Source organism: Hemiscyllium ocellatum, chromosome 14 (genome assembly GCF_020745735.1).
Source record: "Hemiscyllium ocellatum isolate sHemOce1 chromosome 14, sHemOce1.pat.X.cur, whole genome shotgun sequence".
NCBI lineage: Eukaryota > Metazoa > Chordata > Chondrichthyes > Orectolobiformes > Hemiscylliidae > Hemiscyllium > Hemiscyllium ocellatum.
Genome location: NC_083414.1, coordinates 74523796 through 74767588, shown reverse-complemented (window position 1 = coordinate 74767588; position 243793 = coordinate 74523796). Strand labels below are relative to the sequence as shown.

General features: G+C 44.3%; 1 protein-coding gene across 1 annotated transcript; it reads right to left on the bottom strand.

Annotated features, from left to right (window-relative positions):
* Positions 1-486: 486 nt before the first annotated feature.
* Positions 487-156096, bottom strand: fgd5a (FYVE, RhoGEF and PH domain containing 5a). The gene is made up of 20 exons (XM_060835264.1): positions 154607-156096; positions 113765-113879; positions 112157-112215; positions 112017-112047; positions 104586-104737; positions 91627-91786; positions 81046-81133; positions 73508-73558; positions 64264-64322; positions 61734-61805; positions 52161-52229; positions 46264-46347; positions 31492-31571; positions 25935-26034; positions 21702-21842; positions 18746-18848; positions 15698-15831; positions 15365-15493; positions 5522-5676; positions 487-1609 (listed from the first exon to the last, which is right to left on the bottom strand). Exons 1-20 carry the CDS (start codon positions 155989-155991, stop codon positions 1573-1575), a joined length of 3204 nt encoding a protein of 1067 aa, XP_060691247.1. The 5' UTR covers positions 155992-156096; the 3' UTR covers positions 487-1572.
* Between the last annotated feature and the right edge of the window lie 87697 nt (positions 156097-243793).

Here is a 243793-nt window from a genome sequence, read left to right as displayed (position 1 = left end):
ATCTTTAAAATTGAGATGACATGCCTAGGTCTAGGAAACGCAATGATGCTGGAGATCACAGTCGAGAGTGTGGTGCTGGAAAAGTACAGCAGATTAGGAAGCATCCGAGGAGCAGGGGAATCAACGTTTCAGGCAAAAGCCTTTCATCAGAAATAATGAAGGGCTTTTGCCCGAAAAGTCAATTCTTCTGCTCCTCGGATGCTTCCTGACCTGCTGTGCTTTTCTAGCACCACATGCTCAAGTAAGAAATCTGAGTCTGCAGTATACTTGAATTTTACAACAGTGGAATACCAAATCTGAAATAAGCAATGAAAAACAACATGATTTAAAAATGTTTATTGATTCTAAATATTTTCCTTTCAGACTTTCTCACTTTTCCGATTAGTCATCATCAGGTGTTGGCATAGCCTACATTAGCCTGTGATCACCATTATTTATAATATATTATACTTATACAATTCCTGCTCAGCCATTGTCAGGACATCATTTTGATTTCCACTTTTCTTTAGTGCACTTTATTCAGTTTCTGCTGTCTTACAATCACTTCTGTATTAAGGAATGCTTTACAAGTTCACCAATACAATTCCAATCCAGAGGGCTCAGCTTATCTCCAACACGCATTAAGACACTCACCTCCCAAGACCAGACCCATCCATTCAGCAATTAGTCTGATGGGCTTGAAAGGGCTTTGCTGTAGTGCCAATATGCAATAGTGGGATGAGAACCTTTATCCAGTTTGTACACACAAATCCTATTTATCTCAATCATTTGTCCTGTCCATCCAGCGAGCAAAAAATACTAAAGTTTTGTCATGATATCAATGCAACTCAATAAACCCACTGCAAAAATCAAACTACAGAGGAACCTCGATTATCAGAAGGATACGGGTGAGGAGTATTTCATTCGGTTAATCGAATGCCAGATAACATAGTTAGCCAAGCATCGGGACCTTGCGATCTTGATGGAATAATCCAAAATTTGAATAATCGAATGCTGGATAATTGAGGTTCCCTGTATACCAGCTAGGTTCTGTACAGTGGGCATTGCTAAACTTGAATCACTTAACAGAATCCATGCTGTCTCAAGAGGAATCGCACTTGAAAGTGACTGATCCCTGTCATTCAAGCCCTATTTTGACAACTGCTCACTGTGCCAACTACATCTCGTCCCTCCTTCACCATATATCCGGGGTGTTGGGGGAATTTATTTGCTCATCGAGATCTCTGACTAGGCCTCGACGACTCAGGGAGAACATTATAAATCAGGTATCCAGTCCTTTAATTTTTCAGCTGCTCCAGCAGTAGTAATGCGAGAGTCAGTTGCTCCTTCCAGAGTGAGACAACTTCTTGTTGGAAGAGTAGTAACTTGCTTAATAATGAAGTCAGAAGAAAAATTGGCAATTGGTGTGGAATGAACAATTGAGATCACATGCTGAATACAGTCAGAAACCTTCCTTTAATTGTCCTGTGTTACAAGGAATATTTTATGGTGGTGAGTCACAATTATTTCCTCACATACCCACTGGAGGCCAGAGCAGAAAGGAATATCTCACATTGGTAAGATCCACAAATGCTATAATACAGTGGCTTCAAACATGGCTTCAATCCATCTGAAACACAAAGTATGACCACAATTCAACAGACAGACTGAGCACTTCATGAAGTGAGAATAGATATTAGCAATACAGTAACAGTCCATTGAGCCTGTTCCATCATTCAATAAGACCATGGTTGATTTGTATCCTGACTCCATATGCCTGCCTTGGGCCCAAATCCCTTGTTGCCCTTGCTTAATGAAAATTAGTCTCAGATTTAAATTTAACAATTGCATTAGCATGCTGTTTCTTGGAATGAGTTTCAAATCTCCACTAGTCTGTTGAAATGTCAAAATGCTGACTAACATATCTTCTGAATGGCCTGGCTCTAATTCTTAGACTATGTCCCTGGTTCTAGAATCTTCAATCAGTGGATATCGTTTATATTTATCTATTCTGTCTTTCTATGTTAATATCCTGAAGACTTTGATTAGACCACCCTTCTAACTTCTACAGAATAGAGGCCTACTTTAACCCCTGAATTCCAGGTATCCTGTAAATCTGCATTGAACTCCCTCCAGGGCCAAAACACCCTTCCCTAAGGTGCTGTGCTGAGAACTTCTCATATTACTCTAAGTGTAACCAACAAGCATTTTGTATAACTGCAGCATAGCGTCTGTATTCCTGGACTCCATCCCTTTAGATATGAAGGCCAGAATTCCATTAGCCTTCTTGACTATTTTCTATACCTGTTCATGGTATTTGGTGGGCGGCACGGTGGCACAGTGGTTAGCATTGCTGCCTCACAGCGCCTGAGACCTGGGTTCAATTCCTGACTCAGGCAACTGACTGTGTGGAGTTTGCACGTTCTCCCCGTGTCTGTGTGGGTTTCCTCCGGGTGCTCCGGTTTCCTCCCACAGTCCAAAGATGTGTGGGTTAGGTGAATTGGCCATGCTAAATTGTCCGTAGTGTTAGGTAAGGGGCAAATATAGGGGTATGGGTGGGTTGCGCTTCGGCGGGTCGGTGTGGACTTGTTGGGCCGAAGGGCCTGTTTCCACACTGTAAGTAATCTAATCTAATCTATTTTAAAGAGCTATGCACCCATTGGACATCCACTATATTTAATTTTGTGCCTTCTTAAAAAAAAATCCCAGTTATCTTTATTTGGGCCTGAAATGGATAACCCCGCACTTATGTTAAAATCCATCTGCCATAGCTTTACCCGATCATCTAATCTATAAATATCCGATTGTAATTTTATGCCCAATTTTGTGTCACCCACAAATTTGGATATTTGATTTTTCATGCCATTATCCAAATTGTTAATAAATTTTGTGAAATATTGAAGCCCCAACAAAGATCCCCACAGAACACCAGTCACCTCTTTCCAATTTGAATACCCATTATTCTAATTATGTTTCCTGCAACTCAACCAATTTCCTATTCCAAGTCAGTAATTTATCCTCAATTCCATGGGTTTCCACCTTAGCTAACAGTCTCTTTTGTGGGACATTTTCAAAGACTTCTGAAGTCTATATTACCAACATCCATCAACTTAGCTCTGTCCATCACCTTTGTCACCTCCACAAACAACTGAGTTTTGTCAGGGATATTAAGCCAACAACACAGATACTAGCACTGAATGCACCTTGGTTAGCATGGTGGCTCAGTGGTTAGCACTGCTGCCTCACAACTCCAGGGACCCAGGTTTGATTCCAGCCTTAGGTGACTGTGTGGCGTTTGCACATTCTACTTGTGTCTGCAGTCCAAAGCTGTGCAAGTAGGTAGATTGGCCATGTGACACTCCCATAGTGTATAGGGTAAGTGGGTGAGCTGTGGTAAATGCAGGGTTACAGGAATAGGGTGGATGGGTGAATCTGAGAGGGCTGCTTTTTAGAGGATCAGTGTTGGCTTGATGGACTGAATAGCCTGCTTTTACACTGTAGGAATTCATGAGTATAAAGTTGGGAACAGGTTGTGGGGAATCATCTGGGTACCAGTGGGCTGCAGCCAAGCCGAAAGAAAGAGTTGCCCATTTAACACCTCCTCTGACGTAGGGCAAGCAGAATTTTGCAGAAATTTCAAACAAAGACCTCAGTTTGGCAGGAGGTGTGATACTGAATGGGCCCATCTGATCAAGATCCTGATCAGAGAGAAATGCTGCATCTCTGGACTGGGTGGTCAGCCACTCCCTTTCACTGTCAAGGAACATGGTGAGTCTGGCTTCAACTTGGCACTGGGAATGGTAAGACTCTGCCCACTCGACATCCTCCTTTCACTGTCAAGGAACATGGTGAGTCTGGCTTCAACTTGGCACTGGGAATGGTAAGACTGTGCCCATTCGACATCCTCCTTTCACTGTCAAGGAACATGGTGAGTCTGGCTTCAACTTGGCACTGGGAATGGTAAGACTCTGCCCATTCGACAGCCTCTTTTCCAGCTCTATGTTTTGCAGCAAACCCAGAAGTAATACCACTGTTGTCCTCCTTATTTGCTGTAGCATGTGTGTGGACTCCTCAGGTTTGACAATGTATTTTTCAGATTCTGTATCTTTCTGTATAACTGTGGCCATGACAGCACCAGTAAAACTCAGCTGAACATCCATACATAAAATCAAACTATGGTACATTCTGTTCAGTTTTGCACTGCGTTTCTCTCTGATCAGGATCTTGATCGGATGGGCCATTGGGCTGAGGAGTGGCAGATGGAGTTTAATTTAGATAAATGCCAGGTGCTGCATTTTGGAAAGGCAAATCAGAGTAGGACCAATACACTTAATGGTAAGGTCCTGGGGAGTGTTGCTGAACAAAAAGATCTTGGAATGCAAGTTTATAGTTCCTTAAAAACAGAGTCACAGGTAGATAGGCATTTGGTATGCTTTCCTTTATCGGTCAGAGTATTGCGTGGAGGAGCTGGAGGTTACGTTGTGGCTGTACAGGACATTGGTTAGGCCAATTTTGGTATATTGTGTGCAATTCTGGCCTCCTTCCTATCAGAAGGATGTTGTGAAGTTTGTAAGGGTTCAGAAAAGATTTATAAGGATGTTGCCAGGGTTGGAGGGTTTGAGCTATATCGAGAGGTTGAATAGGTTGGGGCTGTTTTCGCTGGAGTGTCAGAGGCTGAGGGGTGACCTTAAAGAGGTTTACAAAATTATGAGGGGCATGGATAGGATAGGATAAATAGATAATGTCTTTTCTCTGGGGCATAGGTTCAGGGTGAGTGGGGATAGATATAAAAGGGACCTAAGGGGCAGCTTTTTCACGCAGAGGGTGGTGTGTGTATTAAATGAGTTGCCAGAGGAAGTAGTGGAGGCTGGTACAATTACAGCTTTTTAAAAAAAGGCATCTGGATGGGTATATGAACAGGAAGAGTTTAGAGGGATATGGGCCAAGAGCTGGCAAATGGGACTAGATTAGGTCCAATATCTAGTTGGCATGGATGAATTGGACGGATGGGTCTGCTTCCATGCTGTACATCTCTATGATTCGAGCACATGGGTCTAAGTTCATTCACAGCTGGAAAGACTAACCATCTGGCAGCACATCCCAGCCCATCTTAATCTCAAAGCTAAATGTGAAGACACATCAGAGGATGTCAAACTGAATGAAGCTAGATGTCAATTTTTTTTAGCATCTAGATTAGATTACTTACAGTGTGGAAACAGGCCCTTCAGCCCAACAAGTCCACACCGACCCGCCGAAGCGCAACCCACCCATACCCCTATATTTGCCCCTTACCTAACACTACGGACAATTTAGCATGGCCAATTCACCTAACCCACACATCTTTGGACTGTGGGAGGAAACCGGAGCACCCGGAGGAAACCCACGCAGACACGGGGAGAACGTGCAAACTCCACACAGTCAGTTGCCTGAGTCAGGAATTGAACCCAGGTCTCAGGCGCTGTGAGGCAGCAGTGCTAACCACTGTGCCACCGTGCCGCCCGGTCTAGACTGAATAACCTTGCTGGGTGAGAGCAGGACTTACCTCTGTGCTGTGTGTGTGTCCTCAGCTTTGAATGTGTAGTAAAGGACATTTTTGTGGTAAAGCTGAAACAGTACACTGGGTCCAGAGTGGTCATCATCCTTTGATCCCTTGATAGTAAAGCCCAATAAAGGCAAGCTCTCTGCGGCGACCTTGTTCTGTCACAAAACAATGAGCATCCAAATGTTAAACCTTTAATGAAGCTTTTCAACCAGGTTGAAAATATGTCAACATTGTCCCAATTATACAATTCACATTCTTATTTTCCAATTGTGCTCTGGTCTTGCACTTCCCTGTCCTTTTGCAGCTCTCAGATCTCTGCACTCTAACACTTCTTGGTCTTTGGGCACCACCCTACCTTTGGCTACCTGGGCACTGAGCTCTGAAATTCCTCTACCTATTCTCCTGGATTTCAATTCCTCCTCCACTAAAAGTCTTAACATTTTTTAAAAACAATTTTGATCAAGCATTTAACCACTCTTTCTGATAGCCCTTTCTTTCTGTCAGTGCTCATTTATGTCCTCTTACATTTCTTTGAAGTGCTTTGTCTCAGTTTGCTACTGTGTAGATGCTTTATAAATGCAATTGTTTTTGTTGGCTTGTGACTGCTCACACATAAAAACAGCAGTGTGTGAACCCAAGAAGCCTGAGCCCCAGCCACTGGCTCGTGCTGGCTGGAATCAGCTTGATCTAGCTTAGCTCTGAGGAAGCGTATCAATCCTTATTTAGTGGAAGAGTAAATGAAGGAATGCAACACCTTGGCTGGAGCCTATAACAAAAGGACACAGGTTTGACAGATTAGCATGAACCAATGAAACCAAGACACCAACGTTCAGGGAGATAAGGAAAAAGCATAACAATGAAGGATTTCAGGCATGCAGTGAAAACCCTAGATGCGGAAGACTACACTGCACAACCAAGCAATCACTTGGCCAGTGTGAACTCCTATTCTCAGCCTTTATATTCTGTGACTGTTCAGGGAATATCAGAGAAACCTAGTAAGTGTGGGCATAGATTTTAATCCCTGCTCACACCTGTAGTGCTTATCAGACGCTCGGGGTAAAGATACAATTTCTGATGTGTTGGCCAATGTTCAGTGAAGAATAAAGGAATACCTTTCTTATACTCCTCTGTGCATGTGTTCCAAACCAATTACCATCAGGGAGTGATTACTCCATGCATGGTAAACTGTGTGTTTGTCAAAGACAATGTCATCCCTCTGGTACAGAGTCCTTATTCATTGCTTCAAAATGGCCTTCCTGGCTTTTCCAAGACCTCAAACATTCCACATGCTTGATAACATCACACAAACGGATCCTTCCCACTGTTTCAAGGTCCCCATGTCCAGGTTGAAATCAGAAGTCATTGCATGGTGTCTTGAGAGTGAGATTCTTCCTGTAAGTGTCCTGAATTTTAGATATTAATTGAAATACTTACAATAAAAACCCAGCTCATACCAGATCTTATTACAGCTTCTCGGTCATTTTATTGTGCATAGGATGCATCTCTGTTGAGGAGTTTGCTTGCTTGCACAGTATATTGACCAAGTTTTCCTTATGCTGTTTATATTCATTTGATCCTTGTAGTCCTACAAAGATCAAATTAACAAATTGGACAATATGACTTAATTACATTACATCTTTTGATCATTCCGGCAGCATAACCGGCATAATTCTCACCATTATATGCTGCCATAAATTAATCAGGTACATCATCAATTCAGGCTTTTTAGTGCAAATTGCAGTAACTAGTATTCAGTACCATTCCCAACTTATGGCTCAATTGACATCTGATCGACCTCATTAAACACCCACTCCTGCCACCACTTCTGCAGTGGCAGTAGTGCATCTACAAGATGCAATCCAGCTATTCACTGTGTCTCCTTTGACAGCATCTTCTCACACCTCAGAGGACAAGGCCAGCAGATACATGGGAATACCATCACCAGCAAGTTCCCTTTCAAATCACATATAATGCTGACTTGGAACTATTTCACCACTATTGCTGTGTCAAAATCCTGGAACATTCTTCCTAACTGAAGTTTGGGAGTACCTACACCAGATGATCAGCAGCAGTTCAAGACAACAGTTCACCATCATTTTCTCAAGGGCAATTAGGGATAAACAAAACAAAACTCCAAAGTCTCTGAAGCATCAATTGCTGGCAAAAGGAGAATTGTATTGAATATCAAAAAGACATTTATGTTTGGTAAATGCTAGACTGATTTCAATGTGAAGTCTGAAGTAATGTACTTTGCTACAAAGAACAGGAAGTGGCTGTATAAAATAAATCAAACTAATTTTAAAGGATGTGCAAAGCAGACCTGGGTTGATATGTACATAAGTCATTAAAGATGGCAGGACAGTTGAAGAGACCTGTTAATAAGGCATACTAAAATATCTTAATAGGGCCACAAAATACAAGAGCAGGCAGGTTATGATATAGAAGATGCTGGCTGGACCTCAGCTGGAGTATTGTATACAGTTCTAGGCCCATCACTGTAAGAATGATTAGAGAGAGAGAGGTTTACAGCAGTGTTTCCAGGAATGCAACATTTCAGTTGAGAAAAGATTAAAGAACTGTGTTTTCCTTGGAGGCTAACAGGAGATCTGATAGAATTTTCTAAATTATGAGGGGTCTAGATTACAATAGAGAATTACAGGGGGAAACTATTATATTCTAAATTATAGGGAGAAACTATTCCTATTCACAAGATCAAGAGCCTGAAGGCACAGTTTTAAAATGTTTTGCAAAACAGGCAAACACGAGAACAGACTTTTAAACTGAGTGAGTAGTTAGTGTAAGAAATGTACTGAATATTAATAATGTAGATTTCCTACATTGCTGAAAGAGGCCTTTTGGCCATCGAGTATGCACCGACCATCTGAAGAGTATCACACCCAAACACAGTCTCCTACCCAAACCCTGTAAACCCGGATTTATCATGGCTAACTCACCTAGTCTCACCTAGATACTATGGATAACTTAGCATGGTAAACCTGCCTGGAAGTGTGGTGGAGACATTCAATTAAGGCATTGAAAGATTATTTAAACAGAATCAATGATCTGGGTTACAGGGAAAAGAGAAGAAATTGGCACCAGTTTAAAATGCGAAAGAGTCCATGCAAACACTGTAGGCTGAATGTCCTCCTTATGCACTGTAAAACATTTGTAATATAGTTCCTTACGTAAGGAAAACTGTATACATAGTACTCCAGGTGTGGCCTCACGGTTGCCCTGTGTAATAATGGAACGTGTCCTATTTTTTATACTCCCCCTTTCCAATAAGGGAAACATTCCATTTGCCTTCCTAATCATGCACTGTATCTGCATACCAATGTTTTGTGATTTGTACAAGGAAACCCAAATCTCCCTGTACTACAGCATTCTGCAGTGTCTCTCTAACAAAACATCATTCTGTTCTTCTCTTCTCCAAAATGGACCAGTTCACAATTTCTCACATGAGACACCATCTGACAAATGTTTGGTCATTCATTTATCCTATCTATATCCCACCACAGACTCTGTCTTCCTCACAGCTTGCTTTCCTTTCTGCATTTGTGGGCAAATTTGGCTACAATACAGCTATATCTGTTCAAGGGCAATGGGATAGTGTGCTGAAAATCAAGATTGCTATTCCCAGAGTCATCACAAAAGTTAAGGACTTTAAAGATCTTTCAGAATTGTCCAGTTTATCTTACTCTCAGAACTAAGTTGATAGAACACGAATCAGGTTTCTATGCTTAGTATGAGAAACCTTTTTTTAACAATAAATAGATTCTAGCTACAGGTATACAGTTAGAGATGGTTAAAATTCTAACTCTCCAATAAAAGGCCCCTCTGCACTCATACAAGCAGACATAAACAAACTGAAGAAAAACCTAGGTATTTATTGTGGAGGGAAAAGCTGGGAAGGCAGTTCCTTGGTCCCTGTTGATAAGATTTGCTGAGGTGATTTTTGTGCTGATCAGAAATCGACTTCTCAAAGTCCCTTCTCCAGATGGTTTCATTTATTTCTGGGAGGAATAAGTTCACAGTGTGTTTTGAATAGTTAAATGTTTTTGACAGGTACATATGCCAAAGCGCTTTTTTCTAAGTTGTAAACCTCTATGACTTTTTAAAGGGAATCTGATTTATTAAAGCCATATCTTACAGTAACTGAAGGAAGAATGAACTGGTTTCCTTCAGATATAATGTGTTTTTATACTGCAGAGATTAGAGACAACCCTTGAGACTGCTAATATTTAATGTCTTCTTACTTTCTTGTTCAGAGTCCCAATCCCTTAGAGCCAGTTCACAGAGTCGACCTTTGTGATCATTAATTGTCTTTATTCCACACACCAATCACCTACATATTGCTGCCTGAATTGCTATTCGTACACAATGCCAACCTATCTATAACCTTCCCATAGTACTGTTCAAAGCAACAGCTATCAAAGCAGCCCTTACAGTTGGTGTCATGTGGCTTGCTTTCTGAAATACAATAATACCTCAACAATCAAATGTTAAGGAAAAGTATACAGTTAATGGCAGGATCCTGAACGGCATTGATGGACAGAAGGATCTTGGAGTTCAAGTCCATTGCTCCCTGAAAGTGGCCATGCAAGGAGATATGAGAAAGTGATGCTGGAGATCAAAGTCAACAAGTGTGGCGCTGGAAAAGCACAGCAGGTCAGGCACCATCCGAGGAACAGGAGAATTGATGTTTTAGGCATAGCAAAGATTCCTGATGAAGGGCTAATGCCCAAAACATTGATTCTCATGCTCCTCAGATGCTGCCTGACCTGCTGTGCTTTTCCAGCATCACACTCCCACCTTTGATCTCCAGCATCTAACGACCTCATTTTCTCCTGGCAGGTCAGGCAGCATCTAAGGAGCAGAAAAGTCAACATCTTGGGCATTAGCCTTTAATCAGGAATGATGAAGGGCTTATGCCCGAAACATTGGCTCTCCTGCTCCTCGAATGCTGTTTGACCTGCTGTGTTTTTCCAACACCACACTTTTCAAACATGCAAGTAGATAGGGTGGTAAAGGAAGTGTATGGCATGCTTGCCTTTATTGGTCGGGGAACTGAGTATAAGAGTCAGGATGTCATTTTGCAGCTTTATAATTATTTGGTTAGGCCATAGGTGTTGCATTCAATTCTGATTGCCACGTTACAGGAAGGATGTGGGGGCTTTGGAGAGGGTGCAGAAGTAAGTTACCAGGATGCTGTCTAAAATAGAGGGCATTGGCAAAAAGGAGAGGCTCAGGCAGCATAGTGGCACAGTGGTTAGCACTGCTGCCTCACAGCGCCAGGGTCCCAGGTTCGATTCCAGCCTTGAGCAATTATCTGTGTGGAGTTTGCATATTCTCCTTGTGTCTGCATGGGTTTCCTTAGGGTGCTCCAGTTTCCTCCCACAGTCCAAAGATGTGCAGGTCAGCTGAATTGGTCATGCTAAATTGCCCATAATATTAGGTGCATTAGTCAGAGGGGGGTGGATCTGGGTGAGTTACTCTTTGAAGGGTCTGTGTAGACTAGTTGGGCCAAAGGGCCTGTTTCCACACTGTGGGAAATCTAATCTAAAAAACAACTTGGGTGTTTGCTCTGGACTGGCAGAGGCTGAGAGGAGACTTGATAGAAGTCTATAAAATTATGAGGTGCATAGATAGGGTTGATGGTCATAATTTTTTCTCCAGAGTTGAAATGTCCAATAATAGGGGGCATGCATTTAAGGTTCAAAGGGGATGTGAGAGGCAGATCTTTTACACAAAGAGTCTGGAATGCACTATGTGGTGGAAGTAGATATGATAAGCAGGTAAGCAGTTAAGCAGATGGATATGCATGGAATGGAGGGATACGGACCAAGAGCAGGCAGAAGGGACTAGTTTAATTTGGGGTCATGTTTAGCACATTGTGGACTGAAGGGCCTGTTCCTGTGCTGGACTGCTCTATGGTCCAGCTTTTTCCCATTTCAGTCCTCAAAAGTAAAGAAAAATAAGAAGACATGTACTTATCAGCTTTTAGTTTCATTAATTTAGTCTTTACAGGCCTTTTATTAAAGTCATTAACGTAGAATGTAAACAGTTGAAGCCAAGCACTAATCACTGTGATGCTCCAATAGACTGAAAATGGCACATTTATTTCAATTCTGTTTCCTGTCACCCTAAAAACTTTTACATGGCCTCTTATCCAATGCCTTTTGGAGATCCAAATCACAGCACCTTTGGTTCCCCTTTCCAACTCTACTTGTAACATTCTGAAAGTGTGGCCAGATAGATCAAGGCCTGAACAGCTAGGTCTGTAACCAGAATAGGCAACCTTTGAGCAGCCAAGCCTGATGGGACTTTCAGGACAGGTCAAGACAAGACAAAGGCAGACAAGGGCAAACCAGGAAAATAAGAGTGGTTTGTGTTTTGGAGTATGGCAAACAGACTAGTAGGATGTCCTGGGTTCCCACCATGATAATGTATGGAGAAACGGATATACACTGATGCATTGGAGGATGGACAGCGAAGGTAGCCCCAGCACCTTTTGTACATGACACTGGGGATCCCATTGGATGCAATGACCTAAACCTGGAAGATCAATTAGCTGGGGGCCCAGATGTAACTGGGAAGGATTAGAAGGGATACCCAGTGGCCAGTCCCATAGTGAAGACTGGATCTGGCCCAGGAGCAGAGGTCCAACCACCTGGAGAGAGAGAGAGAGAGAGTGAGAAGACAACCAAGTGCGAGACCAACTTCATCAAGTACATCAGAGCCAATGGCACAGCCCGCCAAGTTTAGATGCATGGTTAGTATGTTATTCTAGTCTAGTAGCCAGTACTAATTTAGATAAGGATTGCAACAAAGGCTTAATGTAGAAAATGATATAGCAATTAATGTAAGATTCAGGAGTTTTATCACAGAGGACCAGAGTTTTGGATATTATTCAGTCTTTTGTATCTTCAGTATGTTTCATGAATAAAATGGTATCAAATTGCAAATGGAATTCTGACCATTTTATTTGTCTCAAAACACGGACAACGAAGGAATTCCAATAAATTGTCAAACGTAGTCTACATTGACTGTCCTTGATTATACAGTGATCTTCTACTTTTACTCCCTTTATAATGGATTCCAGCATTTTCCCTATGATGGGCATCACCACTCTGTAGATTCCTGGTTTCTACCTTTCTGTTGCCTTGAATATTTTACCTTTGTGATTTGCTTTTCTGCTGGGACCTTTCCAGGACAGAGGGAACTTTGAACGACTGCAAACAATACATCCAACATCTCTTCAGCCACAATTTTCAAGATCACAGAATGTAGGTCTTTAGTTCCAAGGGATTTGTCAACCTTTAGAGATTAACTTTTCTGTAGTGATTGTGTGTATGCTTATTTTAAGCACCTCTCCTTTCTGGCCCCTGTTTCTCTACTATTTTTTGATTTTTAATGTGTCTTCCACCACGATGATAGATGCAAAATACTTGTTCAAACCCTTTGTCATTTCTTTGTTTTCCATTATTAGTTCCCCAGTCCCACCCCTGGAAAGGAAATTGCTCAATCCAGAGATACTTTTCCTTTCTATTTACTTGTAGAAGATCGTATTATCTGTTTTCACGTCTCTTGCGAGTTTACTCCTGCTTTCTAATGCTTCTCTTTTTTGTTTAATTTTTAATTACTGTTTGCTGATTTAAAAAATTTTTCCAGTCCACTAACCACTTCAGTACTGAAAATCTATTTTCTCAATTTGATACCATTCTTAACTTCCTCAGGTGGCACATCTTTCTCACGTAGTTTCTCCTGTTGGATGGAATCTGTTTTTATTAAGAGGTTTGGACTTCTTTGCTTTGTTATTGCTTATTACTGCCCAATCTAATCCTACATCTATCACAAAGGGGCATCATTTTAAGGTAATTGGTGGAAGGTTTAGGGGAGATGTCAGAGGTAGGTTCTTTACACAGACAATAGCAGGCAATGCTAGCAGTTCTATCAGTTGTAATAGAGTCAGATACATTATGGACATTTAAGCAAATCTTGAATAGGCACATGGAAGATAGTACAATAAAGGGTATGTTGGTTAGTCTAATGTTAGAGTAGGATAAAAGGCCAGCACAACATCTAGGGCCTGTACTGTGCTGTACTGTTCTATTTTTTATGTACATCTTGATTTTCCGAATATTTCTGTTCTGTACTGAATTCAATCTTTGTTAACAGAGAAACCTGGCATCTCTTACTTTGTTTCTGTCTTTTGGAATGTCAAATACCCTGAAATAATCAGTTCCCAACTCGAGGTCCCCATACCTCTGTAAGAGCCACTACTGTAACATTCATTTATTTCAGTTTGGAGAAAGTGAGGACCGCAGATGCTGGAGATCAGAGCTGAAAATGTGTTGCTGGAAAAGCACAGCAGGTCAGGCAGCATCCAAGGAGGAGAATCGACGTTTCGGGCATAAGCCCTTCTTGAACAGGCCCTCGATGTTGTCTGGCCTTTTATCCTACTCTAACATCAGACTAACCAACATACCCTTTTTTGTACTATCTTCAAGAAGGGCTTATGCCCGAAACGTCGAATCTCCTGCTCCTTGGATGCTGCCTGACCTGCTGCGCTTTTCCAGCAATTTATTTCAGTTTGTTTGATCAATCTTGCTACAAATGCTGGCCAATTTGGGAATGAGAATAACAGTTTGCTCTCGACACTCATTTCCCATGAAACAATGTTTAAAAGTCAACTATGATTAATTCAAAGCCTTCAGTCAAATATGAAAGATTTAATAGCAGGGCATTTAGTAAACAGTGACAGGACTGGACAGATTAGTTTGGATTTACATAACAGAGATCATGCTTGACAAAATGAGTGGAATTTTTTGAGGATGTAGCGAGTACAGTTGATTAGGGGGAGCTAGTGGATGTGATTAACTTGGACTTTCAGAAAGCAATTCATAAGAAATTAGCATGTAAAATCAAAGCAGCATAGGGCAGCATTTGGGGCAGTGTAGATTCAGTTTTTAGGGCTAAAGAGATCAAAACATATGGGGAGAAAGTGGGAACAAAGTACTGAACAGGATGATCAGCCATGATAGTACCTTATGGCAGAGCCGGCTCACAGGGCTGAAGGCCTGATCTTGCACAAATGTAGCTGGAGTTGGTGAAACAGGGAGTTAGACCAAAGAGGCAGGAGGTGATCAGTCACTTTTCTCTCACGGCTGAGTACTTCTGTTCTTTATTATAAAAGTGAGGCAGTTTTTTGACACAGATATATGGCATGCAAAGAGTTCTGTTTTCACCCACTGACTTCAATTCATTGTTAAGCACATTATATTCCCTTTGTAAAATCTCTGCTCACTTATTTATCTATATTCCTTTGTACTCTCCTCTTATGTCCTCTTCTGAATTTTTATTAGATTCCCTACAGTGTAGAAACAGACCCTTCGGCCCAACAAGTCCACACTGACTCATTTCCCTACATTAACCCCTGACTAATGCACCTAATACTACAGGCCATTTAGCATGACCAATTCACCTGACCTGCACATCTTTTGGATTGTGGGAGGAAACCAGAGCACCTGGAGTAAACCCACGCAGACACAGGGAGAATGTGCAAACTCCACACAGACAGTTGCTTGAGGCCAGAACTGAACCCAGGTCCCTGGCGCTGTGAGGCAGAAGTGCTAACCACTGAGCCACCCGATAGAAATTGTCATCAGCAAACATAGCTGCTGTACCTTCAGTCCCTTCAAATAGATCACTTATATGAATTGGAAATGGTTGAGGCCACAGCACCGATCCCTATGGGAAGGTTGAGGGGTAAAGGGAGAGATGAGAGAGATGAAAGGAGGATGTAGAGGAATAAAGGAAGGGAATTGTGCTGACAATACTTACTCCACTTGCTCTGTAGGTGTACAGCACTTTTTCATGAATGACAAACCAGAGTTTCTTCCAATGTCTCTTGTTCCTCTTACACCTCTGGAGATATCCACTCATTGACACTCCCTCCGCTGAAGCTTCAACCTGACAACCACCAAATATCTCATTAGAAAAAGAAAGGCCAAGGATGGGGGATGAGTCAGTCTCACTCGCAGGGGAGAGGCCTCCCTTGGGGTCAACCTCATTCGCAGAAAGAGGTCTCCCTTGGGGTCAGTCTGACTAGAAAGGAGACGTCTCCCTCTGCGTCAGCCTCACCTGGGAGATAGGTGTACTGTATGACTGGCCTACCTCCTTCAGAGCCGTTGGAATCCTCTTCTGTTTGCGGAGGGAGGTTGTGTGGAAACTGTGAAACACTGACGAGAATGTAGTGCTTGGTGACTGAGCCAGTAATGATGGAGCCTTTTCACTCTCTGTTATTAATTCTGCAAAGATTCAAAAAGAATGTTCAAGTGAGGATTACATACAGGATGGTGAAGAAGGCGCTTGGCAGCTTGCCTTCATTGGACAGAGCACTCTGAGTTGGAACAATATATTATGGCTATCCACAAGGCCACATTTAGAGTACAGTCAGTTCTACTATAACACACGTTTCTTCAATGGGAATTGGCTGTAACACAATTGATGAATGTAAATCAATTTATTTGTAGAATGCAAACTTTCCTGTCTGGTATTGTTATTATGTGATTCCGGCCCGATTAGTTTAAATGTTGCTATTATGCGATTTTCTTCTAACGTGGAGTCACATGGGATAAGGTCTCCTTGCTAAATTCAACGTTTCGGGCATAAGCCCTTCTTCAGGCTGCCTGACCTGTTGCGCTTTTCCAGTAACACATTTTCAGCTCACATGATAAAAACTATCGTGTTACATCAGAACTGACTGAACTGTGTACAATTCTAGTTGCCCTGCTATAGAAAGAATGTTATTAAATGGGAAAGAGTGCAGAAAAGATTTACAAGGCTGTTATCAGAACTGGAGGGCTTATGTTAATAAGAAGAGGAGAGGCTGGGTCTTTTTTCCCTGGAGCATTGAGGCTGAGGAGTGACCTTATAGAGATTTAAAAAATCATGAAGGGGATGGATAAGGTAAATAGCAAAGGTCTTTTCCCCAGGTAGCAGAGTTCAAAACTAGAAAGTATCATTTTAAGGTGTGAGGAGAAAGTGTTAAAAGGGGCCAAGAGGGATCTTTTTCCATACAGGACGTTTTGCATTTCAAATGAACTGCCAGAGAAGTGGTAGATGCAGGCACAGGTCGATCTGCTATAATGCATGCTATGTTAATGCAAATTCACTATAATACAAGTGATAAACTGAGGGCACTGTTACTAAAATGTAAAGTTTTAAACGTGTATTGATTATCACGCAATTCCAACCCCATTACTTTAAATGGTGCTGTTATTACCCAATTTCCTTTAACCCATGAGAACTGAACTACCACATTATAGCAGAACTGACTGTTTAGTTACAACACTTAAAAGACATTTGCACAGGTACATGAATAAGAAAGGTTTAAGAGGGATATTGGCCAAACACAGCAAATGGGACTAGTTTAATTTGGGAAACCTGAGGCGACTGTCTGTGTAAAGTTTGTACATTCTCCCCATGTCTACATGTGTTTCCCCTGGCTGCTCTAGTTTGCTCCCACAGTCCAAAGATGTGCAGGCTAGCTGGATTAGCCATGCTAAATTGCCCATATTGTCCAGGGATGTGCAGGCAAGATGGATTAGCTATGGGAAATACAGGGCTACAGGGTAGGGAAGTGGGTCTGGGTGGGATGCTCTTTAGAGGGTCATTGTGGACCTGATGGGACAAATGGCCTGCTTCCACACTGTAGGGATTCTATGATTCCATGATTCTATCAGACCTTAAGATGTCAGGACACCTGGATAAATTGTTAAGGTGTCATATGGTATGTTATTAGTTGAAGAACAGAGTTAAAGAACAGGGAGGTTCTGCTGAAACTGTAAAAACAATGTTGCTTCTAGAATCCACCATTTTGTTATGATAGCATTGGAGGGCTGCTGAGGAGATTTACCAGGATGTTGCTTGGGCTGGAGAGTTTTGGTTATGAAGAGAGATTGGACAGACTGGGGTTGTTTTTCTTAGAGCAGAGGAGACCGAGAGCTGTTTGACATGTTTGAGCTGTTAAAAATTCTGAGAGACATAGATAGGGTTGACATGAAGAAACCTTTCCTTTTTTGGAGGATGAATGACCTAGGGAAATAGATTTAAGGTAAGGGACAGAAGGTTTTGAGATTTGAGGAAAAGCTTTCTCACCCAGAGGATGATTGGAATCTGGAACTCACTGCCTGTAAGGAAGGTGACACTCATAACATTGAAAACATATTCAGATATGACTTGCGATGCCCAGACATACAAGACTATGGGCCAAGTGCTGCAAAATTGGATCAGAATAGTTAGGTGATTATTTTTGTCTGGTGCAGTCCGAAGGGCGCTAATATGTGATATAGATCACTATCACTTTACGATACATTACTGACTGTATGTTCCTCAATTTAAGCATTTGCTGCAGTAAAATATGTTTACTCATACAATATTTAGTTCTATTGTTATTCACCTTAAATCAACATCATGTATTCTTTCTCTTTCTTTCCATAAACTCCAGCCAGACCCATTTCTGATTTTGAATACCTGTATCAAATCTCCCCTCAGCTCTTTCTTCTCACTTGAGAGAGGAGTTCAGAAGAATGAGGAGAGATCTCTTAGAAATACATGTTCTAATTTATAAATTCTAACAGGATTTGACAGAATAAACATTGGAAGGATGTTTCCATCAGCTGGGGAGTACACGCTAAGGATATATTTAGGACTGAGCTGAGGAGAAATGTCCTAACCCAGAGAGTGGGGAGCCTGTGGAATTCTCTGCTGCAGAAAACAATTGAGGCCAAAATATTGAATGTTTTCAAGAAGGATTTAGGGCTAACAGGATAAAGCGGTTTGGGGAGTAAGCAGGATGAGGGAACTGAGTTGGATGATTAATCATGATAATTTTGAATGGTTCAATGGGCTGAATGGCCTAATCCTCCATGTTTTTATGTTGAGAGAAAAGTTAGTTTGTCCAATCAGATGACATAACAGAAGTTCCTCATTGCTGGGAATGTTCTCATGAATCTCCTGTAATGTGTTACTATCCTTCTTGAAGTATGGCACCCAGAACTGGACAGAATGAAGAGCATTGAGCATATATTACACAATGTGTTAAACAGGCCTTGCATAATGTTGCATCCTCCCAGCTTCTGTTGCAGGACACCCTCACCCCTCCCACTTCTCAAGTAATTGGTCCTTCCCTCGATCCCATGTTATAGATACCGGTATTACCTTTCCTTTTCAGCTCCTTGTGGCACTGGTCACACACTCTGGCCATTCTTCCTTTCAGATACTTGAGTGGATACTTGTTTCTGGAACATGTTCGACATATAACCTGCAACAGGGCGGACCAGAGAGACAGTGAGTGCAATCAGACCTGCCTGTTATCTACAGTCCCACCTCCAGTCTTTCTGCTCCTCGGAATGTGTCATATCTCCCACTGCCACCTTCGCCCAAACTCCATGCTTAATTTCCTCCAATCTGGTGTCTGCCCCCACCACAATACAGAAATTATTCTTGTCAGTGTCACAAATTACATCCTGTGTAACTGACAAGGATAAACTTTCCCACTTTATCATTCTCAACCTATCTACAGCCTTTGATACAGTGAGCACACCAATTTGCTCAGCTCCTCTCTCCTGTTGTCCATCTAGGTGGGGCTGCTGCCATCCGGCTCCATATTTAAACATCTCATTGTAGCCAGAGAATCACCTAAAATGGCCCGACTTGCTGCTTCTGCATGTTTCTTATGCTCCCCCACGAAACCAGACTTGAACCCTAGCCGAACCTCAATGGCACATCTTTCAAAGGCAGAGTGTTCATGTCCACACATATGTTACTGACATCCAGTTCTACCTCCACCAACACCTCCATCAATCCTCATGTATCTGAATTGTTACCTACCTTGTCTGACATTCAATACCAGACAACTAAACTTTGCTAATCAAAACCACTGTCTTTGCTTTCTGCCACCAGCTTTGAACCTCTCCCTGAGAATGTGGGCGGCACGGTGGCACAGTGGTTAGCACTGCTGCCTCACAGCGCCTGAGACCCGGGTTCAATTCCCGACTCAGGCGACTGACTGTGTGGAGTTTGCACGTTCTCCCCGTGTCTGCGTGGGTTTCCTCCGGGTGCTCCGGTTTCCTCCCACAGTCCAAAGATGTGCGGGTCAGGTGAATTGGCCATGCTAAATTGCCCGTAGTGTTCGGTAAGGGGTAAATGTAGGGGTATGGGTGGGTTTCGCTTCGGCGGGTCGGTGTGGACTTGTTGGGCCGAAGGGCCTGTTTCCACACTGTAAGTCTAATCTAAGTCTAATCTAAAAAAAAACTGATCCAATGTGTCAAACAACTTAGAGTCAGAGAGACTTACAGCTGGCCTTCAGCCCATATTGTGTGCACCAGTCAAAACAGCCACCTAACTAATCTAATTCCATTCTCCATCACTTGACCCACAGTCCTGTATGCTTTGGATTCAAAAAAGTACATCTAAATACTTTTTCAATGTTATGAGAGTTTTTGCCTCTACCACTATTAAAGGCAACGAGTTCCAGGTTCTCACCACCCACTGGATGAAAATTTTGTTCCTCATAACTCCTTTTAAATCTTCTGCCCCTTATGTGGAATCGATGCACCATATTAATTGATCCCCCCCATCAAGGGGAAAAATTTCTTCCTGTCTACCCTGTGTCCCTCATATTTTATACATCTCAATCTCCTCTGCTCTGAGAAAAACAATCTCAGTTTGTCCATTCTCTCTTCATAACTGGAACTCTGCAGCCCAGGAAACGTCCTGGTATCATAGTGGGATCCCAAGCCGATTTCCAATCACATATTCACTCCATCACTCAGGCCACCTATTTCCAGTTGCACAACATTGCTCGACTTCATCCCATCTCAGCACATCGCCTGCTGAAAACTGCAATCCTGTTTTCATTACCTTCGGACTCAACTATACCAATGCATTTCTGGCTGGCCTCCCATATTTCGCTGTCTATAAACCTGAAGTCACCCGAAGTCTACAATGTGGGTCCTGACCCCTGCCAAATCGTGTTTCATAGAAATAGAGAAGATAAGAGCAGGAGAAGCCTGCTGTGCTATTCATCACAATCACGGCTGATCATCCAACTCAACAGCCTAACCCTGCTTTTCCCCATAACCTTTGAACACGTTCACTCCTAGTGCTATATCTAGCTGCCTCTTGAACACACTCAATGTTTTGGCATGAACTGCTTTGTGTGGTTTCCGCAGGATTTCCACAGGCTTACCACTCTTTGGGTGAAGAAATGCTTCCTCATTTCCATCCGAAATGCTCCACCACAAATTCTCACCTCTGCTTCTGGATGCATCCACTATCAGGAACATCCTCCCTGCATCTACCTGTCTAGTCCTATTAGAGTTTTATAAGTTTCAATAAGATCTCCCTCTTACTCATCTGAACTCCAACAAAAACAATTCTAACCTAGTCAATCTCTCCTCATGTGTCAGTCCCGCCATCTCTGCAATCAGCCTGGGAAACCTTCACTGCACTCCCTTGAGATCCTGATCACCCCTGTGTTACTGACCTACACTGACAATTTGTCAAGCAACACTCCTTCATGTTTCCAAATTTCTTCAAGATCTTGCCCTCTGTATTTCTGCAACTTCCTCCAGCTCCACTTTCTCTGATATATTTGTGCTGCTCTAGATAAGGCCTCGTGTGCACCCCTGAATTTAATCACTTCCACTCTGATCACTACAAATCTTTATGACATTGTCTAGGTCCCGAGTTTCCTCTTTAGCCAACTTGTGGTTGCCTGACCAAACATTGCCTTTCAAAGAAAAGTGCTGCAGATGCTGATGATTGGAAATAAAAGCAGAATGACTGGAGCAACTCAGCAGGTCTGGCAGTATCTGGGAGAGAGAAAAACAAAGTTTGTGTTTGAAGAACATGCCATTTGAAGAAGAGTCATAATGGAATTGATGTGCCAATTTTAGTTCTCTCTCCGCAGATGCTGCCAGACCTGCTGAGTTTCTTCAGCACTTTGTTTTCATTTCCAACATCCCCTTCGATGGTTTCCATGTCAGATTCCACTTGATTATTCCAATGAATCATCTTGCTTTATTTCACTACGTTAAAGTCACTATATAAATGCATTCAGTCGCTGTGAGTGGGTTCTGATAGGACAATGTCAATGAAAGGGTAGATTCACCTTTCCACATGCATGGCAGTGTTGACGTCTCCATGTCAGCGAGAAGTCACTTGAGCAGATCATACACATCCCCACTCGGGAGTCAGGAATCAGCATTGGTGGCTTGGCACCTAGACCACTGTCTGTCTTCTCCGAGGATAGCTGGACAGAGGACAGCGAGAGAGAGCCATTAAATTCATAAAGATCCTGTTAGATTAAAGTGTACAGTGAGCACAGAGGCTGTAACTTTAAACTAGCTCAGAGTCCAGGCCGCAGTCCTATCCCATCATCAAGAATGTGTATATCTGTTTCTTCTAGAGGTGTGAGTGATTTTTCACTTCAGTAGAAAAATTGGTCCCATATTTTAACCATGTTGTCTTTGCCTTGGCTCATTTCTTCTAATTTGCAATTTAGGACAGGATCTATGGGATTTGATGGTCCAATCTGGAGGAGTTGAATCTCAGAGATGTGACAGGACATCTACTAAGGATACACAAGTCAGGTCTTGTCTTTTGCCATCGGTTCTCTGCTTCTGCATTATTTTCTGTCATTCCTGGTTCCCTTGGAGAAAAGGTCAGGACTATCAATCCTCCATCAAATAGGAACTATGCAGCAATCACTCACCAACTGTGTCAGCACACTGTCATACTTCTGCACATCTCTTATAAGAGCTGCTACATTACCAGATCTTACTGTGTGAGAGTCAACTGTTTACCAGCAAATGCTTAGCATACCTGGAGGTTTCTTGTACAGCACTGAAGGACTACCAGAGGATCCTTCTTCCTAGAGGTTATTTCCACACCACACACACAAAAAATAGGAACATAGGAGACAGAATAGGCCATTCTACCCATCAGTCAATGAGATCATGCCTGATCTTGGGTTACAACTCCACTTTCCTGCCCACTCTCTATATCCATTGAGTTCCTGAGAGACCAAACATCTTCTCATACCAGCTTTAAATATGGAGACTCCACAACGGTCCAGGGTACAGAATTACTCTGAACTCTTTGAACTTATTTTAGCTCCTAAATGATCAGTCCCTAATCCCTGTGTGGAAGATAATATCATCAGATGGTTGAGATGGAGACTGAGAAACTGGAAGAATGGAATGGAGTCCTTGCAGGAAGCAGTGTGTGAGGAAATGTTCTGGTGAAGAGTCACAGGACTTGAAATACTCACTTGGCATTCTTCCCGAGATGCTGCCAAATTCACCCACAGTTCTCCTTGAACGGAAATAAAACAATGAAGTTGTGCAAAGTGACACCAAACTCAGCCAGGTGAAGGAGAGTCGTATTGGCCTGTGCAGGCCTCTTTTTCCAGGAAGTAAGGAAGAATATCCAGAATGTCGTTATGGGGAGTGGACTTGTGGAGGAATTGCATGCTGAAGAGGAGGGCACTAGGATTAGGAAACCTGTGGTTTGAGAGAAGCTGGATAAGCTCGGTGTGATTTCTTGGAGCAGAGAAAGTTGAGAGAGGTGACTGATGGAGGTGTATAGATCATAACGGGCATGGACAACAGCTGTTCCCCTAGTTAAAGCGCTAATGTTTAGGAGGCATAATTTTTATAGCGAAAGGCAGGAGATTTAGAGGGGATTTAAAGAAGAAGATTTTCAGCCAAAGAATGTTCTGAGATACACTGCCTGGGAGGCTAACTGAGGCGAGAAACCTCACAACTTTTAAAAGGTACTTGGATGAGTATGTGAAGTGTCATAATATTCAAGGTGAAGGCAAGGGGCTAGTGCAGGAAAGTGGGACGAGTCAGGTAGTAGTATATTTTTGGCAATAAAGACTTGATGGGTCAAAGGATTTCGTCTGTACTCCTTCACCTTACCTATGTTCCTCATGACTTTAGAAAGCTCTATAGGGTCAGCCTCCAATATTCATGGAAAAAAGCCCCAGACTATCCAGCATCTCTTTATAACTCAAACCTTACAGTCCCAGTAACATCCTTGTAAATTTTCTCTGCACCCTTTCCAGTTTAATAACATATTTCCTATAACAGGGTGACCAGATTTGTACACAGTACTCTAAATGCGGCCTCATCAATGTCTTGTACAGCAGATCCTTTGGCCTAACCCGTCCATGCTGACCAAGTTACTCAAACTGAACTAGTCCCATTTGCCTGCTTTTGGCCCATATCCCTTTAAACCTTTCTCATCCATGTCTGTTTTTGGATTCTTCATTGTCATGGAACTTTCGAAATATCTCATAAATGTTGTCATTGTACCTGCCCCTACCATGTCCTCCAGCAGGTTGTTTCATACACCCCTCTGCACCATCCTCAGTGTGAAAGAGTTGCCTCTCAGGTCCACTTATATGACTCTGCAAGTGCAGGCATAGGTGAGATGGAGGGGTCCAAGTGAGAGAGTAGCTTTGGATATGGTTGAAATGGTCTACAGAACATAGAAGATTACCGCGTAGTGCAGGCCCTTCGGCCCTCGATGTTATGTCGACCTGTGGAACCAATCTGAGGCCCATCTAACCTACACAATTCGATTCTCATCCATATGTTTATCCAATGACCATTTAAATGCCCTTAAAGTTGGCAAGTCTAATACTGTTGCAGGCAGTGCGTTCCACGCCCCTACTATTCTCTGAGTAAGGATACTACCTCTGACATCTGTCCTATATCTATCAGTCCTCAACTTAAAGCTATGTCCCCTTGCGCTAGCCATCATCAGCTAAGGAAAAAGGGTCTCACTGTCCACACCATCTAACCCTCTGATTATTTTATCTGTCTCCTTAAGTCACCTCTCAAACTTCTCTCTAATGAAGACAACTTCAATTCCCTCAGCCTTTCCTCCATACCAGGAAACATCCAAGTAAATCACCTCTGAACCCTTTCCAAACCTTCCACATCTTCACACAATGCGGTGACTAGAACTGTACACAATACTCCAAGTGCGGCTACACCAGAGTTTTGTACAGCTGCAACAGGAACGCAGACTACTGGGCTAATGGTAAGATTCTTGGCAACGTTGGTGAGCAGAGAGATCTCACTGTCCATGTACATAGATCCCTGAAAGTTGCCACCTAGGTTGATAGGGTTGTTAAGAAGGCATACAGTGTGTTGGCTTTAACTGGTAGAGGGATTGAGTTTCAGAATTGTGAGGTTACGCAGATCTCTCTGCTCATCTACATTGCCAAGAATCGTACCATTAGCCTAGTAGTCTGCATTCCTGTTTATCCTTTCAAAGGAGGTAGTTTCTTTACTCAGACAATAGTAAGGGCATGGAATGCATTGGGCATTGAAATGATCATTGGATAGACATATGGAAGAAAATGGAATAGTGTAGGTTAGATGGGTTTCAGATTGGTTTCACAGGTGGGTGCAACATCAAGGGCCAAAGGACCTGTACTGCACTGTAATGTTCTATGTTCTAATACAGAATATAGTGTTACAGCTGCAGAGAAAGTTCATATTCTGTGTGTTTTTGAACAACCTAATTTTTGCCCACATTATAACACATTTGGCATCTTGTCGCTCTGCTGTATCTCTTGGAAGCCTCTCTGTGACCTACTCTCAAGTTATTTTCCACCAAGCTTAAAATTCTCAGCAAATACATCTAGGGGAGGTGGTGGCAGTGTTATAAAGTCTTTGGATAAATTCAGAAGTCCTGGCTAACACTCAAAGTTCAAATCCTGCCATGGCTGCAAGTAGAAGTTAGTTTATAAAGCTCAATATGAAACTAATCTCTGTGATGGAAAAGCACAGCAGATCAGACAGCATCTGAGGAACAGGAGGATTGACATTTCAGGCACAATGATGTCCGAAACATTGATTCTCCTGCTCCTCGGAAGCTGCCTGACCTGCTGCGCTTTTCCAGCACCACACTCTCGACTCTGATCTCCAGCATCTGCAGTCCTCACTTTCTCCTAATCTCTGGAATGGTTAACATAACAGCTATAATTAATTGTTCATAAAAACCCATCTCAAATTATGAATTTCTTTGAGGAGAGAAATCTTCCATCCCTACTTTGTTGGCCTATGTGTGACTCCAGCCCTACAGCAACATGGATGACTCTTACCTGTGCTCTGAAATCACAAAAGATGCCACTCAGTTTGAGGGCCATTTGAGATGGACAATGTTCTATGACCCATTGGTCTTGCCAGGAATGGCAATTTTAGATTGAGGAATAAATAAAAATCATTCTGTTTCTTTGCCTCAGACAATGAGATGTTTGCTAGAACTACAATCTGTATTAACACTGGGATGCATTGATGAGAGAGCTCTCTATTGTAACACTGACCTCAGCATTCCCTCTCAGGCTCAAGAATGTCTGTGACCTCTGATAATCATCCACTGCTCTGCTGATATCAGCCAGCCATTCATCACGCTCTGTTGAGGAGCTGACAAAAAAAAGTTAGATTAGTCATGATTGACTAAATAAAAAGAATTACTGACATCAAATTGGATACACACCGCAATTGTTTCAACTAAACACAGCCATTCATTTCTTAGAACAGATTAAACTTGCCTGGTTTAAGCAAAACCTGGCAGTGAATTGTCAATCATTATCAACCATTGGATTTTGTTTGGCAAAATCTCTATCAATCAACTTCCATTTTCTAATCAATCAGCATTCTCTCGGCTTATAGTGTAAATATTGGATTTTCTCTTTATTGGCAATTTTCTTGATGTGTGCAAGACAAAATGTTTTCGAAAAATATGTCTTTTTCAATAATACCAAAGTACTATACTACCAAACATCTAGTTGAGACTAATTTATGGTAATCTACATACCAATTACTTTAAAAGTGTAAAAACCAACAGGGATAAACTGAAAGAAAAAGCAACAGTCAGAATAAAAGACGACTAAAGATGAAAGATAAGTGGAGTATCATTTAGGTGAAATAATTAGAAATGTTAGTAGGTCCCTACTGGTGCCCAGCATGACCATCTGCACAGGAAGAGTTCCAAGCTGCAGAAACCTGAGCTCTGGGCTTTAGAGCTGCAGTGGAGGCTGGAGATTCTGTGGCACATCCACAAGGCTGAGAGGCATATGGGCAGCATGTTTAGAGAGGTGAAGGAACAGGAGGGTAAAAAGGAATGGGTGACCACCAGGCAATCACAGAAAAATAGGCAACTAGTGCAGGCATCCCCTTGGTCCCCTTATAAAATCAGTTTTCCAATTTGGAAGCTGAGGAACTTTCTGGTTCCTCAAGGGAGTGCAGATAGAGCTGGGCCTCTGGCATCATGAGTGGTAAGACCATAAGACATAGGAGGGGAAGTAAGGCCATTCGGTCCATCGAGTCTACTCCACCATTCAATCATGGCTGATAGGCATTTCAACTCCACTTACCCGCATTCTCCCCATGGCCCTTAATTCCTTGTGACATCAAGAATTTATCAATCTCTGCCTTGAAGACATTTAGCGTCCCGGCCTCCACTGCACTCTGTGGCAATGAATTCCACAGGCCCACCACTCTCTGGCTGAAGAAATGTCTCCGCATTTCTGTTCTGAATTGACCCCCTCTAATTCTCAGGCTGTGTCCACGGGTCCTAGTCTCCTCGCCTAATGGAAACAATTTCCTAGCGTCCACCCTTTCCAAGCCATGTGTTATCTTGTAAGTTTCTATTAGATCTCCCCTTAATCTTCTAAACTCCAATGAATACAATCCCAGGATCCTCAGCCGTTCCTCATATATTAGACCTACCATTCCAGGGATCATGTGAATCTCCGCTGGACATGCTCCAGTGTCAGTATGTCCTTCCTGAGGTGTGGGAACCAAAACTGGACACAGTACTCCAAATGGGGCCTAACCAGAGCTTTATAAAGTCTCAGTAGCACAACAGTGCTTTTATGTTCCAACCCTCTTGAAATAAATGACAACATTGCATTCGCTTTCTTGTCTGACTGCACAGGAGAAAGAATAAACCAGGAGTGATAGTGATAGGTGATCCATTAGTTGGGGGAACAAACAGGCATTTCTGCAGCCACACATGAGACTCCAGGATGGTGTGTTCCTCCCTGGTGCCAGTATCAATGCATTCACTAAGCAGCTGCAGGGCATCCTGAAGCAGGAGGAGAGGATGATCAGGCAGAGGGTGTGGTGCACATTGGTATTAAAAATACAGGTAGACCAAGGGATGAGATCTCGCATCAAGACTTCAGGGTGCTAGGCAGTAGATTAAAAAAACAGGACCTCCTAGTGCCATTTGCCAACAAGTACAGAAATAGAAGAGGGAAGATAAATGCGTGGCAAAAGAGTTGATGCAGGAGGCAGGGTTTTAGATTTCTGGGCCCTTGGGATTGTTTCTGAGGAAGGTGGCACCTCCACAAGTAGGTCAGTCTGCTCTAAACCAGAATGGGACCATATATCTTTGTGGGAGGGTTTGCTAGTGCTGTTGGCAGGAGTTTAAACTAGTTCAGTAGATACAAAGAACACAGTGCCATTAGTTCAATAGTAAAATCATATAACATTTTGATGGAACTGAGCCAAAAGTAGTAGGCCATGTGGTATCTCAAAGGAGTAAGGCGAGGCTGGATGGGCTCTACTTGAAAACACATCTGCCTTACCTCTAATACACAGTTAAGGGTGTGGATCGCCATCACAGAGACTTGGTTGAGGGAGAGTTAGAGTCAAAAAGTGTGGTGCTGATAAAGCACAGCCAATCAGACAGCATCTAAGGAGCAGGAGAGTCAATGTTTCAAGCATAAGCTCTTTATCAGGATGATGATCACATTCCTGATGTAGACCTAATGCTCGAAATTTCAACACTCCTGATCCTCGGATGCTGCCTGACTCTGTGCTTTTCCAGCACCACACTTTTTGATTCTAATCTCCAGCATCTGCAGTCCTCAATTTCTCCTGAGGGAAGAATAGGACTGGCAACTCAATATTCCAGATATAGGATCTTCAGGCAGGATGTGGAAAGGAGAGATGGTATCAGATGATTAATTAAGGAGTCAATTACTTCAGTAAAGAGCGATGATATCTTGGAAGGGTCTTCAAATGAGGCTTTGTGGATACAGTTTCAGAATTAAAATGGAGGTAGTCACACCGTGTATCATAACAATACAATTGAGGAACAGATATGTAATATAGTCTGTTGACTGAGGTGTCCAAAAATAACAATAAGATAAATATATTACATTTACAGACTCAGAGTGCCATACAGCATGGAAACAGATCCTTCAATACAACTAGTCCATGCTAACCATAATCCTAAACTAAATAGTCCCACCTGCCTGTTCCTGGCCCACATCCCTTTAAACCTTTCATGCATTTATCCAAATCCACTACTTCATCAGGAAGTTCATTCCAAATGAGAAACCACTCACTCTGTGAAAAAGATTGCCCCTCATGTCTTTTGTAAATCTCTCTCCTCTCAACTTAAAAATGTGCCCTCTCGTCTTGAAATTAGGAGAAAGACAACTATCATTAACTCTATTTATAGCACTCATTATTTTATATATTTTAAAAGCTCGCCTCTCAACTTCCTATCCAGCCATTTTGTTATAAGTCAAACCTTACATACCAAGCAACACCCTAGAATGATGTCATGACTGAGGGAACTTAGATACAAGCAAAGAGTAGAGAGATTGGGCTTACTCTTCTTGGAACAGTGAAGATTAACCTTATCAGAGCATTCAAAATTATGAACAATTATGACAGGATAAAGGATATTCTATTTCCACTAGTTGGTATATCAGTAACTAGGGGATCCCAACTTCAGGACTGTCAGCAAGGGAGCTAGGATTGAGATGAGGAGAAACTTATTTCCTCAGAGTTGCTAGGATTTGGAATGCACAGCCTGGGAGAGTGGTGAAGGTAAGTTCCACACTTGGTTTCAAAAGCGAGCTGGATACATATTCGAAAGGGATTAAGTTAGACAGCTACGAAGGTAGGGCTGGAGAGTGGGACTGGACGAGTAGCTCTTCTGGGAGTCAGTACAGACATGATGGGTTGATAAGCCTCCTTCTTCCCATAAAATTCTATGATTCGAGGATTTCTACTACCCCAATATTAATTGGGAGAATCATGGTTTAAAGGAATGAGAGGGGGCGGATTTCTTGACATGTGTACATGAGAGCTTTTTAGATCAACATGTAGAGGGTTATACAAGGGCAGTGCAATGCTGGACCGAATTCTGGTGTACAAAGCCAGACAGGTGTTTGAGGTAGCAATGGAACAGTATTTTTGTGATAGTGATCACAACACCATACATTTGAAGTTTGATATGGATAAGGAAGAAGATGGTCTGTAAAAGGCTTTTAGATTGAGGTAAGGCAACTTTTATTAAAATAAGGCAGGATCTGGCCAAAGTAGACTGAAAACAATGACTTGAGGGTAAATGTACAGAACAGTGGGAGGTATTCAAAAATGGGACTGGGAGAATACAGACCCAACATGTTCCCTTAGAGTGAAATGTAGGAGCAATAGAGAACAGTGCACGGCACGGTGGCACAGTGGTTAGCACTGCTTCCTCACAGCGCCAGAGACCCGGGTTCAATTCCCGCCTCAGGCGACTGTCTGTGTGGAGTTTGCACATTCTCCCCGTGTCTGTGTGGGCTTCCTCCAGGTGCTCCGGTTTCCTCCCACAGTCCAAAAATGTGCAGGTTAGATGAATTTGCCATGCTAAACTGTTAGGTGAAGGGGTAAATGTAGGGGAATGGGTTTGGTGGGTTGCACTTCAGAGGGTCAGTGTGGACTTGTTGGGTCTTGGGCCTGTTTCCACACTGCAAGTAGTCTAATCTAACTCTGGATGTTTAGTAATATTTAGAACTGGATAAAATGGAAAAGAAATGTATAACAGGAACAAAGAGAGCAATTTAAAAAAAAACAAGTGGAATATAAAAAGTGTAGGGGGAAGCATTAAAAAAACAATTAAGAGAGCGAAGAGTGGACATGAAAAGTCAGAGAGAATCCCAAGATACTCTACATGTATATCAAAGGGAAGAGAATAACCAGGGAAAGAGTAAGATCCATCAGGGACCAAGGGGGAGATCTGTGCTTGGAGTCAGATGACATTGATTGTGTGTTAAATGAATACTTCACGATGGTTGTATGTTAAATGAATTCTTCCAAATCCTACACATCTTCATGCACAAGAAGGATGTTGCAAGTACAGAATTCAGGAAAATGGACTGTGTGGTCCTTGAGTATTTTGATACGAGTCAGGATGTATTAGAGATTTAGGCGGGTTCTAAAGTGGACAAACCCCAGGTTAGGATGTGTAGTTTCCCAGGTTGCTCTGGGAGATGAGGGAAGAAATCACATGGGCCCTGATCCAAATCTTCAAATTGTTTCCAGCCAAAGGAGAGCTGCCAGGTGACTGAAAGCCAGCTCACGTGGTTCTACTTTTAAAACAAATGTGGCAGAGATAGATCAGCAAATGATATACCACTGAGTCTGACAACAGTGGTAGGGAAACTACTGGAGAAAATTCTGAAGGGGAAAATTTAGAGAGGCAAGGTTTGATCAAGAGTAGTCAGGATGGCATTATCAGAGGAAGATCATGCCTAACAAATCTGGTGGAATGTTTCAAAGAGGTGACTCAATGTTTAAATGAGGACAGTGCAGCTGACATAGTTCATATGGATTTCAGCAAGGCCTTTGACAAGATCCCATATGGGAAACTGATTTAAAAAAAAGGTGATCCAGAGTAACTTGGCAATTCAGATTCAAAATTGGCTCCATGCCAGGAGGTGAATGCTGGAATAATTCTCAATTGGAATACCCTTGCTTCATGTTTAACATTACATTTTAATGACAGTGACCGGGTTAGCATGTAAATCCAGTTTGATTACTCTGTCATGATGCTGCAAGTACCTTGCCCTGTACAACTTAGTTACATAATACCTGGCACAGAGTGTGATGGAGCCTCGCACACTCTGGATCCTCAGCAACAGCTCAGAGTCTTCGACAGACAATCTGCTCACCTGCCAATATAACAAACAAGGGAATCAGAGCTTTACAGCATACATTTTGAACAATCTTCCAGTGACATCACCCACCCAAAGCACTCTTCAGAGGGAAATATCAGGGAAAACCTGTGACTGACACACATTGGTCTCACTCATCTTATCCCCTTCAGAGTGAATAAGAATGTTCATTCCACGTATTACTGATTTTTTTCCCCCCAATTTCTCTAGTCAGATTCCAAACTAGCTTCCCTTTCCCAATAAAATCCAACCCATCTCTCCCCAACTTGTCATCCAAATCCCAACATCACCACATCCTTCCAGCTATCACCATACTCCATACTGTCTTTATATACAGCCCACTTCCTCAACTTCAGTGTACATCTTGTTTACCAAGGGTTCATACCATCTCATTTGCAAACTTGATTTAATATTCCAATGAAGCATGAAGACGTTTGAGAGATTTAGCATTATTTTCAGCACCAAATGCGGAAATTCAGATCATCAAATTCCTGTCAGCAGCCCGCTGAACATTTCGGTCAGTTTGACTGCTCTCTGCTCAGTCTCCCAACTTTCAGTTTAAAACATTGATCATTTACTATTCCACTACCACAATAATACAATTTGCAAAAAAAACCCAATCATAACAATTTGAGTTCACAATATTCACTGGTATTCTGGGAACAAATCTGAAAGGGATGTCTAGTTTGGTTATCCTCTGTGAGACCAAAAAAGCAAGGTGATGCATGTGGTATCAGATCTAAGTGGAAAAGCTGATGTAATATACAGTAGCGCCTCGACATACGAACGACCCCGTTCACGGACAGGATTGTGCATAAAATTTTGTTTCAACATACGTATAAAATTCAAGGTACGAACAAAGATACAAGCGCAAAAAGCCTGTGTTGGACGATGTGGTTTCATTGTTCTGCTTTTCTATGCGCTTGTTGAACGCAACAGCTCTCGGACCCCGCGTGATCTAATTCAGTTCGTCTTTGGCGCGTGCGCTGTGAACGCTATCCGAACAATGGGAAAAATGGATTCCGTTCACGAACTTCAGTTTCGTGAACCATGTCCCGGAACAGATTAAGTTTGTAAGTTGAGGCGCTACTGTATTTCCCAGTCTGGAGCTCTGGGTCAGCTTTCAGCTCCAACTTTTGGAGCTTTGCCTAGGCTGCAGTTAGATTTAGTTGAATTGCTGTTCATGCTCTCAGGGATGCTGCAAGTCAGGGATTTCTGCTACGAGAAACATAAATTGTTGGAGAAATTCAGCAGGTCTGGCAGTATCTCTGGAGAGAAAGCAGAGTTCATGATTTGAGTCTAATGACCCTTCTTCAGAACAGGGATCACTGCTGTTAGACCATAAGAAATAGGAAAAGGAGAAGGCCATTCGGCCCCTTGGGCCTGATCTGCCATTCAAGAGAATCATGACTGATTTGACATTCCTCACATCCACTTTCCTGCCCTTTCACTCAAAACCCTGGATTTCCTTACTAATCAATAGTCTATCTCAGCCTTAAATACACACACAAAACTCTGTGTTCTGAAGTCCCAAAGACTCACAACCCTCTGACAGAAGAAATTACTCCTAATTTCAGTCTTAAATTGGTGCCCTTTTATTCTCAGACTCTGCCCTCTGGTGATAGACTCTCCCATGAATCCTCTCATGGTAAATCCTCTCAGCATTTACACTGCCGCGTCCCTTAAGAATCCTATCTGTTTCAATGAGATCATCTCTCATTCTTCTATACTCCAATGAGTAGAGTCCAAACCTGTTTATTCCTTGTTCATAAGACACACTAGTTTTAGCTCACTGATTATAGTATAAAAAGTTAAGTCCGATTGTTTAATATATTAATGAGACAAAGTATCATGATGTCATGCAATATCACATAAATGTGATCTCTTTTCACAAGGGTGAAGCCACTGTAAAATGTTCCTTCAGAAAGTTAATGTTTCTCTTACCATTATGCTCTCTAAATATTCTGTACCAGATCAAGAATATTAAACGGTGGCAGCAAGTGGGATAACAACATGGAAAGTCTTTGGTATCACTGGAACACTTCGAGGTGGTCACAAATTCTGAGTAGCCAAATTGTGCAACAAAGGTTGGCCAGATATTACATCAATGGCAGACAAACTAAGGCTAGGAACCAAGATTGATAAGTGCTTCAGGATGACAGGGCGAAGAACCACATTCCAAAATGACAGACGGTGCAGTTTGTTAATTTTAGGGTGGCCATAAAAGAGTGTACATCAACTGCCCTAGCTGATACCAGGTGCAAAAACTGTTTTGCCAAACACCATTTTTGCAAGAAGTATCACTTCCAAGTTATGTGTTGCTAAAAGAGGCATAATCCAGGTACCAAAAAGTGTGGTGCTGGAAAAACACAGCCAGGCAGGCAGCATCCGAGGAGCAGGAGAGTTGACATTGCGAGCATACGCCCTTCATCAGGAACGAGGGGGTGGCCCAAGAGGGCTGAGAAATAAATAGGAGGGAATGGGGCTGGGGGAAAGGTGGCTGGGAATATGAAAGATGGGACGGTATTGGTGACTGGTCAGAATGGTTCTGTTTAAGTTAGTAGCAGGTGAAGCTGTTCTGGTTCTGAACCATGGTAGGAAATAGTTTGTTTCAGTCATCATGCAAAATATAACATTGACTGGGAGGTGTAGAACTCATGGTCACAAGACAACTGAATGCATCTCTTCAATATTAGAGAGAGAGAGAGAGAGAGAGAGAGAGAGAAATCAGTGAAACCTTATAAGCAACTCTAAACCAGAGTTGTTCAGTTTAAAGCTGGGACTTTGGTACTAATTTACATCTGCTTTACAAAGAGAACCAACTCTCAGAGCTGAATTTTCGTAGCCATCAATGGGACTAGGAAAGCTGATAAGAGCATACCACAACACTCCTGAATGAAGCCAGTCAGTTTGTTTCACACACAGAGAAGTTTCTCATTCAAAAGGAAGGTGACTGAAACAAAAAGCTGGTGTTTGGAGTTGTTCTCAAAACCAAAACTCAATGGATCTGTCAGAATCCGGGTGTGGGCCTTACACTTTTGAAAAAAACAATTGTTTGTGAAGTTCACCTGATTTGTCTGTGGATGAGAGATTCTTTGCAATTCAATCTTCACAAAGTGAGTTGCAATTTGTAATTTCTAGAAACTTAATCTCTTTATTAAGTTGTTCAAAGTTTTCATTACACCATTTGGGCAGTTTAGATTGAATAAATTCCTTTTCAGCATCGCATCTGACCAGAAAGAGAGTGGACAATGTCAAGTATTTTGGAAAACTTCATTGAAGTTTTGTGACACATGGATAATTTCCTGATCTATGGAATCACTCAAACAGAGCATGACACCAGAATGTAAGCCCTGTGATTTTACAACAATAACAACAAGCAGGACTTACACATCAACAAATATGATGTATCACAAGTATCACAGCTCACGGTCAAGTCCTTTGGGCATATGGTAAGTACATATTATGTCAGAGGTGATACACAAAACAGAAAGCAATCAAGGGGTTTTCAGCATCTCAGAACATGACTGAGCTCCAAGGTACATGAGAGCAGTAAACCAAATCAGAAAGCGCTTGCTCAAACTGTTCCCAATCGTAAAAAAGAACAAGATCACAAGGTTTAAAGTGATAGGCAAAAGAAGTAAAGATCAAGTTTAAAAAAAAAGTATCGTGAAGCAATTAGTTAGTGTATGGAATGCACTGCCTGGAACAGTGTTGGAAGTAAGTTCAATTCAAGACAGCATTGATTGATTGTATGGATAAAAATATGCTGCAAGGGGTGTGTGGTAAAGGAGAAAGTGAGGACTGCAGATGCTGGAGATCAGAGCTGAAAGTGTGTTACTGGAAAAGCGCAGCAGGTCAGGCAGCATCCAAGGAGCAGGAGAGTCGACGTTTCGGGCATAAGCCCTTCTTCAGAAAGTGTGTCGTAAAGGTCAAGATTATATGATGGTATTCATTTAATGAGCCTGTACAGGCACGATGGGCCAAATTGGTTCCTCGTGTGATTCTGCAAATCTAGCTGTCACCAATGGGCCATTACATATCAGATACTATATAGTACTGGGATGAAGATTAAATCAAAGAAATGGTGCTATCATAGACATTTGAGCCAGAGTTACCTAGGATCACTCTCTCGGCGGACCAAGTAACGGCTGTCTGGTGGTGTTTTTTAAGTCGCGGGGTAAGTCCAGTTCGTGTTTTTTTTCAAACAGCTAAAAGTTTTAAAGTGTTTTTTTTAAGCGCCTAGCGGACCCGGAAGCTGGTGCCGCGCTAGGTTACCTGGGTAGGGTTTTTTTCTTATAAGCGCGCAGGCGAGGAACCCGAGGCACTACAGGGGTAGAGCCTCCCACCCGCCCTCGTCCTCTAACCTAATAAGACCCGTTGTGGCAAGCAGGTAAGTGCTGCATTTTGCTTGTTTGTTTCTTTAGATTTAGTTTTAAAGCTTACTTTTTAGAGGGATGGCAGTGCAGGCAGTGCAATGTTCCTCTTGCAACATGTATGAGGTGAGGGAAGCCATTAGCATCCCTGCTGATTACACTTGCAAGAAGTGCATCCATCTCCAGCTCCTCCAAGACCGTGTTAGGGAACTGGAGCTGGAGTTGGATGAACTGCGGATCATTCGGGAGGCAGAGGTGGTCATAGATCAGAGCTTTAGGGAAGTAGTTACACCGAAAGTTATAGACAGATGGGTGACAGTGAGGGGGAGTGGAAGGAACCAGCCAGTGCAGGGTCCCCCTGCGGTCATTCCCCTCAAGAACAAGTATACCGTTTTGGATACTTGTGGGGGGGATGGCTTATCAGGGGTAAGCAACGAGGTTCAGGCCTCTGGCACGGAGCCTGGCCCCGTTGCTCAGAAGGGAAGGGTGGAGAAAGTTAGAGCGATAGTTGTTGGGGACTCAATAGTGAGGGGTACAGATAGGTGGTTTTGTGGGGGCGACAGAGACTCACGATTGGTATGTTGCCTCCCAGGTGCAAGGGTACGTGATGTCTCTGATCGTGTTTTCCGGGTCCTTAAGGGGGAGGGGGAGCAGCCCCAGATTGTGGTCCACGTTGGCACCAATGACATAGGTAGGAAGAGGGGTGAGGATGTCAGGCAGGCTTTCAGGGAGCTAGGTTGGAAGCTCAGAGCTAGAACAAACAGAGTTGTTGTCTCTGGTTTGTTACCCGTGCCACGTGATAGAGAGTCGAGGAATAGGGAGAGACAGCAGTTAAACGCGTGGCTACAGGCATGGTGCAGGAGGGAGGGATTCCGGTTTCTGGACAACTGGGGTTCTTTCTGGGGAAGGTGGGACCTCTATAAACAGGATGGTCTACACCTGAACCAGAGGGGCACCAGTATCCTTGGGGGGAGGTTTGCTAGTGCTCTTTGGGAGGGTTTAAACTAACTCTGCAGGGGCATGGGAACCTGGACTGTAGCTTCAGGGTACAGGACCTTGAGTGTAGGGAGGTTAGGAACAAGGCATTGATTTCGAAGGAGGGTGCCTGTAAACAGAAAGATGGCTTGAAGTGTGTATACTTCAATGCCAGAAGTATAAGAAATAAGGTAGGTGAACTTGCAGCGTGGGTTTGTACCTGGGACTTCGATGTTGTGGCCATTACAGAGACGTGGGTAGAACAGGAGCAGGAATGGCTGTTGCAGGTTGCAGGGTTTAAAATGTTTTAGTAGGGTCAGACATGGGGGTAAAAGAGGGGAAGGTGTGGCATTGCTTGTCACCTTGGATAGCATTACAGCGGTGGAAAGGACGATGGAGGAAGATTTGCCATATGAGGTAGCTTGAGCTGAGGTTAGAAATAGGAAAGGTGAGGTCACCCTGTTAGGAGTTTTCTACAGGCCTCCCAATAGTCCGAGAGAAGTAGAGGATAGTATTGCAAGGATGATTCAGGAGAAGAGTGAAAGTAGCAGGGTGGTTGTTATGGGGGACTTTAACTTCCCAGATATTGACTGGGAAAGCTATAGCTCGAGTTCGTTAGATGGGTTGGTGTTTGTCCAATGTGTGCAGGAGGGTTTCCTGACACAATATGTAGACAGGCCAACAAGAGGTGAGGCTATACTGGATTTGGTTCTAGGTAATGAACCAGGCCAGGTGTTAGACTTGGAGGTAGGTGAGCACTTCGGGGACAGTGACCACAACTCGGTGACTTTTACTTTAGTGATGGAGAGGGATAAGTGTGCACTGCAGGGCAAGAGCTATAGCTGGGGGCAGGGAAATTATGACGTGGTGAGGCATGACTTAGGATGCGTGGATTGGAAAAACAGGCTTCAGGAGAAGAACACTAATGATATGTGGAGATTGTTCAAGGAACACCTATTGAGTGTCCTTGATAAGTATGTACCAGTCAGGCAGGGAGTAAAGGGTCTTGTGAGGGAGCCGTGGTTTAATAGGGAATTGGAATCCCTTGTGAAAGGGAAGAGGGCGGCCTATGTAAGGATGAGGTGTGAAGGTTCAGTTGGGGCGATTGAGAGTTATAAGGTAGCCAGGAAGGATCTGAAGAGAGAGCTAAGAGCAGCGAGAAGGGGACATGAAAAGTCCTTAGTTGGTAGGATTAGGGAAAACCCAGAGGCTTTCTATAGGTATGTCAGGAATAAAAGGATGACTAGGGTAGGTATCGGTCCAGTCAAGGATAGTAGTGGGAAGTTGTGCGTGGAGGCGGAGGAGATTGGTGAGACACTAAATCAATACTTTTCGTCAGTATTCATTCAGGAACAGGACTCTGTTGCTGGTGTGAATATTGAGTCACAAGTGATTAGAATGGATGGCCTTGAAGTATGTAGGGAGGAGGTTTTGGGAATACTGGAAAGGATGAAAATAGATAAGTCTCCTGGGCCTGATGGCATTTGTCCTAGGATCCTCTGGGAAGCTAGGGAGGAGATAGCAGAGCCATTGGCCTTGATTTTTATGTCGTCATTGTCAACGGGAATAGTACCAGAAGACTGGAGGATAGCGAATGTGGTCCCCTTGTTCAAGAAGGGGAGTAGGGACAGCCCGAGTAACTATAGGCCAGTGAGTCTCACTTCTGTTGTGGGTAAAGTCTTAGAGAGAGTTGTAAGGGATAAGATTTATGAACATCTGGATAGGAATAATGTGATCAAGGATAGTCAGCATGGTTTTGTGAAGGGCAGGTCGTGCCTCACAAACCTTATTGAGTTCTTTGAGAAGGTGACTAAGGAGGTGGATGAGGGTAAAGCAGTAGATGTGGTGTATATGGATTTTAGCAAGGCGTTCGATAAGGTACCCCATGGTAGGCTAATGCAAAAACTACGGAGGTATGGCATTGAGGGTGCATTAGAGGTTTGGATTAGGAATTGGCTGGCTGGAAGGAGACAGAGGGTAGTAGTTGATGGACTAGGTTCATCTTGGAGTGCAGTTACTAGCGGTGTACCACAGGGATCTGTTTTGGGACCGTTGCTGTTTGTCATCTTTATAAATGATCTAGAGGAGGGGCTTGAAAGCTGGGTGAGCAAGTTTGCGGATGACACAAAGGTCGGTGGAGTTGTGGACAGTGAAGAAGGATGTGGCAGGTTACAGCGGGATATAGATAGGTTGCAGAGCAGGGCAGAAAGGTGGCAGATGGAATTTAATGTAGCTAAGTGTGAAGTCATTCACTTTGGTAGGAGTAACAAGAAGATGGATTACTGGGCTAATGGTAGGCTACTTGGTAGTGTGGATGAGCAGAGGGATCTTGGTGTCCATGTACACAGATCTCTGAACGTTGCCACCCAGGTAAATAGTGCTGTGAGGAAGGCATATGGTGTACTGGGCTTTATTGGTAGAGGAATTGAGTTCCGGAGTCCTGAGGTCATGTTGCAGTTGTATAAGACTCTGGTGCGGCCTCATCTGGAGTATTGTGTGCAGTTTTGGTCGCCATACTATAGGAAGGATGTGGAGGCATTGGAACGAGTGCAGAGGAGGTTTACCAGGATGTTGCCTGGCATGGTAGGAAGATCGTATGAGGAAAGGCTGAGGCACTTGGGCCTGTTCTCATTGGAGAAAAGAAGGTTTAGGGGAGATTTGATAGAGGTGTATAAGATGATTAGGGGTTTAGATAGGGTAGACACTGAGAACCTTTTACCGCTAATGGAGTCAGCTGTTACTAGGGGACACAGCTTTAAATTAAGGGGTGGTAGGTATAGGACAGATGTTAGGGGTAGATTCTTTACGCAGCGGATTGTGAGTTCATGGAATGCCCTGCCAGTAGCAGTGGTGAACTCTCCCTCTTTATGGTCATTTAAGCAGGCATTGGATAGGCATATGGAAGTTATTGGGCTAGTGTAGGTTAGGTAGGATTTGGTCGGCGCAACATCGAGGGCCGAAGGGCCTGTACTGCGCTGTATTTTTCTATGTTCTATGTTCTATCATTTATGCTGAGGCAATTGTGTAGCAGGAGTGGGAACTATACTCTTTCAGATACAGACTGATCAAAAGTGCAGACCTATCACTGACAGAAAGTGTAATGATACAGAAAGAAGATTTGCTGTTATGTGGGCTAGTGAAAAGTTTGCAAATTATGTCTTCACTTCAAGAGATAGTCCTTAGTGAGCCCCTTAAAGTCTACGGTGTTAGCAAACATATTTCCACATGTGCAACATTTTAGACTGAAGATGATGAGGGTTATTCTAAAGACAGACCATGTTCTGGATAAATAGCAGATGTGTTGAATTCTACTCTTTGCTGAAAAGCTAGAAACCTTTACATCGACAATAACTGTAACTCAACCAATAAAGTTAGAAATAGTCCAACAGGGGTATTTGGAAGCACTAGTTTTCGGAGTGCCGTTCCTTCATCTGTGTAGCTGTGAAGAACGACCAGAAGACATAGAATTTATTGCAAGAGATTATAGCATGCAACTGAAATGGTATATTGAACAAACCTAGATTGCTGTTATGTCTTTCATCTTTTAGAATGGGTTGCAGGTTTCAGTTCATTAATATGTCAATCTCAGAACTTCTTTTAAGTCACATTCTTGAGATAACTTAAGGTTTCATAAAATAAAAGGTGGCATCTCAGCTCAGTGTGAGGTTACAGCCTGTTTGTATCCCAATCTTGAGTCAGACTGGTTCTACTTCTAAAGTGGAATTTATAAAACATTACATGGATTGACTGCCTGCATTGATTACCTGCAGATTGTGCATTTTTGAAACAAAATAGAATGTATCTGCAAATACAAATTCACCCTATAGACCTATATGTGTGTGTGTGCGTGCGTGTGTGAGAGAGAGAGGAGAGAGTGTGTGCATATGCGTGTGAGTGCACATGAGTGTGTGTGTGTGTGTGTGTGTTTGTGCGTGTGCATGTTTGATAAAATGTGTGAGTGTGATGAAGTATAAACCTGTGAGAGGGTGTGGGGGATGCTGCTTGGACTGGAGGGAGCTCGGGTTTTGCACATCGGAGTGAAGAAGGATTAGAGGCGACTTGATGGAGGTGGACAAGATGATGAGAGACATAGGTAGAGTGAAAGTCAGAGACATTTTCTCAGGGCAGAAATAGCTATCACAAGGAGGCAGGTTTCGGGGAAGATGTCACAGGTCAGTATATTAGTCCCCTTCCAATTTAGGTACAGGTCACTTCTACCCCAGAAGAGATTCCAATGATTCTTCTCCCGTACACCAGCTCCTCAGCGACACATTCATCTACTCTATCCTTCTATTCCTACCCTTACTCGCTCAAAGCTCCAGGAATAATCCAGATATTACTACTCTCAAGGACCTCCTTTTTAAATTCCTGCTTAACTTTCTATATTCTACTTTCAGAATATCATCCTTTTCCATCCCTATATTGTTGGTTCCAGTGTGTACAATGACTGCCTGCTGGTCCCTCTCCCCCTTTGACCACATTTTGCACTCTCTCTGAGACATGCTTGACCCTGACACCAGGGAGGCAACACATCATTCTGATTTTCCGCTGCTGGTCACAGAAATGTCTGTCTGTGCCTCTGACTAGAGAGTCACCTAATACAATTGATCACTTGCAACCCGATGTACCCTCAATATATTAGAGCCTATCTTGATACCAGAAACTTGGCTGTTCGTGCTACATTTCCCTGAGAATCCATCACCCTTTACATTTTCCCAAACAGCATACCTGTTTGAAATGGGGATAGCCACAGAAAACTCCTGCACTACCTGCCTACCTCTCTTATCTTTTTTGGAGTTAACCCATCTATGTAACTGCATCTGTGGCTTTTCTCCCTTCTATAACTGCCATCCATCACACCCTCTTGCTCTTGTAAATTCCCCATTGCCTCTAAATGTCACTCCAATCGATCCATTTGATTTGATAGGATTCGCAACCAACAACATTTATTGCAGATATAATTCTCAGTACGTAAACTCTCCCTAAACTCTCACATTCGACAAGAAACAAGAAGAACATATCATTTTACTGAAGTCCATTTCTGCTTCTTCCAAATTACAGACCCAGAAAATAATGCTGTCTTATTCCTCTACAAAACACTGCTCCAGGCTAACTTATGGTTTAAGAGACATATCTCAATAAAACTTATAATCAAGAAAGAACCCACTCTACTCAGTAATGCAGACTTCCAGCAAGTCCACACTTAAAAACTATTCCCTTATCTGTTTCTATGCTGTGACCTCTCCCAAACAGGTTCCTCCAAGATCAGTTGTGAATTGCACTGATTGTTAATTTTGCTAGACGCACTACGATGTTCAGCAATACATAAATTCAACAGCAAAGGTGGAGTTTCACTGCTGTGTCAGTTAGTAGAGTACATTTCTTTCTTTTTCTCTCTCTCTCTCTCCTGCACTGATCATGTGCTGCCTATTGTCTGTCCTTCTCCCTTTTAAAAGTGCTGTTGTTTTGACTTTTTTCCTCTAAAGTTCCTAAACAATGCAACAGCATACAAAACAGTAATTGCTGCTCCTGGAATTTGAGGAAATCACATCCCACACCTAAAATACCTCAAAAAAAAAGAGCAGCCTGTTACAGCCAGAATTTTTTCTCACCCTCCATCTTGGTTACCCAGAATCCTTCCTTTGAATTACTAATACAAAATTCTAAGAACAGCTTCCAGCGCAAATTATCAATTCAAGCTGTATTCAAACAACTGCTTGTTGTGGAATAACGTTGAATCCTGGAACAATTTGCCAGCTAATCAGAAAGTATTGTGGAATACTTCAGAGACTAAATGAAATTCTCACAAATGTATCCAGGCTGATCTCCAGATGCAGCACAGCAACAAGTCAAAGTTATTGTTTCTATTGTGTGGGATGCACAAAATTAATCATCTCCAATGTGCCACTGAGGATCAAAGACCTGAACAACAGTGACCTCAAAGCCAACACTGAGTTTGTGGTGTGCACGATAACAGTGATGGAGACTTGGACAATGTTCAGCAGACACCTCAAATTCTCCGGGACGTATCATCAGTGATGTCTCTGCAAAATCCTGCAAATCACATGTCAAGATAGCACTTCAATAACAGACCCCTGTCTCATTCCTAATCAGCTGCATTGGCCAGATCACATCATCTGCATGCCTGCCACAAGATTTCCAGAAAATCTCTCTCTCTCTCTCTCTGGAGCTCTATCACAGCAAACATGTCCACAAAACCTCCCTGAATAAATGCAATACTCTCAATGATTCGTCTGCATGTCTAGCCCAAGACTATCCAGATTGGAGATAAAAGGAGGACTTCACAGAATATGAGTTCCCTACTTGGGGCTGTTAATCTGGTCCAATCAGGGAGCCCTGGCTGACAGATACAAACAAGAAGGGCCCAACTGCTTGTTCTGTGGTGCTGTGGAGTCCGTGGACCGTGTGTATATTGGATGTGGGCATTTGCACTCCAATTTTGATTTTCTTAAAAACCTCCTCCTCTGCTTTTGGTTGCACTTCAGTCCCACCCTCCTGATCTTCGGGCACCCGGTATGGAGGAGGGAGGGCAGGTCTGAAGACCTCCTCGTGGGTCTGCTCCTGGGCCTGGCCAAACTGGCCATAAACAGGTCCAGGCAGCGGGCATCGGAGGGGGCCGTTAGGGCCGACTGCCTGCCCCTCTTCCGCGGTTACGTGGTAGTGTAGGGGTAATAAAAAAAGGAACAAATATATAAACAGAAAAAAAATAAACAGGAGGGGGACTGAAAAACTATAAACAGGAGGGTCACTCTGGCTTGCTCTGAGGGAGTTGGATCAGTGTGAAGGACTCTCCATTTGTATCGGGGGGCTAACTGAGCTGGCTGCCCACATCCAGTATGTACCGCTGTTGTTGGTTTCTGGTTTTTTTGGACGAACCTGATTCCTGAACTGGCTGAACTTTATAGCCAGTTTGTTAACTGGTATTCCTTTTCATTGAGGGCTGATTTCTAAACTGCCTGATCTCCACAGTCAATGTGTTACAAGTGTGCTTCAATTCTCATTAGGGAACTGTTGTTTCAATGGCTTGTTATAGCCTGCGTGTTACTCTTATCTTTTACATTGAAAAAGGACAATGATGATTTTGTGGCAGGGCTTAGCCCTTGCAGTCAGGTTTTCTTTTTTTTTGCATGTGTTTTCACTTTTTTGATGTTTGAATTGAGCCCTTGTGTGATGCTGCACCTTTCTAGATGAACTGTTGCTGTGGGTAGGCCTGCCCCTCTGTGAATGGACTAGGCCTCTGTAAAGACTGAACACCTGTGTATGGTGGGAGGTGAACATCTGCTGCATCCAGGAATGGACCAAACCCCTGTGAGTTAACTGGCCTCTGTGGAGTTATTTCAGTCTCTAAGGGACTCGCGGATACACAAGCGGGCTCTCGGGAATGGGGAGGGAGTGACTTTTAAGGTCAGTGTGCAGGGATTAAACTTTTCATTTGAAATGTTTTAAGTTTTGTTTGCGGTATTAACTTTAAATGCATGATTGCAATGTAGTTTTGAAATTTTCTCTGAAAGTTGTCTCTGAATTGCTTAAAAAACGTCAATAAATGATAGCAACAGACTGAAGCAATATTCTTGAACAGTATATTTATTTAGCCAGCTAGTTAAAATTCATGGATTTATAAAAGTTATGTTGATGTTTAAATTGCCATATCAATCTCTTTCTTCTCTCAGACTGGGGTGGGGAAGGGCAGTGACATGTGGCTGATTGGGGTGGGGTGAAGGGGAATATTCTCCATGATCAGTATGGTGTTCCAGAGAAATGATACCTCTAGTGCATGCTTAGCAGCTCCAGGGTCTGAAATACAATGTTGAGAGTGTGTTACTGGAAAAGCACAACAGGTCAGACAGCATCCGAGGAGCAAGAAAATTGACGTATTGGGCCGGAGCCCTTCATCAGGAATGAGGCTGGGAGCCTAGCGGGTGGAGAGATAGATGGGAGGGGGTCTGAAGGGAAGGTAGCTGAGAGTACAATAGGTGGATGGAGGTGGGGGTAAAGGTGATAGGTCAGAGGGGAAGGTGGAGTGGATAGGTGGGAAGGAAGATTGACAGATGGAACAGGTCATGAGGACGGTGCTGAGGTCGAAGGTTGGAACTGGGGTGGGGGACGGAATGAGGAAACTAGTGAAGTTTGATTGATGCCCTGGGGTTGAAAGGTCCTGAGGCAGAAGATAAGGCATTCTTCCTCCAGGTATTGGGTGGTGAGGGAGTGGTGATGTCCTTGGCAGAGTGGGAGAGGGAGTTGACGTGTTCGGCCATGGGGCGGTTGGGGTTGATTGGTGCGGGTGATCCGGAGATGTTCTCTGAAGTGCTCTGCGAGAACGTGTCCAGTCTCCCCAATGTAGAGGAGACCGCATTGGGAGCAACAGATACAATAAATGACATGTGTGGAAGTGCAGGTTAAACTGTGATTGATGTGGAAGACTCCTTTAGGGCCTTGGACGGAGGTGAAGGTGGAGGTGTGGGCACAGGTTTTGCAATTCCTGTGGTGGTAGGGGAAGGTGCCAGGAGGGAAGGGTGGGCTGTTGGAGGGGTGTGGACCTGACCAGGTAGTCACGGAAGGATTGGTCTTTGTGAAGAGTGGAAAGGGGTGGGGAGGGAAATATATTTCTGGTGATGGGGTCCGTTTGTAGGTGGCGGAAATGTCGGAAGATAATGCGATTTATGTGGAGGTTGGTGCGGTGGAACGTGAGGATGGGGTGGGGGTGGGGGAGTTCTGTCCTTGTTGCAGTTGGAAGGGTGGGGTTTGAGGGTGGAGGTGCGGGACGTGGATGAGATGTGTTGGAGGGCATCTTTAACCGCGTGGGAGGGTAAATTTTAGTCTTTAAAGAAGGAGACTATCTGAGGTGTTCTGTGGTGGAACCTGTCCTCCAGGGAGCAGATGCAGCAGAGGCATAGGGAGTATGGCATAGTATGTTTTTAGGAGGTAGGGTGGGAGGAGGTGTAAGTCAGGCAGCTGTGGGAGTGGGTGCGTTTGTAACAACACACTCTCAACTCTGATCTCCAGCATCACTGTTTCCTAGTTGATTTCAACCTTACTCTGAAATACAATGACTAACTCAACCAGCACTTCAGGGCTATCCAAGTCAGACCTTCCTTCGAGTGTTGTTAGGGCTCCACCCATCTCAGGCAAGTTATTTCCTGCAGGAGTCCCAGCTTCTGTCCTGTTCTCATAGACATAGACACAGTATTTTATGATGGGTTTGTACTCCCACGTACTATTCTAATATCTCCTGTTTCCTCCCACTTCCCTTGTACAAATAGGGATTCTATTTGATATGATTCTACAACCTGTTTCTCCAGGGGTAATCTGTCTCTTACCTTCATCCCATGCAGTGGCAGTGTCTTGTTGAGTTGGTATTTCCCACTATGCTGGGGCGCAGTGTATAGGAACATGTCGCTGAGCTGTGGAGGAGAATCCGACATTACTGCTGCTTCATGAGACACGTCAAATCCAGTCACAGGAACAACACCCAAACTCCAAGGAGGGAGTCCCAGTCACTGAACAATTCAGGGGTTTCAAACACAACAAGGACCAACACACAATTATGGGAAGGTTAGAGGGTAGCTCTTAGGGCAGGAGGAGGGGGTAAGGCATTAATTAGGGAGTGAGGAGTGGGACATCTGGGGGTTTTGGTCTTTACTGTGGTACTTCATCCATTGTGTGCTTTAAAGTGCCTATATAGTGATCTTTCTCAAAATTCCTCTCAATGATATTTGGAGCAATACCAGATAAAATAACAGGACATGCCTCAACATGGATTGATCTACCTATCGGGAGTATACAGGGAGAAAGACAGAGGCAAGGGGGTAGCACAGAGTCCAAGGAGAGAAAAGGGCAAGATAAAGACCCTGTGACAAGCAGTCAGCGTCACTGAGGAGTAGGCATAGTGAAGACCCTGTGACAGGCAATCAGTATCACAGAGAGGAGCAGATGAGGTTAGAACTCTAACAGGCAGTGATCTGGAGGGGCCTCACATCCAGATTCCTTACATGATGTCTTCAGCACCTCTGCAGACGGACTGCAATGTTGAAATACTTAGTTGTGCCCAGATGGGTCTATCCGCCGAAGGGTAGATTTCCTATTTGTGTCCCATGTATTTTGTCAGACCCACCGTCTTCTCTGACCACTGCCTCCTGCTGGCCAACTATCACCTCCAGGACAACCAGTGAGCCATCAAGGGTATGTAGAAGCTGGGCATGAAAACACTGAAGTGCTCAAAAGGGATTTCACAGGTTGGAGAACCAGGAAGCCCCTATTTGAGTCTCCAGAGAATCAAAGGGAACATCAAGAGGCTCTTTGTCCTCGAAAAGTGCTCCAAAGGTGACAGAGAGGTGGAGAAAACTGTCCAGACTCCAGAAAACCATGCAGAATATATGCCTTACACAGATATTGGGGGGGGGGGGTCAATGTCTCAGAGGATCGCCAGAAGGTGAAGAACCAACAAGTCTCGCTCCTTGCTTCAGAGGCCTCCAAGATATTCTTCTGGTTCAGGATCCACATCATTGAGCAGGCTGAAGGATGAGATGCGCTTGTATTCTTCTGGAAGGTGCAGAAGGTGATGGCTCGGTAACATTATCTGATTCTGACATCCTGAGGACCAGCAAATCCTTTTATGCCAGTCTGTAGGAAACCAAGTCCACAAACAGCGCTGCCTCCCAGTTGGCCATCTAATACTGAGGTATTAGATGACAGGATACAGGAGTCAACTCTGGATGACCTGACCATGGCCCTCAAATCCTAAGGCAAGAATAAAACTACTGGAAATGACAACTTGCCAGTCAAGTTATATTTGGCTCAGTGGGACTTGATTCGCCCGGACCTGCTAGGGATGTACAACAGTATGCATCTGTGCATACCATGTGCAAATCCAGAGGAAGGTTATCATATCCTTGTCCACAAGCGGAAGGGAGAGGGGGCTGAAAATAGAAATTGGTGACCAATTTCATTGCTAATTCAGACTGTAGAATCCTGTCCAAGGTCATCAGCAACCGGATCAGGTCAGCTCTGGGATAGATTATCCACCCCGACCAAACCTGTGCTGAGTAGGCAGGACGATCTGAGATCCTTGCACTCCTCAGAGATACAATCACCTACATGCAGGACAGTGGGATAGATACCTGCTTCATCAATGTGGACCAGGAGAAGGCCTTTGACAGGATATCGCATATGTACATGTGGGATGTGCTCTCTAAAATGTGGGAAATTCACAACTGGATCGGATAGTTCTATAGCTGCATCTTTACTGCAAACTCAATCAATTGGTGGAAATCAGACAGCTTCCCAATTAGATCTAGAGTCAGGCAGGGCTGTCCATTCTCTCTTGTCTTGATTGTGTATTGTATAAAGACTTTTGCTGAGGCAATCAGGAAGAATGCAAGCCTGAGAGGGGTAATTGTTCCAGTCAGCGAAGGTCTGCAGGACAAATGCTCCCTATACATGGATGACACCACTGTTTTCTGTTTGGACCCTCTGTCAGTGAGCAACCTCATGACCATCTGCAACCAGTTCAAACGCACCTTGGGTTCTCAGGTAAATCTGGGCAGCATGGTGGCACAGTGGTTAGCACTACTGCCTCACAGCGCCAGAGACCCAGGTTCAATTCCCACCTCAGGCAACTCTCTGTGTGGAGTTTGCACGTTCTCCCAGTGTCTGCGTGGGTTTCCTCCGGGTGCTCCGGTTTCCTCCCACTGTCCAAAGATGTGCAGGTCAGGTGAATTGGCCATGCTAAATTGCCTGTAGTGTTAGGTAAGGGGTAAATGTAGGGGTATGGGTGGGTGGCGCTTTGGTGGGTGGGTGTGGACTTGTTGGGCCGAAGGGCCTGTTTCCACACTGTAAGTAATCTAATCTAAGTAAAAAAAGGCAAGCTCTTTGGGAACTGGGCTGACTGATCCATTATCCGCTTCACCATCAAGAATATGGTTTGGAGGGGATGAGATGCTTGCGAAATTTGGAGGAGCACGTCACCAAGGTGAGACAGAAACTGGTCTTCTGGGAACACTGCTCCCTCTACAATGTGAGAATTAGGCTAGTTATCAGGTATGAGTTACTTTCTCAGATGTTATATGTGGTGCAGGTCTGGCCCATTCCTTCAAACTGGGCCATTGTAGTCACCTGAGCCATCTTCCACTTCACCTTAAGATGGACCATGTCCGCAGGAACACCATATACAAAGCTCTGCATAAGGTGGGGGAAGATTACACCTTTGTGTGGGGCTGCATCAAGCGGTGCAAAGACCTTCAGTACACAAACACCAAGTGTCACTATGTACTGAGGTTCTACCTGTCCCTGGTGTTCCAAGGATGAGAATGGCCTCCACGCTGCAGAATACTCCAAGTCGTTGGACCGTTCTTCATGGAGAAGTTTGAGAAGCAAAACACCTTTGACCTCAGGAAGTGGTCAGCACATAGTGTCCTTGAGACTTCACAGGAAAGGGAGAAGATGGATCCTGTCACACTGTTCCTGAGCAAATTATCAAAGCTATTTGGCAGAATGCATCTTCACCAGAAGTTTTCAACAAGCACCAAGACATTGCTTGGCTGGTGGTGAGAAGGGCACTTCCTCTGAGATCCTTCTTGTACTCCTGGTTGGTCTGCACCACTGTATGCTGCCCTTGAAATGGCTGTGTTGGTGGTGGTTTTGAGACTGTCATCCATCTGCTGGAATGTGCCTTTGTGAATGAAGGCTGGAAAAAGGCACAGTTGTTTTCATTCACCCTCAGCAACTCCGTGATGCAGGACACTATGCTTTACAGTATCATCCCCAGGACACACACCAAAACAAACATCAACCATGCCTGTAGGACCATAATCTTGGTGAAAGACACTCTTTGGTCTGCCAAAACAAGAAGTCATCCTCAAACAAGTGTAAAGCTTGGAGCAGCTGTCACCAAGTCACAGAGGGGAAAGACCACTGTCAGGTCTTCCTGCCAAAGATAACTGGGGATTTGTTCAGTTTTAATCCCTCTTATTGTCTCACATGCATGTAAAGTTAGTTTTGGGTGTGTAAGAGATAGACTCAACTTCCAATGTTTGTTTCTTTCCTTGAGAAGCTGTTCAGAACCAAACTGCATTTGTGACTACATGTGTATACAAATTTCATACATAAATGATGTTTTTTATGTATAATATATACTTTTGAAATGAAAAAAAAGTCAGCATCACTTCTCGGGATGAACCTCAACAATCGCCACTGTGTCTTTCTCCAGACTTCATTTGCAAAGGTACATTCTAGCAAATGTGTGACAGTCTCAATCCCTGACAGACAGAGAATCACTGCAAAGTCATAGAGTCTTAAAGAGGAAATGGAGGATGTTAGGGATGTGGATACCAGTAAGAAACAACTCGAAGACGAAAACATGTCAGACCTCCAAAGCTGCACAGCAACATGGAAAAAGGCAGCTGTGTGATGGTTACAGCAGTGGCTCCTCTGCCAATGAAAACATCCAGAGGAATAGCCATCAACAAAAATAAAAGGCAGAGCACCATGGGGGAGATAAAGATGAGCACCCCCTCCACCACCCCAACAAAAATGGAAAGGCTGAATGTCCTGGAAGTCCCACCTCCAGCCATCAGCAACCCAGTGCACCACAGCCAAGAACAGCGGCTACTCCAAATCAGGAGCTGATCTGTCAGACTCAGAAATGTATCTCCCTGACTTTGTTCTTGCACTGACGACTGTATCAGGGCACCCCTAGCAGGGAGGGGCTGGACAGCTACTTCAGTGCAGAAGGTTCAATAGTTCACCGACAGCACAGGAATGCAGAGAGTCCCCCAGTGACGAGACCATGGATGAATGGATATTGAGTAATTCTATGAAGTTTTAAAATTGCCAGTATTAACATTTGTAGCATTAAATTTACTATGCGATGTGTCTCCACATTACCTTATCTAACCAACGTCAAAACCAACCTGTTTCCACAGGAGTGTAGGACACTACACTTCAGCAGCTACAGGAAATGGTTGTGTTTATGGACCAAAAGAGCTTTTGATTTAGCTGGGGAAACACTAGCCAATCCTCTGGCCAGGGTATTCTGCTGCAAGGAGGCAACTTCAGTATCTCTCAAGTTGAGGAGGAGGTTGGTAGCCGTCTCCTCGGACAAATGTTGCATACAGAAGTGCTCACCTGAGACTCACTAACATGAACACCTGGGGGGGGGGAAGAGTGAGCAGCTGGCATCTTGCAATCTTGCAGCAGCTCCCACTGCCTTTGGTCACATCCAGGCCAATCAATCTGGCCAGAGACCTCAACTGCATCACTGATGCAGATGGACAATTCAGAGGGACTGAGAGGAAACTGGACTCCACAGTAGTCAGCTTCATTGAGATGAGTGAATAAGGACTCTGGGACAGGCAGTCAGTATCACTGAGAGAAGTGGGCAAGGTGACAGGTCACTGAAGTATCTAAAAGGGACTTTGGATATAATTTGCACTACGTTTTTTGAGCCAATACTTAAGATGCAGCAAGAGCAAAGGGTCCATACTGTATTTAGTTCATGACTAGAGAGCTCCTGCACAATGTGGGAACTCCTACACACTTCTTGCGATCTGGAAAGCTTATGTGTCCAGGAGGTACCTTCTGCTGGAGCAACTTGAGCTCCAAATTTTGTTATTAGCTTAGTCAGATTTCTGTGGATTAAAGCAAATATGATGAGTTGAATTGTGAGTTGTAAATGTGTCTTGGGGGGGATGAGGACATCCTGAAAAACACCACTCTATAAACAGCAGTGTCAACATTACCCTCAGAATTAGATATCAGCTCCGAGAGGCATAGTGGCTCAATGGTTAGCACAACTGCCTCACAGCACCAGTGACCCAGATTCGATTCCACCCTCTGGAGACTTTCTGTGTGGAGTTTGCACATTCTCCCTGTGTCTGCGTGGGTTTCCTCTGAGTGCTCTGGTTTCCTCCCACAGTCCAAAGATGTGTAGCTTAGGTGGATTGGCCAAGCTAAATTGCCTCGGATTGTGCAGGCTAGGTTTATTAGCCATGGGATGTGTAGGGTTACAGGAATAGGGTAAGGGGGTGGGTTTGAGTGAGACGCTCTCCAGAGGGTCAGTGGAAACTTGATGGGCTGAATGGTTTGCTTTCACATTTTAAGGATTCTAGGATTTTATGACTGTATGATATTACTTGCAAACACTTCCACAACATAGTACATGTTCATATCATTTAATACAGGTGTCAAGAAAAACCAAATTAAGCCAAATCTATATTACCAGGAAGCAGTATCGAGGCCTTCGTGTTCCTTCCGTCACTCTCAGCAATCCTCCTTCCTTGATAAGCACCTAATGGAGTAAAGGGATTGGTCATATTGATCTACAGCACAGAAAAAGGCCCATCATATCCACGTGGGTCAAAAACAATCATCTAACTATTCTAATCTTATTCTCCAGCACTTGGCCCATAGCCTAGTATGTCCTGGCATCGCATGTGCACATCTAAATACATCTTCAATGTTAGGAGGGGTTTTCCTCTAGCACTCTTACAGACAGTAAGTTCCACATTTCCACCACCCACTGGGTAGAAATGTTTTTCTTCACATTTCCTCTGAACCTTTTGTCCCCTCCCTTAAGTCTGTTCCTCCTGATCACTGACCCCTCCATTAAGGGGAAAGGTCTCCTCCTGTCTACACTATTCCATGTTCCTCGGAATTTTACTCATCACAATCATGTCCCCACTCAATCTCCTGTGCTCTATGGTAAACAACTCCAGTCTGTCCAATCTCTCCTTGTAACTGAAAGTCTCCAGCCCAGGCAACATCTGGATAAATACTCTCTGCATCCTGTCCAGTGCTATCACAGCCCTCCTGTAATGTGAATTCCAGAACTGCAGCCGAACTAACATGTTATACAGTTCCAACATAATCTCCCTGTTCTTAAATTCTACGCCTTAACTAATAAGAGAAAATATCCCACTTAACCACTTCATCTATCAGTATAGACACCTTTAGGGATTGGTTTATTGTATACCAAGGTCTCTCTGATTGATTGTCAGTGCTTCCCAAAGTTCTCCCACTCAATCCCTGCCTTGTTTGTCCAACCTCATATTGATCATATTGAATTCCATGTGGTGTCATTTGTCAGTGCATCTGACCAGCCTGTCTTTATCGTGAAAGGCTATCTTCCTTACTATTTCCACCCGCTCATTTTTTGAAAGTAGAACTGCATAGCACATGAACGGGCCCTCCGGCTGACAACGTTGTGCCAAACGTGACATTGAATTAACTAAGGCGAGAGTGTGGTGCTGGAAAACCCAGCACAACCAGTCAGGCTGCATCTGAGGAGCAGGAGAATTGATGTTTCGGGCATGAGCTCTTCATCAGGAATCGATGAAGAGCCTGAATGTGCTCAAAATGTTGATTCTCCTGCTCCTCGGATGCTGCCTGACCTGCTGTGCTGGGTTTTCCAGCACCACACTCTCAACTCTGATCTCCTGCACCTGCAGTCCTCATTTTCAATGGATATGGATCCATTAACGAATCCATTCTGCCTGACCTTAGCCCATATCCCTCCATTCCTTGCACGTTCATGTGCTTATCTAATGGTGTCTGAAGATCCCTGTTGTATCTTCCTCCACCCCCACCCCTGGCAGCACATTCCAGACTCTTACCAATTATCTCTGTGTAAAAAAACTTAAACCTCAATCTCCTTTAAACTTACTCCTTCTCACATTAAATGCACGTGTCCTAGTATTAAACATTTCAAACTCGGGAAAAGGATTCTGACCGTCAACTTTATCTATGCATCTCATTATTTTATAGATTTCTATCAAGTCTCCCCTCCGCCTCTGCTGCTCCAGAGAAAACAATCTGCCTTCTAGCCTCTCTTTATAGCTCATTCCTGGTAAACTTCTGCTCTGCACCCTCTCAAGCCTCCACCACCCTCCTTTAATGTGGCAACCAAAAGTGAATGCAATATTTTAAGTATTGTCTTGTGAAGTTACAACATGATATCCTGACTCTTGTACTCAGTTCCCTGATCAATAAAAGCAAGCATACCATACACCTTCTTTACCACCCTATGGACTTCAGTGGCCATTTTCAGGGAGCTATGGACTTCAACCCCAAGATCCCTGTGTACATCAACGATGTTCAGGGTCCTGCCATTAACTGTATAATTTTTCTTAACATTTGGCCTCTCCAAGCACAGCATCTCACAATTATCTGGAGTGAACTCCACCTGCTAGTTCTCTGTCCATGTCTACAACTGATCCCACTGTATCCTTTGACAACTTTCTACGCTATCCACAACTCTTTGTATTATCTGCAAACTTACTTTGCCCCCATCTACATTTTCATCCAAGTCATTTATAATATAATATAATAACTAACAGCAGAGATCCCTACAGAACACCACTAGTCATTGAACTCCAGCAAGAAAAACACCCTTCCACCACTACCCTATGCCTTCTACGAGCAAGCCAATTCAGGATCCCCACAGCCAAGTTACCATGGATTCCATGCATCTTATTTGTCTGGATGAGAGTACATGGGACCTTGTCAAAAGCCTTACTAAAATCCATGGAGTCAACATCACTGCTCTACCCTCATCCATCACCTTTGTCACTTTCTCGAAAAATTCCATCAAGTTAGTAATACATGACCCACACTGCATAAAGCCAGACTGACTGTACCTAATGCGGCCATGCTTTTCCAAATGCAAGTAAATCCTATACCTAAGAATTCTCTCCAATAGCTTCCCAACCACTCCTGTGAGACTCGCTAGTCTATGGTTTCCTGGTTTATCCCTATTTTCTTTCTTGAACAGAAGAACATTAGCTACTTATCAATCCTCTAGGACCCTTTTCAGTGGCTGGTGAAGATACAAACATCTTGGTTAAGGTCATGGCAATCTCCTCTCTTGATTCGCTCAATAACCTGGGGTAGATCACATTGGGCCACGGGGACTTGTCTACGTTAATGCTCTTCAAGAGGCCAAACACCACTTCTTTCTGATCTCAAATGCACGAATACATTACCCATGCTCCACACAATCCTCACTGCCCTCCATATCCTTCTCCTGGGTGAATACCAAAGCACTCATTTAGGACCTTGCTCACATCCTCTGCCTCCAAGCACACGCTCCCTTTATCCTTAAGTGGTCCTACCTTCTCCCTAGTTATCCTTTTTTTGATAAATGTATAGAATGCCATAAGATTCTCTTTCACCCTACTTGCCAAGGCCATCTCATGGCCCCTACTTTGTCTCCTAATTCCCTGCTTGATTTCTTTCCTGCTTTCTTTATATTCTTCACTGAGCTATGTGATTATAGAGTCATAAAGATGTACAGCACGGAAACAGACCCTTCGGTCCAATCCATCCATACCGACCAGATATCCCAACCCAATTTAGTCCCGCCTTCCAGCACCCGGCCCATATCCCTCCAAACCCTTCCTGTTCATATAACCATCCAAATGCCTCTTAGATGTTGCAACTGTACCAGCCTCCACCACTTCCTCTGGCAGCTCATTCCATACATGTACCACTCTCTGTGTGAAAACGTTGCCCCATAGGTCTCTTTTATATCTTTCCCCTCTCACCCTAAACCTCTGCTCTCTAGTTCTGGACTCCCTATCCGCAGGGAAAAGACTTTGCCTATTGACCCTATCCATACCCCTCTTAATTTTGCAAACCTCTATAAGGTCACCCCTCAGCTTCTGACACTCCAGGGAAAACAGCCCCAGCCTGTTCAGCCTCTTCCGATAGCTCAAATACTCCAATCCTGGCAACATCCTTGTAGATCTTTTCTGAGCCCTTTCAAGTTTCACAACATCTTTCCGATATGAAGGAGGCCAGAATTGCACGCAATATTCCAACAGTGGCCTAACCAATATCCTGTACAGCCGCAACATGACCTCCCAACTCCTGTATTCAATACTCTGACCAATAAAGGAAAGCATAACAAACGCCTTCTTCATTATCCTAACTCCACTTTCAAGGAGCTACAAACCTGCACTCCAAGATCTCTTTGTTCAGCAACACTCCCTAGGACCTTACCATTAAGTGTATAAGTCCTGCTAAGATTTGCTTTCCCAAAATGCAGCACCTCGCATTTATCTGAATTAAACTCCATCTGCCACTTCCCAGCCCATCGGCCCATCTGGTCGAGATCCTGTTGTAATCTGAGGTAACCGTCTTCGCTGTCCACTACACCTCCAATTTTAGTGTCACCTGCAAACTTACTAGCTGTACCTCTTATGCTCGCATTCAAATCATTTATGTAAATGACAAAAATAGAGGACCCAGCACTCCACTGGTCACAGGCCTCCAGTCTGAAAAACAACCTTCCACCACCACCCTCTGTCTTCTACCTTTGAGCCAGTTCTGTATCTAAATGGCTAGTGTGTTCCATGAGATCTAACCTTGCTAATCAGTCTCCCATGGGGAACCTTGTCAAATGCCTTACTGAAGTCCATATAGATCACGTCTTCCGCTCTGCCCTCATCAAGCCTCTTTGTTACTTCCTCAAAAAACTCAATCAAGTTTCTGAGACATGATTTCCCACGCAGAAAACCATGTTGACTATCCCAAATCAGTCCTTGCCTTTCCAAATACATTGACATCCTGTCCCTCAGGATTCCCTCCAACGTCAGGCTCACTGGTCTATAGTTCCCTGGCTTGTCCTTACCACCCTTCTTAAACAGTGACACCACATTATCCAACCTCCAGTCTCTGGCACCTCACCTGTGACTATCGATGATACAAATATCTCAGCAAGAGGCCCAGCAATCACTTCTCTCGCCTCTCAGAGAGTTCTTGGGTACACCTGATCAGGTCCATTTTAGCTTCCTAAACCTTACATATGCTTTGTGGAAGCCATTTTCTGGGCTATGGCTTCCCTCCTGGTTAAGGAACCATCTTGCTGGAGGGAATCTTACCCAGCAGAAGAATAGTACTTGGCATGTAGCTGTGGGAGGTTGTCTCGCATATAGCTCAGATTCTCTCTCACTGTGATGTATTGCTGGTGTGTGTAGCTTAATTGCTCAAAAGTACCGCCTCCTGTCAATTAGCTTCTTTCTCTCTTTGATATATTGCCAATTTGTGGTGTTCCTCTAATTAAAGACATCCGTCCTGTATTTGTCACAGATCTCTGTAAACAGCATGTTAGGTGATAACTTTCAATCCTATTTACTTGGAGAAAGTGTAGCATCTTTTAGGGCTGACCCTGACGGCTGACCCTGACAGCTGACCCCTGATTCAATACCTCCTTGGGCCATCCTGACACTTGGTAGCTAATGGTCAACCTGTGTTGCATCTCTGTCCTGATTTCTACATGATCTTGTAACTTTCTGCTGTACTTCAGAATCCTACCGAGCCACTGTTAGGAAGTAGGATATTCCCATGATGCATCTTGTAATAAACTGGTGAATGCTCAAGACCTGCCTCTTGAGGTTTTCTACAACATGCTTTCTTTGCTTTTGGCTAAACTCCTAACCTCCCTCAGTATCCAAGGGTCCAAATGTAATGTACAAAATCCCATGCAAGGACTGCACAAAACACTACATAGGACAAACAGGAAGACAGCTAACAACCTGCATCCATGAACACCAACCAGCCACCAAACAACACGACCAGCTATCCTTAGTAGCCACACACGCAGATGACAAGCAACATGAATTCGACTGGGACAACACTACTATTGTAGGACAAGCCCCAAACAGACAACAGCCAGGGAATTCCTAGAGGCATGGCATTCATCCACAGATTCAATCAATAAGCACATCGACCTGGACCCAATATACCGGCCACCGCAGGGGACAGCTGGAAGTGACAACCGGAAGTGGTAGATACAAATCACTATAAATGCAGGAGGAAACATCACAGAAGCGCTTCACAGGAGGCTCCCAAGCACTGAGGATGTCACCTAGACAGGGGACAAAACGTCTGCAACATAAGTTCCCAGCTCGGCGAACAGAACCACAACAACGAGCACCCGAGCTACAAATCTTCTCACAAACCTTGAATCCAAGGGTCCCTTAATTTGTCATTCTCGTACTCCTTACTGGAACATGCCAGTCCTGAATTCTCATCAGCAGGTCTTTAAACAATTCCCACATAGCAAATGTGGATAACAGCTCCTCCCAATTAACACTCCTTCGCTCCTGCCTATTACTGGTGTAATTTGCCTTCCCCCAACTTAGTACCTTCCAGCAAGGTCCTGACTTATTCTTATTCATAGCTATCTTAAAACTTAAGCAGTTGTGATCACTGATTCCAAAACACCCTCCCACTGAAAGGTCAGTCATCTGGTCAGGCTCATTCACCAAAACAAGGTCCAGTATGTCTCCTCCACTCGATGGACTATCCACATACTATTTCTAGAAACCCTCTTGGATTCACTTAACAAATTCTGCCCGTCTATGTCTCTTGGTCTTAAAGGGGTTCCAATAAATATTGAGGAAGTTAAAGTCACCCATTTTGACAACTCTGTTTTATTGCATCTTTCCATAATCTGTCCAAATATTTGTTCCTCAATGTCTCGGTGACTGTTTGGGGGGATGTAGTATAATCCAATCAGAGCGACTGCACTCATCTTATTTTTGAGCTCTATCCATGTTGCCTCAGTGAATGAGCCCTCCAGCATATCCCCTCTCAGTGCAGATGTGGCATTCTCCCTGATTAGTAATGGAACTCCTCCACCTCTTTTACCTTCCTCTCTATCTCATCTAAAACAACAAAACGCTGGAACGTTGAGCAGCCAGTCCTGTTGCTCTCTCAACCAAGTCCCTGTAATGGCCACAACATCGTAATCCCATGTAATGATCGCGGCTCTAAGCTCATCTGCCTTACCTGTAATACTCCTTCCATTGAAATAAACAAACCAGCCCATTGGTTCCCTCGTGTTCATTTACCTGTCTCTGGTAAGTTCACAATCAACCTTCTACATTCAAAACTAAATCATCAATATGAACTACAAACAGCAAGGGCCTAAACACTCATCCCCGTAGGACATTGCTAGACACAAATATCCACTTGGAATAAACACCTCTCAACCATCACCCTCTGCTTCCTGCACACAGCTAATTGTGGATCCAATTTACTACATTTCCTTGAATCTCATTGACTCTTCTCTTTGCTGTCGATCTCCCATGCTGGACCTTACCAAAGTGGTTGAGTTCAGGTTTAACCATCTCGATACAAAGAGTGTCACTCCCTCTCTGTTTACTGGGGATTCTCACATTTGACCTTTGACTTGACTTGAACCTTTACTCGGTCCATTGCTTTTCAGAGGGCAAAAGTGAGGACTACAGATGCTGGAAATCAGAGTTTAGATCAGAGTGGTGCTGGGAAAGCACAGCAGGTCAGGCAGCATCCGAGCAGCAGGATTAGACGATGGTTAGATTCCCTAAATGTGGAAACAGGCCCTTTGGCCCAACAAGTCACACCAAGGAGTAACCCACCAAGGCCCACACTATGGGCAATTTAGCATAGCCAATTCACCTAACCTGCACATCTTTGGACTGTGGGAGGAAACCAGAGCACTCGGAGGAAACCCACGCAGACACGGAGAGAATGTGCAAACTCCACACAGACAGTCACCCGAGGCTGGAATTGAACTTGGGACCCTGGCGCTGTGAGGCAGCAGTGCTAACCACAGTGCTTACAGCCCCAAATAAAGCAGTTGCAGTGAGAAGAACAAGCAGGAGAATCAACGTTTCAGACAAAACCCTTCATCAGAAATCATGCCATTCCTGATGAAGGGCTTTTGCCTGAAAAATCGATTTTCCTGCTTCTCGGATGCTGCCTGACCTGTTGTGCATTTCCAACACCACTCTAATCTTGACCTAATCTCCAGCATCTGCAGTCCTCACTTCCACTTTGAGATTCTTGAAATTGAGTGTGTGGAATAATACACTGCTTTAATCATTCGATGGTTCAATCAGCAGGCTGTAAAGACCCCTATTTGCTAAAGAGATTAGTATTACATTCTGAAGAAGGGTCTGTGAATCTGAAACTCTGCTTTCTCTCCACCTTCTGGATTAGTGGTGCTGGAAGAGCACAGCAGTTCGGGCAGCATCTAAAGTGCAGTGAAATTGATGTTTTGGGCAAAAGCCCTTCATGTATTCCTGATGAAGGGCTTTTGCCCGAAATGTCAATTTCGTAGCACTTTGAATGCTGCCTGAACTGCTGTGCTCTTCCAGCAACGCTAATCCAGAGTGTGGTTTCCAGCATTTGCAGTCATTGTTTTTACCTTTCTCTCCACCTGTTGAGTTTTCCCAGCAATTTCCTTTTTCCAGCATCTTTGTTTTCTTTTCAATACTGCTTGTCTGCTGTCTTATACCCGGTTGGACTTTCACCTCTGGTCCACATGATCAGACTTCAACACTCACAGCATCCCAATGCAGCACCAAGGGCATCATGGTGGTGCAGGCCAATGGAGAGCGACACTGTCCAAGGCACTGACAAGTGCCAAGCAGTCTGAGCTTAGTATTGATGGAACACTGCACTGCAGAAGGATACATCAGAAGGATGGGTACCCCAGTCTGAGAGGGGAGCACTGAGGGATGGCCAAACTGGTAGAGGCAGTCAGAACAGAGGGAGTGCTGCAAGGGGGCTTGATTACTCAGATCTTTCCATTGCGAACCGTCTACAGGAGCAACCTTCCCAAATCTTCAGATCACCAATGCTTGCAACCTAGTTACAAGATGAAGTAATGCCCACACTAGCAGCATGTAGTATGATGATCCTCACCGCAGCACATTACAATGAAAGCTACATTCAGCAGATTTGCTGCCACCAGGGATGTACAGAACTTGGTCTAGAGTGGTGAGGGAAACAAGAAGCAGCTCTTGTGTTCACTACAATGTAGTTCATTGCACTATAGTCACTAGCCCTAACTTATGTCAATATAATACACACCCACACAGATGATGAGGGAGACTTGAATATGTAATCTTGTTCCTTCAGATTCTAAGTTGTTCATTCTAGAGTTTGTATGACATCATCATACTGGTGAGCGTTTAATGCAGTCCTTAGCTGTTTTAGGCCTTTGTACATTTATCTGACACTCTCCACCCTTCTCCCTCCACTCTTCCCCTTCCAGGATCCAGATACTCAAGGTCAGCTTTTGCTGCTGTGACCAGCACCAGGGAGAAAACAACTGAGCTTCTTGTTCATCAGTCTCTCACTGGGGAGGCCTCCTCTGGTCCATCCATCTCTGGTGAGGCCTCTTTCGATCCCTCCCTTACTGGGGAAGCCTTCTCTGATTCATCTCTCATTGCAAAGGCCTCCTCCGATCCATCTCTCAATGGAGAGGCCTCTTTCAGTCCCTCCCTCACTGGGGAAGTCTTTTCTGATCCTCCCTTACTGGGCATCCTGGCTGTTCCTTACTGAGTAGGATGTTAAAACACTGAGCTTTTACATTTATAAACTTATGTCTGTAAATTCTGTTGAAGGGTTACCTCTCCACTTCCCGCCTCAGGCGACTGACTGTGTGGAGTTTGCACGTTCTCCCCGTGGGTCTGCGTGGGTTTCCTCCGGGTGCTCCGGTTTCCTCCCACATTCCAAAGATGTGCGGGTCAGGTGAATTGGCCAAGCTAAATTGCCCGTAGTGTTAGGTAAGGGGTAAATGCAGGGGTATGGGTGAGTGCGGACTTGTTGGGCTGAAGGGCCTGTTTCCACACTGTAAGTAATCTAATCTAATCTAATCTAAATGTTGACAGTTGCTCTTGTACTGTTTAAACTTTCTGTCTCAGACTGATCTTGAGCTTCAACTGATCTCTAAGCAGCTAAGCAAGACGAAAGTGTGGAAGACTCACATAAGCACCATTGACTCATGCGCAATACTCACCCTCCCAGGCTGTGAGAGCTGGTGCACTCCTTTCACTTGGTGCTCAACTTCCAACAGCTTCTGTAGATTCTCCTAAGTACAAATTAAACATAACAGAGACATGGCAGGTTGCTCTGAGGGACAGCATAGTCAATTAATAATAAGAGCCTAGAGACTAATGAAGCGAAGAGTGCCTAATGGCCTCATTATCATTGGGATTGGTGGAAGTGATGAGCTGGACCTGACCCTTAACACAAGAGCTCTCTTGGCAAGGGTTTGTGTCTCTGTGTGTGCACCCATGTATCTGTGTGCACCCATCCGTCTGTCTGTGTCTGTCCGCGTGTCCATGTGTCTGTCCCCTTGTTTGCATGCAAATCCATATTTGAGAGACAGTACATTGTTTGGCCCTTTTACCATCACTGGTCAGTGGATTGAGTACAGAAGTTGAAATGTCATGTTGCAATTGTATAAGACATTGGTGAGGCCAATTTTAGAATGCTGTTCATCCTGCTATAGGAAGGATGTTATCAAATTTGAGAGTGTGCAGAGGGTTTGAGCAATAGGAGAGGCTGGATAGGCGAGGGCCTTTTCCCTAGAGCGAATGAGATTGAGATGTGACCTTATAGAGGTTTATAAAATCAACAGGGGCACAGAGAAGTTGAACAGTCAGGGTTCTTTTCCCGTGAGGGTTGGGAAGTCCAAACCTAGAGGGCATAGGTTTAAGGTGAGTGGGGAAATATTTGGAAGGGACCTGAGAGCCAATGTTTTCACAAAGAGGGTGGTACGGTATAGAAGTGGTAGGGGTGGGTGCAATTATGGGCGGCACGGTGGCTTAGTGGTTAGTATTGCTGCCTCACAGCAACCAGGGACCTGAGACTCGGGTTCAATTTCAGCCTCGGGTGACTCACTGTGGAGTTTGCACATTCTCTCTCTGTCTGTGTGTGTTTCCTCTGGGTGTTCCAGTTTCCTCCCACAGTCCAAAGATGTGCAGGTTTGGTGAATTGGCCGTGCCAAACTGCCCATAGTGTTCAGGGATCTGTAGGTTAGGTGCATTAGTCAGGGGTAAATGTAGAATCATAGGAAATGTGTGGGGGTGGGTTACTCCTTGGAAGGTCAGTGTGGACTTAGATTAGATTAGATTAGACTTACAGTGTGGAAACAGGCCCTTCGGCCCAACAAGTCCACACCGACCCGCCGAAGCGAAACCCACCCATACCCCTACATTACCCCTTACCTAACACTACGGGCAATTTAGCATGGCCAATTCACCTGACTCGCACATCTTTGGACTGTGGGAGGAAACCGGAGCACCCGGAGGAAACCCACGCAGACACGGGGAGAACGTGCAAACTCCACACAGTCAGTCGCCTGAGTCGGGAATTGAACCCGGGTCTTCAGGCGCTGTGAGGCAGCAGTGCTAACCACTGTGCCACCGTGCCGCCCACTTGTTGGGCTGAAGGGCCTGTTATACATTGCAAGGACTCAATGATAGAATCCATAGAATCAATAAATGATGACATTGAAAAGAAATTTGAATGAGTATGTGGATAGGAAAGGTTGAAAGGGATATGGGCAAAACACAGGCAAATGGGACTAGTTTCGTTTGGGAGACTTGGTCAACGTGGATAAGTTGAATCCAACATTCTGTTTCCATGCTGTGTAACTCTGGCTGCATACTCATGCAGAGTTACATAAGCACAGGTGCATGTCTATGTGTCTGTATATGTGCACATCTGCAGGCTTTTGTAATGGAATATGTGTGGCCTCTGAAAACACCTGAGAAGCAGCTCTGGGAACTGCTCAATGAAAAAGGCTCAGTGTTCTGGGAAGTGGCTGTCGGACGAAGTACTTCGAAAATAGAGGCAACAGACTGAGGAGTATCAGAAACCAACTTTGCAGCTCTGGTTACCCAATTACCACTTGTTTGCCCCAGTTGGTTCCATGCTGACATAATAACAGGAACTAGTTCCCACTCTGCAGGTAGTCATCAACCTGAGCAACAGCAGCCATGCACAGGAAGAGCACAGCATTCCCACTGACCCTGAAACTGAACAAAGAGGACTCTGACATTGATCTGAGCAATCATGGCCCCAACACTGATTCCAATTATCCCAGCACTGGGATGACTGTGGCATAAGCCAGCACTGATGACAACACCTTTCCCCAGTAACACTGACAATAACCCCTGGTGAATCCAACACAAACCCTCAGATCAGATGTAGTTCGTAGGACTAAAGATCTCAAAGGTTATGGGGAGAAAGAGGAAAGAGGGGACTGAGGTGCAGGAACAATTGGGACATGTTAAAGGGTGAGTGAGTCTTCAAGGGTTGAATAGCCTTGTCAGTCATCCTCCTGTGACTAACAATGTTATTTCCCAATCAGCCTGACCCCTTTGACCCAATGAAAAATCCCAAGGAAGCAGTGATCCAAATCACAGCCCCAGTGATGGCAGCAACCCTGGTGGCATTGACCCAGAGGCAAGACCTAACATTTAGAAGTGGGCTTTTCATATTCAAGCAAAGGCAGATGGAAGAAGGCCAGATTGACTTACCGCTTGGGCAACACATGTTCTCAGCTGCTCACACACTGTCCTCACGACACATAGAGCAGCTGCAGAGGAAGAAAGCAGCTTTTAATAACGAATCACAGACAGGCTGCACACCATACCAAGACAGCACCAAAGACAGACAAGAGTCCCCATCCAACACTACACCAAAAGGCAAGCTCCACTCCCAAATCCAACACGAACCAGAGACAAGCTCCCCTCCCAAATCCAAAACACCACCAGAGACAACTTCACTCTCAAATCCAATGCTACACCACCGCAGGCTCCCCTCCCAAATCCAACACTACACCAGAGACAACTTCACTCTCAAATCCAATGCTACACTAAAGGCAAGTTCCACTCCCAAATCACACAAGATAACAGAGGCAAGCTCCCCTCAAAAATCCAACATTACACCAGAGGCAACCAACACTCCCAATCCAACACTACACCAAAGGCAAGCTCCCTTCCCTAATACAACACTACACCAGAGGCAAGGTCCAATATCAAATCAAATACTACACCAAAGGCAAGTTCCACTCCCAAATCCAACACTACACCAGAGGCAGGCTCCCCTCCCACATCCATTCTACACCAGAGGCAAGCTCCAGTCCCAAATCCACCACTACACCAGAAGCAAGCTCCACTCCGAAATCAAACACTACACCAGAGGCAAGCTCCATTCCCAAATCCAACACAACACCACCGCACGTTCCCTCCCAAATCCAATACTATACCAGTGGCAAGCTCCACTCCCAAGTCCAACAAAATATCAGAGGCAAGCTCCCCTCAAAAATACAACATTACACCAGAAGCAACATACACTGCCAATCCAACACTACATCAACGGCAACCTCCCCTCTCTAATTCAACACTACACCAGAGGCAAGCTCCCCTCAAAGATCCAACATTACACCAGAAGCAACCTACACTCCCAATCCAACACTTCACCAAAGGCAAGCTCCTCTCCCTAATACAACACTACAGCAGAGGCAAACCCAACTCCCAAATCAAACACTACACCAGAGTCAAACTCCCCTCCCAAATCCAACACAACACTACCGCAGGCTGCCCTCCCAAATCCAATACTACACCAGAGACAACTCCACTCCCATATCAACATGACAGCAGAGGCAAGGTCCACTCCCAAATCCAACACTACACCAGAGGCAGGCTCCCCTCCCACATCCACTCTACACCAGAAGCAAGCTCCAGTCCCAAATCTAACACGACACCAGAGACAAGCTCCCCTCCCAATTCCAACACAATAACAGAGGCAAGCTCCCATCAAAAATCCAACATTACACCAGAGGCAAGTTCCACTCCCAAATCCAACACGACACCAGAGACAAGCTCCACTCCCAATTCCAACACGATAACAGAGGCAAGCTCCCATCAAAAATCCAACATTACACCAGAGACAACTCCACACCCAAATCCAACACTACACCCGAGGCAAACCCCACTCCCCATTCGACATTACACCAGAGGCAAGCTCCCCTCAAAAATCCAACACTTCACCAAAGGCAAGCTCCCCTCCCTAATACAACACTTCACCAGAGGCAAACCCCACTCCCAAATCAAACACTACACCAGAGGCAAACTCCCCTCCCAAATCCAACACAACACTACCGCAGGCTCCCCTCCCAAATCCAATACTACACGCAGACACAACTCCACTCCCATATCCAACACGACACCAGAGGCAAGCTCCACTCCCAAATCACACAAGATAACAGAGGCAAGCTCCCCTCAAAAATCCAACATTACACCAGAGGCAACCAACACTCCCAATCCAACACTTCACCAAAGGCAAGCTCCCCTCCCTAATACAACACTACATCAGAGGCAAGGTCCAATATCAAATCAAATACTACACCAGTGGCAAACTCCCCTCCCAAATCCAACACCACACAGGAGACAACTCCACTCCCAAATACAACACTACACCAGAGGCAAGCTCCCCTCAAAAATCCAACATTACACCAGAGGCAATCTACACTCCCAATCCAACACTACACCAAAGGCAAGCTCCACTCCCTAATCGAACACGACACCAGAGGAAAGGCCCACTCCCCATCCAACACTCCACCAGAGACAGGCTCCTCTCCCACATCGATCCTACACCAGAGGCAAGCTCCACTCCCAAATCAAACACTACACCAGAGGCAAACCCCACTCCCCATCCAACGCTACACCAGAGGCAGTCTCCCCTCCCACATCCATTCTACACCAGAGGCAAGCTCCACTCCCAAATCCAACACGGCACCAGAGACAAACTCCCCTCCTAAATCCAACACAACACTACCGCAGGCTCCCCTCCCAAATCCAATACTACACCAGGCACAACTCCACTCCCATATCCAACACGACACTAAAGGCAAGCTCCACTCCCAAGTCCAACAAGATAACAGAGGCAAGCTCCCCTCAAAAATCCAACATTACACCAGAGGCAACCAACACTCCCAATCCAACACTTCACCAAAGGCAAGCTCCCCTCCCTAATACAACACTACACCAGAGGCAAGGTCCAATATCAAATCAAATACTACACCAAAGGCAAGTTCCACTCCCAAATCCAACACTACACCAGAGGCAGGCTCCCCTCCCACATCCATTCTACACCAGAGGCAAGCTCCAGTCCCAAATCCACCACTACACCAGAAGCAAGCTCCACTCCGAAATCAAACACTACACCAGAGGCAAGCTCCATTCCCAAATCCAACACAACACCACCGCACGTTCCCTCCCAAATCCAATACTATACCAGTGGCAAGCTCCACTCCCAAGTCCAACAAAATATCAGAGGCAAGCTCCCCTCAAAAATACAACATTACACCAGAAGCAACATACACTGCCAATCCAACACTACATCAACGGCAACCTCCCCTCTCTAATTCAACACTACACCAGAGGCAAGCTCCCCTCAAAAATCCAACACTACATTAAAGGCAAACCCCACTCCCAAATCCAACACTACACCAAAGGCAAGCACCCCTCCCTAATCCAACACTACACCAGAGGCAAACTCCACTCCCAAATCCAATACTACACCAGAGATAACTCCACTCCCATATCCAACATGACACCAGAGGCAAGGTCCATTCCCAAATCTCACACTACACCAGAGGCAAGGTCCATTCCCAAATCCAACAAGATAACAGAGGCAAGCTCCTCTCAAACATCCAACATTACACCAGAAGCAACCTACACTCCCAATCCAACACTTCACCAAAGGCAAGCTCCACTCCCTAATCGAACACGACGCCAGAGGAAAGGCCCACTCCCCATCCAACACTCCACCAGAGACAGGCTCCTCTCCCACATCGATCCTACACCAGAGGCAAGCTCCACTCCCAAATCAAACACTACACCAGAGGCAAACCCCACTCCCCATCCAACGCTACACCAGAGGCAGTCTCCCCTCCCACATCCATTCTACACCAGAGGCAAGCACCACTCCCAAGTCCAACAAGATAACAGAGGCAAGGTCCACTCCCAAATCCAACACAGCACCAGAGACAAACTCCCCTCCTAAATCCAACACAACACTACCGCAGGCTCCCCTCCCAAATCCAATACTACACCAGGCACAACTCCACTCCCATATCCAACACGACACTAAAGGCAAGCTCCACTCCCAAAGTCCAACAAGATAACAGAGGCAAGCTCCCCTCAAAAATCCAACATTACACCAGAGGCAACCAACACTCCCAATCCAACACTTCACCAAAGGCAAGCTCCCCTCCCTAATACAACACTACACCAGAGGCAAGGTCCAATATCAAATCAAATACTACACCAAAGGCAAGTTCCACTCCCAAATCCAACACTACACCAGAGGCAGGCTCCCCTCCCACATCCATTCTACACCAGAGGCAAGCTCCAGTCCCAAATCCACCACTACACCAGAAGCAAGCTCCACTCCGAAATCAAACACTACACTAGAGGCAAGCTCCATTCCCAAATCCAACACAACACCACCGCACGTTCCCTCCCAAATCCAATACTATACCAGTGGCAAGCTCCACTCCCAAGTCCAACAAAATATCAGAGGCAAGCTCCCCTCAAAAATACAACATTACACCAGAAGCAACATACACTGCCAATCCAACACTACATCAACGGCAACCTCCCCTCTCTAATTCAACACTACACCAGAGGCAAGCTCCCCTCAAAAATCCAACACTACATTAAAGGCAAACTCCACTCCCAAATCCAACACTACACCAAAGGCAAGCACCCCTCCCTAATCCAACACTACACCAGAGGCAAACTCCACTCCCAAATCCAATACTACACCAGAGATAACTCCACTCCCATATCCAACATGACACCAGAGGCAAGCTCCACTCCCAAATCTCACACTACACCAAAGGCAAGCTCCCTTCCCTAATACAACACTACACCAGAGGCAAGGTCCAATATCAAATCAAATACTACACCAAAGGCAAGTTCCACTCCCAAATCCAACACTACACCAGAGGCAGGCTCCCCTCCCACATCCATTCTACACCAGAGGCAAGCTCCAGTCCCAAATCCACCACTACACCAGAAGCAAGCTCCACTCCGAAATCAAACACTACACCAGAGGCAAGCTCCATTCCCAAATCCAACACAACACCACCGCACGTTCCCTCCCAAATCCAATACTATACCAGTGGCAAGCTCCACTCCCAAGTCCAACAAAATATCAGAGGCAAGCTCCCCTCAAAAATACAACATTACACCAGAAGCAACATACACTGCCAATCCAACACTACATCAACGGCAACCTCCCCTCTCTAATTCAACACTACACCAGAGGCAAGCTCCCCTCAAAAATCCAACACTACATTAAAGGCAAACTCCACTCCCAAATCCAACACTACACCAAAGGCAAGCACCCCTCCCTAATCCAACACTACACCAGAGGCAAACTCCACTCCCAAATCCAATACTACACCAGAGATAACTCCACTCCCATATCCAACATGACACCAGAGGCAAGCTCCACTCCCAAATCTCACACTACACCAGAGGCAAGGTCCATTCCCAAATCCAACAAGATAACAGAGGCAAGCTCCTCTCAAACATCCAACATTACACCAGAAGCAACCTACACTCCCAATCCAACACTTCACCAAAGGCAAGCTCCTCTCCCTAATACAACACTACAGCAGAGGCAAACCCAACTCCCAAATCAAACACTACACCAGAAGCAAACTCCCCTCCCAAATCCAACACAACACTACCGCAGGCTCCCCTCCCAAATCCAATACTACACGCAGACACAACTCCCCTCCCATATCCAACACGACACCAGAGGCAAGCTCCACTCCCAAATCACACAAGATAACAGAGGCAAGCTCTCCTCAAAAATCCAACATTACACCAGAGGCAACCAACACTCCCAATCCAACACTTCACCAAAGGCAACCTCCCTTCCCTAATACTACACTACATCAGAGGCAAGGTCCAATATCAAATCAAATACTACACCAGTGGCAAACTCCCCTCCCAAATCCAACACTACACAGGAGACAACTCCACTCCCAAATACAACACTACACCAGAGGCAAGCTCCCCTCAAAAATCCAACATTACACCAGAGGCAATCTACACTCCCAATCCAACACTTCACCAAAGGCAAGCTCCACTCCCTAATCGAACACGACACCAGAGGAAAGGCCCACTCCCCATCCAACACTCCACCAGAGACAGGCTCCTCTCCCACATCGATCCTACACCAGAGGCAAGCTCCACTCCCAAATCAAACACTACACCAGAGGCAAACCCCACTCCCCATCCAACGCTACACCAGAGGCAGTCTCCCCTCCCACATCCATTCTACACCAGAGGCAAGCACCACTCCCAAGTCCAACAAGATAACAGAGGCAAGGTCCACTCCCAAATCCAACACGGCACCAGAGACAAACTCCCCTCCTAAATCCAACACAACACTACCGCAGGCTCCCCTCCCAAATCCAATACTACACGCAGACACAACTCCACTCCCATATCCAACACGACACTAAAGGCAAGCTCCACTCCCAAATCACACAAGATAACAGAGGCAAGCTCCCCTCAAAAATCCAACATTACACCAGAGGCAACCAACACTCCCAACCCAACACTTCACCAAAGGCAAGCTCCCCTCCCTAATACAACACTACACCAGAGGCAAGGTCCAATATCAAATCAAACACGACACCAGAGACAAGCTCCACTTCCAAATCAAACACTACATCAGAAGGAAACCCCACTCCACATCCAACACTACACCACAGGCAGGCTCCACTCCCACATCCATTCTACACCAGAGCCAAGCACCACTCCCAAATCAAACACTACACCAGAGACAAGCTCCCCTCCCAAATCCAACACACCACCACCGCAGGCTCCCCTCCCAAATCCAACACACCACCACCGCAGGCTCCCCTCCCAAATCCAACACACCACCACCGCAGGCTCCCCTCCCAAATCCAACACACCACCACCGCAGGCTCCCCTCCCAAATCCAACACTTCATCAGAGGCAAACCCCACTCCCCATCCAATGCTACACCAGAGTCAGGCTCCCCTCCAACATCCATTCTACACCAGAGACATGCTCCACTCCCAAATCGAACACTACACCAGAGGCAAGGTCCACTCCCCATCCAACACGACACCAGAGGCAAACTCCACTCCCAAATCCAACACGACACCAGAGACAACTCCACTCCCATATCCAACACTACACCAGAGGCAAGCTCCCCACCCAAATCCAACACCAAACCAGTGGCAAGTTCCACTCCCAAGTCCAACAAGATAACAGAGGCAAGCTCCCCTCAAAAATCCAACATTACACCAGAGGCAACCAACACTCCCAATCCAACATTACACCAAAGGCAAGCTCCCCTCCCTAATTCAACACAACACCAGAGGCAATATCCACTCCCAAATCAAACACTACACCAGAGGTAAGCTCCATTCCCAAATCCAACACTACACCAGAGGCAAACTCCATTTGATAAGGTTCCCCATGGTAGGCTTATGCGGTAAGTCAGGAGGCATGGGATAGTGGGAAATTTGGCCAGTTGGATAGAGAACTGGCTAACCGGTCGAAGTCAGAGAGTGGTGATAGATGGTAAATATTCAGTCTGGAGGCCAGTTACAAGTGGAGGTACGCAGGGATCAGTTCTGGGTCCTCTGCTGTTTGTTATTTTTATTAATTGACTTGGAAGAGGGAGACGAAGGGTGGGTCAGTAAATTTGCAGACGATACGAAGATTGGTGGAGTTGTGGATAGTGAGGAGGGCTGTTGTCAGCTGCAAAGGGACTTAGATATGATGCAGAGCTGGGCTGAGGAGTGGCAGATGGAGTTCAACCCTGTCAAGTGTGAGGTTATCCATTTTGGAAGAACAAATAAGAATGTGGAATACAGGGTTAACGGTAGGGTTCTTAGTCAGGTGGAGGAGCAGAGGGATCTTGGGGTCTATGTACATAGATCTTTGAAAGTTGCCACTCAGGTGGATAGAGCTTGTAAGAAGGCCTATGGTGTATTAGCGTTCATGAGCAGAGGGATTGAATTCAAGAGTCGTGACGAGATGTTGCAGCTGTACAGGACCTTGGTAAGGCCATATTTGGAGTACTGTGTGCAGTTCTGGTCGCCTCACTTTAGGAAAGATGTGGAAGCTTTGGAGAGGGTGCAGAGGAGATTTACCAGGATGTTGCCTGGAATGGAGAATAGGTCGTACGAGGAAAGGTTGAGAGTGCTAGGACTTTTCTCATTGGAACGGCGAAGGATGAAGTTGATAGAGGTTAATAACACGATAAGGGGAATAGATAGAGTAGACAGTCACAGACTTTTTCCCTGGGTACAACAGAGTGTTACAAGGGGACATAAATTTAAGGTGAAGGGTGGAAGGTATAGGGGGGATGTCAGGGGTAGGTTCTTTACCTGGAGAGTGGTGGGGGAATGGAATGCGCTGCCTGTGGGAGTGGCAGAGTCAGAATCATTGGTGACCTTTAAGCGGCAATTGGATAAATACATGGATAGGTGCTTAAGCTAGGACAAATGTTCGGCACAACATCGTGGGCCAGAGGGCCTGTTCTGTGCTGTATTGTTCTATCTTCCATGTTCCACTCACTAATCCAACACTACACCAGATGGAAACTCCAATCCCCATCAAACACTACAACAGAGGCAAGCTCCACTCACAAATCCAAAACTACACCAGAGGCAAGCTCACCTCCCCATCCAATACAACACCAGAGGCAAGCTCACCTCCCCATCCAATACAACACCAGAGGAAAGCTCCACTCCCAGTTTCAACACTACACCAGAGGCAAACTCAACTCGCAAATCCAACACTACACCAGAGGCAAGCTCCACTCCCCATCCAACACACCAGAGACAAGCTCAACTCCACATCCAAGACGACACCAGAGACAAGCTCCCCTCCCAAACCCAACACACCACTGCTCACTCCCTTCCCAAATCCAACACTACACCAGAGGCAACTCCACTCCCAAATCCAACACTACACCAGAGGGAAGCTCAACTCCACATCCAACATGACACCAGAGACAAGCTCCCCTCCCAAATCCAATACTACACCAGAGACAACTCCCCTCCCCATCCAACACTACATCAGAGGCAAGCTCCACTCCCAAATCTTCTAGGAGAAAGTGAGGACTGCAGATGCTGGAGTAGCAGGAGAATTGACATTTCGGGAATGAACCCTTCTTCAGGAATGAGGAGAGACTCATTCCTGAACTCTCCTCATGCCCAAAACGTCAATTCTCCTGCTCCTTGGATGCTGCCTGACTTGCTGAGCTTTTCCAGCAACACATTTTCAGCTCCACTCCCAAATCCAACACTACACCAGAGGCAAGCTCCAATCTCATCGTCACTGCTCTAATCCAAGACATGTATGAATACAAAACTATATCTGCAGAGTCCAAATGAAAGCAGAATGTCAGAAATCGATGCCCTGCTTCTCTTGTAGATCCCCTTGATGACTCTGTAAGTTATTATTGGAATCTACTGCCATTGAGCTTTCAGGAACAATCAGAATCCACACCTCTCTAGTAAACCATTCCTCTCAGCACCGGCATCACTTTAATCAATCACCTTGGGGTTTGCACAATATAAACTTCTAACTAGCAGGCCCTTTGGCCCATCATGTCTGTGTCATCTAAACTAATCCCTTTTTGCCTGCATATGATCTCTATTCCCTTCTTGTTCATGTGTCTGTAGATTGTATTTTGTAGTTCTGTAGTTACCTTGAGTATCTTCATATTCAGAATTGTCGGGATGTAAATTATTCAAGTAATCTGTAAAGAGAAACAACTGATTGCTGATACATTCAAAGATCATTGTGTTCCATCATGAAGCAGCGCGGAAAGAGATCATTCTGTACTTCTCCATCTGAAAGCTTACACACTCTCTGAGGAACATCAGTGCAATGACAAACCTTAATCACAATCAGCAAGTCAGCCAATCTCCCTCTGAAACACCAAATCAAACTTCTAGCACATCGAGAAGATGGAGATAATTACAGAATAAAGTTCCTTCACACTGTCCTCATCAAACAATACCAGAACAGGGTACAGCACCACTTTAGTTACATAGTAAAACTTCTGCTCTCTCACAAAATATTACTGTGCAGTAAGATGTCCTTCAGTGTATCATGCTTGCATCATCTCTTAACAAAATGACCATTTTACTCACCTTGTTTTTCCCCGATACCTGTGCTTATTCTGTTAATGCGAATATTCATTCAATGCCTCAACTAAACCTGCGTCCACATTTGCAGGCAGTGCATTCCATACTCTATTTACTTTGTAATAAAGTTCCGCCTGACTTTATTTGCTTCATTTTGTAAATCATTTTAAGTCTATGCTCTCTCATTCTTGTTCCTTTTATAATCGGCAATGGTTACTCCACGTGCCTGCTCATAAATTTGAAAGTCTCTATCAGAACTCGTACCCTCCTCCCCAAGGAGATTTCTCCCAGCTTTCATTCTTACTCACTCATGGTCACTGGCTGGGTCAGTATTGATTGTCGATCCCTAGTTTCCCTTGAGAAGATAGTGGTGAGCTGCCCTCTTGAATCGTTGCAGTCCACATGCTCCATGTACACCCACAATGCCCTGAGGGAGGGAATTTCCAGATTTTGACCCAGTGACAGGATGGTGACTGACTTGGAGGGGAACTTGCTGATGGTAGGATTCCCTTACCCTTGTCCTGGATGGAAGTGATCCAGGAAAGTGCAGTCTAAGGACCTTTGGCGAATTTCTGCAGTCCATTTTACAAATGGTACACACTGCTGCTCCTGAATGTCGATGGTGAACGGTGTGTTTACTTCTGGATGTGATGCCAGTGAAATGGGGTGCTTTGTCCTGGATGATATTAAGCTTCTAGAGTGTTGTTGGAGCTGCACTCATCCAGGCAACTAGGGAGTATTCCATCATACCGCTGACTTCTGCTTTATAGATGGTGGATAGACTTTGGGGAATCAGGATGAGTTACCCGCCGCAAGCCTCCTAGCCTCACCTTGACTGATCCTCATAACTGAAGTCTCTCATCTCTGGAACCATTTTTATACATCACTCCTGCACTCAGGAATCTGGAACCCATTGCCTGTGAGGGTGATACAGGCAGAAACCATCATGAAACCTTCATCTAAGTAGTATTTAGATGCACACTCACGATGTCAAGGCACACAAGGTGATGAGCGACAGAAGGTGGATTCTGGGAGAGTTTTACATTCCTACCAGCTTATAAAAACCCGTAAAAGGGAGACAAGATTGAGTGGGAGCAGCCATTTTATAGAGGGGTTGTGAGGTCCAAGTGCAGGCTTTAGTAAGTCTCTGGCTTTGCTGTGGAGGGCAAGCTGCGTTAAGATCAGGTCTTCCTGTTTCTTTTGATCTCATATGTATTCAAGAGTTTGTAATGGCAGTTAGTTGAGTGCTCCCCCTGTGATGTGGGAGATCAAAAAGACAACAAATGACTCTGACAACTATGTGTATCCACTTGCAGCTCTTCTCAGACCACATGGAACAGCAGTTGGAGCAGCAGTCTGGTGAGCATAGAGGAGGCAGAATGTTTTATCAGGGATGTGGAAATACCAAAGGTTCAGCCAGATAGACAGGTGACTGCCAGGAGGGGCAGGCAGGAAGGAAGTGCAGGAGTTCCCTGCAGTCATTCTCCTCTCAAATAAGTATAACACTTTGGAAGTTGCTGGGGCAAGGGTTGAAGGAATGGCCCCTCAGGGGATACAACAGCAGCAACAACATCACTGGCACCATGACTGGCTCAGGAGGGGTCAAAGTGTAGGTAAGCAATAGTGATAGGGGGGTTATATAATCAGGGGTACAGACAGACATTTCTATGGCTGCGAGCGAGAATCCAGGAGTTGCCTCCCTGGTGCCAGGGTCCATAAGACCTTAAGACTTAGGAGAAGAAATTAGGCAAATCAGTCTAATTCAAACTTATGAATGCTCCGCTACTCAATCATGGCTGATAAGTTTTTCAACCCCATTTTCCTGCTTTCTCCCTGTAACCTTTGATCCATCTGTTTTAAATATACTCAATGGCAGATGTCAAAGATGCCTCCGAGAAGGCACAGGAAACTCTGAAATGAGAGGGTTAGCAGCCAGAGGTCATGGTCCATGTTGGTATCAATGACATAGGCAGGAGTAGAGGTGAGGTCCTGCTAAGGAAATTTAGGAAGTTAGGTAACAAGTTGAAAAGTAGGGCCTCTAGGGAAGGGATAGCACCAATCCTATTTCTCCACTTCCTGCCTAATACTGTTGTTATTAACTTTCTCCCAATTTAGCATTTTCACCAAAGAACAAGTGTTATCCTTATCCACAACCATCTTAAAACTTATGAAATAATGATCATTGTTCCCAAAATGCTCCCTCACTGAAACATCGATCACCTAGCCAGGCTCTTTTCAATTGCAAGGCCCATTCCCCAGGTGGACGATCTACATATTGATTCAAGCAACCTTCACAGATGTACCAAACAAATTCTGCCCCATTTAAGTCCCTGGCACTCAGGAGCCCCATTCCATATTAGGGAAGTTAAAATCATCCACTAAAACAATCCTGTGTTTTTTGCATCTTTCCATGATCTGTTTAAATATCTGTTCCACTTTCTCCCTTGGGCAAATGGGAGGCCGACAGAATAACTCCATCATAGTGAGTGCATCCTTCTTATTCCTGCATTACATCCATAATACATGGGGAAGTCAAAATCACCCAGTATTCACTTATCACTTTTACACTTTTCCTGAAGTGTGCCCACATATCTGTTCTATTTCTCTTGGACTGTTAAGAGGCCAAGAGTACACCACTGCAAAGTGATTGCTCCTTTTTGCTTTTTAGTATCTGCCCATATAGCTTCACTTGAGGTGCCTTCTAAGCTATCATCCTTTCTTAATCTGCTGTTATAGATTCCCTGATCAAAATTGCAACACCGCTTCCTTTTTTTTTTGTCCTTCCCTGAAGACCCTGTATCCTGGAATATTGAGGTGCCAACCCTGCTTCTTCCTGAACCATGTCTCAATAACATAATTCCCCCATGCTTTTATTTATGCCCTCAACCCATCTGTCCCTCATTTGTCCGACTCCTAGCATTAAAATTGATAAACTCCCTTGTGCCATCTTGACTTACTTGCTGTGTCTCCGAATGTTGACCATTCATCTTCTCCTGCTGAACACTCTTTCTAGCCCTCTGCCAAGTTAGTGTAAATCCTCCCCAACAGCTCTAGCAAACCTGCCCACAAGGATGCTGGTCCCTTCTAATTCTGGTAGGACCTTTTCACTTTGTACAGCCTTCAAATATGGTCCCAATGTTCCAGAAATCTAAAGCTCTCCCTCCTGTACCATTTCTTGGGCCATACATTCATCCCAAGTAACTTCCTTTACCAATACGCACTCGCATCTGATCTCGGGCATAATCCAAAGATTACTACTTTTTGTTGTGGTTCTGTTCACCAAGCTGGGAGTTTTTGTTGCAAACGTTTCGTCGCCTTTCTAGGTGACATCCTCAGTGCTTGGGAGCCTCCTGTGAAGCGCTTCTGTGCTGATTCCTCCAGCATTTATACTGGTTTGAATCTGCCGCTTCCAGTTGTCAGTTGCTGTCCGCTGCAGTGGTTGGTATATAGGGCCTAGTTAAATGTGTCTGTTGATAGAATTTGTGGATGAGTGCCATGCCTCTAGGAATTCCCTGGCTGTTCTCCGTTTGGCCTGCCCTATAATGGTGGTGTTGTCCCAATCGAATTTGTGTTGTTTGTCATCTGAGTGTATGGCTACTAGGGATAGCTGGTCGTGTTGTTTCGTGGCTAGTTGGTGTTCATGGATGCGGGTTGTTAGCTGTCTTCCTGTTTGTCCTATGTAGTGTTTTGTGCAGTCCTTGCATGGGATTTTGTACACCACGTTGGTTTTGCTCCTGCTGGGTATCGGGTCCTTTGTCCTGGTGAGTTGTTGTCTGAGAGTGGCTGTTGGTTTGTGTGCTGTTATGAACTAGACCCTATATACCGACCACTGCAGCGGACAGCAACTGACAACCGGAAGTGGCAGATTCAAACCACTATAAATGCCGGAGGAATCAGCACAGAAGCGCTTCACAGGAGGCTCCCAAGCACTGAGGATGTCACCTAGAAAGAGGATGAAACGTTTGCAACAAAAACTCCCAGCTCGGCGAACAGAACCACAACAACAAGCACCCGAGCTACAAATCTTCTCACAAACTTTGAATTACTACTTTTTGGATCCTCTTCTTTAATCTACTTCTGAGTTCCCTAAATTCTGCTTTCAGGACCTCATTCCTTTGTCAATATGACATAAATATGATCATGGCTGATTGAGCGCTATTACCTAAACCAACTCTTTTAACGTCACTGGCACTTAGCAATGTATCAATCTCTTCTTTAAATAAACTCAAACGCTGACCTTCCTTAGCCGTCTTAGGGAGAGAATTCCATGGATTCGCCAACCTGAGAGTCTTAAGGATGTTTCTCATTTCAATGCTAAATGACATTTCCCTTATTTCAAATTGTGTCTCCTCAAACAAATCTGACCTGCATCTACCCTGCCCAAGTAATTGCTACAGTTTCAGTGAGATCATCTCTCATTCTTCAAAACTGTATCAATTCTAGGCCCTGTTTGACCAATATCCCTTCATCCAGACTTTACTACTCTTGTACTCAAATCTTCTTTCGATAAAAACCAACATTCTATAAGCTTCCTAATAGCTTGCTGAAAGTGCATGTTCGCCTTCATTGACATATCTATAGGGACACCTTGCACATTACTTACCTCACTTTTGCACACTTATATTTCCCAACATCTCACGACTTAAGAAATATTCCACGCATCTGTTTCTCCTCCCAAAGTGGATAACCAGATTATATTCCATCTGCCACATCCTTGTCCATTCATAAAGCTTGTCCAAACACTCTCAAAGCTGCTTAACAATTTCCTCACAATACACACTCTTGCTTAGCTTTATCACCTGCAAGTTTGTAAATATTACATTTGGTCCCCACATTCAAATCAATGATATATATTGTGTACAGAGTGAGTCATAGAGCCTAAGAGGTCTACAGCAAACAAAATGGACATTTGACCCATCACGTCCACGTTGGTCAAAAATAACCACCTATTCTGAACGTTCTAACCCCATTTTCCAGCACATGACCTATGACTTGGTATACCTTGGCATCATAAGTGAACATCTAAATATCTCTTCAATCTTACGAGGACTTCTACCTCTAACACCCTTATAGGCTCCCCCTCCAAATTTCCTGAATCTTTCATTCAATATGTGCCCCTGATCACTGATTCCACCTTCAAAGGGAAAAGTTTCTTTTTATCTACCCTGTCTGTGCCCCTCATAATTTTATACTTCTCAATCATGTCCCTCCCAATCTCCTCTGTTCAAAGGAAAACAACCTCAAACTGTCCAAACCCTCATTATAATTGAAACTGTCCAGCCCAGGCAACATCCTGGTAAATCTCTCTGCATCCTCCAGGGCTATCACATGCCTCCTGTAATGTGAATTCCAGAACTGCACACAATACTCTAGCCTGACTACCATTTTATACAGCTCCAGCATAACTCGTCAATGCTTCGACTAGTAAAGGCAAGTATTTCTCTGCCTTCTTAATCACTTTATCCACTGTTACCTTCAAGGACCGGTGTCCATGCACACCTAGATCTCTCTGATCCTCAGTGTTTCCCAGAATCCTACTGTTAATCATGCATTCCCTCAAGCTCACTCTACACTGTCCACATCAAACACTCTCAGGGTAGAGGAGAAATTGAGGACTGTAGATGCTGGAGATCAGAGTTGAGAGTGTGGTGCTGGAAAAGCACAGCATGCCAGGCAGCATCCGAGGAGCAGGAGAATCGACATTTCGGGCATAAGCCTTTCATCAGGAATGATTCCTGATAAAGGGCTTATGTCCGAAATGTTGATTGTCGTGCCTCCTCAGATGCTGCCTAACCTGCTGTGCTTTTTCAGCACCACACTCTCAACTCCCAGGATATATACAATGCCGGCTGCACGAAGTAAAAGACAGTCTACATTTTCCACTTTCAAACATTCCCAGGACAGAAATAACATGGAGGTTAGATACAGAACAGGGAGAACATTGAGCTGGATACAGAGTAAACTTATCATTTAAGTACAATGCAGACATGGGAGCAAATATCACAAAAAGCCACAGAGGCAAAGCTAGTGAAGCAACATATTAGCAGCATAGTGGGTGCAACTCAAGGTATTACCTAAAAGGAATTCAGACAAGTACTTAGGTATTAGTGCTCAGTTATCTTTAATATTTTATTTATAGTTGTTTGCCGTTAGGCATTTTTTGGAGTGTTTGATTGTTGATAGAACCAAAGATTAATAAGCATTGTTAAATAAAGCAGCTAACACTCCAAACAATTGACAGTCTCAGTTCCATATTTTACACTTTTAACTTCAGGTGTTTCCTGGAAGACCACACCCCGAGTGAGGTACCAATTGTAGATTTGTTCCAGCATTCCAAAACTTGAGGAATATCCATTGTTGCTACTGGAAGTAGTCACCTTGCAGCATGAGAGAGGTGGGAGTTGGGGCGGGATTGGAGGTAGACGGGTGGTGGTCTCTGAGCAGGCAGTGCAGCAATTCTGGGACTCATATCAGGTTCCAGTGTTGAAGGGTAGAAAGAGTAACGGAGATGTGTCAACAACACTGCAGGGGACTGGGCTGCACAGGAAGGCAGAGGGAAGTGTGGACATGAGTACAAGAGATTCGATAATCAGTGACAGAGAGAGCCATTCCTGCAAGCGTAATACCAGTCCGGAATTGCTGAGCAGTTGACTGGATTGCTCCGGGTAGAGCTCAGGGACTCAATAGTGCTGTAAATCACTAGGATTTGAAAATAATTTTAAAAATTGGACCGAGAGAATGTTAGTCCCTTCATAATCTATAGAGATTTCATGCAACACTATTGGAAAATGACATTCAGGACAATTATTTTTGCAGTGAATTTGCCTGAGATCAAAATAATTTACGAAGTTGCGGATCACTTACTCATGGATGGCATTTGTAAGAGTCACATGAGCGAGAACAGAAGTCAACAGTCAAACGTCACCTGTAACAGTTGCCTTGACATGACTGAATTCTGCTCAGCCACACGATGATTTTGTGGTTTTCAGCTCCCTTCATTGCGTGGTTCAGAACAGGATGTTCCAGTCCCATTGCAAAATGAAAGAGAATGGCACATGCAGAAAGGAGACACGATTCTGTTCAACAGTGTACTCACCTGTCAGATAAAGGTGATACTGAGGGACTCGCAGTAGCAGCATGACAAGACATTGCTTTACAGTCAGACTGTTAGAATCAGGATGGATCTAGAAACCGTGACACACGGGAAGAGAGACCAATTAAAATCACTCAAAAGTAAATCCAATAACTCATTTCATAGGATTGACACAGATGACAAAAATAATCAACATGGGATTCCAAACAGTCACTCTCAGAAGAAAAAGGTACACAAATACAGATACACATTAAAAAAGTCCAGACCCACAGAAACATTGCAGGCTGTGAGTAGTACAAACAACATCTCAGGAGTTGCACATAGAGTGGGCATGTGTCAAGAGAAACCAGATATCTCTCGGAAAAGAAGGAAAGCAGCAGCCACATTTAAATACGGCAATGCTGAAAATGGGTTAGTTGAAGGAAGAGGAATCCAGGTGACCTGAAACAAATCCCAACTGAGGGAGACTAACTGGAGTCAGATCGTGAGGCCCGACAAGGGCAGTTGACTAGCAATAACTCTGTTCCATTGTTTATCTACAGAAAGTGACACAAAGCTAGACCAGAATGCAGATCACTCATTTTTCCATTTGTGAATCAGCCAAATAAACACAGACTGACAGAAACGGCAACACGAACACAGACCCACAGAAACCGCAACATGAAAACAGACCCACAGAAACTGCAACATGAACACAGACACAGACCCACAGAAACTGCAATATGAACACAGACTTACAGAAACAGGAACACGAACACAGACGCGTAGAAACTGCAACAAGAGCACAGACCCACATAAACTGCAAAAAGAACACAGACCCACAGAAACTGCAACACGAACACATACCCACAGAAACTGCAACATGAACACAGAGTCCCTCAGAAACTGCAGCATGAACACAGACCCACAGAAACTGCAAGATGAACATAGACTCACAAAAAGTGCAAAATGAACACAGACCCACAGAAACTGCAACACGAACACAGACCTACAGAAACTGCAAGATGAACACAGTCCCTCAGAAACTGCAGCATGAACACAGACCCACAGAAACTGCAACACGAACACATACCCACAGAAACTGCAACATGAACACAGAGTCCCTCAGAAACTGCAGCATGAACACAGACCCACAGAAACTGCAAGATGAACACAGTCCCTCAGAAACTGCAAGATGAACACAGTCCCTCAGAAACTGCAGCATGAACACAGACCCACAGAAACTGCAACACGAACACATACCCACAGAAACTGCAACACGAACACATACCCACAGAAACTGCAACATGAACACAGAGTCCCTCAGAAACTGCAGCATGAACACAGACCCACAGAAACTGCAAGATGAACACAGACCCACAGAAACTGCAACATGAACACAGACCCAGAGAAACTGCAACACGAGCACAGACCCACAGAACTTGCAACACGAACACAGACCAACAGAAACAGCAACACGAACACAGACCCACAAAAACTGCAACACGAACACAGACCTACAGAAACTGCAACATGAACACATACGTACACAAACTGCAACACTAACACTGACCCACAGAAACTGTAACATGAACACAGACCCACAGAAACTGCAACACTAACTCAAATGGAGCTGAGGTTGAACAGATTAAGAGCATCAAGTTCTAAGGAGGGACAAAAACCAGAAACCTGGACTTCTCATCATGTAGCTGCTGTGGTCAGGAAGGCACAACACCTCTTCTTCCTCAGGTGGCTGAAGAAATTTGGCATGTCCCAATGGACTGTCATCAACTTTTACAGGTAAACCATAGAATGCATACTGAGTGCATAATGGCCTGGTACAGTGAATGCTTTGTCCAGGACCACATAAAACTTCAGAAGGTTGTGACAACAGCACATACTATCACGGAAGCCAATCTTCCATCCATCGACTCCACTTACATTTCTTATGCCACGGAAAGGCTGCCAAAATCATCAAAGACCCCTCTCATGCTGGTAATACTCTTTTAGAACTTCTTCCATCGGGCAGAATATACAGAGGCTTGGACACACACACCATCAGGCTCAAGAGCAGCTTCTTTCCTGCTGTTATTAGACTGATGAATGGACTCTAACTTCAAATAGTGTTGACCTTGTTCATGTACTCCTTTGTACACCTTCTGAGCAGTGTAATTTATATGCTTCATTCTGGCTAAAAATCTTAACCAGTCTCAAATTCAGCTAATCGAACTAATTTGTCCATGAATTTGAAATCCCACAGGAGTCCCCAAATTATGTTAATATCCTAGATGAAGTCCCAAATTATGTCATGATCGCAAACCAAACCACCAGGACAGTGTGAGTGTTGTAGTTTTTTTGGGTCTGTGTTCGTGTTGCAGTTTCTGCTTGGTATGTTCTTGCTTACTATGATCTGTCTGTACTGCTCACAAACAGAGCTTTTCACTGTATTGGAGTACACATGACCACAACAAATCAAGACAAAAAGCAGAGGCAGAAAACATAAAAGCAGATACACAGAAACAGTAATACCAAAACAGACCAATAGAAATACTGAAGCACAACACTGGTCCATTCCAGTAACTCCATCACTAACCCACAAAAACAGAAATGCAAATTCAAATACGGATCCACAGAAATGCTAACTTAAATATAGATGCACAGAGACAGCAATACAAACACAGACACACGGAAACACAAATACAATTCCACACACAAACTGAAATATAATGCAAACCCTCAGCAAAACTGCGTTACTAAACATACGCACAGAAACAGCAACACTACCATTAAGACAAAGAATACTGACTCAAATACAGACTCAGAATCAGCAACACAGTGACCCAGAAATACTGAAACACAACAAACCCACAAAAAACACTAATTAAAATATTGACCAACTGAAACATCAGCTCAAACAAAGATCCACAGAAGCAGTAACTCAAATGCTGACCCACAGAAACACCAACACAATGCTTACACACAGGAACACAAACACAAAAACTGACCCATAGAAACAGTAATACAAACGCAGGTCTATATAAACACTCACTAACACAAACCCAGAGTAACACAAAAGCCTCACAGCACCAGGGACCTGGATTCGATTCCACCCTGAAGCAACTGTCTGTGTAGAGGTTGCACATTCTCCCCCTGTTTGTACAGGTTTCAACTGGGTGTTCTGGTTTCTTCCCACATTGTGCAAGTTAGGTGGTTTGCCCATTGTATCCAGCGATATGTAAATTAAGTGCATTAACCATGGAAATGTAGGGTTACAGGGACAGAGTAGGGGAATAGATCTGGTTGGGATGCTGTTCAGAGGGTCGGTGTCGACTTGTTGGGCGAAATGGCCTGTTTCCACACTGTAGGAAATCTAAAGTTTCAGTCTCACAGAAACAGCAAAACAAACAACACCAACATAGACTCCTGGAACACCTAATACAAACACAGATGTGCAGAAACACTAACACAGATACAGACTCTAACACAGACCCACTGAAACAATAACACACAGAAATTCTAATACCAATACAGACAAAAGAAAAACTGACACAAAAACCGACACACAGAAACACAAAGACAAACACACAGAAAGAGCAATACAAATAACATAACACAGGAGCATATTGTAGCATAATCATAATATGACTCAAGCAGTAATTAGAGCTCCATGTTACTGCCTGGCGATAGAGGTTCAAGTCCCACCCTAGCATCTGGTGGAATTCAAATTCACTGAATAAATCTGGAATTGAAAACAGCCTATGTAATAGCCCCATGAAATATTCATCAATTGTTGTAAAAAGAACCCCTCTGGTTCACTAATGACAGCAGACTTCCTTCCTCAAAGGACATCTGTTGTCCTTACCTGGTCTGGCCTACACATGACTCCAGACTCACTGCAATGTGACTGAATCTTAATTTTCCTCTAAAATGGATAAGCATGTCATTCAGTTCTGGGCTGAGTGTCCAGATTGGGTACAAAGTGTTGGCCTTGCCCACATCCCATAATAGAAGAAGGGAAAATGAAACTCGCTAGTAGCTCTCAAACACAAATACAGACCAACTAAAAGACAAACCCAGAGAAACAATACAAACATAAAAAAACACAATTAACACAGACCCCACTGATCTGGAGAAACATCATGACCATCCTTTCTTTTCTCTCAGACCCAGAATAGAATTTCCTTTGTGTTCACTTTCTACCTGACCAACTTCCACCAGCAAATTCAGCATGGTGCCACATCAAACACATCTTCCGCTCCCCATTTTCATTCCCTCCACCACACCTTGGTCAAAATCTCTATCACCTCACAGGACCTCAACTACCCTTCAATGTCATCTTTTCATAAAGAATGAGTAATGTTTGTCCTTATTCCCTCTCTCCTCAACCCAAAACCCAGGTGGATCAATGATTTACGTTGCTCCGTTCAATCTAGTTTACTATATTCACACCTCATAATGTGATTTCTTCCACATTTGAGAAATCAAACAGAGACAGAGTGACCCCTCATTAAATATCTGAATCTCTGCCCTTGGTCTGCTGCATTGCTCCAGTGCAAACTTAAGGACCAGCATCTCAACTTTCAATTAAACACGCTATAATCTCTGGACTTTATGTTTATTATGCAGATAACTGAATCTGGAAGGAACTTAATCCCGAATATGCTGAGAGCCAGAAAGTTGCAGAATGCAAAGAAAACTTGAGATAATTAACATTGACAACTTGACTCATCTAATGTAGTCAAATGCACAAGGTGCTGAAGTTAGTTAAACTGAAAGGAAAGCAAAGGATCACAGCATGAGAAGAACTATCCAGAGTGACATGATGGACAGACTGAGAAGCAGAAAACTCCCCTAGTTAATGATTAGCTTCAATCCCACTCTCAAATCTTGGTCCCTGACCATTGACTCCATCCCTCTCCCCTGCCAGGATTTCAGCCTTGAGCTGCTTAAGAGCAAGGTTATCGAGATGAACTTCCAGTATTCTGGGGTCTGAGCTCAATATGATTATGGCTGATTCACAGCAACCAAACTTTGGTCCCTTCATCTGAGTCACTGATATGGATTATAAATAGTTCAGGTCCCAGTACCAAGCTATCAAATTTGGTGGAACTTTTCAGGGAGATGACGAAGTGCTTGGATGAGGGTAAGGCAGCTGATGTAGTCTACATGGATTCCAGTAAGGCTTTTGACAAGGCCCCACATGGAAACTGATAAAGAAAGTAAAAGCTCATGGGGGTAAATTAGCAAAAATTGGCCTAGTAACAGGAGATGGAGAAGCGTGTTTGTGTGGCTGGAGTCCTGTATACCATTGCATACCACAGGGATCAGTGCTGGTCCCTTACTTTTCAGAAAAGCTGCAGATGAGAACGTGGGAGGGATGATTAGTGTGAGGATGGCACAATTATTGACTGGTGACTGACAGTGAAGAGATGTTTGAGGTTACAGGAGGATATAAACAGATTGGTCAGCTGAGAGGTGACACACTTTCCAAAAATGAACAAGACAAGGGACTACTTAATGAATAGCAGGACACTAGGTGGGTCAGAGTAACAGAGGGATCTTGGGGTGCCAATCCACAAATCACTGATGGTGTCTGGAGTGATTAGTAGGATAATTAAGAAAGATACAGGACACTTCACTTTTTCAGCTGCAGTATAGATTATAAGAGCAGGGAGATCGTGTTGGAGCTGAAGTACTATGTGCAATTCAGGTCACCAAACTATAGAAAGGATGTGATTGCAATGTATGGAGTGCAGAGGAGATTCACCAGGATATTGCCTTAGATGTAAAATTTCAGCTACGAAGACAGATTGGATGAGCTCAGGTTATTTTCTTTGGAGCAGGTTGGGGGGACCTGATAGAGGTGTATAAGATTGGGAGGGACTTGGACAAGGTGAATAGAAAGCAATTGTTTCCCTTAGCCAATTGGTCAGATGTACGGTTGCATGAAATTTAATATAGGATGAAGTAATACATAATTTGACACGACTTTGTTCGGTTCGTCTGCAGCAAGGAAATAAATCTCGGCCAATCCAATTTTTCCTCATGGCAGCGATTCTCTATTCTTGGCTACATCTTTGAAAATTTACCCTGCAGCCTCCCTTAGTGCGATTTCATACTTCTTGTAATGTCGTGCCCAGAACTATTCATATAATAGTTCCAGCAAAACCTCCGTGCTCTTATCTCTAAGGATGAGATTCCACATGCCTTCTCAAACAAATTTTCTACCTGCCCTGCGACTGTCAGAGATTCAATGTCCCTCTACAGTTCTTAGTATTGATTGTGGATTCTCTCATTTGATTTCCTGCAAATGCATCACCCCACACTTCTTCACATTGAATTACGATTGACAGTTTTCTGCCCAGCTGATCAGTCTATTGATAACTTTCTGCACTTCCTGGTTACTGTTAATTACCTTACTAATTTTTGTACAAGCTGCAATTTTTTAAGTAGAGAGATCTTGATGAAGAATTATGATAGGCTTTGAGTGAATGAATAAGTACGTGTTTCCACTGGCAAGTGGGTTAGTGAACTGTGCTGATCTCAAATGTGCTGTCAGAAAGATAGAAATGTTCACAACAGAATGGATAAATACTCAAAAAGGAAATATTTTGCAAGCTTTTCTGAAGAAGTGGTACAAACATGATGCTCACAAACTGCTCCTCTGTTTTATATTGCTTTGACATTTTGTGGACTGAGTTAATCCCAACATGATCAGACCAATAACTTCACGTCTGCGAGAGGCATAACTTTCAAGTCTTTGATTAAGGGTTAGATGACAATGCATTATGAGAAAGAGAAGGGAATTAGAAACTGCCAAAGGAGATTTTAAAACAAGAAATCTGGCAAACACGATGGAATTCTTGAAGGAAGTAACAACATTGTAGACGGGAAATGGAGTGGATGTGGTGTACATGTACACTAGGAAAGTCTTGGACAAAGTGACACATTGGAATTTGCTCCAGGAGATAAAGAGGGTGAAAAGGGAGGAGGGTGAGTAACCTGCATTAATGCATCAGACAGGAGAACAAATTTCAGAGCAATATTTCAGAAGTAGACGGAAGTGGGTACAGAGTCCCACAGGGTTCAGTTCTGAATCATCCCTGTTCGATGCCTGTGACAATAACTTGCTCAAGGTTTAAACATTACTGACATAGAATTACATCAGACATACAGTACTGAGAAAGACCATGTATGCTCCTTTTGAGCCTGTTCCCATCCTCCCAACCGTGACTCGGTCAGTGCAATCCTCAATTCTGTTGTCCCTCATATTCCTGTCTAGCTACACCTTAAATGTGATAATAAGATCCACTTTAACCACTGCCTGTAGCAGCAAACTGCACATTCTCATTAAACCCTCCACACAAATGGACTCATTCTCCCCCCAGCCAACACTCCTCATTTACTGCCTATCCCCACCCAGCCAACACTGATTTACCCCATTCCGCATTACGCCCATAAACATTTATCCCAGTTCCTACCCAGCAAATATACCTCACTGACTCCAACAACCAACCCAGCCAACACTCTTAATATACCTCCATCCAGCCAATACTCCTGTAACACCCTCTTTCCTGATGCATCTTATTTGGCACCATTCCCCCTCCGGCTAACACTCTTATCCTTATTGCCGATCCAGCCAACACACCACATTTACCTCTCATTCCCAACAGCCTCAGATACCCCCTTTCATAACCAGCCAATACTCATTCACTCTCTTTCCCTCAGTACCAACAGTCCACATTTACTCCCTCTCCTGACCAGCCAACGTGTTTTATTTATCTACATTCCCCATCCTACCGACACTCCTCAATCACTCCTTAATCCCAATCCAGCAATGCTCTTCATTTACCCCCAGTTCCGCATGCCACTCATTTACCCCAATTCCATATCCAGCCAACATTCCTCTTCCACCCACATTCCCCATCCAACCAACAATTCTCTTTACCAGCAATTTAGCCCATTCACCTACACAGCCAATTCTCATTTATCCTCTTTTTACACCCAGTCAATAGCAATTTACCACCACCCAACACACAATGAACACTACCAGTTTAACCCCATTCTCTATCCAGTTAACACTCCTCATTTTTCCCTAATCCCCTTCAAAACAATACTCAATTACCACCATTCCCCAATCAAAACCTCCTTTCTTACCCCATTCCCTGTCTAGCCAACTCTCCTCATTTACCCTCATCTCCATCCAGCCAACACTCCTTTCCCCTCATTCCCTATCCAACCATTCATTCTCCTTCCAGCCAATACTCCCTTTTTACCCCCATTTTCCATCCAGCCAATGCTCATTTACCCATATATACTCCATCCTGCCAATAATTATTTAACCCCATTCTGATCCAGCCAGCGCTCCTAAATTAGCCAATTTCCTTTCCAACAAACATCCATGCCTTACTGTGTTCCACCAGCCAACGCTCATTTATTCATTTTCCTCACGCAGCCAACATTCATTTACCCATAGCCCACTGGCCAATGATACACATCTATCCCAATTGCCATCCAGTCAACATCCTCATTTACTTTATTTCACCATCCAGCAAACACTCCATTTTAAGATCATTCTCCACCTAGCCAATACTCCTCATTTACCTTAATTCCTATCCAAACAATGTCCCCATTCCCCATTCAGCCAAAACCTATCATTTATTCTCATTGCAATCCAGCTGGCATTTTGTTTTTCCCCTATTCTTCACCAGCCTGGACTCATAATTTACCCCTATTCCCCATCCTGTCTGCACTTCCCTTTTACCCCCATTTCCCACCAACTAACACTCTTCATTTATCTACATTATTCACTCAGCCAACATCAATTTCCTCCATAACCCACTGGCCAAAGCTCCTTTATCTATCACAACTGCCACCCTACAAAGATCCTCATTTACCCTCAGTCACCATCCAGCCAACACTCCATTTTTAATACCATTCTCTGTCCAGCTATCACTCCCCATTTACCCGTATTCTGCATCCAAACCGTATTCCTCATTTATCACCATTACCCAACCAGCTAACTATAGTGAACAATTGTGAACAAAGAAAATTATAGCACAGGAACAGGCCCTTCGGCCCTCCAAGCCTGCGTCGGTCCTCTATCTAAACCTGCTGCCTATTTTCTCAGGATCTGTGTCCCTCTGCTCCCTGCCCATTCATGTATCTGTCTAGACACATCTTATATGACAAGGTAAAAACAATGACTATAGATTCTGGAGTAGTGGTGCTGGAAGAGCACAGCAGTTCAGGCAGCATCTGAGGAGCAGTTTGTGCCCACCTCTGCCGGCAATGTGTTCTAGGCACCACCACCCTCTACGTAAAGAACTTTCCACACATATCTCCACTAAACTTTTCCCCTCAAACCTTGAACTCATAACCCCTGGTAACCAAGTCCCCCACTCTGGGAAACAAATTTCTTGCTATCCACTCTGCATATACCTCTCATGATTTTGTCAACCTCAATCGGGTCCTCAACCTCCGTCTTTGTAATGAAAATAATCCTAATCTACTCAACCTCTCTTCATAACTACACCCTCCATGTCATTCAGCTGATTGGACCTGAAATGATAACTCCACTTTCGCTCCACAGATTCTGCAAGACCTGTTGAGTTTTTCCAGCAATTTCTGCCTTTTGTTTCTGATTTCCAGCATCCGCAGTTTTAAAAATGTATTCATTAGGTACCTCGTTCATAACCAGCCAACACTCCTTCTTCCCTTCCATGCTAACACTCCTCATTCACCCCCATTCTCACTCCAGCCAACACTCCTCATCTACCCCCATTCTCCATCCAGCCAACACTCCTCATTCACTCCCATTCCCCATCCAGCCAATACACCTCATTCACCCCCCATTCTCCATCCAGCGAACACTCCTCAGTCACTCCCATTCTCCACTCCTCACTCACCCCAATGAACCATCCAGCCAACATTCCTTACTCATCCTGAAACTCATACAAGATTAGAGTGGTGCTAGGAAAGCACAGTAGGTCAGGCAGCATCCAAGGAGCAGGGAAAAAAAATCAATGTTTCAGGCAAAAGCCCAGATCAGGAATCAGGTTCCTGATGAAGAGCTTTTGCCCAAAACGTCAATTTTCCTGCTCCTCAGATGCTGCCTGACCTGCTGTGCTTCTCCAGCACAACTCTAATCTTGACTCTGATCTCCAGCATCTGCAGTACCCACTTCCATCCCATTTTCATACAGCCAACACTTCTCGTTTACCCCAATGCTCATCCAAACAACCTTCCTTATTTATCCCCACTCTCCATCATGACATCACCACCATTTCTCTCCTTTTTCCATCCACCAACAACTCAGTCACATCAGGAGAAATATTTCATGCTGTAAAATGGTAACATAGTAACAAAGAGATGATGAAAAGGGCTAAAACATGACAGCTGGAATTCTCGCTTTGGGAATGTGAAGTGATTTATCGCAGTAGAACTGATAGTGACAATGACAGTGTTAATGGGAGCTAGTTCAGATCTCGGGAAGAGCAGGAGGATGGGAAGCAGACACGTCATATGTCTGTAAAGGTTAATAAAGGTGTTAAAAGGTTTTGAGGATTTGAGTGAATTGCTGGGAGACAATTCTCAGAATGTTACCTCAAACTCCAGCAGTCTTGTGGAAAGCCCTCGTGAGTTGCTACAGGATTGTTCCAGGATTGCGAGGTTATGTTCAAATTGCTCAATATACCTGGTGTACACACTCAGTCTGGGCTCTCGGGCTAAGATCACATGCGCCAAACATGGAGCCGCCTGCTCCCTGATGATAAAAAGGTATGGACTCAGTCAGATAATACAGCACTCACTCTTGGTTCACCATCACCACCACCGCACACCAAACTCCATCTTCCCCACCAAATACCGCCCCCCCCCAGTTTAACCCCCGCCATTCTCCAGATTCCCCACTCAATCCAACATGTTATGATCCTGTTTAAAGTGCTTTGTTCACAGGATGTCAGTGCCACTGGCTACTGGGAGCTGCAAAACTTGCCCATCACTAATAGGCTTTAGATTTTTGTTGGTGAGTCTCTTGATCTGTGCTATTGATTTGTGTAGTAACTCCCTTGGAAGGGATTTTCGGGTTTTGATCCAACGACAGGTCAGGAACAGTAATAATGTTCCATGTCAGGATGATGTATAGCCTGGGGAGCACTTACAGCAGTAGTGCCCCCATGTGTCTGCTGCCCTTGTCCTTCTGGGTGGAAGTAGCTGTGGATTTGGAAACTGCCACTGGAGTAACCTTTACTGAATTTGTGCAGTGCATTTTATAGATCATACAGATGGCATACACTGACATACCAAGCATCAGTGGTAAAGGGAGTGGGTGTGGTGCCAATCAAGTGGGCTGTTTTGGTCTGGACGGTGTCAAGCTTCTTGAGTGTTGTTTTAGCTGCATCTTATCCTGGCAAGTGAGGAGTATTAAATCACACTCCTGATTTGTTCCCTTGTACCAAGAACTGAGAAGGAAGTGAATCATTGCTGCCGAATTCCCAGTCTTTGACCTGCTCTTGGAGTGACTGTATTTATATGACCAGTCCAGTTCAATCTCTGGTCAATGGTAACCCCCAGGATATTGATAGTGGGGCAACACTATTCAACATCAATGGGGAGATGATTGGACTCTGTTTTGTTGCTGATGGTCATTACCTGGCACTTGTGTGGCACAAATGTAAGTTGCCATTTATCAACCTAAGCCTGCATGCTGTTCAGGACTTGCTGCATTCAAACATGGACTGCTTCAGTTGCAAATGGCGGCAATCATCAGTAAACATTCCCACTTCTAACCTTCTGATGGAGCAGCTGAAGGCGGTTGGGCCTAGGACACTACCCTGAGGAACTCCTGCAGAGATGTCCTGGAGCTGACATGACTAACCTCTAACAGCAACAATCATTTTCCTTTGCACTACGTATGCTTCCAAACAACAAAGAGTTTCTCCTAATATGCATTTACTCCCATTTTCAAAGGACTGCATGATGCCATATTCAGTCAAATGCTGCCCTGGATTATCATAAGGAATGACTATAAGTCCTGGAGTTTGTCTCTTTAATCCAAGTTTGGACCAAAGCTGTAATGAGATTTAGAATCCAAACACATCATTAATAATCAAGGTATTCATTTCCAAATGATGCTTGATACCACCGTGAACAACACCTTCCATCACTTTACTGATGATTGAGAGTAGACTAATGGAGCAGTAAGTGGTCTGATTGGATTGTTTTTGGGTACAGTATATTCCTGGGCAAGTTTCCACATTCTTGGGTAAATGCCAGTGTTGTGACTGTACTGGAACAGTTTGGCTCAGGATGCAGTGAGTTCTGGAGCACAGAAATGCAGTGCTATTCCTGGAATGATTTCAGAGTCCATATGCTGCACAGTATCCAGTATCTCCAATTGTTTCTTGACATCACGTGGAACGAATCAAATTGGATAAACATTGGTATCTGTGATGCTGGGGACCACTGGAGAAAGCGGAGATGGATAATCCACCCAACATTTTTGGCTGAATATTACTATAAATTCTTGCATCCTCATCTTTTGCACCCCAACAATAAGGGTGGAAATACTTACGGAGCCGACTTTAACAGTAAGTTTTTAATTTTTCCATGACAATGTAGAGTTTAGGTCTGATCTCTGCATTGTTGGATCCTTTAGCTCCATCTACCACTTTACGTTTCTTCTTGTATTTAACACGTTATAAGTGCTTGGAGCTTCACCTCACTTTTAAGATCCCTACATAGAAGCCCTACAGAGTTCGAAAAGGCCATTCGGCCCAATAAGTCCACACTGACCCTCTGAAGAGTATCCCACCCACTTTACATTTCCCCTGAACACTGTGGCGCAATTTAGCATGGCCAATTCACCTGCACATCTTTGGACTGTGGGAGGAAACCGGAGCACCCAGAGGAAACCCTCGCAGACACGGGGAGAATGTGCAAACTCTATGCACAGTCACCCGAGGCTGGAATTGAACCCAGGGCCCTAGAGCTGTGAGGCAGCAGTGCTAACCACTGAGCCACTGTGCCGCCTTGGTATGCACCGCCCGACTCTGCACTCTTCTTTGTATCAGGGTTGATCTGTACATCTCTTTGATGTCGTGGCTGAGTGGAGAATATGCTGGGCCATGAGATTATATATTCTGCTGCTGTGGATGACCTATAGCACCTGATGGATGTCCAGCTTTGAACTGCTAGATCTGCTCAAAGTCTGTCCTATTCTGTGCCACACAACGCAATGGAGGGTATCCTTAATGTGAGGGTGGAAATTTATCTCCACAGAACTGTGTGGTTTCATCCCTATTGATACTGCCATGTGTGGATGGATTGTAGAGGATGGGGGGAGTAACATATCTAGCCATACCCCACCCAAATTTTTCACCACAACCTGGAAAACCTATGCATCCTGAAGACCATTAGAGCATGAAGGATGGGAGCTGGAAAAGGTTACACAGCACTTAGAATGTGTTCTGCCATTCAACACATTTATGGCCAATCTGGTCTTGACCATAACTCCACCTCAAGCCCATTCCCCATAAACATTTGGCGATCAAAAATCTGTGTAACTCAGTCTTGAAAATATGCTGCAAGTCAGTCTCTGCTGAGGTACAGAATTTCAAAGATTGATGGCTTTCGAAGAGGATTAAATCCTCCTTTTCTGTGGGACGCCGTACATTTAAACTGTGCCCCCTAGTTCTAGATTCCCTGAGGAGAAACACATTCGCAGTATTTATCCTATCATGCTCCACAAAAGCCTACAAAATTGGCCTCCAAAGAATCCAGCTTACTAAACCTTTCCCCGTAAGACCATCTCTTTAAAATAGGAGTGAATCATCCCTGAACTGCATCCAATGCAATTATATCCCTTGTTAAATAAAACTGTACACGGTCCTCTTTAGACTTTTCACACCAGTCTTTGCTGTTGTCAATCTATATTCTTCTCTCGTGTCCAGTTCTCTTCAAGGGAATCCAATATGGTGTTGATGAGCATTTTGCCACAGGATCCTCTAGTCACATATCAAAGCAGTAACAATGCTCTTTTGGAAATGGTTTTCAGTAAGCTTGGCCTTTCTTTCATCTGATGCAAAACTTCCATTTGGCTTATGCTGTTTTGCCTCCTTGTAACACTGCTCTGTCGCATCACATTTCAAATACATTGATTTTGTTTTCAGTTTCTTGTTTGCTTTCCTGCTCAAAATATCCGTGTCATATCCCATAATCAACATTGTGTTGCACACAGTGTATCATACGTGGATAACTTATACCTGGATGTCCACCATAACATGGATTGCATCATTCACTGCAACGTACAATGCATTTTACACATATATCCCAAATGGCAGCACAATAATTTCAGCCGGTTGAGTTAGGACCTGTCAAAAACAAATGTTTGACTACTCTAATCCCATTTTCCATCACATGCCTATCAGCCTTGTGTGCCTTGGCATTGCAAGTACACATCTAAGTGCTTCTTCAATGAGAATTCTACTTTACCACCCTCACAGGCAGTGAGTTCCAGACTCCCACCACACTCTGGGTGAAAACATTTTTCCTCACATTCCCTCACTGCCTTAAATTTATGACTCCTTGTCATTGATCTCTCCATCAAGGGGAAATGTTTCTTGCTGTCTAGCCTATCTGTGCCCGTCATAATTTTATATACTTCAATCATGATGAAGGGCTTATGGCCGGAACGTTGACTCTCCTGCTCCTCGGATGTTGCCTGACCTGCTGTGTACTTCCAGCACCACACTTTTCAACTCTATGACTCTCCAGCATCTGCAGTCCTCACTTTCTCCTACATCTCAAACATGTGCCTTCTCAATTTCCTCTGCTCTAAGGGAAACAACCCCGATCTGTTCAAACTCTTTTCATAACTGAAATGTTCCAGCCTAGGGAACACCCTGCTCTCACTGTGGCCTAACATTTTATGCAGTTCCATCTTCACCATCCTGCCTACAGCCACCCCACTCCTGAAGAAGGGTTTTACCCAAAACATCAACTTCTCCACCTCCTGATGCTGCCTGGCTTTCTGTTCTTCCAGCCTCCAGCTTGTCTACTTTGGATGTAAAGGCAAATATATCATACACCTTTGTAACCATTTATCCATCTGCCCTGATACCTTAACAGATGGTGTGCACACACACCAAGGTCCCTCTGATCCTTGGTCCTTCCTGGATCATTGCCTTGTTTGTCCTGCCCATGTGCATCACCTCACATTTATTCAGATTGACTTCCATATGAAAAGCCTTGTTGAAGTCTATGTAGACTCAAAGTCCATGATTTTTAATTATTTTGTTTCTTTAGCAATCAAGAAAAACCAATGCAAGTTTTTGTTTCAAAACAGACTTTAACAGGTTTTTTTCAGAGGCCTACAGTAAATGGTTAAATTTTTTTTCTCTAATTTAGAAGCTTAAAAAAAAGGGTTTTGAGGAGAGTTGATTTTACAGTGCAAGAGTTTTTTTTTGACTGGCTGAGGAGTGTTTTTTTTAAAAAGGTAGAGTCGTGTCTTCATTTTGGTGGCTTATACACGTGATCAGCTCTGGAAACAATTTTTTCTATTTGTGGAATTTATCGAACAGTAATTATTTTAATTCAGTGAATCAGCGAAGTTATTCATTACATTTAAAATTTATATGTTTGATTTTTTAAAAAATATTTTGCATTTTTATCATTACTTTCTGTTGGTAATGAAAGGTAGTTTATTTAATATGTAAGATGTTATTGAAAGTGATTTTTTTTTAGATTAGATTAGATTACTTACAGTGTGGAAACAGGCCCTTCGGCCCAACCAGTCCACACCGACCCGCCGAAGCGCAACCCACCCATACCCCTACCTAACACTATGGGCAATTTAGCACGGCCAATTCACCTGACCCGCACATCTTTGGACTGTGGGTGGAAACCGGAGCACCCGTAGGAAACCCACGCAGACACGGGGAGAACGTGCAAACTCCACACAGTCAGTCGCCTGAGGCGGGTATTGAACCCAGGTCCCTGGCGCTATGAGGCAGCAGTGCTAACCACTGTGCCACCGTGCCGCCCCGACTTAATGTTATTGAGGGCATGTAAAAGGCATAGACTTAGATGGCTAGTTAATTTAGAAAAGTGATTACAAATCAAGGTCAGTCAGATAGATGGGTGACTGTCAGGATACATAAGACGATAGTAAGGAAGTCTCTGATGGCATTCAGTTTTGGGGACTGTTGAAAGGAATTGTCTCTCAGAGGAAAGTAGAAGGAGCAGTCAGTAGGAATGATTCTTATGTTAGGCAGTGTTTAACAAAATTTAAAAGAATAATTGTTATTGGCACTCTCCTGTCAGGGGCACAGACTGGAGATTCTGTGGTAGTGAGCGTAAATGTAGGATGGTATGTCACTTCCCTGGTGCTCAGATTAAGGACATCTCTAAACATTTCAAACATATTGTTAAAGGGCAGAAGCCAGTAATTATTGTACATATTGGTAGAAATGACATTTTTATGGAAAGGTTAAAGCTTTATAGACTGAATATAAGAGGTTAGGTAAAAGATTAAAAAATAACAACTTAAAAGTAGTTTACTCCTGATGCCAAACTCGAAAGAGGGAAGGAACAAAAGGAGAAAGGAGATAAATCAATGCTGAAGAGGCAGTGTATTGTTCAGGGACTCAAATTTTTGGACAACAGGAATCTCTTCTGGGACATAAAAAACCTGGAATGGTACCAATATCTTAGCATGGAGATTTAGTACTTCCATTAAGGGAGACTTCATACTGTTAGAGGGTTTGAGGGGGTCAGGTTTGGAGGAATTCTAAGTAGTAGTATAAATAGAAAGATTGATGAGGAAGGTTCTGAATGTGAAAAGAGCAAGTCAATTAGAAAAAGAAAGACAAAATAAAATCAGGGAACATAGTAACTCTGAAGAATCATGTTGAATTTATTTCAATGCAAGGGGTCTTACAGCTAAGGCTGATGAACTCAGGGCATGTTTAGGAACATGGGATTGGGACACCATAACTATTACAGAAACCTGGCTGAGGGATAGACAGGACTGGCAGCTCAATATTCTGGATTTTAGATACTGTAGGAAGGATAGAAAAGGAGGCAAGAAAGGAGGGAGAATTGTGTTTTTGATTAAAGACAGTATAACTGCTATAACTGGAGAAGTTATTTCTGAAAAATCACCCAGTGAAAATATATGGATAATAATTAGAAATAAGAAAGATTACCCTTGATCAGATTGTACTATATGCCCCCTCAATAGACAGAGAAATTGAGAAACAAACAGTACACAGATCTCAGATATATTTAAGGATAAGAAGTTTGTAATAATGGGGGATTTTAATTTTCCAAACATTGACTGGGGCTACAATATTGTTAAAGGTTTGGATGGTGAGGAAGTTGTCAAATGTGTTCAAGAAAATGCTTTAGCAATATAGAACATAGAACAGTACAGGCCCTTTGGCCCATGATGTTGTGCGGAGCATTTACCTTAATTTAAGATCAACCTAACCTACCCCTAACCTACATCAGTGAGCAAACCTACACCCTAAACCTCAACCTGAGCTACAAACCTTCAAAAACCTTGCAAAAACACCCCTCACTTTACATGTGCTCACCCAGCAGTCACTTCAATGTTCCTAATGTCTCTGACTCTATTACCACCACTGGCAGTGCATTCCAAACACCCACCACTCTCTACATAAAGAACCTACCTCTCACATCTTCCCTATAACGTTCCTCCAATCACCTCAAAATTATGACCCCTCATGACAGCCATTTCTGCCTTGGGGAAAAGTCTCTGGCCATCTACTCTATCTATGCCTCTCATTAACTTGTATATATCTATCAAGTCACCTCTCTTCCTTCCACCCTTCCACTTCTTCATTCAAGTAACTTATAATACTTACAAAGAGCAGAGACCCAAAAACAGATCCCTGCGGGACACCACTGGTCACCGTTTCCATGTGGAATACTTTCCATCCACTACCACTCATTGTCTTCTATCGGCCAGCCAATTCTGTATCCAGAATTTCCCCGTATCCCATACCTCCTAACTTTCTGAAAAAGACTACCATGGGGAACCTTATCAAATGCCTTACTGAAATCCATATACACCATATCCACTGCTCAACCTTCGTCAACTTGTCACATCCTCAAAGAACTCAATAAGGCTTGTGAGACATGACCTGCTCCTCGTGCTGACTACCTTTAATCAAACTTAGGATTGATGACTATTTGGAAAAACAATGTCTCAGATTCCTTTCCAGTGGCTTGCTTACCACAGACATAAGACTGACTGGTCTGTAATTCTCAGGGATTTCCCTATTACCTTTCTTGAACAAAGGGACAATATTCACCACCCTCCAATCACCCAGTGCTACTGCCCGTAAAGAGGGAGGAATCAAAGATCATCACCAGAGGCACAGAAATCTCATTCCTCGCTTCATAGAACATAGAATATAGAAAAATACAGCGCAGTACAGGCCCTTTGGCCCTCGATGTTGCGCCGATCCAAGCCCACCTAATCTACACTAGCCCACTATCCTCCATATGTCTATCCAATGCCCATAAAGAGGGAGAGTCCACCACTGTTACTGGCAGGGCATTCCATGAACTCATGACTCGCTGAGTAAAGAATCTACCCCTAACATCAGTCCTATACCTACCATCCCTTAATTTAAAGCTATGCCCCCTCGTAATATCTGACTCCATATGTGGAAAAAGGTTCTCATGGTCAACCCTATTCATGTAGTACCCTTGGATTTATCTGGCCCAGCCCTGGGGACTTATCTATCTTGATGCTTCCCAGAATTTCCAGCACACCCACTTTCTTAATATCGATCTGTTCAAGCCTATCAACCTGGTTCACGGTGTCCTCACTATCAGCAAGGCCCCTCTCTTTAGTGAATGCTGAATCAAAAAAACTAAATTTAGGGCCTCCCCTCCCTCTTCAGACTCCAGGCACAAGTTCCCACCACTATCCTTGATCCATCTTACCCATTCCCAATCATTCTCTTACTCCTCATGTAAGTGTAGAATACCTTTGGGTTTTCCCTAATCCTTCCTGCCAAGGCTTTTTTGCATCCCCTTCTAGATTCTTCAGTCCATTTTTGAGATCTTTCTAAGCTACCCTGTAATCCTCTAAAGCTGTGCCAGATCTTTGCTTCCTCAACCTTCAGTAAGTTTCCTTCTCCCTTTTGTTGAGAAGCTCCTTTTCTATTGTCATCCAAGGCTCCTTCACCTTACTAGTCCTTGCTGTCTCAGTGGGACAAAGTTATCCAACACTTGCAAGCTCCTTAAACAGCTTCCACATCTCTGTTTTGCATTTCCCATTGAACAACTGTTCCCAATTTATACATCACAGCTCCAGTTTAATAGCAGGATAATTGCCCCTCCCTTAATTAAAAACCTTCCCATACTGAGTGTTCCTATCCCTCTCCATGGTTATGGTAAAAGTGAGGCGATTGTGGTAACTGTCTCCGAAATGCTCTCCCTCTCTCACTGAGAGATCTGACACCTGGCCTGGCTCGTTGCCTGGTATCAAATCCAATATGGCCTCTCCCCTAGTCGGCCTATTTTCAGATTGAGTCAGGAATCCTTACTGTACACACCTGACAAAATCAGCTCTATCCAGACCATCTGCACTAAGGAGGTTCCAATCAATACTGGGGAAGTTGAAGTTACCCATAACAACAACTCTCTTACATCTGCTCCTTTCCAAGATCTGCTGTCGAATCTGTTCTTCCATCTCTCTGCTGCTTTTAGAGAGTATATAGAAAATACCTAATAAAGTGACTGCTCATTTCCTGTTAGTGACTTCCACCCATACTGACTCAGTAGACAAACCCTCCTCAACAACCTCCTGTTCTGCAGCTGTGATGAATTCCCTAATTAACAATGCTACACCTCCTCCCCTGCCCCCCGTTCTCTTTCAAAAATCTAAAGACTGAAACGTGTGGCAACCATTCCTGCCCCTGTGAAATCCATATCTCTGTAGGGCCACAACATCACAGTCCCAAGTACTGATCCATGCTGGAAGTTCATCAGTCTTATTTCTGTCTGGATGTTCCAAGAGATTGAGCAAAATTTGACCTTCTTTTGTTGAGAAGATCCTCTTCTCTTGTCATCCAAGGCCCCTTCACCTTACCAGTCCTTGCCTGTCTCAGTGGGACAAAGTTATCCAACACTTGCAACAGTTGCTCCTTAAACAGCTTCCACATCTCTGTTCTGCATTTCCCGAGAGGAGAGAGATTTAATAAGGCAGGGCAGGTGACTGAAGTGGAAGTCAGGGAACACTATGAATCACAATTCTATTCATTTTAAAATGGTTTATGGAAAAGGATAAGCCTTCCATAAAAGTTAAAGATTTTAATTGGAGTAAGGTAAATTTTAATGATGCAAGACAAGAACTTTCAAAAGTTAATGACAGTAAACTGTTCGCAGGTAAAGGACATCTGACAAGTGAGAGGTTTTCAAGATTGCAATAATGAGAGTTCAGAGGCATTATGTTTCTCCTAGAGTGAAGGATAAGGCTGGTAAGAATAAGGAACAATGGATGGATGAAGACATTGAGATTCTAGTCAAGAATAAAATATCTTATATTAGACATAGACAGCAGGGTTTAAATGAAGCTGTAAATCAATATATGGCGTGTCGGGGGCATTCTTAATAAAGAAATCAGGAAAGCAAAGAGGGGATTTGCATTAGCAAATGAGTTAGCATTGGCAGATAAAGTAATCCAAAGAGATTCTACAAGTACATTAAGAGTAAAAGGGTAACCACAGATGGCCATTTAAAGATCAAAGAGGTTATTTTTGCGTTGAACCCCAGGTGATCAGAGAGATATTAAATGAATATTTTGCATCAATCTTTAGTGTGGAGAAAGAAACGGAGGCTAGAAATTTAGGGAAATAAATATTGATATTTTAAAATCAGTTCACATTGCAGAAGAGGAAGTTCTGGAGATCTTATAAAATATAAAGGTGGATAAATCATTGGAATCTGATCAAATGCAAGTCAGAACATAGTGGTAAGTAAGGGAAGAAACTGGGGGCCCCTTCCAGAAATATTTACATCATCTATAACTACAAAGGAGGTGTCCGATAACTGGAGAGTGGCTAATATTTTGTCTTTGTTTAAGAAGGGTTGTAAGGAGAAACTGGGCAATGACAGATCTGTAGGTCTGACTTTGGTCGTGGGTACGTTGTTGGAGGTGATTATAAAAGATAGGATTTGTAAACATTTAGAGGGACAAAATTGATTGAGAATAGTAAATATGGTTTTGCGCAAGGGAACTCATCTCCCACAAACTTGGTTGAGTTTTTTGAGGAAGTTCCAAAAACAGTGATGAGGACAGAATAGTAGGCGTTGTTTACTTGGATTTTAGTAAAGCCTTTGAGAGGTTCCGCATGGTAGACCAGTTTGTAAAGTTTGCTTACATGCGATTCACGGTGAGCTTGCCAATTGGCTTAATGGCAGGAGACAGAGTGGTGGTAGAAAGTTGCTTTTCAGACTGGACACCAGCAGTGTTCCACAGGGATTGGTTCTGGGTTTTGTTTGTCACTTACATAAATGATTTGAATGCGAAATTGGAAGGCATCGTTAGTACGTTTGCGGACGTCACCAAAACTGGTGACATATTAGAGAGTGAAAACGTTTTTTCAAAATTACAAAGGGATCTTGATCAAATGGGTCAATGGGCTGAAAATCTGGTAGACAGAGGTCAATTAATTAATTAGTGGTAGGCTGTGGGCGTTGTTGTAGAACAGAGAGACCTAGAGGTTCAGATACATAATTCTTTGAAGTTTGCATCACATATAGATAGAGTGGTTTAAAAAGGCATTTAGCACATTTGCCTTCATTGCTCAGTCTTTTGAATATTTGAGTTGGGAAGTCATGTTGAGGACATTGGTGAGGCCTCTTCAGGAGTACTGCGTCCAGTTCTGGTCATCCTGTTTAGGAAGGGTATTATTATTAAGTTTGAAAGGGATCAACGGGAATTTACTGGGATTTTGCTGGGAATGGAAAATTTGTGTTATAACGAAAGGCTGGAGAGGCTGGGATATTTTTCACTGGAGGGTACAGCATTGAGGGGTGACCTTAGAAGGTTTCTAAAATCATGAGGTTTATAGATAGGGTTAATGGTAGGTATCTTTTTCCCATAGGGTGGGGGATTTCAAGACCACGGGAGATATTTTTAAGTTGACAGGAGAGAGATTTAAAAAAGACATGGGGGGCAATTGTTTTACACAGAAGGGTGTGGAATGAAGTTCCTGAAAATGCAGGCACAGTTACAATGTTGAAAAGACACTTAGATAAGTAGATGAATAGGGAATGTTTTGAGGCGTATGGGCCAGGAGCAGGCAGGGGGAACTTGTTTAGTTTGGGATTATGTTAGATCAAAGAGTCTGTCTCCATGCTGTGATTCTTTAAATTGGTCAGATATGACCTCACCTTCACAAACTCATACTGACTGTTCTTGATTGATCTTTTCTGCTCCACATGCAGATTAATTCTGTCCCTCAGAATTGCCTACCTCAGTTATAGTTGATATCTTGGAATCTGAATAGGTTTAGGTGCGGCTTCCTTTTGCTCCCTTCTTGAATACCAATATCCCAGTTGCTGTCTTCGAAGTCTCTGGCATTTCTCAATGCCCAGAGAGGAATGCTCAGTGACCCAGTAGTGAGCACTGCTGCCTCACAGCACGAGGAACCTGAGTTCAATTCCATCCTCGGGCCAATGTCTGTGTGGGTTTCCCCTAGGTGCTCTGGTTTCCTCCCACAGTCCAAAATTGTGCAGGATGGGTGAATTGACCATGCTAAATTGCTCATAGTATCCAGGGATATACAGGCTAGGCGGATTAGCCATGGGATATGCAGGGTTACAGGGATAGGTTGGTAGGAGGGGTCTGATGGGATGCTGTTTAGAAGGTCAGCGTGGACTCAATGGGCTGAATGGCCTGCTCCCACACTGTCGGGATCCTATGAAATGGACATTTTTTGCAAATACCCGGTTTGCTTTAGTCAACAAACTGAGATACATTTCATCCAGCATGGGAGATTAATTTACTCTTAAACCCTCCAGAACCTCCTCCCCTGTCCATGCACCAAACTTTTACCATCAGCAAAGTTCATCATAAAAAACGAAGACACCCCATTCCTTCCAACGCCCCTTGCTCTGACACCCTGTTGTGCCAACACTCCCTTGCACAAACTGCCTATTGAAGGGGCGAGGGCCTATGACACTAAATACTGTGCTGAGGCCAGGGTGTGGTATCTGGAACTCTGGCGGTAGGTGATGACAACGTACCTACCCGTTCCCTGATGCACCTTCATTCTGCAAATTAACATCTTTGTGTTTCTTATCTCTTTCCATCATTTCCTACAGACCTGAAAGCCAGCCAATTATTTTTAACTTAGCTTCCTGAACAAGCGGGGTGACCTCCGAACTCCTTGGGAAAGTGGTATTAAACAGTAAGCCATGTGACAACATGCAAGAACCTCATTTCTGGTCGACCCAAGAGTTAGTTTCCCACCATCCCCCACAGTAAGGCTTCCGATAGGGATGGGGGATTATCGATGTACCATTCAGTCACACTCTGTTCCAACTCCTGCAGTATTTCCTGGTGGAGATCAAGGAGCTCAGAGACAGCACACAGGATGACAGTGACTACTTCTCGGTCCAGCACAGGGCATGCTTCACCATCAACAGCCCCCAGGGCAACTCTTCTGAAGTCCTGTCAGAAGACAAAAGAACCCAAACTGAATGTGTAAACTCACCCAAGTTATCCCATAGCCAATAGATACAATGTAGGAAGGGTGAGACCGAAGTGGAGAATTGATGAGGAGTGATATATAGTGAGGAGAGGAATGGTTTGGTGTACAAGCTCACTGGGAGAAACTGTTCCTTTGCAGTCATATGCCCTTCCTGACTTTCATTCCCATTCAGAGTTCACTCCATTTACTGCTGCAACAACTTAAGTTGCTGAGATCAAAATTACTATTGTTATGTGAAATCTGCCCTCTGCATCAGAGAATGCTGTCAACAAGAATGTTCTGTTTTGCGTTCTCTTTGGCAATTGAACATCGCCCTCTTCCAACTTACTCCCCTGTTTCCAACCTCCTTCCCCATTCATCAGCATGCTCACTGCCAACCTTGACTTCAGCCAACAAGGCCTCACTGAAAACAGGGACAGGATAGACTGCAGAGCAGGTTCAGGAAAAGGGCAAAGGTCTTTTTCGGGTAAGGGCTCAGGTCAAGGTGCCGGGTCAAGAGTAAGGGTTGTGGAGCAATGATAATTCATTAATGGATAACATGGTGTGAGGCTAGGACTGAATGAAGGACAGGGCAGATTCAGATGTGTGGTCAGGATGATGGGTCAGGTCAGAGAAAAGGGTTCAGGTGCAGGGTGAGGGGTCACGGCAGGGTGAAGAACAGGATCAGGATCCTGGTATTGGGGCAGGATGAGGTTTCAGGGCACAGTAGAGGTTTGGGCAGCATGAAGGCCCATGATCAGGGCAAGGTGAGGGGTCAGGATCAGGGTCAGGATCAGAATCAGGGAGAGGGGTTAGGGCAGGGTAGGGTTTAGAACAATAAAGAACAAAGAAAATTACAGCACAGGAACAGGCCCTTTGGCCTTCAAAGCCTGCACCAATCCAGATCCTCGATCTAAACCTATCGTCTATTTTCCAATGGCCTGTACCTCTCTGCTCCCTGCCCATTCACATACCTGCCTAGATACATCTTAAATGACACTATCGTGCCCACCTCTACCATCTCCACTGGCTATGCATTCCGCGCACCTACCACCCTCTCCATAAAGAACTTTCCATGCATATCTCCCCTAAACTTTTCCCCTTGCACCTTGAACTCATGACCCCTAGTAATTGCTTCTTGCCATTCACCCTGTCTGTACCTCTCATGATTTTGTAGACCTCAATCAGGTCCCCCCCCAACCTCCATCTTTCTAATGAAAATAATCCCAATCTACTCAATCTCTTCTCATAGCTAGCATCCTTCATACCAGGCAACATCCTGGTGAACCTCCTCTGCACCCTCTCTAAAGCATCCACAGCCTTTCGGTAATGTGTCAGTAATACTGTACGCAGTATTCCAAATGTGGCCGAACCAAAGTCTGATACAACTGTAGGAGAAAGTGGACTGCAGATGCTGGACATTCCTGATGAAGAGCTTATGCTTGAAACGTCGACTCTCCTGCTCCTCAGATGCTGCCTGACCAGCTGTGCTTTCCCAGCACCACACATTTTATACAATTGCAACATGACCTGGTAACTCTTGTACTCAATACCCCGTCCGATGAAGGAAAACATGCCCTATGCCTTCTTGACCATTCTATCGACCTGCATTGCCACCTTCAGGGTATAATGGACCCGCACACCCAGATCTCTCTGTACATCAATTCTCTTCAGGTCTTTTTCATTTACCTTTACTGGATCTTCCAAAATGCATCACCTCACATTTGCCTGAATTTAAGTCAATCTGCCGTTTCTCTGCCCAACTCTCCAATCTACCTATATTCTGCTGCATTCTCTGACAGTCCCCTTCACTACCTGCCACTCCACCAACCTGAGTATCATCTGCAAACTTGCTAATCAGACCACCTATACCTGACTTCAAATCATTGATGTATATCACAAAACAGCAGTGGTCCCAACACAAATCACTGTGGGATACCATGGTCACAGTTCTCCATTTTGAGAAACTCCCTTCCACGAGAACATCTCTGTCTCCTGCTGCCCAGCCAGTTCTCTATCCTTTTGCATGTAGGTTTGCTCACTGAGCTGAAAGGTTCATTTCCAGATGTTTTGCTACCTCACTACAGAACATCTTCAGTGAACCTCATGCAAAACAATACTGAAAATTCCTGCTTTCTATGTTTGGGTTTCTTTGGGTTGGTGCTGTCATTTCCTGTGATGATGTTATTTCCTGTGGTGCAGTCACTTCCTGTTCCTTTTCTCAGGGGGTGGTAGATGGGGTCTAACTCAATGTGTCTGTTGATAGAGTTCCGGTTGGAATGCCATGCTTCTAGGAATTCTCGTGCATGTCTTTGTTGGGATTATCCTAGGATGGATGAGTTGTCCCAGTTAAAGTGGTGTCCTTCCTCATCCATATATAAGGATACTAGTGAGAGGGGGGTCATTTTTTTTGTGGCTAGAAAGCAGGAATTTTCAGCATTGCTTCACATGAGGCCCACTGAAGATGTTACCTAGTAAGGTAACAAAACATCTGGAAATGAACCTTTCAGCTTAGCGAGCAAACCGACATCCAAAACCTCAACCTGAGCTACAAATCTTCTCAAAACTCGCTCATTTCTCTAACCATCTAGCTAGTACACCCTGGACTTCATGTAACTTCACTTGCTCCATCAGCCTACCATGGGGAACCTTATCAAATGCTTTACTGAAGTCCATGTATATGACATCTACATCTGCTCCCTCATCAGTCAACTTTGTCACTTCCTCAAAGAATTCTATTAAGTTGTAAGATATGACCTTCCCTGCACAAAACCATATTGCCTATCACTGATAAGCCCATTTTCTTCCAAATATAACTAGATCCTATCGCTCAGTATCTTCTCCAGCAGCTTCCCTACCAGTAATGTCAGACTCACCAGTCTATAATTAACTTGATCGCTCCTGCTACACTTCTTAAACAACATTAGCAATTCTCCAGTCCTCCAGGACCTCACCTGTGTTTGAGGATGCTACAAAGATATCTGTTAAGGCCCCAGCTATTTCCTCCCACTTCCCTCAGTAAGCTGGGATAGATCCCATCTGGACCTGGGGGCTTGTCCACCTTAATGTCTTTTAGAATACACAACACTTCCTCCCACCTTATGCCAACTTGACCTAGAGTAATCAAATATCTATCCATAATCTCACCATTCGTCATATCCCTCTCCTCGGTGAATACCGACGCAAAGTACTCATTAAGAACCTCACCCATTTTCTCTGACTCCACGCAAAACTTTCCTCCTTTGTCCTTGAGTGGGTCAACACTTCCTCTAGTTACCCTCTTGCTCCTCATATGCGAATGAAAGGCTTTGGGATTTTCCTTAGCTCTGTTTGCTAAGGATATTTCATGACCCCTGTTAGTCCTCTTAATTTCTTGTCTTAGATTTGTCCTACCTTCCCGATATTCTACCAAAGCTTCATCTGTTTTCAGTTTTCTAGACCTTACGTATGCTTCCTTTCTCCTCTTAGCTCTTCTCACAATTTCACCTGGTTCCCTAATCTTGCCATTTCTATCCCTCACTTTCACAGGGACATGTCTGTCCTGCACTTTAACCAACCTCTCTTTAAAAGCCTTTCACATACCAAATGTAGTTTACCTTCAAAAGGCTGCTGCCAATCCATATTCTCCAGCTCCTGCCGAATTTTGCTATAGTAGGCCTTGCCCCAGTTTAGCACTCTTGCTTTAGGACCACTCTCATCTTTCTCCATTAGTATTCTAAAGCTAACGGAATTATGATTACTATTCCCAAAGTAATCCCCTACTGAAATTTCAAACACCTGGCTGGGCTCATTCCCCAACACCAGTATGGCCCCTTCCCGAGTTGGACTATTTACATACTGCTCAATAAAACCCTCCTGGATGCTCCTTGTAAATTCTGCTTCATCTAGACCTTGAACACTAAGTGAATCCCAGTCAATGTTGGGAAAATTAAAAACTCCTATCACCACCACCCTGTTGCTCCTACATCTTTCCATAATCCATTTACAGAGGAACCTTGATTATCTCAAAGACATGAACTGGGAGTATTTCATTTGGTTAATCAAATACCACATAGTTCAGCCAAGCATTGGAGCCTTGCAATCTTGTTTGGATAATTCGAAATTCGGATCATTGAATGCTGGATAATCAAAGTTCCATGTACACATTTCTTCCTCATGTTTGCTGTTGGGAGGCCTGTTGTACAGCCCCAACATTGTTACCACACCCCTCTTACTTCTGCGCGCTACCCATATTGCCTCACTGCTCAAGTCCTTCATAGTGCCCTCCACCAGCTGTGATGTCCTGTCTGAACAGTAATGCAACTCCTCCACCCCTTTTATCTCCCTCTCCATCCCACTTGAAGCATCTATATCCTGGGATATTTAGTTGCCAAATATGCCCTTCCCTCAACCTCTCTCAGTATTGGCAATAATATCATACTCCCAGGCATTAATCCAAGCCCTATGTTCATCTAACTTACTCACTACACTTCTTCGCATTAAAACAAATGCATCTCAGATCACCAGTTCATCATCTGCTTCCTGCCTACTCTTCCCCTTAGTCACGCTGACTTCATTATCTAGTTCCTTACAGGCTTTAGTTACAACTTCCTTCCTGTCCACTAATCTCCTCGGTAGTTTAGTGGTTTCCTCGGTAGTATAGTGGTTAGTATCCCCGCCTGTCTCACGGGAGACCGGGGTTCAATTCCCCGCCTGGGAGTCTGCGGCATTTTGTGGGCGGCATGGTGGCACAGTGGTTAGCACTGCTGCCTCACAGCGCCCGAGACCCGGGTTCAATTCCCACCTCAGGCAATTCTCTGTGTGGAGTTTGCACGTTCTCCCCGTGTCTGCGTGGGTTTCCTCCGGGTGCTCCGGTTTCCTCCCACAGTCCAAAGATGCGTGGGTCAGGAGAATTGGCCAGGCTAAATTGCCCGTAGCGTTAGGTAAGGGGTAAATGTAGGGGTATGGGTGGGTTGCGCTTCAGCGGGTCGGTGTGGACTTGTTGGGCCGAAGGGCCTGTTTCCACACTGTAAGTAATCTAATCTAATCTAATCCTCATTTGCTTCCATCCCCTGTAACATTAGTTTAAACACTCCCCAACAACGTGAGATAAAATGCCCCTTCGGACATTGGTTCCAGTCTGGCTCAGGTGTAGACCATCCAATTTGTAATAGTCCCACCTCCCCTAGAACAGTTCCAATGTCCCAAAAATCTGAACCCCCCTCTCCTGCACCATCTCTCAAGCCACGCATTCATCCTGCCTATTCTTTCATTCCTACTCTGAACAGCATGTAGCACAGGTAGCAATCCTGAGATTAAATTGGCTCCCGACTCCCTAAAGAGTGCTTGTAGGACCATATCCCATTTTTTACCCATACCATTGGTGCACCACGACAGCTGGCTGTTTACCCTCTGCCATCAGAATGTTCTGCAGCCGATCAGAGACATCCCTGACCCATGCACCTGAGAGGCAACATACCACTCAGGAGTCTCATTTTCGATCACAGAGCCGCCTATCTACTCCACTTACTATTTAATCTTCTATGACTATAGCCCTTCCACTCTTTCCTGCAGTTCTCTACATTAGAGCCAGCCACGATGCCATGAACTGCTGCCTTCCCCTGGTGAGTCATTTCCCCCAACAGTATCCAAAACAGGATACCTGTTTAAGCAGGGTGAAGGGCCATGATCAGGGTGAGGGGTCACTTGACGGGCAGAATGAAGGTCTAGAATCAGGGTGAGGGGTCAGGATCAGTGTGAGGGATCTTGATCAGAATGAAGGTTCAGGATCGGGGTGAGGGGTCAGGGTCAATGTGAGGGGTCAAGGTAAGGATCAGGGACAGGATGACCGGTCAGGACAGAGTGAGAGATCAAGACAGGGTGAGGAGTCAGGACTGGGTGAGAGGTCAGGACTGGGTGAGAGGTCAGGACTGGGTGAGAGGTCAGGATTAGGTGAGGGGTATCACATCTCACTGGGATAGTTTGCTGTAAATAAATCTCTGCTGTTCTCCGAGTCATCACAGAAGTTAAAGAGTTTTTTAAAAAATACAAAGGATTCCCCAATTTTCAGCCCCAGGTTGACAGAAAGCTCAGAAACCAGGTTGCTCTCCTTAACACAACAGATTATGATGTGGATGGACTCTAGCTCCAGGTGAGCCATTATGACTCATCGCTACATAACTGGACGAGTTAAAATTGCAACTTATACATGAAGATAGGCTAAATATGGGCCATGGGGAAGCTGGGAAAGCTGTTCAATTTTTCAGTTCATATGGTTTGCTGGGATGAGTCTTGCAACAATCAGAACTCTGCTTTTTTGGCCTTCCTTCCCCAGTACTTCCACTTGTTTTGTAGAAGACACAGCGTGACTGGCTCACGCTTATAAAAAGACTCTAATTTAATCATTGAAAGTCACAACAACTGCTGAAAAACTGTTTTTTTGTCAGGATCAAACTACTCCAAAATAAGAGAACAGAGACAGAGCTTGGAAGTACCTGATGGCTTCTCACTATCTTGTTCACAGTCGTAAGCTGTTCAGCCATCTGGGAACCAACATTTTGGCAGACAGCGGGCCTTTGTCATTTATAACTGATCACTAGTCCACAGACCAATCAGCTACTTGTTACTAGGAGAAAGTGAGGACTGCAGATGCTGGAGATCAGAGCCAAAGAGTGTGGTGCTGGAAAAGCACAGCCAATCAGGCAGCGCCTGATGTTTCAGGCATAAGCCCTTCATCAGGAATCTTTTTTATGCCTGAAACGTCGATTCTCCTGCTCCTCGGATGCTGCCTGACCGGCTGTGCTTTTCCAGCTACTCGTTACCACCTGATCTCCATTTGTATACTGCCCTCGATTCCAACTCACCTGAACTGCTATCTGTTTTAAACTGGCAACTTTGTGAACAGTATAAACAATGAGCATCAGGTTATTTGCTTTTATTAAGTGCGGTAATGCTTTGACACTCCTTGCTTTAAAAGTGAGTTATTTTCTCATCTCAGTCCATAATCAAAAACACAGAGAAATTAAAAGACGTCATTACAGAGGTTGGAAGGGCTCGGATGCACTGTGAGGAGTCGGAGCAAAGTGAGAAATGGGGGCTGGGCGAGCGATCTCGTCAGGTGCAGGAGGAATGCCTAGTGCAGCGTGAGTGATTAGGTCAGGGACATGGATCGGGGTAGGAGGTTGGCATAGGGAGAGGGGTCAGGTAGGATGGACAGGAGTGACGACCACTGATTCATGCACATTCCACCAAGGAATGTTGACAATTCAAGCTGGTACTCACTGTGTGTAGGAGCTTCAGCACACTGACGTACCTGTGAGATTCAAAGAGAATGTTACAGACTGGTACAAACTTGTAACAACTCATTACATTCAGAGTAACTTGCAGGTAAAAAAATCCCATTGACAAAAGTTTATACTCACGCTCTTTCAGAAGTTGTTATGACTTTTGCAATGTGATAGGCTTCCAGTTCAATGTTACTCTATAGGAAAGTGAATGAATATTTAGTTCCAGTGGCTACAATTCATTCCTATAAACTATAGGGTGATCACAGGGTCCAAACAATCTTCAATCTGTTCATGTGATTGTGATGATCCACAATGATGAAACTCTGTTTCCCTGTCCCTGGTTAATAAAATTATTAGCAATTTCAGATTTCAAAATTACAATTATCCAGACATTGGTAACCACTGTTGTAAGACAGCTGAGTATTCTAACCTCCTCTGCAGTTGAAATGTTTCTATAATCACTGCTGAAGGATCTGAATCAAATTCATTTGGCTATGTCTCCTTATACTCAAAAACCCAGCACATTATAATACTTTCTATGTACTCCCTCAATTCAATAGAATATCCTGAAATTCTCTGATCAAACTATCTGCCAAAATGTGCTAACTTCCAAATGTGCTATCTGCCAAAATATGCTAACTTCCTGGTCGTGCAACCCATACTTGGGGAATCTTTTCTTGTAATTTGAAACCCTTGGAATTCAAGTACCATTTAAGTCAATAATTCCTCCACTCACTCCCAGGTCAAGGTATTGTTCCTAAACTGTGAGTCCAGAACTGAACATGATGTGTCTAACCAAGGCTTGGGCCCAGCTGAATACCTTCTAGTATTCTAGATGTTAAGTTATAAAGACCAGTGTTTCATCGGCCTTTTAGGTAACTATCTGCTTCTGGTGATGTCATTTAAATGACAGTGTACTTGGAACCTCCAAACTCTTTGGACTCGCATTGCATTGAGCCTTTCACAGTTTAGAAAACCTCTTGTTCTATCTTTCATAGGACCACAGGGAGATCTCACATTTGCCATGACTTTGTCCATGCATTTTGTTCAGGGAATAACTACAGATCCTTGACGGACAACATACAATGTATGTTGCCAATTCAAAAACCTGCCCACTGTTCCTATTCCCCATCTCCTATTCTGAACCAATTCTTAAATCAGGTCAGTAACTTGTCTTCACGGCTGTCAGCTCCAACACCAGCTTTAGAGACTTTTATCAAATGCCTTCTGGAAGCTAAATAACATCCAGAGTTATTCCCTCATGCACGACATTTTCCTCAACTGGGAGAGATTTTATCTGATATTTCGGGCACGATCAATTGTCTCTGATTAACTGAAGATTTCTAATGTCTTTCAGGCACTTTTATTGTATACACGAGGCATTTCCCAATGACGGGTATCAATCCTTGGTTTTCTTCTCTTACCTTTCTTAAAGAGCAGAGCGACATGCACGATTTTTCTATTGAAAGGAATGGTTTCTGGATTAAAAGCACTTTGTAAAATTACATCTACAATGTTCTCAGATGCTTCATTTAGTACCTACAAGGTAGAATCATCTACTGTTGAAGAATGCGAACTCTTCAGTCCTGACATTTTCTTCATTCCTTCAAATTTGTTTTCATTAACTTGTGAGAGTTATCATGCTCCATCACAGTTAGATACCCCAACATGTCTAGCATGCTATGCTTCCCCTGCAAATACTGACCATCCCAGCCAGTCATACTTAACTACTGCCACACATACCTGTTCAGCCATGTCCCTATCGATCTCCTCAGACTCTGAACTGTTTCCAATCTCCTCGTCTGACACAAGCTCGTCTCCACTGGGCAAGCATGCTGTCAGCGTCTCACTCTCGACACTGCAACAAAAAGCATCACACTTAAGCTTTACAGCTTTAGATCCGACCTGCAGTTTCTCTGACAGTGGGTGCTCCCCATGCACTCCCACTAAATTGTCAAGTAGCTCCACACAAGAGGGAGGGACTAGAGATACAACACATGGACAGAGAGAGAGAGAGAGCGCGCGAGAGAGAGACAGAGACAGAGAGAGACAGAGAGAGAGAGAGAGAGAGAGAGAGAGAGAGAGAGGATAAAGGTGATAGAACTGCAATGGAGGAGTTACGAATATATAATATGCCATCACATCTGTTACTTCCACAATGATGTGAGATTTACAAATGGAGTGTAGTTATAATCCATGGCATTGAATCTTCAATATATTTTTTAAAGATCACTTTTGTGATGAAATTGAGAGATTTACATGTCTCATTTAACGCAAGTTTGGAATTTTCGAATTCTAGGTTAAACGTATGAATTTGTTAAAAAAAAACTGAAAGGACTGCAGATTCTGGAAATCAGAAATTGTTGGAGAAACTCAGCAGGGCTGGCAATGTCAAGGAGAGAAATCAGGGTTAACGTTTTGAATCCTGACTCTGCTTCAGAATATGATTTTGTCCATGTGCATAAAAATTACAATACCATAATCCTAAGTGGTAGGAAGTTGCAAGAGCTCAATGGGAATCACCCAGGAGTGTAGATAGAACTTTCCAGACTCTGGAACTTCCCTTGGTAACTCGTTTCATTTTTCATCAATGCTGGGAAGTCCTTTGAGAGAGAAGTGTGAATCAAGCCCTGAGGTACTGAGAAGTCTTTTAATGGAATAAAATGGACAAAACACCAAACCTAAAAAAAAAGAGTTGAAAGGAATTAAGTTACTGTGAAATAAGAAGTTATTAATAATCCTAGACTGGAGTGTCAGGATAAAGTGAAGTCAGGTTTGAAGCTTTCAAATCAAAAGGGAAGGAATTGAAGCTTTATCAGGGATCATATAGGAAGGAGGTTTAGTCAGGAACACCACAATAATTAGTTCGAGCAGATGAGTTGTAATGCAAGATATTTCAAGCCTATCAAGGTATTAAAAATGAAAAACATCCCTCTCTCTCAGAAATGAACTGGACCTTGCTACAGGCGTAGCATTTCTATCCTGAGAATTGGAATAAACTTTGTAACCTGGACTGGAACAAAAAAAACAACAAAGCCCTCCAAGCCTGTGCTGATCATCATGCCCTGACTCAACGATAAACAATCCTTCTGCCCTCATTTGGTCCGTATCCCTCTGTTCCCTTCCTATTCATGTTACCCCCCAGATGCCTCTTAAATGTTGTCAATGTGTCTGCTTCCACCACCTCTTCTGGCAGTACATTCCAAGCTCCTACCACTCTCTGTGTGATGAACTTCCCTTACACATCTCCCTTAAACTCACCCCCTCTCACCTTAAACCTGTGCCCCCTTGCAATTGAAACTTCAATCTTGGGAAAAAGTCTCCACCCTTTCTACGCCTCTCATAATTTTGTAGATTTCTATCAGGTCTCCTCTCACTTGCCGTCTTTTCAGTGAAAACAGTCCTAGATTTTTTTTTAACTTTCTCTCATAGCCAATGCCCTCAACACCAGGCAATATCTTGGTGAACCTTCTCTGCACTCTCTCCAAAGCTTTCATGTCCTTCTTGTAGTGTGGTGACCAAAACTGCACATAATACTCCAAATGCGGCCTAAAAAGGAAGGGTTTTATATAGCTGCAACAGGGGGGAACTGATTCTGATACAAAGCTGATGTTCTTATTCAATCTACAAAGAGTGCTTGGGTTATTTGTCCTGTGTGTTTAAGAATCTATGTTATTCAAGAATAGAGCATTTTTTGTTTGTCTTAGTCTCTGTTCATGAACTTTTGTGTTATTAGATTAAATTAATTACTTACAGTGTGGAAACAGGCCCTTCGGCCCAACAAGTCCACACCGACCCGCCAAAGCGTAACCCACCCAGACCCATTCCCCTACATTTACCCCTTCACCTAACACTACGGGCAATTTAGCATGGCCAATTCACCAAACCTGCACATTTTTGGATAGTGGGAGGAAACTGGAACACCTGGAGGAAACCCACGCAGACACGGGGAGAATGTGCAAACTCCACATAGTCAGTCGCCTGAGTCAGGAATTGAACCCGGGTCTCTGGCGCTGCGAGGCAGCAGTGCTAACCACTGTGCCACCGTGCCGCCCACGAATTATTATTCATTAGAATAAAGACTGCAATATCACAGGCTTATGTTTTAGTAAGATATAATTCTGTAACAAAAAAAATTATTCAGCGATGTTCCAGTTAGGAATCTGACTTATTCAATACTAACAACAACTGGGTGTTACCCCATAACACTTGGACCATGACAATAGGGCTCATCATCTGAAATCTTGGAGTTTGACCAGATAAAAGAAAAATACAGATGGGTGACAGTTCGGGGACAGAAAGGGAACCGGCAGGCAGTGCAGGAATCCCCTGTGGCCATTCCCCTCAACAATAAGTATACTGTTTTGGGGTGGGGGAGAGGGGGGGATGACTTACCAGGGGAAAGCAGTGGGGCACCTGCTGCTCAGAGGGAAGGGGCAAGGGGAGCAGAGCAGTAGTCGTCGGGGACTCGATAGTTAGGGGGACAGATAGGAGGTTCTGTGGGGATGAGAGAGACTCACAGTTGGAATGTTGCCTCCTGGGTGCCAGGGTCCATGATGTCTCTGATCGTGTTTTGGGGGTCCTTCTGGGGAGGGAGAGCAGCCCCAAGTGGTGGTCCACATTGGCACCAACGGCATAGATCGGAAGAGAGATGGGGACTTGAGGCAGAAATTCAGGGAGCTAGGATGGAAGCTTAGAGTTAGGACAAACAGAGTTGTTTTCTCTGGTTTGCTGCCCGTGCCACGTGCTAGTGAGGTGAGGAATAGGGAGAGAAAGGAGTTGAACACGTGGCTACAAGGATGGTACAGGAGGGAGGGTTTCGGGTTTTTGGATGATTGGAGCTCTTTCTGGGATAGGTGAGACCTCTACAAGCAGGATGGTCTTCGTCTAAACCAGAAGGGTACCAATATCTTGGGAGGGAAATTTGCTAAAGCTATTAACTTGGATTTAAACTAATACAGCAGGGGGATGGGAACCAAAATTGTACGACAGGTACAGAAGAGGATGAGAGTAGGGAGTTCCCAAATCAAGTATCTGACACTGGCAAGCAAGAACCTGGTTTGAAGTGTGTGTACTTCAACGCGAGGAGCATCCGAAATAAAGTGGATGAACTGGCAGCGTGGGTTGGTACCTGGGTCTTCGATGTTGTGGCCATTACGGAGACATGGATAAAGCAAGGACAGGAATGGCTGTTGCAGATTCCAGGATTCAAATGTTTCAGTAAGAACAGGGAAGATGGAAAAGAGGGGGAGGTGTGGCATTGTTGATCAGGGACAATATTACAGTTGTAGAAAGGATGTTGGGGGACTCATTAACTGAGGTAGTAAGGGCTGAGGTTAGAAACAGGAAAGGAGAAGTCACCATGCTGGGAGTTTTCTATAGGCCTCCGAATAGTCCCAGAGATGTAGAGGAAAGGATAGCAAAGATGATTCTCAATAGGAGTGAGAGAGGCAGGATAGTTGTCATGGGAGACTTCAACTATCCAAATATTGACTGGGATCACTACTGTATGAGTGCTATAGATGGGTCAGTTTTTGTCCAGTGTGTGCAGGAGGGCTTCCTGACACAGTATGTAGACAAGCCTACAAGGGGCGAAGCCACTTTAGATTTAGTACTGGGTAATGAGCCTGGCCAGGTGTTAGATTTGGAAGTAGGTGAGCACTTTGGAGACAGCGATCACAATTCTGTCAGGTTTACTTTAGTGATGGAAAGGGATAGGTGTACTCCACTGAGCAAGAGTTACAGCTAGGGGAAGGGAAATTACGATGCAATTAGGAAAGATTTAGGAAGTGTAGAATGGGGAAGGAAACTGCAGGGGATGAGCACATTAAAAATGTGGAGCTTATTCAAGGAAAAGCTCCTGTGTGTCCTAGATCAGGATGGACCTGTCAGGCAGGGAGGAAGATATAGAATACGTGAACCATGGTTTACTAAGGAAGTGGAATCCCTGGTCAAGAAGAAGAAGGCGGCTTATGTTAGGACAAAACGTGAAAACTCAATTAGGGCGCTTGAGGGTTACAAGGAAGTCAGGAAAGACCTAAAAGGAGAGCTCAGAAGAGCCAGGAGACATGAGAAGTTGTTGGTGGATAGGATAAGGGTTAACCCTAAGGCTTTCAGGTATGTCAGGAATAAAAGAGTGACAAGAGTTAAATTAGTGCCAATCAAGGATAATAGTGGGAAGTTGTGTGTGGAGTCAGAGAAGACAGGGGAAGCACTAAATAAATATTTTTCCACAGTGTTCACTATAGAAAATGAAAATGTTGGCAAGGAAAATACAGAGACACTTGCATCTAGACTAGAAGAGATTGAGGTTCACAAGGAAGAGGTATTAGAAATACTGCAGAGTGTGAAAATACACAAGTCCCCTGGGCCAGATGGGATCTATCCTTGGATCCTCTGGGAAGCAAGGGAAGAGATTGCCGAGCCTTTGGCGTTGATCTTCAAATCATCATTGTCTACAGGAATAGTGCCTGAGGACTGGAGAATAGCAAATGTGGTTCCCTTGTTCAAAAAGGGTAGTAGAGACAACCCTGGTAATTACAGACCAGTGAGTCTCACTTCAGTTGTTGGTAAAGTGTTGGAAAAGGTTATAAGAGATAGGATTTATAACCATCTAGAAAAGAATAATCTGATCAGGGACAGTTAGCACGGTTTTGTGAAGGGTAGGTCATGCCTAACGAATCTTGTTGAGTTTTTTGACAAAGTGACCAAACAGGTAGATGAGAGTAAACCGGTTGATGTGGTGTATATGGATTTCAGCAAGGCGTTCGATAAGGTTCCCACAGTAGGCTATTATACAAAATGCGAAGAATGGGATTGTGGGAGACATAGCAGTTTGGATCAATAATTGGCTTGCTGAAAGAAAACAGAGGATTGTAGTTGATGGAACATGTTCATCTTGGTGTCCAGTTACTAGCGGCGTACCGCAAGGGTCAGTGTTGGGTACACGGCTGTTTGTCATTTTCATAAATGACCCGGATGAGGGCTTAGAAGGGTGGGTTAGTAAATTTGCAGACGGCACTAAGGTCGGTGGAGTTGTGGATAGTGACGAAGGATGTAATAGATTGCAGAGAGACATAGATAGGATGCAGAGCCGGGCTGAGAGGTGGCAAATGAGTTTAATGTGGACAAGTGTGAAGTGATATACTTTGGACAGAGTAATCGGAATGCAAAGTACTGGGCTAATGATAAGATTCTTGGGAGTGCAGATGAGCAGAGAGATCTCAGTGACAATGTACACAGATCCCTGAAAGTTGCCACCCAGATTGACAGGGTTGTTATGAAGGCATACAGTATTTTGGCCTTTATTAATAGAGGGATTGAGTTCTCGAACCAGGAGGTTATGCTGCAGCTGTACAAAGTTCTGGTACGGCCACACTTGGAGTATTGTGTACAGTTCTGGTCACCGCATTATAAGAAGGACGTGGAAGCTTTGGAAAGGGTGCAGAGGAGATTTACTAGGATGTTGCCTGGTATGGAAGAAATATCTTACAAGGAAAGGCTGAGGGCCTTGAGGCTGTTCTCGTTAGAGAGAAAAAGGTTGAGAGGTGACTTAATAGAGACATACAAGATAATCAGAGGGTTAGATAGGGTGGACAGGGAAAGCCTTTTTCCAAGTATGGGGACGGCAAATACGAGGGGACACAACTTTAAATTGAGGGGAGATAGGTATAAGACAGATGTCAGAGGCAGTTTCTTTACTCAGAGAGTAGTAAGGATATGGAATGCTTTGCCTGCAACGGTAGTACATTTGCCAAGTTTAAGTGCATTCAAGTCGTCACTGGACAGGCATATGGATGTACATGGAATAGTGTAGGTGGATGGGCTTCAGGTTAGTATGACAGGGTGGCGCAACATCGAGGGCCGAAGGGCCTATACTGCGTGGTAATGTTCTATGTTCTATGTAAACTGGTGCTGAGACACAAATCTATTGAGAATGGTTATGAATGTTGCTAAGAGTTTTCTGGAAGGAAAGATATGACAGTGGAATGTTCAAAATACTATTAAAGCTGTAGTCAAAGTGCATTGAACCAATAATGAGGGAGCAATGAGAGCAACGCAAGCATAATGGCACATAACACCTGAACTACAAACCATTCAACTCCTTCAAGAAATTAGATTAAATTTAAATTCAGGCTAAGTATCACAATCAAATCAAATAGAGATTCTAACAGTTTATTAATAGCATTCTCAACCTGTAATTTCCAATAGGTTTATTTGAAATCGCCTGACTTCACCTGACAAAGGAGCAGCACTCTGAAAGCTTGTGGCTTCAAATAAACCTGTTGGACTATAACCTGGTGTCATGTGAATATGTCCACTCCAGTATAGCACCTCCACATTGTAACTTCCAGATCTCTAAGTGCCTTTAAAGTTGGAACCTTTATGCTTTATTGTCTCTCCATCTTACAATGATGCATTATTTCACACTTTTACCAGACTATAAGTCTTTAGGACAGAAAAATACCCTTCAACCCGATGAGTCTGCTCTGTAATTCAATGATATCATCACTGCATTGATAATCATTAAGTTCATTTTCCTGCCTTTGCCGCATAATCTTGCTTCCTTCAATGATTAGAAATCTACGTACCTCAGACTTGAATATCCTGAATGATTCAGCCTCCACAGCAGTGCAGTAAAAGAAAATTCCCCACTGATTCACTCAAAACAAAATCTTGCACTTTTCAGAACCACACTCGAAGGTCTCTGAATCTAGACTCCCCCACATGATATACACCTTACATAGTTTTAGCAAAACCTCACTACTGTATTTGCAACATTGTTAAAAATTCCATTTACTTTCCCTATGACCTGCTTAAATTAACCTACAATCTGGAAAGCATCGACATTGTAGGTTAGTTAATCACAGAATCCCTACAGTGTGGAATCAGGCTATTCGGCTCATCAAGTTTGCACTGATCCTCCAAACATCATCCTACCCCGACCCCACCCCCTTACCCTATCCCTGGAACTCTTTATTTCGCATGGCTAGCCTGCACATCCCTGGACACTTTGGGCAATTTTAGCATGGTAAATCCAGCTCACCTGCACATCTTTGGACAGTGGGAGGAAACCTATGCAAACACGGGGGGGGAGCGTACAAGCTCCACACAGACAGGTGCCTGAGGCGAAAATCGAATCCAGGTCCCTGACACTATGAGGTAGCGGTGCTAACCACTGAGCCACTATGCTGCCTCAAAGATGACTGGCATTTATTTTAATGCTAAGAGTCTGACGAACAAGGGGCAGATGGTTGAGAGCACAAATGAAAACATGGGGGTATGATCTTATTACTATCACTGAGACATGGTTGAGAGAGGAGGAGGATTGACAGCTTAATATTCCAAGATATCAGATGTTCAGGTGAGACAGGGAAGGAGATAAAAAAGGAGATGTCACAATTTTGATCAGGGAATTTATTACAGCAGTAGGGAGGGATGATAGTGTCAAAGGCACCTTAAATGAAACTATATGAGTAGAACTTAGAAACCAAAAAGGAGCAATCACAAAGGCCCCCTAACAGTCTGAGAGAAATAAGAGAGCAGATATGTCGACAAATTTCAGGGAATTGTCGCAGAATGGCATATTCCAAGGTCCAGGACTATGCATTGAGGGATGCATTAATGCTTGGGGAAGCTGCCACCAAGGCGCAGGGGAGAAAGATCACTGTTGGAGGTCTTCCTGCTGAAGTTAATTGGGGGTCCGTTCAGTTATCAGACCTACCTGGTGCCCCAATATATCTAAATATAGAATTCCATGTGTTGGAGATGTCCTTGGTTTTTTGGATTGAGTCAAACTTCAATGTTTGTTGGTTTTCTTTATATGCTACTGTCCAGAAAGGAACTGCATTTGTGACTATGTAATGGACAATGATATTTTTTAGAATTAAAAATATTGTGTTCCCTGGTGAGAGGGACAATATGAGTACAAGATCAGGGAGAAGGTCTGTGATGCAATTAAATAAATTAGCAGAGATAGAGAGGAGATTTCTGAGATGTTTGGCAGGCTTAAAAGTAGATAAATCTCCAGGTCCAGATGAAATTTATCCCGAAATATTGGGTGAGGCAAGGGAAGAAATAGCAGTGGCACTCACAAAAATGTTCAATCCCTCTCTGGCCACAAGAGAGGTACAGGAGGACTGGAGGACCACCAATGTGGTAGAGTTATTCACGAAGGGTTTTATACCAGGAAACAACAGGCCAGTCAATCCAGCCTCAGTCATGAGGAAACCATTGGAAGCAATTTTGAGGGACAGATTTAATCTGCATTTGGAGAGGCAGAGATTTATCAAGAAGTCAGCATGGTTTTGTGAAGAGGAGGTCATGCCTGATCAACTTAGAGCCATCAAGTTATAGACACATACAGCACGGAAACAGAACCTTCAGTCCACTCTGTCCATGCCGACCAGATATCCCAACCCAATTTAGTCCCACCTGCCACACCCAGCCCATATCCTACCAAGCCCTTCCTATTCATATACCCATGCCTTTTAAACATTGCAATTGTACCACTTCCTCTGGCAGCCCAATTCATTCACGTACCACCCTTAGGTCTCTTTTATATTTTCCCCTCTCACCCTAAACCTATCCCCTCTAATTCTGGACTCCCCCACCCCAGAGATTTTGTCTATTTATCCCATCCATGCCCCTCACGATTTTGTAAACCTCTATAAGGTCACCCCTCAGTCTTCTATACTCCAGGGAAAACAGCCCCAGCCTGTTCAGCCTCTCCCGATAGCTCAAATCCTCCAACCCTGGCAACATCCTTGTAAATCTTTTCTGAACCCTTTCAAATTTCACAGCATCCTTCTGATATGAAGGAGACCAGAACTGCATGCAATATTCCAACAGTGGCCGAACCAATGTCCTAGACAGCCGCAACATGACCAATACTCTGACCAATAAAAGAAAGCATATTAAACGCCATCTTCACTATCCTATCTACCTATAATTCCACTTTCAATAGGCTATGAACCTGCACTCCAAGGTCTCTTTGTTCAGAAACACTCCCTAGGACCTTACCATTAAGTGTATAAGTCCTGCTAAGTTTTGCTTTCCCAAAATGCAGCACCTCGCATTTATCTGAATTAAACTCCATCTGCCACTTCTCAGCCCATTGGCCCATCTGATCAAGATCCCGTTGTAATTTGAGGTAACCCTCTTCGCTGTCCACTACACCTCCAATTTTAGTGTCATCTGCAAACTTACTAACAGTACCTCTTATGCCTGCATTCAAATCATTTACATAAATAATGAAAAGTAGTGGACCCAACACAGATCCTTGTCACACTCCACTGGTCACAGACCTCCAGTCTAAGAAATAACCCTCCACCTCTGAGCCAGTTCTGTCTCCAAATGGCTAGTTCTCCCTGTATTCCATGAGATCAAACCTTGCTAACCAGTCTCCCATGGGGAACCTTATCAAACACATTACTGAAGTCCACATAGATCACGTCCACCACTTTGCCCTCATCATTCCTCTTTCTATTTCTTCAAAAAACTCAATCAAGTTTGAGAGATATGATTTCCCATGCATGAAAGCCATGTTGACTATCCCTAATCAGTCCTTGCCTTTTGAAATACACGTACATCCTGTCCCTCAAGATTCCCTCCAACAACCGGCCCACAGACACCAGGCTCATTGGTCCATAGTTCCCTGGCTTTTCCTTATCACCTTTCTTAAACAGTGACACCACGTTAGCCAACCTCCAGTCTTCCGGCACCTCACCTGTAACTATCGATTATACAAGTATCTCAGCAAGCGGCCCAGCAGTCACTTCTCTAGCTTCCCACAGAGTTCGACCTGATCAAGTCCTGTGGATTTATCCACTTTTATGGTTTTCAAGATATCCAGCACTTCCTCCTCTGTAATCTGGACATTTTGCAAGGTGTCACCATCTATTTCCCTACATTCTATATCTTCCATGTCCTTTTCCACAGTAAACACTAATGCAAAATACTGATGTAGTATCTCCCCCATCTCCTGTGGCTCCACACAAAGGCCGCCTTGCTGATCTTTGAGGAACTCTATTTTCTCCCTAATCAGCCTTTTGCCCTTAATGTATTTGTAAAAACTCTTTGGATTCTTGGTTGAACATTTTCCATAGCTAATTACGTATTTAGGTTGGAGCAATGCTTTTGATCTAATCTACTTAGACTTTGACCTGAATGGGAGACTGGTAGTGAAAGTGAGACCCCATGGAATGCGAAGAAATTTGGCAAATTGGATCCAGAATTGGCTTAGTCACAATGTGTCAAAGTGTGTTCTTGTGACTGGAAATCTGTGTCTGGGGAGGCCATAGAGGTCAGTGTTGGGGCCCTGCTGTTTTTAGTTCATGTTAATAATTCAGGCTTTAATGTAGGAAGGTTGATCAGCAAATTTGCGGATTATCCAAAAATTAGTGGGGTGGTAAACAGTAAGGAGAGTAGCATTAGATTAGAGGAGGAGACATAGGGTTTAAGAGCAGGAGGCTCTGCTCGAACATTGGTTAGGCCACAGTTAGGACAGGAGGATTATGATAGCATTGGAGAGGGTGCAAACTCTCTTCGATGTATAATTTCAGTTACATCACGCTGAAAAATTTTGCTATAAATTCTGTGTTTTAAAATCATGTACTCTACAGCCACCTGAAGGAGCAGCACTCCGAAAGCTATTGCTTCCAATTAAACCTGCTGGACTATAACCAGACATTGGGAGATTTTTAACTTTGGACACTAATGAACACATCAAACATAAGTGAATGAGCCAGACATCAAATAGTAAGATACACACCGATGAACTACTCAGAGGGTAATGAATGATATAAATACAAATGAACCAGACATTGATGAACAAATTAGATCATAATGAACTAATCAGACATAAATGCATAAATCAGACAATAATACATGCATCAGGCAATAACAAACATATCAGACTTAATGTGCAAATGAGGCATAATGAACCAGTGAAACACTAATGAACCAATCAGACACTAATGGATGAGTTAGACAGTAATGAATGACAGACTTTTATTAGCAAGACAGACCTTAATGAACAAATCAGACATGAAAGAATGAATTAGATACTAATGAATGAAACAGACTCTAATGAACAAGTCAGACATTATTGAACAGAATCAGATGCTAATGCACAAGACTAATGATTGAAGTTAAAAACCACACAACACCAAGTTATGGTCCAATGGGTTTATTTGGAAGCACTAGCTTTCAGCCTTCATCAGACGGTTGAACTGCCTGATGAAGAAGCAGTGCTTCGAAAGCTAGTGCTTCCAAATAAACCCATTGGACTATAACCTGGTGTTGTGTGGTTTTTAACTTTGTCCACCCCAGTCCAACACCGGCACCTCCAAATCATGTCTAATGATTGACACAGACACAAACGACCAAGGCATACACTAATGCAACAACCAAATATTAATGAAATAAATCAGACACTACTAATCGAATCAACAGCTAATGAACTAATCAGATAATAGTTAATCAGATAGAACGTGTGAACATATTAGACTCCAATGAATGAATCAGATATCAATGAACAAGAGAGATATTAATGAATAAATCAGCCATTAATGAATGAGACACACATGAATGATCGAGGCAGTCAATAACGAACAAATCCAACAGGAAAAAATGAGGGGGACACAAAAGAACGATTCAAATATGAATGGGTAAGATGGAGACTAATAAGCGAGGCAGGTATCACTGAACAAACCAGACAATAATGGATGAGACAGACACTGACGGACAAATCAGATATGACCAACCAAGACATACTCTAATGCAAAAACCACACATTAATAAAGAAAACAGACACTAATGAACAAATTGAGTAAATCAGACATTAGTAAATGAGGCAAACACCAAATAATGAGACAGATACTAATAACAAATCAACCAGTAAGAATGATATTGATACAGACAATAATCAACAAATCAGACACTAATCTTAGAATCATTGAATCTCTACAGTGTGGGAAGAGGCCTTTTGGCCCATCTAGTCACCACTGACCATATAAAGAGCATCCCACCCAGACACAACCCATGCCCACCCACTTCACCCTAACTTCATAACCCCACATTTACCATGGCTAACCCACCTAGCCTGAACATCCTTGGACACGACAGGGGAATTTGCCACGCCTAATCCACATAATCTACAGAGTTTTGGACTACGGGAAGAAACTGGAGCACCCTGAGGAAATCGTGACAGATACGGGGCGAATATGCAAACTCTACACAGATAATCACTCAAGGCTGGAACTGAACCTGGAACCCTGGCATTTGAGACACAGCAGTGCTAACCACACTGTAATGTATTACAGACACGAAAGAATGAGTCAGATATTAATGAAGAACACAGAAATGAATGAATGAGACAGACACAAATGATCCAGTCAGGCACTAATGAAGATACAGACATGAATAATCGAATACACACTGATGAACGAGACAGACACTAACGAACAAGACAGATATAGATGCAATGGGCAGATGCTAATGAACCTGTCACTAATGAACAAGTCTGACAATAATGAACAAATCAGTTACTGATCAACAAGTAAGACCCCTATGAACGAGACAGACTCTAATGAACAAGGCAAACATGAATGAACCAGGCAATGAATGAGACAGGTACCAATGAATGAGATAAACACCAATGAATGAGACAGGTATTAATAAATGAATCAGACAATAGTAAAGACATTAGACACTAATGAATAAATCAGGCATGAACAAATGACAGTGATATGAAAGAATGAGATAACATCAAATAATGAGATGGACACTAATATACTAGACAGACAGAAATGAACAAGATAGACCCTAATAAATAAGGCAGATATTAATGAATTAATCAAGACACTGATGAATGAATCAGACGTGAATGTATGAATAAGACATTAATGAACAAGGCAGATATAATTGAACAAACCAGGTACAAATGAACGAATCAGACACAATAAATGAATCTGATACTAATTATGAGACAGACAACAATGAACGAGACAGACAGTAATGAAGGAATCAGACCCTACTGACAGAGGCAGAATTAATGACCGAGACAGATACCAATGGATGAGTCAGACACGAATGACCAAAACATACACTGATGAAAGAAAGTAACTTCAAAATCAGAGACCAAAGACGAAATCAGACACCAATGAATGAGACAGACACTAATAAATGAGACAGAATCCAAATAACGAGACAGACACCAATGAGTGACACAACACCAGGCTATAGTCCAACAGGTTTATTTGAAAGTATAAGTGTTCATTGCACTGCTCCTTTGTCAGGTCGCTAGTGGGGCTGGATACATAGGACACAGAATTTACAAGTAAGAGATCAAAGTGTCATACAACTGATGCAATATATTAGACAAACCAAGATGGTTGTTAAGTCTTCAATCACTTAGAATGAGGACTGGGTTTCAAATGAATAATGTGTAAATCCAAGAATTTCTTTCAAGTCACAGCCCTGAGATAACAAAGTTTTATCAGCATATTTAAAAAAACTGGCATCTCATGCATTAAAGATGTGAAGTTAGAGTCTGTATCCCAACCTGGAGTCAGACTGGTTTTATTTCCAAAATAGGAACTTATAAAATGTCACATTGACAGATTGTGTGCTTTTTGAACAAATAGAATATATCTGCAAATACAAATCTACAAATGCAAAATCACCCCATAGACATTGTGTGTGTGTGAGAGAGAGACTGTGTGTGTGTGTGTGTGTGTGTGTGTGTGAGAGAGAGACTGTGTGTGTGTGTGTGTGAGAGAGAGAGACTGTGTGTGTGTGTGAGAGAGAGAGAGAGACTGTGTGTGTGTGTGTGTGTGTGTGTGTGTGTGAGAGACTGTGTGTGTGTGTGTGTGTGCGTGTGCGTGCTTGATAAAACAAATCAGACACTAATAAACAAATCAAATACTACTAAACAAGATGGATAGTAATGAACCAATGAGACACTGTTGTACAAGACAGACACTAATAAGACAAACAAGTCAGACACAAATGACTGAGAGATACCCTAATGAAAGAACAAGATACTAATAAAAATAATCAGAGACTGATGAAAAAAATCAGACATTAATGAACAAATCGAACAGTGGCACAGTGGTTAGCACTGTTGCCTCACAGCACCAGAGACCCAGGTTCAATTCCCGCCTCAGGCGACTGACTGTGTGGAGTTTGCACATTCTCCCCGTGTCTGCGTGGGTTTCCTCCGGGTGCTCCAGTTTCCTCCCACAACACAAAAATGTGCGGGTCAGGTGAATTGGCCATGCTAAATTGCCAGTAGTGTTAGGTAAAGGGGTGAAATATAGGGAAATGGATCTGGGTGGATTGCGCTTCGGTGGGTCGGTGTGGACATGTTGGGCCGAAGGACCTGTTTCCACACTGTAAGTAATCTAATCTAATCTAAAGAACGCTTCTGAATGAGGCAGACACTGGATTATATACCAGTCAACAAGGCAGACACTAGTGAGTCAGTCAGAAACTAATAAAGATTCTAACAGATTCTAATAAAGGAGACAGACACAGACACAAATGCTCTAAACAGACACTTATGAACAAGTCAGACTCTAATGAATGAAGCAGTTACTGATCAATAAGTCAGACCTTAATGAACGTGGCAGATATGAACAAATGAAATAGACACAGACATCTGAATTAAATACTAACAAATGAGCCAGACTCTAATGATTGAATAAGACACTAATGAACCAGTCAGACATTAATGAACCAGTCAGACAGTAATGATAGAATCATATCAACCAGTGTTAATCCACAATATTTGTATTTATTTCTTGGATTAGTGTGTCTCCAGTGAGATTAACATTGGTGGTCCTTGGGAATGTGGTGGGGAGTCCCTTTCTTGATCTGCTGCAGTCCGTCTAGTGTAGGAAACGATGAACAAGACAGACACTGCCAGACAAGTCAGACATGAGTGACCAAAATGCACACTAATGAAAAAAGTAGATATTAATAAAGAATGAATGATTGAGACAGAACTGATGAACAAATCAGACATGAATGAACGAGAGAGACACTAATGGGCAAATCAGATACTAATGATCGAATTAGACACCAATGAGTGGGACAGACATGAATGACACAGACTCTAATGAGCAAGATAGACACTGATATGATGAACTTTCTTTTCTTCCTATTTATGACTTCTGTCACTAATGTAAGTGCTGTGGTATGGCAACTTACAAAACTTTTCACTTTTTTTGGTAAAATATACATGACAATAAATTGATATTCTATCCTAGCGAAAGAAAAATGACAATCTGCATGAATCATATATTGATGAATGAAGCAGACATTGATGAACAAGTCACACATTGATGAACCAGACAGACAATGAACGAGACAGACAGTAATGATCAAATCAGACTCGAATGAATGAAACCAACACAAATGAACAAGACAATTAGTCAGATACTAATGAATGAGACAGACAGATTCTAATGAATGAGATTGACATGAATTATCGAATCAGACACTAATGAACAATTCAGACCTCAATGAATGAATCTGACACAGTTATACGAATCAAAACAATAATGAACGCAACAAACATAAATGAATGAGGCAGACGTAATGAATGGGACAGATACTAATGAATGCAACAGACACTAATGGATGGCATAGACACAAATGATCGAATCAAATATTAATGGATGACACTAACATTGATGAGTCAGTCAAAGAATAAATAATGAATAAGACAGACTCGATCCAATGAATCCAACGCTAATGAATGAAATGCTAATTAACAGATGAGACATTGATGAACAAGACAGACAGTGATGAACAAAGCAGGCACTAATGATGGAACAGGACACAAATGAATGAGACAGACACAAGTTTGTGAATTAGACATTAAAGTCTGAGTCACAGACTGGTGAATGAATCAGACACTGATGGACAAGACTGACACAACGAGCGAGAGTGGCACGACTGAGCGAGAATGACACGAATGAGCGAGAGTGACACGAATGAGCGAGAGTGACACGAATGAGCGAGTGACATGACTAAGCGAGAGTGACACGACTAAGCGAGAGTGACACGACTGAGCGAGACCAATATGAATGAATGAATCAGGTACTAACGGTTGTGTCACATACTGATGAATGGATCAGAAACTGATGATTGAGACAGACACGAATAAAAAGTCAAGTCGTAACGAACAAATCAAACACTGTTGTGGTTCTGCTCGCCGAGCTGGAAGTTTTTGCTGCAAACGTTTCGTTCCCTGGCTAGGGAACATCATCAGTGCTGTTGGAGCCTCGTGTTGAAGCCTTCACACAAGGCTCCAACAGCACTGATGATGTTCCCTAGCCAGGGAACGAAACGTTTGCAGCAAAAACTTCCAGCTCGGCGAGCAGAACCACAACAACGGATACCCGAGCTACAAATCTTCAATCAGATTTTAAATCAAACACTGATAATGAATCAAACACTAATGAACAAGACAGAGAATGAGTCAGATATTAACGAATGAGGCAGACATGAAAGACTGAATCAGATGCTAATGAATGAGACAAACCGTTAAAGAGTCGTACAATAAGGCAACAGGCTTTTTGGCCCAATTCATCCATATCGGCCAGGTTTCTGAAACTGAACTAGTCCCATTTGCCTGAATTTGGCACATATCCATCTAAACCTTTCTTATTCATTCACCTGACCAAATGTCTTTTAAATATTGTAACTGTACCCGTCTCTACCACTTCCGCTAGCAGCTTGTTCCATATATACATCACCCCATGCGAAAAAGCTGCCCCTCAGGTCCCTTTTAAATCTTTCCCCTATTGCCTTAAACCTATGCTCTCTAGTTTTGGACTCCCTTACCCTGGTAAAATGTCTTTAACTATTCAGCTTATCTATGCTCCTCGGTATTGCATATACCTCTCAGATTCCTACGCTTCAGTCAGAAAAGTCCCAGTGTGTCTTTATAACACAACTCCTCTAGTCTTAGTAATAACCTTGTAAATCATTTTTGCACCCTTTCCAGTTTAATAACATCTCTCCTATAGCAGAGCAACCAGAATTGTTGAACAAGACGAAGACAAATGAACGAATCATACACTAATGATTGAATGCCGCAGACATGAATGGGATAATCAGACATTAAAATGTGAATGAGACATTATTTAACAAGACAGACACAAATGAACCAGTCAGATGCTAATTAACGAGACTGACACCAATGAATGAGACAGACACTAATGATAGAGTGAGATTAGATTAGATTACTTACAGTATGGAAACAGGCCCATCAACCCAAGTCCATTCCGGCCCTCCAAAGAGCAACCCACCCAGACCCATTCCCCTATATTTACCCCTTCACCTAACACTACAGGCAATTTAGCATGGCCAATTCACCTAACCTGTACATCTTTGGACTGCAGGAGGAAACTGGAGCACCCAGAGGAAACCCATGCAGACACGGGGAGACACTAGTTAAACAATCAGACACTGGTGTACCAGACACACACTGTTGAACTAGTCAAGACACTAATCTGCCATTAATGAATGAAACAGTCTCTCGGAAGACTTCGCGACGGCTGGTGGGTAAGTTTGGTCGTTTATTTAATAGTTAAAAATTTAAGGTTTTCCTTTAAAAAAGCGGTAGCAGACCCGGAAGGCGCGCTAGGTTACCTGGGTAAGGTTTTTTTCTCTCTCCCCTTATTTAAACGCGTAGGCGAGTCACCCGAGGCACTACTCGTGTAGTGCTTCCCACCCTTCCACCTCCTCTAACCTAATAATAAGACCAATTGTGACTAGCGGGTAAGTGCTGCATTTTCCTTGTTTGTTTCTTTAGATTTAGTTGGTTTTTGTTGTTTTTTAAGGAAAGCTTACTTTTAGAGGGATGGCAGTGCAGAGAGGGCAATGTTCCTCTTGCAACATGTATGAGGTGAGGGAAGCCATCAGCGTCCCTGCTGAGTACACTTGCAAGAAGTGCACCCATCTCCAGCTCCTCCAAACCCGTGTTAGGGAACTGGAGCTGGAGTTGGATGAACTGCGGATCATTCGGGAGGCAGAGGAGGTCATAGATCGGAGCTATAGGCAAGTAGTTACTCCGAAAGTTCAAGATAGATAGGTGACAGTGAGGGGGAGTGGGAGGAGGAAGCCAGTGCAGGGACCCCCTGCGGTCATTCCCCTCAAGAACAAGTATACCGTTTTGGATACTTGTGGGGGGGATGACTTACCAGGGGCAAGCAACGAGGTTCAGGCCTCTGGCACGGAGCCTGGCCCCGTTGCTCAGAAGGGTAGGGTGGAGAAAGGTAGAGCAATTGTTCTTGGGGACTCGATAGTGAGGGGTACAGACAGGCGGTTTTGTGGGGGCGACAGGGACTCACGTTTGGTATGTTGCCTCCCAGGTGCAAGGGTACGTGATGTCGCTGATCGTGTTTTCCGGGTCCTTAAGGGGGAGGGGGAGCAGCCCCAGATCGTGGTCCACGTTGGCACCAACGATATAGGTAGGAAGAAGGGTGAGGATGTAAGGCAGGCTTTCAGGGAGCTAGGTTGGAAGCTCAGAGTTAGAACAAACAGAGTTGTAGTCTCTGGTTTGTTACCCGTGCCACGTGATAGAGAGTCGAGGAACAGGGAGAGAGAGCAGTTAAATGCGTGGCTACAGGGATGGTGCAGGAGGGAGGGATTCCGGTTTCTGGATAACTGGGGTCCTTTCTGGGGAAGGTGGGACCTCTATAAAAAGGATGGTCTACACTTGAACCTGAGGGGCACCAGTATCCTTGGGGGGAGGTTTGCTAGTGCTCTTTGGGAGGGTTTAAACTAACTCCGCGGGGGCATGGGAACCAGGACTGTAGCTTTAGGGTACAGGACCTTGAGTGTAGGGAGGTTAGGAATAATGCAGCGATCTCTAAGGAGGGTGCCTGTAACCAGAAAGGTGGATTGAAGTGTGTATACTTCAATGCCAGAAGTATAAGGAATAAGGTAGGTGAACTTGCAGCGTGGGTTGGTACCTGGGACTTCGATGTTGTGGCCATTACAGAGACGTGGGTAGAACAGGGACAAGAATGGCTGTTGCACGTTCCAGGGTTCAAATGTTTTAGTAGGATCAGACATGGGGGTAAAAAAGGGGGAGGCGTGGCATTACTTGTCAAAGACAGTATCACAGCAGTGGAATGGACGATGGAAGAGGACTTGCCATCTGAGGTAGTTTGGGCTGAGGTTAGAAATAGGAAAGGTGAGGTCACCCTGTTAGGTGTTTTCTACAGGCCTCCTAATAGTCCTAGAGAAGTAGAGGATAATATTGCGAGGATGATTCAGGAAAAGAGTGAAGGTAGCAGGGTGGTTGTTATGGGGGACTTTAACTTCCCAGATATTGACTGGGAGAGCTATAGCTCGAGTTCATTAGATGGGTCGGTGTTTGTACAATGTGTGCAGGAGGGTTTCCTGACACAATATGTCGACAGGCCAACAAGAGGGGAGGCTATATTGGATTTGGTTCTAGGTAATGAACCAGGCCAGGTGTTAGACTTGGAGGTAGGTGAGCACTTCGGGGACAGTGACCACAACTCGGTGACTTTTACTTTAGTGATGGAGAGGGATAATCGTGTGCCGCAGGGCAAGAGCTATAGCTGGGGGCAGGGAAATTATGATGCAGTGAGGCATGACTTAGGATGTGTGGATTGGAAAAACAGGCTTCAAGAGAAGAACACTAATGAGATGTGGGGAGTGTTCAAGGAGCAGCTACTGCGTGTCCTCGATAGGTATGTACCAGTCAGGCATGGTGTAAAGGGCCTTGTGAGGCAGCCGTGGTTTAGTAAGGAATTGGAGTCCCTTGTGAAAGGGAAGAAGGCGGCATATGTAAAGATGAGGCGTGAAGGTTCAGTAGGGGCGATTGAGAGTTATAAGGTAGCCAGGAAGGAGCTAAAGAGGGAGCTAAGAGAAGCGAGAAGGGGACATGAAAAGTCTTTAGCTGGTAGGATTAGGGAAAACCCAAAGGCTTTCTATAGGTATGTCAAGAATAAAAGGATGACTAGGGTAGGTATCGGTCCAGTCAAGGATAGTAGTGGGAAGTTGTGTGTGGAGGCGGAGGAGATTGGAGAGACATTAAATCAGTACTTTTCATCAGTATTCACTCAGGAACAGGACACTGTTGCTGATGTGAATATGGAATCACAAATAATTAGAATGGATGCCCTGGAAATATGCAGGGAAGAGGTTTTGGGAATATTGGAAAGGATGAATATAGATAAGTCTCCTGGGCCTGATGGCATTTACCCCAGGATCCTATGGGAAGCTAGGGAGGAGATAGCAGAGCCATTGGCCTGGATTTTTATGTCGTCGTTGTCAACAGGAATAGTACCAGAGGACTGGAGGATAGCGAATGTGGTCCCATTGTTCAAGAAAGGGAGTAGGGATAGCCCTAGCAACTATAGGCCAGTGAGTCTGACTTCAGTGGTGGGCAAAGTCTTAGAGAGAATGGTAAGGGATAAGATTTATGAACATCTGGGTAGGAATAACGTGATCAGGGATAGCCAGCATGGTTTTGTGAAGGGCAGGTCGTGCCTCACAAACCTTATTGAGTTCTTTGAGAAGGTGACTAAGGAAGTGGATGAGGGTAAAGCAGTAGATGTTGTGTATATGGATTTTAGTAAGGCGTTCGATAAGGTTCCCCATGGTAGGCTAATGCTAAAACTTCGGAGGTATGGCATTGAGGATACATTAGAGGTTTGGATTAGGAATTGGCTGGCTGGAAGGAGACAGAGGGTAGTAGTTGATGGATTATGTTCATCTTGGAGCGCAGTTACTAGCGGTGTACCACAAGGATCTGTTTTGGGACCATTGCTTTTTGTTATCTTTATAAATGATCTAGAGGAAGGACTTGAAAGCTGGGTAAGCAAGTTTGCGGATGACACAAAAGTCGGTGGAGTTGTGGATAGTGAGGAAGGAAGTGGTAGGTTACAGCGGGATATAGATAAGTTGCAGAGCTGGGCGGAAATGTGGCAAATGGAATTCAATGTAGCTAAGTGCGAAGTCGTTCACTTTGGTAGGAATAACAAGATGATGGATTACTGGGCTAATGGTAGGCTACTTGGTAGTGTGGATGAGCAGAGGGATCTTGGTGTCCATGTACACAGATCTCTGAAAGTTGCCACCCAGGTAAATAGTGCTGTGAGGAAGGCATATGGTGTACTGGGCTTTATTGGCAGAGGAATTGAGTTCCGGAGTCCTGAGGTCATGTTGCAGTTGTATAAGACTCTGGTGCGGCCTCATCTGGAGTATTGTGTGCAGTTTTGGTCGCCATACTATAGGAAGGATGTGGAAGCTTTAGAACGAGTGCAGAGGAGGTTTACCAGGATGTTGCCTGGAATGGTAGGAAAATCTTATGAGGAAAGGCTGAGGCACTTGGGGCTGTTCTCATTGGAGAAGAGAAGGTTTAGGGGAGATCTGATAGAAGTGTATAAGATGATTAGGGGTTTAGATAGGGTAGATACTAAGAACCTTTTACCGCTAATGGAGTCAGGTGTTACTAGGGGACATAGCTTTAAATTAAGGGGTGGTAGGTATAGGACAGATGTTAGGGGTAGATTCTTCACACAGCGGGTTGTGAGTTCATGGAATGCCCTGCCTGTATCAGTGGTGAACTCTCCTTCTTTATGGTCATTTAAGCGGGCATTGGATAGGCATTTGGAAGTTATTGGGCTAGTATAGGTTTCGGTAGGATTCGGTCGGCGCAACATCGAGGGCCGAAGGGCCTGTACTGCGCTGTATCCTTCTATGTTCTATATTAAAGACTGAGACAGACAGTAATGATTGAGACAACACTAGTGAATGAATCAGACATGAAAGAATGAGTCAAATACTAATAAATGACACAAATAAAGATAAACGAGACAGACTAATAAACAAGACAGACATTAGTAAACTAGACAGGCACTGATACATGAAACAGGCACATACTGAACAAGACAACGAATATGAAAGAGACCAAAATGAACGCATGAGACACCAATGATGGATGAGTCACTGATGAACAAAAAAGACACTAATGAATAGGAGAGACACTCATGAACGAGAGAGACACTAATTAACGAGAGAGACACTCATGAACGAGAGCGACACGAACAAGAGAGACACTCATGAACAGGAGAGACACTAATGAACGAGAGCAAATGAATGAAACAGACATGAATGATTTAATCAGACCCTAATAAGCGACACCAACATGAATGAACAAGAGAAAGAATGAGTCAGACACTAATGAACGAATTAGGTACTGATGAATGAGGCAGACACAAATGCATGAGTCAGATACTAATGTGAGAGATAGACACTCCTGAATGAGGTAAACACTGATGAATGAATCTAATTCTAAGGAATGAATGAGGCACTCGTGTACAAGGGACACTAATGAATGAGTCAAACACTAAGAACAAATCACACTAATTAAGAAATCAAGCACTAATGACTGAGCCAGACAACAATGAACAAAACAGAAGGTAATGAACAAGAGACACCGATGAATAAATGAGGGACTAATCAACAAGATAGACACTGATGATTGAGACAGACAATAATAATGAGATAGACAACAATGAAGGAATCAAACACTGCTGAATACCAGATACGAATGAATGTATCAGACACTGATATATGAGACAGACACCAAACCCATGACCACTAATATTTAGAAGGACAAGGACAGCAGAAATGTGGGAATACCACCCTCACAAATTCCCTTCCAAGTTGCTCACCATCCTGACATATCTCCATTCCAACAGTGTCAATCTAATGAACGAATCATATACAAATAAAGGCGACAGACATGAATGAACAGCAACACACTGATGACCGAGGCAGAAACTGAGGAACAAATCAGACATGGATGAACAACACAGACACAGAGTTCAATGGAGAGTGCAGGAGGGCAGTCCAGGAGCAGCACCAGGAATGCATAATAATGAGGTGTCAACCTAGTGAAGATACTAAACAGAACTCAGGGTAATATCCTAGGCCCAACCAGCTACTTTATCAATGACCTTTCTTACATCATAATGTCAGAAGTGGGGATGTTTGCGAATGACTGCACAATGTTCAGCACCATCATGACTCTCAGATACGGAAGTAGTCCATGTTCAAATGCAAGAAGACCTGGACAATATCCAAACTTGGGCTGGAAACATTCGCCCCATATGAATGCCAGGCAATGATCATCTCCAATAAGAGGTAATATAACAACTGTCCCTTGACATTCAGTGGTGTAACATCATATATTCCTCCACTAGCAACATCTTGTACGCTACCATTGACCAGAAACTCAACAGGAGTCATCACTTAAACACAGTGGCTACAAGAGCAGGTCCGAGGCTGGGAATCATGTGGTAACTCACCTCCTAACACCCCAAAGCATGTCCATCATCAAAAAGGTACAAGTCAAGAGTGTGATGGAATAGTCTCCAGTTGCCTGTATGTGTCCAGCTCCAAAAAACATTGACACCATCCAGGAAAAAGTGGCCCACTTGATTGGCAACTCACCCACAAACTTTCACTCTTTCCACCATCGATGATGAGTAGCAGCAGTATGTACCATCTACAAGAAGCCCTGTAGAAATTCACCAGAACTCCTCTGACAGCAGCTTCCAAACCCATGATCACTTCAACCGAGAAGGACAAGGGGAACAGATACATGGGAACACCCAGCCCCTACAAGCTGCTCGCTGAGCCAGTCACCATCCTGATTTGGAAATATACCGTCATTTCTTCACTGTCATTGGATCAAAATCCCGGATTTCCCTCACTAAGGGCAGTGTGGGTCAACTTACATTGTGTGGACCACCACTTTCCCTTGGGCAGCTAAGGATGGGCAGTAAATGCTGACTCAGCCACAAAATCCAGATCACACAAGTGAATTAAAAAAGGCTCCACTTCAAACCCATCACCAATAGCACCCTGAAAGACAAGGGCAGCAGATACAAAATTCTCTTCTGTGACAATGCTACTCCTCCTAATAAGGTTATGATGTCCTTGGTTTTATTTCAGAGGGGTCATAAAGTCATGGATTCCAAGATGTCTGGGTTTATCTACTTGAGGAAGCTTTTAAGTTTAAAAAAAAACCCTTGGACAATGAAAAGGGAGTGGCCAGCTCACCCAGCTCAGCATTAGTCTGGTTTGTTTTGGTTTTAGCAGTCTGGCTGTTCAGAGCTGCTGGTCAGTTTAAGCTGGGGAATCTAAGGAAACAGCAAGAGGCTCCATGCTAAATCACTCTGCCATCTCCCTCTCCTGCAACAACCTGGGTCTGCTTTTACCCTTTTGCCAAGGGGCTGATTATGGGGGCTGCTGCATGCATTTAGAACAGCATCATTAAGTTGGGAAGGTTTTTGGATAGGTTAAATTATTCTGTATTCTGTTTTGTTTCTGTTTCATTCGATACTCTGTAAATAGATTCTGTTTTGTTTAAAACCGAGGGATTTTGACGGGCTGCATCACTCATCGAATATCCACTTTCACCTGCTTAAAACAACTGGAAAATTTAAGGTCTCAGTTTCCTTCTTGAAATGTTTTAAGGGGGGGGGGGGGGGGGGGGGGGGGGGGGGGAGAAGGTCTGGTCTGGTCTATAACAGACTGCGGGCTCTTCGCTGGATTTGTTCAATAGTTCCAAATTGGAATTAAGGTCGCTGGACTCAAAGGTGGCAAGTGGTAGGTGTTAATGTCTTTCGTTCTGGGTGTTGAATTCAGTTGGTTTAGACAGTGCTTGGTGTAGTAAAGGCTCTTTCAGTCACTGAGAGTTCTCTGGGGGTGGAGGAAGTGAGTTTGGGGGCTTTACAAAAAAGTGAACAAGGAAAAGCTGCTGGAATTAGAGCTGCCTCCTTCTGTGAGGAAAGGAGAGATGATTACAGCAATAGCTCAGCATTTAATCTGCTAGAAACACCATCCGAGTCTTTAGAGATGGCTAAAATTCAACTGAAAATGAAGTAGCTTGAGTTAAAGGACAACAGACATGAAAATGTTTGAATTGCAATTAAAAGCAAAACAAAAAGAGAGAGAGAGAGACGGAGGAAAGGAAGAAAGAGAGGAAGTTTGAACTTCAGAATTCAGCACTTAGACAGGAAAGCCACCTTAAAAAGATGAAGACTGAAAGCAAGCTCAGTGAGGATGAGCGAACCCGTGGTAGCCAAAGGCCTGGTGAGAATCTATTTAAATATGTTGAAGCATTGCCTGAATTTGATGAGAAGGATGTGGGAGCCTTTTTCATCTCATTTGAGAAAGTGAGGTGGTATGTACCTCTGAAGGACTAATGCCAAAAAAAGTACTCGTAACAGGAATTCACGGTGGGACAATTAGTGCTCAATTATGTAGAGTGAGGTTAGAGTGCCCAGTGAAAAGTGGAGAAGTCATGGCGGGGGCACTGGACAAACTCGCCACTCCAGGAGTACAACTTTTCCTTGCTAATGATATAGCTGGTTCACAGGTAGGAGTGCTGCCTACAGCAGTTGAAAAGCCAGGCAACGGAACTATTAAAAGACGAATATCCTGGGATGTTTCCTGACTGTGGGGTAACAAGTACCACCTCACCAGATTTGGAACTGCTGTTTCAAGTCAGCAGTTGAGACAGGAGAGAGATTAAAGAGCACAGTTGAGAAAATTGAAGTGGAATTAACAGGGACCCTGTTTGATCGGATGGCTGAGACAAACCAGGAGCAGATCGATGATACAGCAGATATCTTTCAGTCAGAGAAATTAACTGAGTTACAGCAGAAAGAGGAGAAACTACAGCAATTATATCAAAAGGGATACACAGAACAAGAATCCGAATATATCCCTGAATGCTACTATCTTAAAAATAATGTCTTAATGAGAAATTGGAGACCATTTGTGGGCGGCACGGCGGCACAGTGGTTAGCACTGCTGTCTCACAGCGCCTGAGACCCGGGTTCAATTCCCGCCTCAGGCGACTGACTGTGTGGAGTTTGCACGTTCTCCCCGTGTCTGCGTGGGTTTCCTCCGGGTGCTCCGGTTTCCTCCCACAGTCCAAAGATGTGCAGCTCAGGTGAATTGGCCATGCTAAATTGCCCGTAGTGTTAGGTAAGGGGTAAATGTAGGCGTATGGGTGGGTTTCGATTCGGCGGGTCGGTGTGGACTTGTTGGGCCGAAGGGCTTGTTTCCACACTGTAAGTCTAATCTAAACCATTACATATTCAGGCAGATAAGTAAGGGGTAGAAGTTCATTAAGTACCAGTGGGTTATAGAAACGAGTAGTTGTGCATGGCACATGAAATACCAGTAGGTCCTCATTTAGGGGTAAAAAATGTCAAGCTAAAATACAAAAACACTTTTATTGACGAAATTTGGACTGCATAAGGATGTAGTTGAAAATGTGTTGCTGGTTAAAGCACAGCAGGTTAGGCAGCATCCAAGGAATAGGAAATTCGACATTTCGGGCATAAGCCCTTCATCAGGAATGAGGAGAGTGTGTCAAGCAGGCTAAGATAAAAGATAGGGAGGAGGGACTTGGGGGAGGGGCGATGGAGATGTGATAGGTGGAAGGAGGTCAAGGTGAGGGTGATAGGCCGGAGTGGGGTGGGGGCGGAGAGGTCAGGAAGAAGATTGCAGGTTAGGAGGGCGGTGCTGAGTTGAGGGAACCGACTGAGACAAGGTGGGGGGAGGGGAAATGAGGAAACTGGAGAAATCTGAGTTCATCCCTTGTGGTTGGAGGGTTCCCAGGCGGAAGATGAGGCGCTCCTTCTCCAGCCGTCGTGTTGTTATGTTCTGCCGGTGGAGGAGTCCAAGGACCTGCATGTCCACGGTGGAGTGGGAGGGAGAGTTAAAGTGTTGAGCCACGGGGTGGTTGGGTCGGTTGGTCCGGGCGTCCCTAAGGTGTTCTCTGAAGCGTTCCGCAAGTAAGCGGCCCGTCTCCCCAATATAGAGGAGGCCACATCGGGTGCAGCGGATGCAATAGATGATGTATGTGGAGGTACAGGTGAACTTGTGGCGGATTTGGAAGGATCCCTTGGGGTCTTGGAGGGAAGTGAGGGAGGAGGTGTGGGCACAAGTTTTGCATTTCCTGCGGTTGCAGGGGAAGGTGCCGGGAGCGGAGGTTGGGTTGGTGGGAGGTGTGGACCTGACGAAGGAGTCACGAAGGGAGTGGTCTTTGCGGAACGCTGATAGGGGAGGGGAGGGAAATATATCCCTGGTGGTGGGGTCCGTTTGGAGGTGGCGGAAATGACGGCGGATGATACGTTGTATACGGAGGTTGGTGGTGTGATAGGTGAGAACCAGTGGGGCTCTGTCTTGGTGGCGTTTGGAGGAGCGGGGCTCAAGGGCGGAGGAGCGGGAAGTGGAGGAGATGCGGTGGAGGGCATTGTCGATCACGTTTGGGGGGAATCTGCGGTCCTTGAAGAAGGAGGCCATCTGGACTGTGTGGTGTTGGAACTGGTCCTCCTGGGAGCAGATGCGGCGGAGACGAAGGAATTGGGATGCGGGTGCCCATGGCAACTCCTTTAGTTTGGAGGAAGTGGGAGGATTGAAAAGAGAAGTTATTCAGGGTGAGGACCAGTTCAGTCAGTCAAAGGAGGATGTCAGTGGAAGGATACTGGTTGGTGCGGCGGGAAAGGAAGAAGCGGAGGGCTTTGAGTCCTTCGTGATGGGGGATGGAGGTGTACAGGGACTGGATGTTCATCGTGAAAATAAGGCGTTGGGGACCAGGGAAGCGAAAATCCTGGAGGAGGTGGAGGGCATGGGTGGTGTCCGGACTAAAGGGGACAGAACCGTGTCAAGGTATGTGGAGATGAGTTCGGTGGGGCAGGAGCAGGCTGAGACAATGGGTCGGCCGGGGCATTCAGGTTTGTGGATTTTGGGCAAGAGGTAGAAACGGGCGGTGCGGAGTTGTGGGACTATGAGGTTGGAGGCGGTGGATGGGAGATCCCCTGAGGTGATGAGGTTATGGATGGTCTGGGAGATGATGGTTTGGTGGTGGGAGGTGGGGTCGTGGTCGAGGGGGCGATAAGAGGAGGTGTCCGCGAGCTGGCGTTTGGCCTCAGTGGTATAAAGGTCGGTGCGCCAAGCTACTACCGCGCCTCCCTTGTCTGCCGGTTTGATGGTGAGGTTGGGATTGGAGCGGAGGGAGTGGAGGGCTACAGGTCCTTGGACTCCTCCACCGGCAGAACATAACAACACGACGGCTGGGGGAGGAGCGCCTCATCTTCCGCCTGGGAACCCTCCAACCACACGGGATGAACTCAGATTTCTCCAGTTTCCTCATTTCCCCTCCACCCACCTTGTCTCAGTCAGTTCCCTCAACTCAGCACCGCCCTCCTAACCTGCAATCTTCTTCCTGACCTCTCCGCCCCCACCCCACTCCGGCCTATCACCCTCACCTTGACCTCCTTCCACCTATCACATCTCCATCGCCCCTCCCCCAAGTCCCTCCTCCCTACCTTTTATCTTAGCCTGCTTGGCACACTCTCCTCATTCCTGATGAAGGGCTTATGCCCAAAACGTTGAATTTCCTATTCCTTGGATGCTGCCTAACCTGCTGTGCTTTAACCAGCAACACATTTTCAACTGTGATCTCCAGCATCTGCAGACCTCATTTTTTACCTTTTGCATAAGGATGTAGTTGAATTTTGCCAGACATGTCACAAATATCAGGTAATATGCTCCGTCAGTAATATAACCTGCACCTTTAATACCCATCCCTGCATTTGAGGAACCTTTTACAAGAGTCTTAATTGATTGCCTAGGACCCCATCCTCAAACAAAAAGTAGGAATCAGTATTTGTTGACAATAATGAATATGTCCGCTAGATTTTCAGGCGCCATTCCATTACACAATATCACAGGTAAAAAGGATTGTGGAAAAGTTACTCAAATTTTTCACGAGATACAGACTACCTACAGAGATACAATCAGATCAAGGTTCAAACTTCAATTTGAAATTATTCAAGGAAATTATGGACAGCTTAGAAGTAAAACAATTCAAATCTACTGCGTACCATCCAGAGTCACAGGGAACGCTAGAAAGGTGGCATCAAATATTAGAGACCATATTAAGGCCTTATAGTCAAGGCTATCCACATGATTAGGATAAGGGAATTCTGTTTGTACCTTTAACCATCAGAGATTGAGTCATAGAGTCATAGAGATGTACAGCATGGAAACAGACCCTTCGGTCCACTCGTCCATGCCAACAAGATTTCCCAACCAATCTCGTCCAACCTGCCAGCACCCGGCCCATACCCTTCCTATTCATAGATCCATCCAAATGCCTTTTAAATGTTACAATTGCACCAGTGTCCACCACTTCATCTGGCAGCTCATTCCATACACATACCACCTTCTGCATGAAAACGTTGCCCCTTAGGTCTCTTTTATATCTTTCCCCTCTCACCATAAACCTATGCCCTCTAGTTCTGGACTCCCCCACCCCAGGGAAAAGACTTTGTCTATTTATTCTATCCATTCCCCTCATAATTTTGTAAACCTCTAGAAGGTCACCCCTCAGCCTCCAATGCTCCAGGGAAAACAGCCCCAGCCTGTTCAGCCTCTCCCAATAGCTCAAATCCTCCAACCCTGACAACATCCTTGTAAATCTTTTCTGAACCCTTTCATGTTTCACAATATCCTTCTGATAGGAAGGAGACCAGAACTGCACAAAATATTCAAACAGTGGCCTAACCAATGTCCTGTACAGCCACAACTTGACCTCCCAACTCCTGTATTCAATACTCTGACCACTAAAAGAAAGCATACCAAACGCCATCTTTACTATCCTATCTACCTGCAACTCCACTTTCAAGGAGCTATGAACCTGCACTCCAAGGTCTCTTTGTTCAGCAACACTCTCTAGGACCTTACAATTAAGTGTATAAGTCCTGCTAATTTTTGCTGCCTCACAGTGCCAGAGACCCGGGTTCAATTCCCGACTCAGGCTGCTGACTGTGTGGAGTTTGCACGTTCTCCCCGTGTCTGCGTGGGTTTCCTCCGGGTGCTCCGGTTTCCTCCCACAGTCCAAAGATGTGCGGGTCAGGTGAATTGGCCATGCTAAATTGCCCGTAGTGTTAGGTAAGGGGTAAATGTAGGGGTATGGGTGGGTTTCGCTTCGGTGGGTCGGTGTGGACTTGTTGGGCCGAAGGGCCTGTTTCCACACTGTAAGTCTAAGTCTAAGTCTAAGTCTAAGTCTAAGTCTAAAATGCAGCACCTTGCATTTATCTGAATTAAACTCCATCTGCCACTTCTCGGCCCATTGGCCCATCTGATCTAAATCCTGTTGTAATCTGAGGTAACCCTCTTTGCTGTCCACTACACCTCCAATTTTGGTATCATCTGCAAACTTACTAACTGTACCTCTTACACTCACATTCAAATCATTTATATAAATGACAAAATGTAGAGGACCCAGCACCGATCCTTGTGGCACTCCACTGGTCACAGCCTCCAGTCTGAAAAACAACCCTCCAGCACCACCCTCTGTCTTCTACCTTTGAGCCAGTTCTGTTTCCAAATAGCTAGTTCTCCCTTTACTCCATGAGATCTAACCTTGCTAACCAGTCTCCCATGGGGAACCTTGTCAAACGCCTTACTGAAGTCCATATGGATCACATCTACCGCCCTGCCCTCATCAATCCTCTTTGTTACTTCTTCAAAAAACTCAATCAAGTTTGTGAGACATGATTTCCCATGCACAAAGCCATGTTGACTATCCCTAATCAGTCCTAGCCTTTCCAAATACATGTATATCCTGTCGCACAGGATTCCCTACAACAACTTGCCCACCACCGATGCTAGGTTCACTGGTCTATAGTTCCCAGGACTCGTCCTTACCACCCTTTTTAAACAGTGGCACCACATTAGCCAACCTCCAGTCCTCCGGCAACTCACCTGTGACTGTCGATAATACAAATATCTCAGCAAAAGGATCAGCAATCACTTCCCTAGCTTCCCACAGAGTTCTAGAGTACACTTGATCAGGTCCTGGGGATTTATCCACCTTTTTGCGTTTCAAGACATCCAGCACTTACTCCTCTGTAATATGGACATTTTTCAAGATGTCACCATCTATTTCAATACATTCTATATCTTCAATGTTCTTTTCCACAGTAAATATTGATGCAAAATACTCATTTAGTATCTCCCCATTTTCTGCGGCTCCACACAAAGGCCGCCTTGCTGATTTTTGAGGGGCCCTATTCTCTCCCTAGTTACCCTTTTGTCCTTAATATATTTGTAAAAGCCCTTTGGATTCTCCTTAATTCTATTTGCCAAAGCTATTTCATGTCCCCATTTTGCCCTCCTGATTTCCCTCTTAAGTATACTCCTACTGCCTTTATACTCTTCTAAGGATTCACTCGATCTATCCTGTCTATACCTGACATATGCTTCCTTCTTTTTCTTAACCAAACCCTCACTTTCTTTAGTCATCCAACATTCCCTATACCTACCAGCCTTCCCTTTCACCCTGACAGGAATGTACTTTCTCTGGATTCTTGTTATCTCATTTCTGAAGGCTTCCCATTTTCCAGCCATCCCTTTACCTGCGAACATCTGCCCTCATTCAGCTCGTGAAAGTGCTTGCCTAATACCATCAAAATTTCTCCAATTTAGAACTTCAACTTTTAGATCTGGTCTATCCTTTTCCATCACTATTTTAAATCGAATAGAATTATGGTTGCTGGCCCCAAAGTGCTCCCCCACTGACACCTCAGCCACCTGCCCTGCACCAAATGAATTGATGAAATTCAGTCCATTTGAATTAGTTTTTGAATGTGAGGTGAGAGTGAGAGAACTTAGTAAGTTGAATTCGGGGACCACATATTTGGACTCTGTCAGATTTTAGGGAACATTGAAATAGAGTGGGGGAGTTGTCTAGACAGCAGTATCACAGCATACAATGAAACAATAAGCAGACGAGAAATCACAAACTCACAATTTTGCTATCGGAGATAAGACATTGTGTTACTTCCAGTGATAGGTGAATTTTAGAGCCAGGTTTAGATTACTTACAGTGTGGAAACAGGCCCTTCGGCCCAACAAGTCCACACCGACCCGCCGAAGCGCAACCCACCCATACCCCTACATATACCCCTTACCTAACACTACGGGCAATTTAGCATGGCCAATTCACCTGACCCGCACATCTTTGGACTGTGGGAGGAAACCGGAGCACCCGGAGGAAACCCACGCAGACACGGGGAGAATGTGCAAACTCCACACAGTCAGTCGCCTGAGGCGGGAATTGAACCCAGGTCCCTGGCGCTGTGAGGCAGCAGTGCTAACCACTGTGCCACCGTGCCACCCATAAGTGGATTTAGTGGATCTAATCAAGTAGAAAGGAGGTTGAGTGAGGTGAACTACTTCGTAAGGACTCCAGACAAAAAGAGATCTCACAGAGTGTGGGGAAAGACCTGCCACCCTGCCTATCCACAGTATGGCCACACAGGACACAGAAAATCAAGCCTGTCCCAACCATACAAGAAACACCAGAATGCCTCAGCATTGACCAAATAGGCTGACAAGGGAAACCAGATATGACCACAGTCACTCGCAGACCAGGGAATACACTTCCAAGACAAACAATAAGCTTCCTGGACTGGATCGGCACAGCTGTCCCAAAGCCCCGAGAGCAGTCTCGTACCCTTGTGATACCCAAAGGACAGGTCAGATGGACAGGCACCAGAATGCCTTGCTCACAGGAGAGAAACAATGGAAACACCTCGCTGCTTCAAAAGGGACATTCTCACCCCCCCCCCCCCCCACCGAAGAGAGCTGGAATCTCCTGGTCCCATCAAGAACTGTTTGATGCTGTCAGGATGTTACATTTTATCGACAATCAGGACATTCTTCTGATAACTGTTTTGCGATTATCACCATTGTAACTGGATTACTTGATTATCAAGACCATTGTATTTTGCCTATTTTTAATTAACATCATTGTACAGTGTTAAAAATCACACAACACCAGGTTATAGTCCAACAGGTTTATTTGGAAGCACTAGCTTTCTGAGCACTGCTCCTTCATCAGGTGATTGTACAGTATTCCTATAAAACTGGCTTGATTCTCAGCTCAGAGAAGAGAACCCTTGAGCTACCTATACAGATTGTCAGTTCTGCGTCAGCTTAGTCAATGTCTCTTTCAGCGATATCGCTTGTAGTAAACAGCTGGTCAATTTCACCTGATTTGGCTTGTGTGGTCTCTGTTCAATTGGACTCACTTGTCCGACACAGAGTGTGTTGGATAAAGAATCGACTCAAAGTTAGATGACAGAGGTGGTGGTGAAGGGTTGTTTTTCAGACTGGAGGCTTGTGACCAGGTGAGTGTCACAAGGATTGGTGCTGGCTTCATTGGTTTTCATCATTTATATCAATGATTTGGAAGTGAACATAGGAAGTATAGTTGGTAAGTTTGCAGATGAGACTAAACTTGGAGGTATAGTGGATAGCAAAGAAGGTCACCTCAGAGTACAACAGGATCTTGACCATGTGGGCCATTGGGCCCAGGATTGGCAGATGGAGTTTAATTTAGATAAATGAGAGGTGTGGCATTTTTTTAGATTACATTCCCTTGAGTATGGAAACAGACCCTTCAGCCCATCAGGTCCATACCGACCCACTGAAGAGTAAGCCGCCTAAAACCATTCCCTTACATTTACCCCTGACTAATGTACCGAATACTAGAGGCAATTTAGCATGGCCAATTCACTTAACCTGCACATCTTTGGATTTTAGGAGGAAACCGGAGCACCCAGAGGAAACCCAAGCAGACACAGGGAGAATGTGCAAACTCCACATAGACAGTCGCTCAAGGCTGGAATTGAACCCGGGTCTCTGGTGCTGTGAGGGAGCAGTGCTAACCACTGAGCCACCTTTTGGAAAGGCAAATCAGGACAGGACTTATATAGTTAATGGTAATATCTTGGGGAGTGTTTCTGAACAAAGAGACCTTGGAGTGTAGGTTCATAGTTCCTTGAAAGTGGAGTAGCAGGTAGATAGGATAGTGAAGAAGGCGTTTGGTATGCTTTCCTTTATTGGTCAGAGTATTGAGTACAGGAGTTGGGAGGTCATGTTGTGGCTGTACAGGACATTGGTTGGTTCACTTTTGGAATATCATGTGCAATTCTGGTCTCCCTCATATCAGAAGGATATTGTGAAACTTGGAAGGGTTCAGAAAGGATTGACAAGGATGTTGCCAGGGTTGCTGGATTTGGGCTACAGGGAGAGGCTGAATAGACTGGAGCTGTTTTCCCTGGAGCTTCGGAGGCTGAGGGGTGACCTTATAGAGGGATATAAAATCATGAGGGGCATGGATATGATAAATAGACAAGGTCTTTTCACTGGAGTGATTTAGGGTGAGAGGGGAAAGATTTAAAAGGGACCTATGGGCCAACTTTTTCATGCACAGGATGGTGCATGTATCAAAGGAGTGAAGTGGTGGAGGCTGGTACAATTACAACATTTAAAAGGCATCTGGATGGGTACATGAATAGGAAAGGTTGAGAGAAATAAGGGCCAAGTGCTGGTAAATGGGACTAGATTAATTTCGGATATCTGGCCAGCATGGATGAGTTAGACCAAAGGGTCTGTTTCTGTGCAGTACATCACAATGGCTGTATGATTCTATGTGAATATGCTCAAAAGATATTTTGATAGAGAAGGAAAGGAAAAGGACACTGTGTTATTGGTGACAACACAGAGTGAAGAACTAAGGTCAGAGGATTCCAAATTGGACATTCTTCAAATTAAATTGGACAGTGAGGAAGTTGTCAAAACTTAGGATAAATTAATGTCTTACCTTCCAGAAGAAACTTGAAATGATTTGAAAGAGTTATTGGTATCGCATGGGATGATGTGTGGAAATAAACTGGGAAGTATGAATCTAATTGTACATGATATAGAGATAGGAAATGCCGCACAGTTTAAGCAACATCCTTATAGGTATAGCCCTCTAAAGTTGGCACAGATTCGAAAGGAGACTGAGCGCATGTTTCAAGATGACATAATCGAAGTTAGTCACAGTGATTGAGCTCACCCGTCATAATGGTGCCAAAACCAGATGGTACCCAGCGGTTAAGCGTGGACTACTGCAAAGTTAATGCAGTTATAAATACTGATTCATATCCAATTTCACGTTTGGAAGACTGTAGTGAAAATGTGGGAGAAGCAACTTATATATTCCTAAGTTGGACTTGCTCAGACGATACTGGCAGGTACCTCTGTTTGAAAGAGCAAAGATGATTTTAACCTTCATAATGCCAAATGGAACACATCAATTTAAAGTAATTCCAGGTGGTATGAAAAATGTGCCAGCCACATTTCAAAGGCTACCAATAAAGTGATTTCCAGATTACCCAAATATATTGTCTACATAGGTGGTTTTAGTCACACATGGAAGGAACATATGCAACACTTATTGGACTTGTTCAATCAACATCAAAAGGCAGGTTTGGTGATAAACCTGGCTAAAATTAAATTTGCCAAGCCCAAGTCCCAATCTTGGGGCATGTTACAGGATGTGGACAAATGGCCCCATGGAATGCAAAAGCAAAGATAATTGGGGAGTTTCCCATACCGTCGACAAAAAGAGCAGTACTACGATTGCTGGGAATGAGTGGATTTTACCAAAAATTCATACCAAATTTTAGCAGTGTGGCTGCTCCACTCACTGAATTGCTAAAGAAAGGCAAGAGGTTTCAGGGGACAGTCAACTGTCAGAAGCATCTGCAGCCTGAGTACTGTCTTAACCACTGCCCCAATATTAACCACACCTAATTACACAAAGCCATTCACGGTGGCTATGGATGCGAGTGATGTGGCTGTGGATGTCAATGCTGTGTTCTTACAGGAAGATGATGAGAAGATTGGGTATTTCTCCAGGAAATTGAACATTCATTAGCAGAAATATTCGACAGTTGAGAAGGAGACTTTGATCTTGGTGTTGGCATTACAACATTTCAATATTTATGTTACCATAAATGTGTCTGAGACAATCATATACACTGATCATAACTGTACTAATGGACGGCATGGCAGCACAGTGGTTAGCACTGCTACCTCACAGTGCCTGAGACCTGGGTTCAATTCCCGCCTCAGGCAACTGTCTGTGTGGAGTTTGCACATTCTCCAAAAATGTGCATGTTAGGTGAATTGGCCATGCTAAATTGCCTGTAGTGTTAGGTGAAGGAGTAAATGTAGGGGAATGGGTCTGGGTGGGTTGCTCTTCGGAGGGTTGGTCTGGACTTTTTGGGCCGAAGGGCCTGTTTCCACACTGTAAGTAATCTAATTTACTTCTAATCCATTGAAGTTTGTGGAGGAATTTAAGGACAGAAATTGCAGACTGTTTAGGTGGGGCTTGTTGTTACAGCCATTCACTTTGATAGTTCTGCATGTAGCAGGTTGAGCAAGCGTGATTGCTGATGCATTGTTCAGACTTCGATGAGAAATGGAGGCGTTCAATGCCAGGAATAAATGGACTGAAACAGAATGTAGTAGTGCATGATTATAGTCAATGTAATGTATATGGGGATTGTCATGTACGAACAGTCTAAGATTAAGGGATTTTAAAATTAAGCCAACTTTGGATGTGGTTAATTGTTTTTTTATAGGGGGGAGGTGTGACTATGCTGCTCCTTTAACAAGGTTATGTTGTCCTTGTGTTTTTTTTTCAGAGAGGTCATAAAGTCATGGGTTTCAAGATGTCTTTGTTTATTTACTTGAGGAAACTTTGAACTAAAAAAACACACTTGTACAATGGAAGGGGAGTGGCCAGTTCTCCCAGTTCGGCTTTTCTCTGGTTTGTTTTGGTTTGAGCAGTCTGGTTGTTCAGAGTTGCTGGTCAGTTTAAGCTGGGTCATCTAAAGAAACAGCGACAGTGGAAACAGGTTCCATACTAAATCTCTCTGCCATCTCCCTCTCCTCTAAGAACTGTCTTTTGCCAAGAGGGTGTTTATGGGGACTATTGCAGGCATTTGGAACAGCATCATTAAGTTGGGATAGTCTATTGGGTTTGCGGATAGGTTAAGTTATTCTTATTCTGTATCCTGTTTTGTTTGTGTCTCATTCGGTACTCTGTAAATAAATTCTGTTTTGTTTCAATCCGAGGGGTTTGGACCAGCTGTATCACTCCTCGAATATCTACATTCACCTGCTTAAAACAACTGGAAAGGTTAGGGTCTGGCCTTCCTTCTTGATTTGCTTTGAGGGGGTCTGGCCTGGCCCGCAACACCTTCAAGCCACTCACTACCGTGTCCTGGAAATATATTGCCATTTCTTCACTGTCACTGGGTCAACAGCCTGGAATTTCCTCCTTGAGGACATTGTGGGTCAACCTGCAGCACATCGACTGCAATGGTTTAGGAAGGCAGTTCACCACTTTCTCAAGGGCAACTAGGGATGGGCAATATGCGCTGGGCCAGCTAGTGCCACCCACATCCCACTAGTGAATTTTTAAAAATCCATACCTCATATTTCCTCACTTTTTAGAAATGTATTCATGTGATGAGAGCGTCACTTGCTCGGCCAGTATTTATTGCCCATCTCCAACTGCTCAGTCGAAAGCCGATCCCATTGCTGTGGGTCTGGAGTCACACAAAGGCCAAACCAGATAAGTTATCCCCAGCTGGGTGTTTCTGATAATCAGCAGTGGACTCATGGTGGTCATTCAGGTTCTTGATTCACAATTTTTTTTTATATACATGGTGGGATTTGAACCCCAATCCCCAAAACATCACCTGGGTCTCTGGATTAACAGGCCGCTAGGCCACTGCCTCCCCTTGTATTCCATCTGTCAGGTGGAATACAAGGTTCACTCGCTTAGCTTGCTTGTGTTCTTCTTTGTGTCATCCTCTTCAATTGCCTTCCCACCTTTTTTGTGCCATCCACAAACTTGGCTATAAGACTCATCCAACTCATTAATGTATCTTGGAAATTACTGTGGCCCCAGCACCAATCCCTGTGGCACACCACAATTACAGGTCGCCATTCTGAAAATGCCCTCACTTTTCTGAATCTCGGACTTATTAATATGCTAATATAATACTTCCAACACCATGGGCTCTTACCTTACTAAGTTGCCTAACATGCGGTCTTCTGAAAATCCAAATATGTTACATCTACTGCTTTTCCTTTGTCTATCCTACTTTTTACTTCCTCAAAGAGTTCAAATACATTTCTCAGGCATGATTTTCTCCTCTTGAAGCCATGCAGTCTCTACTTCATTATGCATTTCTAAACGCTCTATTGATCATTTATAATAGACTTCCAATAATATTTTTCCAATAATGGATGTTAAGCTAAGTAGTTTGGACAGACATTAATACACAAGACAGATGGTAATGAATGAATCCATCAGCAATTAACAAGGGAGTCGCTAATTAACTAGACAGACATTAATAAACAGGGCAGACAATAAATCAGACAGACAACAATGAATGAATCAGGCATTAGTGATTGAGACAGATGGTAGGCAATGCAGACATTTATGGACAACAGTGAGCAAGTTAGGTACTAATGACAGAGAGGCCAATTGCCAATAAACAGTATTTTAGATCCACAGTTTAGTTGGGTTCTCAGCACCTCTGCAACTCTGCCATTGGTCTGGAATCACATTCTGCCCCATTGGTCTGAATGGGATCATACACAGTATAACTTACATGTTGCCCATTCATCAGTGCATTTAAACAAAATAAATATAAGTTACTATTTGACACTAGTTGAAGAGATCTGATTGGCATTTTTATGTTGTCTGTTTTCACTGGATTCAATCATGAAACAAGGTCATCACCAATGCACCCTCGTACTGAATTGTATGGGCCTGGATAGCATTCTTGATGGAGTGTTTACTTGATTGACTATTGCTGAGAAAGGATAACTCTGTTGAAGTTTCTTGTCTTGCACTCATCAGAACAATTCACAAGAATATGAAATCAAAAAGAAATTCAACATTATACTGCATATGAGGAGAAGACTGATTGACTGGCGAGTGGGCTCTGGCCAATAAAGGTAACATACTGGCAAATGTACCAAATAACAATGATTGATAGTCAATTGCCAGTGTATATGCACTGTGCCTGTAACAATTAGTCATAGAATCCGTACGGTGTGGAAACAAGCCATTCGGCCCAACAAGTCTACACTGACTCTCAGAAGAGCATCCCACCCAGAATCACCCCCTTCCACGTTATACGTGCATTTCCCATGGTTAATCCACTTAACCTACACATCCCTGGACATTATTGGCAAGTTAGCATGGCATATCTTTGGACTGTGGGAGGAAACCGGAGCACATACAGGGAGAATATGCAAACACCAAACAGACAGTTGCCCAAGGCTGGAATTGAACCCAGGTCCCTGGTGCTGTGAGATAGCAGTGTTAACCACTGATCCGGCATGCTGCCTGTAACCCAACACAGTATGTAACAGCCATTTACTGAATCATTCCTCAGGGCAATGTTCAAACCAATCAGACCTGTGCAGTTTAAATTCAGCAGGCCTGGCAGTTAACCTTCAGTCAGCATCCTCCATGGCAACACCTCTACCAGAGTCCACATGCCAAACCATAAGACCTCTCCATAGGACATAGGAGGAAAAACAGGCCATTCAGCCCTAGGACTTTCAATTAAGATCATAGCTAATTTGATAATCCTCAACTTCCACTCTTTTCCCCATAACTACTGATTAAAAATCTACCTGTCTCAACTTGAAAATACCGAATGATCAGCCTCAACAATAAAGAATTCTACAGATTCAAAACCCCGGAGATAAGAAATTCCTCATCTCTGTCTTAAATGTGTTTCCTTATTCTGAGATCATGCCCTTTGCTCCTAGAGTTTCCTACAAGGGGAAACAACTTCTCTACACCCACCCTGTCAAGCTCTGTAAGAATCTTGATGTTTCAATGAGGTCGAATCTCATTTTTCAATGTTCCAGTGAGGCCCAACCTCTCCTCATAAGGCAATCTCTCCATACCTGAGATCAATCTAGTGATCCTTCTCTGGATTGACTCCATTTGTTTTTCCCCTTGGATCAGGGTAGCAAAATTGTTCACTGCACTCCAACTGTGTTTGACTACTGCCTTGCATAGTTGTAGCAAAGCCTTACTGCTTTAATATTCCATTCCCTTTGAAATAAAGGCCAATATTCCATTTGCCTTCCCTATCATCTGCTGAACCTGGAGGCTAGCATTTTGTGGTTAATGGACGAAAACTCCCAAATCCCTCTGCCCAAATCCTCTCTCTGCAATCTTTCTCTATTTAAATAATATTCTTTTTACTCCTTTTTCTTCCTCCCAAGAGGCATAACCTCACATTTGCCCGTATTCTGTCTGCCAAGTTTTTGTTCCCTCATTTAACTGCTGCAGTCATTTGTTTTAGGTCATCCTCATCACTTGCCTTCCCACCTATTTTATGGTAAATTTGACTACAGTATATTTACTTTCTTCATTCTAGCACATTTGTCAGCCATGATTTCCCCTTCATAAACAAGTGGCACTCTCCTCGCATGCAGTGAGGTCTTTGCCTTGAATTGGTTTTCTTGTGAACTATCTCGATAAACACATGACAAAAAGCTTCAACAAAAAGTGTCAGCTTTTGGGAAGTCTAATTTTCTAAAGGAAGTGCTCACCTCTCAAGTTCCTGATCCATGTTCTTGCGGCTCTCGAATGGGGTGAAGCTGCTCATGTCCACATAGCCATCGTTTTCCGAGGCGCAGCTGAAAGCTCTGCCGGGGTTGTCAAAGAATTCAGTGAAGGTCCCGGAGCGGCCATTCCTCCTGGATGGAATTTGCACATTTTCGTAGTCCGAGCTGACTGCTGGAATGTTTTCATAATCAGATGTGTCGGCGTTGGGGAAGGAAATGGATCGCGGTTTAGTTAGTGGGAGCGATGAGTAAGAAAGCCGTGACCTGTCCTCAAAGGACTCGACCCTTGTCACGCTTCTACTGAAAGGTTTCGGTGTACCTTTCCTCTTGCCATCTTTGTTGATGAGGAAGGTGGAGGAAGAATCCCACACTCGTATCTTTCCAGATCGCGTCTTAATCTGTGGCGAATTCCCCAAACTCCTCCGATCAAAATCGAGGACCCTCACTGTATCCGATTGAGGCTTGCACACATTCACCTCAACTGCGATCCTATTTTCCACCTTTTTCCGAAATTTAATGGGCAAAAACCGTTTGAAGGATGACTTTTTCTTTGCATTCTGTTTTAAATATTTATCCGGAGATTCGTTTTCTACCAAGAGTGACGGTGAACTTTTGGTGATGGGTTTTTTGGTGATACTGGCAAGCTCAAAGGGAGGAGGGATATCCACCACAGAGGAGGGACTGGAGGCTGCAGAGGTAGGGAGAGGTAGCAAACCGCCCGATGGTGGAACAACAGAAAGTAGGGAGAGATTATCTTCCATTGTCTCCATTTTGTTATCAAAAAATCTCTCTGTTTGTCTATAAATAGAAATGGGCAGATCCTTTGCTTCAACAGAAAATGAACGGGGATAGAAAGAGTAGCATCTGTGCTTTGCAGTAAATAACCTCCTGTTTACAGACACGTCACCAAGGTTACAATCTTCTCCGGCTGCTCTGCCTGCCTTTTGAAGTGGGATTCCGGTTTCTTCCAAAACTGTATCCGGCACTTTCACACTAAGAGACCGTGCTCTTGATCTTGTGTTATTCCAATCAGTGGTAACAGGTTTATCAGCACCCACTTTATCAACCGACTCACCCCCTCGTCCCAAATCAGCACTTTCAAATCCATCTATCCCCTCAGCGGCTTCAGAGTCTTGTTTCAATAGTCGCCTGTATCCACTTTCAGCTGCGAATCTAAGGACACAGTTAGAGTTGGCGAGACTGACTTTCTCTCTGGTATTTTCGGGAGAGAGACCCAGCTGATCGCCCCTCTCAGATGTCTCCCCCTGTTCTGCAGTTATGGAGGAACGTGACAATTCCACTGGTTCTTCATTTTGACCAAGTTCCTCCTTTACGTCCCAGGATTGAGTGTTTGGTGATAATGTGGTCATGTTCTTTTCCCCTTCATAATTCAGCAACTTGGATGTTCCAGTTAATAATGTTCCAACACATTCATCCACCTCTCCCCCATCTTCCCGAGGTTCATTCCCATCCACCTCTTCCCCATCTCCCCCTGGCTCATCTCCCTCATTCCCATCCACCTCTTCCCCATCTCCCCCTGGCTCATCTCCCTCATTCCCATCCACCTCTTCCCCATCTCCCCCTGGCTCATCTCCCTTATTCCCATCCACCTCCAACCCATCTCCCCCTGACCCATCTCCCTCATTCCCATCCACTTCTTCCCCATCTTCCCGAGGTTCATCTCCCTTATTCCCATCTCCCTCATGCCCACCTACCCCAGGCTCGTTTGCTAATCTCTCACATTGGCAAAGCCTGTCTGCAGTATCTCCATCTGCACAGTCCCCGTCTGCTGTGTCCTGGGCCTTCCCCAGCACATCTACCCAGAGTCCGCCTGCTGCCTCCCCACTGGCTTTGACCCACATTGCCCCATCATCTGTGTCCTTGCTCTCATCAGCCTCGACTCGTGAATCATCTGGCCACTCCTCGAGATTCTGTGCCTCATCCCCAGGACCGTCTGCCTCCTCCCCGGGACCCTCTGCCTCCTCCCCGGGACCGTCTGCCTCCTCCCCGGGACCCTCTGTCGCTTCCCCGGGACCCTCTGCCTCCTCCCCGGGACCCTCTGCCTCCTCCCCGGGACCCTCTGCCCCTTCCCTGAGACCCTCTGCCTCCTCCCCGGGACCCTCTGCCTCCTCCCCGGGACCCTCTGCCCCTTCCCCGGGACCCTCTGCCTCCTCACCGGGACCCTCTGACCCCTCCCCGGGACCCTCTGACCCCTCCCCTGGACCCTCTGACCCCTCCCCGGGACCCTCTGCCTCCTCCCCGGGACCGTCTGCCTCCTCCCCGGGACCCTCTGCCCCTTCCCCGGGACCCTCTGCCCCTTCCCCGGGACCCTCTGCCTCCTCACCGGGACCCTCTGACCCCTCCCCGGGACCCTCTGACCCCTCCCCTGGACCCTCTGACCCCTCCCCGGGACCCTCTGCCTCCTCCCCGGGACCGTCTGCCTCCTCCCCGGGACCCTCTGCCCCTTCCCCGGGACCCTCTGCCCCTTCCCCGGGACCCTCTGCCCCTTCCCCGGGACCCTCTGCCTCCTCACCGGGACCCTCTGACCCCTCCCCGGGACCCTCTGATCCCTCCCCTGGACCCTCTGACCCCTCCCCGGGACCCGGTGCCCCCTCCCCGGGACCCGCTGCCCCCTCCTCAGTACAGTTTGCCTCCTCCCTAAGACCATCTACCTCCTCGGTACAGTCTGCCTCCTCCCCGGGACCGTCTGCCTCCTCCCCGGGACCGTCTGCCTCCTCGGTATAGTCTGCCTCCTCCCCGGGACCGTCTGCCTCCTCGGTATAGTCTGCCTCCTCCCCGGGACCGTCTACCTCGTCCTCGGTACAGTTTGCCTCCTCCCCGGGACCGTCTACCTCCTCGGTACAATTTGCCTCCTCCCCGGGACCGTCTACCTCCTCGGTACAGTTTGCCTCCTCCCCAGGACCGTCTACCTCCTCGGTACAATTTGCCTCCTCCCCGGGACCGTCTACCTCCTCGGTACAGTTTGCCTCCTCCCCGGGACCGTCTACCTCCTCGGTACAGTTTGCCTCCTCCCCGGGACCGTCTACCTCCTCGGTACAATTTGCCTCCTCCCCGGGACCGTCTACCTCCTCGGTACAGTTTGCCTCCTCCCCAGGACCGTCTACCTCCTCGGTACAGTTTGCCTCCTCCCCAAGACCGTCTACCTCCTCGGTACAGTTTGCCTCCTCCCCGGGACAATCTGTCCCCTCCCCGGTACAGTGTGCCCCCTCCCCGGGACCGTCTACCTCCTCGGTACAGTTTGCCTCCTCCCCAAGACCGTCTGCCTCCTCGGTACAGTCTGCCTCCTCCCTGGGACCACCTGCCTCCTCCTCGATACAGTCTGCCTCCTCCCCGGGACCGTCTGCCTCCTCGGTACAGTCTGCCTCCTCCCCAAGAATGTCTACCCCCTCGCCACTGTCTGCCTCCTCCCCAAGATTGGCTACCTCCTCGGTACAGTCTGCCTCCTCCCCGGGACCATCTGTCTCCTCCTCGGTACAGTCTGCCTCCTCCCCGGGACCATCTGTCTCCTCCTTGGTACAGTCTGCCTCCTCCCCGGGACCATCTGTCTCCTCCTTGGTACAGTCTGCCTCCTCCCCGGGACCGTCTGTCTCCTCCTTGGTACAGTCTGCCTCCTCCCCGGGACCGTCTGTCTCCTCCTTGGTACAGTCTGCCTCCTTCCCGGGATATTCTTGCTGGTCTGCTGTAATGCTTACATCTTCTTCTATGCTGTTTACATTGTTACCATCATTGTATGAGGCACGCAGTTCCGTCTGGGCTGCTACTTGTGAGTCCGTTTCCTGGCTAGCCTCACTAACAGCAACTCCAACATTACCCTCTTCGCTGCCTACAGACACCACCATTGGTTGACCTTCAACACAGTCCACCTCCGTACATCTGCACAAAAAGCAAGGATCCATATTTGTTAAGTCCTTGTCTTCTGACTGCACAAACTCATCATCATGTAAAATTTCTTGACAGTCACTGTCACCACACACTGGAGTCCCGTTCTCTTGTGTTTTTGTTGTCCCACCTTCCCAAAAAGTATTCACTTCATCGACATCAGTCTCAACAGTCAATCGTTGCTCTGGATACAAGGCAGTGACTTCAGATCCATCCAGTGTGTCAGGAATCGAGAGCCCATCAATGTTAAGCACCTGCTGTGGATCAGCAAGTGACAATGTGCCATCAGGATACTCACTTAAACTGTTCCCATGGAGAGTCAACTTGACCTCAACCATTGGCTCCTTATTGGCCAAGTTTGGTTTTGGAGCAATCGGTGGTTTCGCGCCCCTAGAACCAAGAAGTGGATAAGAGACATCACCTGACTTTGCGATCGGAGAAGAAATCAGCCTTGAAACAGCCGCTGAGCAAAGTTGATGCTGGAGTTTCGGTTTGGGTGCCAAGGGGGGCTTCTTTATTTCTGGAAGAAGAAAATCTTGTATAAGTCAAAAGGGAGCATTGCAGATTTCATTGCAGTGACCACCTCCACAATCTATGGAATAGAACTCCCATTCTGGATCCCAGTACAAAGAGTATTAACCTGAGCTGACATGGAGAGATGGCAAGCCGACATTTTAAGTGTAGATGACTCTTCTCTGCTCTGATGAAGAGTATCTAGACCTGAATCGTTAGCTTGCTCTCTCCATTGTTGCTACCTGACCTGCAGTGATTTTTTTTTGTTGTCAGTATTTCTATGGTTAGTTGAGTTCCATTTCCATGATGTTGATAGTGGAGGGTTTTCAGTGACGGAAATACCATTGTACATCAGGGGGTGATGGTCAGGCAGTGTCTTTTTTGTGGATAGTTTTGCTTGGCACTCTATGGTATGAATATTACTTGTTTCTTTTCAACATCAACCTGAATATTGCCTGGGCCCCCCCACTTGTGACATTATGTTGCACGGAAAGTTGGGCAGAAGGCACTACCTAGAGGACCTCCTTGCAGAGACAGCCTGCAGCTGAGATGACTGACCTCCAGCAACCACAATCACTTTCCTATGTATCAGGTATGGCTCCAACCAATTGGAGAGCTTGCCCCCAGATTCCCATTGACTCTGTGATTTTGACAGAGCTCGTTGATGCTACATTCATTGTGACCTTGGTGTTAAATGCATTCTCTCTCACCGCACCTCGGGAATTGAACTTTTTGCTCCATGTTTGACAGCAACATCAAAGACATCCTCAATCACTTCATTAGTGATGGAATAGATGGGACTGATGGCATAGATTTGGGTGAGTGAGGGTATTGGATTTGTGTTTTTTTTTAAGTTCACCAGTTTGGATAAGTTAAAGACATCTCCAGGACATCATATCTTCAGGTGGGACTTGAACCTCAGAATTAGGGACACTACCATTGTATAACAAGACCACTTTGTGCTTTCTTTCTGCAGTCAGGACACAACTGAGCAATTTTCCACATGCATTGGTGGGAGAATAGGATAGGGCTGTGGCTGGAAGAGACACTGAAAGTGTCAGTCAGCAGCACTAGAAGAGCAGGCAAGAAAAGGACTCCAAAACAGGCACCCAGAGTCAGAATTAGCATAACTGGAGCTCATTGCTGAGTCACAGAATCGTAGAGATGTACAGCATGGAATCAGACCCTTCGGTCCAACTCATACATGCTGACCAGTTATCCTCACTTAATCTAGTCCCATTCGCCAGCACTTGGCCCATATCCCTCTCAACCTTTCCTATTCATATACCTATCCAGATGCCTTTTAATTGTTGCAGTTGCACCAGCCTCCACTACTTCCTCTGGCAGCTCATTCCATACATGTGCCAGCCTCTGCATGAAAGGTGCCCCTTAAGTCCCTTTCATATCTTTCCCCTCTCACCCTAAACCTATGCCCTCTAGTTCTGGACTCCCTCACCCCAGGGAAAAGACCTTGTCAATTTATCCTATCCATGCCCCTCATGATTTTATAAACCTCTATAAGGTCATCCCTCAGCCTCCGATGCTCCAGGGAAAACAGCCCCAGCCTGTTCAGCCTTTCCCTGTAGCTCAATCCTCCAACCCTGACAACATCCTTGTAAATCTTTTCTGAACCCTTTCAAGTTTCACAATATCTTTCCGATAGGAAGAAAACCAGAATTGCACGCAGTATTCCAATAATGGTCTAACCAATGTCCTGTACAGCCGCAACATGATCTCCCAACTCCTGGACTCAATACTCTGACCAATGAATGAAAACATATCAAATGCCTTCTTCACTATCCTATCTACCTGCGACTCCACTTTCAAGGAGCTATGAACCTGCACATCAAAGTCTCTTTGCTCAGCAATACTCCCCAGGACCTTACCATTAAGTGTATAAGTCCTGCTAAGATTTGTTTTTCCAAAATGCAGCACCTCAGATTTATCTAAATTAAACTCCATCTGCCACTCCTCAGCTCATTGGCCCATCTGATCCAGTTCCTGTTGTAATCTGAGGTAACCTTCTTTGGTGTCCACTACACCTCCGATTTTGGTGTTGTCTGCAAACTTACTAACTATACCCCCTATGTTCTCATCCAAATCATTTATGTAAATGAGAAAAGTAGAGGGCCCAGCACCGATCCTTGTGGCACTCCACTGGTCACAGGCCTCCAGTCTGAAAAACAACCTGCCACCACCACCCTCTGTCTTCTACCTTTGAGCCAGTTCTGAAACCAAATGGCTAGTTCTCCTTGTATTCCATAAGATCAAACCTTGCTAACCAGAATCCCATGGGGAACTTTGTCGAATGCTTTACTGAAATCCATATAGATCATATCCACTGCTCTGCCCTCATCAATCGTTTTTGATGCTTCTTCAAAAAACTTAATCAAGTTTGTGAGACATGATTTCCCACACACAAGGCAATGCTGACTATCCCGAATCAGTCCTTGCCTTTCCAAATACATGTACATCCTGTCCCTCAGGATTCACTCCAACAACTTGCCTACCACCGACGTCAGGCTCACCGGTCTATAGTTCCCTGGATTGTTCTTACCACTTTTCTTAAATTGTGGCACCACATTAACCAACCCCCAGCTTTCCAGCACCTCACCTGTGACTATCGATGATACAAATACCTCACCAAGGGGCCCAGCAATCACATTCCTAGCTTCCCACAGAGTTCTAGAGTACACCTGATCAGGTCCTGGGGAGTTATTCACTTTTATCCATTTCAAGACATCCAGCACTACCTCTTGTGAAATATGGACACTTTTCAAGATGTCACCATCTATTTCCCTACATTCTTCTCCACAGTAAACACTGACGCAAAATACTCGTTTAGTAGCTCCCCCATCTCTTGCGGTTCCACACATGGACTGCCTTGCTGGTCTTTGAGGGGTCCTATTCTCTCCCTAGTTACCCTTTTGTCCTTTATGTATTTATAAAACCCTCTGGATTCCACTTCACCCTATTTGCCAAAGCTATCTCATGTCCCTTTTTGGTCTACAGATTTTCCTCTTAAGTTTACTCCTACTGCCTTTATACTCTTCTAAGGAATCACTGGATCTCTCCTGTTCGTAACCTGACACATGCTTCCCTCTTTTTCTTAACCAAAACCTCAACTTCTTTAGTCACAACATTCCCTACGCCTACCAGCTTTTCCTTTCACCCTAACGGGGATATGCTGCCTCTGGATTCTCAGCATCTCATTCCTGAAGGCTTCCCATTTTCCAGCCATCCCTTTACCTGCAAACATCTGCCCTCAATCAGCTTTTGAAAGTTCTTGCCTAATACTGTCAAAATTAGCCTGTCTCCAATTTAGAAATTCAACTTTTAGATTTGGTCCATCCTTTTCCATCAGTATTTTAAATCTAATAGAATTATGGTCACTGGCCCCAAAGTGCTCCCCCACTGACACCTCAGTCACCTGCCCTGCCTTATTTCCCAAGAGCAGGTCGAATTTTGAACCTTCTCTAGTAGATACATCCACATACTGAATCAGAAAATTTTCTTGTACTCACTTAACAAATTCCTCTCCATCCAAACCCTGAACACTATGACAATCCCAGTCGATGTTTGGAAAGTTAAAATCCCCTACCATAACTACCCTATTATCTTACAAAAAGCTGAGATCTCCTTCCAAATTTGTTTCTCAATTTCCCTCTGACTACTAGGGGGGACTATAATACAATCCCAATAAGGTGATCATCCCTTTCTTAATTCTCAGTTCCACCCAAATAACTTCCCTCAATGTATTCCCAGGGATATCCTCCCTCAGTACAGCCGTAATGCTATCCCTTGCCAAAAACGCCACACACCCCCTTTCTTGCCGCTCATCACCCCACTCCCTTTCTATCCTTCCTGTAGTATCTGTATCCTGGAACATTAAGCTGCCAGTCCTGCCCATCCCTGAGCCATGTTTCTGTAATTGCTATGATATTCCAGTCCCATGTTCCTAACCATGCCCTGAGTTCATCTGCCTTTTCTGTTAGGCCTCTTGCATTGAAGTAAATGCAGTTTAATTTATCACCTTGTTCTCTGCTTTGTCCCTGCCTGCCCTGACTGTTTGACTGGCTTCTTTCCTCAACTGTACCAGTCTCAGGTTGATCTCCTTCCTCACCACGCCAGGGTCCCCCCTCCCCAACTAGTTTAAATCCTCCTGAGCAGCTCTATTAAATCTCCCTGCCAGTATATTAGTCCACTTCCAATTCAGGTGCAATCCATCCTTCTTGTACAGGTCACTTTACCCCAGAAGAGATTCCGATGATCCAAAAATGTGAATCCTTCTCCCATACATCAGCCCCTCAGCCATGCATTCATTTGTTCTATCCTCCTGTTCCTACCCTCACTAACTCATAGCAACGGAAGTAATCCAGATATTAATACCTTCAAGGACCTCCTTTTTAAATTCCTGCCTAACTTTCTATATTCTCTCTTCAAAATCTCACCCTCGTAGTTCATACATCGTTGTTCCAATGTGTACAATGACCTCCTGCTGGTCCCTCTCCCCTTTGAGAACATTCTACACCCTCTCTGAGATATTCTTGATCCTGGCACCAAGGAACCAACACACCATTCAGATTTTTCTCTGCTGGCCACAGAAACATCTGTCTGTACCTCTGACTAGAGCGCCCCTATCACAATCAGTCACTTGGAACCTGACGTACCCCTCATTGCATTACAGCCTGTCTCAATACCAGAAACTTGGTTGTTCAATGATACATCACCCTGAGAGTCCATCACCATCTATATTTTCTAAAACAGCTTACTTGTTTGAGATGGGGACAGCCATAGAAGACTCCTGCACTGCCTGCCTCCCCCTCGTCCCTTTCCTGGGGTTAACCCATCTACCTGACTGAATCTGCAGTATTTCTCCCTTCCTATAACTGCCGTCCATCACACCTCCTAGCTCTTGTAAATTCCTCAATGCCTCTAACTGTCGCGCCAACCGATCCAAGTGATCTGATAGGATTCGCAACCACATACATTTCCTGCAAGCACACTCACAAATAACATGAAAACTCTCCCTGAACTCCCACATCCAACAAGAAGAGCATACAAATCTACTAAAGGCCATCTTTGCTCCTTCACAATCTACTGACCCAGAAAATAGCATCGTCTTTTGATCTAAAGAAAGTGTTCCAGGCTACTTAGAGTCATAGAGATATACAGCATGGAAACAAACCCTTCAGTCCAACCTGTCCATGCTGACCAGATATCCCAACCCAATCTAGTCCCACCTGCCAGCACCCGGCCCATATCCCTCCCAACCCTTTCTTATTCATATACCCATCCAAATGCCTCTTAAATGTTGCAATTGTTCCAGCCTCCACCACATCCTCTGGCAGCTTATTCCATACATGTACCACGCTCTGTGTGAAAAAGTTGCCCCTTAGGTCTCTTTTATATCTTTCCCCTCACGCTAAACCTATGCCCTCTAGTTCTGGGCTCCCCCACCCCAGGGAAAAGACTTTGTCTATTTATCCTACCCATGCCCCTCATAATTTTGTAAACCTCTATAACATCACCCCTCATTCTCCGACGCTCCAGGGAAAACAGCTCCTGCCTGTTCAGCCTCTCCCTGGAGCTCAAATCCTCCAACCCTGGCAACATCCTTGTAAATCTTTTCTGAACTCTTTCAAGTTTCACAACATCTTTCCGATAGGAAGGAGATCAGAATTGCACGCAACATTCCAAAAGTGGCCTAACCAATGTCCAGTACAGCCGTAACATGACCTCCCAACTCCTGTACTCAATACTCTGACCAAGAAAGGAAAGCATACCAAACATCATCTTCACTATCCTATCTACCTGCGACTCCACTTTCAAGGAGTTATGAACCTGTACTCCAAGGTGTCTTTGTTCAGCAACACTCCCTAGGACCTTACCATTAAGTGTATAAGTCCTGGTAAGATTTGCTTTCCCAAAATGCAGCACCTTACATTTATCTGAATTAACCTCCATCTGCCACTCCTCAGCCCATTGGCCTATCTGGTCCAGATCCTGTTGTAATCTGAGGTAACCTTCTTCGCTGTCCACTACACCTCCAATTTTAGTGTCATCTGCAAACTTACTAACTGTACCTCTTATGCTTGCATCCAAATCATTTAGTAAATGACAAAAAGTAGAGGACCCAGCACCAATCCTTGTGGCACTCCAATGGTCACAGGCCTCCAGTCTGAAAAACAACCCTCCACCACCACACTCTGTCTTCTATCTTTGAGCCAATTCTGTATCCAAATGGCTAGTTCTCCCTGTATTCCATGAGATCTAACCTTGCTAACCAGTCTCCCATGGGGAATCTTGTCAAACGCCTTCCTGAAGTCCATATAGATCATGTTTACTGCTCTACCCTCATCAATCTTTTTTGTTACTTCATCAAAAACTCAATCAAGTTTGTGAGACATGATTTCACACAGACAAAGCCATGTTGACTATCCCTAATCATAGAACATAGAAGGATACAGCGCAGTACAGGCCCTTCGGCCCTCGATGTTGCGCCGACCGAATCCTACCTAACCTATACTAGCCCAATAACTTCCAAATGCCTATCCAATGCCCGCTTAAATGACCATAAAGAAGGAGAGTTCACCACTGATACGGGCAGGGCATTCCATGAACTCACAACCCGCTGTGTGAAGAATCTACCCCTAACATCTGTCCTATACCTACCACCCCTTAATTTAAAGCTATGTCCCCTAGTAACACCTGACTCCATTAGCGGTAAAAGGTTCTTAGTATCTACCCTATCTAAACCCCTAATCATCTTATACACTTCTATCAGATCTCCCCTAAACCTTCTCTTCTCCAATGAGAACAACCCCAAGTGCCTCAGCCTTTCCTCATAAGATTTTCCTACCATTCCAGGCAACATCCTGGTAAACCTCCTCTGCACTCGTTCTAAAGCTTCCACATCCTTCCTATAGTATGGCGACCAAAACTGCACACAATACTCCAGATGAGGCCGCACCAGAGTCTTATACAACTGCAACATGACCTCAGGACTCCGGAACTCAATTCCTCTGCCAATAAAGCCCAGTACACCATATGCCTTCCTCACAGCACTATTTACCTGGGTGGCAACTTTCAGAGATCTGTGTACATGGACACCAAGATCCCTCTGCTCATCCACACTACCAAGTAGCCTACCATTAGCCCAGTAATCCATCATCTTGTTATTCCTACCAAAGTGAACGACTTCGCACTTAGCTACATGGAATTCCATTTGCCACATTTCCACCCAGCTCTGCAACTTATCTATATCCCGCTGTAACCTACCACTTCCTTCCTCACTATCCACAACTCCACCGACTTTTGTGTCATCCGCAAACTTGCTTACCCAGCTTTCAAGTCCTTCCTCTAGATCATTTATAAAGATAACAAAAAGCAATGGTCCCAAAACAGATCCTTGTGGTACACCGCTAGTAACTGCGCTCCAAGATGAACATAATCCATCAACTACTACCCTCTGTCTCCTTCCAGCCAGCCAATTCCTAATCCAAACCTCTAATGTATCCTCAATGCCATACCTCCGAAGTTTTAGCATTAGCCTACCATGGGGAACCTTATCGAACGCCTTACTAAAATCCATATACACAACATCTACTGCTTTACCCTCATCCACTTCCTTAGTCACCTTCTCAAAGAACTCAATAAGGTTTGTGAGGCACGACCTGCCCTTCACAAAACCATGCTGGCTATCCCTGATCACGTTATTCCTACCCAGATGTTCATAAATCTTATCCCTTACCATTCTCTCTAAGACTTTGCCCACCACTGAAGTCAGACTCACCGGCCTATAGTTACTAGGGCTATCCCTACTCCCTTTCTTGAACAATGGGACCACATTCGCTATCCTCCAGTCCTCTGGTACTATTCCCGTTGACAATGACGACATAAAAATCCAGGCCAATGGCTCTGCTATCTCCTCCCTAGCTTCCCATAGGATCCTGGGGTAAATGCCATCAGGCCCAGGAGACTTATCTATATTCATCCTTTCCAATATTCCCAAAACCTCTTCCCTGCATATTTCCAGGGCATCCATTCTAATTATTTGTGATTCCATATTCACATCAGCAACAGTGTCCTGTTCCTGAGTGAATACTGATGAAAAGTACTGATTTAATGTCTCTCCAATCTCCTCCGCCTCCACACACAACTTCCCACTACTATCCTTGACTGGACCGATACCTACCCTAGTCATCCTTTTATTCTTGACATACCTATAGAAAGCCTTTGGGTTTTCCCTAATCCTACCAGCTAAAGACTTTTCATGTCCCCTTCTCGCTTCTCTTAGCTCCCTCTTTAGCTCCTTCCTGGCTACCTTATAACTCTCAATCGCCCCTACTGAACCTTCACGCCTCATCTTTACATATGCCGCCTTCTTCCCTTTCACAAGGGACTCCAATTCCTTACTAAACCACGGCTGCCTCACAAGGCCCTTTACACCATGCCTGACTGGTACATACCTATCGAGGACACGCAGTAGCTGCTCCTTGAACACTCCCCACATCTCATTAGTGTTCTTCTCTTGAAGCCTGTTTTTCCAATCCACACATCCTAAGTCATGCCTCACTGCATCATAATTTCCCTGCCCCCAGCTATAGCTCTTGCCCTGCGGTGCACGATTATCCCTCTCCATCACTAAAGTAAAAGTCACCGAGTTGTGGTCACTGTCCCCGAAGTGCTCACCTACCTCCAAGTCTAACACCTGGCCTGGTTCATTACCTAGAACCAAATCCAATATAGCCTCCCCTCTTGTTGGCCTGTCGACATATTGTGTCAGGAAACCATCCTGCACACATTGTACAAACACCGACCCATCTAATGAACTCGAGCTATAGCTCTCCCAGTCAATATCTGGGAAGTTAAAGTCCCCCATAACAACCACCCTGCTACCTTCACTCTTTTCCTGAATCATCCTCGCCATATTATCCTCTACTTCTCTAGGACTATTAGGAGGCCTGTAGAAAACACCTAACAGGGTGACCTCACCTTTCCTATTTCTAACCTCAGCCCAAACTACCTCAGATGGCAAGTCCTCTTCCATCGTCCATTCCACTGCTGTGATACTGTCTTTGACAAGTAATGCCACGCCTCCCCCTTTTTTACCCCCATGTCTGATCCTACTAAAACATTTGAACCCTGGAACGTGCAACAGCCATTCTTGTCCCTGTTCTACCCACGTCTCTGTAATGGCCACAACATCGAAGTCCCAGGTACCAACCCAGTCCTTGCCTTTCCAAATACACGTACATCCTGTCCCTCAGGATTCCCTCCAACAACTTGCCCACCACCAACGTCATGCTCACTGGTCTATAGTTCCCTGGCTTGTCCTTACCACTCTTCATAAACCGTGGCACCACATTAGCCAACCTCCAGTCTTCCAGCACCTCACCTGTGACCACTGATGATACAAATGGTTAATATTGTTAAAGTTTAATCAAGAGACAGATTTCAATAAAACATATAATCAAGAAAGAACCCACTCTACTCACTACTGTAGACATACAGCAAAGTTACTCATTTTACCTTTTTGTTTTTTTGTCACTGCTTTCAAGTAAATAGTTTGAATGTAGGCTTAAAGCATGACAGGATAGCTAAGATATCGGTGGAATGATTACCCTGTGTCAATGACAGCAGTTGTGGCTGTTTCACATGGTCTACATGAGCACATTTGTGGGGAATATCTCCAGCTGCAAAGGCTTGACTTCCAGATTTTGAAATGACAGTGGAGGGCCCCCGTGGGGCGCAGTGGTAGCGTCCCTATCCCTGATCCAGGGTGGCCCAGGTTCAAGTCCCACCTGCTCCAGAGGTGTACAATAATATCTCTAAACTGGTTGATTAGGAAAATAGGTTAAATAGAAAAATTTAGAATTGGAACTGCAGTAGATGGTGCATCTAACAAAATGGGTACACTGTAGATTAAGACCAGATAAGCAGAGAGGCAATGGGTGACTACAAGGTGGTTTTGAATGACCAGCAGATGATGCAGTGGTCTCCTGAAGTTGCCTTTTGGATACTGCTGATGGCAATGGTTCATTGGAGAAACACACAAGATCCAGTGCGGCACGGTGGCTCAGTGGTTAGCACCTTGCCTCACAGCTCCAGGGACCTGGGTTCGATTCTGGCCTCTTGCGACTGTCTACGTGGAGTTTGCACATTCTCCCCGTGTCTGTGTAGGTCTCCTCCGAGTGTTCTGGTTTCCTCCCACATTCCAAAGATGCGCAGGTCAGAAGAATTGGCCATGTTAAATTGCCCGTTGTGTTCAGGGATATGTGTGTGTAATGGGATGTGAGGTAAATGTAGAGTCGTGAGCTGAAAATGTGTTGCTGGTAAAGCGTAGCAGGTCAGGCAGTATCCAAGGAGCAGGAGAGTCAACGTTTCGAGCATGAGCCCTTCTTCAGGAATGTGTCGACGTTTCGGGCATGAGCCCATCTTCAGCTCCTTGGATGCTGCCTGACCTGCTGCGCTTTTCCAGCAACACATTTTCAGCTCTGATCTCCAGCATCTGCAGTCCTCACTTTCTTCTAAATGTAGAGTCGTGTAAGGGAATGGGCCTGGGTGGGTTACTGTTTGGAGGATCGGTGTAAATGTATTGGGCCAAAGCGCCTGTTTCCACACTGTAGGGATTCTCTGATTCTATCCAAGTTTTTGGCACCACATGTGGCTCAGCTACAGAGACAGAGGCGAAGAACAATGGGCAGACCATGGTTTTAACAAACAGATGCGACTCCAGGATGGTGTGTTAAGAGTATCACAGAGTGGTTGCAGAATATTCTTTTCAGGGTGAACAGCCAGAATCATGGTCCACATTGGCACGAAAGCTGAGGTAAAAGAGGGATGAGATTCTCAAAGTAGAGTTTGGGGGGGGCGAGGCAAGAGACCTTGATGGCAGTAACCTCAGGTCTGTTCCCAGTGACCACAAAATGGGTGACACCTCAACAGGATTGGGAGTAATAACTTTGCTAGGAAATTGGCTAGTGTAGCAGAAACAAATCCAAGAATCAGCCAGGATCAGATCACAGATTCAAAAGAATGAAGAGCACTCAGTCAGAATACACACAGCATTTGCAACAAGAACTGCTAGTACAAGTAAACATGAAGAAGTATGATGTCATTGCCACTATGGACACATGGCTTCAGGCGCCTAGAACTGGGACCAGAGTATCCAAGGACAATCAACATTTTGGAGGGACAGGCAAAAAGAAAAAGTGAGATAGGGTAGTGCTCAAAAAATAATCAGTTAATAACCAGTTAAAAGAACAGGATGTAGAATCTGTTCAGGTGGAGCTGAGAAACAGCAAGTGGCAGCAAATCCTGTAAGGGATGATTTATAGACCATTAAAAAATACTAATAATGTAGGACATGATATAAATCAGGGCAAGAGAGGTGCATTAAACAATTAAAGTATACATGGATAACATTGATCTACATTTGCGCTGGGTATATCTAATGACCTCCAAAGTGGTGGGCGATAAATTCCAGGGAAGTGCTCAAGATGGTTTTCTACAGCAATATGTTGAGGAACCAATAGGCTATTTTAATACAATCTAATACAATGCAATGATGTGGGGACTATTCATAATCTTGTTCCAAATGAAACAGTGACCATTGCATGATAGAATTTTGCAGTTTGAAGCAGATGCAACTCAATGTAAAACGAGGATCTCAAATCTCCAGTCATTATGAAGGTAGGAAGAGGAATTTGACTGGGCTGGATTAGAAAAATACATCAGAGGTTTGACAGTAGATAGGCAATGGCTAGTATTTCAATAATTAATACATGGTTTCTGAAAAAAAAAATTCCTCTAAGGCAAAATACCAAACAGGAAAAGTGAAGAGCTGTGGTTAAGGGAAGGGAAAGACAGTACCAAATCAAAAGAGGAGACGAATAAAATTCCAAAAAAAACGCAAGTCTGAAGATTGGGAGCATTTTAGAATTCGGAAAAGGAGGGTCTAGAAATTGAAACTAAGAGAGAATAGAATTATGAAAGTAAAATAGCAAGAAACATAAAATGGATTGTAAAAGTCTCTACAAGTATGTTGCAGAAAAGAGAAGATCAGCCCCTACCAACTTGCCTACACTCTGGGCCTGCATTCTTCAAAGTTTAAAAGAGTACGAAGTGATTTCACAGAAGCTGACAAAATCCTTGAAGGGGTGGACAGGGAAAATGCAGAAAGGATGTTTCCCCTGGCTGTAGAGTCAAGGACACACTCTTAGTATAAAAGGCTAGCAATTTGTGGACCCAGGTGAAGAGGCATGACTTCTCAGAGAGTGGTGAATCTCTGGAATTCTCTTCCCAAGAAGGCTGTGGAAGTCCAGTCATTAAGAAAGTTCAAGGGAAAGATCGACAGATATCTGCAGACTTGTCATCAAAGGACATGGGGATAGCTTGGGCATATGATATTGAGGTTGACAATCAGCCATAATATAAAGCAGGCTCAAGGGGCCAAGTGGCCCATGTTCCCATGGTAAAAATTGCTTAAATAATAAGAGAAAATGCTAAAATAAAAACCAGCAGCTCAGGAAGTATTAATGGAGGAAAACAGCCTGGCAGAGGGAAGAGAGGCCAGAGAAGAAGATAGAGTGAGAGAGAGAAAAGAAAGAGGCATGCGCGTGTGCGCGCTCTCTCTCTCGCGCACACACACACACACATACAAACACATAACAGAAATGAGGATCACAGACAGACAGACAGAGTGACAAAGAGAAAGAAATATCAGAGAGACAGAGGTGGGGCAGAAAAGGCAAAGAGAGATAGATGGATTGACAAACAGAGGAGGAATTAACAGACAGTGAAAGAGACAAACAGGGTGGAAGAGAGAAAGCTGGAAGGCGAGTTAGAGAGAGAGAGAGAGAGAGAGAAAAGCAGACAGACAGGAATGACACAGAGAAACAGAGACACAAGGAGACAGACTCACAGATCATCAGCGCATAATTCTGAGTGACGTACAAATACAATTACTTCACAACTCAAGACAACAAAGATCTTCCTGTTGTGTCAAACTGAAACTACTAACAGTCAGGCTTTTCAAAGAGCAACAAACTGAGCGGCTGAAAAACATTCTAGTTCTTGTTCAACCCAAGGAAATACTTCAGGAATTGGAGAAGCACAAGGTAAAAAGATGTGAGACAGCAGACTCTTCCTGAACATGCTGCACATCTACAAGAGGTACAAATCAAAATCCCAGAGCAGAGCAGAGCAATGGGATTTCTGTCTGCAGCAGAATGGCTGGATATGAAGCAAGGTGGTTTGCTGTTATTAATGACAATGTCACGATGTGGCAGATTTATGAAAAGGGATGGGTTAAATGTGTGGACCAGGAAACAAAAATATTTCAATTTCACAGGTCTGGGATGAAAACAAAGTGGGAAAACTGCTTTTTGAACTTGGACTGATAATTAGCAGAAAGACCATCACTTAACCTCTGAAATAGTGCAGGAGAAACTCAGCAGGCCTGGCAGCATCTGCAGGGAGAGAAACAAAGTTAGTGTTTTGAGTCCAAAATACAGAACTCTGATTCCATGAATGAGAGAGCAGACAGAAAGAGTTCTCAGCCAATACCAGTCAAACTTGGTTGGCATGGATAAGTTGGGCTGGAGGCCTGCATGACTCTACGACTCTATAAATCATCCTTCATAAGTTGCCAGGTGTTTTGGCATGTTGTTCCGACAATAAAATGCTGAAGTCATTGCAGATGTTTACAAAGTAAACAACTGAAAATTAAAAGCTGGATAAATCAAGAAGGGGTGAAATTATGGACTGAGTCAGTGTCTTTGAAGCATCAAGGCAATATTCTTAAAAAAAAGCCTGATTAAAGTGTGATCAGTCTCGGGTGCACCTAACTGCAGCACAAAAAAGGAGGGTTGGGAACTGAAGATTCAATCAATAATTTTCAGTGTTTGACTGGACATTTCAATCAACAACAAAAACAGAAATTGCTGGAAAAACTCACTGAGTCTGGCAGAATCTGTGGAGAGAAATCAGAGCTCTGAGGGAAGGTCACTCAACACAAAACATTAACTCTGATTTCTCTCCACAGATACTGCCAGACTTGCTGAGCTTTTCCAGCAATTTCAGTTTTTATTTCTGAGTTACAGCATCTGCAGTTCTTTCCATTTTTATTTCAATCAACAAGCTATTTCAAGTAAATCAACATTTCGGGTAAAAGCCCTTTCCTGATGAAGGGCTTTTGCCCGAAACATCGATTCTCCTGCTCCTCGGATGCTACCTGCCCTGCTGTGCTTTTCCAGCGCCACTCTAATCTTGCCTCTAATCTCCAGCATCTGCAGTACCCACTTTTGCCAAGCTGTTTCAGGTACTCATGTGTGAAGCTTGGCTCCAAATGACAGGTTACCCTGTTCTGCTTATGGTAAAGAAATATAGACGTGGGACTATCTCGAGAGTAGTAGACTCCATAACTCAAAAGGTAAGAAGGCCCTCCCACTATTGCATAAGTACTGCCCCCTCCACACTTCACTTCAGCTCTGATGAAGAGACATCTAGACTCTTGTTTTTCCTCCATGGATTCTGCCTGACCTGCCGTGAGCTCCAACATTGTTTGTTTTCAATACAGATTCCAGCACCTGCAGTAATTTGCTCCTAAGAAGACCGCACCTCCTTGGCAAGAGACTAGTATATGGACTGGGCACAGATCAAACAAGGAAGGGGTATCAAATCAACACAGACATCCAGAGTGTTAAGACTGAAGGTTAAGCAAAGCGAGACCCGTGGACAAGGTATTTCTCAGGTTGGTTAATGGGAGTTGAGTTCCAATTCAGTGATCTATTGCTGGATTTGACAGTTCTGGATCTACAGTAAAGTTATAAACTTAGGTGATTATGTCTCTGTGAGATTCTTAAGTCATATGTCCTTTGTGAACAGGGGATTTAGATCAGAGTGGTGCTGGAAAAGCACAGCAGGTGAAGCAGCATCCGAGGAGCAGGAAAATCGACGAATATTCATGGTGAAGGACCTTTGCCTAAAACGTTGATTTTCCCACTCCTTAATGCTGCCTGACCTGCTGTGCTTTTCCAGCACCGCTCTGATCTAAATTCTGGTTTCCAGCATCTGCAGTCCTCACTTTTACCTAGCTGATTCTCTCCTTTGTGAATGTCAATGCAACTCACGTCATTCCTGTGCACTGGAAGAAATAAAAACATCAGCAAACAGACAATATCTTCAGTTGCTATTTCAGTGATGCTACACCTCCACAAATCAATGGTCAGACCACATTTGGACTATTGTGTTCAGTTCTGGGCACCTTATTTAAGGACAGATGTTGAAGACCTGGAGACAGTGTCAAGGAAATTTATTACAATAATGTCGAAAATGAAATATTTTAGATACAAGATTAATTGGCTTATTCTCCCTAGAGCAGAGAAGATTATGATTAGATTAGATTACATTACATTAGTTACAGTATGGAAACAGGCCCTTCGGGCCAACAAGTCCACACCGACCCGCTGAAGTGCAACCCACCCAGACCCATTCCCTTACATTTACTCCTTCACCTAACACTACGGGCAGTTTAAAATGGACAATTCACCTGACCTGCACATCCTTGTGACTGTGGGAGGAAACCGGATCACCCGGAGGAAACCCACGCAGACACGGGGAGAATGTGCAAACTCCACACAGTCAGTCGCCTGAGGCGGGAATTGAACCCGGGTCTCTGGCGCTGTGAGGCAGCAGTGTTAACCACTGTGCCACCGTGCCGCTTATGAAACATAACCTTTGAGACTCTCATTCTTAGCTGCAGAGAACATGTCTCTCTCTGGCTATGCTATTCCCTGTTGTTAAGCACATCCTTTGTAACAGCCCCAATCGGATGGTTCCCCAGCTCAAATCCAAGCTACACATATCACAGCTATGGGTGCCACATGTTGCACAGTTGTCCAGCAGCTCCCATTTGTTCCAGTCTCCACACATTACTTGTCCTGTCAGCTTTCTTGTGTTTGATTAATTGGCTGTCAAGTTTAGAAAAATCATTCAACAATAATTTGTAAGCAGAAGGAATATAACTTGGAACAAATGTGCATTTATCCCTTTTGGTAGAAGAAACAGATATACAGATTATTTCTTAAATGGTAAGTGACTGAAAAGTGTAGAATTACAAAGGGGCCTAAGTGTTCTAGTCAGTCAGTTGCTGAAGGCTAACATGGTTGAAAATGTGTTGTTGGTTAAAGCACAGCAGGTTAGGCAGCATCCAAGGAATAGGAAATTCAACGTTTCGGGCATAAGCCCTTCATCAGGCTTATGCCCGAAACGTCGAATTTCCTATTCCTTGGATGCTGCCTAACCTGCTGTGCTTTAACCAGCAACACATTTTCAACTGTGATCTCCAGCATCTGCAGACCTCATTTTTTACCCGAAGGCTAACATGGGCCTGTATTCAGTAGAATTGCAAAGAATGAGAGGTGGTCTAATTAAAACCTGCAAAATTCTTAACAGGGACAGATTAGTTGCAGGCAAGGTGTTTACTCTGGTCAGGGAATCTAAAATCAGGGGGCATAATTTTAAAGTCAGGGATTTGTCATTTAAGTCCATTAGGAAGGCTAATGGGATGTTACCCTTTATAGTTTGAGGATTTGAGCACAGAAGCAGTGAAGTCCTGCTTCAATTGTACAGGAGCTTGGTTGGAATATACTGAGGTAGTGTGTGCAGGTTTGGTCTCCTTATTTCAGGAAAGATTACTACTATAGAGGGAGTGACTGAAGGTTTACTAGATTTGTTCCCAGGATGATAGGACTGTCATTTGAAGAGAGAATAAACAAGTTGGGAACAAAAACAGTAACTGCTGGAAAAGCTCAGCTTAGAATTTCAAAGAATGAGAGGTGGTCTAATTAAAACGTGCAAACTTCTGAACAGGGACAGGGTAGATGCAGGCAAGGTGTTTACTCTGGTCACGGAATCAAAAATCAGGGGGCATAATTTTAAAGTCAGGGATTTGTCATTTAAGTCCATAATGAGGACTTCGTTTCTTAGTCAGAGAGTGGTGAATATTTGATATTTTCTATGCAACATGCTGTGGGAGCTCAGTCTTTTCAACTTATTAAAGTAAATGTTGATCATTTATTTTATTATCAATGGCATAAAGGGCTATGGGGATCATGGGTAAAAGGTGTTTGATCAGCCATGATCATATTAAATGGTGGAACAAACTCAGTGGGCTGAATGACCTCCTAATCCTATGATTCTATGCTATGTGTCAGCTCCAGTAGATTGTCCTGCCCTCTTGACATCTCTTCCTGTCCTGTCACAGTTTTCTCCTCATGGTTCCAGGTTTAATGTCGTACAATCACAGAATTTTTTGGTACAGAGGGAGGCCATTCAACCCATCATGTTTGTACCAACTCCTGGATGAGCTACCTAGCTAGTTCCACTTTCCAGCTCTATCTCTGTAGCCCTCAAAATTCAGTCTCAAATGTAGATCCAGCTCTCTTTAGAAACCGCACATGGAATCCACCTCCACCATTCTTGCGAGAAGTGCATTCCAAATCCTAACAATGTTTTGTTTTACTTCATCTTGCTCCTAGCTCTATCATTGACAATCTTATGACCCCTAGTTACTGACGTACTAACTAGTAGAAACAGAATATCCTTCTTTATTCTGTCAAAACTGTTCAGAATTTTGAACACCTCAGTATGATCATGTCTTAATGTTCTCTACTCCAAGAGAATAAACCCGTGTATCTAAAGTCCCTCATTGCTGAGAAATGATATGGAGATGCCGGTGTTGGACTGGGGTGTACAAAGTTAAAAATTGCACAACACCAGGTTATAGTCCAACAGGTTTATTTGGAAGCACTAGCTTTCTGAGCGCTGCTCCTTCATCAGGTGATGGTGACCACAACCACCTGATGAAGGAGTAGCGCTCCGAAAGCTAGTGCTTCCAAATAAACCTATTGGACTATAACCTGGTGTTGTGTGATTTTTAACATTGCTGAGATAATTCTAATAAATCTCATTTGAACTCTATCCAGAGCTTTAACATCCTTCCTTTAATAAGTGCCCCGGAACTGAACACAATCATCTAAATGTGGCCTGATCAACAATTTGTAGAAGTGCAGCATTGTTTCCTTACACTAATATATAAAATGATATGGAGGCGAATGTAGGTGGTCTGATTATTAAGTTGTGGATGACACAAAGATTGGAGAAGCTGCAGATAGTCAGCAAGATTGCCAAAGGATACAGCAAGATAAAGATAGGCTAGAGACTTGGATGGAGAAATGGCAGATAGAGTTTCATCCAGACAAATGTGAGGTGATGCATCTTGGAAGATCTCATGCTCGAGGGAAACTTACAGTAAATGACAGAACCCTTACAAACATTAATGTAGAGAGGGGTCTAGGCGTACAGGTCCACAGTTCCCTGAAAATGGCAACGTAAGTGGATAAGGTGGTCAAGAAAGTATATATGGCATGCTTGCCTTCATCGGTCAGGGCAGAAAGTAGAAAAATGGGCAAGCTGTATAGAACACAATTGTAAGGCTACAGTTGGAATATTGTGAATAGTTCTGGTCACCACACAGAAAGGTGCGGAGGCTTTTGAGATGGAGCAGTAAAGGTTTACCAAGATGTTACCTAGGTTTGGAGGATATTAGCAATGAGGAAAGTTTGGACATTTGAATGTCAGAGGTTGTGGGGCAACACCTGATCGGGGTTTACGAAATTATGAAAGGCATGGATAGAATGGACAGTCAAGAGTCTTTTTTGCCCAAGGTAGAAATGTCAGTTAATGGGGAACATAGATTTAAGGTAAAAGGGGGAAAGGTTAAAGGAGATGTGAGAGGCAAGGTTTTTACCCAGAAGGCAGTTAATGCCTGGAATATACTGCACGAGGAGGTGGTAGAAGCAGATACATTAGCAACATTTAAGAGGCATCTTGACAGATATATGAATAGGCAGGGGTGAATAGGGGATATGGAGCATGTAGAGGTGAAGGATTTTAGTTTAGAAAGGTGCCATGTATCAGCACGGACTTGGTGGGCTGGAGGACTTGTTCCTGTGCTGTAATGTTCTTTAAAACAAAAGAAAGCATTTGACACATGTCAGGTGATTTTTGTTCCCCAAGTGAGAACCAGGTGAAATATATTCAGTTGGGAGGGGAGATCAAGATGAAAATGAAACAAGCAAACAGCGAATACAAGAATAAAATCGTATAAAATGGGACTCAAAAATCTCCTACTAACCTGTAAATAGCATAGAATGGCGTAGAAGTGACACATACTTCGAGGAGCAAAGCAAGGTTAGAATATTTGATAGAAGGGCTCTTGTGGTACAGTGTCCCTTCCTCTGAACTCAGGTTCAAGTCCCGCCTGCTCCAGAGCTGTGCATAACACCTCTGAACAGGTTGACGAGAAAATACCCAGAATGTTTGATGAGCATTTCGTTCTCGAAAGAGAAATCTGACAAAATATAAGTTGAAGTAGAAATAGTGAAGGTAACGGACAATGTGAAAATTGAAAGAGAGGGTGCACTGAAAAGACCGGCTGTACTTAGCATGGTTACGCCACCCGGTCTGGATGGTTTACGTTGGGGGCTCCTCACAGAAATGAGAACAGAGATAGTGAGTAGGTTCATCTTTTGATCTTATCTAGATTTCCAGGGAACATCAGAGGATTGAAGGATGGTAGACATGCCAACCTCATTGAAAAGAAGGTGCAAGCAGCGACTCCAAGTGAGTTGGTTTCCCACCAGTGGTGAGCAAGGCTTTAGAAATACTCATCAGGACGATCTTAACAGGTACTTCGAGAGGTTTGGTGAAATTAAGTAGAACTAGCATAGATTGTGTTTGACAAATATCATTGAATATTTTGATGAAAAACACAGAACGTTGATGATGCAAACATGGTAGATGTTGGATCCCCCCAAAATGGTTTTTAAGGAACCATTTTACAACATATCACATCAAAGGCAGCTTGCCAACTTTGAGCCTCATGGGGATAGGACAGTCAGCGTCCAATTAGATAAAAAGGTAAGCTTGTACACTAAACCTAGGTAAATGGTTGGCTTTTAGTTGGATGATAGACAGTGATGTCGCCCAGGGACACTGTTTCTTTCACTATAGCTAAATAATATGGAGTACAGAACAGAATTAAAAAAAGATTCCAAACTCATGATGCTCAGCAACATGAAATGATACTGAATTCCAAAAAACACTGCAAGTGTGAAGTGTTCATACAAAATTAAACAATTTCAGTAGATTTTGCATGGTCAGGAAAGAGCGATCCCATTTGCAAGGAGACGCAGCCTGAGCGAATATTTAATTCGAGAAATTTGAAGGTGGTTTGGGAACAGAACTGGTAAATCTTTCATTTCTTTCTACATTTTAAAAACTTAAAATTTAGGCATGTAGTGAAGAGGTTAATAAGTTAGCTGACTCAGTTAACTGAGGGAGTTAACGCTCAATCATCCTGAAACCCGAATAAGGCCTCAATAGATGTTAAATACTATTGAAACTTAACTAGCGAGAGTCCTCTCAGCTCATCTCAGCTCTATTGAGAGTCTGTTGAAAGTGCAAGATCAGAAAACTGCACACAGTCAGGAAGGACAAATCACGGGCAGCCCAAGTGAATGTATAGTTCAGGAAATTCAGAAGCAGCAATGGAATTTAGTGCAGAGGGAAAGAGGTGCTTTTTTCATTGCTTTATTTGGCTCATTGTTTGTAAGGGTTTATTTAACAGGATAAATTGAAGCCCAGGATCAGAACCAAGCACAATGAAATGACATCACATAAGGGATCTCTGGTTCCAGGGAGACTAAGCAGGGCAACTTAATATTCAAGAATAGTTAATGTTCAAAAAAGGAGGAGGGATGGAAAAGGTTGTGGTGTAGCATTGTTAATAAGAGATGAAATAAAGACAGTTGTGAGATGATCTAGGCCCAGATGTTGTAGAATCATTTGTGTGGAGCTATAAACAGCAAAGGGAAGAAAACATTGGTATTAGCAGTATATAGACCTTCAAACAGTAGACAGTCTGTAGGAAAGGCTATAAATCAACAAACAACGGGAGCATGTAAGAAAAGAATAGAATGGACTCTCCCTCTTTATGGGCATTTAAACGGGCATTGGATAGGCATATGGAGGATAGTGGGCTAGTGTAGGTTAGATGGGTTTGGATCAGCGCAACATCGAGGGCTGAAGGGCCTGTACTGCGCTGTATTTTTCTATGTTCGATAACTATGGGTGATATTAATCTTCATGTTGATTGGGTGTATCAAATTGGAAAGGGTAGCTATGACAATGAACTCAGAATGTATTCCTAGGGCAATGTGCCATAGAGCTAATGAAGGAGCAGGCTATCTTGGATCTGGTAATGGGTAACAAGGCAGATTTAATAAATGACCTAAAACTGCAACTTGCAGTGGTGGTGACTATAACATAATAGACTTTAATGTTTAGTTTGAGAAGGAGAAATTTGGGTCAGAGATAACTGTGCTGACCTTAAATAAAAGGAATTGCAATAAAATGTGAATACAGTTAGCTAAAGCGAACTGGGCAGACAGATTAACAGGAATGACAGTAAGCAAACAGTGATAGACATTTAAGGCCATAATTCATGACTCTCAGCAAAAATACATCCCAGAAAGGAGAAATTCTCAGAGAGGGATGAACCATCTATGGCTGATCAAGGAAGTTACGGAGAGAATTAAGTTGAAAGAAAAGCAAATAAAGTGACAAAGTCAGCAATAGCCCTGAATATTCAGATAAATTCAGAATCCAGGAAAGGAAGACTTAAACAATAGTGAAGACAGAGAAAATAAACGATGAGGGCAAATTTGCGAGGAATATACAAATTGACAAGAACTTCTTTAAGTATGTAAAAAGAAAGAGAGCGATCAAAGTGAATACTGTCCCCCTTAGAAAATGTATCTGGGAAGACTACTTGGGGGAAAAAAGAAATGGCAAATGAATTAAACATATTTTGTGTCAGGCCTTCCGGTGGAAGATACTTCGAACATCCCATTAATACTAATGAATACAGAGAGGAATTAATCACTATCACCATCCCTGGGGAAGCAGTATTAAACAAACTAACGGGGCTAAAGGCATGTCTGCCCTGATGGCCTGTATACCTAAAAGAGGTAGCTACAGAGATAGTGGATGCAATGGTCGTAATTTTCCAAATATCACTGGAGAAGTACCAGACGATACTGGAGGAAGGTATAGGTGGTCTGATTAGCAAGTTTGCAGATGACACTCGGATTGGTGGAGTAGCCCATAATGAAGAGGACTGTTAGAGAATGCAGCAAATATAGATAGATTGGAGAGTTGGGTGGAGATGTGGCAGATGGAGTTCAATGCGGACAAATGCAAGGTGATGCATTTTGGAAGATGCAATTCAAGAGCGAAATATATGGTAAATGGAAAAGTCCTGGGGTAAATTGATGTACAGAGAGATCTGGGTGTTCAATCCATTGTCCCCTGAAGGTGACAATGCAGGTCAATAGAGTGGTCAAGGCGGCATACAGGGTATTGAGTACAAAGGTTGGCAGGTCATGTTACAGTTGTACAGAACTTTGGTTCAGCCATATTTGGAATACTGCGTGCAGTTCTGGTCGCCGCATTACCAAAAGGGTGTGGATGCCTTAGAGAGGGTGCAGAGGTGGTTCACTAGGATGTTGCCTAGCATGGAGGGTGCTAGCTATTAAGAGAGGTTGAGTAGATCAGGATTATGTTCATTAGAAAGGCAGAGGTTGAGGGTGATCTGATTGAGGTCTACAAAATCATGACAAGTATAGACAGGGTGGATAGCAAGAAGCTTTTTCCCAGACCAGGGGACTCAATTACTAAGGGCCATGAATTCAAGGTGAGAGGGGACAAGTTTAAGGAAGCTACACTTGCAAAGTTCTTTACACAGAGGGTGAACACGTTGCCAGCAGAGGTGTTGGGTGGGGGGGGGGCGGGGTGGTGAATGATAGCGTCATTTAAGATGTATCTAGAAGATACATGAATGGGCAGGGAACAGAGATTGGATTAGATTAGATTCCCTACACTATGGCTACAGGCCCTTCAGCTGAACAAATCCACACCGACCCTCCGAACAGCAACCACCCAGCTCCATTCCCCTACCCTACATTTTTACCCCTAACACTCTGGGCAATTTAGCATGACCAATTCACCTCATCTTTGTGACTGTGGGAGGATACCGGAGCACCTGGAGGAAACCCATGCAAACACAGGGAGAATGTGCAAACTCCACACAGATAGTTGCCCAAGGCTGGAATCGAGCCAGGGTCCCCGGTGTTGTGAGGCAGCAGTGCTCACCACTGAGCCACCGTGCAGATCCTTAGGAAATCGGCAACAGGTTTAGATAGAGGATCAGAATCAGCATGGATTTGGAGGGCCAAAGGGTCTGTTCCTATGCTGTAATGTTTTTTGATCTTTGGATTAGAAGTGACATCCCTAGTCTCAAGATTCAATTATGAAGAAAGTTTTAGAAAATTGTAATCTAATCAAGCGAAGTCAGCATTGCTTCATGAAAGAGAAATCGTATCAGACTGGTTTATAAAAGCTTGTCAAGGAAATCTCAACCAGAGTGGATAGAGGGGAGCCAGTAGATGTTGTAGTTGGAATTCCAGAAGGGGTTCCAAAAAACACCTCACCGTAAGACCAAAAGGTATAGAATCAGATTTACACCAATCAGCCCACTGACTCTGCTCCATCATTCAATCATGGCTGATCTGTTTCTCAACCCCATTCCCCTACCTCTCCCCATAACCCTTGATCCCTTCACTAATCAAGAACATTTCTGTCTCTGGCTTAAATACACTCAATGACTTGGCTTCCACAGACTTCTACGGCAATGAGTTCCACAGATTCACCAACCTCTGGCTGAAGAAATTCCTTCTCATCTCAGTTCTAAAGGTTGGCCTTTCACTCTGAGGAGTGCCCTCAGACCCTAGTCTCTCCTACTAGTGGAAACTTCGTTTCCATGTTCACTCTCCCCAGGCCTCTCAGAATTCTCTAAGTTTCAATCAGAAACTGCCCTTTTCCTTCTAATCTCTATTGAGTACAGCTGCAGAGTCCGCAATCGCTCCTCATATGACAAGCTCTTCAACCCTGGGATCATTCTTGTAAACCTCCTCTGGACCCCCTCCAAGGCTAATGCATCCTTTCTTAGATACGAGTCCCAAAACTGTTCACAATATTCCAAACGTGGTCTCTCCAGAGCCTTATAAAGCCTCAGCAGTAGCCCTCTCTAGCCCTCTCGAAATGAATGCTAACATTTGCCTTCCTAACTGCCAATTGAATCTGCATGTTAACCTTAAAAGAATCTTGAACTAGGCCTCCTAAGTTCTTTTGTGCTTCAGATTTCCAAAGCCTTTCCCCATTTAGAAAATAGTCTATTCCTCCAAACTTTCTACCAAAGTGCATAACCTCACACTTTCCCACATTGTATTCCATCTGCCACCTCTTTGCTCACTGTCCTAGCCTGTCCCAGTCCTTCTGCAGCCTCTTCACTTCCTCACACTACCTATCTCTCCACCTAACTTTGTGTCATCTGCAAACGTAGCAACAATGCTTTCAGCTCCTTTGTCTGGATCATTACTGATCATTTTTACAAGATCATTACTGGAGGACTTGAATAATTAGATTAGATTAGATTACTTACAGTGTGGAAACAGGTCCCATACCGACCCGCCGAAGCGCAACCCACCCATACCCCTACATTTACCCCTTACCTAACACTACGGGCAATTTAGCATGGCCAATTCACCTGACCCGCACATTTTTGGACTGTGGGAGGAAACCGGATCACCCAGAGGAAGCCCACGCAGACACGGGGAGAACGTGCAAACTCCACACAGAGAGTCGCCTGAGACGGGAATTGAACCGGATCTCTGGCGCTGTGAGGCAGCAGTGCTAACCACTGTGCCACCGTGCCGCCCACTGAATAATTGTGGAACCTTCTGGAACTCTACTAGTCACTGGTTGCCATTTTGAAAAAGACCCCTTTATCAACACACTCTGCCTCCTGCTGGTCAGCTAATTCGATATCCGTGCCCTCTTATTTAACAGCCTCCCATCCTGCACCTTGCCAAAGGCTCTCCTTTGTCTAATTTTCTCAATACCTCCTCAAAGAATTCTACCAGATTTGTAAGGCGTTCCCTCCTTTTGATGAGGTACCTTTAAGGACTCTGCAATCTCATCCTTAATAATGGACTCCAAAATCCTCCCAATAACTGAGGTCAGGCTGACCAGCCTATAGTTTCCTGTCTTCTGCCTCCCTCCCTTGTTAAACGGGGCTGTTACATTAGCCCTTTTCAGTCCTCTGGAATATCTCTGTGACTTCAGTGATTCCTGAAACATCAGCAACAGTGCCTCCACAATCCCCTTAGCTACCTCTTTGTATTAAAATGATATTTCTAATCAGTGATGAATAATGCTTTAAACACTGGGAAAGAGGGAGGAAGGCACATCAATAACTTTGGCAAGTGGTATTTAAGAAGATATGAATGGAGGGAAGAGCTAATGAGGAGGACAGGATATGGCTGGAAGATGGTAACTGTTAAACCATGTCAAAAGGCAACAAATGGAGGTCTTTGGGCAATATACCCAGACTCATCCACTGGAAGGATTAATGGGGGGGAAAGAGAAAGGATAGGTTGACAGTGAAGGAAGCAACGCAACAACGGCCTGACCTAACCAGAACTACAACAACATGTGTCTCCATCTCCCTCTCTTCCCTGATTAGATTCCCTACAGTGTGAAAACAGGCCCTTCGGCTCAACAAATCCACACCGACCCTCCAAACAGTAACCTACCCAGACCCATTTCCCTCTGACTAATGCACCTAACACTACAGGCAATTTAGCACGGCCAATTCACCTAAACCTGCACATCTTTGGGAGGAAACCAGAGCACCTGGAGGAAACCCATGCAGACACGGGGAAAATGTGCAAACTCCATACAGAGAGTCGCCCGAGGCGGGAATTGAACCCTGTCCCCGGCGCTGTGAGGCAGCAGTGCTAACCACTGAGCCACCGTGCCAGAGTAACGGCTCAACCTTTGCTCATTAGAGTCAAATCCCTTTATCCTTGGAATCCTAGTGAATCTTTTCTGCTTAAAACTATCTGCCCTTAAAGACCAAAACTGTGTACAATTCTCCAGGGGCACACTCACCAATGCCTTGTTCAGATGTAGAAAGACTGCCCTATTTTTATGCTCCACTCCCATTGTAGTAACAGCCACTAAAGGAGGTTGCTGATGGAGGTGGCATTTGTAAGGACATTGAGGTCAAGTGAGGGTGTCATAATGTTGGATTTTCATGGATTTAAACAGCACTGTGAGCAGCTGAAGACAAGTTTAGTATTCTCCTTTTATCTTGCATTCAATTTATCTCAAGACTGGCGACCAATGCCCCTGCATCAAACCACCCAAAGTAATCACAGCTACATCGAATACAGGATGAGGTCGAAGCTAACAACAGAACACAGAGTCCTTGCTGGATTATGAACATGCAAAGCGAAGTCAATAAATGACTGGATTCATGCTATTTTCCAATATGACTCAATTTTAACTCTCCGCCACCTTCTTAACAGCAAGTAAGGGGTGGTCAGCAAAACCTACAAGCTATCAGGACAGTCACAAGAATGCCAAATCCCAAAGGGATCAATAATTTATGCAGCATGGAAAGAGGGTGCTGATTGGCTGGTAAGTGAACTCTGATTGACAGAGGTGTTGCCATAGAAAATGCACCAGGCAAGTTAAATGTTAATTGCCACAATATAAACAAAAACTCTTGAAAATTAAGATGATCCTAGACACCCAAAAAAAACCCAGCAAACATTCAGTCTGTTAACATTAAACATCATGTTTCATGTATCAGCAAACACTGTACCTTAATGCAAAAAACATTTCTGACACATTCTCCACATACCGTGGTGAAAGAAGACTCAATGAAACCCCTTACCAAACTCTCAGCCCCCTCACTCACTCATTCATCCCTGACTCACTCACCCATTCATTCACTTACCCTCTGACGCACTCATCTACTTACTCACCCCCTCATCATTCATTCACCATTCACTTACCCACTCATCCATCCCCTCACTCATTCATTCACCACTCACTCAGATACCCCATTCAATCCCTGACTTGCTTATTCAATCACCCACTCAACCCCTCTCTCATTTACTTTGTAGAAAAGCACAGGAAGAGAAAATAAGAGCTGGAATCTCCTCTGCCATTCAATGGGATCATGGCTGTTCATTCAACTCAGTTCCCTGTTCCTGCTTTTGTCCATGCCCTTTGATCCCTTTCACCCTGAGAATTAAATCTAACTCCTGGAAAATATTTTGGCATCAATCACCTTCTGTGATAGCAGAGACTCCACAGACTCATTCTGGGTGAAGAAATCTCTTTTCATAGAGTTATACAGCATGGAAACAGATCCTTCAATCCAACTAGACCACACTGACTCAAACTAAACTGGCCCAAATCCTATTCATTAACTGATCCAAATGTCTTTTAAACATTGTAACAGTATCTGTATCCACCATTTCCTCAGGCAGTTCATTCCACACACGAACCACTGCGTAAAAACAGTGCCCCTCATTTCCTTCTTAAATCTTTCTCCTCTCAGCTTAAAAATATGTCCCTTAGTTTTTCAAACTCCCCCCACCCTAGGGAAAAGAAGCTCATCATTCACCTTATCTATGCCCCTCATGACTTTATAAACCACAATATTGTCACACCTTAGTGCTCCAGTGCTCCTGTGTTCCAGTGAAAAAGTTCCAACCCTTTCAGGGGGGGTTTCCTATCTTTTTTTCTATCTCAAACACTCCTTTCCCAGTAATATCCTGGTAAATCTTTTCTGAACCCTCTCCAGTTTAATAATATCATTCCCATAACAAGGTGACCAGAACCGCACACAGACTCCAGAAAGAAAGTATAATCTCAACACAACCTTCCAACTCTGAGACTCAAAGGTCTGAGCAATGAAGGCAAGCGTGCTAAATGCTTTCTTAACCACCCTGTTTACCTGTTATGTAAATTTCAAAGAAATATATACCTGAACCCCTAGGTCTCTCTGTTCTACAATATTACCCAGGAGCATACCGTGAATTGAATAAGTACTGTCCTTGTTTGTTTTACAAAAATGCAATAAACTCCACCTACTACTCCTCAGTCATTGACCCTATTGATCAAGATCTCTTTGTAATCTTCCATAACCTCCTTCACTGTCCACTACACTAACAATTTTGGTGTCATCCACAAACCCTGGACCTACACTCATCCCTGGAACATTGGATAACAAGGTCCCCTATGTCAGGCTCCTACTTGCTGACAACACCACCTTCAACACTATAATTCCAATCAAACTAATTTCCAAACGCCACTCCCTCTGCAACCAGATTCTCAACTTCCCAACCCACAGATTACAACCAGTGAGAATAGGCAACAACACTTCCTCCACCATAATCCTGCAAGACTGAGCACTCAGCCCCTTAATATACTCCCTATACACTCATGTGAGTGTGGCCAAATTTCATCCTAGCTCCATCCATTGTTTTGCTGATGACAACATTGCTGTAGGCTGGATCTCAAACAATGAATAGATGGAATACAGGAAAGGGATAGAGTGCTTGGTGACATAGAACATAGAACATAGAACAATACAACACAGAACAGGCCCTTCGGCCCACAATGTTGTGCCAAACATCTATCCTAGATTAAGCATCCATCCATGTACCTATCCAATTGCCGCTTAAAGGTCGTCAATGATTCTGACTCTACCACTCCCACGGGCAGCGCATTCCATGCCCCCACCACTCTCTGGGTAAAGAACCCACCCCTGACATCTCCCCTATACCTTCCACCCTTCACCTTAAATTTATGTCCCCTTGTAATACTCTGCTGTACCCGGGGAAAAAGTTTCTGACTGTCTACTCTATCTATTCCTCTGATCATCTTATAAACCTCTATCAAGTCACCCCTCATCCTTTGCCATTCCAACGAGAAAAGGCCGAGAACTCTCAACCTGTCCTCATACGACCTATTCTCCATTCCAGGCAACATCCTGGTAAATCTTCTCTGCACCCTCTCCAAAGCTTCCACATCTTTCCTAAAGTGAGACGACCAGAACTTCACACAGTACTCCAAATGTGGCCTAACCAAAGTCCTGTACAGCTGCAACATCACTTCACGACTCTTGAATTCAATCCCTCTGCTAATGAACGCTAATACACCATAGGCCTTCTTACAAGCTCTATCCACCTGAGTGGCAACTTTCAAAGACATAGTGTTCAGATAACAATCTCTCCCTCAACGTCAGCAAGACAACAGACCTGGTCATTACCTTCAGGAAACAAGTGGAGGGCACATCCCTCTCTCTACATCAATGGTGCTGAGGGGGAGAACGTCAAGTTCCTCAGAGTGATGATCACCAACAATCTGTCCGGGTCTATCCATGTTGGTCAGGAAAGCACAACAATGCCTCTATTTCCTCAGGAGGCTAAAGAAATTCAGCATGCCTGTAAAGTTGCTAGCCATGTTTACGGATGCACCATTGAAGGAATTCTATCCAGTTGCATCACGGCTTGGTATGGCAACTGCTCTGCTCAGGACAGTAAGAAACCACAGAGAGTTCTGAGCAAAGGCCAGTCTATTACTCACACCATCCTTTGACTCCATCAATAATTCTCACTGCCTCAGGAAGGCGGCCGACCCAACACAGTTATTATCCCTTCCAACATCTTCCGTCGGGGAGAACTTACCAAAGCTTTGTGGGCGGCACGGGGCACAGTGGTTAGCACTGCTGCCTCACAGCGCCAGAGACCGGGGTTCAATTCCCACCTCAGGCGACTCTCTGTGTGGAGTTTGCACATTCTCCCCGTGTCTGCGTGGGTTTCCTCCGGGTGCTCCAGTTTCCTCCCACAATCCAAAAATGTGCAGGTTAGGTGAATTGGCCATGTTAAATTGCCCATAGTGTTAGGTGAAAGGGTAAATGTAGGGGAATGGATCTGGGTGGGTTACGCTTCAGCGGGTCGGTGTGGACTTGTTGGGCCGAAGGGCCTGTTTCCACACTGTAAGTAATCTAATCTAATCTTAAACAGATTCAAGAAATGCTTCTTCCCTGCTGAATGGATCTCTCAAATTTTAAATGTAATGTTGATCTCGCTCTTTGTGCACCTTCTTTCCAGCTGTAACACTGTATCCTTCACTCAGATCTATTACCCACGTGCGCTTTGTATGGTCTGATCCACCTGTACTGCATGCAAAACAAAGCTTTTCACAGGACTTAGGTACATGTGACAATAAATCAAAACAAAACTTATGAACCAAGCCTCCTGTATTCTCATCTAAATGATTTATATAAATGACAAACAGAAGTGGATCCAGTACTGATCCCTGTGGAACATCTCAGTCATAAATGGTTTATCCCATCTCCTTAAACTGTGACCCTGAGTTCTGGACTCTCAGATCACAGGGAGCATCCTTCCTGTGTTTACTCGGTCTAGTCCTGTTAGAATTTTATAGGTTTCTATGATAACTCTCCTCGTTCTCCTAAATTCCAGTGAATATAAAATCATAGAGTCAAAGAGAGGTACAGCACGAAAGCAGACCCTTCGGTCCAATTTGTCCATGCCAACCAAATATCCTAACCTAATCTGGTCCCATTTGCCAGCACTTGGCCCATATCCTTCTAAACCCTTCCGATTTATATACCCATCTTTTAAATGTTGTAGTTATACTAGCCTCCACCAGTTCCTCTGGCAGCTCTTTCCATACACGCACCACCCTCTGTGTGAAAAGTTGCCCCTTAGGTCCCTTTTAAATTTTTCCACCCTCACCCGAAACCGATGCCCTCTAGTTATCGATTCCCCCACCCCAGGGGAGTCTAATAAACTATGACCTTGTCTATTTATCCTATCCTTCATAACGAGAGGATTCGAGTATCCGAGCAAAGGATGTCTTGCTATCATTATACAGGGCTTTGGTGAGATCATACCCAGAGTATTATGTGCCATTTTGAGGAAGAAGTTCTGGCTATGGGGGGAATGCATGTGATTTACCCCTCATGATTTTATAACCCTCTACAAGGTCTCTCAGCTTCTCATGCTCCTGGAAAAACAGCCCCAGCCTATTCAGCTCAAATCCTCCAACCCTGGCAACATCCTTGTAAATATTTTCTGAATCCTTTCAAGTTTCACAACATCCTTCCAATAGGAAGGAGACCAGAAGTGCACGCAATATTCCAATAGTGACCTAACCAATGTCCCATACAGCCACAACATGTCCTCTCAACTCCTGTACACAATACTCTGACCGGTAAAGGAAAGTATACCAAACGCCTTCTTCACTATCCTATCAACCGGTGACTCCACTTTCAAGGAGTTATGAGCCTGAACTCCAAGGTCACTTTGTTCAGCAACACTCTCCGGGACCTTACTATTAAATGTATAAGTCCTGTTCTGATTTGCCTTTCCAAAATACAGCACTTCAAATTTATCTAAATTAAACTCCATCTGCCACTCCTAAGCACATTGGCCCATCTGATCAAAGATCCCATTGCACTCTGAGGTAACCTTCTTCGCTGTCCACCACACCTCCAATTTTGGCGTCATCAGCAAAATTACTAATTATATCTCCTATGTGCACATCCAAATCAACAAAGTCCTAACTGATCCAGTCTCTCTGGATGTCAGTCCTGTCATCCCAGGAGTCAGTTTGGTAAATTGCATGCATTCCCTCCATAGCCAGAACTCCTTCCTCAAAATGGCACATAATACTCCTGGTATGATCTCACCAAAGCCCAGTATAATGGCAGCAAGACATCCCTTGCTCGGATACTCGAATCCTCTCGTTATGAAAGCCGGCATGCCATTTGTCTTCTTCACCACCTGCTGCATAAGCATGCTTACTTTCAGTGACTGGTGGACAAGGACACCTACATCTTATTTCACCCACCCCAATAATCTGCCTACCTGTTTTGCTATCAAAGTAGATAGATAAGATAAACTCCTAATGGACTATAGGATTGTTGTCTGAGAGACAGAGGGGCAAATGGTGGTGGTTAAATCTGAGGGTCACCACACCTCAGGTGAAGGAGAGGTTGAGAATGAGGATCTTACATAGTAACCTCAGCTGGTGTACAAGATGACTTTACACTGCTGCTGTCACTCTGCATTGAAAACCAGCCATCCAGCCAACTGAGCTAGCCTCACATTCATTATTCACGTTATAGTTAATCTGCCATGCATTTGTCCACTTACTCAACTTTTCCAAATCACACTGCATCTTCCTCATAGTTCCCCCTGGGTTTATGGTATCTGCAAATGAGTTCCCTCATCTGAGTCATTCCTATTTATTATGAATAATTCCTCACACATTCACTCAAAAATAGAAATTACTGGAAATGCTCAGCAGGTCTGTGGAGAGAAATCAGAGTTAATGTCTTGGGTTGAGTGACCCTTCCTTTGACCTCACTCACCCCCTCACTCAATTACCACTTACTGACTTACTCTCCCTCACTCAACCCTTCACTCACCCACCTCAGTCACTCCCATTCACACTTTCACTTACTCACTCAGTCTCTCACAGTTCCCTTTCATCGTCATGCACTCACACACTCACCTGACTACTCACCTCCCTGAAGAGAAAGCGGGGACTGCAGATACTAGAGATCAGAGTCGAAAGTATGGTGCTGGAAAAGCACTGCAGGTCAGGCAGCATCCAAGGATTAGGAGAATCAATGTTTCAGGCACAAGTCCTTCATCAGGAAGGGCTTATGCCCGAAATGTCGATTCTCCTGCTCCTTGGATGCTGCCTGACCTGCTGTGCTTTTCCAAGACCACACTCTCGACTACTCACCTCCCTCAGTCAAGCCTCTCGCTCAGTCCACAGTCACACCTTCAATCATTCATTCACTCCTTACTCTCATACTCCCTCGCACACACACACCCCACCTCACTCACTCACCATTTATTCTCTCACATTCACCCATCACTCACTCCCTTACTTACCCATCCTCTCACTCACCTTGCTCTATCCCTCACTATCTCAATCCTGAACTCACTCACCATTTCATCCCCTCAATCACTTACCCCTCACTTCCTCCCTCACACACCTACCAGAACACACCATCATCCCCTCACTCACTCATCCACTTACTGAACACCTCACTTACCCCTCATTCACTCACCACTTCACACAAACCCTCCTCAAACACATACATCCTTACACACACAAAACCCTTCTCTCTCTCCCTCTTCTTTCTCACACATGTACACATACACCCACCCACCTCCCTCACATGCACACATAACCTCAGACACACATATCCATCCTCCCCACACATACGCCTCCTCACAGAGAAAAATATCTGTCACACATACACCACATCCCTCACAGACACACACACCCCTTGACACCCACAGCCCCCTACACCCACACATATACATGCACCCCTCACACATAAACACTCCGTGGCACACACACCCTTTAACAATATACCATGCCACACAAACACCCTCACACACAGCCCTTACACACACCATTCACATACACCCACCCCCTCACAATTACAAAACTGTCACACATAGACACACACACACACACTGCCCCTACACACTCCTCACTCACATACACTTTCACACTTAGTCCCCCCACTCACACAAACACCAGCCTCACAGACACACAGCTACCCCATTCAGACACAGATACACACACACCCCTTCACACCCACATCCCCCTTAATACCTCCACTAACACACAAACAGCCCCTTCACAGACACACCCTCCTCACGTACACAGACATAACATAAATTCACAAAACCTTTTACATTTCCAGCCCCCTCACACCCACACACAAATCTCACACAAACACTCCTACACTCTCGCACACCCACACCCCTTAACAAACATACCCACACACACCATCCCCCATGCACCATTCACACACATACACACACCCTTCACACACATATCTACCCCCCCACAAACACAGCTGCACATACACCCCCCACCCCACACACACCCACCCCCCCCAAACAAACACACACACACCCCTCTATACACACACTTTCGCACCCACACACCCAACCCCTCACACCCACAGATCCCTCATTCACACGCACATCCCTCACGCCCACCTATCAAAACCTCTCACACATCCCACATACACACCACCCCCCACACAATCTTCTTATACACCCATATCCATCCACTCACAAATACTGCTTAATACCCACACACCCAACCCCTCACACTCTCAGCCCATGCACACTCCTTGCATACAAACACACCCATCATTCCTACCCATCACACACACACAAACACACACACACTTCCATCCATCCCCTCAGATACACACACCTCTCACACATACATACACACTCCCTCACACACCTCCCACACACACTCCCAAGGTCCTCTCACAGACACACATACCTCCTCAGATTAAAACACCCGCAACATCCTTCACACACACATATACTCAGGCTTTCCCAAATACATCTGCTCACATCCTTCACTCATTCTCTCTATCTCTCTCTCTCACACACACACACACAACATCCACTTCCCTCACAAACCCCCACCCACCCACCCACACAAATATCTCATCACTCACACACCCCTCTCACATACATACACACCCACAGCACCCTCAAACCCATACACCTCCCACTTCATACCCCACACACACAATCACACATCCACCCCTGCACACAGATACAGCTCACCTTACACGCACAAACCCTTCATACACAGAATCTAAGACGCATATACACCCCCACACCCACTTCTCTTACATACATACACCACCCAGACACCCATTACACAGACATACACACACATTCCTTCACACCACACACACAAAATCATACATCCACCCCACCTTCACAGACTCAACCCACCTTATAAATACCACACACACACACACACACACACACACACACACACACACACACACACACACACACATCTCTCTCCCACTCATCGACACACACACCCAGGAGACATTGAGGTCTGCAGATGCTGGAGATCAGAGTTGAGAGTGTGTTGCTGGAAAAGCACAGCAGGTCAGGCAGCAGCCGAGGAGCAGGAAAGTCGACGTTTCGAGCCGGAGCCCTCCATCAGGAAACCACCCATCCACTACTAACCCCCCCTTACAGTCTCTCACACACACACTTTCCCCCTCACATCCAGCCACTCATACTCACACTCCTCATACACCCCTCACAGGCACATACCCCCTAACAGACACAAACCACACTTATGCATACACATCCCAAAAAACATCCACCAGACACACACACACACCTCCTCACTTATGATCTCTAGCCCCTCATCCCCTCACACACTCACTTATCCCCCCTTCTGATTCTCCACTCTCCACTTTACCTGGAGCTGTCCATATCACAGAGACATTGATAAGAGTAGCATATGAAGAGGAGTAGGCCACTCACCCCCTCAAGCTTGCATCACCATTCAAAATGACCGTGGCTAATTAAACACTTCAAGCCTATACACCACTGGTGATCAGAAATCCATCAATCTCTACCTTAAACATACACAAAGACTGAGCTTTCTACAAACATCTGATAAAGAATTCTCATGGTTCACCACTCCCTGAGTAAAAACATATTTTCACCTCTTGGAACTAAGAGACATTCTCCCTGCTTTTAAATTATGTTCTCTGGTTCTAAACTCCCAAAACAGGGGAAATGTCTTACCGGCATCTACCCTGTTTGTGTTTTGTAATTTATGATGAAACTACCTCTCATTCTTTGAATCTCCAGTGATACTGGCTCAGTTTGCTCAATCTCTCGTCATAGGAAATTCTGTCATCCCAGGAACAGGTCTGGTGAACCTTTATTGCACACAATGGTCCCAGGAATGGGAAACTGCAGGATGGTGACATACTGAAGAAACTGAGACTGAGAGAAGACGACTGAGAGGACATTTGATAGACTTTCAAACTCAGGTGAGATGTAGAAGCTAGGGACAATCTGTTCCAAAAAAAAAGAGGTCATATATTCAAAGCGATGTGAGAATAAAGCAAGATTGAAGTGAGGGGAATAATTTCACACAGGAAGTAGTGAGGGCATGATCGAGGTAGGTTCAGTCGAGATGTCCAAGAGGGGCATTGGATGATTATTGGGATAAAAGTACTTTTCAGGGGTATGGGGAAAAGGCAAGAGATTGGCACGAGGTAATAAAGGTGGTCAGAGAGGATGGTTTAAACAGCCTCCTCCTGTTACAATTGGGTGATTTTCTGTGATTCACTCCCTCTATGGTCATGGTACGTGTCCCGAGATAAGAAGACCAAACCTGCATACACTAGGTGCGTCCTAACCACAAAGTCTTATACATTTAAAGCAAGATTTCATGAATCCTATGCTCCAGTTTGATTGTGATAAAGACTAACATTCCATTAGCCTTCCTAATCACTTGGGGCACCTGCATATCACCTTTCAGTGATTAATCAATAAGGACATGAGGATCTATTTGCATAACCTCTTACCATTTAAGCAATACTTTGCACATCTGTATCTCCTACCTCACATTTTTCCATATTATATTCCATCTGCCACGGCCTTGTAGGTTCACTGAGCTTGTCCAAATCCTCCTGAAGCAGCTTTATATTCTCCTCCAACATATATTCTCACTTAGCTTGGTCTCATCTTCAAATCTGGAAATACTGCATTTGGTCCTCACCCCCAAATCATTGATATACATTGTGAGCACCTGGAGCCTCGAGTACTGATCTTTGCAATAACTCACTAGTTACAACCTGCCAATGTAAGATAGACTCATTTAAATCCTACTCTCTGCTGTATCTTTTACCCAATCATTAATCCAAGTCAGTACATTACCTCTTATCCCACAAATTTTAATTTTTCTCATTAAGCTCCTGTGGAGGAATTTACCAAAAACTTCTGATGATCTAATAAACCACATCCAATGGCTCTCCTTTATTAGTAACATCTTCAAAAAGTTCAACAAATTCATCAGTGACCATAGATGAAAGCCATTTAGAAATTAGACGCAAATCTTCACATTTACTGCTCAGGGTGAGAGAACAGTGACAATTCCAGCCCAAGTGCTCAGCTAAAATCTCAGACCTTGGCCTCACTCCTTCCTTCAGTGAAACATGGTACAACCTTCAGTGTCTCTTTCGGGGTAAAAAGCAGAACAACTATTTTCTACAGACGTGACTAACAATAAGCAAGAACCGGCCAAGAATCATACAAAGGAGGACCTTCAGCCCATCCAGTCTGTACTGCCAAAACCACAATTCTACCCACATAGTCCCACTTTTCCACCCCAGGCCCACAGCCTTGACCCGTTATGACACTTCAGCCATTCCTCTCTCCCTCACTCAGTCATACCCTCACTCAGTCACAGCACATCATCATCTAGGTACAGCTGACAATTTTAACACGGGCACTGTTACTGGCACAGAATGATAACGACATTAGGCAGGACAAAACAGTGAACAGCGATCCAGCATAATAGAAGATCCAGACTTGAGCATCGCAGTATCGGATTCTTCACAAGAAGAAATGGTAAGCTGACATTTGCAGCAAGTCTCAAAGAAACGTACATTTTCTCCTCCATCTGCTAGCCAGTTTGAATAGGATTGGAAGACTTGCTGGGCCCCACTCTCCACCCAAGACATCCTGGAGCTCCTCTCTCTCTCTTCAAACTCAGGTCCAGACTCCCTCATTCAACACTGCCTTCCATTCAGTTCCTTTTGCTACAGTCTTTTAAGAATGTTAATCAGCCAGATTCCTTAAAGTACCAACCACGGAAACTGCAAGCACCTAATACTTCGCCACCGATGCAAACAAACATTGTGCAATTTACAAAATAGATCGATGTTCATTCATACATGGAGTATGGATAATGCTGACTATGCCAGCATTTATTTCCCACCCATAATTGCCGTGAAGAATGTGGGTGAGGTATCTTCTTGAACCACTAAATTCCACACAATAACTACTAGGGGGAAGAGTTCCAGGGTTTTTCACCCAGAAACAATGAAGGGACTGCAATAAAATTCCAAATTACGATGGGATGAGGTTTAGAGGTGAAAACTCAGAGGTAGTATGTGACTGCTGCCCTTATCCGATCAGAAGTATTCGATCACACTCCTGACTTGCATCTTGTCGATGGTAAACAGGCTTTGGGGAGTCCGGAGGAGAGTTATTCTCCACAGTATTCAAAGTCAACATTCCACTGAATGGTGCAAAGTTCTCATCCTGGGTTCAGAGAGGGTACGTGTACCAGACAGGAGAGAATTGGTTAACGTGGGTTGCAGGAACAGGAGCTGAGGGTCCGCAGACTAACAGGGATGAAACAGAGGAAACAAGACTTGGGCCTCGTGAGGGGAGACAAGAATGAAACTAGAGAACAATGTAAATTCAGGGGAGACCTTTAGAAGAAACTAGCTCGATGAGCAAATGGAAGGAAGGAAACTGGCACCGTCTGTCTCAATTTTAGTAACAAAGGGATTGGTAATCTCTTTACATTTATTGAGGGTATGAGGGACAGGGGAGAGGGGTTTACAAAAATGGAGTTTAGTGTGCTCAAGAGAGGGGGCATAGCTGGGAGATGGTAACTTCATGGTAATGTCCAAGCTAATGCTCTAGGAACAGCAGTTCAAATCCCACTAAATCAGCTGGTGGAATTCACTTCAGTTGGTAGTTACAAATAAATCTGAATTGAAAACTGATCTCAGTAATGGGGATCACGAAACTGAGCTGTAAAAGCCCATCTTCCTCACTAACATCCTTCAGCGAAGGTAAACCTGTCGTCCTCACCTGTTGTAACCTAAATGCAATTCCAGACCCACAACAGAAATTCGGGATGAGCAATAATTGCTAGCCTAACCAGTTAAGTACTTCGTCATTGCAGTTTGATCCTGTAATAGAGACCAGTTCTAGTAGAGCAGAACGACACTCGATCGTGTTTTATATGGTGATTGCTTTATCAAGTGATCCGTTATCTCCCTTCACTTCCACAGCATTTATGCTTAGGTTGGTGGAGATGAGGGCAGTAACCAGGATGATTGGCCACAGTGAGCGACAGAAGTAGCCTACTGGGGACTAGGACATTAAAATTAGGATATGTGTGGCAAGCCTGCTTTCAATAAGATCATGACTGATTTGATGACTCCATATTCCTGCCATCCCTGACAATGAAAATGGTGTGTGTGTGTGTGGGGGGGGGGAATGATTCTATAAAACAGTAGATTCAGGAATGAAGGGCCAGAGGCTTGCCAGTTGTAAATTTGAAAGAACTGTTCTAGGGGAATTAATGAACTGAGGAAGGGTACTTTTTCACCCCTGGATGGATACAGAAAGAGATCACGTTTGGGAGTGAAAGGCAGACGTAGGTTGAATCATACAAGGAAATGATCAGGGAGAGTGTCAAGGAGTGTGGGCAATGAATTAGGGTGAGGGAGTTTACACAGAGCAAGAGCTTTAAAGGTAAAGAAGGCAGTGAACTCGGAGGAACAAGAATGTGATTAACTCGATGGAGATTGAAATCGCTGTGGGAGGGGAGGGTTATAATCCAGAGGGAAGATAATCAAAAACAAAATGTCAGGGTTGAAACAAGGTGAAAGGTTCAAATGAGGAGTGAGGAGCTAAAGTTTACGCCAAGTTATGACCTGGTCGTGGAGCCATACAGCACGGAAACAGGCCCAACTCATCCACCCCCGACCAAGTTTCCTAAACAGAAGTAGTCCCATTTACCTGTGTTTGGCCCACATCCCTCTAAACCTTTCCTATACATGTACCTCTCCCATTGTCTTTTAAATGTTGTAACCTTACTCACCTCTACCACTTCCTGTGGCAGCTTGTCTCATAGATGCATCATCCTCTGTGTGAAAAGTTGTCCCTTGTGTCCCTTTTAAATATTTCCTTTCTCAGCTTAAACCTGAGCCCTCATTATCAGTATCAGCCCACGACAGAGGCAGGGGCTGGTGGGGGCCAGCAAGAGAGGCTCCACTCTCTGAGGAAAGGGGTCATTGCCTCTCAGCCAGGTTTTTGTCAAGACTTGAGATGTCGTACATAAACAGCGTGGTTCTTCCTTCCCCCACCCTCCCCAGGATGAACAGTCAATGCGAGGTGATGAGAGTTGACTCACTGGCACAACGCCCACAGCCGGCAGTGCTGGGATGTGCATGGAATTGGGCAGGGTGGAGGCTAGTCAGGCATTTGAACAGTGTGGGCACACAACTATATATCAGACCTTGAACCAACATCCTGCCAGTGACCAGCACCAGTGTACTCAAGAGAATACTAAAAGCAAACCTATCAGTTAACATTTATGTAAAAAACATAAAATAAGTTTTTTTATACACTAGATATGTTAGGTCAAAGTCTCTTTGTATTTCTCAAGCGGGACAGATTGTCCGTCAATAAAGAAAGAACTGAAAGCACACTGTCGAGTCAGTGACTGGATATTCAGTCACCAGTGTAGTGCTGCTGCCAGCACAGAGCTGGGAGTAGTTTCCTATTGTGCATTCAGGATTGCACCGTTTTCCTGCACTCCCACACAAGGCCATTGCCATACACCGGAAACAAACACAATCAAGTGACCCACTGCATCATCGCAATCAGCTGGTCCATGGGAAGCAAGCTTCAGAGTTACACCTCTACAAGTACAATCCAGTACAGCTCTCCAACTCCCCAGTAGCACACTGTCCTTATCCCAGGCTGGTTCGTCGTTGCCCCACCTGGAGTCCTCATCTCCCCATCCAGTTTCAATGCAACCCAACGATAACCTGAAGGCGTTAATTGAATCACTGCCCTCACTTTCTAAATTCTGGAGAAAATGCCCTGAATTGTGCGACCTCCCCGCATAACTCAGAGGGCTGGCTAACAAACAGGAAACAGAGAGTCAGAATAAGTGGCCTATTTGCACATTGACAAATTGTAAGCAGTGTAGAAGCATTCAGCCCATGGAGTCCAAGCTGATCCTCAGAAGAGCATCCCACCCAGACCCAGCTCCCTACCCCATCCTTGTAAGCCTGCATATCCTGTGGCTACTGCTACTGGTACTACAGCCACAACAATTTCAAGCTTATATTACTGACCCAGATAAAGAGACTAACTGTACCGAAGCCTTTGTCAATTGCTGAAAGGTGGTGAAGCTCATTGCCTGAGACTTTGGAAGTATGTAAAGAGTAAAACGATTAAATAAGTAGGCAACAATTTGTCAGCTGGTAATAATTGTGACAGGATGTGAAGGTGTTCATTTTAGCAGTCACAGCTGCAAATAAGAATACTACTTAAATGGAGACAGAGAGAGCGAGAGCACGAAAGAGAGAGAGAGAAAGCAAAAGAGAGTGTGTGTGCGTGTGAGAGAGAAAGAGAGAGATTTCAGAATGTTACAGTCCAGAGGAATCTGAATGACCTTGTACATAAATCACAAAACATGAGTATGCAGATCCAGCAGGTAGGAAGGCAAATTAAATGCTGGCCTTTATTGAAAATGGAAGAGAGTTGAAAAAAAATAAGGAAAGTCTTGTTATAGCTGCACAAAATGATGTTGAGAATACAGGAGTATTACTGTGCATATTCTGGTGTCTTTTCTCAAGAAGGATAGACTTGAAATGGAGGCAGTTCCCATAACATTCACACAGTTGATTCCTGGGGGAAAACGGTTGTCTTAAGAGGAAAGGCGTACCCTAACTGGAGTCGAGAAGAATGAGGGTTGATCTAATTGAGAACTATGCCGTTTCACCTTGTGAGGATCCTCGGTTGTTTTGCCGCGCTGGAGAACCTAAACGGTGGTCAGGGGGGCACATAAAAACAAGGGGACTGAAATGAGGAGGGATCTCTTCTCTAAGACGGTATTGGGATCTTTGAAATCCTCGAACTCAGAGCAGCAGAGGCTGGATCATTAAATGCATCATGGTCACCTCCCACTCTTGTCATCAGCATCATCATAAATAAGTATTCAACAGAGGCACCAACACAAATCCTTCACAGACATCATCAGTCTCGTTTCTCCTGGTTACAATACCCACATATCCTTCCTCCTCTCTCTCTGTCTCTTTCTTGCGATTCAGCTGATTTCCTCACTAGGTCAGGAATTGGTCTCCAAGTTTTCATGGAATCAGAGAAGTGTTACAATGCAGGATGAGGCCATTCAGCTCATTATGCCTACATCAGCTCATTAAATGACCATTATTACTCAGTTATATTGATCCAAAAAACAATCCAATGCCTTTTGAATTGAACCTGCCTCCACTACATTTTCAGGCAGTGCATTCCAGACCATAATTACTCATTGTGTGGAAAAGATTTTCCTCATCTCACTCTTGCTTCTTTTGCACAACACTTTGAATCTATAATAAAAACAGATTTCTGGAGAAACTCAGAAAATGGGTAGTTCTGAAGATAGGTCACTGAACTTAAAACAGTAACTCTGCCTTCTCTCCACAGATGCTGCAAGACCTGTTGAGTTTTGACAGCAATTTAGAATCATAGAAATATACAGTATGGAAACAGACCCTTCGGTCCAACCTGTCTGTGCTGACCAGATATCCCAATCCAATCTAGTCCCACCTGCCAGCACCCGGCCCATATCCCTCCAAACCCTTCCTGTTCATCTACCCATCCAGATGCCTTTTAAATATTGCAACTGTACCAGCCTCTACCACTTCCTCTGGTAGCTCATTCCATACACATACCACCCTCTGCATGAAAAAGTTGCCCCTTAGGTCTCTTTTATATCTTTTCCCTCTCACCCTAAACCTATGCCCTCTAGGTCTGGACTTCCCCCACCCCAAAGAAACGACTTTGTCTATTTATCCTATCCATGCCCCTCATGATTTTATAAACCTCCATAAGGTCACCCCTCAGCCTCCAGGGAAAACAGCCCCAGTCCATTCAACCTCTCCCTATCACTCAAATCATCCAAACCTGGCAACATCGTTGTAAATCTTTTCTGAACCCTTTCAAGTTTCACAACATCTTTCCGATAGATGGAGACCAGAACTGCACACAATATTCCAACAGTGCTCTGACTAATGTCCTGTACTGCCGCAACATTCTGTTTTTGGTTCAGATTTCCAGCATCTTTGGATATATTTCTTGTTTACATCTATGCCCTCTTGTTGGTGTTCCTTTTATGAGCAGGAATAGTTTCTCCCTCATTCCTCTCTCCAGCTCACTCATAATTTTGAAAATCTCTACTAAATTTCCTCTCAAAGTTAAAAATCACACAACACCAGGCTATAGTCCAACAGGTTTAATTGGAAGCACTAGCTTTCAGAGCACTGCTCCTTCATCAGGTGGTTGTGCACTCCCTCACAGATGTAGACACTCTGCACTCACAGACACACACATATACACTCTCTCTCACACTCACAACACCCCACCCCAGACAGACAGACAGAGACAGACACACACACACATATACATATATGTTTGTGAGGGGAATTTGTACTTGCACAGTTACATTGTACTTTGCTCAAAAACTGCATGAATTCATGTAAGACTCTGTATTGAACATAGAAAACTACAGCACAGAACAGACCCTTCGGTCCTCGATGTTGCGCCAACCTGTGAACTATTCTCAGCTCGTCCCCCTACACTATCCCAAAATCATCCATGTGCTTACCTCACTTTTTAGATTAGAATCAGTCTAAACATTATGGCACAGACAGAGAACACAGGGGGCTAACACCTTCAACATATTGTCTAGCTATCACTAATTGTTACAGTTAACCTGAGAATGCAACTTCTACAAAAAAATGTTGTGATTTACAGATGAAAGAAGAGAAACTATCATGGTATTCGAACAGATGAAAGACTCAACAAACAATCAAGGTATTTTTCAATGTATAATTTCAGTTACATCACACTGTAAACTTTTGCGATAAATTCTGTATCTTATAATTGTGTCCTCCACAACCACCTGATGAAGGAGCAGCGCTCCAAAAGCTAGTGCTTCCAATTAAACCTGTTGGACTATAATCTGGTGTTGTGTGATTTTTAACTTTGAGCACCCCAGTCCAATACCGGCATCTCCAAATCAAAATTTCCTGTCAGCCTTCTTCTCTAAAGGAATTCTCAACAGTTTTAAATTCTCCCATCTATCCTCATGGTTGAGGGTCTTATTCCTGAAGAACCATCTTTATAAATCTTGTTTGGCATTTACATAAACAATTTGGATGAGAATATGGAATGCTTAGTAAGTTTGCAGATAACACCAAAATTGGTGGCGCACAGTGGACAGTGAAAAAGTTTATCTAGGAGTAAAACAGGATCTTGATGGGCCAATTGTCTGAAAAGTGGCAGGTGGAGATTACTTTAGATATCTGCAAGGTGTTGCATTTTTGTGAAGCATAGTAGGGCAGGATTTACACAGTTAATGGTAGGCCCTGGAGAAGATAGTTGAATGGAGAGACCTCGGCGTGCAGGTAAATAGTTCCTTGAAAGTGGTGTCACAGGTAGACAAGTTGGTAAAGCAAGCATTTGGCATGTTTGTCTTCATCAATCAGACATTGACTTCAAGAGTTGGGACATCGTGTTGCTGCTGAGGCCACTTTTGGAATACAGTGTGCAGTTCTGGTTTCCATTCTACAGGGAGAATATTATCAAATTGGAAAGGACACAAAAAAGATAAACTAAGATAATACTAGGATTGGAGGGTTTGGATTATAAGGAAATGTTGGAGAGACTGGAACATTTTTTTTACTTGAGAGGTGAACAATATAGAGGTTTATAAAATTGTGAGGGGCACAGATAAAGGTGGATAGCAAAGGTTTTTCTCCCTGGAGTAGCGGTGTTCAAAACTAGAGGGCTTAGGCTTAAGAAGAGAGGGAAAAGATTTAAAAGGGTCCTGAGGGGCAACTTTTTCACACAGAGGGTGGTGCATATATAGAATGACCTGTCAGCAGAAGTGGTAGAGGCAGGTACAGTAACATCATTTGAAAGACATTTGGACAGGGACATGAATAGAAAGGTTTAGAGGGATATGGGCCAAATGGAGACAAATTGGACTACTTTAATTTGGGAAACCTGGTCGGCATGCACAAGTTGAAGGGTCTGTTTCCATGTTGCATGACTCTATGACTGTGTCTCCAATGCACTCACATCTTTCCCATACTGTGTTGCCCACAACTGTACACAATACTCCAGCTAAGATCTCACAAGCATCTCATTGTCCTTAGACTAGACTTACAGTGTGGAAACAGGCCCTTCGGCCCAACAAGTCCACACCGACCCGCCGAAGCGCAACCCACCCATACCCCTAACCTAACACTACGGGCAATTTAGCATGGTCAATTCACCTGACCCCGCACATCTTTGTGACTGTGGGAGGAAACCGGAGCACCCGGAGGAAACCCACGCAGACACGGGGAGAACGTGCAAACTCCACACAGTCAGTCGCCTGAGTCGAGAATTGAACCCGGGTCTACAGGCGCTGTGAAGCAGCAGTGCTAACCACTGTGCCACCGTGCCGCCCAAAAAAGTGATGTTGTTCATTAAGGATTTTAAAGAAAGTTTGTGGTTTCATTGTAATATCAGTTCATTGGTAAGGTTGAGGATATGGGTTCAAATTCCAATATGGCTGCGGGTGGAATTTAAATTCAATTCATAAAATTCATGAAAAGCTAGTGTCATTGATGGGTGACACTTGCTTTTCACTAATTTCCTTTAGAGAAGAAAATCTGCCTGATCTGGCCTCCATGTGACTCCATTTTGAAAGAGATATAGTTGAGTCTTAACTGCTTTCTGAAATGGCCAAGCAAGCCACCCAGTTCAAGGGCAATAAGGGATGGGCAATAAATTCTGGCCTTACCATCCAATTCACCTTTTACAGAATAAATTATTTTATCAAATATCTTCTGGACGTCCAGACCAATAATAGCCTGTCTAATACTTTAGCCAATTGCTCAAAAATCCATGCAGTTTATCAAGTATGACATTACTCTTTATAAATCCATGCTAGATCTCTCTAAAACAGCTGAATGTTTAATTTGCTCAGTCATCCCACCATTAATTATAGAACTCTTATCATTTCTGATAAGAGATGTGAAGTTAACTGATATATATTCCTGTTATCCCACCATTAGGCTGTTTAAATAGCAGACTGCTGTTTTCCATTCTAACTGAGCAGCCCTAGATTTGGAGGGTTATAATGGGGCATCTGCAAAGTTTTCAGTTTCTTCCTTTATGAACATTGAATGGAATCATTCTGTTCCTGTGGATTTGTCACATTTTACTGCCATTCTTCTTTTTTTGTTGATTTGCTCATGTTAATTTTGGTAATTCCCTGTCCCTGATTTAATGTTTGTTTCCTTGGGATATCCAACATCCTGATCATTTCCTCCTTCGTAAATACTAATGTCATGTAATTCTTGAACATGTCCGCTATTTCCGGATTTTCTTTGACAATCTCACTGTTATCAATCATCAAGGAGCCACATTGCTCCAGAACACCCTCTGTTTCTGAATATAATAATAAAACCTTTCGATGCTGATTTTCAACTCCACTATTTCATACTCCCTTTCTGCAGCTCTCACTCTCTGTTTTACTACCCATTGTTGTCACTGTGTTTCCCATTCCTCAGGATCTAGGTTACTTTTTGCCATGTTGTATGCCTTCTCATCTTTGGTGACCGTGTCCCTGTTTGCCTGGAAGCTGAACTCTCGACTAACCTCCGTGAACACCTTTCCTCTCACTTAGTAGTTGCATCATTAACCAAGACTTTAAACACTTGACCTAATATAGTTCAAAGTCAAGAGTGTGGCGTTGGAAAAGTACAGCAGGTCAGGCAGCATCCGAGGAGCAGGAAAATCACTTTTGCCCAAAACGTAATTTTCCTGCTCCTCGGATGCTGCCTGACCTACTGTGCTTTTCCAGCACCATACTGTCGATTCTAATCTCCAGCATCTGCAGTCCTCACTTTTGCTTAATATAGTTCAGTGTTAAATTTTGCTTTATGATGCTTCCACAAAGTACCATGGACATTTTACGATGTTAATGGTGATATACAAATACAACTTATAGTCCTATGTTGACTCTGACCTCTTTAATTCTTCATGGCTGTTATTTTTGGCATGTAGGGTTCTTACCCCTCAGAGCAATAGACTGGTTTTGCATCAGGCTAAAAGGTTATAAAAGCATGTTAAGATTGGCTCCAGTTGTGTCCTCCAGCCGGTGTCTTTCTGCAGTAGAACACGGTAACAGAGACTGACATTCACAGAAAGGAAAGTGAGAAAGTAAGCATGCATAGCCATACAGAATCCAGAAATGGGGCTCCTTCACCAGGAAATGAGCATTAAAACGACAAGTGAAAGAACCACCAAAAGTCCAAGTCATAGTCCCAAGAGGCTCAAAATAAAAGTAGGGGCCACCGCTCAAATTGGTTAGACATTGGTCTCAGAACAGAACTTGAACCAAATGATTTCATGATCATAGACTTTGAGGACAAAATAATGAGAGGCCAAATAGAGAGAATAAGATAGTTGGAAGGATTTGGATTTTATTCTGAGGAACCAGATAACGGGTGACTACTTTTACCACAAACATGAATTTGCACAGGAATGATTCTCTCAGATGGGGCCCCACAGCTGGAGTAGGAATCTTAAATGTCTTGCTCATTCTTTTGGCCACATATACATTGCAGTGTGAATTAAATCACCATAGAGAGCTATTTCTGCAGATGATCATTTTCAAACAGATCTGTTTCAGAACTTGCCCAGACAGACAACTGATGCAACAGGAAAAATGCAAAAACCAGATGAATACTTTAATGCCAATAAATAATGTTTCCAAAAAAGTGTTTTGTTTGCTGAGATATGTTCATGTTAACTTCAATGAGATCAGACTCTGCAATATTTTATTGGTATTACATAGGTACTTTTGTGATGCATGTCAATGATTTTGCGAAGAATAGCTTCATGGAATTCAAGAAATGTATTTTTATAAAGATTAGCATAAAACTTAAAATTGGGACACATGCATCTGGAGTTTTTAAATGTAGTAGTTTAGATATTTAGAAAAGTAGGTTTGGAATGAAGAGCAGCCAGCCATTTCGAGTTTATTGTATTGGCTCATGTTATGTCAAAGGGAAAATCCTGCTTGGGTGAAGTTTGATTGGCCGGCTGAACTGGATCAGCACTAAAATGAGACAAGATTTTAAATTTTCACATCTTAGATTGAAGTACTGTGATGAACCAGCCTAGAGGACAGCATGTTTTTAATGTAAGTGAGCAGATAAATTGACAGATGAAGTTCAATCTAGACAAAGTTGAAATTATACTTTTTGGTCAGAAGAACATGAAGAGACAATGTAAAATGAAGGCCACCGCTCTGAAGGATATTCAGCAGCACGAGAGATCTAGCTATATTTATGTGCAAGTTATTAAAGATAGCAGGGGAGGTGGGGAAATTGGATAATAAAGGATTCAATATTCTCAAGTTCATTAAAAGCAGCTGAGAGTTCAAGACTAGGGAGGTTATTATGAACTAACAGAAGACACTTGTCAGATTTCAGCTGGACTGTTATGTAGATTTGAGCATGACACATTAATAGAAGGCATGTGAAGACATTGGAGAGAATGCAGAAGAGATTTACATGAATAATTCCATGGGTGAGAAACTTCAGTGTGAACATAGATCCAGGACTACTTGTATGCCAGCAGCCTAAGTGATGAGTGATAGACAGACCTAAGCAATTCGACAACTAAAGGCTCAGATCTAACTCCTACCCCATCCAGTCACAAATGGTAGCAGACAACTAAACAATTCAATGGAAGAGGATGCTCCACAAATATCCCTACCCTCAATGATGAAAGAGCTGAACACAACAGTGCAGAAGATAAAGCAGAAACAATCTTCAGCTAGAAGAGCCATGTAGATGATCCATTTAGGTCCCCAGCATTATAGATGCTGTTGTTCAGCCATTTTGATTTACTGCTTGTGATGTCAAGAAATGGTTGTACGCACTGGAAACTGCAAACTACTGAAGACCTGTGCTCCAGAACTTGTCGTACTCCTATCAAGCTGTTCCAGTCAAGATACAGCATTGGAATCTACCTAACAACGTGGAACATTGCCCAGGTATGTCCTGCACACAAAATGCAGAACAAATCAAACCTGGCTAATTGCTGCCCCATCAGTCTACTCTCAATCATCAGTGAAGTGATGGAAGGTGTAACCGACAATGCTATCAAGCTTAGCAATACCCTGCTCAGTGTTCCGTAACCGCTGCTCAGCTCCTGACCTCATTACAGCCTTGGTTCGAACACGGGTGCAGCAGCCGAACTCCAGAGGTGAGGTGAGGTGAGGTGAGAGTGACAATCCTTGGCATCAAGGCTAATTGCACAATGTTCAACATCATTCACAGCTCCTCAGATATCAAAACAGTCCATGTAAAATGCAGCAAGATTTGGACGATATCCAAGACTGGCAAATAACATCACACCCTTGACATTAAATGGTGCTATCTTCTCTGTGTCCCCCACTATCAACAGCCTAGGAACTAGCATTGGCCAGGAACTCAACTCAACAGGCCATATAAATACATTGATTGATTGATTGTCACAGGTACTGAGGTACAGTGAAAAGCTTTGTTTACGAGCAGTACAAACAAATCACAGTAAGCAAAGATGTACAAATCAAAAAGACTTAGACAGAGGCACACAGGTTACATTGCACAGGGCATGCACAGGTAAGATCAGTGTTAGCAAGCTCAGCATTACTAGAGGGTAGAGGGTCCATTCATCAGTGTAATAACAACCAGGAAGAAGCTGTTCCTGAAACTGCTGGTGCATATGTTCGGGCTTCTGTATCCGAAGAGGTTGTAGGACAATATTACCAGGGTGTGGTGGGTCTTTGATGATGCTGGCAGCCTTTCTGCAGCCGAGGGCTGTGTAAATGGAGTCCATAGATGAAGGTTGGGTTCTGTGATTGTCTGGGCTGTGCACAACACCTTCCGTAGTTTCTTACAGTCATGGGCAGAGCATTTGCTATAGCAGGCCGTCATGCACCCAGGTAGTAGGATCTCAATGGTGCATCTGTACAAGTTTGAGAGAGTCCTTATTGCCATGCCAACTCTCCTGAGCCACCTGAGGAAGAGGAGGCATTGTTGTGCCTTCTAGACCGCCACATCTACGTTGGAAGTCCAGGACAGGTAATCGGTTACTCTGACATCACTCTGAGGAACTTGACGCTCTCCACCATCTCAATCTCAGTTCCATTGACATAGATGGGAGCATGTTCTCCTCCTTTCTTTCTGAAGTCAATGATCAGTTCTTAAGTTTTGCCAACACTGAGAGAGAGGTTGTTCTCATTGCACCACATCACCAAGCCTTTCTGTATTTCAACTCATCATTGTTAGATATCATCTCAACTCATCCCACTGCGAGGTGTCATCAGCAAACTTGTAGATGACGTTCATTTGGAATTTGGCAACACAATCGTGGGTGTACAGGGAGTACCGTAGGTGGGCTGAGTACACATTTTTGGGGGGCTGCAACGTTGAGTGTTATTGTGGAGGAGATGCAGTTATCTATCTTCATTGATTGCTGTCTGTGGTCAAAAAGCTGAGGATCCAGTTGCAGAGGGCAGAGCTGAGACCAAGAGCATGGAGTTTTGAGATTAGTCTGGAGGGGATAATGGTGTTGAAGGCCGAGCTGTAGTCAATGAACAGGCATCTGATGTAGGTGCCCTTGCTGTCCCGATGTTCCAGGATCAGTGCAGGGCTCAGGATGCAGCATCTGCTGTAGACCTGTTACGTCGGTAGGCAGGTTATACGGGGTTGACTGTCCCAGGCAGGCTGGGACACTAGAGTTGATGTTGGCCATGACCAGCCTCTCAAAGCACCTCATGATTATTGAGGTCAGAGCCACTGGGTGGTAGTCATTAAGACACATTATATGTGGTTTCTTAGGGACAGGGATAATGGTGGTCTTCTTGAAGCAGGTGAGGACTTCAGCCCGTAGGAGGGAGAGGTTGAAGATGTCGATGGATACCTTCACCAGTTGATCTACACAGGATCTGAGTGCTCGATCGGGGACACTGCTGCTTTCCTTGGATTGACTCCAATGAAGACTGATCTTAAGTCTGCAGCAGTGATCGAGGGAACAGTTGTGTCTGGGACTGTCAGGGTAGACATCACTGCACTGCTGGCATTCTGCTTAAATGCAGCACTGAAAGCATTCAACTCGTCATGTGTCACAGGGATGTGTCTTTGTCTGCTTTCACGTTTCACCTTTCACTGCTATCTTCTACCTCTATCTACCTATTTATCACGTTCTATCTCCTTCTCCTTCACTTTGTAGCCCGTGACGTTAGGCAGCATGGCTCTTGGACATGCTTCCAGCAGTGCCATATAATCATCAAATCAACCACAGCTCCTCATCTCCCCTTTGAACAGCTCACAGCACCAAGGTACCAAAGTCAGCTCTCCCCTCATAATTTGACATGCCTCATCCTTGTCTCTAATCAACTAAGCCACATTAAATTTGCACAGGTTCACTCACATCTATGTGGTGTGTCTGTAGCTTGCAGTAAACTGTCCAGACACTGTTGTCCCTCACCCTGTGTCAGAATCTCCAACGCCCCCTCCAGCTCAATAACTCTGAGAAGGGGGAAGAGTCCAGATTTGTGCACTCAGGTCAGACTCACCATCCGTAACACGTGCAAACCTGACCAGCCACACAAAAGTCTAGGCTGTTTCTATGAGCTAGTTTATTCAAAACTTTTTACAACTTAATTACAGAAACACCAAACACGTTAATGCAGGTGAGGCCACATGTCAACAGGCAGAGTGAGGAATTGCACAGATGAAGTGCAGAAGATGGGGACAGTAGTAATAGGAGGAGATGGAGCTATTGAACAATAGCGATAGGAGAAGGAGTCAGTGGGTGGGGGTGTTTTTTTCCAGCCAAACAGGAATTGATCCAGGGTCTCAATGAGAAGGAGAGGGCAACGAAGAGAGGTCTCAGGACAAGTGAGTGCAGGAGTGAGAGACCAAGGGTTTGCAGAGATGGATAATTGGTGGAGGTTTGGGAAGGAGGGTGATTCGGGAGGCAGGGGGGGATTTGGGGAGGAGACTGATTGAGGGAGTTTTGGTGGAGGAGACTGATTGAGGGGGGATTTGGGGAGGGGTTATTTGAGGAAGAGATATTTGAGGAGGAGACTGGTTGGGGGATTTGGTGAGGAGGGTGATTGAGGGAGTTTTGGTGAGAGGTCTGACTGAGGGAGTTTTGGGGAGGGGGTGATTAGGGGAAGGATTGGGGAAGGGTATGACTGAGGGAGTTTTGGGGATGGGTGATTGAGGGGGTTATTTGGGGAGAAGATTGACTGGGGAAGATTTGGGGAGGAGGATAATTGAGGGGGTTTTGGGAGGAGGGTGATTGAGGGAGTTTTGGGCAGGCCTGACTGAGGGAGTTTTGGGGAGGGGGTGATTGAGGGGGGTATTTGGGGAGAATATTGATTGGGGAAGAGGATAATTGAGGGGGTTTTGGGAGGAGAGTGATTGAGGGAGTTTTGGGGAAGGTCTGACTGAAGGAGTTTTGGGGAGGGGTGACAGAGGAAGGGTCAGACTGAGGGAGTTTGGGGGAGGGGGTGGTGCAAGACGCGGTGGGGAGACGGGGTGATTTTGGGGACAGGGTGCGGTCATTCCCCATGGCCAGGTTGAGGACTCGGTTCACGGGGAGTGTCCGGTACCGCTTACCCGGATCCATGGCGTAGCCCCCGGCTCCTGTCCCCGGGACACTCTCTCTCTGTCTGTCCCGATCAGTCCGTCCCGGGTTCTCCCGCTGTCTCCCACTGCCTTCTGTGCTCGAAGCTCCGTCTCCAGGTCCGTGTGGGACCTCCCTCTGTCCCAGCCCAAGGTCAGTGAGCTCCGGGCATCTCCCGAGAAACATCCGCCCCCTGCGCTGGCGAGTAGCCCAGCCCAGCCGGCAAACAGCCAGCTTTCCCCCTGAAAATACCCCCTGAATCTGTCCACTCCCCCCGCCCCCTGAAAACACTCCCCAAAACACCCTCTTTCCCCGATAATAGCTCCGAGTCAGCCACTTCCCCTGAAAGTGTCCTTCCCCCCCCCCCCCCAGGATATTTACCTTCCTAACCAGCCCCTTCCCCTGAGATTGCCCTGGAGTCAGCTACTTTCCCTGAAAATGCCTCCAAAATCAGCCCCTCCCCCACAAGTCATTCCCAGAGTCAGCCCGTTCCCTTGATAATACCCCCAGAACCAGCCCCTTCCTCTGGAATGAGCCCCCTCCCCACATAATACCTCCGCAACCTTCCCCTTCCCCAGAAAATACCCCTAGAACAAGTCCTTTCCCCTGTAAATACCCCTAGAGTCAGCCCTTTCTCCAGATAATACCCCCAGAACAACTCCTTTCTTCTGAAAATACCCCTAGAGTCAGTTCCTTCTCCACATAATGCCCCCAGAACCAAACACCTCCTCTCAAAATACCTCTACAACCAGCCCTGTCCCCAAAAATACCCCAGAACCAGGTTCTTCCCCAGAAAATATCCACTGTCAGCCTTATAATAGCCCCAGAACTAGCATGTCCCCCCAAAACAGCCCATTCCTCTCAAAATAACCCTTGAACCAGTCGCTTCCCAAGAAAACAACACACCAGTCAGCCCATTTCCTCCAACATATCCTCAGAATATTCCTTTCCACTGATAACGCACCTCAGAGACAGACCCTTGCCTTGGAAATATTCCTCAGCATAGCCCGTTATCAAACACCCCCAAGGGTGGCATGGTGGCACAGTGGTTAGCACTTCTGCCTCACAGCGCCAAAGACCCGGGTTCAATTCCCGCCTCAGACAATTGTCTGTGTGGAGTTTGCACATTCTCCCCGTGTCTGCGTGGGTTTCCTGCAGGTGCTCCGGTTTCCTCCCACAGTCCAAAGATGTTAGGTGAATTGGCCATGCTAAATTACCCGTAGTGTTAGATGAAGGGGTAAATGTAAGGGAATGGGTCTGGTGGGTTGCTCTTTGGAGGGTCGGTGTGGACTTGTTGGGCCGAAGGGCCTGTTTCCACTCTGTAAGTGATCTAATCTTAAACAGCCCTTTCTCCTTGAAAATACCCCCCTAATCTCCCAGAGCAAGACCCTCGATAACATATTAACCCCTGAATTCGGCCCTTCTCCAAAACACACCTCCTTACCCCCAGAGTCAGATCCTTCCCCTGAAAACAATCCCTTGCCACCTTAATTAAAATCCTACAAGTGTGGAAACAGGCCCTTTGGCCCAACAAGTCCACACTGACCCTCCGAAGACCCACCCAGACTCATTCCCCTATATTTACCCCTGAGTAATGCTCCTAACCTACACATCCCTGAACACTATGGACAATTTAGCATGGCCAATTCACCTGACCTGCACATCTTTGGACAGTAGGAGGAAACCGCAGCACCCAGTGAAAACCCATGCAGAGAGAATGTGCAAACTCCACACAGACAGTCGCCCGAGGCTTGAATCGAACCTGGGTCCATGGCGCTGGGAGACAGCAGTGCTAACTACTGAGCCACCGTGCCACCCTCAGAGCTAGTCCCTTCCCTTGAAATCACCCCCTTATGACCTCAACACAGTCAAAATCAGCCTTGATCCCCTCAACATCCTCCAAACTGACCATAACCCTGAGAACCTAATAGAGTTAGGGTTTTGAGAAGATGCCAAGGTGAGTTGATATATGGGAACTGGAAAATGTATAATTTTCAGAAGACTCCACATAAAAGATTATTCCATGAGATAGGAGCTCCCAACGTTGGAGGTAATGTGTTAGTTTAGAATGAGGATTGGTTAGCACATAAAAGAAATTTGGGAGCTCAGTGGTTAGCACCGCTGCGTCCAAATCATTTATGTAAATGACAAAAAGTAGAGGGCCCAGCACTGATCCTTGTGGCACTCTACTGGTCACAGCCTCCAGTCTGAAAAACAACTCTTCACCACCACCCTCTGTCTTCTATCTTTGAGCCAGTTCTATATCCAAATGGCTAGTTCTCCCTGTATTCCATGAGATCTAACCTTGCTAATCAGTCTCCCATGGGGAACCTTGTTGAATGCCTTACTGAAGTCCATATAGGTCACATCCACTGCTCTGCCCTCATCAATTTTCTTTGTTACTTCTTCAAAAAACTCAATCAAGTTTGTGAGACATGATTTCCCATGCGCAAAGCCATGTTGACTATCCCGAATCAGTCCTTGCCTTTCCAAATACATGTACACCCTGTCCTTCAGGATTCCCTCCAACAACTTACCCACCACTGAGGTCAGGCTCACTGGTCTACAGTTCCCGGATTGTCTTTACTCCCCTTCTGAAACAGTGGCACCATATTTGCCAATCTCCAGTCTTCTGGCACCTCACCTGCGACTATCGATGATACAAATATCTCAACAAGAGGCCCAGCAATCACTTCTCTAGCTTCCCACAGAGTTCTCAGGTACACCTGATCAGGTGCTGGGGATTTATCCACCTTTAACCGTTTCATGGCATCCAGCACTTCCTCCTCTCTAATCTGGACATTTTGCTCACCATCTATTTCCCTGCAGTCTATATCTTCCATATCCTTTTCCACAGTAAATACTGATACAAAATATTCATTTAGTATCTCCCCCATTTTTCTGTGGCTCCACACAAAGGCTGTCTTGCTGATCTTTGAGGGGCCCTATTTTCTCCCTAGTTACCCTTTTGTCCTTAATATATTTGTAAAACCCCTTTGGATTTTCTTTAATTCTATTTGCCAAAGCTATCTCATGTCCCTGTTTTGCCCTCCTGATTTCCCTCTTAAGTATACTCCTACTTTTTTTATACCCCTCTAAGGATTCACTCAATCTATCCTGTCTATACCTGACATATGCTTCCTTCTTTTTCTTAACCAAACCCTCAATTTCTTTAATCATCTAGCATTCCCTATACCTACCAGCCTTCCCTTTCTCCCTGACAGGGACATACTTTCTCTGGATTCTTATTATCTCATTTCTGAAGGCTTCCCATTTTCCAGCCGTCCCTTTACCTGTGAACATCTGCCTCCAATCAGCTTTCGAAAGTTCTTGCCTAATACCGTCAAAATTGGCCTTTCTCCAATCTAGAACGTCAACTTTTAGATCTGGTCTACCCATTTCCATCACTATTTTAAAACGAATAGAATTATGGTTGCTGGCCCCAAAGTGCTCCCCCACTGACACCTCAGTCACCTGCCCTGCCTTATTTCCCAAGAGTAGGTCAAGTTTTGCACCTTTTCTAGTAGGTACATCCACATACAAATCAGAAAATTGTCTTGTACATACTTAACAAATTCCTCTCCATCTAAACCTTTAACACTATGGCAGTCCCAGTCAATGTTTGGAAAGTTAAAATCCCCTACCATAACTACCCTACTATTCTTATAGATAGCTGAGATCCCCTTACAAGTTTGTTTCTCAATTTCCCTCTGACTATTAGGGGGTCTATAATACAATCCCAATAAGGAGATCATCCCTTTCTTATTTCTCAGTTCCACGCAAATATCCTCCCTTAGCACAGCTGTAATGCTATCCCTTATCAAAACTGCCACTCCCCCTCCGTAGACCTGACTTCAATTTAATCCTTGCATATGGAGTTTGCACATTTTCCCCGTATCTTCATGGGCTTCCTGGCCATGCTAAATTGCCCGTAATGTGCAGGTCTGTGTCGGCTAAATAGGTTAGCCATGGGAAATGCAGCATTAGTGGGATAGGGTAGGGATGTGGGCCCAGGTGGGAGGCTCTTCAGAGGTTCGGTATGGACTTGATGGGCCAATTGGCCTGTTTCCATACTGTAGGGATTCTATGAGATGAGAAAGAGAGTCAGGATTAATGGGTATTTTTCAGGTTGGAAGGACATAACGAGTGGAACCCCACAGTATCAGTCTAAGGCTTCATTTATTTACTATCTATAATAATGATTGACAAGGATATTGCTGATAATGGAGGATTTGAGATACAGGGAGAGGATAAATGGGCTGAGGCTTTCTTCCCTGGGTGACCCTGCAGAAGATTATAAAATCATAAGGGTCATGAATAGGATGAATAGCCAATGTCTTTTTCCTAGGATGGGGCTGACCAGAACTAGAGGGCATAGATTTAAGGTGAGTGGGGAGAGGTTTAAAAGGGATCTGACGGGCAACTTTTTCACACGGAGCGTGCTGCGTGTATGAAACAAGCTGCCAGAGGAAGTGTTGGAGGTGAATACAATTACAACATTTAAATGGCATCTGGAATGGGTATGTGAGTAGGAAGGGTTTGGGGGAATATGGGACAAATGCTGGCAAATGGGACTAGATAGGATATCTAGTTGGCGTGGATGAGTTGGATTGAAGGATCTGTTTCAATGCTATATAACTCTTATGAATGTATGACTTGGAAGAGGAGATAGAGTTTAATGTATCCAAATTTGCTGATGATACAAAAATAAGTGAGAGAGCATGTTGTAATGAGGACAAGGAATCTACAAGAGGATATAAGATTGATCTCAGATTACTTTCAGTGTGGAAACAGGCCCTTCGGCCTAACAAGTCCACACCGACCCTCCGAAGAGCAACTCACCCAGACTCATTCCCCTACACCTAACACTACAGGCAATTTAGCACGGCCAATTCACCTAACCAGCACATTTTTGGACTGTGGGAGGAAACCCACGCTGACACAGGGAGAATGTGCAAACTCCACACAGACAGTCACTTGAGGTAGGAATCGAACCTGGGTCTCTGGCGCTGTGAGGCAGCAGTGCTAACCACTGTGCCACCGAGATAGAGTGACTGAGTATTAGAGTTTATGCACTTTGGCAGAAAGAATCAAAAGGCAGACTGTTATTTAAATGGAGACCGGGTACAAAAAAATGCAGCACAGGGGTTTTACGGTGTTCTTGTACACAAAACACGAAACGTTAGCATGCAGGTCCAGCAAGTAATTAAGAAGGCAAATTGAAGTTTGGAATTTATTACGTGGGGGTTGGAACTTAAAAATGGGAGAATCTTGTTATAAATGTTCAGAATGTGGGTGATGCAACAACTGGAATATTGTGTACAGCTTTGGCCTTGGGATTTAAAAAGAAAATATTGCATTGGCATTGAAGGTTATTGAAAGAGATTCATTAAGCTGATTCCTGGGATGAAAGGCTTTCCTTCCCAAGAATGGCCTTTGTGTTTTCAAGTTCAAATGAGAGTGATTTGAGCAAGCGTGACAGGTTAAATGCTGAGACGGTGTCTCCACTAGTTGGAGAGTCTCATACTAGAGCACGCAGTTACCGAATAAAGGAATACTCAATCAAACCTGAGATGCAAAGGAATTGCTTCTCCCAGAGAGTAGTAAATGTTTGGGATTCTCTACTCGAGCATTGTGAAGGCAAGATCACTGAAAGTATCTAAAGAGGAGGTAGGTAGATTTATTTTGAATATTGGGAGTTTGTGGCTGGAGGTGTGGAGCAGGTTTGTGGAGCTGAGTCACCTAGACCTGCTTCTATTTCCTTTGGTCTTACCCTCAAAGGCACCCCCTTCACCCTCACACTTTCACCGAAACCAAAAAGACCCACTTTCCGTCCTCCTTCTCTGCCAACTAGACCCTTCCACCTCCAAAACCAACCTCGTATCTTCAAAATGAACTCTTCACAGCATCACCCTTCCCGCACAACACTCTCCAGAACCAGATCCCAGCTCTACAAACAGCTTATTTGGGTGGCACAGTGGTTAGCCCTGCTGCCTCACAGCGCCAGAGACCCGGGTTCAATTCCTGCCTCAGGTGACTCTGTGTGTGGAGTTTGCACATTCTCCCCGTGTCTGTGTGGGTTTGCTCCAGTTTCCTCCCACAATCCAAAAAATGTGCAGGTTAGATAAATTGGCCATGTTAAATTGCCTGTAGTGTTAGGTGTGGACTTGCTGGGCTGAAGGGCCTGTTTCCACACTGTAAGTAAGTAATCTAAAGCTCCTTCACACTAGAACTACCTCTTTTCCGCAAAACTACATGAAATCCCTTCAATCGGCACCCAGATCCATCCGCTTCCCCCTCTCCCCAACATGCATCAGAACCAGATCCAGGTTATTCCTTTACTCAGCTAAACTCCAATTCCCCATCCCCTACTCCCATTCTCCAACCCTTACTCCCATTCTCCATCCCCTACTCCCATTCTCCAACCCTTACTCCCATTCTCCATCCCCTACTCCCATTCTCCAACCCTTACTCCCATTCTCCATTCCCTACTCCCGTTCTCCAACCCTACTCCCATTCTCCAAACCCTTCTCCCATTCTCCAATCCCTTCTGCCATTCTCCGTCCCCTACTCCCATTCTCCAAACCCCTTTCCCATTCTCCATCCCCTTCTCCCATTCTCCATTCCCATCTCCCATTCTCCATTCCCATTCTCCATCCCCTTCTCCCATTCTCCATCCCTCCTCCCATTCTCCAAACCCCTTTCCCATTCTCCATCCCCTTCTCCCATTCTCCATCCCTCCTCCCATTCTCCGTCCCCTACTCCCATTCTCCAAACCCCTTTCCCATTCTCCATCCCCTTCTCCCATTCTCCATCCCTCCTCCCATTCTCCAAGCCCTTCTCCCATTCTCCAACCCTTACTCCCATTCTCCATCCCCTACTCCCATTCTCAACCCTACTCCCATTCTACAATCCCTTCTCCCATTCTCCAAACACATATCCCATTCCCCATCCCCTCCTCCCATTCTCCAATCCCTTCTCCCATTCTCCAAGGCCTTCTCCCATTCTCCAACCCTACTCCCATTCTCCATCCCCATCTCCCATTCTCCATACCCTTCTTCCATTCTCCGTCCCCTACTCCCATTGGGAACATTGGGGATATTTAGATCACAAACACATGCAGAGAAAGAAAAATGGAGAATGCAACACATAGAGACTGACAGAGATAGGTAGTCAGGGATAGTCAAATATAGGCAGCTAATCACAGAGAGACACTCAGATAGACAGGCAGGCACAGACTGAAGCATAGGAAGACAGGCAGACTGAGTCAGAATGACATACAGACAGATTCAGACACCAATACATATACAAACAGATACTAAAAATGAGAGACGAAGAGAAACATAGGCAGACAGACTCAGGCAGAGACCGGCAGACACCCACACCCCATCCATGGATGGACATACAGAGATAGAGACAAACTGAGATGCAGAGAAATAGACAAAGGGAAAAAAGATAGAGATAGTCGGTGCACAGGCAGATGCAGACAGACACACATATGCACTTACAAAAATATGCACAAATTCACTGACAGAGCCACACTCAGAGACACACGGAAACACATAGGCTTACATATGTGGATAAATACACAGCTCAAGTGTGCAAAGAAATACATATAGATGGAGGCATTCACGAAAATATGTACTTACAGACATAAACAGATAGACCCATGCTGACACAGACACACACACACACACACACACACACACACAGTCATGCAGACAGAGAATGCTGACAAACAGAGACACACAGTGGAATATTGGGGTCGGTTACTATTGGGAAGCTCAGCTGGTCAAGTCAGTACTGAGCTTCCTGTGCATATAACTGCTGTGCAACTGGAGAAGGCTGGACTGCAAACCTTCATAACAGGATGTGACTGTTCCGTTGCTGTGTCACCACCCTCAGGCATAGCCCCAGTGCCAAGGTCAGTGCCAAGGGAACTCCCTGTAACACCCATCCAGAGGTGCTGGGCTGTGCATGGTAACTCAGCTGCTACACAACAGACAATAATCAGGTATTGCCTTCATGAAAGGTGGGCTTCATATTACACAGTGTGTGATAAATCAAGCAGCACTAGGTATGTGAGATTTGCAACAAGCCAGTGTAAGCTGACAATCAATGTTGACTTTAACATATTTAAATATAATCACAGGGTTGTTTAGTGCAACACGCTGAGCCACCCTGTCCGCTATATTGTCATACAATAGAATTCTTGCTCCTAACTGATAGAATATGGGCTAACCTCATTGTTCATCTGAAAATGCTTAAATATCATTATTCAAATTAGTATTTTACATTGTAATGTTTTGAATTCCCAGTGGCCACCTTAAAGGAATTACATGGCAAGTATTTTACAAATACCGTATATACTTGTGTATAGATCGAGTTTTGAAGGCCGTTCTTTTAAAATGAAATTGGGTGTCGACTTATATACAAGGTATTGTTTCGGAGGGGATGCTTTGGCAGAGTTAGAAAATGGGCAAACTAAGAGTCAGATCTCTATATGAAATAATTAACAACAAAAAGAGAAAGAAATATAGCCATTATTGAATATTTATCTGCAAAATAACTGTTTCCATTCTGCCTGCTACAGTAGAATGGTACTGTTGTACCATATTCCAGTTTCCAGTACCATAAAGGCATGTAGGTCTACACATATGTACAAACGTTAATAGGTTTAACAGCAGGTAGTTGGGCCATCTACAGGGGGCATTTGTACAACACACAATTCATGAAATAAAAACAGAGGAGCAATAAAAACAAAAAAAGATTGGTAGTATTTTAATTAAAGAGGACCGCATGAAACTGTTAATAATACGATAAACACTTTACATCAAAAAACTGATATTCACAGCAAAAAAACTTTTCTCACCATATATCATAAATATTATGGGATAGTTGCTTCAAACAAAAGTTGCCGGTATATGCTAAAGTCCATTAGACTTCTTCAAGTTCACTGTCCTCATGAGTTGCACCACTGAATAATTCATTCCAGTTGTCTGGGTCAAACATAACATATAGATCACCTTCATCTGCACTCTCAAGGGAATCATTAATTGATTTGTCATCACTTCCACCTGACCATAAATAGCCATCCTCCGTACCATCTAAAGCATTGAAATTCCAAATTTTTGAAGGCTTTCACAATAATTTCAGGTTTCACCTCCTTCCAGGACTCAACAATCCACTCAAATACAGTTGCAAGTAATGAAGCACGCATGTTACCACTCTTTGTGAAGCGGTTTTCCCCTTCTTGCGTCCAAGTGTCCCATTTCTTCCATACTCAGTCTTTAAAACGTTTACTGATGCTAACATTCAGTGGCTGCACCATGTTTGGAAGGCCTCCAGAATCATTGCAATGTCAGTGTTGTTAGCTCGAAGTTCACTGATAACACTTTTCACTCTGTGAGATCTGAACATATCGCAAACCAGTAAGCTTTTTTTTCCCTCTCTCAGTCCACTTGGTCACAGACCTCCCTAATCCACGTCTTGCAGCCAACTTCATCCTCCCACCCTTTTTCATGGATGAGGACAACAATGTCTTTTGGAAATTTCTGTTTGGGCAGAGTTTTCTGCTTAAAACTCACCATCAGCTTTAACTTTGTTCCATCTGCCATACAACCAAGTACCACAGAGAATCGACTCCTTTCATGGCCAGTAGTCTTAACCGAAACTGTTTTTGCTCCAATCTTGTCCACCGTTCTGTTCCCTGACGTATCAAAGTTCATTGCGGTTTCGTCTATATTGCCAACGCATGATAACCTGTATTCTTTCTCTTTCAACTTATGATTACAAAGTGATGGAACTCTATTAACTTGTCACTAAGTTCTGCTGGTAGACATTGAGTAATCTTGGTTTTCTGTCTAAGTCCTAAATAATACCTTTTTCATAAACCTCCTGCACCATCCAGCTTTGAAATCACCGAATCCATTTTTTTTGTTTTGTTTTTGGCGCGTATTCTTAGACATTGTTGAGCCACTATGCTTCCGTTCCAATGACACTGAATTACCCAGTCAGCAATCCTTTCTTCTAGTTGTGGTCACTTGTTCAGCTTTCATCGGTTGGCGTACTTCTGTTTTGACATAGCCTTTAATTGTATGGCTTTCTTCCTCCAATCTCAAACAAGTTTTTCAGAAACACAACTCCCTTGCAGCTACATTATTGTTGTTTTTTCTCTGCAACTTCAATAACTTTTAGTTAAAGTTGTGCTGTATACTTGTTTCTTCGTGGTGCTATTTTGTCAGAAAAATTGGGTGGCATTTTACAGTAAGGAAAGATGCTGTGAAACTTCAAGGGGTTCAGAAAAGATTTACAAGGATGTTGCCAGGGTTGGAGGATTTGAGCTACAGGGACAGGCTGAACAGGCTGGGGCTGTTTTCCCTGGAGCATCGGAGGCTGAGGGGTGACCTTATAGAGGTTTATAAAATCATGAGGAGCATGGATAGGCTAAATAGGCAAAGTCTTTTCATGGGGTTGGGGAGTTCAGAACTAGGGGGCATAGGTTTAGGGTGAGAGGGGAAAGATATAAAAGAGATCTAAGGGGCAGCCTTTTCACACAGAGTGTTGTGTGTGTATGGAATGAGCTGCCAGAGGAAGTGGTGGAGGCTAGTACAATTGCAACATTTAAAAGGCATTTGGATGGGTATATGAACAGGAAGGGTTTGGAGGGATATGGGCCAGATGCTGACAGGTGGGATTAGTTTAGGTTGGGATATCTGGTCGGTATGGACGGGTTCGACCGAAGGGTCTGTTTCCATGCTGTACCTCTCTATGACTCCGTAATTTCAGAGCACAACTATATGTGACACCTACTTCTAAGAAGCTGAGGCAACAGCGGGAAGACAAGATCGATGGCTGCCATAAGGTACCATAAATACTTGCATGCACAGGTCAAATACATGTGTGTAAATAGTATATAAATAAATATATACAGTATATACACACACACAGTGCGTAACATGGTAATGCAGGTATTGCATTTGAATCAAAAATGTGCAAATCATGTCTTTTAACGCTGCATATATGGTCAGGAGTTGATTTATACATGAAGAATATGAAAAATGCCAGATTTTTGACCAAAAATAAGGGGTTCGCTTATACATGAGATCGACCTATACACGAGTATACAAGGTAACTAAAAGTGACATCAGGTAAGCATCATTTAGTAAGCGACTCATAATCTAAACCACATAAAAGTTGACCTTTATTAATGTTTTAATGAGATTGATAAAACCCTGTTACATAAATATTTTTCATGACAAGGTATCTGATTGTTTACAGTGGACTCTTGGTACCAGCTCACTACACTCACTCAATAACAAATGTATCCTTTCTTACAGAGACAGACCAAAACCACATGCTACACTCCAGGTGTGGTCTCACCAAGGCCCTGTATATTTTCAGTAAGGCGTCCCTATTTCTGAACTCGAGTCCTCTTACAATGAAGATAAAAACAAGGACTATGATGATGGAAACCAGATTGTGCTAGAGTGGTGCTGGAAAAGCACAGCAGTTCTGGCAGCCTCCGAGGATCAGGGAAATTGACGTTTCAGGCAAAAGCCTTTCATCAGGAATAGAGGCAGAGTGAAGGTCAATCCACCATCTGCCTTCCTAATTGCATGCTCTCATGTATTTGTACTTTCAGTGGCTGGTGAACAAGGAAATCCAGATCCCCTTATACATCTACAATTTCCAATGTATCACATCTAAACAATACTCTTCCTTTCTGTGAAGAGCCACAAGATGTGGGAGTGGAATCAGGCCATTCGGCCCCTCAAATATACTCCGCCATCACTGAGATCATGGAGCATCTGATAATCCTCGACTCCACTTTCTTTTCTTTTTTCCAAAAGCTTTGATTCCTTATTGATTCAGACTCTGCTTCTCCCACCCTTGGAGGTGACAGCTTTGTGATATTACGGCAAAGACTATTAATCCAGAGACCCTGGTAATGGGATTGAAATCCTGCCACAGCAGATTTGAGTTCAATAAAAATTTGGAATTCAGAATCATGATTAGTAGCGGGGGGGGAGAAAGTATTTGGTTCACTAATATCCTTTAGGGAAGGAAGCCGCCATCCTTCTCAGGTCTGGCTGCAGTCCCATGACAGTATGTTGATTCTTAGTTGCCATCTAGTCAAGTGGGGATGGACAAGATAAGACCATAAGACATTGGAGTGGAAATAAGGCCATTCGGCCCATTGAGTCCGCCATTTAATCAGAGCCAATTCCACTTACCCGCATTCTCCCCGGAGCCCTTAATTCCTTGCGAGATCAAGAATTTATCAATCTCTGCCTTGAAGACATCTAAGTCCCGGCCTCCACTGCACTCCACAGCAATGTATTCCACAGGCCCACCACTTCTGACTGAAGACATGTCTCCTGATTTCCGTTCTAAATTGACCCCCTTCTAATTTTAAGGCTGTGCCCACGGGCCTGAGTCTCCACTCCTAACGGAAACAACTTTCCAACGTCCATCCTTTCTAAGCCATGCATTATCTCCTAAGTTTTTATTAGATCTCCCCCCAGCCTTCTAAACTCTAATGAATACAATCCCAGGATCCTCAGCCGATCATCGTATGTTAGGCCTACCATTCCGGGGATCATCGTGTGAATCTCTGCTGGACACGCTCCAGTGCCAGTATGTTCTTCCTGAGGTGTGTGGGGCCCAAAATTGGACACAGTATTGTAAGTGGGGCCTAACCAGAGCTTTATAAAGTCTCAGGAGCACATCGCTGTTCCAACCCTCTTGAGATAAATGGGACCATTACATTTGCTTTCTTAATCATGGACTTAACCTGCAAACCAACCTTTTGAGAATCCTGGACTAGCACTCCCAGATCCCTTTGTACTTTGGCTTTATGAATTTTCTCACCATTTAAAAAAATAGTCCATGCCTGTATTCTTTTTTTTCCAAAGTGCAAGACCTCGCTCTTGCTCACGTTGAATTTCATCAACCATTTCCTGGACCACTCTCCTAAACTGTCTAAATCCTTCTGCAGCCTCCCCACCTCCTCAGTACGACCTGCCTGTCCACCTAACTTCGTATCATCGGCAAACTTTGCCAGATCATTAATATATAAAGTGAATAGCTGTGGCCCCAACACTGAACCCTGCGGGACACCACTTGTCACCAGCTGCCATTCCGGAAAACAACCTTTTCTCCCAACTCTCTGCCTTCTGTCAGACAGCCAATCCCCAATTCATGCCAGTTGCTCACCTCGAACACCATGGGATCTCATCTTACTCAGCAGCATCCCATGAGGCATGTTATCAAAGGCCTTTTGGAAGTCTAGATAGACACCATCCACTGGGTTTCCCTGGTCTAACCTACTTGTTACCTCTTCAAAGAATTCTAACAGGTTTGTCAGGCATGACCTCCCCATACTAAATCCATGCTGACTTGTTTTAATCCGACCCTGCACTTCCAAGAATGTAGAAATCTCATCCTTAATGATGGATTCCAGAATTTTACCTACAACCGAGGTATGGCTAATCGGCCTGTAATTTTCCATCTTTTGACTTGATCCTTTCTTGAATAAGGGGGTCACACCAGCGATTAGCCAGTCGTTTGGGACTTTTCAATGATATAGTGGTCTGGCCAGTGACATCCACATCCTGTAAATTATTATTTTTTTTAAAATACACTTCAAGCACAGCCTCTACAGACCTCTATGGTAAAGACTTCCACATATTCACTGAGAGAAGAAATTCCTCTCTGAGAAAACTAAGACTGCTGATGCTGGAGACCAGCGTCAGAAAGTGTGGCACTGGCAAAGCACCGGTTGCCTGACCTGCTGTGCTCACTTTCACCTTCCTGACAAAGAGCTTATGCTCAGCTCTCCTGCTCCTCGGATGCTGCCTGACCTGCTGTGCTTTTCCAGCACCACCCTTTTTGACTCTGACAGAAGAAATTCCTCATCAACTCCGACTTAAAAGGGCAACCCTTTACTCTCCGGCAAAGGGATAAATCCTCTCCATACCTGTTCCTTCAGCCTCATAGCAGAATGACCTATATGTTCATTTTCCTTATGAGATGTAATTAATGTATATTTTAAATAATAGTAGCCCAAGCACAGATCCCTGCAGTAGTCCACTGGTTAGAGTTTGCCATTCTGAAAATACCTCCTTTATGCAACTCTCCAGCTTTCATTGGTTAGCTAATCCTCTATCCATTCTAATATTTACTCACTCATGGAACATGAGCATTGCTTTGTTGCCCATTCCTAACTGTGCTTGAGTTGGTAGTGAGCTGTGTTCTTGAACCACTCCAATCCATGTAGGTAGCCCTTAGGGAGAGAATTCTGGGAATTTGACCTTGCAATACTGAAGGAACAGCAGTACACTTCCAAGTCAGCATGGTGATTGACTTGGAGGGGAACTTGCAGCGGTGGCCTTCCTATGTATCTGCTGCCCTTGTCCTTCTTGATGGACGTGGTCATGGGTTTGGAAGGTGTTGTCTGAAAATCTTTGCTGAATTTTTGCAGATCATATACACTGCTGCTATAGAGCATTGGTGGAGGAGGAGGAAGTGGACATTTGTGGATGTGGTGCCAATCAATCCTGGATGGTGTCAAACTTCTTGAGTGTCATTGGATATGCACTCATCCAGGCAAGCGCTAGAGTATTTCTAGCCTCTGACCTGCTCTTATAGCAAGGTGTTTATTTGGCAAGTCCAGTTGATTTTCTGATCAATGATAACTCCCAGGAATTTGATCGTGGGGGTTTCAGTGATGGTAACACCATTGAATGTCAAAGGGTGGTGTTTGGATTGTCTATTCTTGCAGATGATCATTGCCTGCCATTTGTGTATTATGATTGTTACCTGCCGCTTTTCAGTCCAAGTCTGAATATTGTTTAAGCTTTGTTGCATTTGGACACGGACTGCTTTAGTACCTGAGGAATCACAAATGGTGCGGAACATTGTGCTGTCATCGGTGAACTTCCCCACTTCTGAGCTTATGATGGAAGGATGCTCATTGATAAAGCAGCTGCAAGTGGTTGGGCTTAGAATAATAGCATCCAACAACATTAGCTCTTCTCTTATTAAGCAATATTCTTCTGAAGATCCACATATATTACATCCAATACTTCCCCTCATCTACTTGCTATTTTCTCTATTCACAATAATTCACTTTTTTACACCACAGTCTACAACTTCACATTTAGCCACGTTGTAATGCAGTGACCATCCTTTTACCTACTACAATGTATGTAGACATAGAGTCATACAGTACAGAAACCTTTCTGGCTGAGTTGTCTAAATTAGCTTGAAGCCTCTTTTCATTTTCCTCACAATACCATCAGCAAACTCATAAATGTTTCATTTGGTTCCCTTACCTCGGACTATTTGTATCAATTGTGAACAGCTGGAGCCCAAGTAGTGATTCTTGTGATACCCACCCCACCCTCGACCCCCCCATGACTGCCTGCCTCTCAAAGAAAGGCCCATTTCTTCCCAATCCCTGTTTCATGTCTATCAACCCCTTCTTAATCCGTGGAAAATACTACCCCTTATCCCATGTGCTTGGATTTTGCTTGCCAATCACCTATGAGGGACCTGATCAAAAGTCTTCTAAAAATCCAAATTCACTAAATCCTCCAGTTCCCCCTTATCTATTGTAAAAGATACATCCTCAGAAACCTCCAGGAGATTTGTTTAACGTGATTTTCCTTTCATAGACCCTTGCTGACTCTGTCCAAACTTGCTAAGGCTTTCAAAATGTTTTGTTAGCATTTTCCTCACTACTGACGTTAGACTAGCTGGTCTGTAATTCTCTCCATCTTTAGTTAGTGGGGTTACACCTGCATCCCTCTAATCTGTAGACATTGCTCCAAACTGTCAAATTTTGTAAGATGACCACCAAATGCACTAGATTAGATTAGACTACTTAGTGGGTGGCACAGTGGTTAGCACTGCTGCCTCACAGCGCCAGAGACCCGGGTTCAATTCCCGACTCAGGCAACTTGTCTGTGTAGAGTTTGCACATTCTCCCTGTGTCTGCGTGGGTTTCCTCCGGGTGCTCCGGTTTCCTCCCACAGTCACAAAGATGTGTAGGTCAGGTGAATTGGCCATGCTAAATTGCCCGTAGTGTTAGGTAAGGGGTAAATGTAGGGGAAGGGGTGGGTTGTGCTTCAGCAGGTTGGTGTGGACTTGTTGGGTCAGAGGGCCTGTTTCCACACTGTAAGTAATCTAAAGTTTAACAGTAAACCTAACACTACGGGCAATTTACCACGGCCAATTCACCTAATCTGCACGTTTTTGGACTGTGGGAGGAAACCAGAGCACCCAGAGGAAACCCACGCAGACACAGGGAGAATGTGCAAACTCCACACAGACAGTTGCCTGAGGCAGGAATTGAATCCGGGTCTCTGGCGCTGTGAGGCAGCAGTGCTAACCACCGTGCAACTGTGCCTCCCTAATACTCTGGGATGTAGATCATCAGACACTGGGTAACCTGTCAGGCCTTAACCCAATTAAGTTTCCCAGCTTCATTTTCTTACTAATATTGACTACCTTCAATTCCACAACACCCTTGGTGTCCTAACTTTTCTGGGAGGTTATGTGAAGGCAGAATCAAAGTATAGGTTCAATTCTTCTGCCATTTCTTTAGTCACTGTTATACCTCCCCCAGTTTTTGAGTGTAAGGGACCTAGATTGGTTTTCACTGAGCTTCCGGACATGGTTGCAGAAGCTATTATGGTCAGTTTTTATGTTTCCTGCAATTTTCCCCTCATTCTCCAGACCTAGCACTGTCCGTAATTTCTTCTGTTAGCCATGACTGAGCCACTTTCCCTGTTTTATTTTTTACACAAGACAAGAATGAAGAACTCTTGTAGTTATTGCACATGTTTGATTAGATTAGATTACTTTTGATTAGATTACTTACAGTGTGGAAACAGGCCCTTCGGCCCAACAAGTCCACACCGACCTGCCGAAGCGCAACCCTCCCATACCCCTACATATACCCCTTACCTAACACTACGGACAATTTAGCATGGCCAATTCACCTGACCCGCACATCTTTGGACTGTGGGAGGAAACCGGAGCACCCGGAGGAAACCCACGCAGACACGGGGAGAACGTGCAAACTCCACACAGTCAGTCGCCTGAGGTGGGAATTGAACCCAGGTCCCTGGCGCTGTGAGGCAGCAGTGCTAACCACTGTACCACCGTGCCGCCCTTAGTACCACCGTGCCGCCCTTAAATTGTTCTTTAAATATAAGCTACTGCTTATCTGTCATTAAATCTTTGCATCAGGTTTGCGCCTCTACCTTTATGTAGATTTATTTCAGTTTGCTTGAATATTTCTCTTTCAGAGGTGAAGGGGTGTCAGAATTCAGCAGCTGCAATGGCTTCAGTGGTTAAATAGTTGTTTGCGGTTTAAATCAGAGTTAGAACTGACTTTGGAAGAGAGAGGGAGAAGATTTGTTGTTCTGTGGTTACGACATTTGCAGATGGCTTGGACTCTTCCAGTAGAACAGCTGTTGATTTCTGAAAACCTACCCTCTCATTCTCCCTTTGGCTGAGAATTCTCTCTGTGAAGGGGTCTCGGAAAATTCAGCCCAACAGATGAGAGACCACAAACGAGGATCGCAGTGAAATTGACAAGCAGTTTATTTAAGCAAAGTGATATGGCAGAAGAGAAATTGACCACAGAACTGATTCTCTGTACAAAATGCTCTTCCCAGAATGGAAGGTGCAGGCAGGCTTTATAGGGGTACAACACAAGGGAGATAATTGTAAAGCAGTTACAGTACAATGGTGAAAATTTTACAGCGATTAAAACAAGAATAAACTGAATGGAAGTTAATTAAGCATCGGGCAGGAACAATTCATTTGTAATTGACACAGGAGGTTCCAGCCGCCTCAGTGAGTGGGTGAGAATGTCTTCTAGAGGATTCTTCATTGTACTGCCTGTCCACGTAAATGTCCCTTCTCCTGGCATTCAAGTGTGTCCATTGTGTTCTTCCTGGGAGTGTCATCATCCAGGGTCTCTCTGTCTGCCTCGTTGTTTATGCAGAATCGGTTTCAATGGGAAATGAGCCTGCCCTGAGGGTGTTGGGAAAGTTCTGCCAAAATGGTGTGATCCATGCTGATGTTAGGGAAACTGGAAAGTGGGTAGGTCGTCCTGACTGCTGTTGACCTGGAGGGAGGGTGTTGGGAAGTAGGATGGGCTGTCCTAGAGGTGGCTGGAAGGTGTATCAGGGTGGACTGAGAACTGGAAGGAGCATAGGGAGCGGGCTGTCTTAGAGTGGCCGGAAGGTGGGAGGGACAGGTGGCTTGCTGGGGGTCTGTATTCTATGCACTGTTTTTATGTAATTGGACTGTCTTATATGTACAAATGTCATTGTTACTGTTTTGTAATGATTGAAACTAGGATTTTAGATTTGTCCTCATTTCCCTGAAAACTGTTTGAACGGTAGGGTTTGGGGCCTGGCTTTGCGCTTCCTCTCCCTTGTAAAATTGCTGTTTCTCTGTATACAGCTGTTAATATTAACTGTTTTGCAAACCATATTGTTTAATAAAATATAAACAGGGGATTCACACACAAGGGTCTCCTCATTCTAGAGACTGGATCTGAGCTGGCTAGGCCCCAGTCAGTGTGTTACTACTGCTGTTGGTTTCTGCTCTTTTTTGGGGGAATGGGGGGAGAACCTGATTCCTGAACTGGCTGAATTACCTAGCCAGTTTGGTAACTGGTATTCTTTTTTTATTGACGACTGATTTCTAAACTGCCTGATCCATACGGCCAATGTGTTACAGGTGTAACTCAGTTCTCATTGGGGAACAGTTGTTTCACTGGCTGGTTACTCTTAATTTGAGAAAATGGATAATGTTGATTTTGTTGCAGGGCTTAATCCTTGCACTCTAGTTTTCTTTGTTTTTTTTTGCATGTGTCTTCCCTGTTTTTTGGTGTTTGGACTGAGCCCTTGTGAGAAAATACATCTTGCCAGATCAGCTATTCCTGTGGGAAGGCCTAGCCCTGGGACTGGGCCTCTGAAGACTGAACACCTGTGTGTGTGCGCTGGGAGGTGAGCACTTGCTGTATCATGGGAGTTTGGGAGTAGACCCTGCCTTTGGGAGAGGATCAAACCCCTGTGAGTTAACTGCACTTTCCTGTGAGTGGGATGAACTCAGATTTCTCCAGTTTCCTCATTTCCCCTCCCCCCACCTTGTCTCAGTCGAATCCCTCGAACTCAGCACCGCCTTCCTAACCTGCAATCTTCTTCCTGACCTCTCCGCCCCCACCCCACACCGGCCTATCACCCTCACCTTAACCTCCTTCCACCTATCGCATCTCCATCGCCCCTCCCCCAAGTCCCTCCTCCCTACCTTTTATCTTAGCCTGCTGGACACACTTTCCTCATTCCTGATGAAGGGATTTTGCCCGAAACGTCGAATTTCCTGTTCCTTGGATGCTACCTGACCTGCTGTGCTTTTCCAGCAACACATTTTCAGCTCCTGTCTAAGGATTGGCCAGGACTCTATGGAGACTGAACACTTGTTTGTGTGTGCTGTGGGGTGTACATTTGCTGCCTTCAGGAGTGGACTCTGCCTTTGGTTGTGGACTCCATTTTTGGCAATGCACTTTGTATACTGGAGTGGACTCCGTTCCTGGGAATGGACTCTACATTTTGAAGAGAACTATCGATGGTAATGGACTCTGTTAGTTGCTAATTGACCCCTATCTTGTTGCTTGTTGGGTTTATCACCTGTACTGTTTTGCGTGTCCCTGGGTCTGGCAGGGGGCTGGGGGGGAGGGTCATAGATCATTATGAACGCTGTCACCCTGAGAGCCGGAGGGTGGGTCGGCTGTCCTGAGAACTGGATAGTGAGCAGGCAGCCCCGAAAGCCGGAAAATGGGTAGGCCATCCCGACGCCTGTCACCCCAAGTCTAAAATCTAAAAAATATGTATGCTTACATCAGATGCGTTCATCACTCCTCATACAGTCTTACAACCTGTCTCATCATATACAAAGTGAAATGACTGCCACGTTAACTCCACAAGGTATGTTGGAATTCTCTCTCCTCCAGTTTCCCATTCACTTGGAAGCTTTGAAATCTCCCATCTTTTTGAAACACGCTCTGCATTGATGTTGGGTTAATGGAATTCTATAAATTTCTCCTTTGGTGATTGATGCTGAGATTACACTGTCTCACTGCAGTGAATCAATAAGAGCAGCCATGTGAATTCTTGGAGCCATTATTCAAGAATCTGTGCCCATTTTAAAATAAAACAGATGTGTCCTCTCTGAAAACGTATCTAATAACATCATTAAACGGAATGTTATATTTTGTGAGACAGGTGAACATTGTGCAGCTTGGTTCCACTAAGTTCCAAACTGCGTTCCCCTCCATCCTGTTTTCATCGTAATCAAGATGTTCAAGATTGACATTGAGCGCAATTCAAAATAGATGACCTTACTCTCTTCACTCCTTCATTTTACCCAGTATTTAAAGAGAGATTACCAAAATATCTAATAAACTTCACATCCGTAATGATAATTAAACACACATAGATATTCCCAACTTCTGGTGAAGATAGATACTGACAATAAACCAATCAGGTAGACCTTATGTTTCATCTGAACTAAGTTAACCAATCCCAACCAGGAGGGCAGTAGATGCAACAATTGGTCTCAGTGCTTTTTATAAATTTTTTTTTGAAGAATAGAATCCCTACAATTTGGAAACAGGCCCTTCAGCCCAGCAAGTCCATACTGACCCTCCGAAGAATAACGCCTCCACGCACATTCCCCTACCCTATGCTTACCCCTAACCCACTCATCCCTGAACACTATGGGCAATTTAGCATGGCCAATTCATCTAACCTGCACATCTTTGGACTGTGGGAGGAAATCGGAGCACCCGGAGGAAACTTACACAGACACGGGGAGAATGTGCAAACTCCACACAGTCACCTGAAGCTAAAATTGACCCTGGCTCCCTGACACTGTGCAGCAGCAGTGCTACCCACTGAGCCACCGTACCACCCCTAATGTTCTAATCAACCTGTTCGAAGATGTTATTGTACACTTCTGGAGTAGGTAGGCGTTAAACACAGACCTCCTCACTCAGAGTTAGGGATACTACCCATTACACTTCAAGAGCTCTCAGTGCCTTTATGTAATGAGTGAAGAGGAGACCTCTTCCTCCCTTGGATAACACTGATAAGGGTGTCTCAGTGGTTAACACTTTCACCTTACAGTGCCAGGGACTTGGGTTTAATTTCACCTGCAGCTGACTGTGTGGAGTTTGCATGTTCTCCCTGTGTCTAAATAGATTTCCTCCTATGCTTCCTCTCCCCCCTTTAATTAACCAGTTGTAAAGTTATTTGAGCAAGTATGTCATATTTACAATGACCACTCTCAACCGCCAAGTCTGAATGGTCAGTGTCTTTTAGGGGAACCTGCCTAAGATGGTGGTACCTGACTGGGATCTATGTCAATGCAGCAAGCCTGGTGAACAGAATGGATGGACGCCCAGGCATGGGCTGAGCTATTACTGTCACATGACTGAGAGACAGTTTGGCAGCTCAGTATTCCTGGTTTCAGAGGTAAAGATGAGATCAAAAGGAGGCTGGGAGACACTGTTTTGATTAAAGAAAGGTAGTGCCGGAATAATCAAGTGAGCCTGTATGCATTAAACTGGAGCGATCACACTACTGAACGTACTACAGATTCCTCTACCAGGTCTAAGGCCGTAGAATCAGCCAAATCTTTGAAAAGTGCAAAACCAGTAGAGCAGTAATATTGAGGCATTTCAAGCAACCTAAACTGGCTGATTATAGAACGGGATTCCAGAATGGAACTCCTAGTGGATGAGGCCGACTGGCCTGTCTCACCTGATATACTCCAGAATGTCTATGGCAAAGTGAGTACACTCATCTTCAGGTATCCCTTTTCATTTCCTGGGTTTTCCCTCTGGGTTAGAATTAATGGGAGAGACTGAGGAAGCAGCATTCTTAAACTGGGTTTTAGTCAGCACATAGCAAGGCCAATGTGAGGGTGGCTCAGTGTTTAGCAATGATGCCTCACAAGTGCCAAGGACCCAGATTCGCTTCCATCCTTGGGCAACTGTGTCTGTTGAGTTTGTGCAGTCTCCCCATTTCCTGTTGGCGCTTTGGTTTCCTCTACAGTCGGTTGTGCAGGTGATTCGGACGTGGTAAATATCCCATACCGTTCAGGTGGATTAGTTATGGGAAGTGTAGCGTTGGGGAATGGATTTGGGTGGGGTGTTCTTTGGAGGGTCAGTGTGAGTTCCACACTGTAGCGACCCTGATGTGGCACTGTTTAGTTTCAGAGAATAAGCTGAGCAGGTGACCCGTCTGAGCAGTAACTTGGGACACGTGATCAAAATTTGTTTAGCTCTGGTATTGCTATGCAAAAAGAGAAAAAACGTATGTTTTATTTACTTATAGAAGCTTTTACTACCTGTTTTAATATTTTTCAGTTTTCTCTCTAACTCCATTTCTCCCTGTTCTTATTATGTCATTGCTGGTTTCTGTTTATTTCCCTATTACCTGGCCTATCTTTGCAGCATTATATATAATTTTCTTTTAATTTGATGCCATCCTTTACTTCTTTATCAACAGATAATGTATTCCTCAATGAAATGTGTTGACAGTTATGAAATCACTCGTTCAATGTCTTCCACTTTGTCATTACCATTTTCTTTGAACCTATTTTCCCAATTCACTTCAGCTAAGTTAAAAATCACACAACACCAGGTTATAGTCCAACAGGTTTAATTGGAAGCACTAGCTTTGGGAGCGCTACTCCTTCATCAGGTGACCAGCTAACTGTGTCTTCAGATCCTTGTAATCACGTTTACCTAAGTTGGAAAGGTTAGGTTCAGAAGCACATTTCTCGCACTCATACAAGCTCCCTGTCTCTTTCACTGTCTGAGGAAGCCTCTGTTTTCCCTTCTGTTACACCAATCACCATCGTATTTTTAATTTTTTTGTAATTGTCTCTCTGCCTCAATTAATTGGATCATTGGTCATCCCTTCACTTGCTATTCATCTGTTGACACTTTACTCACATGGTCTGACACTTTAGATCACCCACAGAGGACATGTTATTAAGGCTGTGTATTTCTCTGTACTTCATCTGATGAAGGCCCAGTGCTCCGAAAGCCTGTGATTTCAAATAACCCTCTTTGACTATAACCGTGGTGTTGTGTGACCTTTTTCCTCTGGTTGGAATGGGCCTTGGCTGTAGCTGAAATACGTGCTGTTTAAGGAACATCAATTGTACAGTTTCAGATTGTCCTATTTACATCTTATTGAATACCCCGACAACATCTGTGTTTCTCCTGGAATTAGATCATCTTCTTTTGTAAATATTGATGCAAAGTATTTATTCAAAGCTTCAGCTTTGCCCCTGCCTCCATTACAGACTCTGAATTCAATTTCTAATCAAGATCTTTGGTCCTCTGCCAATCCTTGTATTCTTACAACACCATTTCCTTGGAATGTACTGGAAGGAAGGGATGGCTCAAGACAATCATAACAATTATTTTTCAAATATTGATAAAGAGGATCCGACCACTGGATGTTTTGATATTGTCTGAAAGGGCAAGATCTTTCCTCATGCTTCAAATCAAAGAGGTAAACCAACAAAGATAGTGAGAGATATTGGAGCAAGTCGGTCAGGATTGCAGCTTCCTCCTGTGATGAGGTCAGCTATCTGGACCTTATAGAATATGAGTTCCCTGATTGAGGCTGTCAATATGAAACAATCATATTGGATGAGATAAAAAAAGGGAGTGTCAGAGATATTGAATGAGGCAGTATTAAAGTCCAGAGCTGTTCATGTGTAAGTAAAGGGTGACTTGGTGATGATATTCCATCCCCTGTGGAGTTATTTCAAATCCCAGTGTATGGAGTTAGATTAAATAGTAAATAGAAAAGTTGTGTTCGGCGTAGTGGAAGCAATTTTCTATAGAAGGAGTTGACATTATGCAGGGAAATAACATCGTAGATTGAAGAATACTGGTCAGAGGTTAGGGGTTTATGGTGAAAAAGCAGCCAGTCAAGTCAAAAAGATAGTGCAATGTTGCATTGTTTCCTGGCAGTGTTATGACCGGATGTTAGGCCTATAGAATTAGACAGGAAGAAAATCAGTCTATGAAACAGGGAAGTGATTTTGAAACTCAGGAATATTGACACAATTTTCCAAACCTTAACTGAAAAGGATGAACTTGAAGAGAATGAGGCTGATATCAGTCGCCTTTCCCTGAAATAGAAATGCAACAAACAGATATGGAATTAAAAGAGTTATATCAATTTGCCTGCTCAGAAACTGAATCCAAAACAATACTTAACTGTTATTACTTGAATCACAAAGTATTAAGAAGGAAATGGAGGCCACCTCAGACCAGTCAATGAAGAATGAGCAGTACTCCATCATGGTGTTTCTTCCACCTGAGAATCCAAATAATAGTTCAGGAGTGAACACAAAATTCCAATGCTGAGTCAATGAAATATTAAGAATTAGGTTATGAATTTTAAAGATGTGGTCAAACTTTGAGGGGAAGCCCGAGTGCTCATTAGAGCTGCATCGTTAACACCGGTTCGGAAGAAGATCTTGAATCCCTGCAGTGCCATTCGGCCCATCGAATCCACACAGCCCCTATGAAAAGCATCCCACCCATACCCAGCTTCTACCCTATCTCTGTAATCCCACATTCCCCATGGCTAATCCACCTAGCCTGCATATCCTTTGACTCTGTGGGCAGTTTAGCATGACCAATCCACCTAACCTGTACATTGTTGGACTGTGGGAGAAAACCGGAGCACCCGGAGGAAACCCACGCAGACACGGGGAGAATGTACAAACTCCACACAGTCAGTCACTCAAGGCTGGAATAAAACCCAGGTCTCTGGTGCTTTGAGCCAGCAATGCTAACCATTGAGACACTGTGCCATTAGTGGACGTGAAATGCTAACTTTGCTTTCTCTCTGCGTGTGCCGCCAGACCTACTGAGTTTTTCCAGCAATCTTTTTGTTGTGCCTTTAACATCAATACCAGCTTTTGAAGGACCATTAGCAGAATCTTAAAACCGGGAATCGTAATCAGTAACTTTTTCACAATTATGCACATTTCATAATAGTTCTTGAAGTAAAACCTTCAGAAAAAAAGACTGCAAAAGTCATAGCTATTGAAGTCTACAGCACAGAAAATGGCCCTTCAGCCCATCGTGATCATGCCAGTCAAAAACAACCCACCTAACTATTCCAAACCCATTTTCCAGCACTTGGTCTTATACTCTTAGATGTTATAAAGGTTTAGGGCTCTACCACCTGGAGAGGATTTACACCCAAAATGTTGACTTCTCCACCTCCTGTTGATGCCTGGATTGCTGTGTTCTTCCAGCCTCCTGCTTGTCCACCTCCCAGCTGTACAGGCAGTGAGTTTGAGACCTGGGTGAAAACACTTCCCCCTCTGGGTGAAAACATTTTTCCTCACATCTTCTCTAAATCCCCTGCCACTTACCTGAAAACTACACCCTGGGTCATCGATCCCTCCAACTCAGGGAAAGGTTTCTTCCTGTCTATCCCATCTATGTTCCTCATAATTTTATATATCTCAGCTATGTCTTCCCTCAACCTCCTCTGCTTGAAGGAAAACAACCCCAGTCTGTCCAATCTCTTTTTTTTTAATAACGGAACTCTCCAGCCCCAGGAACATCCTGGTAAATCTCCTCTGCACCTTCTCCACTGCCATCCCATCCCTCCTATAACGTGGATTCCAGAACTGTCCACAATGCTTTAGCTGTGCCCTAACTAACATTTTATAGTTTCAGCATAACCTCCCTCCTCTCAAACTAAATGCCTTGGCTAATAGGGGTATTCCATATGCCGCCTTAACCACGGTTGGGGGATGGGGTGGTGGGTCATTGTAATTTCTTTCCCGGTTGTCCTTGGCGGTGAGCTGTTTTCTTGACTGTCTACATGCTGTGGGCTCACCCACAATGCCCTAATAAGGGAGGGAATTCCAGGATTTTGACCCAGCAACAGTGAAGGAATGGCAATATATTTCCAAGTCAGGATGCTGAGTGGTTTGGAGGGGAACTTGCAGATGGTGGTATTCCCATGTATCTGCTGCCCTTTTTGTTGTTTTCAGTGGGAGTGGTTATTTGGTGAGTTGTTGTGATTCCTCCTTGGAGATAATGCAGACTGCTGCTACTGAGCATCAGGAGGGAGTGGGTATCTGTGGATGTGGTGCCAATCAAGTGGGCTTTGTCCTAGATGGTGTGTCAAGCTTCTTGAGCGTTGTTGGAGTTGCACCCATCCAGGCAAGTGGGGAGTACTCCATCACACTCCTGACTCGTGCCTTGGAGATGGTGGACAAGCTTTGTGGGCAGTCGGGTGAGTTACTGGCCATAGTTTTCATGCCGCTATTTATTTGGCGAAGTTAAAAACTCACACACACCAGGTTATAGTCCAAGGTTACTTTGTCCAGTAGCTAGTGGGGCAGGAGCATAGGACACAGAATTTATAGTAAAAAATCTCACAACCGGTGTGATGTATTGAACAAATCTAGATTGCTGTTAAGTCTTTAAGAGGCTTTGCTATTAATGGTTAGAACAATGCTGAGAGTATTTACATAGAAATCTCCATCTTGTGTCACAGACATGGATGTTGGTCTGGGAGCATGCTGGCTATCAGTGGAGCTACATAATTCTGTTTGGACGCTGATGTTGTGGAGCTGACATACACTAGATATGGTTTATGAGGGATTCAACGTAAGATGCCATGTGCTGCAGGAGTCCATATAACACCTTCATTCAGGATCGGGTCCAAGGTGCTACAGAGATTAGGTGGCACACCAGAAGAAAGAAACTTGCAAGATGTGATTGTTGGCAGGTCATTTTTACAAATGTTGAACTGTGTTTTCACTAGCACTGAACTCTGTGCTAGTCCATTGGCCTGTCTGCCCCATGCACTTCCCTATTGTTCAGTATCTCTGTAACTAGTCTGCTGTGAGGAACAGCAGACACATGGGGTCACCACCATGTTCACATTCCATTCTAAAACACCCACCATCCTGATTTGGAAATATATTGCTATTCCTTCAGTGTCATTGTTTCAAGTTCCCTCCTCAATAGCATTGTAAGTCTACCTACAGCACATGGACTGTTGAGTTTCCAGGTAACTACAGACCAGTCAGCCTGATGTCAATGATGGGATAGTTGCTGGAGAAGGTGCTGAGGGATAGGATCTATTTATATTTGGAAGAGAATGGGTTTTTCAGTGATTAGCAACATGGTTTTGTGCAGAGGAGATCATGCCTTATCAACTTAATAGAGCTCTTTGAGGAAGTGACCAAGTTGATAGATGAAGGAAGGGCTGTAGATGTCATATATATGGGCTTTAGTAAGGCGTTTGATAAGGTTCCCCATAGTAAGCTAATGGTGAAGTCACATGGTGTGCAGGGTGTTCTAGCTATGTGGATAAAGAGCTGGTTGAGCAACAGGAGTCAAAATAGCAGTTGAAAGGAGTTTCTCAAAATGGAGAAAGGTAACCAGTGGTGTTCCACAGGGATCAGTGCTGGCGCGATGTTTGTGATATACCTCAATAATCTGGAAGAGGGCATTGTTGGTCTGATCAGTAAGTTTGCAGATGACACTGAGATTGGTGGAGTAGCAGAAAGCATAGAGGACTGTCAAACAATATAGAGAATATAGACTGGAGAGTTGGGCGGAAAATTGGCAGATGGAGTTCAATCTGGGCAAATGTGAGGTGATGCATTTTGGGAAGTCTAATTCTGGAGCGAACTATACTGTAAACAGAAGAGCCTTGGGAAAAGTTGATGAGCAGAGCATAAGCATGGTCCATTGTACCTTGAAGGTGGCTGCACAGGTGGATAGAGTGGTCAAGAAGGCATATGGTATGCTTGCCTTCATTGGACGGGGTATTGAGTATGAGAGCTGGCAGGTCATGTTAAAGTTGTACAAGACATTGGTTCGGCCATATTTAGAATACTGTGTACATTTCTGGGCGCCACATTACCAAAAGGATGTAGATGCTTTGGAGAAGGTGCAGAGAAGGTTTAGGAGGATGTTGCCTGGTCTGGAAGGTGCTAGCAATGAAGAGAGGTTGAGTAGAAAAAGTAGGATTGTTTTCATTAGAGAAAAGGGGATTGAGGGAGGATCTGATTGAAGTCTACAAAATCATGAAGGATATAGCAAGTGTAGATAGAGATAAGCTTTTTCCCAGGGTGAGGGACTCAGTAATGAGACGTCACGCTTTCAAGGTGGGAGGAGAAAAGTTTAAAGGGGATATATGCAGCAAGTACGTTACACAGAGGGTGGTAGGTGCCTGGAACACGTTGCCAGCAGACGAGGTAGAGGCAGGCACGGTAGATTCATTTAATGTGCATCTGGACAGATACATGAGTAGGTGGGGGGCAGAGGGATACAGATGCTTAGGAATTGGGCGACAGGTTTAGACAGTGTAGTTGCTTTAGCGCAGGCTTTGTCCTTCATTGTCTTTCTTTAATTTGGCGAGACCTGTTCAGTTACTGATCTATGGTAAGGCCGAGAGATTGAGCTGAAAATGTGTTGCTGGTTAAAGCGCAGCAGGTCAGGCAGCATCCAAGGAACAGGAAATTCGACGTTTCGGGCAAAAGCCCTTCATCATTCGGGCAGAAGCCCTTCATCAGGAATTCCTGATGAAGGGCTTTTGCCCGAAACGTCGAATTTCCTGTTCCTTGGATGCTGCCTGACCTGCTGCGCTTTAACCAGCAACACATTTTCAGCTCTGATCTCCAGCATCTGCAGACCTCACTTTTTACTCTAAGGCTGAGAGATGTTGATCAGGAGGATTCAGTGATGGCGATGATGATCTTACTGCTCAGTGGTTATTCACCATGTAGCACTGTAAGATTACAGAGTCATTGAAGCAATGGGTGGAGTTGCCTTTTTAAATATCTCCTTAGTCCCAGGAGCCTTATGCTGGCTGCACTGTGCCAGTGAAGCTGCTGCTGCTGCTGCTGGTTCGATTAGATTAGATTACGTACAGTGTGGAAACTTCGGCCCAACAAGTCCACACTGACCCACCGAAGCGCAATCCACCTATACCCCTTACCTAACACTACGGGCAATTTAGCATGGCCAATTCACCTGACCTGCACATCTTTGTGACTGTGGGAGGAAACCGGAGCACCCGGAGGAAACCCACGCAGACACGGGGAGAATGTGCAAACTCCACACAGTCGCCTGAGGCGGGAATTGAACCTGGGTCTCTGGTGCTATGAGGCAGCAGTGCTAACCACTGTGCCACCATGCCGCCCAAAATAGACTGCGTTCACAAAATAGGTTAATAAACTGCGTTCACATTCATCATTTGGTGATGCCAGTGTTGGACTGGGGTGGACAAAGTTAAAAATCACATAATACCAGGTTATTGTCCAACAGGTTTATTTGGAAGTACACTAGCTTCTCAGAGTTGGTGTGTGATTTTTAACTTTTCACATTCATCAAGTGACAAGGCAGGCTGGAACTGTACAATACTGAAGGGTAGGTGATGAGTAAATCCTGCTGGGAGGAGCTGGGATGGGGGTTACAGTGATGGGACTGTGTCTAGTAGGATTATGGGAGAGAGTGAAGGGTGATAGGGTGGTATAAAGTGTGTGTCCCCGAGATTATGGAGCAGGTCATGCAATGTTGGAGAATCTCTGTTCGGTCTCGTCCCGTTTTGAATCAGGGCATTTCCTACACCGTACAGATAGAGTGTTGCTGAGTGTATGGCTGAGAGAGAGAGAGAGAGAGACCTTTATGCGAGGATGGGCCTGGGAGACTGACGCGCTGTTCACCATCATAAACAATAGTCACACACTCAGGCACCCTCCCTCCTGGTGAACTTTTCCTGCTCGGAATTGTTTGAGGAGGGTGGGGAGCAACTTCCAGCTTTCACTTCCCTGCTCCAGCAGCTATATTTAAATCATTCAGTCAGACTCTGAGAGTATATCAGTCAGAGTGTGAGGGTCCCGTCAGTCAGAGTGTGGGTATTTTTCTTCTGTCTGTGAAGCTTTTCCAGTCAGTGTGTGAGGGTACTCCAGTCGGTATCTGAGGGTATTTCACTGAATGTGAAGCTGTGATAGTCTGTGAGGATATTTCAGTCAGCACAGGGGAGGTGATGGCCCAGCAGTATTATCGCTGGAATGTTAACCCAGACAATGTTTTGGGGGGACCCAAGGTTTGAATCCCATCAGGGCAGATGGTGGAATTCAACTGCCACCTTAAAAAATCTGGAATTAGGATGTGACCATGAATCAATTGCCGATGGTAAGGAAAAGCTCATCTGGGTCTCTAACATTCTTTAGGAAGGAATCTGCCATCCTTACCTGGTCTGGCCTACATGTGACTCCAGACCCACAGCAATGCGATTGACTCTTAATTGCCCTCTGGACAATTAAGGATGGGTAATAAGTGCTGGCCCAGTCGTTTTAATGTACTATCCCGTGAATAAATTACTTAAAAAAAGGTATTTTGATCAGTGTGAGAGAATGTTTTAGTCAGTGTGTGACAGTCCACGGACTAAGACATTATATCGAGTAGAAGATATCGGTGTAATGGCGTACTTATCACATGAGATTTCATGAAAAAAACCCATCATCCAATGGCAGAGCAGACTCAATGAGCTGAATGGCCGAATGTCTGCTCCTATGGTTTTATGTAAGATGGAGAGCAGGTTAGTAAGTAACAGGAGGGGGAGCAGAGTGGGGAAGGTATTAGGATGTTAAGAGCAGTTTAGTGAGAGAAAGGAGGAATAGAGAGAGAGAGAGAGAGAGAGAGAGAGACAGGAGTGAGGAAGACGTAGATTTGTGGTGAGCAGGTTGGTGAGTGCTGGGAAACAGGATGAGGATTCAGGAAGACCATGTGCAGGATGAACAGGTACAACATTTAAAATGTATGTGGACAGGTAACTGGACAGCAACGGTTTAGATGTATATGGGCCAAGTGCAGGAGGTGGGACTAGATCGGTTTAGGAAAGCTGCTTGGCATAGGTGTGTTGGACCGAAGGACATACTGTATGACTGTATGTATGTATGTGGAGAGCAGGTTAGTGAGTGATGAGGGAGAGAGAGATGTGATGGTTTCCCCAATGTTTATGGGCGGCACGGTGGCACAGTGGTTAGCACTGCTGCCTCATAGCGCCTGAAGACCCGGGTTCAATTCCCGACTCAGGCGACTGACTGTGTGGAGTTTGCACGTTCTCCCCGTGTCTGCGTGGGTTTCCTCCGGGTGCTCCGGTTTCCTCCCACAGTCCAAAGATGTGCGGGTCAGGTGAATTGGCCATGCTAAATTGCCCGTAGTGTTAGGTAAGGGGTAATGTAGGGGTATGGGTGGGTTTCGCTTCGGCGGGTCGGTGTGGACTTGTTGGGCCGAAGGGCCTGTTTCCACACTGTAAGTCTAATCTAAGTCTAATCTAATCTTAACTGTTCTTGCCGCCATTCCTGGTCCTGTATGCATTACTGACTTAGATTTGTACTTACTAGGAACCTTTTCAATATTTGTAGGTGTCACAACCCTTGGACATATTGTGAACCGTGAGGACGATATTCTTAAAATTACACAGATCGATTGGTGGAGCAGGCAAACAAGGGGCAGGTGTAATCTAAAGGTGGTGAGATGCACTTTGATGGGAAGATTGGAAATGAATGGCACCATTCTAAATGAGGTGTATGAGCAAAGAGAGCTGTATGTTCGAGCTCTTTAACACCCACATGTTACACATTCACATACACAGATTAGTGGTTCACAGGGTTGGTTGACAAGTGTTTTAAAGAGGTCTATTAATTGGGATAAAAACAAGGAAAATGACAGTCAACCTTTAAAACACTGGTTTCGCTGCTGCTGGAGTATTGTGTCCCGTCCTTGGCACTACACTTCAGGGAAGATGTGAAAACATTCGAGCGGGTGTGTCGGAGAATTTAGCCCAATTAATCAGAGATCACCAACACACAGACGGGACTGAGGATTTACTGAACAAACAGCGATATAGCAGAAGAGACTTGGCCCCAGTGAAACAGTCAGTGACAGGCTGTTCAGAAGGTA

Excerpts from the sequence above, each read along its gene's own strand:
- fgd5a (XM_060835264.1), bottom strand. The coding sequence starts at position 155,991 with ATGACCACATTATCACCAAACACTCAATCCTGGGACGTAAAGGAGGAA. Across the intron at positions 64,323-73,507 it reads TGAATATGAAGATACTCAAG|CTGCTCTATGTGTCGTGAGG; the intron begins GTAACTACAGAA and ends CTTCCTCTGCAG. Across the intron at positions 61,806-64,263 it reads GAACATGTGTTGCCCAAGCG|GAGAATCTACAGAAGCTGTT; the intron begins GTAAGTCAATCT and ends ATTTGTACTTAG.